This window comes from Bombina bombina, chromosome 3 (genome assembly GCF_027579735.1).
Source record: "Bombina bombina isolate aBomBom1 chromosome 3, aBomBom1.pri, whole genome shotgun sequence".
Classification (NCBI taxonomy): Eukaryota; Metazoa; Chordata; class Amphibia; order Anura; family Bombinatoridae; genus Bombina; species Bombina bombina.
This window is the reverse complement of record NC_069501.1, coordinates 192,372,229-192,660,586: the sequence shown is the minus strand read 5'-3', so window position 1 is coordinate 192,660,586 and position 288,358 is coordinate 192,372,229. Positions and strand designations below refer to the sequence as shown.

Here is a 288,358-nt window from a genome sequence, read left to right as displayed (position 1 = left end):
TTGAAAGGCAGGAATGTAAGCTTAGGAGTCGGCCCATTTTTGGTTCAGAACCTGGGTAGCGCTTGCTGATTGGTGGATAAATGTAGCTTTAAATTGCTTTAAATTGCATGCTGTATATGAATCATGAAAGAAATAAAATGTGTTTTATATCCCTTTAATATACCTGATGGCTAGGGATAATTTGCACACTGGCTGGTTAAGACAACTCCCATAGTCCTTTAAAGTGATGGTAAACTCTCCCCTTTTTAAAATCAGATCTGGAATGTAAGCGCTATTTTAGATGGAGTTTAATTCATTAGCTGTAATGAAGATGCACTATAACTTAGTTATTAATATAGATATGAAATTCAAATACCCCACATTACACCACCCACTTCAAAAGTCAATTTTCCTGTCAGCTAAATTATTGAATTACTCTCCAATCAATGCTCTAGCTACAACAAAAGTGCCATACGGGGAGAGCGCTGATTGGACAACAATTCAATTTGTTAGCTCACAGAAAATTTTACTTTTGAAGTGGGTGGAGGAGCATGCAGTATTTGAATTTCATATCTATAATAAAAAGTAAGTTATAGCGCATCTTCATTACAGCTAATGAATTAAACTCCATCTAAAATAGCGCTTACATTCCAGATCTGATTTTAAAAAGGGGAGAGTTTACCATCACTTTAAGTGATAATCTGTTTATATTACACATGGATCCACACGATCTTACTGCTTTTCTTTAAAAAAAAAAAAAAGTAGGATCTTGCAAGATAAGCATAAGCAATATGCTTATTTAGATTCAAGAAGGAAAAAATGCCCCTTTAAGTTGGCAATATCTATCCTATATTATAATTACATATCTTTTTTTATTAAAACATAACAATATGAACTATGCTAATAAGTCAACTCTGTAATACATTATAATCCTTATTTGCTACTTGGTTAGACAATGGTTTACATGCAGTTTTATTATGCAAGAACAATTTTTTCTTCATTTAGATCACTGGTTTTCCAACCTGTTCTCAGGCCTCCCTAACAGGCCACATTTTGAGGATATCTGAACTAGAGCATAGGTGAATTAATCAGCTGATTAGTAACCATGGTTATTTTATTTGCTCTCTCCCAAGGTAATCCTGAAAACCTGGCCTGTTGGGTAGGCTTGAGGACAGGTTTAAAATCCAGTGATTTAGATTATTAGCCTAGTATAGTGATGGCTAACTTTGGCACATCTGATGTTTAAGAACTGCATTTCCCAAGATGCTCAACTGGACTGCAGGGTGCCTAAGCATCATGGGGAATGTAGTCTCAAAACATCTGGGTGCCAAGGTTAGCCATCACTGGCCTAGTAATAGTAAGGCAATCCTGTGTCAGGTTACTTAGTACACAGAACTGGCTATGCAAATGGTTATTTTAAGAATATTACAAAACAAAGTAGATCAGCATTCCTCTGATCAATCTTAAATTATAACAAGACCAAGATGAGATACTCCTTGCTTAAAGGGACAGTAAAGTAAAAACAAATATTTCATGATTTAAATAGGGCATGTAATTTTAAACAACTTTCCAAATCACTTTTATTACCAATGTTGGTTTGTTCTCTTGGTATTCTTAGTTGAAACTTAAATCTAGGAGGTTCATGTGCTAATTTCTTAGACCTTGAAGACTGCCTCTAATCTGAAAGCATTTTGACAGTTTTTCACCACTACAGGGCGTTAGTTCACGTGTTTCATATAGATAACATTGAGCTCAGGCTAGTGAAGCTCCTAGGAGTCAGCACTGATTGGCTAAAAATGCAAGTCTGTCAAAAGAACTGAAATAAGGGGGCAGTTTGCAGAGGCATAGATACAAGGTTATCACAAAGGTAAAAAGTATATTAATATAACCGTGTTGGTTATGCAAAATTGGGGAATGGGTAATAAAGGGATTATCTACAACAACAACAATTCTGGTGTTTACTGTCCCTTTAAGGACCAAGGTATGTATATATATTTACATGCTGAGCTAAAGCTGTTTCATTCACAGGGAGTTGTATAATGTACTCCGTTTTCTTTGGTGCAGAAATAGTTAATCTTGAGAACTTGTGATGGGTTTCCATGGATGAGCATCGTTAAGAACAGGTGTTTATAGTGCAATTAACAGACAAAGCTAAACTATAAAAGATTAGGTGTTGCTAATAGTAGAACATGCATTTTGGTTTATTTGTGTGCTGCACTGCAAGAGGTTGGTTGATCTATTAGGTGAGTGTCTGTGGTTTTGGTTTTATTATTAGTACATATTGGATAACTGGTCAAAAACCTGAATAGATCCATAAACTGTACCAAAAAGGTAATCAATATTTGTAAGTATATTCTTATATTAAAATAAACTAAATATTCCTCCAAGCTGAAATTGATTAAATCATAATGTAAAACCCATACAAAGGCAGAAACCTATCAACACTAATTTTACACAGTAAATTATTTACATTGGCCTGTTTTTTAGTAGCCTAACACGCAGGCTGAAATATTAACTCCTACACAAACCTAGAAGTATTTGCTTTCAAAAATAAGCTTTTGTTGGATCTTTTCTCAAGAACATATCAATGGCCTTTAATGGATTAAGTTGTACTCCTGACAGTGTTAAATGTCTATTAAACCTAAAATTTTACTAATGTATGCAATGCTTCAATATTGGAAAGAACTATAAAAAAAAAACTGTATTCAAATAACTCTCCTTAAAGTGATGGGTAAACTCTCCCCATTTTAAAATCGGATCCGGAATGTTATTTTAGCTGTAGTTTCATTCATCAGTTGTAATAAAGATGTTTATAACTTTGAGCAAAACAAGTAGTAGTGTGACCAACTACAAAAGGTGTATACTAAATAGCACTCCTTTTGTAGGCACACCACTACTTGTTTTGCTCAACTTTACCAGTATACAGCACCCACTCCCTTAAATTCTATTTGACTAATTGGGGCACTATTTAGTAGTGTCATTCTCTATCTCCCCCCCCCCCCCCATTTCCCAATTCACATGTGCTATAACTTGTTTAATATAGATATAAAATTCAAATGCTCCACCACCCACTTAAAGGGCCACTAAACCCAAAAATTTTCTTTCATGATTCAGATAGAGAATACAATTTTAAACAACATTCCAATTTACTTCTATTATCTAATTTGCTTTAATCTTTAGATATCTTTTTGTTAAAGAAATAGCAATGCACATTGGTGAGCCAATCACATGAGGCATCTATGTGCAGCCACCAATCAGAAGCTACTGAGCCTATCTAGATATGCTTTTCAGGAAAGAATATCAAGAGAATGATGCAAATTAGTATTCTCTATCTGAATCATGAAATAAAAAAATTTTTGGGTTTAATGTCCCTCTAAGTAAATGAGTTGGCTAAAGGATTGAACTATTCTCCAATCAGTGCTATAGCTACAACAAGTGCCATATGGGGAAGTCACTAAACCGTAAGCTCACAGAAAAATTGACTTTTAAAGTGGATGGCGGAGTGTGTGTATATATGAATTTCATATTAAAAAGCAAGTTATAGTGCATCTACATCATAACTCCAAACTTAGATCTGGAATGTTAGTGGTATTTTGAATGGTGTTTGCCTTCAAAAAGGGGAGAGTTTACCATCACTTTTAGGTAGACTATCAGTTTTGCATCAACACTCATGCCAGTACACACTCTGCAATAGGCATACTAGGATGTGTGCACATCATGTGTTAACAATACATGCTCAACTCCTAATATATGTGCATTGGTTAGCAAGGGCCCTTTTTGTTCTAAGGGACAGTAAATTAATGAGAACTGGCAGCATAAAACAACATACTCATTCTCTTCAAAATTCTTCTCAGACATGAAGGTTGGTTATGCATCTTACTGTATAATGCAGGTGCAGAACTAATATTGGTGCAGCAAGTGTGGCGGCACCAGGGCTGGGGGCCAATAGCAACCAGTCTATATGTAGACCTGTACCATTAGGGGGGAGGGGCCAAAAAACGTTTGCACCAGGGCCATCTGTTAACTAGGTCTGTTAACAGTTTAATGTCACAATATAATAATCACTTATATGTAAACAGTATTTGTATTTTTTAGAGCACAAAAGAACGTTACACTAGTTGGCACTTATTATCAACTATCACCACAAAGATAGAAATGCAGTAAAGTAATCGAATGCTCCATACCTGGGGAGAGTGCAGAAAAACCTATTTTAAAACTAATCGAATGGTAATAAAAAGTCTGCTTTATTAAACCAATGGTATCCAAATACTTATGTCCTATAATATATAATATAATTATACGCTATTTCAGGTAGCACTATATCATTTCAGCACTGAGTGTAAATAGGGCAGCCATTTCAGTTAAACGTTCAGCATAGGAAACAGAATACCAGCTTGTATAGACCTTTTTAATACTAAGGAGTAAGAGCTGCTAATATTTCTTAGGAAATAAAGTAAGAATGAATACAGATATTTATTACAATAGCTTTCTGACACAGCTGCTCAAACTGGTTAAAGGGATAGTAAAGTCCAAATTAAACTTTCATGATTCAGAGCATGTAATATTAAACAACTTTCTATTTTATTTTAATTAAACCATCTCAAATGTCAGGGAATAGAGAATCTCTATAGCTATCAGAGAAGGCAATTTGGAATAGGCTCTTTTTAAGAGCAGAACGATCTAACTTCTGGAGTCTGTATATCCTGATGGCCTCAATGAACAAAATAACTCCTTTCCTATAAATCATTGTAGCATAGGATACAAATTAGATCTGAGACTATAGAAGTTTAACATTGATTTTCTACTTTTAGATAGTAGTGGAATTATTTTTTTCTTCACAGTAGCATTATCGGCTAATAATTATCTTACTTTGAAATATATAATTTCTTAGGGTCTGTTCCAGGACCAAATTTGTTTTACTGTCAGAAACCATTCCTAGTATATTTGCTATTAAGCACTCTCTCCCCAGTATGGAGCATTAGATTACTTTACTGCATTCCTATCTTTGTGATGCTAGTTTATAATGAGTGCCAACTAGTGTAACGTTCTTTTGTGCTCTAAAAATACAAATACTGTTTACATATAAGTGATTATTACTTTGTGACATTAAACTGTTAACAGATGGCCCTGGTGCAAACATTTTTTGGCCCCTCCCCCCTAATGGTACAGGTCTACATAGACTGGTTGCTATTGGCCCCCAGCACTTAGGCCCTGGTGCCTCCACACTTGCTGCACAATATTAGTTTTGCACCTGCATTATACAGTAAGATGCATAATATAACCATATTCCTATAGATTTTAGAATTTACATTAAAGGGACAGTCAAGTCCAAAATTTTATTATTCAAATAGGGCATTTAATTTTAAACAACTTTCCAATTTACTTTAATTACCAATCTTGCTTTGTTCTCTAAGCTTTCTTAGTTTGAAAGCTAAACCTAGGAGGTTCATATGCTAATTTCTTAGAACTTGAAGGCTGCCTCTAATCTAAATGCATTTTGATAGTCTTTGACCACTAGAGACGACTCTGATTGGCTAAAATGCAAGTCTGTCAAAAGAACTGAAATGAGGGGGCAGTCTACTGAGGCTTAGATACAAGGTAATTAGAGGCAAAACCTGTATAATTATAACTGTTGGTTATACAAAACTGTGGAATTGATAATTAAGGGATTATCTATCTTTTAAAACAACAAATTCTGATGTTGACTGTCCCTTTTAATCTTCACCACTTTTTAATAGTCTCCTAGGGTATATTCTAATCCACTAATAAAAATATATATATATATATATATATATATATATATATATATATATATATATATATATATATATATATAATTTTTGGAAGCTGCAATAGCAGCGGTCATGTGTTTTTATATTACAGCTACTTTACTGCCGTAACACTTATACATACTATTTTGGCACTTTATTCAGCGCAAATGGTCACTGCTCCAATTGCATATCGGTTTGCTTTTCCATAGCAGAGTGGTTATATGGCGCACAAGCCATGTTTGCTGTTCTAAATGACCTCTTATAAAATTATTTGATACAATGGTATTAATTCTCTTCTCAGAATTGGTCTAGTATATAAAATCATTTGTTTACATGTATCTTTCTTTGTATTTCAGGCAGTTGAATGTTGTCTTGCTTAAGGATACAGCAACTTTCTTTCAGGCATTTTTCCAATGTGACAAGTTGCTGTGTGGTGTGTTTTTTTTTTTTTTTTTTTTTTTTTAATCAGAATTACACTTGCCTTGCCCTTAAAGGGACAGTCTTCTCCAGAATGTTTTTAAAGAGTGTTTGGTTATGAAAAACTGGATGGGTAGTAAAGGGATTATCTGTTATATTACTTTTTACCCCTTGTATCTCAGCCTCTGCAGATTGCCCCCTTATTTTATTTCTTTTGACACTATTTATTTTATTTATAAAATATTTTACCAGGAAGGATACATTGAGATTTCTCTCGGTTTAAAGTATGTCCTTTAGCCAATCAGGGCTGACTCCTAGGTAGCTCCATGTGCTTGAGAACAATCATCTATGGCACACATGAACTAAAATGCCCTCTAGTTGTGGAAAAACGGTCAGTGACGTAAAGATAAAGAATACCAAGAGGGAATTTGATGATTAAAAGTAATTTGGAAAGTTGTTTAAAATTGCATAGTATACAGAGTAGCTTCCCAGCACAAACGGTAACACTGTTGCAAAATAAACTAATATTTTATTGGCAGAATGCAGATCAACTGGAATACAGCAACGTTTTCAAGCTCTCAACCTTTAATCATACTATACATTGTATCCAATCCTAATGCCCTTATATAACATTACCTCTAGTGTGTTCAGAAAACTTATTCTATGAATTACTTGACTGCCTAAGATATTAGCAGCTCTCACCACGTAGAGTTTCCTTGGACTCTGCATTAAAAATCTATAGAAGTGGATATACTCTTTTCTATTCTGAATGTTCAGCTCCATGTTCTACATAGGGCAGGAATTTATTTTTATTGCTCAGTGTTGAAATTATATAGTGCTACCTGATCTTTTAAATGCCCTGAAATATATTTGGATACTTGTGTTTCTGCTTTATTTCACACTATTTTTAATGTGTTTTATTGCACTCACGTTTTGGAGGATTAGATGACTTTACTTTATTGCATCTGTATCTTTGTGGTGATTGAGTGCTAACTAGTATACCCTGTTTTGTGTCTTGTACGCTTTTCCTGTCTAAGTTTGTTGGTAAATGGCAGTCCCCATTTAATTAATGTGTGAATATTGAATCGCACTTTAATAAGTAAAAAGTGACTATCACAAGTAGTACCATTTTCTCCTCTTGTATTAACTCTTTAGTCTGTGCAAATTCACTTATAAACTGTTTTTAATTCAGACTTTTGCCATGTCTGGTCGTGGAAAGAAGGTCACCAAGCCTGCAGCTGGCAAGACATCCAAATCCGCTAAGGCCGGTCTCCAGTTCCCAGTTGGCCGTATCCACAGGTTCCTGAGGAAGGGAAACTATGCAGAGCGGATTGGGTCTGGATCTGCTATCTACATGGCAGCTACTCTGGAATATCTCTGCGCAGAGGTTTTAGAGCTGGCAGGAAATGCTGCCAGAGACAACAAGAAATCCAGGATTTTACCCAGGCACATCCAGCTGGCAGTCAGGAATGATGAGGAACTGGCTAAGCTATTTGATGGCATCACTATTGCTGATGGGGGTGTCTTGCCAAACATCCATGCCCAGCTTCTACCAAAGAAAACCTTTAAAGGATCAACACAAGAACCTAAAGTTGCTGAATCCCAGGACTTTTAACATTAACCCAGATGGTGTATTGTGGGGTTATTTGGGCACTTCATATGATAGTTTACTTAAAGATGTTTATACTGTTTTAACAATAAAAATGTTTTATATTCTACATGTGGTGGCAATGTTCTGTAAACTTATGATCCATAAAGAGAAAAAAATGGCCTATGTCTCAAAGGGACAGTCTACACCAGAAATTTTATTTTTTAAAAATATAGATAATCCCTTTACTACCCATTCCCCAGTTTTGCTTAAAAGTTATAGGTGATTACCTTGTTTCTGAGGCTCTGCAGACTGCCCCCTTATATCAGTGCTTTTGACAGACATGCCGACTCCTAAATAACTCAACAGGAGTGAGCACAATGTTATCTATGACACACATGAACTAGTACTGTCTAACTGTGAAAAAGTTTAAAAATGCTCTGACCTAAGAGGCGGTTTTAAATGGTTTAGAAATCCGTTTAAGCCTACCTAGGTTTAGCTTTTCAAAAATACCACCAAGGGAACAAAGCAAATTTAATGATTAGTCAATTGGAAAGTTGTTTAAAATTGCATGCCCTACCTGAATCATGAGTTTAATTTTGACTAGACCTTCCCTTTAAGACGGCATACAATTTTCTAAATGACTTCTATGTAATTTCTTTGCAATGCTCTATACAAATCATGAAACAAATAGGTTTACCTATAGACATAAAACATTCACCTATAACTACAATATTAAGTTTGAAGTCATAGCCATAGAGCAACTCCTAGATGTTCTATTCATTGGGACAAAGTTCACACATCTCTTAATAAATCTCAGTCTTTATATCTAATAGGCATGTGCATATTTTATTTTTCATATTTGCTGTTTGAGAAACAAATGGCAAAAGAATTTGGTCTTTTGGCACCTGATTTATTTGTGTTAGTCAAACACGTCTCAAATAAATTCAGCACCAAAAAAGCTGAATGCTTCTGCCTGTAGCCATGTTTCTCAAACTAATGCTGGATCTAAAAAAATGCCTAATAGTGCGGTGATTCGCCAGTTCCTTCCTTTAGCAGAGCAATGATTCATCCTGCTTCCTCCAACCGTTGTGTACCCCCTTTGGCGTCCAGTTCATGATGCACATGAACTAGGACTTTCTAGCTGAGATACTGTCTAAATGCACTGAGATAAGAGGTGGCCTTTAAGGGCTTAGAAATGAGTTTAGCATTCAACAAAATACCAAGAGAAAGCAAATTTTATGATAAAAGTAAATTGCTAAGTGGTAAAACTTTCATGATTCAGATAGGGTATGCAATTTCAAATTTGATTACTGTCCTTTTTAAATGTTTGTAGATTTTGGGCACTGTATAATAAATTCTACAGTAGTATTGGAATCATGTGGGTATTTGCTACCAATAAACATACTGCCCAACATTTTCTTTTGAGATTAGTCTCAAATGTTATATTGCAACTTTTTTTTTTTTATGGATGTGGTAGGTACAGTTATGGGGTCATCATAATCCAATCACTGTATTAATAGGGGATAAATCTATTTGATTATTTAAAGAATCATGTGATGGATATCTTTGACATATGCTTGGGTGACATTAGCTTTCTTAGGTCTTTCATGAAACCGCTTAATGCATCAGTGGCAGAACTTGAGTTTGCATTCACATATAATGAAGAGATAATTCTGCTTCTTCATGCTAGGGTAAATAAATAATAGTAAATGAAATCTTTCTATTTTATAGAAATATTTGTCTTGTGATAGCTTTCATCATGCTAGTTTGCGGGATTCAATCTCAGACTAAGGCCTCGCTTCCATTGAGTCGTAATTCGGTTTGCGTGCATTCGCAAACCGATAAATGATATTGCTTCCGACAGCATATTTATCTGTTTCAAATGGCGCATTATACCTCAATATCGGCAGCCAGACAGATCTTCGCGTCCCATAGAAAGTAATAGAAGCCGTTAATCGATAAATTATACCAGGTTTCCAATGAAAGTGCTAACAGTTAATACACTGTCAGAGGCTGTCGATACATTGAGAAATATTACACCCAGCTCAACTAGGTGTAAAAGAGGAAAAAGCTTTTTGAGGCCTGTTTCTCGTTGAAATTGCAAATCACAAAAACATGAGTTTCAATGTACAAATAACATTTATATATGCTATATTTATTGGTCCTATGTATAGGAATATTTGCACCCATGTTTTCATAGAAATATCAATATGTATGTACATATAAAAATATATGCAAGCATATAATCTACCTATTCAAAATGAAACCTTTGCCCAGGGATGCTAGATAAAATTATATTTCTATATGTATTGAGATTATATATAATAATAATCTTCTCCTACGTGTATGTATGTATGTATGTATATATATATATATATATATATATATATATATAGGTAGCCCTCAGTTTACGCCGGGGTTAGGTTCCAGAAGCAATGGTTGTAAATCGAAACCCAGTTTATAATGCAAGTCAATGGGAAGTGAGGGAGATAGGTTCCAGGCCCATCTCCAAATTGTCATAAGTAACACCTAATACATTCATTTTATTGCTTTAAAATGAAGACTTTAAATGCTAAACAACATTATAAACCAAATAAAATAATCACACAACACAGAATATATAATTAAAGTAAGTTAAATGAACAAACATTTGCTAAACAACATTATAAAATAATCACACAACACAGACTTCACTTGCATTTTTCTGCAAACAGTTCTTTCTATGCATTCCAATCTGGACTTATTTATAGACAGGAAGATCTTGTTCCTTTGAAATCTGCTTGATAGCTCAGGTCTGGTTAAACAGATTAATTTCAGCTTGCTTTGCTGCAACACAAGCGGACAGCCCCACCTACTGGCTATTTTAATAAATGCACTGCTTCTCAATGCTTTTCAATAGCAGTCACATGACTGGAAAAAAAAGTTGTTGTTCTGAAACGGTGTAAATTGAACAGTTATAAAACGAGGGCCATCTGTATATATAATATATAAGACCTATATAAATCATATAATTTCAATAATTACTTTTAATTATGATAAAGGCTGATATCTTTAAATAGAAAAATATAATAACATTCAGTGTCTCTGAATTATCGATATGTAACTACACATGTTGAAATTATAGTTTATATCAAAAATAAGTCATAAGTAAGTATATACTTTCAAACTGTTCATTTAAATTAAGTATTAGATGAGATGAAGATAAGTTATTCATTGCAATCACCAGTTTCACGTATGTTAACAAGCCACACACAGCTATAAATAAACACCACACCTAGCCTAACCTCAGAACAGATATTTCAAAATGCAGGGTGAGAGAGAAGCTGAAGTTAGACAGCGTAGGCCTAACATCCCCAGAGTGAGGCTGGATATAGAAACCCTGAATGAGCAGCAGGTGGCTGAAAGTTTCAGGCTCACCATGGAGAAAAATATATCAGTTATATGCCCTGTTGCAAGACAGGCTGGAAAGCCAGGGCTATTCAAGTTGCAAAGATACATTATCAATACATACAATCCCCTGAGATTGCACACTTGAATGGCATGGTTACCTCATAGAAAATAATATAGAAAAATAAGTCAAAGGAAATAAGTTGTTTATCATGAAGATGAGTTTTATTATTACAGATTTACCCTCATTCAAATGTAATGTTCAATGTGAAAATCATTGAAAATATTTATTCAATACAAAACGATGGCACATTAAAGTATGTGTCATAGTACTAATATTTATAAAATATATGTAATATCATGTCTACTAAAGCAGATAATACATTTGCAATATTTAGACTATTAACCAAAATACATAAGTGCTTAATATTACATACTTCAAGAGATAAGTATTGTCTTTAACATGGAGTTATTGAAACAATTTAAAAGTGCATTGTTCACAGGGAGAGTCTGTCTGTTCATATGATGTCAATTTAAATGTATTAATCACCTTTATATCATGGCAATAACATATATGTTGTGTATACATCAGTGTTTAAATATCATAGATACATTTATCTAATTCTAAATATTGAATAATAATCTTGACAAAAAGGAGTGCATTAGTCATGATAGGTATAGATTTCAGATATTACATTCCACATAGGACTATAAGAATGAATGCAAGGTATTTGGCCATATCAACAGGAAGGAGTATTTACTTTTCAACTCTTCTATAACTGGATAACCCTTATTAGCTTCATCTGAAGGAGCAAACAACATATGCTTATGGAATATCAATCATAACATTTACACATGTCACGTTGACTAATGTTAGCATATACTGTATTAATTTAAGACACGTATCCCCAAGTATTCTTAAATGGCATAATATTCTCAATAAAAGGACACATTTATTAACAATGTACACCTGCATATTAATTGACATGTTAAATAAAGATTAATAAAGCTGTTAATTTTTAGCAGACAAACAGCTATTAGAATAATAAGATATATGTTCAAATTTGGATTAGAAAAATGGATGCATATTTATGAGATGAAAATCTCACTTAAAGTGCTTTAGTGCAAAAATTAGATATGATATATCTTGTGTGGAAAAAATTATTAATTAATTCTTGCGGCGGGATTTTGACTTTGGAGGAGAGGTACTTAGGGGGGGAAGTGTGGCGTCTTGTGCGACGCCCACCAGCTGAATGTGAGGCTAATTAACGGGATTCAGGGTCCTGCAGGGAGATGAGAGGATGCAAACGAGGATGGAGTTTGGGGCCTATCCGCGAGCCTCTCCACTGCCTCTGCCAGGCGGACGAGTGAGGCATTATGGATGTCCATTTGGCTCTGTATCCTCCTGAAAGCCTGCTGCTGCTGGAGCCTGGACAGCCTAAGCTCTCTATGAATGAGCCTCAGTAGATCATCCTGCTGGGACTGTGCCGGACCCTGTTGTAGAGTTGGTGTATCAGGAACCAATAATTGACTGGTTCCAGGGGTGTCTCTCCTAATTGGTGACTGGGAGGTTGTCTGTGATGGCACTGTTGGCAATACATTGGTTGTGTGGATTCCTGTTGTGCCATAGGAGTGGGAGGCATATAATACAGATGATGCAGATCTGTATGCTGCTGTGGTGGGTGCATCATCTGCTGCGGAGGATGATGTTGTGGGGAGTGCATCATCTGCTGCGGTGGGTGCAGCTGTGGGGGCTGTGCCATTTGTTGCTGCAAAGTATGCATGAACTGCCAGTGTTGAGGAGGATGAGTCTGCTGGGGTTCAGAACCCAGAACATGAAATGTTGTCTCCGAGGTAGATGGAGAAGGGCCTGATACATCCTCCATCTCATATGCCCTAGGCTGCTGCATATCACCTTCTAAGAGGCTGATACAGGAGGTAGTGTCGCCATAGACATCCTCATCCTCCTCAGTGAATGTAGGAACATCCTGCTGTGGTGTTGGTGCAGCTTCATACTCCTCCTGTTCGGAACCTACAAATAAATATACGGTATGTTTACATTATCTATCTAATAGAATATATTACTTTGTAGCATAACAATACAAACTATTATAGTCCATATTTATGTGTATATATGTATGTACATACACACACACACACATAGCGTGTTTGGGATAAAATCCAAGCATATATGACCATAACTGATGAATCTTTATAGACTGTGTCTTAAAGGAACATTGTTAAGGACAATGACACATGATTTATATGAAATGTTTAATATTCTTGGATATTATCAATATTCTTGCTTGTCGGAGCAGATATACAATACAGAGTGCTTGCTGAACATATTAAATACAACTATGTATATTTAGATTCATAGCTAAACACAGATGGGTATTTATGATCTACAACATATATACATCACATATATGGTTATATTTAATATAGAATATTCACCTTCATACACCTCTTCAGGTGGCACAGAGGTGTCCATTGTCCCCTTACATCCATGAACAGCTTCACCCGAGATGACATTTGACAGCATCTCCTCCCATGACCTTAGGTGAATTCTCTTGCTAGGACCACCACCTGTCCCACGTGCAAATTTGGCCTGCTGTGCCATCTTCTCTTTTGTTTCTCTCCTGCAGTCATGATATTGGTGTTTTATACTAGCAGTAGAACGATTACATCCTAAGCAGCTGACTGCCACTCGAATCTCCTCCCACAGCTTATTTCGGACACACGCCCTCAGGTTAGGGTTCTCCAGCTGAGGTGCCCTATCCAAGTAGGCCTCAACAAGAGCCTCCTTCTCCTCCTCAGAGTACCTCTCCTCTCTTAGACTGCCCTTCACACCTGAAGGGCCAGCAGACACAGACTCTCCCTCCTGTGACTGGGGACCAGCCCTCTCTCCCTGCAGGCTGTGACGGGCTACCACCAGCCCCACTCCCACTTTCCCTTTTCTTTTTGTGCCTAGCTGAGGCTGACTCCTCCTCACTCCTATAATAATAATAATGTGGGGAGTGGTATACACAAATGCACACCACACCCTTTAGGGTGCGCCTCCCAATTGCCAAAAAATCATATAAGGTAAGTAATCTAGAACCTAGACATAAAACAATGCACACAGTGACAAGGATATAACACCAGATCAATGAACTATACAGTAGGTATAAGTATGTTAAAGTCCATTCATCAAACGAGTCCCACTATCCGGCGGCAGCACTCTGTCAAAGGATGGTCGTCCTGATGGTTAGAAACTGCAAATAGAAGAACACAGAGGCGCCACCATGGCCCAGTACCACCAAAACAGAGAGAAAAGTATATAGAAGGCACTATATATACTCACAAACATCAAGCACCCAGATGGTGCTAGTGGAGCAGGCTGAAACTTCACAGTAGTCCAGCTCACTGATATGCCTCCAAACAGATCCAGTCGGTGTTCCTTGAGAGCCTAAGATCCTATGCCTAGAAAAGAGAAAGGCAAACCAACATGGCCTAGTATTGTTTGCGCCCAGGGAGAATATAGCCCTAATGGGTATACTCACAGGAAACAAAGCACCTCCAGGTGCAATATCAGCAAGCTGGAACCACAAGTCGCCCAGTAGACAAACCACAGCAAGTAATCCTCAACTTCCAGTAGTATAACGATTGATAGGGGAGGGGTATAAAAATCCCCACAACAGATTATTGGGTCAAAATACCACACAAGCAAGTGTATATAAAAGTAAAAATCTTTAATAACACAGCGACGCGTTTCTCAGCCGCCTATGGGCTGTTTCATCAGGCTATAATAAAACATTAAAAAATACACTTGCTATATACCAAATTAAAAAACCTAAAAATCATCTGATTGGACAATCAATTAAAAATCTAGCCAATGTGTGATCATTCTCAATCAATTGCTATGACAACGATTTAGTTAGTATTCGGGTGGATAGGTGTAGCCAGGTGTGCACCTAGTTAACAAACTGATACACCACCTAGCTTGCAGCCCCTGTTGCTAATTGTTGCCATAGTGACCACAATACAATACATACACAATATAGGTTTATCTAGTGACAGTACATACACATGAAAAGTTTATCTCATATACATAACACATTTACATTTGATTAGCACAAAGGAAATAATGACAAGTACCCAATAATTCATTTAGTACCCACCTCCAGAGTTATACTTATGAGAGGGCAATGCGCGACCATAAAAGATAGTCCGGAGCTCATATGTGATCTATACGTGTTTACCAGCCTAATATTCGTAGTATCACCAGCCCCATATGAGAACCTTTGTTGGATTCGATATGTGAGAGCGTATTAAATCTATGTAAAGGAATGGTGATCATCGTATAGTGAGCCGTGTGCAAACCTAGAGCTATCATTATGACATTCTACGTGTCTTAACGTTAAAGCCTGCTTAACATGAGTACCTTCTTGTCAATGTAATTCTTTCCATAACGATCTTTTTTGCCACCAGGCATCTGTTTGCCCTATTGCCTGATCATACTCGATGTTTGTGGAAGACCCCAGACGCCTTCAAATGCGTCTCACTCTCTAACTATGTCATGTTCCAATGTTTAAAAATATCGGAGCTATTCTCCAATCGTGCTAGTGGCTCTAAGGGGAGTGTACACCCGCTCCAATGAGAATGCTTGTTGTGGGAGGGATAAGAACCTGATCAAATCCTATTCCTATTCAACTAACATGCGTGTTGGCCCCGGAGATGGGAGCGCGTATGAGAACACTCTTCATCACACTCTTACGGCACACCTCCCATTTACTCGGCTCCTATTGGTCCGAGGGCATGTGAGGCGTGCTTACCAACTCTACATAGCCTTTGCAGTAAGCCAGGACAATATTGGTCCTGACCTCGATAAAGTGCCCATATCATATTAAACGCACAGGGATATGTGTCTTATAACTAAAATACAAAATATATATAGATAATGATAAGTAAAAAATAATACAATTTGGTGCTCATGAAATCCTAACATTTAGGATGATATGTCATTGTGTGTTGTATCGTGCACGCGATCGAAGGGGGGGGGGGGTGGGGGGAAGGGAAAAAGAACATGCAAGGGAACTACTTATTAATAGGCCCAGAGATGTATGATACTATTGTATCTCGTTATAATGTACCATACTGGGCTAGCCCACTGTACTCATATAATAGGGATGGTGATAGTATAAAAGGAAGTGATAATAAGACTTATTGGTTATGTGTACTTCTTGGTGTGAAAAAGTGGTGTGTGGGATGCTAATGTGTCATTAGTATGCTAGTGACCCAGTGGTTTTTAACTAGTGTAAACTATTATTTTTATCTGTATAATGTATATATATATACCTTAACCTAAATAAATTATAATTAGTAGACTGTGATAGTCTAATACTGTAGGTGGTGCAATGCCGGTAAGTCTAATATCATACAGTGAGTGGTGCAGTGCCAGTAAGTGACTTATATGTTAATCTAGATTAGATGATGCCTCCCATGTATCCCATAGATAAATCACTAAACTGTTAATGGAAACATTATTATATAATACTTATCATACGTGAGTGTAAGTGGAGTGTCATTGTAACTAATAATGTGTCTAGAAAATACATGTTGATAATAGTAAATAATAATATTAAATAAAAAATGAAATAAATTAAATGACTGGTAATGAGAACTCATATGGTGCTCATGGTGATCTGACCATATAAATGAATGAAAGATAGAATATATTAATATATAATATAATAAAATATGTTAGGGGTGTGAGAATTAACTGACATCTATGTACAGGGAATTGACACTTTGTGAGTCAATATTTAACTAGCCTTGAGTGATGGCGGTTATTTATTACCGAGCATACAACCTACTGGTAACTAAAGGAACCAATCTCATAATCCATCATTAGGGGAGAACACTTGTGGACAAGAAAGAGGGGGAGAGGGAGAGTGGGGTATGATGTCCCCATCCCCTAGCACCCTAGATTGTTCTGTCTTCAGAATGCCGCCATGTCAAGGTTCTCATTGAGACCATCTGGCTGTAGAGTTTGTAGTTTTTTGATCCAGAAGGTCTCTCTTTTTCTGAGAGTAAGGAAGGAGTTAGGGAATGATCTAGAAATCGACTCAATAGGTATGATACTCATAGGGTTCTTTTGTTTTTTATGGTAAATTAAACAGTGTCTAGAAACACTGTGGGACTTGGAATGCTTTTTGATGTTATAGGCATGTTCCCCCCATCTTTTTTTGATTTTCCGACAGGTACGTCCAACATATTGGACCCCACATTTACAATTCAGGAGGTATATGACGAAAGATGTTTCACATGTCAAAAATCCTTTAATATTGAATGACTCCCCCGTCGTATGTGATGTAAAAGAGGTAGCCTTGTGGGATATGAAGCTGCACATCCCACAGCGTTTCCTACAACATTTGGATATTCTGTTTTTAGGAGTAACAGAACTTCCGGGGATTACTTCCCCCCATGGGTTAGTGAGCCCACCGTTAGTGGAGGTGTGCTTGTCCCTAACAACCTTGCTAGGGGCTAGCACATTTTTTAGAGTAGGTGCTCTCCTGAACACCACTTTTGGCTTGGTTCCTATAATTTCCTTGAGCGTTGGGTCATTTCTTAAAACTGACCAATGTTTGTTCAGAATTTTAGTAATCTGATGATGGTTAGAGTTATATTTAGTGATGAATAAAGGCGGGTTACTTTCTTTAAATGCTTCTTGATGTCTGTAGTTCTTAATGAAATAACCTGACCTGTCCTCGTTCCTGACCCTGAGAGTTTCGCGATTTATCAGGTCCTGTGGATAACCTTTCTCAAGAAACCTTTCGCCAATTATTGTGGCTTGTGAGTCATAATCCTCCAGAGTGGAACAATTTCTTCTAATTCTCCTAAATTGTCCATATGGGACATTGTTCTTCCAGCACTTATAGTGATTGCTCTCATAATGGAGAAAGCTATTGCAATCAACAGTTTTGAAGAAAGTTCTTGAGGAGACCTTACCATCTGGTGTCTTCCCCAGAACAAGATCTAAAAATTCAATTTCCTCTTTTTTTATATTGTGGGTAAAAGAAATCCCAAAAGTGTTGTTGTTCAAGTGGTCTATAAATCCCCTGATGTCTTCTTCTGACCCTTTGAAAATGAATAGCAAATCATCAATATAACGGCCATAGAACACCAGGTTCGCTCCATATTGGGTATCATAAATGTAAGTTTGTTCGAAGCAACCCATAAACAGGTTCGCGAAGCTAGGGGCGAACCTGGTGCCCATGGCCGTCCCCTTGATTTGAAGATAATATCTACTTTGATATAGAAAGTAGTTGTGCTTAAGAATGAAATTAATCAGTTGAATAATGAAGTCTATTTGTTGTACAGGCATGTACATATCTTGTTCCAAAAAGGACCTCACTGCTCTAGTGCCTATTTCATGTTCAATGTTTGAGTAGAGGGCTCCTACATCACAAGTCACCCACCAACAATGTTCATTAAGACTGACTTCTTCTAATTTAATCAATAGATCAGTAGAATCCCTAATATAGGAAGGAAGAGTAATCACGAATTTTTGCAAAAATTGATCTATATAAGCAGATAGTGAGTCGGTGAGGCTCCCTATCCCTGCAATAATAGGCCTGCCTTGAGGTTTTACAGGGTCCTTGTGGACTTTGGGCAGGTGATAGTAAAAAGCAGTGCAGGGATATTTAGGGAGACAATAGTCTCTTTCATTTTTGGACATAATACCCATATTGACACCCTTCTGTAGAATGTTGTTTAATTGTTCAAAGAACATGGGGGTGGGGTCCCCACAGAGGATATTATAATATTCTTTGTTATTTAATATTCGATTCGCCTCCAGTAGGTAGTCCTGCATATCTTGTAAGACTATGCCCCCCCCCCTTGTCCGCCTGTCTGATCACCAAGTCGGATCTGTTCATAAGCCTGGCGAGAGCTTTTCTTTCATTTGGATTAAGGTTGTTTTTGTACCTTAACTTTTTTTGTTTTTTGGCCAATTTGTCTAAGTCTTCCAATACCAGGTTAGCAAATATTTCAATATGATTACCATTATTCCTAGGTGGAATGAAGGTGGATTTGGGCCTAAGGTTAGTATGAATATACTCATCAAATAGATCCTCCATAAGTGTATGGGGTTCATAGGTAATCAAACCTTCATTCAGGTGGGAGTCCATTAGGTCTGTTGTAATGGGTCTGAGATTATCATTCTTGATTTTTTTGTCTGCAAAATATTTCTGCAAAGCTAATTTCCTGATATAACTATTGACATCAACAAAGACTTCATAGACCTTAAATTGATTAGAAGGGCTGAAAGACAGACCTCTGCCTAATACTCTGATTTCGTCTTCTGTGAGGACATGTGATGATAAGTTAAAAATACCTTTATTGAGTCTTTCTAATTTCTCCTTTTTGCGGGCGATGGATTTGCCTCTTGTTCCTCGTTTCCGAATGGTCTTTTTAGCCTTTGTGAAGGGGGTGGTCCCAAAGGCCCTTGCCAAACTGGGGGGTCCCTCAGATAATGATCCACCCCTAAAAAAGAAACTTGTGAATTGGTATTAGTACCATTGGCATTATTAGCATCACCCATATTCTGCAGTGCCTGATATCTGTTAGGATGTTCATAATTGTGTTGTACTCTTTGGTCGGTGTCATGGGGCTCTATATTAGAATTGGGGCCTCTTTTGTCAAAGTGCATAGTGGACATGGAAGTGTTGTAATTGGTAGTGCCATTGTGTGTATTATTAATCCTATTGTGAGGGTGATAAGTAGAGGTATTGGACTCTCTATTTCTGTGATTGAACTGTTCACCAGGCTCACTATTCCTATCCTTATACTGTTCATTGTATGAACTGGTGCGATGGTGTGAGGATGATTGTGGTGTATGAGGCCTACTGGAAAAGTGAGGTTTGGCAGGGATATGTTCCCTATTCCTATAATTAGGTTGGTAATGGGATTGGTTGTTATAACTATGGTTGTTAGTGTGTGGTGAGAAATTAGATGCTGGATTCGTTCTGTAGTCAGTTTGTGGTCCCCCGCCATGTGAATAGTGTGGAGGAGCAGAACGGGTCTTATAAGCTACTGTCTGCCAGCCCCCACTAGAATTGAATCTATTGGAATTTATCGTATTAGTATTGACATTAGATCTGGGCGTTCTATTGTTCCGATTGTAAGTATATACTTCCCCTTTAGAATAATCCTCATTATCCCTCTCCATTTTTTTGTTTTTGTTGGAAATTATTATATGTTGATATTCATCAGCTTTATCGTATGTTTCCTTTCTCAGGTTCTCATATAGGGGAGATGATTTATATATATCAATATCTTTTTGTAGTTGATCAATCTCAGACCCCACTTCATCAACAAGTGTTTGTCTGTGCTTGATCAATATATCAATTAGTGTCATGGAGCAAGTATTAAGAGCATTTTCCCAATCCTTAAGTACCTCTTCATTGTTTTTGAATGAACAGTTTTTGAACATCCTAAGTCCCCTAGGTATTTGATTTTTGTTTTTATATTTCTTAAGGGTATCCAAATCCCACCAATGTCTATGCTCCGTTTTCAATAGGTTTTCAAGTTTGTTAAAAGAGGATTGCAGAGACATTGGAGGGTTGGATGGGTCAGTACCAGTAAGTTCTGAGGTAGCCCTCCTGTTGGCTCGCTCAGATGAGGATAACATATTGGGATATAAAACTCTAATAGTAACCAACTAGGATAAAAAATACAAATAATATAATTGTGAGATGTAAAGGATGCAGCAACCCCTAATGTTGACCTATAACAAATTATAATGTGGGGAGTGGTATACACAAATGCACACCACACCCTTTAGGGTGCGCCTCCCAATTGCCAAAAAATCATATAAGGTAAGTAATCTAGAACCTAGACATAAAACAATGCACACAGTGACAAGGATATAACACCAGATCAATGAACTATACAGTAGGTATAAGTATGTTAAAGTCCATTCATCAAACGAGTCCCACTATCCGGCGGCAGCACTCTGTCAAAGGATGGTCGTCCTGATGGTTAGAAACTGCAAATAGAAGAACACAGAGGCGCCACCATGGCCCAGTACCACCAAAACAGAGAGAAAAGTATATAGAAGGCACTATATATACTCACAAACATCAAGCACCCAGATGGTGCTAGTGGAGCAGGCTGAAACTTCACAGTAGTCCAGCTCACTGATATGCCTCCAAACAGATCCAGTCGGTGTTCCTTGAGAGCCTAAGATCCTATGCCTAGAAAAGAGAAAGGCAAACCAACATGGCCTAGTATTGTTTGCGCCCAGGGAGAATATAGCCCTAATGGGTATACTCACAGGAAACAAAGCACCTCCAGGTGCAATATCAGCAAGCTGGAACCACAAGTCGCCCAGTAGACAAACCACAGCAAGTAATCCTCAACTTCCAGTAGTATAACGATTGATAGGGGAGGGGTATAAAAATCCCCACAACAGATTATTGGGTCAAAATACCACACAAGCAAGTGTATATAAAAGTAAAAATCTTTAATAACACAGCGACGCGTTTCTCAGCCGCCTATGGGCTGTTTCATCAGGCTATAATAAAACATTAAAAAATACACTTGCTATATACCAAATTAAAAAACCTAAAAATCATCTGATTGGACAATCAATTAAAAATCTAGCCAATGTGTGATCATTCTCAATCAATTGCTATGACAACGATTTAGTTAGTATTCGGGTGGATAGGTGTAGCCAGGTGTGCACCTAGTTAACAAACTGATACACCACCTAGCTTGCAGCCCCTGTTGCTAATTGTTGCCATAGTGACCACAATACAATACATACACAATATAGGTTTATCTAGTGACAGTACATACACATGCCATCTTCTCTTTTGTTTCTCTCCTGCAGTCATGATATTGGTGTTTTATACTAGCAGTAGAACGATTACATCCTAAGCAGCTGACTGCCACTCGAATCTCCTCCCACAGCTTATTTCGGACACACGCCCTCAGGTTAGGGTTCTCCAGCTGAGGTGCCCTATCCAAGTAGGCCTCAACAAGAGCCTCCTTCTCCTCCTCAGAGTACCTCTCCTCTCTTAGACTGCCCTTCACACCTGAAGGGCCAGCAGACACAGACTCTCCCTCCTGTGACTGGGGACCAGCCCTCTCTCCCTGCAGGCTGTGACGGGCTACCACCAGCCCCACTCCCACTTTCCCTTTTCTTTTTGTGCCTAGCTGAGGCTGACTCCTCCTCACTCCTCCCACCTCCACTCCTTTTCCACCCTCTCTCCTTCCCTCCTCTGCCAGGGTTTGAGGAAGGACAAATCCTCCACCCAAACCTCGGCCCCTAATCCTGCCCATACTACTCCCTACTTCCCCCTTCCTAACTCCACTAGGCCTATCCATCCCTTTCTCCTTCCTCCCTAACTCTAACCTAACACTAAAGTCCCTAGCTTACCTAACTACACTAATTCACATAACTAAACCCTAAATAAAATATCCCCAAAACTAACTACCTAACCTATGTAGACCCTAACTATCTCTATTCTATATCCCTCCAAATAAATAAAAAAAAATGTGGGGGTGAAAATAAACAAAGGGATGTAAATGAAAAAAGATTAAAAAAAAGAGGATTATAACAAAATTATAGAAAAATAATAAGGGATGCAAATGAAGAAAGGGGTGGGCTATATAGTCAAATGGAAAAAAAAATATGGGATGTAAAAAAAAAGATGGACAAAATGTATAAATAAATAAAAAAAAAAAGTTATATAGTGGGGAAGGGAAGGGTATTTAAAGGGGGGATGGGAAGTGGGATAAGGGGGTTAATGAAAGGAGTAATAAAGGAAGATGGGGATATGGGGGGGTTAATGAAATAAAAAAAAAGATGTGAATGTGTTTGTATCAAATAAAAGTGTGTTTGTGTGTATAAACTGTGTTAATTAACTAATGTATGGATGTGTGTGTGTTCCTAATATTATATGAGCCCTACAATAAGAATATATGAAAATAAAATATCAAACTCTCAAACAACTCTCAAAAACCCAAAACTCCTACCAACGCAACTAGCTCCCGTGTCTTTCTCTCTAGAGGCGATCACAGGTAAAGAGTGCAGGCGCAAACCGTTATTCTTATGGACAGAGGTCGGGTTACCATGGCAATGCACTTGTTATGGCCGCTTTTCGTCGAATCCGACATCGGTTGGCAACGCAAACTTACGTACGGCCGAAAAGAGCGACTGTGCGCAACACGCTAATCTTTTCAATGGAAACCTGGTACTAAAATGGAGCCGTAAATTACTTTTAGCTGTCGTCCACTTCGGTAGCTTACGGCTCCATTTTTAACGACTCAATGGAAGCGAGGCCTAAAACTGTTAGTGGTAAAGAATAGCACCTAGAAGAAATGAGATCACATTTTAGACAGTTTACTTTAGTTATTGAGCAACAAAACTAATAATGTCCAGAAACTGAATATAGATGGCTACAGTAAGGATAAAATTAGAGTAATTGATTGGTATTTGGATCTCCATATAATCAATACAGCCAAGGCATTATGGGTATTAGAAAACGCTTCCATATTTTAAAGCACTGTGAAGCTGATATGGAGTTATTTTAAAATTTTGCTACAGATGAGTTAGCAGTTTAAGAGATGTTGGTACTCTGGATCTGTGTGTGTGTGTGTTTTTAATCTGAATAGGTATATTACTGAAAAGGAATGTGAGATGAGAGCAAGCCTTGTTACTCAAATTGCTGCTTCTTTATTAAAGGGGGTCGAGGCCCCACAACCTAAATGATTAAATAGGGAACTGGATGTGAAAGCATTTGTTGTAAGCATCAATTAAAACATTACTCCTGGGAATAACCCTCCCTACCACTAAGAGGTGATTTCCAAACCCCAAGGTCTCTATATAACCCCTCATACCTCTATGGTATTCAGTCTTACATATAGCTAAGTAAACAAGGTGGGAAAAGAGAGAGCAAAAAATATAGGAGCTCAGAAAAAAAATGTGCCAAAACACAACCAAAAACATAGGGGTTCTTGTCACCATGAATGAAATTAATTTATCAGGTAAGCACAAATAGTTTTTTTTAATAAAGGTGGTCAGAGACCACAATCCCTTACTCTTGGGAACTAATACCAAAGATGTGGAGAGTCCACAAATAATAATAAAATAAACTTTTTTTCCCCCCATAAGGAAACTGAATACACAACCCTTAAAAGAAAATAGATATAACACATTATCTTTTTCTTCCATGCATTTAAAAACAACCCATATGCTAAACAACCCAGAACCAGCAGCCTGAAGGAACTTCCTGCCAAAAGCTGCCTCAGAAGAAGCGAAAACATAAAAACTGTAGAATTTAGGGAAAGTATGCAAAAAAGACCAAGTAGCTGCCTTGCAAATTTGGTAAACGGAAGCTTCATTCTTGAAAGCCCAATAAGTACCTGCCGATATATAATAGAGTGGGCAGTAATCTGATTAGGAGTTGTCTGCCCTACTTTCAAGAAAGCTTCACGAAGCAAAAGCTTTCAACAAACGTCAGAAGTTTTGACTTTTTTTTAAAACAAATGAAGTTTGTCTGAAATGCTTAAGATTGACATAAAACTTCAAGGCTCTAACCACATCCAGATTGTGAAGAAGACACTCTGAAGAATTTTTAGGATTAGAACACAAAGAAGGGACAACAATTTCCCTGCTTAGATTCTTCGAGGACACAATCTTAGGAAGAAAATCAAATGTGGTTCTTAAAACTGCCTTGCCTTGATGAAATTCCAAATGAGAATCCCAAGGAGAAGAAAGTTAATAAATTCTTCTAGCAGAAGAAAAAGGACTTTCCAGGAAAGAATCTTAATGCCCACCTTCTGCATAGGCTCAAATGGAGGCGCCTGCAAAACCTTCAGCACCGGATTATGTTCCAAGGTAGAGAAATCTGTTTAACAACAGGCTTAATGCACATCAAAGCCTGAAAAAAAAACATTAGGAAGATTAGCAATCTTCATGTAAAACAAAACAAGCAGAAATCTGACCCTTCAGAGAACTGGCTGATAAACCTTTATCCAAACCATCTTGCAAAATTCTAAGAATCCTCAAAGAATGCCAGGAAAAACCACGATGAAGACTCATATTTTCCTGGTAACAGGCTTCTGAGCCTTAATCAGGGTGTCATGCCATCAAGTTTAGAGATTTCAGATCCTGGTGGGAAAATAGAACTTGACAAAGAAGGTCTGGCCTTAGAGGAAGAGGCCAAGGAGGGTGACTGGACATCTGAACCAGATCTGCAAACCAAACTGCAGGGCCAAGCTCGAGAAATTAGAATCACTGACTAATTCTCCTGCCTGATCATAGAAACTACTCTGGGAAGAAGCACAAGAGGTAGAAACGCATAGGCCAGCTGTAAGGACCATGGAGCTATCAGAGCATCAACATAATCTGCTCGAGGATCCCTTGTCCTTGCAAAGTTTGTGGGAAGTTTGTTATTCAACAAAGAGGTCATCAGGTCTTCCTCCGGGAGACCATATAGATCTACAATCTGATTGAACACTTCCATATGAAGAGACCATTCTCCTGGATGAAGAAACTGATGACTGAGAAAATCTGCATCCCTATTGAACACCCTTGGGATGTGGACGGCTGAAATTGGATAGCAATTGGCCTCTGCCCAACAGAGAATTGGAAAAACTTCCTTCATGGCTGAGGGACTGCAAGTCCCCCCTTGATGGTTGACATAAACCATGGCTGTGACATATTCTGACTGAAACTGGAGAAAAGAGTCTCATTTCAAAAGGTGCTAAGTCTCAAGAGCTCTGCAAATTGCACAACGTTCTAAGATGTTTATAGGTAACCTTGCCTTCCAAGGGTCCAAAACTCCCTGTGCTGTTAGAGACCCCCAAACAGCTACCCATCCTAAAATACTTGCATCCTAATGGATCACATACTAAAAATGACTAGCAAAAGAAGCACATCGTAAAATAAGCTGGAGATCCAGTAACCAAGACAGACTGTCTTGTCTTGAAATCTAGAAAAATCCTCAGACAACAGAGTATAATCCCTACACCACTGTCAAAGCATACAAAGCTGAAGTGGTCTTATATGAAAACAAGCAAATGAAATAGCATCTGATGCTATAATTATCAGACCTAGAACCTCCATAATAAGAGCAACAATGGGAAACTGTAGAGATCAAAGAGTTTGACAGGCTGAAACCAACTACAGTCTTTTTTGATCTGTTAGAGACAATTTCATGGAGACAATCTATCTGAAAACCCAGAAAAAAAATAATCTTTGCCTGAAGAACTCTTTAGCGAATTGATCCTTCAACCATGTTTGACTAAGAAACCAGTCTGTTGGTGTGAGATTCTGCTAAATGTAAAGATGGAGCTAGTACCAAGATATCGCCCAGGTAAGGAAACACAGCTATTCCCTGACCACTGATGACAGACAAGAGCCCCTAGAACCTTTGTAAAGATTATTGGAGCTGTAGCCAGACCAAAAGGAAGAGCAACAAATTGAAAATGCTTGTCTAGAAAAACTGGAAATGATCTTTGTTAATTGGAATATGGAGGTAAACATCCTTTAAATCTATTGTGGACATAAATTGCCCTTGCTGAATGGACTCAATAGTCTCCATTATGAAGGTTGGAACTCTGAGAAACATGTTCAAAGCCTTTTCGATAAAGCACTAGTCTGTAATTTTCCTTTTTCTTGGGAACAACAAAGATATTTGAATAAAATCATTTTCCCTGCTCCAGCAGAGGAACAGGAACTATCACACCAATGGATTACAGATTAAGAACTGAATGAAGAAAAGCCTGAGCTTTCAATGGATTTTTCAGAACATTTGACAAAAAAACCCTCCTCTGGGAGGTCTGACCCTGAAACCTATCCGATAACCTTCAGAAACTATATTCCAAGAATCTGGCATAGTCTGAAATCCCTGCCCCCTACCAGAGAATCCGGATTAAGGGTCGTATCTTCATGCAGACTTGGAAGCAGGAGTGGACTTCTTGGTCTGCTTAGGCATGTTCCAATTAGAGCATGGTTTCCAACCTGAGGGACCGTGCTTAATTGAGGAGAAATCAAACTTTTGCTGCTCCTCCTAAAAAAAAAGCCTTAATATTACCCTTGGAATCTTTTTTTTCTTTAAATCTTTATTTTGGAACCAACAATGGATCTCATGTACAAAATCAACGCCTTACAAGACAAAATAATAATAAAATCACAAAGAAATAATACAATTAAGTTGTAAATGCCTTCAAATTTACCAATGAAACTAAACAGGTGTATCGTTATACTCTAACATCACATTGCTGGGGTTGGATTTCTTATCTTGGGAAAGAAAAACTCCCTTACCACCAGTAACAGTGGAAATAATAAAATCTAAATCTGCCTTAAAATTTTTTATCAGCAGACCATGATTTTAAACACACACACAAGACATGCTATTAGCATTAATCCTAATGATATCCAAGGTAGCATCTCCAATAAAAGAATAAGCACTTTTAAAGGGACACTGAACCCAATTTTTTTGTTTTGTGATTCAGATAGAGCATGCAATTTTAAGCATTTTCTAATTTACTCCTATTATCAATTTTTCTTCGTTCTCTTGCTATTTTTATTTAAAAAAGAAGCCATCTAAGTTTTTTGGTTCAGTACTCCGGACAGCACTTTGTTATTGGTGGATGAATTTATCCACCAATCGGCAAGGACAACCCAGGTTGTTCACCAAAAATGGGCCAGCATCTAAACTTACATTCTTGCATTTCAAATAAAGATACCAAGAGAATGAAGAAAAATTGATAATAGGAGTAAATTAGAAAGTTGCTTAAAATTTCATGCTCTATCTGAATCACGAAAGAAAAAATTTGGGTTCAGTGTCCCTTTAAGCAAACCCAAAAGGTAAAGAAAATCTTCACAATCAGAATCCTCTGAAATCTGATCAAAAAGACTATACAACAAAATGGAAGCACTAGCAGAAATATCAACAATGGCAGGTCTGAAAAGATAACCTGCCTGCAGAAAAACCCTTCTAAGAAAGGATTCAAGTTTCTTATCCAAGGGTTCTTCAAAAGTGCTATCCTCTAAAGGGATAGTAGTACTTTTAGCCAAAGTAGAAATGTCACCATCCACCTTAGGAACAGTTTCCCAAAGCTCAATATTAGAAGCAGGAAAAGGATATATTCTTTTAAACCTTGTAGAAGGATTAAATGAATTACCAGGTATAGACCATTCTTTAGAAATAATCCCAGCAACAGCATCAGACACTGGAAAAAATCTCAAAAGAACCCTTAGCCGGTTTAAAATAAGAATCTAAATGACTGGTAAACCTCTCTGCAGTAATATAAACCTCCTTTAATTAAGAATGAATGTAATCAATCTTAACCCTTTAACGACGTACCCTGTACGTCGATGCAGTTCTGGGCTTCCCTCTGCCGCAATCTCACTCAAAATAGCGAGATCACGCTATTTCTGCATGCCCCACGAGAGACCTGTTTGAGGGGGGTCAGGAAGGGATCAGGGGGTGGGATACGTCAGGTGGGAGGCTGATCTCTACACTTAAGCTAAAATTAACCCTACAAGCTACCTATTTAACCCCTTCACTGCTGGGCATAATACAAGTGTGGTGCGCAGCAGCATTTAGCGGCCTTCTAATTACCAAAAAGTAATGCCAAAGCCATATATGTCTGCTATTTCTGAACAAAGGGGATCCCAGAGAAGCATTTACAACCATTTTTGCCATAATAGCATAAGCTGTTTGTAAATAGATTCAATATGAAACCTGAAGTTTGTGAAAAAGTTTTTTTTTTTTTATTTGATCGCATTTGGGGGTGAAATGGTGGCATGAAATATACCAAAATCGGCCTAACCCAATACTTTGGGTTGTCCACTAAAATATATATATATATATATATATATATATATATATATATATATATATATATATATGTCAAGGGATATTCAGGGATTCCTGACAGATATCAGTGTTACAATGTAACTATCGCTAATTTTGAAAAAATGGTTTGGAAAAAGCAAGCATTTCTAAACTCAGGACAAAATTTAGAAACTATTTAGCATGGGTGTTTTTGGTGGTTGTAGATGTGTAACAGATTTTGGGGGTTAGAAAAAGCTTTTCCATTTTTTTTATTCATATTTTATAAAAAAAATATATAGTAAATTATAAGATATGATGAAAATAATGGTATGTTTAGAAAGTCCATTTAATGGCGAGAAAAACGGTATATAATATGTGTTGGTACAGTACATGAGTAAGAGGAATATTACAGCTAAACACAAACACAGCAGAAATGTAAACATAGCCCTGGTCCTTAAGGGTAAGAAATTGAAAAATGGTCTGGTCCTTAAGGGGTTAAACAAAAAGGAGGAAGAAGCAGGTTCTGATTTAGAAACATGCCCCTGATCATCAGAAAGAAACCTACCCTCAGAAGCCTCATTAGACACAGGAATATTGCTACTAGTAGAAAGCATAGCTTATACTGACCTTTTACGTTTACTTGAAGGCTGCCATCATTTCAGACACTGTAGCCTTAATAAATTGCTTAATGCCAGGAGCAATTTTTAGCTGGACTTTTCTGTAATGAACAAATAAAAGGAGCAATAATACCTTTTAGAGGCCAGAGCAGTATTAGTTGGTCTGAATGCATTCAAAACTTTAAGGCAGGAGTCACATAAGTATGAAGGAGGGTTACCATCAGCCTGCTTACAATAAACACACTTAATACAGTGGGTAAAGTGTTCAGAAATATCAGATTCCAAAGTAGGATTAGGGAAAGAATCAGAATATTCCATAGTGAACAAACGCACAAATAACCCCCAAAAAACAAAAGAGCGCAAAGGGATTGAGTATACAATACTCTTTACTCGGAAGCGCCCAAACAAATTGCATTTTAAAAAATGTCAACGCATTAAAATGAGCGCACCTGAGTGAGTGTGCACGAACCCGTGCACCCTCACACATGCAACCATGAGCACACACCCACGAGAATGCGACCTGGAAAACAAAAAAGCTAAAAAACTTTCTTGAATTATAAGCCAGGAGGTTTACCCAAAATAAAGCCCCTTATACATTGGCTGCATCTGATCCCAGGCTATATATAAATACTAAGACCATGGTAAAGGTTTTAAAATGAGTTAAAATTAAATAAAAAACTACTAAGAAAAATAGCAGGAAAACAATCCTGTACTAAAAACATATCAGCAAAGGATATACTATAGGAGTTAACTCTGGACCCAATAGGAGGCAAAAGACAAGTCCCTGAGACATCATTGGGAGGATAGTGACAAATTTCAATGGGAAATTTAAAAAAAACACACACCAAACTCCTTAAACTTTCCTCTTGACAAACACTACACTCTGAGGGGAAATGGGCCTCAACATAGTCTAAGAACCCCTCTCAACAAAGAAATCACCAGCACATCACCATTCTTCACCTTCCAGCAGAGGCAAAGATAAGAGTAACTACCATAGAAGTGGGAGGTGTTATTTTTGCCTCCTCCTAGTGGTAGGAAATGTTTCCCCCAGGAGTAATGGATTGTGGACTCTTACCACCTTCATGAAAGAACCAGTAGGTTTTTTGTATTTATAAATATATATATATATATATATATATATATATATATATATATATATATATATATATATATATATATATATATATAGTAGTTACATATAAGTTTTTTAGATAATATTTGATAAGAACAAAAATATGAGTACACCTTGTTTCTGATCTTTGTATATTCTATAATCCCATAATACAGTCTGGTACAAGAGCAGTTTCTAAAATATATATATATATATATATATATATATATATATATATATATATATATATAATAAAATCCCAAAGGTTTTCGGGGTTTAAATTAAGAATTTATTAAGAAATATAATAATGTGTATTGAATATGCATAATAAAGGATGATATGTTTTAATAAGAGATTTTGAAATATATGGTGTTGTGGATACTATGATGGATATCTCTCTACAACAATTTTTTCTAGTTCTTACATAAATGTTTATGCTTTTAAATAATTAATGTAAAGATTACTCTACACAACGTTAGGTATAAAATAATTATAGGAGCAGTCCAAATTGTACTGCAGTAATGATGAAATATAGCCGTGTCATTAACTACATACTATTTCCAAGAGTACCATAAATGATGAGATTATCCATATAGTCCAGAGTTTAGATTTTGTATCATGTAGGGTTACACAATGGATAGCCCATAATAGTATTCAGGCTGCTAGGATTTAAACAATCATTAAAATAATTATTTTGTATCTAACATTCTTGTGTAGAATAATCTTCACATTAATTATTCAAAGGCATAATACTAGGATATATTGTCACAAGAGTTGGACTATCCAATAAACTAGTTTCCTATCCCATTTTTAGTATCTAATAAGTTATATTTTATCACAACATTTTTTCTGCCTGGGCAGAGAGTGCTGTATTGTATTCCTTAGTAGAATTTCTTCTTTCTTTATCCACAACCAAACACATAAGGAGGTGAAATTTGTTTGAGGGATTCTGGGAGAGTGGGAGGGTTCAAAGCTCTTGTATGTAGGGGTGTTTTGCCTCTTCCAAAGGAGTGTAATCCCATATGTGACTATCTTGTGGTCTCATCATCTTGTGAAAGAAATATCACTAGCATTACCCACTACAAATTAAAATTAAGTTTTTAATCTACTAAAATGTGTAATAAGGAGGACTCATTTGCACCAAGAAATATCTTGACCCATCATATAAAAACAAAATGTATGCTTACCTGATAAATTTCTTTCTTTCTAGATAAAGTGAGTCCATGGAGTCCTCAATTACTGATGGGAATATTTCTCCTGGCCAGCAGGAGGAGGCAAAGAGCACCACAGCAAAGCTGATAAGTACCACTCCCCTTCCCACAATCCCCAGTCATTTGACCGAAGGAAAAAGGAGAAAAGGAGTAACACAAGATTTAGAGGTGCCTGAAGTTTAGAAAAAAAAAAAACACTGTCTTAACAATACAGGGTGGGCCATGGACTCACCATATCCAGAAAGAAAGAACTGTATCAGGTAAGCATACATTTTGTTTTCTTTCCTAAGATATGATGAGTCCACGGAGTCCTCAGTTACTGATGGGAACCAATACTCAAGCTAAAGGACATGGACTAGGGAGAGACAAAATGGGTATACCTAAACAGAAGGCCCCACTGCTTGAAAAACCTTTCTCCTAAAAGAAGCATCAATCAAGGCAAAAGTATCAAATTTATAGAATTTGGAAAAAGTATGCAAAGAAGACCAAGTTGCAGCCTTGCAAATCTGCTCAACAGAAGCTTCATTTTTGAAAGCCTAAGAAGAAGAAACAGCCCTGGTGGAATGAGCTGTAATTCTCTCAGGAGAATCTATCTCATAAGCAAAACAAATGATACTTCTCAACCAGAGGGAAAGAAAAGTAGCAGAAGCTTTCTGACCATTACATTTCCCAGAAAAACACATAAACAATGCAGAAGACTGATGAAAATCCTTGGTCGCCTGCAAATAAAATTTAAGAACATGCACAACATCTAGGTTGTGTAACAGCCGTTCCTTATGAGAAGAAGGATTAGGAAACAAAGAAACCACAATCTCCTGATTAATATTTCTATCCGACTCCACCTTCGGAAGAAAACCCAACTTTGTATGAAGAACTGCTTTATCAGCATGAAATATAAGATAAGGCAAATTGCTCTGCAAAGCTGAGAGTTCAGAAACTCTCTGAGCAGAAGAGATGGCTTTAAGAAACAAAACCTTCCAAGATAACAACTTAATATCTATGGAATGCATAGGCTCAAACGGAGTCTGTTGCAAATCTCTAAGAAGATTATGGTTCCAAGGAGGAGCAACTGATATAAACACAGACCTGATCCTGGCACATCTAGCATCCGCTAGACCATTGTGTAGCAAAACAGAGCACAAATCTGACCCTTCAAAGTACTGACAGATAAACCCTTCTCCAGTCCCTCCTGGAGAAAAGCTAAAATTCTCGGAATCCGGACTCTACTCCACGAGTAACCCTTGGATTCACACCAATTAAGATATTTACGCCATGTCTTACGGTAAATCTTCCTAGTAACAGGATTATGAGCCTGAATCATGGTCTCAATGACCGACTCAGAAAATCCACGCTTCGATAAAATTAAGCATTCAATCTCCAGGCAGTCAGCTTCAAAGAAACGAGATTTGGATGGAGGAAGGGACCCTGAAGTATAAGGTCCTTCCTCAAAGGTAGTCTCCACTGTGGTAGAGATGATATTTCCACCAGGTCTGCATACCAGATCTTGCAAGGCCACGCAGGAGCTATTAGAATCCCCAACGCCCTCTCCTGCTTGATACGAGCAATGACTCGTGGAAGGAGAGCAAAAGGAGGAAATAGGAATGCCAACCTGAAGCTCCAAGGAACTACCAGACAACAATTGCGAGCTTCCGCCCATTGAATAATCCGAGCCACTTCCTTCATGGCTAAGGAACTCTGATTCCCCCCCTGATGGTTGATGTAAGCCACTGAGGTTATGTTGTCTGACTGAAATCTGATAAACTAGGCTAAGGTTAGTTGAGACCAAACAATCAGGGCATTGAAAATCGCTCTCAACTACAAAATATTTATGGGGAGAGCAGATTCCTCCTGAGACCAAAGTCCTTGCATTTTTAACGAGTCCCAGACTGCTCCCCAGCCCACTAGGCTGGCATCCATAGTTACAATCACCCATGAGGGTCTCCGGAAACATGTCCCCTGAGACAGATGTTTTTGAGACAGCCACCATGGAAGAGAGTCTCTTGTCTTCTGATCTAGAACTATCTTCTGAGACAAATCTGTATAATCCCCGTTCCATTGACTGAGCATGCATAAATGAAGAGCTCTCAGATGGAATCGAGCAAAAGGAACTATGTCCATAGAAGCCACCATCAGACCAATTACTTTCATGCATTGGGCCACTGATGGCTGTACAGTAGACTGTAGAGATAGGCAAGGGAGAAAGAATCTTCACTCTTCTTACTTCCGTCAGGAATATCTTCATGAACAGGGAATCTATTAATTGTTCCCAGAAAAACCACCCTTGTGGCGGAACAAGGGAACTCTTTCCCAAATTCACTTTCCAACCGTGAACGTGAAGAAAAGACAACAAGATCTCTTAGTGGGATTTTGAAAGTTGAAAAGATGGCGCCTGTACCAGAATGTCATCCAGATAAGGCGCCACAGCAATTCCCAGAGACTGAATAATTGCCAAAAGAGGCCCCCAAGACCTTTGAGAAAATTCTGAAAGCTGTGGCGAGACCAAAAGGAAGAGCCACAAACTGAAAATGACTGTCGAGAAAGGCAAATCTTAGGAATTTGTGATGATCCCTGTGAATGAGAACATGGAGGTACGCGTCCTTTAGGTCTATGGTCGTCATAAACTAACCCTCCTGTACTAAAGGAAGAATAGAAAGGATAGGCTTCATTTTGAAGGAAGGAACTCTGAGAAATCTGTTTAGACACTTCAGATCCAGAATAGGCCTGAAAGTTCCCTCCTTTTTGGGAACCACGAACAGATTGGAATAGAACCCTAGATCCTGTTCTTGTATTGGAACCGGAACAATTACTCCCATAAGGGAAAGGTCCTGTACACAATTCAAGAACGCCTCTCTTTTTATTTGGTCGGCAGATTTTCTTGAGAGGTGAAACTTGCCTCTGGAGGAACTGTCTTGAATACTAATTTATAACCCTGGGATACTACAGGGAGTGCAGAATTATTAGGCAACTTGTATTTTTGAGGATTAATTTTATTATTGAACAACAACCATGTTCTCAATGAACCCAAAAAACTCATTAATATCAAAGCTGAATAGTTTTGGAAGTAGTTTTTAGTTTGTTTTTAGTTATAGCTATTTTAGGGGGATATCTGTGTGTGCAGGTGACTATTACTGTGCATAATTATTAGGCAACTTAACAAAAAACAAATATATACCCATTTCAATTATTTATTTTTACCAGTGAAACCAATATATCATCTCAACATTCACAAATATACATTTCTGACATTCAAAAACAAAACAAAAACAAATCAGTGACAATATAGCCACCTTTCTTTGCAAGGACACTCAAAAGCCTGCCATCCATGGATTCTGTCAGTGTTTTGATCTGTTCACCATCAACATTGCGTGCAGAAGCAACCACAGCCTCCCAGACACTGTTCAGAGAGGTGTACTGTTTTCCCTCCTTGTAAATCTCACATTTGATGATGGACCACAGGTTCTCAATTGGGTTCAGATCAGGTGAACAAGGAGGCCATGTCATTAGATTTTCTTCTTTTATACCCTTTCTTGCCAGCCACGCTGTGGAGTACTTGGACGCGTGTGATGGAGCATTGTCCTGCATGAAAATCATGTTTTTCTTGAAGGATGCAGACTTCTTCCTGTACCACTGCTTGAAGAAGGTGTCTTCCAGAAACTGGCAGTAGGACTGGGAGTTGAGCTCGACTCCATCCTCAACCCGAAAAGGCCCCACAAGCTCATCTTTGATGATACCAGCCCAAACCAGTACTCCATCTCCACCTTGCTGGCGTCTGAGTCGGACTGGAGCTCTCTGCCCTTTACCAATCCAGCCACGGGCCCATCCATCTGGCCCATCAAGACTCACTCTCATTTCATCAGTCCATAAAACCTTAGAAAAATCAGTCTTGAGATATTTCTTGGCCCAGTCTTGACGTTTCAGCTTGTGTGTCTTGTTCAGTGGTGGTCGTCTTTCAGCCTTTCTTACCTTGGCCATGTCTCTGAGTATTGCACACCTTGTGCTTTTGGGCACTCCAGTGATGTTGCAGCTCTGAAATATGGCCAAACTGGTGGCAAGTGGCATCTTGGCAGCTGCACGCTTGACTTTTCTCAGTTCATGGGCAGTTATTTTGCGCCTTGGTTTTTCCACACGCTTCTTGCGACCCTGTTGACTATTTTGAATGAAACGCTTGATTGTTCGATGATCACGCTTCAGAAGCTTTGCAATTTTAAGAGTGCTGCATCCCTCTGCAAGATATCTCACTATTTTTTAATTTTCTGAGCCTGTCAAGTCCTTCTTTTGACCCATTTTGCCAAAGGAAAGGAAGTTGCCTAATAATTATGCACACCTGATATAGGGTGTTGATGTCATTAGACCACACCCCTTCTCATTACAGAGATGCACATCACCTAATATGCTTAATTGGTAGCAGGCTTTCGAGCCTATACAGCTTGGAGTAAGACAACATGCATAAAGAGGATGATGTGGTCAAAATACTCATTTGCCTAATAATTCTGCACACAGTGTATGCCCACGGCCCACGGCCCACGGATCTGGCACATCCCTTATCTAAGCTTGAGTAAACAGAAACAGTCTTCCCACCACTCGATTCATTCCCGTATCAGGGGCGAACCCTTCATGCTGACTTAGAATCAGCTGCAGGCTTTTCGGATTGCTTCACCTTGTTCCAAGACTGACTGGGTTTCCAAGAAGGCTTGGACTGATCCTGCTTAGCAGAGGAGGGGGAAGACTTACCGCTGAATTTACAGATGGAACAAAAATTACTCTGTCCTATCGGCCTATTCGTCTTATCCTGTGGCAAAAAAGAACATTTACCACCAGTGATATCAGAAATAATTTCTGCCAAACAAGGTCTTACCCTTATAAGGAATTGCCAAAAGTTTAGACTTTTAAGAAAGATCAGCTGACCACGACTTTAGCCATAAAGCTCTACGCGCCAAAATTGCAAAAAAAGAAATTTTGTCCCCAACTTGATTACTTGCAAAGAGGCATCAGTAATAAAGGAATTGGCTAACTTAAGAGCCTTAATCATATCTTGTAACTCCTCCAAAGGAGTCTCTGTTTGCAGAGAATCAGACAATGTATCAAACCAATAGGCTGCAACACTTGTCACAGTAGCAATACACACCGCCGGTTGCCATTGAAGACCCTGATGAATATACATATTTTTAAAAAAAGCCTCTAGCTTCTTGTTCATTGGATCCTTGAAAGAGCCACTATCCTCAATGGGAATAGTGGTTCTCTTGGCCAAGGTAGAAATAGCCCCTTCCACCTTGGGTAATGTCTGCCATAATTCCCTTAAGAATGTCAGCCACCGGGAACATTTTTTTAAATACCGGAGACGGGGAAAAAGGAATTCCAGGTCTCTCCCAATCCTTGGCAATGATCTCCGTAGCATGGTCTGGAACAGGAAACACCTCCACAGAGGAGTGAACATCAAAATATCTGTTTAATTTGCTAGATTTTTTAGGATTAATGACAGGAGTATCAGAGTTGTCCAAAGTAGCTAAAACTTCCTTTAACAAAACACATAGTGTTCCAGCTTAAATCTGAAGGAAACAACTTCTGCATCAAATGAAGAATTATGCTATCCGAATCAGACATCTCGCCCTCAGAGGCTACCGAAGTATCTTCCTCTTCAGACTTATGACAAAGAGCAGCTCGGTTAGCCTGGACTGAATCGGAAACCTTACAATCATATTATTTAACATTCCTCTTGCATTTCCCCTGAAGCAAGGCAATTGTAGCTAACGCCTCAGATACCATTGAGGATACCTGGGCCGCAATCTCTGCACGGAAATACACTCCTCCAGGAGATTGCGAGGAACCACAGGGCACTGAATGGTTATGGGCTTGGGACGCTTGAGGAGAAATATGCGGCATAGCCTGAGCAGCATCAACCTGAGAGAATGGTGGCTCAGTAGCAAAAAGTATATTCTTATACATTAAAGTTCTTTCAATACAATCAGAACAAAAAGGCAAAGGGGGTTCAACTTGTTCATCCACACAAAGCTTGCATTGAGCAGGATTCACAGACTCTTGCTCCATCTTGCAAAAAAGAAATAAAAAAACGTTTTTTTTTTCTGCCCCTTTAAGAGCATTCGTTCCCAACATAAAAACGGCAAAGGCAAGGAAACAAAACCCACTAAAGAAGTAATATACTTAGCTCAGGAAATAAAATGCAAGACAATATTAACAGATAATTTTAACAGACACAGGCTCTCTACACCTCAGCGTGTCACTGAGGTGCCTACCTGCCCCCTCCGCACACTGAACACAACCCGCTAATAGCATGAGACTGTAGTGAGTGAAAACAGCTCCGTTGAAGAGCTTGAAGCAGCAGCGCTTACTTTAGTAACAATGCTGCCAAAATGAAAGCACACGAGTAGGGAAAGTTTGCTGCCACAGAAAACAGACCCGCCTCCCAAAGAGTCAGAGACGGTCCCAGCGGCCATTATCAACCTCCCACACAAACGCTCCATGAACACGTCTCAGAATTAGCAATATCTAAACTGAGACATGTCAAAGTTATCCAACACACTAATTACACCGAACCATCTAGTTAAAGCCATACATTTAACCTCTCAAAGCCCCAGTGCCTGCTTCCTGCCAAATGAACCTGTTTAACAACAGGAGCTAAAGTCCCCAATAAAATGCAGCTATATATTTAAGTACCAATTTCTTCACATATAAAATAACAAAATGGCACTTACCTGCACCACAGGCTGTCCGGCAGGAGGACAGCTCACCCGGTATGAGAGGATGCCACTCCTCACAGAGACCTGTGAATACAAAAGAGAACAGAGTAAACTTTTCAATAAAAGTGGGGGCTTTATCAAGACTTACGTGACATCATGACAGCCACGTTTGGTTCAAAGAAGAACGCTGTAAAGAAAAACAAACTACCGGAGAGCTACACAGTAAGCCTGTGCTTGACACATAGCGTGTGTTCATATGACATATAGTCTATTTCTGTTGCAATCTTATTGCTGATATTATCAGCGTAATTACTATCATTGCAAGGGAGACGTTCCAACTTTTCCATTGATACACTGTTAAGATTTTTAACTAAAATAAATATCTATTTTATAATCAGAGTTGAAAAGATTTTTTTGCCCTCCTAGACCCCTGAGCTTGCTAGCGCTCCTTTACTTCTATATATGTAATTTGTTGTAACTTTTTGGCAATCTTAGGGTAGGATTGGCCAGTAAGGGAGCTAGGAGTCACTACTGGGTGCCATACCTAGTCCTTCAAATAGTTTTCAATGAAAGGGCAGCAACCTGTTAGGAAAACAAAGTGAGGCCCACCCCACAAGTTGCTAACTGCTTGAAAGCTACCACAGCCCTACTGAAGTGACTAATGTGGAGTACAGCCATACCCAGATTTGTCAGAAAAGACCAGAACAAGCCTGCTCTGGCTTTAAAACAATAAAATCTTATTGTTTAAAGATTTTTTTTCAGACACCTAACTTCACCTCCTCCTTGCACTGAAGGCAAAGAGAATGACTGGGGATTGTGGGAAGGGGAGTGGTACATGTCAGCTTTGCTGTGGTGCTCTTTGCCTCCTCCTGCTGGCCAGGAGAGATATTCCCATCAGTAATTGAGGACTCCGTGGACTCACCATATCTTAGGAAAGAAAGTAATGTTACGTGATATGTGTGTTATCAGCTTAAAATAAAAATAGTAAGGTTGCAGAGAAGGCATTTTATAGTATCGATTGGGACTTTCTACACAGCATATTATGGAAAGTGGGTACAGAAGGAGCTTTTCACTCAGCAATTTTGGCCTTATACTCTTCACCAACAGCCTATATTCCAATTAACAACTTTTCACATACAAAATGGAACTAGGCAAGGGTGTCTGTTATCCCCTCTTGTTTGCACTTTGTATAGAACCGATAGCAGCAAAAATTAGAGCTTGCCCTGACATATCCGGTATATCTATAAAATATTCGCAGATGATATTATTTTTATCTTAACCAAACCTATGCTTTAACTACCACCACTCTACTCTTTAATACACCAATTTAGTAAAATATCGGGATATAAAATAAACTAAAGCAAATGCGAAGCTCTAAGCATCCACCTACCAAACCACACAAAAAAATTACTGGAGATCAATTTTTCATTTAAATGGGTAAAGAAATCTCTTAAAGGGACAGTCAACACCAGAATTTTTGTTGTTTAAAAAGCTAGATAATCCATTTATTAACTATTCCCTAGTTTTGCATAACCAACACAGTTATAATACACGTTTTACCTCTGTAATTACCTGTGTATCTAAGCCTCTGCAGACTGCCCCCTTATTTCAGTTCATTTGACAGACTTGCACTTTAGCCAATCAGTGCTCACTCCTCTGTAAATTCACGTGCGTGAGCTCAATGTTATCTATGTGAAACACATGAACTAATGCCCTTAGTGGTGAAAACTGTCAAAATGCTTTCAGATTAGAAGCGGCCTTCAAGATCTAAGAAATTAGCATATGAACCTCCTAGGTTTAGCTTTCAACTAAGAATACCAAGAGAACAAAGCAAAATTGGTGATAAAAGTAAAATGGAAAGTTTTTTAAAATTACATGCACTATTTTAATCATAAAAATATTTTTTGGACTTGACTGTCCCTTTAAATACTAAGCAATCAATCTTACCACTAATTATATCAAGCCAATTATATCCCTCTCTACACACATCTCAGGAAATTGATGACAAAATGGACAAAAAATTGACTATACTTCCAAAATTATTGTCCCTGTTTTGCTCTCTACCAATTACAATTTCTGAATCTGACCTACATAAATTACATAGGGATATTTTACACTTTGTATGGAATGGGGAAAAACCTAAGATCAATAAAAAAAAATCATGATGAGACACAAAGAGAGAGGGGGCTTGAGTATCCCTAATCTTATCTCATACTCCTACGCAGCTCAGATGGCCCAAGTGGCACTTTGGTATGATGAGGTAAAATGTGCTTCTTGGATACAATTAGAATCTGATATTGTTGACATATCTATAAGATTCTATGGGAACCAAAATATAACAGACCAAAAATAGGTTACAGTTATATTGCTATATCCCATACTCTCCATATACGGGATAAACTAAGAACTAAATTTTACTTAGTTAATAGATCGGGCATAACGCCCCTTGTTCCCCTTAAAGGGACAGTCTACACCAGAATTCTTTTTGTTTTAAAAGATAGATAATCCCTTTACTACCCATTTCCTAGTTTTGCATAACCAACAGTTATATAAAACATAATTTATGCTTACCTGATAAATTTATTTCTCTTGTAGTGTGTTCAGTCCACGGGTCATCCATTACTTATGGGATATATTCTCCTTCCCAACAGGAAGTTGCAAGAGGATCACCCAAGAAGAGCTGCTATATAGCTCCTCCCCTCACATGTCATATCCAGTCATTCGACCGAAACAAGACGAGAAAGGAGAAACTATAGGGTGCAGTGGTGACTGGAGTTATAATTTAAAATTTAGAACCTGCCTCAAAAAGACAGGGCGGGCCGTGGACTGAACACACTACAAGAGAAATAAATTTATCAGGTAAGCATAAATTATGTTTTCTCTTGTTAAGTGTGTTCAGTCTACGGGTCATCCATTACTTATGGGATACCAATACCAAAGCTAAAGTACACGGATGAAGGGAGGGACAAGGCAGGAACATTAAACAGAAGGAACCACTGTCTGTAGAACCTTTCTCCCAAAAACAGCCTGCGAAGAAGCAAAAGTGTAAAATTTGGAAAAAGTATGAAGTGAAGACCAAGTTGCAGCCTTGCAAATCTGTTCAACAGAGGCCTCATTTTTAATGGCCCAAGTGGAAGCCACAGCTCTAGTGGAATGAGCTGTAATTCTTTCAGGAGGCTGCTGTCCAGCAGTCTCATAGGCTAAACGTATTATGCTACGAAGCCAAAAAGAGAGAGAGGTAGCCGAAGCCTTTTGACCTCTCCTCTGTCCAGAGTAAACGACAAACAGGGAAGAAGTTTGTCGAAAATCTTTAGTTGCCTGTAAGTAGAACTTCAGGGCACGGACCACGTCTAGATTATGCAAAAGATGTTCCTTCTTTGAAGAAGGATTAGGACACAATGATGGAACAACAATCTCTTGATTGATATTCCTGTTAGAAACAACCTTAGGCAAAAACCCAGGTTTAGTACGCAGGACTACCTTGTCTGAATGAAAGATCAGATAAGGGGAATCACAATGTAAGGCAGATAACTCCGAGACTCTTCGAGCAGAGGAAATAGCCATCAAAAACAGAACTTTCCAAGATAAAAGCTTAATATCAATGGAATGAAGGGGTTCAAACGGAACATCCTGAAGAACTTTAAGAACCAAGTTTAAGCTCCACAGAGGAGCAACAGTCTTAAACACAGGCTTAATCCTAGCCAAAGCCTGACAAAAAGCCTGGACGTCTGGATTCCCTGCCAGACGCTTGTGTAAAAGAATCGACAGAGCAGAAATCTGTCCCTTTAGTGAACTAGCGGATAAGCCCTTTTCTAAACCCTCTTGTAGAAAAGACAATATCCTAGGAATCCTAACCTTACTCCATGAGTAACTCTTGGATTCACACCAATATAAATATTTACGCCATATTTTGTGGTAAATTTTTCTGGTAACAGGTTTCCGAGCCTGTATCAATGTATCAATAACCGAACCCGAAAACCCACGCTTTGATAGAATCAAGCGTTCAATCTCCAAGCAGTCAGCCTCAGAGAAATTAGGTTTGGATGGTTGAAAGGACCCTGAATTAGAAGGTCCTGCCTCAGAGGCAGAGACCATGGTGGACAGGACGACATGTCCACTAGGTCTGCATACCAGGTCCTGCGTGGCCACGCAGGCGCTATCAGAATCACTGATGCTCTCTCCTGTTTGATCCTGGCAATCAGTCGAGGTAGCAACGGAAAAGGTGGAAACACATAAGCTATGTTGAAAGCCCAAGGGGCTGCAAGTGCATCTACCAGCACCGCTCCTGGGTCCCTGGACCTGGATCCGTAACGAGGAAGCTTGGCGTTCTGGCGAGATGCCATAAGATCCAGATCCGGTTTGCCCCAACGACGAATCAGTTGAGCAAATACCTCCGGGTGTAGTTCCCACTCCCCCGGATGAAAAGTCTGGCGACTTAGAAAATCCGCTTCCCAGTTCTCCACACCTGGGATGTAGATCGCTGACAGGTGGCAAGAGTGTGACTCTGCCCAGCGAATTATCTTCGAGACTTCCAACATCGCTAGGGAACTCCTGGTTCCCCCTTGATGATTGATGTAAGCCACAGTCGTGATATTGTCCGACTGAAACCTGATGAACCTCAGTGTTGCTAACTGAGGCCAAGCTAGAAGAGCATTGAATATTGCTCAATTCTAGAATGTTGATTGGTAGGAGTTTCTCCTCCTGAGTCCACGATCCCTGAGCCTTCAGGGAGTTCCAGACTGCTCCCCAGCCTAGAAGGCTGGCATCTGTTGTTACAACCGTCCAATCTGGTCTGCGAAAGGTCATTCCTTCGGACAGATGAACCCGTGACAACCACCAGAGAAGAGAATCTCTGGTCTCCTGGTCCAGATTTAGCAAAGGGGACAGATCTGAGTAATCCCCGTTCCACTGACTTAGCATGCATAGTTGCAGCGGTCTGAGATGTAGGCGCGCAAATGGCACTATGTCCATTGCCGCGACCATCAAGCCGATTACTTCCATACACTGAGCTACTGATGGGCTTGGAATGGAGTGAAGGGCACGGCAAGCATTGAGAATCTTTGATAACCTGGACTCCGTCAGGTAAATCTTCATCTTTACAGAATCTATAAGAGTCCCTAGAAAAGGAACCCTTGTGAGCGGTAACAGAGAACTCTTTTCCACGTTCACTTTCCACCCATGCGACCTCAGAAATGCTAGAACTATCTCTGTATGAGACTTTGCATTTTGAAAACTTGACGCTTGAATCAGAATGTCGTCTAGGTACAGAGCCACCGCTATGCCTCGTGGTCTTAGTACCGCCAGAAGTGAGCCCAGAACCTTTGTAAAAATTCTCGGGGCCGTAGCTAACCCGAAGGGAAGAGCTACAAACTGGTAATGCCTGTCTAGAAAGGCAAATCTTAGGTACCGATAGTGATCTTTGTGAATCGGTATGTGAAGGTAGGCATCCTTTAAGTCCACTGTGGTCATATATTGACCCTCTTGGATCATGGGCAGGATGGTCCGAATGGTTTCCATCTTGAACGATGGAACCCTTAGGAATTTGTTTAAGATTTTTAAGTCTAAGATTGGTCTGATGGTTCCCTCTTTTTTGGGAACCACAAATAGATTTGAGTAAAACTCTTGTCCTCGTTCCGTTCGCGGAACTGGGTGGATCACTCCCATCACTAAGAGGTCTTGTACACATTGTAGAAATGCCTCTTTCTTTATTAGGTTTGTTGATAACCTTGACAGATGAAACCTCCCTTGTGGAGGAGAAGTTTTGAAATCCAGAAGGTATCCCTGAGATATAATCTCCAACGTCCAGGGATCCTGTACATCTCTTGCCCAGGCCTGGGCGAAGAGAGAAAGTCTGCCCCCCACTAGATCCGTCTCTGGAGAGGGGGCCCTGTCTTCATGCTGTCTTAGGGGCGGAAGTAGGCTTTCTGGCCTGCTTGCCCTTGTTCCATGACTGGTTGCCTTTCCAACCCTGTCTGTAACGAGCAGTAGTTCCATCCTGTTTTGGAGCGGAGGAAGTTGATGCTGCTCCTGCCTTGAAGTTACGAAAGGCACGAAAATTAGACTGTTTGGCCTTTGATTTGGCCCTGTCCTGAGGAAGGGCGTGGCCCTTACCTCCCGTAATGTCAGCAATAATTTCCTTCAAGCCGGGCCCGAATAAGGTCTGCCCTTTGAAAGGAATGTTAAGTAGTTTAGACTTAGAAGTTACATCTGCTGACCAGGATTTAAGCCATAGCGCCCTGCGCGCCTGTATGGCGAATCCGGAATTTTTAGCCGTAAGTTTGGTTAAATGCACTACGGCATCCGAAACAAACGCATTAGCCAGTTTAAGCGTTCTAACTTTGCTCAAAGTCTCATCCAATGGTGCTGTGCGAATCGCCTCTTCCAGAGACTCAAACCAAAATGCCGCTGCAGCCGTGACAGGCGCAATTCATGCAAGAGGCTGCAATATAAAACCTTGTTGAACAAACATTTTCTTAAGGTAACCCTCTAATTTTTTATCCATTGGATCTGAGAAAGCACAGCTATCCTCCACCGGGATAGTGGTACGCTTGGCTAAAGTAGAAACTGCTCCCTCCACCTTAGGGACTGTCTGCCATAAGTCTCGTGTGGTGGCGTCTATAGGGAACATTTTTCTAAATATCGGAGGAGGGGAAAAGGGCACACCGGGTCTATCCCACTCCTTACTAATAATTTCTGTAAGCCTTTTTGGTATAGGAAAAACGTCAGTACACACCAGTACCGCATAGTATCTATCCAACCTACATAATTTCTCTGGGATTGCCACCGTGTCGCAATCATTCAGAGCCGCTAACACCTCCCCTAGTAACACGCGGAGGTTCTCAAGCTTAAATTTAAAATTTGAAATTTCTGAATCCGGTCTCCCCGGATCAGAACCGTCACCGACAGAATGAAGCTCACCGTCCTCATGTTCCGCAAATTGTGACGCAGTATCAGACATGGCTCTCGTGTCATCAGCGCGCTCTGTCCTTAACCCAGAGCTATCGCGCTTGCCTCTTAATTCGGGCATATTGTATAATACTTCTTTCATAACATTAGCCATATCATGTAAAGTGATTTGTAAGGGCCTTGATGTACTTGGCGCCTCAATCTTACGCACCTCCCGAGCGGGAGACGCAGGTACTGACACGTGAGGAGAGTTAGACGGCATAACTTCCCCCTCGTTGTCTGGTGATAATTTCTTTATCGGTACAGATTGACTTTTATTCAAAGTAATATCAATACAATTGGTACACATATTTCTATTGGGCTCCACATCGGCTTTTGAACATAATGAACAAGCAGATTCCTCTGTATCAGACATGTTTAAACAGACTAGCAATGAAGCTAGCAAGCTTGGAAATCACTTTCAATAAGTTTACAAGTAATATAAAAAACGCTGCAGCGCTTTTAAAAACACAGTTGAATAACAAAGAAAACTAATTCAGTTATAGTCAACAATTCTTAACGAGAAATGTATTAATTAGCAGAGGATTGCACCCATTAGCAAAAGGATGATTAACCCCTCAATACTCAAAAACGGATATCAAATTAAGATTTAACGCTTTTATCACAGTCAAACACACTGTCACAGATCTGCTGTGACTGATTACCTCCCTCAAAAACGAATTTTGAAGACCCCTGAGCTCTCTAGAGACGTCCTGGATCAAAGGAGGAAGAAACAGGAAGACTGTGCTAGAATTTTAACTGCGCAACAAGGCGCTAAAACAAGGTCCCTCCCACTCATATTACAACAGTGGGAGACCTGATATAACTGTTTCTATGCAGAAAATACGTTAGCCATGTGGAAAAAAATCATGCCCAAAAAGATTTATCACCAAAGTACCTCACAAAACGAATAACATGCCAGTAAACGTTTTAAAAAAACCCCAACATTTTGAATGTCATGCAAAGTTATCACTAAGCCTGCTACCAGTCGCTTCCACTGCAGATAAGGCTTAAACATTATTTCAGTATTAACAGTATTTTCTCAGTCAAATTCTAGTCCCTAGAAAATAACTCAACTGCGCATACATTTATCAGCCTGATACCAGTCGCTACTACTGCATTTAAGGCTGTACTTACATCATATGGGTAACAGCAGTATTTTCTTAGTCAATTCCATTCCCAGAAAATAATGTACTGCACATACCTCATTTGCGGGGGACTCCGCATGCTATTCCCCTCTTTCTGAAGTTACCCTACTCCTCAGAATGTCGAGAACAGCCAGCGGATCTGTCATATTCCTGTAGCTTTAAGAACTAAGACCAACCCACTCCTTCACCTCCCTTTAAAGGTGTGTTCAGTACACCTGTGCTTTGCTTGATAATTGAAGTTTGTAGTTCCCACTCTGCTTCAAGCTCTAAAGCTAAAATCTACAGATCCTGCTTTTGTACCTGTTAAAGGAAATCCTTGTTGTCATTTCTCCAGCTTCTAAACCTAAGAAGCATTTCCTGCTGCTTTACACTTCAAGGAACAGTCTTTGGCAGCAACTCTTGCAAGTCTGTGTTAACTCTGCAGTCTGATTTTCCAGCCAGCTCCATTACTGAGTGTTTACCTCTACCAGGAAATAAGAACATCTTCCCTGCTGTGATCCATTTTGACTCAGTGCCAACTTCGCTCTCTGCAGTTCTAAACTCACTCGCAAGTATCATTAATTTTATATACAATTGTCTCTAGCTGTATATATTCTTATCCAAAGTTCTGCTGACATACAAACTGTTAAAGTGCTCACAACTGGTTAAATCTGGCTCTCTCCTTCTCTCTGCATCACACACTCTGCCTGCTGTAACCTGATACCTCTTGATATATGGACATTGCAGACTGCAAATCAGTTTCTCATTTCTAAGCTTAACTATAAAGAGACTTTGCTATAAAATTCTGCTTTTCTCAGACAATACCAATAAGCTGCTTGTTTGCTGCCTTCTATCTTTAAAGAACACAACTCTTTACAACTGTGTAAAATATACAAAGGCTTCATTTCATCTGTTTTATTCACTTTATTTTGATTTTGTAAAGTGTTATAAAAAGAACTTGTACTAAGTAAACCAGCTATCTCCCTTGGTAATAACCTTTTGTATAAGCCTGTTTTACTTAAGGTTCTCTGGGAATAGCCACATTATACAAGCTTATAACAGAATTATCAAGCCATAAAGAAATTTACTAACATATATACATTATAGTTTAAAGCTTGTATAAAAAAAAATCATGGATCCTGCCTCAATGGCAATTGAAATAGCTTCCTTAAACCAGAAAGTTGAAATTTTAGCACAAGGTTTGACTGAAGTTAAAAATGAAAACCACACCCTGAAGAGGTTAATGAATGATTTCTTTTCAAGGACAGAGGCTGATCACCCTGAACCACAGGTTAACCCTCCACGCATTTTTTCTGGTGAAAGAACACGCTTTCGTGAATTCAGAAATGCATGCATGCTGATGTTTTCCATGAAGCCCAGGACATATTATACTGACAAGATCAAGGTTTGTACTACCATCTCTTATCTAACTGGAGATCCCCGTTCGTGGGCTGATAAGTTTTATGAAACTGATGATCCTATTTTGAATTCTATCAGTGAATTTTTTAAGGAGATGGCTGTCTTATATGAGGATTGCAACACCCAGTTAACAGCAGAAACAAATTTGCGCACCCTGAAGCAAGGCAAACGTCCAGTTGAGGACTATGTGGCAGATTTTCAGCTCTGGGCTACAGATTCACAGTGGAATACTGTAAGTCTAAAAAAACAATTTCGTTTAGGTCTCTCTGAACATCTTAAGGATGAGATCTCTCGCATTGAACCTCCAGACACCATGGAATCCCTCATAAAGATATGCATAGCCATGGACAGACGATACAGAGAGAGGAGAGCCGAAAAACAACACCCAGAGACTTACCTCAAAAGGTTTACACCCTCTCATGCTGAAAAAACCGCCACAGCCCCTGTGCCCATGGAAATTGGGGCCATCCGTGGACCATTATCCCAAGAAGAGAAACAGAGAAGGAGGATATCAAACCTCTGTATGTACTGTGGGAATAAAGAACACAGTGTCTCTTCCTGCCCTATTCTGAACCGGCAAAAAAGGGGTAAGATTCTTATAGTTAACCCAAATACTGATAACATTCATGAATCACAATTAACTCTCACATTGTCTTTACAGTGGGACCAACATCTTCTCAAGACTGAGGCGCTGATTGATTCTGGAGCTTATGGAAGCTTCATTGACAAAACCCTTGTATATACTAATAAAATACCTTGTGTGCAAAAAGCAAACCCCTATCTATGTGAAGGTTATTGATGGCTCTACTTATTTAAAAGGCCCAATCACACACCATACTGTTCCTTTACTTGTCTCTTGTAACATGGGTCATACAGAATACATTACGTTTGATATCATTCCTAGCTCACTACACCCCTTAATATTGGGTTATCCTTGGTTAAGAAAACACAACCCTCAAATAGACTGGAGCAGTAACAAAGTAACTTTCTCTTCCCCATACTGTTCTGCTACCTGTTTTCCCTGTGTGGAAATCAAAACTCTGCACCCACATATACCATTGCAGTATTCAGACTTTTCAGATGTATTTGACCTTAAGGAAGCCGAAAATCTACCTCCACACAGACCTTATGATTGCCCCATTGATACTAAACCTGGGTCTATCATACCGTTCGGCCGAATTTTTCCACTCTCTCAAAAAGAATTAAAATTTCTCAGAGAGTACCTAGACGATAATCTAAGGAAAGGTTTTATTTCTACCTCAACCTCACCTGCAGCAGCGGGCATATTCTTTGTCACAAATAAAGATGGGACCTTACGCCCAATCATTGACTACAGAGCATTAAACTCTATTACGATTAAAAATAGGTATCCACTTCCTTTAATACCTGAATTACTTGAACGGTTAACAGATGCAACGATTTTTACCAAACTAGATTTGAAGGGAGCATACAATTTAATCAGGATAAAAAGCGGTGACGAATGGAAAACAGCATTTAGAACCCGTTATGGTCTCTTTCAATATAATGTTATGCCATTCGGCTTAACTAATGCTTCGGCCACATTTCAATTTTTCATAAACGATATTTTCAAAGACTTAATGGATGTGTGTGTTGTAATATATCTAGACGATATTTTGATATACTCCAAAAATCTAACTGATCATGTAAAACATGTAAGATGGGTTTTGTCTAGATTAAGAGAACATCAGCTATACACCAAGGCTGAGAAATGTGTATTCCATGTAAAGACAATAAAATTTTTGGGTTACATAATTTCCCCTAACGGTGTAAACATGGATCCAGAGAAGGTTACATCCATACTCAAATGGCCTGTACCTACCTCTGTGAAATCACTTCAGAGGTTTCTAGGCTTCTCTAATTTTTATAGGAGATTCATCAAAGGATTTTCATCCATTGTCCAACCTCTAACTAAGTTAACCGGTAAGAATCGACTGGTTTGGACTGTAGAAGCCCAACAAGCTTTTGAGCATTTAAAAGAATGTTTTACTTCAGCACCTATCCTACAGCTTCCTAATCCAGAATTCCAATTTGTGTTAGAGGTTGATGCTTATACTGTTGGTATTGGTGCTATTCTCTCCCAACAACAAACCGATACTTCAGTCCTACATCCTGTAGCTTTTTACTCTCGACTCCTGTCTATAGCTGAAAGGAATTACTCCGTGGGGGACCTGGAACTTCTAGCTATCAAATGTGCCCTGGAACACTGGAGACACCTACTGGAAGGGACACTCAAACCTTTTACAGTTCTTACAGATCATAAGAATTTACAATATCTTAGAAAAAACAAGACCTTGTCATCAAGACAAGTCCGATGGTCTTTATTCCTGGACCGATTTAACTTTCAGATCACATATAGACCAGGTTCAAGGAACATCCAAGCTGATGCTCTTTCCCGTTCTTTCATTAAACATAATGAAAAGGAAGAACAACAAACAGTTATACCGTCGACCAAGTTTATAGCTGTAACTTCTAGCCTACAAAAAGACATTTTATTAGCTTTACTAAAGGATTCTACCATTCCATCATGCTGCGTAAAGGACGCCACTTCAGGTTTATACTTCTACAACAAATTGTTATACGTTCCTCCTTCTGTAAGGAAGGAGATCCTACATCTACATCATACGAACCCTATGTCCGGTCATCCTGGAATCACTAAAACCCAGGATTTATTAACAAGGAATTACTGGTGGCCTGGTTTAAGACAAGATGTGGTTACCTTTGTGTCAGATTGTCACGTATGTGCTGCTTGCAAAAAAGAACACCACAGACCTTTTGGTTTACTAAAACCATTACCTATACCTGAAGTCCCTTGGACCATGATTGGAATGGACTTCATAGTCGAATTACCACCATCTAATTCATTCACAACCATATTAGTGGTTATAGATCATCTTACTAAACTCTCTCATTTCATACCTCTTAAGAGAATTCCAAACGCTATCACAACAGCTAAAACATTCTTTGATCACATTGTGAAACTCCATGGTTTACCGACCTCTATAGTCACTGATCGAGGGACTCAATTCACATCCAGGTTTTGGAAGGCACTATGTAAATTGTTAAGAATCTCCTCTAGAATGACAACAGCATTTCATCCCCAATCTAATGGCCTTACTGAAAGACTGAATCAGACTTTGGAGCAATACTTAAGGTGTTATATCTCACAGAACCAGGATGACTGGGTTGAATGGTTACCGCTTGCAGAGTTTGCATACAACAACTCCATCAACTCTTCTACTAAAGTTTCCCCCTTCTTTGCCACTTATGGTTACCATCCAACCACTGTATCCAACTTCATCTCCACCTCAAAATCACCTTATGCTCTGGATTATGTCTCTAATTTGAAACAAACTTTGACTTCCCTAAAGATTCACTTAGAGAAATCTAAATGTACCCAAAAGAGTTATTTTGATAAAAAAACATCTAACTCCACCTCAATACTCAGTTGGCGATAGAGTTTGGCTCTCAACAAAAAACCTCAAATTAAAGGTACCAAGCAAAAAACTGGCTAACCAGTTCATAGGTCCGTTCAAGATAAAAAGAATGATCAACCCTAATGCAGCGATTCTTGATCTACCTGTATCTTACAGGATACACCCATCCTTCCATGTTTCTCTACTTAAACCCTATCAAGGATCTGATGTTTATATTCCTCAAGTCATCGAGGACTCTCCTCAGCTGATAGAAGATCAAACGGAATTCGAAGTGGAATCAATTCTGGATTCGCGCCGCCGAGGTAGAACAATTGAGTATCTAGTACATTGGAAAGGGTATGGTCATGAGGAGGATTCTTGGATACCCCTTAGGGACTTACATGCTCCCCAATTGCTCACATCCTTCCATCGTCTACATCCTGACAAACCAGGTTTGGATCCGGGAAGGGGGCGCCCCTGAAAGGGGGGATCTGTCATATTCCTGTAGCTTTAAGAACTAAGACCAACCCACTCCTTCACCTCCCTTTAAAGGTGTGTTCAGTACACCTGTGCTTTGCTTGATAATTGAAGTTTGTAGTTCCCACTCTGCTTCAAGCTCTAAAGCTAAAATCTACAGATCCTGCTTTTGTACCTGTTAAAGGAAATCCTTGTTGTCATTTCTCCAGCTTCTAAACCTAAGAAGCATTTCCTGCTGCTTTACACTTCAAGGAACAGTCTTTGGCAGCAACTCTTGCAAGTCTGTGTTAACTCTGCAGTCTGATTTTCCAGCCAGCTCCATTACTGAGTGTTTACCTCTACCAGGAAATAAGAACATCTTCCCTGCTGTGATCCATTTTGACTCAGTGCCAACTTCGCTCTCTGCAGTTCTAAACTCACTCGCAAGTATCATTAATTTTATACACAATTGTCTCTAGCTGTATATATTCTTATCCAAAGTTCTGCTGACATACAAACTGTTAAAGTGCTCACAACTGGTTAAATCTGGCTCTCTCCTTCTCTCTGCATCACACACTCTGCCTGCTGTAACCTGATACCTCTTGATATATGGACATTGCAGACTGCAAATCAGTTTCTCATTTCTAAGCTTAACTATAAAGAGACTTTGCTATAAAATTCTGCTTTTCTCAGACAATACCAATAAGCTGCTTGTTTGCTGCCTTCTATCTTTAAAGAACACAACTCTTTACAACTGTGTAAAATATACAAAGGCTTCATTTCATCTGTTTTATTCACTTTATTTTGATTTTGTAAAGTGTTATAAAAAGAACTTGTACTAAGTAAACCAGCTATCTCCCTTGGTAATAACCTTTTGTATAAGCCTGTTTTACTTAAGGTTCTCTGGGAATAGCCACATTATACAAGCTTATAACAGGATCTTAGTTACGTCTGCTAAGATCATAGAAAAACGCAGGCAGATTCTTCTAAATACTGCCTGAGATACAAAAAACGGCACACTCCGGTGTCATTTTAAAATAACAAACTTTTGATTGAAGAATAATTAAGTAAAAACTCCAACTCCTCTCACAACCTCCTTCTTTGTTGAGAGTTGCAAGAGAATGACTGGATATGACATGTGAGGGGAGGAGCTATATAGCAGCTCTGCTTGGGTGATCCTCTTGCAACTTCCTGTTGGGAAGGAGAATATATCCCATAAGTAATGGATGACCCGTGGACTGAACACACTTAACAAGAGAAATACACTTTTTATCTCTGTGATTATCTTGTATCTAAGCCTCTGCAAACTGCCCCCTTATTTCAGTTCTTTTGACATTCATGCATTTTAGCCAATCAGTGCTGGCTCCCTGGAACTTCACGAGCGTGAGCACAGTGTTATCTATATGACACACATGAACTAACACCCTCTAGTGGTGAAAAACTGTCAAAATGCCCTGAGAGAAGAGGCAGCCTTCAAGGGCTTAGAAATTAGCATATGAACCTCCTAGGTTTAGCTTTCAACTAAGACTACCAAGAAAACAAAGCAAAATTGGTGATAAAAGTAAATTGGAAAACTGTTTAAAATGGCATGCCCTATCTGAATCATAAAAGTTTATTTTGGACTAGCCTGCGCCTTTAACTCCCAAATAGATGTCTCAGTTCAATCCAAATGGGCTAATAAAGGTCTCTACTGTATAGCCGACACATTCATATGCTGGAAAAATATCACGATCTCTCAATATTGTGAAATGAATAATGATGATAGTGATAGCTGGTTCCCCTACCTGCAACTCAGATCAAGAGTGACCGAAGTCCTGGGCTCATCCCCTATTCCACTACACACACCCTTTTAATCATTATGTTCCTTTGAAAACAGAATGAAAGGTGCAATAGTGATCCTATACCCATCCTTTAATATGACTGACCGAGAAATTAAAAACACAGACCATGACTCGATGGGAGGACAAACAAGGACGAGATTGGCCAGTTAGGACATGGATAAAAACACTTAGGGAGGGCCTCTCATGTTCTCACAGCGTATCCCTTAAAGAAAATTATCTGAAAGTTGTATTTAGGTGGTAGTTACACCCTACACGTCTCTACAAACCGTTTAGACACCAAATTATGCTTTAGAAGTTGCGGTGAAGATGAAACGTACCATCACTCATGGTGGCACTGCACTAAGATTAAACACATATGGGCATAAACCTCTATACTCTTAAGCACTTTATTTGATAAATAAATTTATATTCTCTCTGAACATACCCTACTTCACTTCCCGTTAAAGGGATTCATACCTAGGCAAAATAAGCTGCTACATATCATCTGTACCGCAGTTAGAATTTATATTGCCAAATACTGGAAAACCGAGGTCCCCCACTATAACATAATTGAACATAAGATTGCTCTCTTTTACCAAATGGAAAGTTTATCTGCTGATTTATTAAACCAAAAAGATTGGGAACCCTGGATCATGTATGCTGAAGATTGGGTCAGGATTGGGGAAGAGGGACATTAGGTTTAGAGCTGTATATCTCAGGATGTAGCATTTATGAATTACCTATATTATTTACAATACATTACTATATATGAGACAAAAAAAACCTATTGCCATCCAGTAGAGATAGTAAAAGACATCAACCATGGTTAAAAATTGAGACTTTTCAAAAAGTGATACAAAGACTGTGGTTACTTTATTGAACTTCTTTATTGATTGTCGAGTTAATATACCTTTGTAACAATTTTATTGTGCAAATTTTCATATTTCTGTAAAACAACTTAAAAAAAGGGGAATATAAAAGGACAGAAAGACGTTGCATATAATTGTATTTAACTTATGGAGTGGCAATGCACTTCCGGTGACTGCCTTACCAGCCCATGTTCAGCTTAAAATCAGCAGGGTAAATAATACTCTATGTTTGAGCTTGAATTTTGTAAAATCTGATTAATTTACTTTTTGTTTACAGACCTTTAAGCATTAGATTTTCCTAAGTATGTAATTGTAACCAACAATAGTTTTTAAAATACTTAATGTGTATTTTTTCTATATTATTAGTTTATTATTACAGGAATTTTTTTTAATATGCAATTATCAATGTATTTATTTTTTCTGGACCAGGAGGAGGATAATCAAATAAAAGGTAGTTTGCTGTATACAGAACTAAGCTTCATTCATCAGCACACACTTTATAAATTCAGTGTATCTTAAAGCTTCTTTTCTTCAACACTGTAAAGGTCAGTGCGACGTTGATTATTAATAGGTATATTTTGACGAATCTCAGCAAGATATTCTAAGTCTGAAATAAAAAACAAACAATTAATTGAATATTATTTACAATAAATAACAGAGGTACAGAGTGACTGTCAGATACATATCTATTTTTGTGTTACTTTTGTTATTGAAAAAATAGATTTAAAAAATAGCAATAAAATAAAAAAAAGACAATTCAACAGCTTTAGTGGTGGAGGATTAAACACACCTTCAGAAGCATGAAACCAACTCCCCCAGTCATTCTGCAGAGGGAACTAGGAAACAGTAGGATAAATATCAGGGTGAAAAAGGTGCCAGAAGAAAACAAAATAAATTTAGGGCCGCCCGTCGGAGAACACAGACGGGAGCTGTGGACTCTCCCTGTATCTAAGGAAAGGAAAGGAAATTATCTGGTAAGTCATAATTTATGTTTTCCTTCTTAATACAGGGAGAGTCCACAGCTGCATTCATTATTTGTGGGAAACAATACCCAAGCTACAGAGGACACTGAATGCTAACGGGAGGGTAAAAAGGAGAGGCGAACCCTAATCTGAGGGCACCACAGCATGCAAAACCTTTCTTCCGAAGGCTGCTTCAGCAGAAGCAAAAACATCGAACTTGTAAAATTTGGAAAAAGTATGTAAGGAGGACCAGGTAGCACGTCTTACAAATCTGATCCATAGAGGCCTCATTTTTGAAGGCCCAAGAGGAAACCACTGCTCTCGTAGAATGAGCAGTAATCCTCTGAGGAGGCTTAAGACCTGCTGACTCATATGCTAAGCGGATGATACTCCTCAACCAAAAAAAGATAAGGAAGTCGAAGAGGCCCTCTGACCCCTACGCTTTCCAGAATAGATAACAAATAGAGAAGTTTATCTAAACTCCTTTGTAGCCTGAAGATAGAACTTCAAGGCACAAACCACATCCAGATTATGCAGTAAACGTTCCTTTCGATGAAGGATTTAGGAAATAAAGAAGGAACCACAATTTCTTAATTGATGTTGCGATTTGACACAACCTTAGGAAGAAATCCTAACAGTTTATAGAACAGCCTTATCAGCATGGAACACCAGATAAGGAGGGTCACATTGCAAGGCAGCAATCTCAGAGACTCAGAGGCATTAGATCTAAACACTGGCCTGATCCTAGTCAGAACCTTAACAAAAGACTGTACATCTGGAAGCTCAGCGAGCCTCTTGTGCAGTAAAACAGATGGGGACGAAATCTGTCCCTTCAAGGAAATAGCTGTGAGGCCCTTTTCCAGTCCAACCTGGAGAAAAGAAGGAAACCTGGCAACCTTTACTTTGTGCCAGGACAAACCACGCTCTTCACACCAGAATAAGTAGGCCCTCCACACCTTATGAAAGATGCGACGAGTAACCGGCTTACGAGCTTGAATGAGAGTATCGATAACACTATTTTAACATATCAACTTACATTTTTTGAACTCCATCGCAATTTTTAAGATAAAATAGTAGGAATATTTTTTTCTATTTTTGTATACTACCCCCTTTTTTCTGAACATTTTATTACCACCGGTGGTCATTTCACATGTTTTTTTCTTTAATTTATGTTTTTAGGTCTATTAAACTGTTATTAATTGAATTTTCCAGTATTTGCATTTGCACTTATTTCATTGCTTTTTAACCTCTTTTAGCTGCTTCTTCTAGCGCACCCTTACCATTGTTATTAATTTAATCAGGTATATTTGTGGGATTATACTTATTTAGGGTTGCAACTGCTAAGGTTCAAACAGGATTGTTTGTGTTTATCATTTTATTTATCCCTCCCCTGTTTTATTGAAGAGGTGTTTTCTTTTTATCGCTTTTTCTATTCCTCTAGTTAATTTAGCATTTATAATATGGATATTTTCACTAATAGAAAAACCATGTTATCCGATATAGAATCTATTGAAAATGTGGAAAGCGCTGTTTCTTCCAACTATCTCGTAATAAGGGATATATGTGAGGATGTTGAAAAAATCATGACAAAAGAATTAAAACAAAAACTTGAAGTAAGTTATTTACAAAGATACTTAAATTTAAATATGGTCCCTAGAGGATTAAGATTAATTAAAGATTGTACTTTTGAATTAGAAGATTCTTTAATCAATTAATGTTATAATACTTTAAGAGATGCTTCCCTCAATTTGATGAAAATTATAATCAAATCAAGAAATAATACACTCAGGGAATTTGAAGAGAAACTAACCTTTTTGAGTAATTATCTCCTTTTAGTGAGGATGATTCTTTTAAAACTTTACAAAATGATATCATCTTACGTTTAAAAACCATAAAAAAGAAACATTAGAAATAAAAAATAAAAAAATGAACAGAGACTCATCTGATTATAAGACCCTGACCCCAAATAGAAAAAGAAACATTAATAAACACTCCAATTGAATTCCCTATGAATACTGAGAAACCTGAAATTAAAGGAACAGTCTAGTATAAATTAAAAACTTTCATTATTCAGATAGGACTTTTAATTTTAATCAACTTTCAAATGTACTTTTATCATCAAATTTGCTTTTTTCTCTTGGTATTCTTAGTTTAAACTAAACATAGGTAGGCTCATATGCTAATTTCTAAGCCTTTGAGGGCTGCCTCTTATCACATGATTTTTAAATCTCTTTTCAACACAAAGAGACAGAAAGTACACGTGGGCCATAGAGATAACACTGTGTTCAGGCACAGGGGCTTATTTAAGATTTAGCACAAAACAATGCTAAATTTAAGACAATGCTAAATTTAAGACAGGAAGAAGGTTCCTAGATACAAGGTAATCACAGAGGTAAAAAGTATATTAATATAACTGTGTTGGTTATGCAAAACTGGGGAATGGGTAATAAAGGGATTATCTATCTTTTAAAACAAAAACTATTCTATGGTAGACTGTCCCTTTAAAGCTGAAAAATGGAAGGTATTCTCTAAAAAAAAAAGATATGATAAACACTCTAACAATAATAACAATCATTCGAGTAACCAAAGATCAAACTCACATAAAAATAACAACACTAATAATAAAAATACGATGAAATCGAACTATAGACCAAGAATTCAGAGTTGGAAACCTGAACAAAATGAGAAAATGAATCACTATAATTGGAGACCACATTATAGAGAAAGACAGACATTTAATAGGGGTAACTATTATAACTCAAACAATGACCAAAAAAATTTGAATCAAAGTGAAGATTCCAATTGGAGAAATAAAAATAAATATATTTCACACAGATATCCATCTAGAGATGAATGGTCAAATTATAATAGTAAACCACCTCAAAAAAACTAAGTTAAACATAGATCAAATTAATCCAATTATTGGAAAATAACCACTCAAAATCAATACACTCCATTAATAGAGAATACAAATTTTGATGAATGTTATGAGACACCACGTCACTCATGGAGAGAAAGGGAAATACTAAATGAACAAGATACCTTAAAGTCTTTTTTAGAGGAGGACTCAAAAAGAATAGAAAGATTGAAAATGAAAAAAAAAATAAGAGAGGATGTAGAGGAGGAAAATCAGGGAGACTACCAAAAAGGAATGAGATAGACAACAAATGCATTTTCAACTTAAGTTCAATAGAATTAAAGGAAGAAGAGTGTACGATATTAAAAAGAGGTTTATCCTTTGCCCCAACAGCCAAATTAGATAAATTCAATACTCTATTAAATGTGAATAGATTTATTAGGAGTGCCACTCAAAAAAGATATATTTTTAAAAATCCCATCACTAGGGAATTAGATAATAAAAGGAAAAATATATTTGAACAAACTAATTTCAAGGCCAAATCAAATTTCTATCCAACTACAGAAAAAGGAAAGAATCTTGAATTATTTGAGAAACTTGTAAAACAGGATATTGAAAGAATAAATATAGATAAAAATAAAAAATGAATTTAACTAAAAAAGAATGGGAAGTGTTTTAAAGGGACAGTCTACACCAGAATTGTTATTGTTTTAAAAGATAGATAATCCCTTTATTACCCATTTCCCAGTTTTGCATAACCAACACTGTCATATTAATACACTTTTAACCTCTGTGATTAACTTGTATCTAAGCCTCTGCAAACTGCCCCTTTTTTCAGTTCTTTTGACAGACTTGCAGTCTTGCCAATCAGAGCCTGCTCCCAGATTACTTCACGTGCACGAGCACAGTGTTATCTATATGAAATATGTGAACTAACACCCTCTAGTGGTGAAAAACTGTTAAAATGCAATCTGAAAGAGGTGGGCTTCAAGGTCTAAGAAATTAGCATATGAACCTCCTAGGTTAAGCTTTCAACTAAGAATACCAAGAGAACAAAGCAAAATTGGTGTAAAAGTAAATTGGAAAATTGTTTAAAATTACATGCTCTATCTGAATCATGAAAGTTTATTTTGGCCTAGACTGTCCCTTTAAACACAGAGGATTACAAAAAGGAAGCCATGAGATTACTAGAAGATACTACAACTTATCATAAAATTTCATATAATCCAATTAATTCCCCAAAAAAAGAATTGGAAAAAATACTAAGAAAAGCATTAAACATAGGTATCATTAATAATAAAGAGTTTTTGATTTCCTTCTAGTAAACCACCCAAGAACAGCAACTTTTTATTACTTACCTAAAATTTATAAAAATGTATCCAATACACCAAGGAGACCCATCATTTCGGGAATTGAATCAATAACATCTAATGTCTCAGAATATATTGACCATTTTTTACAACAGTTTGTAACAAGACTCCCATCTTATTTAAAAGATTCGACAGACTTTCTAAACACTTTACAAACCATTAAATGGAAATAAGGATATACACTTATAACTTGTGAGGTCTGTTCACTTTATACTAGTATACAGCATAAATTTGGTCTTCAAGCTGTAGATTATCACTTAACCAAATAGGGTGAACTACATAGTGAACAAATAGAATTTATTAAAACCTGTATTAAATTAATTTAGGAAAATAATTCCTTTGTTTTTAATGAACAGTTCTTTCTTCAAGTACAAGGCACTGTGATGGGCACCAAGTTCGCCCCAAGCTATGCTAATCTTTTCATGGGATATGTAGAAGATATCGTAGTTTATAGCGGTTCTTGGTTGGCGAACTTGCTCTGTCGCAGATTTATAGATGATATTTTTATTATATGGAAGGGGGATCTGGATTGTTTGACTTGTTCATAGAAGATCTTAGTAGTAGTAAATTTGGTTTGAGTTTTACTTATGAACAAAGTAAACTCACCCTTAGCTATTTGGATATCTAAATTGAAATTATTAATCAAGAAATTCATACTAAAACTCATTTTAAAAAAGTTGAATCAAATAATTACGTACACAGTACAAGTTGCCATTATAAAAAATGGTTAGAAAATATCCCTATTAATCAATTCACTAGAATCAGAATTTTTTTTACAAGGATTGAAGATTTCGATGAACAAGCCATACATTTAGAAAATAAATTTTATCAAAAGAAATAATTTTTTAATAAAGCAAAACAAACAGCTAGAAACAAAAATAGGAAAGATTTACTACAACGGAAAATAAAAACTCCACAAAACACAGAACTACTATGGGTACCCTTCATTACAGATTACAATAATAGTCATAATCAAATTAGGACCACTTTAAAACAAACACTGGTATGTTTTACAACGAGATCCTATTATTGGAGAATTACTCCCCGAAAAACCTAATGTTATTTTCAAAAAAGAAAAAAAACTTAAAAAATATTCTAGCTCCCAGTACATTTAGAAATTCAAATACAAAAAAATCATAGTCAAAGGGATTTATTTCAACAAAAAAAATCACAGGATTCTATCCATGTATTAGTTGTAAAGTCTGCAGTTTTAGCAGTAAGACTAAAATAGTGATGTCTAATATTACAAAAAAGAATATGAAATAAGAGATTGTATTAGATGTTCGGATAGGAATGTAGTCTATTTAATACAATGTCCATGTAAGAAACAATATTTGGGGGAGACTACTCGTCCCCTCAGAGATAGAATTTGTGAACATCTATTGAATATTGAACATGGCTTCATGGGCCATCTTCTGTCAAGATTTTTTAAAGAATATCACGATCAAAACACAACAGGTCTCAAATATTGGGGTATAAGAAAAATCCTGGGAAATTGGAGAGGTGGAGATTTAAATAAAAAAAACTTCTACGTACAGAAGCAGAACTAATCTTCAAATTTAAAACACTAGAACCTTTAGGTTTAAATGCTGAACTCAAACTTAATTCCATTATGGAATAAAATATAAATGAAAAAATTGAAAAATATAAACTAATAATTCTCAGACTTGCCTTGGTTAAACACACTATTTTCACATAAGAATATATCCTTTTCTTGCACCCTTCCTAAATACTTTTTAAGTATTCTTCACATTTTTAGTATCTATACATATATGTATATATATATATACATATATGTATTTATTTCAAAAGAAACTAAGAATTATAACTATTGCACTTATGAACATTAAATTATAAATTAATTAAAAATATCACTTAGCGACACAATGGTTATATTTACACATTTATAAAATAAAGTTATACACTTTCTATCATATAGTATTGTTGCACTCTTAGTTTAATAAACACAATATAACAAGAATGAATCAAGATTTTAAGAATTAAAATTAAAAAAATGTAAACAGCCCATTAACATAGAAATTCACAAAGTCAAACTTAATATATATATATTTTAGGAGAGTCATTCAGATAGATGTGTACAATTATATATCTATTCAATAGTATATAGTGCATTGTATTTTGTATACTTCTCAAACATCCACATTTATTTTTTATTTTTAATGCTCAGTTTTATAACTTTAAAAAATTATAAAATGCTCAGGATCATTATAATTTAGTTATATCGTTTTTTTATATATATTTTTTACATTTTTATTTTTATACTTTATTAGTGCAATCACAAGCGATGAATATACGTTCTTTGTGAGAAACAAATAGAAATATCCTTTTTTCAAAAAATGGGAGGAGAATGCAATTGTTCGAATCACGAATAAAAAGAGGTATGAGGAGGTCTTTTCAACCCATCTTGAGAAAGGCTGTGATCAGCTGAAATGCGTAGATGAATAAGTAAGAATTCCACAAAACAGAGCGCTCTGTATCAGTTATCGGAATTCCTCAAGAGGTTTTTTTTGTTTGCAAGTAAGTGCCAAAGAGTTTGTTACTGTATGTCAACAGGAGCAATTGACATTTATATCCTTGTATCAAAGCAAGTTTTGTTTCAAAAGGATCGAGATTGTTTCCCATAAAGCTGAGGTAAAACCTCTACACTCATCGAAACCCGATAATCCACCTTCTAGATTGGCTGAATAACTTACCACGTGACCCGGAACTAAGTGAGCGGAATACAGGGTACATGCTACAATGCTAAAACCTGCATGAAACAAGGGCTCTACGGAGGGTCGAGACGTGGTGTGTTTTGTTCGCGGATAAAGACTTGGTGAGACCGGATTGAAAACAGCTTCTGCATCCCGGGTGAGTGGTGACTGGCGACTATCAAACAAACATCTATCATTGGCACGTAGACTGCAATACATCTAAATCCCATACCTCTGTCTTCATTAAAAGCATATCAGGACTTTTCAGTCACAACCATTGGTTGTTTAGGACAAATCTATTTTAACATATCAACTTACATTTTTTGAACTCCATCGCAATTTTTAAGATAAAATAGTAGGAATATTTTTTCTATTTTTGTATACTACCCCCTTTTTTCTGAGCATTTTATTACCACCGGTGGTCATTTCACATGTTTTTTTCTTTAATTTTATGTTTTTATGTCTATTAAACTGTTATTAATTACATTTTCCAGTATTTGCACTTATTTCATTGCTTTTTAAACTCTTTTAGCTGCTTCTTCTAGCGCACACCCTTACCATTGTTATTACTTTAATCAGGTATATTTGTGGGATTATACTTATTTAGGGTTGCAACTGCTAAGGTTCAAACAGGATTGTTTGTGTAGTATTGATAACACCCTCAGAAAACCCTCTCGTGGCTAAGACTAAGCATTCAATCTCCACGCTGTCAGCCTCAGAGAATCTAGATTTTGATGAATGAAGGGGCCTTGTTCCAGCAGATCCCTGCGACAAGGTAACCTCCAAGGAGGAGATGATGACATCCCCACTAGATCCGCGAACCATATCCTTCATGGCCACGATGGAGCAATCAGTATCACAGACGCCTGCTCCTGAAAGATTCGAGCCACCACTCAAGGAAGGAGTGGTAATGGCAGGAATAGAGAAATTAGTTGAACCTCCATGGCATCGCTAATACATCTATTAGCTCTGCCTGAGGACCCCTGGACCTCGACCCATATCTGGGTAGCTAGGTATTGAGACGGGACGCCATGAGATCTATCTCCCCACCTGTCAGAATGTGGATCACTGACAACCAACAGTTGTGGGTATCCGCCCACCCCAGAATACGAGATACTTCCCTTTATGCCAGGCACAGCCTTTAAAAGCAAATATCCTCACACGGGCTAGCATTACGTGTTGCAAGTGTAAAATTAGCACCAACCAAGTAGGAATGGTAAAAAGAGAACCCACCCCCATAGAGAGCCCGGAACTGGGATCCTTAAAAGGCAGACGACGGGAAGAGGAATCTAATCCTGTTCCACTCATCCTTAATAATGATTGCCATCAAATGTAGGACCCAGAGTTTCAAATAACAGCCCGGCCTTTGGAACCTCTAAAGTAGTCAAAACTAACTGGATCCTCCACAGGCGGAGGATTATAGGCAGCAGACTGCAACCCTGAAAGTTCATACTCTGAAGTTTAGAGAGAACCTCATCCTCGGATAACTGATCGGATATATCCGACAAATTACATGATGCCACCTGGACAGGAGTGCAAGATTTAACCTTTCGCTTGTGCTTAGCAGTGCGAGGTAAAGCACTAATGGCTGAAGACACCGCCGTATGAAACTGCGTAGTAACAGTCTGGCAGAAAAACTTTCCCTGCATCTCTAGACTCTAACTTTCGTCAATGCTCTCACTGAGAGGCTGACAAGACTACTTAAAACTCCAGTCCCATCTCGAAGGGCAGATACCCTTCCTAAGGAAATATTCCGAAATCTTCTATCACTTCTCTGCCAACCTCCTGTGATGAAAGGCAAAGAATGACTGGGGGATGTATTTAAAGGGACATTATACACTCATTTTTTCTTTCCATAAATGTTTTGTAGATGATCTATTTATATAGCCCATAAAGTTTTTTTGTTTTTTTATTAGTTAAACTTTATTAGTGTATACTGTCCCTTTGGCTGGGGAGTCTTTGCCTCCTCCTGGTGGCCAGGTTCTGTATTTTCCACAAGTAATTAATGCAGCTGTGGACTCACCCTGTATTAAGAAGGAAAATTCGTTTTTGGAAGGCAAGGAACAAGGGACATGAAATAGATACATATCTATTTTTGTGTTACTTTTGTTATTGAAAAAATAGATTTAAAAAATAGCAATAAAATAAAAAAAAGACAATTCAACAGCTTTAGTGGTGGAGGATTAAACACACCTTCAGAAGCATGAAACCAACTCCCCCAGTCATTCTGCAGAGGGAACTAGGAAACAGTAGGATAAATATCAGGGTGAAAAAGGTGCCAGAAGAAAACAAAATAAATTTAGGGCCGCCCGTCTTAGAACACAGACGGGAGCTGTGGACTCTCCCTGTATCTAAGGAAAGGAAATTATCTGGTAAGTCATAATTTATGTTTTCCTTCTTAATACAGGGAGAGTCCACAGCTGCATTCATTATTTGTGGGAAACAATACCCAAGCTACAGAGGACACTGAATGCTAACGGGAGGGTAAAAAGGAGAGGCGGACCCTAATCTGAGGGCACCACAGCATGCAAAACCTTTCTTCCGAAGGCTGCTTCAGCAGAAGCAAAAACATCGAACTTGTAAAATTTGGAAAAAGTATGTAAGGAGGACCAGGTAGCACGTCTTACAAATCTGATCCATAGAGGCCTCATTTTTGAAGGCCCAAGAGGAAACCACTGCTCTCCTAGAATGAGCAGTAATCCTCTGAGGAGGCTTAAGACCTGCTGACTCATATGCTAAGCGGATGATACTCCTCAACCAAAAAAAGATATGGAAGTCGAAGAGGCCCTCTGACCCCTACGCTTTCCAGAATAGATAACAAATAGAGAAGTTTATCTAAACTCCTTTGTAGCCTGAAGATAGAACTTCAAGGCACAAACCACATCCAGATTATGCAGTAAACGTTCCTTTCGATGAAGGATTTAGGAAATAAAGAAGGAACCACAATTTCTTAATTGATGTTGCGATTTGACACAACCTTAGGAAGAAATCCTAACTTAGTTTATAGAACAGCCTTATCAGCATGGAACACCAGATAAGGAGGGTCACATTGCAAGAGACTCAGAGGCATTAGATCTAAACACTGGCCTGATCCTAGTCAGAACCTTAACAAAAGACTGTACATCCGGAAGCTCAGCGAGCCTCTTGTGCAGTAAAACAGATGGGGACGAAATCTGTCCCTTCAAGGAAATAGCTGTGAGGCCCTTTTCCAGTCCAACCTGGAGAAAAGAAGGAAACCTGGCAACCTTTACTTTGTGCCAGGACAAACCACGCTCTTCACACCAGAATAAGTAGGCCCTCCACACCTTATGAAAGATGCGACGAGTAACCGGCTTACGAGCTTGAATGAGAGTATCGATAACACTATTTTAACATATTAACTTACATTTTTTGAACTCCATCGCAATTTTTAAGATAAAATAGTAGGAATATTTTTTCTATTTTTGTATACTACCCCCTTTTTTCTGAACATTTTATTACCACCGGTGGTCATTTCACATGTTTTTTTCTTTAATTTATGTTTTTAGGTCTATTAAACTGTTATTAATTGAATTTTCCAGTATTTGCACTTATTTCATTGCTTTTTAACCTCTTTTAGCTGCTTCTTCTAGCGCACCCTTACCATTGTTATTAATTTAATCAGGTATATTTGTGGGATTATACTTATTTAGGGTTGCAACTGCTAAGGTTCAAACAGGATTGTTTGTGTTTATCATTTTATTTATCCCTCCCCTGTTTTATTGAAGAGGTTTTTTCTTTTTATCGTTTTTTCTATTCCTCTAGTTAATTTAGCATTTATAATATGGATATTTTCACTAATAGAAAAACCATGTTATCCGATATAGAATCTATTGAAAATGTGGAAAGCGCTAATGTTTCTTCCAACTATCTCGTAATAAGGGATATATGTGAGGATGTTGAAAAAATCATGACAAAAGAATTAAAACAAAAACTTGAAGTAAGTAATTTACAAAGATACTTAAATTTAAATATGGTCCCTAGAGGATTAAGATTTATTAAAGATTGTACTTTTGAATTAGAAGATTCTTTAATCAATGAATGGTATAATACTTTAAGAGATGCTTCCCTCAATTTGATGAAAATTATAATCAAATCAAGAAATAATACACTCAGGGAATTTGAAGAGAAACTAACCTTTTTGAGTAATTAATTATCTCCTTTTAGTGAGGATGATTCTTTTAAAACTTTACAAAATGATATCATCTTACGTTTAAAAACCATAAAAAAGAAACATTAGAAATAAAAAATAAAAAAATGAACAGAGACTCATCTGATTATAAGACCCTGACCCCAAATAGAAAAAGAAACATTAATAAACACTCCAATTGAATTCCCTATGAATACTGAGAAACCTGAAATTAAAGGAACAGTCTAGTATAAATTAAACTTTCATTATTCAGATAGGACTTTTAATTTTAATCAACTTTCAAATTTGCTTTTTTCTCTTGGTATTCTTAGTTTAAACTAAACATAGGTAGGCTCATATGCTAATTTCTAAGCCTTTGAGGGCTGCCTCTTATCACATGATTTTTAAATCTCTTTTCAACACAAAGAGACAGAAAGTACACGTGGGCCATAGAGATAACACTGTGTTCAGGCACAGGGGCTTATTTAAGATTTAGCACAAAACAATGCTAAATTTAAGACAATGCTAAATTTAAGACAGGAAGAAGGTTCCTAGATACAAGGTAATCACAGAGGTAAAAAGTATATTAATATAACTGTGTTGGTTATGCAAAACTGGGGAATAGGTAATAAAGGGATTATCTATCTTTTAAAACAAAAACTATTCTATGGTAGACTGTCCCTTTAAAGCTGAAAAATGGAAGGTATTCTCTAAAAAAAAGATATGATAAACACTCTAACAATAATAACAATCATTCGAGTAACCAAAGATCAAACTCACATAAAAATAACAACACTAATAATAAAAATACGATGAAATCGAACTATAGACCAAGAATTCAGAGTTGGAAACCTGAACAAAATGAGAAAATGAATCACTATAATTGGAGACCACATTATAGAGAAAGACAGACATTTAATAGGGGTAACTATTATAACTCAAACAATGACCAAAAAAATTTGAATCAAAGTGAAGATTCCAATTGGAGAAATAAAAATAAATATATTTCACACAGATATCCATCTAGAGATGAATGGTCAAATTATAATAGTAAACCACCTCAAAAAAAACTAAGTTAAACATAGATCAAATTAATCCAATTATTGGAAAATAACCACTCAAAATCAATACACTCCATTAATAGAGAATACAAATTTTGATGAATGTTATGAGACACCACGTCACTCATGGAGAGAAAGGGAAATACTAAATGAACAAGATACCTTAAAGTCTTTTTTAGAGGAGGACTCAAAAAGAATAGAAAGATTGAAAATAAAAAAAAAATAAGAGAGGATGTAGAGGAGGAAAATCAGGGAGACTACCAAAAAGGAATGAGACAACAAATGCATTTTCAACTTAAGTTCAATAGAATTAAAGGAAGAAGATACGATACGATATTAAAAAGAGGTTTATCCTTTGCCCCAACAGCCAAATTAGATAAATTCAATACTCTATTAAATGTGAATAGATTTATTAGGAGTGCCACTCAAAAAAACATAATTTATGTAAGAACTTACCTGATAAATTCATTTCTTTCATATTAGCAAGAGTCCATGAGCTAGTGACGTATGGGATATACATTCCTACCAGGAGGGGCAAAGTTTCCCAAACCTCAAAATGCCTATAAATACACCCCTCACCACACCCACAATTCAGTTTAACGAATAGCCAAGAAGTGGGGTGATAAAAAAGTGTGAAAGCATATAAAATAAGGAATTGGAATAATTGTGCTTTATACAAAAATCATAACCACCACAAAAAAAGGGCGGGCCTCATGGACTCTTGCTAATATGAAAGAAATGAATTTATCAGGTAAGTTCTTACATAAATTATGTTTTCTTTCATGTAATTAGCAAGAGTCCATGAGCTAGTGGCGTATGGGATAATGACTACCCAAGATGTGGATCTTTCCACACAAGAGTCACTAGAGAGGGAGGGATAAAATAAAGACAGCCAATTCCTGCTGAAAATAATCCACACCCAAAAATAAAGTTTAATGAAAAACATAAGCAGAAGATTCAAACTGAAACCGCTGCCTGAAGTACTTTTCTACCAAAAACTGCTTCAGAAGAAGAAAATACATCAAAATGGTAGAATTTAGTAAAAGTATGCAAAGAGGACCAAGTTGCTGCTTTGCAAATCTGGTCAACCGAAGCTTTATTCCTAAACGCCCAGGAAGTAGAAACTGACCTAGTAGAATGAGCTGTAATTCTTTAAGGCGGAGTTTTACCCGACTCAACATAGGCAAGATGAATTAAAGATTTCAACCAAGATGCCAAAGAAATGGCAGAAGCTTTCTGGCCTTTTCTAGAACCGGAAAAGATAACAAATAAACTAGAAGTCTTACGGAAAGATTTCGTAGCTTCAACATAATATTTCAAAGCTCTAACAACATCCAAAGAATGCAACGATTTCTCCTTAGAATTCTTAGGATTAGGACATAATGAAGGAACCACAATTTCTCTACTAATGTTGTTGGAATTCACAACTTTAGGTAAAAATTCAAAAGAAGTTCGCAACACCGCCTTATCCTGATGAAAAATCAGAAAAGGAGACTCACAAGAAAGAGCAGATAATTCAGAAACTCTTCTGGCAGAAGAGATGGCCAAAAGGAACAAAACTTTCCAAGAAAGTAATTTAATGTACAATGAATGCATAGGTTCAAACGGAGGAGCTTGAAGAGCTCCCAGAACCAAATTCAAACTCCAAGGAGGAGAAATTGACTTAACAGGTTTTATACGAACCAAAGCTTGTACAAAACAATGAATATCAGGAAGAATAGCAATCTTTCTGTGAAAAAGAACAGAAAGAGCAGAGATTTGTCCTTTCAAAGAACTTGCGGACAAACCCTTATCTAAACCATCCTGAAGAAACTGTAAAATTCTCGGTATTCTAAAAGAATGCCAAGAAAAATGATGAGAAAGACACCAAGAAATATAAGTCTTCCAGACTCTATAATATATCTCTCGAGATACAGATTTACGAGCCTGTAACATAGTATTAATCACAGAGTCAGAGAAACCTCTTTGACCAAGAATCAAGCGTTCAATCTCCATACCTTTAAATTTAAGGATTTCAGATCCTGATGGAAAAAAGGACCTTGTGACAGAAGGTCTGGTCTTAACGGAAGAGTCCACGGTTGGCAAGAGGCCATCCGGACAAGATCCGCATACCAAAACCTGTGAGGCCATGCCGGAGCTACCAGCAGAACAAACGAGCATTCCTTCAGAATCTTGGAGATTACTCTTGGAAGAAGAACTAGAGGCGGAAAGATATAGGCAGGATGATACTTCCAAGGAAGTGATAATGCATCCACTGCCTCCGCCTGAGGATCCTGGGATCTGGACAGATACCTGGGAAGTTTCTTGTTTAGATGGGACGCCATCAGATCTATTTCTGGAAGTTCCCACATTTGAACAATCTGAAGAAATACCTCTGGGTGAAGAGACCATTCGCCCGGATGCAACGTTTGGCGACTGAGATAATCCGCTTCCCAATTGTCTATACCTGGGATATGAACCGCAGAGATTAGACAGGAGCTGGATTCCGCCCAAACCAAAATTCGAGATACTTCTTTCATAGCCAGAGGACTGTGAGTCCCTCCTTGATGATTGATGTATGCCACAGTTGTGACATTGTCTGTCTGAAAACAAATGAACGATTCTCTCTTCAGAAGAGGCCAAAACTGAAGAGCTCTGAAAATTGCACGGAGTTCCAAAATATTGATCGGTAATCTCACCTCCTGAGATTCCCAAACTCCTTGTGCCGTCAGAGATCCCCACACAGCTCCCCAACCTGTGAGACTTGCATCTGTTGAAATTACAGTCCAGGTCGGAAGCACAAAAGAAGCCCCCTGAATTAAACGATGGTGATCTGTCCACCATGTTAGAGAGTGTCGAACAATCGGTTTTAAAGATATTAATGGAGATATCTTCGTGTAATCCTTGCACCATTGCTTCAGCATACAGAGCTGAAGAGGTCGCATGTGAAAACGAGCAAAGGGGATCGCGTCCGATGCAGCAGTCATAAGACCTAGAATTTCCATGCATAAGGCTACCGAAGGGAATGATTGTGACTGAAGGTTTCGACAAGCTGCAATCAATTTTAGACGTCTCTTGTCTGTTAAAGACAGAGTCATGGACACTGAATCCATCTGGAAACCCAGAAAGGTTACCTTTGTCTGAGGAATCAAAGAACTTTTTGGTAAATTGATCCTCCAACCATGATCTTGAAGAAACAACACAAGTCGATTCGTATGAGATTCTGCTAAATGTAAAGACTGAGCAAGTACCAAGATATCGTCCAAATAAGGAAATACCACAATACCCTGTTCTCTGATTACAGACAGAAGGGCACCGAGAACCTTTGTAAAAATTCTTTGAGCTGTAGCTAGGCCAAACGGCAGAGCCACAAACTGGTAATGCTTGTCCAGAAAAGAGAATCTCAGGAACTGATAATGATCTGGATGAATTGGAATATGCAGATATGCATCCTGTAAATCTATTGTGGACATATAATTCCCTTGCTGAACAAAAGGCAAGATAGTCCTTACAGTTACCATCTTGAACGTTGGTATTCTTACATAACGATTCAATATTTTTAGATCCAGAACTGGTCTGAAGGAATTCTCCTTCTTTGGTACAATGAAGAGATTTGAATAAAACCCCATCCCCTGTTCCAGAACTGGAACTGGCATAATTACTCCAGTCAACTCTAGATCTGAAACACATTTCAGAAATGCTTGAGCTTTTACTGGATTTACTGGGACACGGGAAAGAAAAAATCTCTTTGCAGGAGGTCTCATCTTGAAACCAATTCTGTAACCAATCCAAAGATTGTGAACAGAATTGATCCAAATTTCCTTGAAAAAACGTAACCTGCCCCCTACCAGCTGAGCTGGAATGAGGGCCGCACCTTCATGTGGACTTAGAAGCAGGCTTTGCCTTTCTAGCTGGCTTGGATTTATTCCAGACTGGAGATGGCTTCCAAACTGAAACTGCTCCTGAGGATGAAGGATCAGGCTTTTGTTCTTTGTTGAAACGAAAGGAACGAAAACGATTATTAGCCCTGCTTTTACCTTTAGATTTTTTATCCTGTGGTAAAAAAGTTCCTTTCCCACCAGTAACAGTTGAAATAATGGAATCCAACTGTGAACCAAATAATTTGTTACCCTGGAAAGAAATGGAAAGTAAAGTTGATTTAGAAGCCATATCAGCATTCCAAGTTTTAAGCCATAAAGCTCTTCTAGCTAAAATAGCTAGAGACATAAACCTGACATCAACTCTGATAATATCAAAAATGGCATCACAGATAAAATTATTAGCATGCTGTAGAAGAATAATAATATCATGAAAATCATGATGTGTTACTTGTTGCGCTAAAGTTTCCAACCAGAAAGTTGAAGCTGCAGCAACATCAGCCAAAGATATAGCAGGTCTAAGAAGATTACCTGAACACAGATAAGCTTTTCTTAGAAAGGATTCAATTTTCCTATCTAAAGGATCCTTAAACGAAGTACCATCTGACGTAGGAATAGTAGTACGTTTAGCAAGGGTAGAAATAGCCCCATCAACTTTAGGGATTTTGTCCCAAAATTCTAATCTGTCAGACGGCACAGGATATAATCGCTTAAAACGTTTAGAAGGAGTAAATGAATTACCCAATTTATCCCATTCTTTGGAAATTACTGCAGAAATAGCATTAGGAACAGGAAAAACTTCTGGAATAACCACAGGAGCTTTAAATACCTTATCCAAACGTTTAGAATTAGTATCAAGAGGACCAGAATCCTCTATTTCTAAAGCAATTAGTACTTCTTTAAGTAAAGAACGAATAAATTCCATTTTAAATAAATATGAAGATTTATCAGCATCAACCTCTGAGACAGAATCCTCTGAACCAGAAGAGTCATCAGAATCAGAATGATGATGTTCATTTAAAAATTCATCTGTAGGGAGAGAAGTTTTAAAAGATTTTTTACGTTTACTAGAAGGAGAAATAACAGACATAGCCTTTATGGATTCAGAAACAAAATCTCTTATATTATCAGGAACATTCTGCACCTTAGATGTTGAAGGAACTGCAACAGGCAATGGTACTTTACTAAAGGAAATATTATCTGCTTTAACAAGTTTGTCATGACAATCAATACAAACAACAGCTGGAGGAATAGCTACCAAAAGTTTACAGCAGATACACTTAGCTTTGGTAGATCCAGCATTAGACAGCGATTTTCCTGTAGTATCTTCTGACTCAGATGCAACGTGAGACATCTTGCAATATGTAAGAGAAAAAACAACATATATATAAAGCAAAATTGATCAAATTCCTTAAATGACAGTTTCAGGAATGGGAAAAAATGCCAAAGAACAAGCTTCTAGCAACCAGAAGCAATGAAAAATGAGACTTAAATAATGTGGAGACAAAAGCGACGCCCATATTTTTCGCGCCAATAAGACGCCCACATTATTTGGCGCCTAAATGCTTTTTGGCGCCAAAATGACGCCACATCCGGAACGCCGACATTTTTGGCGCAAAATAACGTCAAAAAATGACGCAACTTCCGGCGACACGTATGACGCCGGAAACGGAAACGAATTTTTTGCGCCAAAAAAGTCCGCGCCAAGAATGACGCAATAAAATGAAGCATTTTCAGCCCCCGCGAGCCTAACAGCCCACAGGGAAGAGTCAAATTTTTGAAGGTAAGAAAAAATTATTAAATCAAATGCATTATCCCAAATATGAAACTGACTGTCTGAAAATAAGGAAAGTTGAACATTCTGAGTCAAGGCAAATAAATGTTTGAATACATATATTTAGAACTTTATAAACAAAGTGCCCAACCATAGCTTAGAGTGTCACAGAAAATAAGATTTACTTACCCCAGGACACTCATCTACATGTTTGTAGAAAGCCAAACCAGTACTGAAACGAGAATCAGCAGAGGTAATGGTATATATAAGAGTATATCGTCGATCTGAAAAGGGAGGTAAGAGATGAATCTCTACGACCGATAACAGAGAACCTATGAAATAGACCCCGTAGAAGGAGATCACTGCATTCAAATAGGCAATACTCTCCTCACATCCCTCTGACATTCACTGCACGCTGAGAGGAAAACCGGGCTCCAACTTGCTGCGGAGCGCATATCAACGTAGAATCTAGCACAAACTTACTTCACCACCTCCATCGGAGGCAAAGTTTGTAAAACTGAATTGTGGGTGTGGTGAGGGGTGTATTTATAGGCATTTTGAGGTTTGGGAAACTTTGCCCCTCCTGGTAGGAATGTATATCCCATACGTCACTAGCTCATGGACTCTTGCTAATTACATGAAAGAAAGATATATTTTTAAAAATCCCATCACTAGGGAATTAGATAATAAAAGGAAAAATATATTTGAACAAACTAATTTCAAGGCCAAATCAAATTTCTATCCAACTACAGAAAAAGGAAAGAATCTTGAATTATTTGAGAAACTTGTAAAACAGGATATTGAAAGAATAAATATAGATAAAAATAAAAAATGAATTTAACTAAAAAAGAAAGGGGAAGTGTTTTAAAGGGACAGTCTACACCAGAATTGTTATTGTTTTAAAAGATAGATAATCCCTTTATTACCCATTTCCCAGTTTTGCATAACCAACACTGTCATATTAATACACTTTTAACCTCTGTGATTAACTTGTATCTAAGCCTCTGCAAACTGCCCCTTTTTTCAGTTCTTTTGACAGACTTGCAGTCTAGCCAATCAGAGCCTGCTCCCAGATTACTTCACGTGCACAAGCACAGTGTTATCTATATGAAATATGTGAACTAACACCCTCTAGTGGTGAAAAACTGTTAAAATGCAATCTGAAAGAGGTGGGCTTCAAGGTCTAAGAAATTAGCATATGAACCTCCTAGGTTAAGCTTTCAACTAAGAATACCAAGAGAACAAAGCAAAATTGGCGTAAAAGTAAATTGGAAAATTGTTTAAAATTACATGCTCTATCTGAATCATGAAAGTTTATTTTGGCCTAGACTGTCCCTTTAAACACAGAGGATTACAAAAAGGAAGCCATGAGATTACTAGAAGATACTACAACTTATCATAAAATTTCATATAATCCAATTAATTCCCCAAAAAAAGAATTGGAAAAAATACTAAGAAAAGCATTAAACATAGGTATCATTAATAATAAAGAGTTTTTGATTTCCTTCTAGTAAACCACCCAAGAACAGCAACTTTTTATTACTTACCTAAAATTTATAAAAATGTATCCAATACACCAGGGAGACCCATCATTTCGGGAATTGAATCAATAACATCTAATGTCTCAGAATATATTGACCATTTTTTACAACAGTTTGTAACAAGACTCCCATCTTATTTAAAAGATTCGACAGACTTTCTAAACACTTTACAAACCATTAAATGGAAATAAGGATATACACTTATAACTTGTGAGGTCAGTTCACTTTATACTAGTATACAGCATAAATTTGGTCTTCAAGCTGTAGATTATCACTTAACCAAATAGGGCGAACTACATAGTGAACAAATAGAATTTATTAAAACCTGTATTAAATTAATTTAGGAAAATAATTCCTTTGTTTTTAATGAACAGTTCTTTCTTCAAGTACAAGGCACTGTGATGGGCACCAAGTTCGCCCCAAGCTATGCTAATCTTTTCATGGGATATGTAGAAGATATCGTAGTTTATAGCGGTTCTTGGTTGGCGAACTTGCTCTGTCGCAGATTTATAGATGATATTTTCATTATATGGAAGGGGGATCTCGAATTGTTTGACTTGTTCATAGAAGATCTTAGTAGTAGTAAATTTGGTTTGAGTTTTACTTATGAACAAAGTAAACTCACCCTTAGCTATTTGGATATCTAAATTGAAATTATTAATCAAGAAATTCATACTAAAACTCATTTTAAAAAAGTTGAATCAAATAATTATGTACACAGTACAAGTTGCCATTATAAAAAATGGTTAGAAAATATCCCTATTAATCAATTCACTAGAATCAGAATTTTTTTTACAAGGATTGAAGATTTCGATGAACAAGCCATACATTTAGAAAATAAATTTTATCAAAAGAAATAATTTTTTAATAAAGCAAAACAAACAGCTAGAAACAAAAATAGGAAAGATTTACTACAACGGAAAATAAAAACTCCACAAAACACAGAACTACTATGGGTACCCTTCATTACAGATTACAATAATAGTCATAATCAAATTAGGACCACTTTAAAACAAACACTGGTATGTTTTACAACGAGATCCTATTATTGGAGAATTACTCCCCGAAAAACCTAATGTTATTTTCAAAAAAGAAAAAAAACTTAAAAAATATTCTAGCTCCCAGTACATTTAGAAATTCAAATACAAAAAAATCATAGTCAAAGGGATTTATTTCAACAACAAAAAAATCACAGGATTCTATCCATGTATTAGTTGTAAAGTCTGCAGTTTTAGCAGTAAGACTAAAATAGTGATGTCTAATATTACAAAAAAGAATATGAAATAAGAGATTGTATTAGATGTTCGGATAGGAATGTAGTCTATTTAATACAATGTCCATGTAAGAAACAATATTTGGGGGAGACTACTCGTCCCCTCAGAGATAGAATTTGTGAACATCTATTGAATATTGAACATGGCTTCATGGGCCATCTTCTGTCAAGATTTTTTAAAGAATATCACGATCAAAACACAACAGGTCTCAAATATTGGGGTATAAGAAAAATCCTGGGAAATTGGAGAGGTGGAGATTTAAATAAAAAAAACTTCTACGTACAGAAGCAGAACTAATCTTCAAATTTAAAACACTAGAACCTTTAGGTTTAAATGCTGAACTCAAACTTAATTCCATTATGGAATAAAATATAAATGAAAAAATTGAAAAATATAAACTAATAATTCTCAGACTTGCCTTGGTGAAACACACTATTTTCACATAAGAATATATCCTTTTCTTGCACCCTTCCTAAATACTTTTTAAGTATTCTTCACATTTCTAGTATCTATACATATATGTATATATATATATATATATATATATATATATATATATATATATATATATATATATATATACATATATGTATTTATTTCAAAAGAAACTAAGAATTATAACTATTGCACTTATGAACATTAAATTATAAATTAATTAAAAATATCACTTAGCGACACAATGGTTATATTTACACATTTATAAAATAAAGTTATACACTTTCTATCATATAGTATTGTTGCACTCTTAGTTTAATAAACACAATATAACAAGAATGAATCAAGATTTTAAGAATTAAAATTAAAAAAATTTAAACAGCCCATTAATATAGAAATTCACAAAGTCAAACTTAATATATATATATTTTAGGAGAGTCATTCAGATAGATGTGTACAATTATATATCTATTCAATAGTATATAGTGCATTGTATTTTGTATACTTCTCAAACATCCACATTTATTTTTTATGCTCAGTTTTATAACTTTAAAAAATTATAAAATGCTCAGGATCATTATAATTTAGTTATATAGTTTTATATATATATTTTTTACATTTTTATTTTTATACTTTATTAGTGCAATCACAATGAATATACGTTCTTTGTGAGAAACAAATAGAAATATCCTTTTTTCAAAAAATGGGAGGAGAATGCAATCGTTCGAATCACGAATAAAAAGAGGTATGAGGAGGTCTTTTCAACCCATCTTGAGAAAGGCTGTGATCAGCTGAAATGCGTAGATGAATAAGTAAGAATTCCACAAAACAGAGCGCTCTGTATCAGTTATCGGAATTCCTCAAGAGGTTTTTTTTTTGTTTGCAAGTAAGTGCCAAAGAGTTTGTTACTGTATGTCAACAGGAGCAATTGACATTTATATCCTTGTATCAAAGCAAGTTTTGTTTCAAAAGGATCGAGATTGTTTCCCATAAAGCTGAGGTAAAACCTCTACACTCATCGAAACCCGATAATCCACCTTCTAGATTGGCTGAATAACTCACCACGTGACCCGGAACTAAGTGAGCGGAATACAGGGTACATGCTACAATGCTAAAACCTGCATGAAACAAGGGCTCTACGGAGGGTCGAGACGTGGTGTGTTTTGTTCGCGGATAAAGACTTGGTGAGACCGGATTGAAAACAGCTTCTGCATCCCGGGTGAGTGGTGACTGGCGACTATCAAACAAACATCTATCATTGGCACGTAGACTGCAATACATCTAAATCCCATACCTCTGTCTTCATTAAAAGCATATCAGGACTTTTCAGTCACAACCATTGGTTGTTTAGGACAAATCTATTTTAACATATCAACTTACATTTTTTGAACTCCATCGCAATTTTTAAGATAAAATAGTAGGAATATTTTTTCTATTTTTGTATACTACCCCCTTTTTTCTGAGCATTTTATTACCACCGGTGGTCATTTCACATGTTTTTTTCTTTAATTTTATGTTTTTATGTCTATTAAACTGTTATTAATTACATTTTCCAGTATTTGCACTTATTTCATTGCTTTTTAAACTCTTTTAGCTGCTTCTTCTAGCGCACACCCTTACCATTGTTATTACTTTAATCAGGTATATTTGTGGGATTATACTTATTTAGGGTTGCAACTGCTAAGGTTCAAACAGGATTGTTTGTGTAGTATTGATAACACTCTCAGAAAACCCTCTCGTGGCTAAGACTAAGCATTCAATCTCCACGCTGTCAGCCTCAGAGAATCTAGATTTTGATGAATGAAGGGGCCTTGTTCCAGCAGATCCCTGCGACAAGGTAACCTCCAAGGAGGAGATGATGACATCCCCACTAGATCCGCGAACCATATCCTTCATGGCCACGATGGAGCAATCAGTATCACAGACGCCTGCTCCTGAAAGATTCGAGCCACCACTCAAGGAAGGAGTGGTAATGGCAGGAATAGAGAAATTAGTTGAACCTCCATGGCACCGCTAATACATCTATTAGCTCTGCCTGAGGACCCCTGGACCTCGACCCATATCTGGGTAGCTAGGTATTGAGACGGGACGCCATGAGATCTATCTCCCCACCTGTCAGAATGTGGATCACTGACAACCAACAGTTGTGGGTATCCGCCCACCCCAGAATACGAGATACTTCCCTTAATGCCAGGAAGCTTCTCGTCCCCCCCTGATGGTTGATGTAAGCCACCGAGGATATAATGTCCGATTGGAATCAGATAAATTGGGACGACCCAGTAGGGGCCAAACCTTCAGAGCATTGAATATTGCCCGAAGGTCTAGAATGTTGAATGGGAGGGAGCTCACCTCCTGCGTCCACAGGCCCTGCGCCTTCTTGGTGCCCCAAACAGCTCCCCATCCTGACAGACTTGTGTCCATATTCACAGTCACCCAGGATGGTCTTAAAAAGGATGTCCCTCGGGACAGGTGATCCGGACAGAGCCACCAAGAGAGCGATTCTCTCGACCAGTTGTCCAGAGAAATCTGTTGAGACAGATCCAAATGATCGCCGTTCCACTGCCTCAGCATGCACAGTCGCAACGGCCTGAGGTGGAACCTGGCAAAGAGAACGATGTCCATGCTGGACACCATGAGACCAATCACCTCCATACACTGAGCCACAGATGGCCTTAAATAGGTCTGGAGGGCAAGACATGTTGAAGCTAGTTTGCAACTTCTCTGGTATGTTAGAAATAGTCTCATGTCTATGTAATCTAATATCGTGCTCAGGAATTCCACCCTGGTGCTTGGAATAAGAGAACTCCTTTCTCTATTTATCTTCAGAGGAGAGATTCCTAATGGTGTTCCGCTAGACGAAACTATGGTGCTTTGTACCAGAATGTCGCCCAAGTAGTGAGCTACTGCTACACCCCGGGTTCTGGCGACTGCTAGAAGAGCCCCTAGAACCTTCGTAAAATTCTTGGAGCAGTAGCTAGACCAAACGGAAGTGCAATGAACTGAAAGTGCTGGTCCAGGAACCTAAGCCTGAGGAACTGGAAGTGTTACCTGTGGATTAGAAAGTGAAGGAATTCCTCCTTCAGATCTATACTGGCTCTATGTTAGACACTGGGACAATGACTCCAAAGGAGGACAGATCCCTTACGCACTCCAGAAAGGCTTCCCTCTTTCCTAGTTTTGAAAACAGGTTGAGAATTAGTAACCCAGAAGGCCATAATGCTTTCCTGAAAAATGTTGAGGAGACCCTCCACCTCGATCATTTTCACGAGGGAGACGCACCAAAAAGGTAGCCGTTCCAGCAACTGCAACAACAAGCACAGCCTTTAAAAGCAAATATCCTCACACGGGCTAGCATTACGTGTTGCAAGTGTAAAATTAGCACCAACCAAGTAGGAATGGTAAAAAGAGAACCCACCCCCATAGAGAGCCCGGAACTGGGATCCTTAAAAGGCAGACGACGGGAAGAGGAATCTAATCCTGTTCCACTCATCCTTAATAATGATTGCCATCAAATGTAGGACCCAGAGTTTCAAATAACAGCCCGGCCTTTGGAACCTCTAAAGTAGTCAAAACTAACTGGATCCTCCACAGGCGGAGGATTATAGGCAGCAGACTGCAACCCTGAAAGTTCATACTCTGAAGTTTAGAGAGAACCTCATCCTCGGATAACTGATCGGATATATCCGACAAATTACATGATGCCACCTGGACAGGAGTGCAAGATTTAACCTTTCGCTTGTGCTTAGCAGTGCGAGGTAAAGCACTAATGGCTGAAGACACCGCCGTATGAAACTGCGTAGTAACAGTCTGGCAGAAAAACTTTCCCTGCATCTCCAGACTCTAACTTTCGTCAATGCTCTCACTGAGAGGCTGACAAGACTACTTAAAACTCCAGTCCCATCTCGAAGGGCAGATTCCCTTCCTAAGGAAATACTCCGAAATCTTCTATCACTTCTCTGCCAACCTCCTGTGATGAAAGGCAAAGAATGACTGGGGGATGTATTTAAAGGGACATTATACACTCATTTTTTCTTTCCATAAATGTTTTGTAGATGATCTATTTATATAGCCCATAAAGTTTTTTTGTTTTTTTATTAGTTAAACTTTATTAGTGTATACTGTCCCTTTGGCTGGGGAGTCTTTGCCTCCTCCTGGTGGCCAGGTTCTGTATTTTCCACAAGTAATTAATGCAGCTGTGGACTCTCCCTGTATTAAGAAGGAAAATTCGTTTTTGGAAGGCAAGGAACAAGGGACATGAAATAGTTCATAATTCAGATAGAGCATACAATTTTCAGCAACTTTCTAATTTACTTCTATTATTACATTTTCTTAATTTTCTTGGTATCTTTTGGTGAAAAGCAGGGACATAAGCTTAGGAGTCCTCACGTATCTGAAGCACTATATGGCAGCAGGTTTGAAATAATGTTTTCAGTTTGCAAGAGCACTTCATGGCAGCACCATTTCCTGCCATGTAGTGCTCCTGTCTCCTAACTAGGTATCTCTTCACCAAAGAATACCATGGGAACAAAGCAAATTGGAAACTTTTTTAAATTATATGTGCTTTCTGAAAAACAAAAATGTATGCTTACCTGATATTTCTTTCATGATGGTGAGAGTCTACAACCCTACCCATTTCTTACTATCTTATGTTTGTTGCAGGTCCTGTTTTGTATTTAATTAACCCTGCTTTGGCCTTTTCCAGTTTTCTAAACTTTCTACTCTGCCTTGCCATATGTATAACTGAGGAATGTTGGGATATGGGGTGGAGTCAAGTTCTGCAATGTAAGAATGTTTTGTCTCCTCCTGATATACAAGAAGTATATCCTTCATGTGATGATTCGTTGACTCTCACCATTATTTAAAATAAACAATTATGTCCCTTTAATTGCAAAATCAAGTAGAATTAAACACCTTTTCTACACATTTAAGGTTAGTAAGTTGCTTAAAATTTCATATGCTTCTCATAGACTATTATTTTATTACCAAGTGGCAAAAAATTCTATAGTTTAACAGCAGAAGATTAAAAAATACAGGAATTTAAGCACATCTATAAAGCTCCCTGGACTGGTGAGATAATTTAAGAATGCTCATCAGTACTTTCCACTATTATTTCCCTGGTAGAAATAGTGAGCCACTTTATACCCTGACAACAAGGTGTTTCGCTAAGGGGCGTATACTACATTTTCTTATCGGAAGGAGATAAATACATTACAAAAGTGCACAATGAAAATTATAATTTAAAAATGATACAAAATAAATAATTGAACCCTTTATGCACACAAAATTACTCTAACAAAATTGTTCACCAAAACATGTAGTTTATAATAAACGTAAAATTTGTATGTAAATTACACAGGAATAAATTATATTAAATATGCACAGCATAAATCTAAGTACACTGATGTGCAAAAAACATATATACATTTGTACTTATAACATACTTATGTTTACCTGATAAATTAATTTATTTCATAGTGGTGAGAGTCCACAATCCATTACTCCTGGGAATAACTCTTCCCTGCGACTAGGAGGAGGCAAAAATTCCCAAACCCTAAGAGCCCTGTAAAACCCCTCCCACCTCACTGGCACCTCAGTCTAATGTATAGATGAGCAAAAGAGGTTTGAAAAAGAAATAAAACAAACAAATAGGAGAAGAGAAAGAACGAACATCAGAAAAAAACAAAAAGGTGGGGTCTTGCAGACTCATTAAAATGAAAGAAATTAATTTATCAGGTAAGCATAAATTATGTTTTCTTTCATACAGGTGGCAGGTGTGCATGATCCATTACTCCTGGGAACAAATACCCAAGCAGCAGAGTCCACTAGTAATGAAACATAAAGGGTGGGATTTAATAAACATATTTTTTCACTGAAAAACTAAATCCACAACCCCAAAAGAACCCAATAAGGGCAAAACATTTTTTTTGTTAATGCAATTAAAAATAACAGAAAAAAATCAATCAAACTGAGATAACTGCCTGAAGGACTTTCCTTCCAAAGGCCACCTCAGAAGAAGCAAAAACATAAAAATTGTAGAATTTAGAAAAAGTATGCAAAGAAGACCAAGTAACTGCCTGCAAATGTTTCTGGGTTTTTTTTAATTGAGGCTTTTAATCCAGGCATGTAAACAATGCAACAAAAAACAGAATTTATGTTTACCTGATAAATTACTTTCTCCAACGGTGTGTCCGGTCCACGGCGTCATCCTTACTTGTGGGATATTCTCTTCCCCAACAGGAAATGGCAAAGAGCCCAGCAAAGCTGGTCACATGATCCCTCCTAGGCTCCGCCTTCCCCAGTCATTCGACCGACGTAAAGGAGGAATATTTGCATAGGAGAAATCATATGATACCGTGGTGACTGTAGTTAAAGAAAATAAATTATCAGACCTGATTAAAAAACCAGGGCGGGCCGTGGACCGGACACACCGTTGGAGAAAGTAATTTATCAGGTAAACATAAATTCTGTTTTCTCCAACATAGGTGTGTCCGGTCCACGGCGTCATCCTTACTTGTGGGAACCAATACCAAAGCTTTAGGACACGGATGAAGGGAGGGAGCAAATCAGGTCACCTAGATGGAAGGCACCACGGCTTGCAAAACCTTTCTCCCAAAAATAGCCTCAGAAGAAGCAAAAGTATCAAATTTGTAAAATTTAGTAAAAGTGTGCAGTGAAGACCAAGTCGCTGCCTTACATATCTGATCAACAGAAGCCTCGTTCTTGAAGGCCCATGTGGAAGCCACAGCCCTAGTGGAATGAGCTGTGATTCTTTCAGGAGGCTGCCGTCCGGCAGTCTCGTAAGCCAATCTGATGATGCTTTTAAGCCAAAAAGAGAGAGAGGTAGAAGTTGCTTTTTGACCTCTCCTTTTACCAGAATAAACAACAAACAAGGAAGATGTTTGTCTAAAATCCTTTGTAGCATCTAAATAGAATTTTAGAGCACGCACTACATCCAAATTGTGCAACAAACGTTCCTTCTTTGAAACTGGATTCGGACACAAAGAAGGCACGACTATCTCCTGGTTAATGTTTTTGTTAGAAACAACTTTCGGAAGAAAACCAGGTTTAGTACGCAAAACCACCTTATCTGCATGGAACACCAGATAAGGAGGAGAACACTGCAGAGCAGATAATTCTGAAACTCTTCTAGCAGAAGAAATTGCAACCAAAAACAAAACTTTCCAAGATAATAACTTAATATCAACGGAATGTAAGGGTTCAAACGGAACCCCCTGAAGAACTGAAAGAACTAAATTGAGACTCCAAGGAGGAGTCAAAGGTTTGTAAACAGGCTTGATTCTAACCAGAGCCTGAACAAAGGCTTGAACATCTGGCACAGCTGCCAGCTTTTTGTGAAGTAACACAGACAAGGCAGAAATCTGTCCCTTCAAAGAACTTGCAGATAATCCTTTCTCCAAACCTTCTTGAAGAAAGGATAGAATCTTAGGAATTTTTATCTTGTCCCAAGGGAATCCTTTAGATTCACACCAACAGATATATTTTTTCCATATTTTGTGGTAGATTTTTCTAGTTACAGGCTTTCTGGCCTGAACAAGAGTATCAATGACAGAATCTGAGAACCCTCGCTTTGATAAGATCAAGCGTTCAATCTCCAAGCAGTCAGTTGGAGTGAGACCAGATTCGGATGTTCGAACGGACCTTGAACAAGAAGGTCTCGTCTCAAAGGTAGCTTCCATGGTGGAGCCGATGACATATTCACCAGGTCTGCATACCAAGTCCTGCGTGGCCACGCAGGAGCTATCAAGATCACCGATGCCCTCTCCTGATTGATCCTGGCTACCAGCCTGGGGATGAGAGGAAACGGCGGGAATACATAAGCTAGTTTGAAGGTCCAAGGTGCTACTAGTGCATCTACTAGAGTCGCCTTGGGATCCCTGGATCTGGACCCGTAGCAAGGAACCTTGAAGTTCTGACGAGAGGCCATCAGATCCATGTCTAGAATGCCCCACAATTGAGTAATTTGGGCAAAGATTTCCGGATGGAGTTCCCACTCCCCCGGATGAAATGTCTGACGACTCAGAAAATCCGCTTCCCAATTTTCCACTCCTGGGATGTGGATTGCAGACAAGTGGCAGGAGTGAGTCTCCGCCCATTGAATGATTTTGGTCACTTCTTCCATCGCCAGGGAACTCCTTGTTCCCCCCTGATGGTTGATGTACGCAACAGTCGTCATGTTGTCTGATTGAAACCGTATGAACTTGGCCTTTGCTAGCTGAGGCCAAGCCTTGAGAGCATTGAATATCGCTCTCAGTTCCAGAATATTTATCGGGAGAAGAGATTCTTCCCGAGACCAAAGACCCTGAGCTTTCAGGGGTCCCCAGACCGCGCCCCAGCCCACCAGACTGGCGTCGGTCGTGACAATGACCCACTCTGGTCTGCGGAAGCTCATCCCCTGTGACAGGTTGTCCAGGGACAGCCACCAACGGAGTGAATCTCTGGTCCTCTGATCTACTTGTATCGTCGGAGACAAGTCTGTATAGTCCCCATTCCACTGACTGAGCATGCACAGTTGTAATGGTCTTAGATGAATTCGCGCAAAAGGAACTATGTCCATTGCCGCTACCATCAAACCTATTACTTCCATGCACTGCGCTATGGAAGGAAGAGGAACAGAATGAAGTATTTGACAAGAGTTTAGAAGTTTTGATTTTCTGGCCTCTGTCAGAAAAATCCTCATTTCTAAGGAGTCTATTATTGTTCCCAAGAAGGGAACCCTTGTTGACGGAGATAGAGAACTTTTTTCTACGTTCACTTTCCACCCGTGAGATCTGAGAAAGGCCAGGACAATGTCCGTGTGAGCCTTTGCTTGTGGAAGGGACGACGCTTGAATCAGTATGTCGTCCAAGTAAGGTACTACTGCAATGCCCCTTGGTCTTAGCACCGCTAGAAGGGACCCTAGTACCTTTGTGAAAATTCTTGGAGCAGTGGCTAATCCGAACGGAAGTGCCACAAACTGGTAATGCTTGTCCAGAAATGCGAACCTTAGGAACCGATGATGTTCCTTGTGGATAGGAATATGTAGATACGCATCCTTTAAATCCACCGTGGTCATGAATTGACCTTCCTGGATGGAAGGAAGAATTGTTCGAATGGTTTCCATTTTGAACGATGGAACCTTGAGAAACTTGTTTAGGATCTTGAGATCTAAGATTGGTCTGAATGTTCCCTCTTTTTTGGGAACTACGAACAGATTGGAGTAGAACCCCATCCCTTGTTCTCCTAATGGAACAGGATGAATCACTCCCATTTTTAACAGGTCTTCTACACAATGTAAGAATGCCTGTTTTTTTATGTGGTCTGAAGACAATTGAGACCTGTGGAACCTCCCCCTTGGGGGAAGCCCCTTGAATTCCAGAAGATAACCTTGGGAGACTATTTCTAGCGCCCAAGGATCCAGAACATCTCTTGCCCAAGCCTGAGCGAAGAGAGAGAGTCTGCCCCCCACCAGATCCGGTCCCGGATCGGGGGCCAACATCTCATGCTGTCTTGGTAGCAGTGGCAGGTTTCTTGGCCTGCTTACCTTTGTTCCAGCCTTGCATTGGCCTCCAGGCTGGCTTGGCTTGAGAAGTATTACCCTCTTGCTTAGAGGACGTAGCACTTGGGGCTGGTCCGTTTCTGCGAAAGGGACGAAAATTAGGTTTATTTTTGGCCTTGAAAGACCTATCCTGAGGAAGGGCGTGGCCCTTGCCCCCAGTGATATCAGAAATAATCTCTTTCAAGTCAGGGCCAAACAGCGTTTTCCCCTTGAAAGGAATGTTAAGCAATTTGTTCTTGGAAGACGCATCCGCTGACCAAGATTTTAGCCAAAGCGCTCTGCGCGCCACAATAGCAAACCCAGAATTTTTCGCCGCTAATCTAGCCAATTGCAAAGTGGCGTCTAGGGTGAAAGAGTTAGCCAATTTGAGAGCATGAATTCTGTCCAAAATCTCCTCATAAGAAGAATCTTTATTGAGCGCCTTTTCTAGTTCATCGAACCAGAAACACGCTGCTGTAGTGACAGGAACAATGCATGAAATTGGTTGTAGAAGGTAAACCTTGCTGAACAAACATCTTTTTAAGCAAACCCTCTAATTTTTTATCCATAGGATCTTTGAAAGCACAACTATCTTCTATGGGTATAGTGGTGCGTTTGTTTACAGTAGAAACCGCCCCCTCGACCTTGGGGACTGTCTGCCATAAGTCCTTTCTGGGGTCGACCATAGGAAACAATTTCTTAAATATAGGGGGAGGGACGAAAGGTATGCCGGGCCTTTCCCATTCTTTATTTACAATGTCCGCCACCCGCTTGGGTATAGGAAAAGCTTCGGGGGGCCCCGGGACCTCTAGGAACTTGTCCATTTTACATAATTTCTCTGGAATGACCAAATTCTCACAATCATCCAGAGTAGATAACACCTCCTTAAGCAGGGCGCAGAGATGTTCCAATTTAAATTTAAATGTAATCACATCAGGTTCAGCTTGTTGAGAAATTTTCCCTGAATCTGAAATTTCTCCCTCAGACAAAACCTCCCTGGCCCCCTCAGACTGGTGTAGGGGCACTTCAGAACCAATATCATCAGCGTCCTCATGCTCTTCAGTATTTTCTAAAACAGAGCAGTCGCGCTTTCGCTGATAAGTGGGCATTTTGGCTAAAATGTTTTTGATAGAATTATCCATTACAGCCGTTAATTGTTGCATAGTAAGGAGTATTGGCGCACTAGATGTACTAGGGGCCTCCTGTGTGGGCAAGACTGGTGTAGACGAAGGAGGGGATGATGCAGTACCATGCTTACTCCCCTCACTTGAGGAATCATCTTGGGCATCATTTTCTCTAAATTTTGTGTCACATAAATCACATCTATTTAAATGAGAAGGAACCTTGGCTTCCCCACATACAGAACACAGTCTATCTGGTAGTTCAGACATGTTAAACAGGCATAAACTTGATAACAAAGTACAAAAAACGTTTTAAAATAAAACCGTTACTGTCACTTTAAATTTTAAACTGAACACACTTTATTACTGCAAATGTGAAAAAGTATGAAGGAATTGTTCAAAATTCACCAAAATTTCACCACAGTGTCTTAAAGCCTTAAAAGTATTGCACACCAAATTTGAAAGCTTTAACCCTTAAAATAACGGAACCGGAGCCGTTTTTATATTTAACCCCTTTACAGTCACTGGTATCTGCTTTGCTGAGACCCAACCAAGCCCAAAGGGGAATACGATACCAAATGACGCCTTCAGAAAGTCTTTTCTATGTATCAGAGCTCCTCACACATGCATCTGCATGTCATGCTTCCCAAAAACAAGTGCGCAATAAAGGCGCGAAAATGAGGCTCTGCCTATGATTAGGGAAAGCCCCTAGAGAATAAGGTGTCCAATACAGTGCCTGCCGGTTATTTTACATAATTCCCAAGAATAAAATAATTCCTCAAAGCTAAGAAGTATAAAATATGCTTATATATCAATCGTTTTAGCCCAGAAAATGTCTACAGTCTTAAAAGCCCTTGTGAAGCCCTTTTTTTCTTTATGTAATAAAAATGGCTTACCGGATCCCATAGGGAAAATGACAGCTTCCAGCATTACATCGTCTTGTTAGAAATGTGTCATACCTCAAGCAGCAAAAGTCTGCTCACTGTTTCCCCCAACTGAAGTTAATTCCTCTCAACAGTCCTGTGTGGAAACAGCCATCGATTTTAGTAACGGTTGCTAAAATCATTTTCCTCTTACAAACAGAAATCTTCATCTCTTTTCTGTTTCAGAGTAAATAGTACATACCAGCACTATTTTAAAATAACAAACTCTTGATTGAATAATAAAAACTACAGTTAAACACCAAAAAACTCTAAGCCATCTCCGTGGAGATGTTGCCTGTACAACGGCAAAGAGAATGACTGGGGAAGGCGGAGCCTAGGAGGGATCATGTGACCAGCTTTGCTGGGCTCTTTGCCATTTCCTGTTGGGGAAGAGAATATCCCACAAGTAAGGATGACGCCGTGGACCGGACACACCTATGTTGGAGAAAAGAAAAATAATTACATTGCAATGCAAAGGCACAATTCATTCCATATTAATCAACAGAACAATAATAAAGGTCTCTAAATTGTTTGTGTCACAAAATTGAAACATAAAAGATGAGTTTGGAAGAAAATTTTAGTATAGAATGCTTGGCCCTTTGTAAACCTTCCAAGAAAAAACATAGGAGGCCACTCTTGGACCTCAAATATATAAAAATAGAAGGCATCTAAATACGAGATCACTTTTGGGTCTCATTTACTCAATCTCAGGTTTTGTACTAATTTAGCAAACTCTTATTAGCAAAGGTAGGTATGATAGCATGTTAAGATAACGTATAGATATGCTTTAGATGTTATCTCAAGGAGTGGCTAGACCAGTGACAGTGAACCTTAGCACTCCAGATGTTTCAGAACTACATTTCCCATGATGCTTGACTAGAATTCAGAGTGCCTTAGCATCATAGGAAATGTAGTTCTGAAGCATCTGGAGTGCTAAGGTTCGCCATTTCTGGGCTAGACTAGCTCTTATTTACAAAGGTAGGTAAAATAACATGAAGAGATAACATCCAGGTATGCTAGATATCTTATCTCAAGAGATGGATCCAAGCTAAGTTATAATTAGCAAAACAATGAAAAACAGAATTTATGCTTACCTGATAAATTACTTTCTCCAACGGTGTGTCCGGTCCACGGCGTCATCCTTACTTGTGGGATATTCTCTTCCCCAACAGGAAATGGCAAAGAGTCCCAGCAAAGCTGGTCACATGATCCCTCCTAGGCTCCGCCCACCCCAGTCATTCGACCGACGGACAGGAGGAAATATATATAGGAGAAACCATATGATACTGTGGTGACTGTAGTTAGAGAAAAAAATTCATCAGACCTGATTAAAAAACCAGGGCGGGCCGTGGACCGGACACACCGTTGGAGAAAGTAATTTATCAGGTAAGCATAAATTCTGTTTTCTCCAACATTGGTGTGTCCGGTCCACGGCGTCATCCTTACTTGTGGGAACCAATACCAAAGCTTTAGGACACGGATGAAGGGAGGGAGCAAATCAGGTCACCTAAACGGAAGGAACCACAGCTTGCAAAACCTTTCTCCCAAAAATAGCCTCCGAAGAAGCAAAAGTATCAAATTTGTAAAATTTGGCAAAAGTGTACAGTGAAGACCAAGTCGCTGCCTTACATATCTGGTCAACAGAAGCCTCGTTCTTGAAGGCCCATGTGGAAGCCACAGCCCTAGTGGAGTGAGCTGTGATTCTTTCAGGAGGCTGCCGTCCGGCAGTCTCGTAAGCCAATCGGATGATGCTTTTAAGCCAAAAGGAAAGAGAGGTAGAAGTCGCTTTTTGACCTCTCCTTTTACCAGAATAAACAACAAACAAGGAAGATGTTTGTCTGAAATCTTTAGTAGCCTCTAAATAGAACTTTAGAGCACGGACAACGTCCAAATTGTGTAACAAACGTTCCTTCTTTGAAACTGGATTTGGACACAAAGAAGGTACAACTATCTCCTGGTTAATATTTTTGTTAGAAACAACTTTAGGAAGAAAACCAGGCTTAGTACGCAAAACCACCTTATCTGCATGGAACACCAGATAAGGAGGAGAACACTGCAGAGCAGATAACTCTGAAACTCTTCTAGCAGAAGAAATTGCAACCAAAAACAAAACTTTCCAAGATAGTAACTTAATATCTATGGAATGTAAGGGTTCAAACGGAACCCCTTGAAGAACTGAAAGAACTAGATTTAGACTCCAGGGAGGAGTCAAAGGTCTGAAAACAGGCTTGATCCTAACCAGAGCCTGAACAAATGCTTGAACATCTGGCACAACTGCCAGTCTTTTGTGTAGTAAGACAGATAAAGCAGAGATCTGTCCCTTTAGGGAACTTGCAGATAATCCTTTCTCCAAACCTTCTTGAAGAAAGGAGAGAATCTTAGGAATTTTTATCTTATTCCATGGGAATCCTTTGGATTCACACCAACAGATATATTTTTTTCCATATTTTATGGTAAATTTTTCTAGTTACAGGTTTTCTGGCCTGAACCAGAGTATCTATCACCGAATCTGAAAACCCACGCTTTGATAGAATCAAGCGTTCAATCTCCAAGCCGTCAGTTGGAGGGAGACCAGATTTGGGTGTTCGAATGGACCTTGAAAAAGAAGGTCCTGTCTCAAAGGTAGCTTCCATGGTGGAGCCAATGACATATTCACCAGGTCTGCATACCAAGTCCTGCGTGGCCACGCAGGAGCTATCAAGATCACCGAGGCCCTCTCCTGATTGATCCTGGCTACCAGCCTGGGAATGAGAGGAAACAGTGGGAATACGTAAGCTAGGTTGAAAGTCCAAGGTGCTACTAGTGCATCTACTAGAGTCGCCTTGGAATCCCTGGATCTGGACCCGTAGCAAGGAACCTTGAAGTTCTGACGAGACGCCATCAGATCCATGTCTGGAATGCTCCATAATTGAGTTATTTGGGCAAAGATTTCCGGATGGAGTTCCCACTCCCCCGGATGAAATGTCTGACGACTCAGAAAATCCGCTTCCCAATTTTCCACTCCTGGGATGTGGATCGCAGACAAGTGGCAGGAGTGATCCTCCGCCCATTGAATTATTTTGGTCACTTCTTTCATCGCCAGGGAACTCTTTGTTCCCCCTTGATGATTGATATAAGCAACAGTCGTCATGTTGTCTGATTGGAACCTTATGAATTTGGCCTTTGCTAGTTGAGGCCAAGCTCTGAGAGCATTGAATATCGCTCTCAGTTCCAGAATGTTTATCGGGAGAAGAGACTCTTCCCGAGACCATAGACCCTGAGCTTTCAGGGATTCCCAGACCGCACCCCAGCCCACTAGACTGGCGTCGGTCGTGACAATGACCCACTCTGGCCTGCGGAAGCTCATTCCCTGGGACAGATGGTCCAGGGTCAGCCACCAACGGAGTGAATCTCTGGTCTTTTGATCTACTTGAATCATTGGAGACAAGTCTGTATAATCCCCATTCCACTGTTTGAGCATGCACAGTTGTAATGGTCTTAGATGAATTCGTGCAAAAGGAACTATGTCCATTGTTGCAACCATCAATCCTATTACTTCCATGCACTGCGCTATGGAAGGACGAGGAACAGAATGAAGCACTTGACAAGAGCTTAGAAGTTTTGATTTTCTGACCTCTGTCAGAAAAATCCTCATTTCTAAGGAATCTATTATTGTTCCCAAGAAGGGAACTCTTGTTGACGGGGACAGAGAACTCTTTTCTTTGTTCACCTTCCATCCGTGAGATGTGAGAAAGGCTAGAACGATGTCCGTATGAGCCTTTGCCTTTGACAGAGACGACGCTTGTATTAGAATGTCGTCCAAGTAAGGTACTACTGCAATGCCCCTTGGTCTTAGAACCGCTAGAAGGGACCCTAGCACCTATGTGAAAATCCTTGGAGCAGTGGCTAATCCGAATGGAAGAGCCAGAAACTGGTAATGTTTGTCCAGAAAAGCGAACCTTAGGAACTGATGATGTTCCTTGTGGATAGGGATATGTAGGTACGCATCCTTTAGATCCACGGTAGTCATAAATTGACTTTCCTGGATGGTGGGTAGAATCGTTCGAATAGTTTCCATTTTGAACGATGGTACCCTGAGAAATTTGTTTAGGATCTTCAAATCCAAAATTGGTCTGAACGTTCCCTCTTTTTTGGGAACTACGAACAGATTGGAATAAAATCCCCTTCCTTGTTCCTTTATTGGAACTGGGTGTATCACTCCCATCTTTAACAGGTCTTCTACACAATGTAAGAATGCCTGTCTCTTTATTTGGTTTGAGGATAAGTGAGACTTGTGGAACCTTCCCCTTGGGGGTAGTTCCTTGAATTCCAGGAGATAACCTTGAGAAACTATTTCTAGCGCCCAAGGATCCTGAACATCTCTTGCCCAAGCCTGAGCAAAGAGAGAGAGTCTGCCCCCCACCAGATCCGGTCCCGGATCGGGGGCTACTCCTTCATGCTGTCTTGTTAGCAGTGGCAGGCTTCTTGGCCTGCTTACCTTTGTTCCAGCCTTGCATTGTTTTCCAGGCTGGTTTGGGTTGTGAGGCATTACCCTCTTGCTTAGAGGATGCAGAATTAGAGGCTGGTCCATTTCTGCGAAAGGGACGAAAATTAGGCTTATTTTTAGCCTTAAAAGACCTATCCTATGGAAGGGCGTGGCCCTTTCCCCCAGTGATGTCTGAAATAATCTCTTTCAAATCAGGTCCAAATAAAGTTTTACCTTTGAAAGGAATGTTAAGTAATTTTGTCTTGGATGACACATCCGCTGACCAAGACTTTAGCCAAAGCGCTCTGCGCGCCACAATAGCAAACCCTGAATTTTTCGCCGCTAATTTTGCTAATTGCAAAGCGGCATCTAAAATAAAAGAGTTAGCCAATTTAAGTGCGTGAACTCTGTCCATAACCTCCTCATATGGAGTTTCTCTACTGAGCGACTTTTCTAGTTCCTCGAACCAGAACCACGCTGCCGTAGTGACAGGAACAATGCATGAAATTGGTTGTAGAAGGTAGCCTTGCTGTACAAAAATCTTTTTAAGCAAACCTTCCAATTTTTTATCCATAGGATCTTTGAAAGCACAACTATCTTCGATAGGAATAGTAGTGCGTTTGTTTAGAGTAGAAACTGCCCCCTCGACCTTGGGGACTGTCTGCCATAAGTCCTTTCTGGGGTCGACCATAGGAAATAATTTCTTAAATATAGGGGGAGGAACAAAAGGTATGCCGGGCTTTTCCCACTCTTTATTTACTATGTCCGCCACCCGCTTGGGTATAGGAAAAGCGTCGGGGGGCACCGGAACCTCTAGGAAACTGTCCATCTTGCATAATTTCTCTGGAATGACCAAATTGTCACAATCATCCAGAGTAGATAACACCTCCTTAAGCAGTGCGCGGAGATGTTCTAATTTAAATTTAAATGTCACAACATCAGGTTCAGCTTGATGAGAAATTTTTCCTGAATCTGAAATTTCTCCATCAGACAAAACCTCCCTCATGGCCCCTTGAGATTGGTGTGAGGGTATGACAGAACAATTATCATCAGCGTCCTCTTGCTCTTCAGTGTTTAAAACAGAGCAATCGCGCTTTCTCTGATAAGTAGGCATTTTGGATAAAAGATTTGCTATGGAGTTATCCATTACAGCCGTTAATTGTTGCATGGTAATAAGTATTGGCGCACTAGATGTACTAGGGGCCTCCTGCATGGGCAAAACTGGTGTAGACACAGTAGGAGATGATGTAGTATCATGTTTACTCCCCTCATTTCAGGAATCATCTTGGGCAATATCATTATTTGTGGCAGTACTGTCCTTACTTTGTTTGGACGCTATGGCACAATTATCACATAAATTTAAATGGGGAGACACATTGGCTTTCATACATATAGAACATAGCTTATCTGAAGGTATAGACATGTTAAACAGGCTTAAACTTGTCAACAATGCACAAAAAACGTTTTAAAATAAAACCATTACTGTCACTTTAAATTTCAAACAGAAAACACTTTATTACTGAATATGTGAAAAAGTATGAAGGAATTGTTCAAAAATTACCAAATTTTCACCACAGTGTCTTAAAGCCTTAAAAGTATTGCACACCAAATTTCAGAGCTTTAACCCTTAAAATAACGGAACCGGAGCCGTTTTTCAATTTAACCCCTATACAGTCCCAGATACAGTCTTTGCTAAGACCCAACCAAGCCCTGAGGGGAATACGATACCAAATGACGCCTTCTAAAAGCTTTTTCAGAGATCCTTAGATCCACACACATGCATCTGCATGCCCTGTTCTCAAAAAACAACTGCGCATTAATGGCGCGAAAATGAGGCTCAGTCTATGACTAGAAAGGCCCCCTGACTGAAAAAGGTGTCCAATACAGTGCCTGCCGTTTTATAAACGTTCCCCAAGATTATAAATGTCAATTGTTAGCCTAAATTTGAATAATATGCACAAATAAAGCAATCGATTTAGCCCATAAAAATGTCTACCAGTTTTTTAGCCCATAATAAGCCCTTTATTCTGTTTTTTTGACTAAGAAAATGGCTTACCGGTCCCCATGAGGGGAAATGACAGCCTTCCAGCATTACACAGTCTTGTTAGAAATATGGCTAGTCATACCTTAAGCAGAAAAGTCTGCTAACTGTTTCCCCCAACTGAAGTTACTTCATCTCAACAGTCCTATGTGGAAACAGCAACCGATTTTAGTTACTGTCTGCTAAAATCATCTTCCTCTTACAAACAGAAATCTTCATCCTTTTCTGTTTCAGAGTAAATAGTACATACCAGCACTATTTTAAAATAACAAACACTTGATAGAAGAATAAAAACTACAATTAAACACCAAAAAACTCTTAACCATCTCCGTGGAGATGTTGCCTGTGCAACGGCAAAGAGAATGACTAGGGTGGGCGGAGCCTAGGAGGGATCATGTGACCAGCTTTGCTGGGACTCTTTGCCATTTCCTGTTGGGGAAGAGAATATCCCACAAGTAAGGATGACGCCGTGGACCGGACACACCAATGTTGGAGAAAGCATACACGCTTTCCTAAGGTACCGATCATACTTTGGAATTACATTGAATTAACAATGGCAATTATGAGTTTAAAAAGAACTACTTCTGTTATACATTGGGGACAGATATGTGACAAAACTAGTGGCGGAGACACAATGTAGCTACATTGTACCTGTGAGATTGTAGACAACAACATGGAATAACTCATAAGTTATTTAAAATACGAGCTACCACAGTGGTCAGTAACTTGTTATGGCAGCTAACGACTGCTAAGTACTTAGTGTAAGGACTAAAACTTTAACAGCAAATCTGACTTCTCAATAGGGACATAAATGCATTGAGTCAGGATGTGCCCCGGCTGCAGCCAGCTGATATAATGTTATTAAGAGACATTCAAATTAAAACAAACATTAAGTGACATCTTTGAGATATGCTTCTAAAAGATGTACTTAAACAGAATAGGAATATATACATATATGACAGGTAATTCAAGGCTTAGCACAACATACAAACAATATAGATAACAATCTTAAGGTAGGTTTTGTTATGATTGTACATTGTAGTAGTTGCCTACTATAGAACAGGCAAGATCATCAAATTATACTGTATATAAAGCAAAACTAGGTATACAGTTGTACTAATCTGCAAAAAAGCTTAGATCCTATGATTATTGAAAAAAACCATGATTATTGAAAATTAACCAGAAAAAAAAAAAAAACTATCTTGCAACTTTAACTATGTCCCATAGTACATGTGAATTATCTCAGGTAGCCATATGGTATTAACTATAGCAATTTAGAGCATCCATTATAGACTTCCAGGGTAATGTCCCACATAGGTACCCATGTTAATTTAAAGGGTTAGAAATAAATACAGAGAGGCTGTCTGCATTTAGTCAAGTTTCTCATAATAGAGGGTACGTTACTTCTAGATTAGTAGGGGAGTAAATAAGGGACTCACATAGCCAAGAAACAAAACCGTTTTTATAAACTTGCCATCATGGGTACCAAAGTCCATAGTATTATTCCTACCAGGGAACCAAAGAGATCCAATAGGAATCACCATGTATATATAAAGCAGCTGGTGCTGTAAACATCAGTGTGAGAGATAGTGCCGGGTCAACAAAGAGATCTAAGGTATGAGGGGCAACTATGCAGCCGGCAAGTGATCCGCAACTTTGGGGTTCAGTAGCAAACATTACACAAAAGGTAGAAGTTCTCTGCAATTCCTTCCAGTACTGTGATCACAGCGGACTCGGTCACAGCAATTTCTCCTTCCCATGAGACTACTTTATGAGCTGTAGGCAGAGGGTACCGAATAGTGGGTTCAGCTAAAACTAGTGACCTCTCAATCATAGGATCAATCCTATTTAGTAAGACCGGCTCCTCAGCAGTGTCTGGGCACTTTTCCAAACATGAGAGCTGTAGCTCCTGTACCAAGGATCCGTGGTGAGCATCCAGGAGTCTATGCATTACAGCAAAAAATGTATTAATGGTTGTTGTGGCAATACATCTTGTTATGAATATTACCTTTATCAGTTGCTCATAAGGATAGGTAACAAGGTATATAGATTTCCTGCAGTGACTTGCAAGATAACACTGCTCTGTAACGACAGAGACAAAGGAGTTCTCTGCCAGGGGGTTAGTTGGTAGGCCGTAGCCTCTTATTGTTTCCGGAAGGCTGAAGCTGGCTCCAAACTCAGGAAGAAAAACATTGTTTGAAAGAGCTTTCTTGTTAAAAAGTACAAATCAACTCCCGATGGAGTGTTAAAGATTGGATTTTGTGCAGATTTGCTCTGGAGTCTGAAGCAGCAGACAATCTTGCAACCTATCATGGCCGCTGCCCGGAAGTTCCCCCACTGCCTTGCAAATTTGGTCAACTGAAGTCTCATTCTTAAAATTCCAAGAAGTGGCAACTTATCTAGTAGAATGAGCATTAAAGTTTCAACCAAGAAGCCAAAGAAACCTGGGAAGTTTGTGATTCAGCCAAGAGGCAATCAGATCTATCTCTGGGAGACCACAAAGATCCACTATCTGATTGAAAACATACAGATGAAGAAACCACTCTCCTGGATGCAAGGACTGACAACTGAGAAAATCAGCTTCCCAGTTGTCCACTAAAGGAATATGAGCAACATAAATTTGACAATTGACTGCCCAGGAAAAAAAATCATGATACTTCCCCAATGGCAAGGGAACTGTGAGTTCCCCATTAATGGTTGACATATGCTACTGCTGTAACATTGTCTGAAATCAGATAATACACCCTTTTCAATAGAGGCCCCCTGTGTAATAAGTTGATTCAGCCACCAAGAGAGAGACTGGCTTGTTCTGAGATCTACATGAAACCTTTGAGATAGCCGAGTATGATCCCTGCAGCATTGCTGAAGCATGCAAAGCTGAAGACGCCTTATGTGGAAATTAGCAAATGGAATAGCATCCAAAGTCGCAATCATGACACATGACACCTCCAAAAGCAACTGAGGGTTTAGACAAGTGAATACCAACTTTATCCTCTTTAGATCTGTCAAGGAAAGTCTCTTTGAAAAACTACCTTTGACTGGGGAACCAGCAAACTCTTTGGAAAATGTATTTTCCAACTGGTGTGAGATTCTTCAAAATGAAAAGATGGAGCTTGAACCATGATATCATCCAGGTAAGGAAACACTGCAATAGCCAAAGTTCTGATCACAGATAAATGGGTACCCAGGACCTTGGAGAATATTCTGGGGGCTGTAGCCAGACCAAACAGAAGAGCAACCAACTGGAAATGCTTGTCTAGAAAGGCAAACTTTAGAAACTGATTATGTTCCTTGTGAATAGGAACATGAAGGTAAGCATCCTTTAAATCTATTGTGGAGAAATACTGATCTTGCTGAATAAAAGGCAGAATAGTCAGAATAAACTTCATTTTGAAAGAAGGAACTCCCCTTTCCAACAAAGGAACAGGAACAATCACTTTCATATATTTTAGATCTGAAACTGAATTAAAAAAAAAGGCCTTAGCCGTCACAGGATTTATCGGAACATTGAACAGAAAAAAACTTCCTGTGGGAGGCCAAATTCTGAAACCTATTCGATAAACCTGGAAGACTATTTTTAAAACCCAGGGATCCTAAATAGACTGAAACCAAGCTTTCTGAAAGAATTTCAACCTCTGTTTCGGTGGTCACACCTTCATGCAGACTTGGATGAGGGAGTGAATTTCTTGGACTGCTTAGACTTGTTCCAGTTAGAATTTGGCTTCCAGACAGAACCAGAGGAACCTTGCTTCTTAGTGGAGGAAGTGGATTTTTGTTCCCTGTTCTGTAGAAAGGGATGGAAATGATTAGGAGCTTTAAAATTTACCCTTGGACTTCTTGTCCTGAGAAAGAAAAGCTCCTTTACCTCCTGTCATAGAAAAGAATCCAAACCATAATCAAATAACACCTTTCCCTGAAAATAGAGAAATAAAAGCCTGGATTTAGAAACAATATCAGCAGTATATTAGCAGACCAATATTTTAACTATAAAGCCCTTTTAGAAAGTGCTCCCAAATAATCTACACAACCTAACTAAATGGGAAATGGGTTTCACAATACCGATTCACAAACTACTCAAAGATGGCAAACTTAAAATGGATACTAAACTCAATTTATTTCTTTCATGATTCAGATAGAGCATGCAATTTTAAGCAACTTTCGAATTGACTCCTATTATCAATTTTTCTTTGTTCTCTTGCTATCTTTACTTGAAAAAGCAAGCTAAGGAGCCAGCCCATTTTCCATGTTCCAGCACCCTGGATAGTACTTGCTGATTGGTGAATACCTTTAGCCGCCAATCATCATGCGCAAGCCGGGTGCTGAACCAAAAATGGGCCGGCTCATAAGGCTTACATTTTTGTTTTTCAAATAAAGATGCCAAAAAACAAAACAAAAATTGATAATATGAGTAAATTAGAAAGTTGCTTTAAATTGCATGCTCTATCTGAATCATGAAAAAAATGGTTTAGTATCCCTTTAAAGACAGACAGGAACTATCAGAAGTGTTAGGGGGAGCATTCACAAAATCGTTGAAATATCACCAATTAAGCCACTTTCTGTCCACATACCAACACAAGGATTCATTGACTAGACCTCTGACTCTGGCTCAAAATCCAAACCCCCCCGAATATATTGACAGATGTCACAGAGACTTAGGTAGATAGTTTAAAGAGTCTGACTAAAACAGCATACTAAACACTAGAAAATCATCACTGTCCACTAGATTTTTTTTAGAGATAAACTACAAAATCTTGACCCAATGGTATCTAACCCCTGCCAGTCTAAGGAGCTTATTCCCCACCTCCTCTGATCTTTGTTAGAGAGGATGTGGTTTGAAAGGAACAATAATGCATATGTGGTGGAGCTGCCCAATATTTAAATCTTTCTGGGCCATGGCTGAAATCTACATTAGACTATTACTGGGCCCAAATACATAGTTCAACTTTGATCCCTCCCTGGATCTCTTAAATCTATTGCCCTCATCCCCCTGTAGACGTAGACTTAAACTCATACAACTTGCACTGAACTCCGTCAGGTCCCTAATAGCCAAACCATGGAAATCACAAATCACTCCTACTTTAGATAGTTGGACGGTACACACAGAAAACACACTAACACTAGAAGAGCTTTCTATTATGATCTAAAATTTACATGGGAGGCTAGCAGAAAGGACTTTTATTCTGCCCTTGCACTGCCTTCAACCGACTAACTCGACCTTCAACATATTCCCAAGGGCAAAGAATAGGGCACGTGAGAGAAACCCAGAGCAAAAAGACTTGACTGTGTCTGCCCCCCTCCCATTCTCATCCACTTCTTTCCCCTCTATACCTACCTTATTCTTAACCCCCCCTTCCTTATGGAACCTCATATTAAGGAGACATTAGAATTGCATCTGTTAAAACGGAAATGTATACTCAACCATTATTACTCTTTGTTTGTTGATTGTTATATATTTCATGACAGAAACCATCACTATATATATATATATATATAAATAAATATATATATTATGTCATATTGTGCTATCTCCTCCCTGTCATGTAACGTTTCAATAATAAAAATAAATATAAATAAAAAAAGAAAGTGCAGCCAAAGACTTTTAGCATTAATCTTAATTATGTTTAAAATTTTATCACAAATAAAAGCATTAACACATTTGAGCAACTCCAAACTGTTTAAAAAATCTTCACTAGCAGAATCGTCAGGCTTGTGACTAAATCCCAATAGTTCAAAAACATGCCCCTACCTATACTACAAATGCATCACTCCAACAATCACTGTACTCTTAAGGGAAATGGGCCTCAACTCGCTCTGAGAACCCCTCTCACTGAAGAATCAAATGCACATCTTCATTATTTCTCCAGCGGAGGCAAAGACAAGACTGGGGTGCCAGTGATAAGAAGTGGTTCTATAGAGCTCTTGGGATGTGAGATACGTTGCCTCCTTCAGAAGTAATGGATCATGGACTCCTATTACCTGTATAAAAGAAATACAAAGCGTATTCCATGAGTGTATATGAAATGTTCTCTCAAATCCCAGTTTAAAATGGGTACCTTGCCTCATCAAGATTGAGGTTTATAATTTGAATACTTGGTCCTACAGCCAACTACAAACATTCACTACCTGGACCCTGAAACTCAATTATCATGGGTGAAGACACCCTACTCTGCCGACTTGATGCACAATACCAGAGGGTAGAGATACTCCTACAATCTCTGTATGACAGAGTACCATCAGCAGAGGCCTTGGAACTATATATAACAAGACACATGGCAGCAGCAGTGAATACCAGACAGTCAGACATACTACCTACCACCAACCTCAGCGAATACCGGGAGGTAGAAACAGATCCTCAAGCATACAAAGACATAGGAGGTCCCCACATGGACAAACCTTCCTACATACAGGCTATATTGGGGACTCTGACACAGCCGGCTGCTCCGATGAGCCCCGGAGCAGTCAACGGAGAAAAAGGAGTCTGCAAGCTTCCTATCTTAACGCCTCTAAAGACACCTGCTCCACAGTTCCCGACTCAGGTATCTCAAGGGAACAGGGTTGAGACGCAGCATCAAGGGACACAATGCAGTGCTCCTTGGAAATATGATAGCATACACGACCCATCATCTAAACAGGCCATAGAGCTTAAGGGACTTTCTTCTAGGGAAAGACTCAAATCTTCATATGCTTGCATAAACAGACGGTGTGGGGTGAAGCAGTGGATCTCTACACATGTGGGCTGTAAAAATGCACAGATAACATTTTGGCCCTATTCCTGTCCTATCATTTTAAGAACTGCAACTAATAATAAATAAGGGGGAATGGTGTAGTTTTCTGGGAATAAGTTAATCAGCCGTTTTATGTATGGGACTATATTATCATTTTCCTAGGTGGAGCTACTCACATATTTTTGTTTTGTTTATAGTGTTTTGTTAAGGGTGTTCACTTTCAACAACCGTTTGATCTCTTATACTCTTACAGCAAATAGGTTCTGTGGTCAACGGCCAGGACCGTGGACTGGAGCTATAAATATCTTAAGATCTGATACATTGCAGTTTTATCAGTTAGCACCTATACATCGAACCACTGGCTCTTTGGTAATATAGATAACTTGGCTCCATCTATGCTAAACTTACTAATGTTATTTTATCACTAACCCCCTTAAAGAATTTTTGTCATGGCCCTAAGGCAGAGATCTAGATATAGGCGACTCAAAATGGTGGCATCCATTTGATCTTGGTTTACACCTCTTTGTTTACACACCCTCCCTAAGCCTCACCACTTTCAGTTACCATGTGTTCCAGTTGGCTTTAATATTGCTATAAACTCTTACTTATCATATAAAGCCTGTTTGCCACCTATCCGAACCCTGTTAGCTTGGTTTATAAATGTCCCTGTAACCTACTCTGTTGCCCAGCACTCACAACACAGCTGCACTATGGTGTGCCTTTATGGCTGTAGGTCTTACCAATATCAATTAACAAACACACTTATCCCTAATAGTTCAGTAGGAACCCAATATTCTTATTAAATCTTTCAGGGGTCCATAAGTGACCCATAATCTTATATTATATTTAAAGGTTAGGAGTCCTTCCTAAGCTTACTAGATAACAATAATAAGGGATCCAAGACTGACGTGCAGTCATAGGAGGCAGGTGTGTATTACACTTTTTTTTATTTTGTTTAATAAAAAAAAAAAAAAAACATTTTTTTAAAGTTTATATATATATATATATATATATATATATATATATTTATTTTTTTAATGTACCCTAAGGTAAGCCCCGCCCCCCCTGCCAACTCTGCCTCCATGATACAAGGCTGCCTGCCTGCAATCCATCCATATCCATGTTGCGCAATGGAGAGGCTGTGAGCCGTTCAGCTGCCCTCCCATTACACAACATGGATATCTTGCTAATTTAATTGTATGAGCCGAGAGCTAGCCCCACCCAGTGGTGCTGTTGCTTAAGCTCCTCGCGGCCCATACGCTCCTAATAGAGGCTGCTGTCCAATGCAGCCTCTAGCCAATCAGGTCTCAGTCAGTGACATCACTCTTCTTGTGAAGCCTGTCAGCTTGGAGGAGGCGTGTATTATTCTGGCGCGGGAAGAGTGAAGTCTGATGACTACAGCACTGAGCACATGGGTAACGTAATGCAGCAGAAGAAGGTGGTTATGGCTGTACTGAGGCTCTCTGTTTCACATCCTGAGGTATGTGACCGTGTTGCAATATTACTGAGCTTGGTGTGTGTCTGCAGACTGCTGCTGCCTGCCGCTTCTCACTCCCTGCCTGCATTATTATTCCTATTTGGAAGGATCACTATTGGAATGCAGCTGCCAGCTTGTCATTAATGTGGTTGTGGTGTGAGTCAGGGAGTCAGTGAGAAACGACAGGCAGCAGAACTCTGCAGAGCCCCTGCACTAATGACTTCCTTCCTACTTGGTGTGTGTGTGTTTGCAAACTGCTGCTGCCTGCCGTTTCTCACTCACTTCCTGACAGAGCTACTGGTTTGTTAGTCCCTCCTTGAAACTATCCCCACTGGAATGCTGCTGAGATTTCTCAGGAGCCTCAGCATGTGTCACTGCAGAGTAGGAGATTTTACTGAAGGGTCCCTGTCATTTTTAACAAATGGATTTTTAAATGTATAAGATGTGAGTATTGTTTTTTCCACATATGCATGTTTAATAAATTCTTCTTTTAAAAAAATTGTGCATCCTTGGACATATGTATGGGCAGCTCCATTTTGTGTATCATAAGTTGCATATAAACTCATCCCTGCCATCTACCTCACATCCACAAACAAATACTGTATATATAGCATACAAGAGGTTCTATGCAGCTTCTGCAGGCAGGATTGCTGGACTTTTGTACACATTAAACTTTTTTTTTTTACTGGCTTAGTTTAGTATGTGTGTGACCTCAGTCCTAGAGGTGTCAGTGTATGTGTGTGTGACCTCAGTCCTAGAGGTGTCAGTGTATGTGTGTGTGACCTCAGTCCTAGAGGTGTCAGTGTATGTGTGTGTGACCTCAGTCCTAGAGGTGTCAGTGTATGTGTGTGTGACCTCAGTCCTAGAGGTGTCAGTGTATGTGTGTGTGACCTCAGTCCTAGAGGTGTCAGTGTATGTGTGTGTGACCTCAGTCCTAGAGGTGTCAGTGTATGTGTGTGTGACCTCAGTCCTAGAGGTGTCAGTGTATGTGTGTGTGACCTCAGTCCTAGAGGTGTCAGTGTATGTGTGTGTGACCTCAGTCCTAGAGGTGTCAGTGTATGTGTGTGTGACCTCAGTCCAAGAGGTGTCAGTGTATGTGTGTGTGACCTCAGTCCAAGAGGTGTCAGTGTATGTGTGTGTGACCTCAGTCCTAGAGGTGTCAGTGTATGTGTGTGTGACCTCAGTCCTAGAGGTGTCAGTGTATGTGTGTGTGACCTCAGTCCTAGAGGTGTCAGTGTATGTGTGTGTGACCTCAGTCCTAGAGGTGTCAGTGTATGTGTGTGTGACCTCAGTCCTAGAGGTGTCAGTGTATGTGTGTGTGACCTCAGTCCTAGAGGTGTCAGTGTATGTGTGTGTGACCTCAGTCCTAGAGGTGTCAGTGTATGTGTGTGTGACCTCAGTCCTAGAGGTGTCAGTGTATGTGTGTGTGACCTCAGTCCTAGAGGTGTCAGTGTATGTGTGTGTGACCTCAGTCCTAGAGGTGTCAGTGTATGTGTGTGTGACCTCAGTCCTAGAGGTGTCAGTGTATGTGTGTGTGACCTCAGTCCTAGAGGTGTCAGTGTATGTGTGTGTGACCTCAGTCCAAGAGGTGTCAGTGTATGTGTGTGTGACCTCAGTCCAAGAGGTGTCAGTGTATGTGTGTGTGACCTCAGTCCTAGAGGTGTCAGTGTATGTGTGTGTGACCTCAGTCCTAGAGGTGTCAGTGTATGTGTGTGTGACCTCAGTCCTAGAGGTGTCAGTGTATGTGTGTGTGACCTCAGTCCTAGAGGTGTCAGTGTATGTGTGTGTGACCTCAGTCCTAGAGGTATGTGTGTGTGACCTCAGTCCTAGAGGTATGTGTGTGTGACCTCAGTCCTAGAGGTATGTGTGTGTGACCTCAGTCCTAGAGGTGTCAGTGTATGTGTGTGACCTCAGTCCTAGAGGTGTCAGTGTATGTGTGTGACCTCAGTCCTAGAGGTGTCAGTGTATGTGTGTGACCTCAGTCCTAGAGGTGTCAGTGTATGTGTGTGACCTCAGTCCTAGAGGTGTCAGTGTATGTGTGTGACCTCAGTCCTAGAGGTGTCAGTGTATGTGTGTATCCTCAGTCCTAGAGGTGTCAGTGTATGTGTGTATCCTCAGTCCTAGAGGGGTCAGTGTATGTGTGTATCCTCAGCCCTAGAGGTGTCAGTGTATGACCTCAGTCCTAGAGGTGTCAGTGTATGACCTCAGTCCTAGAGGTGTCAGTGTATGTGTGTATCCTCAGTCCTAGAGGTGTCAGTGTATGTGTGTGACCTCAGTCCTAGAGGTGTCAGTGTATGTGTGTATCCTCAGTCCTAGAAGTGTCAGTGTATGTGTGTGTGACCTCAGTCCTAGAGGTGTCAGTGTATGTGTGTGTGACCTCAGTCCTAGAGGTGTCAGTGTATGTGTGTGTGACCTCAGTCCTAGAGGTGTCAGTGTATGACCTCAGTCCTAGAGGTGTCAGTGTATGTGTGTATCCTCAGTCCTAGAGGTGTCAGTATATGTGTATATCCTCAGTCCTAGAGGGGTCAGTGTATGTGTGTATCCTCAGTCCTAGAGGTGTCAGTGTATGTGTGTATCCTCAGTCCTAGAGGTGTCAGTGTATGTGTGTATCCTCAGTCCTAGAGGTGTCAGTGTATGTGTGTAGTATCCTCAGTCCTAGAGGTGTCAGTGTATGTGTGTATCCTCAGTCCTAGGGGTGTCAGTTTATGTGTATCCTTAGTCCTAGAGGCGTTAGTGTATGTGTGTAGTATCCTCAGTCCTAGAGGCGTCAGTGTATGTGTGTATCCTCAGTCCTAGAGGCGTCAGTGTATGTGTGTATCCTCAGTCCTAGAGGCGTCAGTGTATGTGTGTATCCTCAGTCCTAGAGGCGTCAGTGTATGTGTGTATCCTCAGTCCTAGGGGTGTCAGTTAATGTGTATCCTTAGTCCTAGAGGCGTTAGTGTATGTGTGTATCCTCAGTCTTAGAGGTGTCAGTGTATGTGTGCATCCTCAGTCCTAGAGGTGTCAGTGTATGTGTGTATCCTCAGTACTAGAGGCGTTAGTGTATGTGTATCCTCAGTCCTAGAGGTGTCAGTGTATGTGTGTATCCTCAGTACTAGAGGCGTCAGTGTATGTGTGTATCCTCAGTCCTAGAGGTGTCAGTGTATGTGTGTATCCTCAGTCCTAGAGGTGTCAGTGTATGTGTGTATCCTCAGTCCTAGAGGTGTCAGTGTATGTGTGTAGTATCCTCAGTCCTAGAGGTGTCAGTGTATGTGTGTAGTATCCTCAGTACTAGAGGTGTCAGTGTATGTGTGTAGTATCCTCAGTCCTAGAGGCGTCTGTGTATGTGTGTATCCTCAGTCCTAGAGGTGTCAGTGTATGTGTGTATCCTCAGTCCTAGAAGTGTCAGTGTATGTGTGTATCCTCAGTCCTAGAGGTGTCAGTGTATGTGTGTATTTTTCTTTCAGGATTCAGATCAGGTATACAATTAATTAGAAAATTTACTATTTACTTCTATTATTTAATTTGCTTCCTGCTCTTGTTATCCTTTGCTAAAATGTTTATCTAGGAAAGCTCAGGATCAGCAAAGAACTTAGGTTCTAGCTTCTGATTGGTGGCTGCATATATATACCGATTCTCATTAGCTGACCCATGTGTTCAATTAGAAACCTGTAGTGCATTGCTACTCCTTCAACAAATGATACAAAGAGAATGAAGGCGATTAGATAAATGAAGTAAACTGGAAAGTAGTTTCAAACAATTGTATATTCTACCTAAATCATGAAAGAAAAATGTATGGTTTCATGTCCATTTAAGAAATACAATTGCAGTTGCTTTGTAAGGAAGGATAAAAACTAATAGAGAATAACGTGTTACTTAAAGTGATAGGAAAGTAAAAAAAACAAAAAATGAATGTTTGAGATAGAGCATATAATTTTAAGACACTTTTAAATTCACTTCTATTATAAAATGTGCTCTGTTCTCTTAGTATTCCTTATGGAAAACTAATACACACATATCCTACACTAGTTGCTAGCTGCTGATTGGTGCCTGCACACATTTGTGTCTTGTGGTTGGCTAACTAGATGTGATCAGCAAAAAATGTGGGGTTTCCTATCCCTTTAAAGGGACAGTCTACACTAGAAATGTTATTGTTTTAACAGATAATCCCTTTATTACCCATTCCCCAGTTTTGCATAACCAACACAGTTATATTAATATACTTTTAACCTCTGTGATTATCTTGTATCTAAGCCTCTGCAAACTGCCCCTTTTTTCAGTTCTTTTGACAGACTTGCAGTCTAGCCAATCAGTGCCTGCTCCCAGATTACTTCACGTGCACGAGAACAGTGTTATCTATATGAAATATGTGAACTAACACCCTCTAGTAGTGAAAAACTGTTAAAATGCAATCTGAAAGAGGTGGGCTTCAAGGTCTAAGAAATTAGCATATGAACCTCCTAGGTTAAGCTTTCAACTAAGAATACCAAGAGAACAAAGCAAAATTGGTGATAAAAGTAAATTGGAAAATTGTTTAATATTACATGCTCTATCTGAATCATGAAAGTTTATTTTGGCCTAGACTGTCCCTTTAATTTGTATTTTAGTAGATGAATGTGAATTCATTTTACAACGTTAAAGGAGCATTAAACAATTTTTTCTTTCATGTTTCAGATAAAAACATAATTTATGTAAGAACTTACCTGATAAATTCATTTCTTTCATATTAGCAAGAGTCCATGAGCTAGTGACGTATGGGATATACATTCCTACCAGGAGGGGCAAAGTTTCCCAAACCTTAAAATGCCTATAAATACACCCCTCACCACACCCACAATTCAGTTTAACGAATAGCCAAGAAGTGGGGTGATAAGAAAGTGCGAAAGCATAAAAAAATAAGGAATTGGAATAATTGTGCTTTATACAAAAATCATAACCACCACAAAAAAAAGGGCGGGCCTCATGGACTCTTGCTAATATGAAAGAAATGAATTTATCAGGTAAGTTCTTACATAAATTATGTTTTCTTTCATGTAATTAGCAAGAGTCCATGAGCTAGTGACGTATGGGATAATGATTACCCAAGATGTGGATCTTTCCACACAAGAGTCACTAGAGAGGGAGGGATAAAATAAAGACAGCCAATTCCTGCTGAAAATAATCCACACCCAAAATAAAGTTTAATGAAAAACATAAGCAGAAGATTCAAACTGAAACCGCTGCCTGAAGTACTTTTCTACCAAAAACTGCTTCAGAAGAAGAAAATACATCAAAATGGTAGAATTTAGTAAAAGTATGCAAAGAGGACCAAGTTGCTGCTTTGCAAATCTGATCAATCGAAGCTTCATTCCTAAACGCCCAGGAAGTAGAAACTGACCTAGTAGAATGAGCTGTAATCCTCTGAGGCGGAGTTTTACCCGACTCAACATAGGCAAGATGAATTAAAGATTTCAACCAAGATGCCAAAGAAATGGCAGAAGCTTTCTGGCCTTTTCTAGAACCGGAAAAGATAACAAATAGACTAGAAGTCTTTCGGAAAGACTTAGTAGCTTCAACATAATATTTCAAAGCTCTAACAACATCCAAAGAATGCAACGATTTCTCCTTAGAATTCTTAGGATTAGGACATAATGAAGGAACCACAATTTCTCTACTAATGTTGTTGGAATTCACAACTTTAGGTAAAAATTCAAAAAGAAGTTCGCAACACCGCCTTATCCTGATGAAAAATCAGAAAAGGAGACTCACAAGAAAGAGCAGATAATTCAGAAACTCTTCTGGCAGAAGAGATGGCCAAAAGGAACAAAACTTTCCAAGAAAGTAATTTAATGTCCAATGAATGCATAGGTTCAAACGGAGGAGCTTGAAGAGCTCCCAGAACCAAATTCAAACTCCAAGGAGGAGAAATTGACTTAATGACAGGTTTTATACGAACCAAAGCTTGTACAAAACAATGAATATCAGGAAGAATAGCAATCTTTCTGTGAAAAAGAACAGAAAGAGCAGAGATTTGTCCTTTCAAGGAACTTGCGGACAAACCCTTATCTAAACCATCCTGAAGAAACTGTAAAATTCTCGGTATTCTAAAAGAATGCCAAGAAAAAAGATGAGAAAGACACCAAGAAATATAAGTCTTCCAGACTCTATAATATATCTCTCTAGATACAGATTTACGAGCCTGTAACATAGTATTAATCACAGAGTCAGAGAAACCTCTTTGACCAAGAATCAAGCGTTCAATCTCCATACCTTTAAATTTAAGGATTTGAGATCCTGATGGAAAAAAGGACCTTGTGACAGAAGGTCTGGTCTTAACGGAAGAGTCCACGGTTGGCAAGAGGCCATCCGGACAAGATCCGCATACCAAAACCTGTGAGGCCATGCCGGAGCTACCAGCAGAACAAACGAGCATTCCTTCAGAATCTTGGAGATTACTCTTGGAAGAAGAACTAGAGGCGGAAAGATATAGGCAGGATGATACTTCCAAGGAAGTGATAATGCATCCACTGCCTCCGCCTGAGGATCCCGGGATCTGGACAGATACCTGGGAAGTTTCTTGTTTAGATGAGACGCCATCAGATCTATTTCTGGAAGTTCCCACATTTGAACAATCTGAAGAAATACCTCTGGGTGAAGAGACCATTCGCCCGGATGCAACGTTTGGCGACTGAGATAATCCGCTTCCCAATTGTCTATACCTGGGATATGAACCGCAGAGATTAGACAGGAGCTGGATTCCGCCCAAACCAAAATTTGAGATACTTCTTTCATAGCCAGAGGACTGTGAGTCCCTCCTTGATGATTGATGTATGCCACAGTTGTGACATTGTCTGTCTGAAAACAAATGAACGATTCTCTCTTCAGAAGAGGCCAAAACTGAAGAGCTCTGAAAATTGCACAGAGTTCCAAAATATTGATCGGTAATCTCACCTCCTGAGATTCCCAAACTCCTTGTGCCGTCAGAGATCCCCACACAGCTCCCCAACCTGTGAGACTTGCATCTGTTGAAATTACAGTCCAGGTCGGAAGCACAAAAGAAGCCCCCTGAATTAAACGATGGTGATCTGTCCACCACGTTAGAGAGTGTCGAACAATCGGTTTTAAAGATATTAATTGAGATATCTTTGTGTAATCCTTGCACCATTGATTCAGCATACAGAGCTGAAGAGGTCGCATGTGAAAACGAGCAAAGGGGATCGCGTCCGATGCAGCAGTCATAAGACCTAGAATTTCCATGCATAAGGCTACCGAAGGGAATGATTGTGACTGAAGGTTTCGACAAGCTGAAATCAATTTTAGACGTCTCTTGTCTGTTAAAGACAGAGTCATGGACACTGAATCTATCTGGAAACCCAGAAAGGTTACCCTTGTCTGAGGAATCAATGAACTTTTTGGTAAATTGATCCTCCAACCATGATCTTGAAGAAACAACACAAGTCGATTCGTATGAGATTCTGCTAAATGTAAAGACTGAGCAAGTACCAAGATATCGTCCAAATAAGGAAATACCACAATACCCTGTTCTCTGATTACAGACAGAAGGGCACCGAGAACCTTTGTAAAAATTCTTGGAGCTGTAGCTAGGCCAAACGGCAGAGCCACAAACTGGTAATGCTTGTCCAGAAAAGAGAATCTCAGGAACTGATAATGATCTGGATGAATCGGAATATGCAGATATGCATCCTGTAAATCTATTGTGGACATATAATACCCTTGCTGAACAAAAGGCAAGATAGTCCTTACAGTTACCATCTTGAACGTTGGTATCCTTACATAACGATTCAATATTTTTAGATCCAGAACTGGTCTGAAGGAATTCTCCTTCTTTGGTACAATGAAGAGATTTGAATAAAACCCCATCCCCTGTTCCGGAACTGGAACTGGCATAATTACTCCAGCCAACTCTAGATCTGAAACACAATTCAGAAATGCTTGAGCTTTCACTGGATTTACTGGGACACGGGAAAGAAAAAATCTCTTTGCAGGAGGTCTCATCTTGAAACCAATTCTGTACCCTTCTGAAACAATGTTCTGAATCCAAAGATTGTGAACAGAATTGATCCAAATTTCTTTGAAAAAACGTAACCTGCCCCCTACCAGCTGAGCTGGAATGAGGGCCGCACCTTCATGTGGACTTAAAAGCAGGCTTTGCCTTTCTAGCAGGCTTGGATTTATTCCAGACTGGAGATGGTTTCCAAACTGAAACTGCTCCTGAGGATGAAGGATTAGGCTTTTGTTCTTTGTTGAAACGAAAGGAACGAAAACGATTATTAGCCCTGTTTTTACCCTTAGATTTTTTATCCTGTGGTAAAAAAAGTTCCTTTCCCACCAGTAACAGTTGAGATAATAGAATCCAACTGAGAACCAAATAATTTGTTACCCTGGAAAGAAATGGAAAGTAGAGTTGATTTAGAAGCCATATCAGCATTCCAAGTTTTAAGCCATAAAGCTCTTCTGGCTAAAATAGCTAGAGACATAAACCTGACATCAACTCTGATAATATCAAAAATGGCATCACAGATAAAATTATTAGCATGCTGAAGAAGAATAATAATATCATGAGAATCATGATCTGTTACTTGTTGCGCTAAAGTTTCCAACCAAAAAGTTGAAGCTGCAGCAACATCAGCCAATGATATAGCAGGTCTAAGAAGATTACCTGAACACAGATAAGCTTTTCTTAGAAAGGATTCAATTTTCCTATCTAAAGGATCCTTAAACGAAGTACCATCTGACGTAGGAATAGTAGTACGTTTAGCAAGGGTAGAAATAGCCCCATCAACTTTAGGGATTTTATCCCAAAATTCTAATCTGTCAGACGGCACAGGATATAATTGCTTAAAACGTTTAGAAGGAGTAAATGAATTACCCAATTTATCCCATTCTTTGGAAATTACTGCAGAAATAGCATTAGGAACAGGAAAAACTTCTGGAATAACCACAGGAGATTTAAATACCTTATCTAAACGTTTAGAATTAGTATCAAGAGGACCAGAATCCTCTATTTCTAAAGCAATTAGTACTTCTTTAAGTAAAGAACGAATAAATTCCATTTTAAATAAATATGAAGATTTATCAGCATCAATCTCTGAGACAGAATCCTCTGAACCAGAAGAGTCACCAGAATCAGAATGATGATGTTCATTTAAAAATTCATCTGTAGGGAGAGAAGTTTTAAAAGATTTTTTACGTTTACTAGAAGGAGAAATAACAGACATAGCCTTCTTGATGGATTCAGAAACAAAATCTCTTATGTTATCAGGAACATTCTGCACCTTAGATGTTGAAGGAACAGCAACAGGCAATGGTACTTTACTAAAGGAAATATTATCTGCATTAACAAGTTTGTCATGACAATTAATACAAACAACAGCCGGAGGAATAGCTACCAAAAGTTTACAGCAGATACACTTAGCTTTGGTAGATCCAGCACTAGATAGCGATTTTCCTGTAGTATCTTCTGACTCAGATGCAACGTGAGACATCTTGCAATATGTAAGAGAAAAAACAACATATAAAGCAAAATTGATCAAATTCCTTAAATGACAGTTTCAGGAATGGGAAAAAATGCTAAAGAACAAGCTTCTAGCAACCAGAAGCAATGAAAAATGAGACTAAAATAATGTGGAGACAAAAGCGACGCCCATATTTTTTAGCGTCAAATAAGACGCCCACATTATTTGGCGCCTAAATGCTTTTGGCGCCAAAAATGATGCCACATCCGGAACGCCGACATTTTTGGCGCAAAATAACGTCAAAAAATGACGCAACTTCCGGCGACACGTATGACGCCGGAAACGGAAAAGATTTTGTGCGCCAAAAAAGTCCGCGCCAAGAATGACGCAATAAAATGAAGCATTTTCAGCCCCCGCGAGCCTAACAGCCCACAGGGAAAAAAGAGTCAAATTTTTGAAGGTAAGAAAAAATGATTAATTCAAATGCATTATCCCAAATATGAAACTGACTGTCTGAAAAATAAGGAATGTTGAACATTCTGAGTCAAGGCAAATAAATGTTTGAATACATATATTTAGAACTTTATAAACAAAGTGCCCAACCATAGCTTAGAGTGTCACAGAAAATAAGATTTACTTACCTCAGGACACTCATCTACATGTTTGTAGAAAGCCAAACCAGTACTGAAACGAGAATCAGCAGAGGTAATGGTATATAAATAAGAGTATATCGTCGATCTGAAAAGGGAGGTAAGAGATGAATCTCTACGACCGATAACAGAGAACCTATGAAATAGACCCCGTAGAAGGAGATCACTGCATTCAAATAGGCAATACTCTCCTCACATCCCTCTGACATTCACTGCACGCTGAGAGGAAAACCGGGCTCCAACTTGCTGCGGAGCGCATATCAACGTAGAATCTAGCACAAACTTACTTCACCACCTCCATAGGAGGCAAAGTTTGTAAAACTGAATTGTGGGTGTGGTGAGGGGTGTATTTATAGGCATTTTAAGGTTTGGGAAACTTTGCCCCTCCTGGTAGGAATGTATATCCCATACGTCACTAGCTCATGGACTCTTGCTAATTACATGAAAGAAAAATAAATAAAAATTGAACAACTTTACATTTTACTTATGTTATCTATTCTGCTTTCTTTTTTTGGTATCATTTTGAAAAACATACCTAGGCAGGCTAAGGAGCAGCAATGCACTACTGGTAGCATCTGGTGATTGGTGGCTGCACATACATGCCTTTTGTCATTGGCTCATTTAATGTGTTCAGTTAGCACCCAGTAGTGCATTCCTGCATATCCTTCTACAAAGGATACCAAGAGAATGAATCAAATTTAATAATAGCAGTAAATTAGACCTTCAACCTGCCTATTTAATCATACATTTAAGCTGCCTTTGTCGGGTTCATATATGTGTTTCTCTGGCATATCACAGCCAGTGCCTCACCAGCCTCTGACCTCACCGCACGTCACTGGTACAAAAGTGATCCTGTTATAACTGTTGAAGGCTAAAATGTTAACTCTAATGCTAAAACCATGAGGTTCCGTCACAGAATAAAGAGGTTATGTAGAAATATAGCACAGATTACTACTTTCAGATGTTCATTTTACTATGAATATGCTATATAATATTAACAATTTTTTTTTGTTTTTTATTTACTTAAAAAGCCTTTGCCAAGAGATTTTCTTTTTGAATTTAACCTCTATAACTTTATATTACTAAATGTAACTGAAACAAAAACATGTGCATACCTGACTTATGTACTGTAATATTTTGACACCATGTATATTGTATGTTCTTTTACTGAACCTCAATAAAATAATAAAATATATATATAAAAAAAAACTTCATAAAGACCCCATCCCAAAATTTAAGAAACAACTTGGTGATCGACTGGGAGTAGCAAAATTGAAGGGAATCTTAGATTTAGATTAATTCAACGTTTTTGCATAAAATAAATCCAAAAAGGTACCTGGTCTTTTACTGTTTACCCAAGATGCATAAGGATCCAATTTGCCCACCAGGAAAACCTACTGTTTTGGTAATTGGTTCCTTATGCAATAATTTACCCAAACACTGTACATTGCTTACTACTTACAAGCCCATTGTATATAATATTCAATCTTATTTAAAGGATTCTGTGAACATTGTGAATAAGTTAGAGGGCACATTATAGGAGAAATAATTCTTGGAAATAACATGATGTGGAAGCTGTCTATAACAACATGCCACATTCTAAGGGAATCAAAACTTTAGCAGTTGAAAAGGCTTATTGACATTTGCTATATGCTCATAAAAATTCACATTGGATACAGTGGAGTTCATACGGGAACATAATTATTTTTGGTTTGAGGAAATCTTATCAGCAAGTTTGAGGTACTTTGGCTATGATACAATATTTGCCCCTACTAATGCTAATATTTATACGAGTAATTCTGAAAATGTAACAATTTGTAATAACAATCCCCACCTATGTATTATTGTGAAATACTATTGTTATATTTGCAATAGTATTGTTACCTGGAAGGTCTCAGATATTATAGCAAAGATGTTTATTGCATCTGTTAATAGCAATTACTTTATCATTTTTGGCTAATATCACTGACCAAAGTATACAATTTTAGACTTATTTGTATTTGTTGATGAAGACAAAAATATGATGTGTAATTATAGGAACAAAAGAGACTGTAATAGGCTGCTCCATGTTTAGAATGGTCATTTGAAAAAATGGAAAAGCAACCTCCCCAAGGGTCAGTTTCAGTGGATTCACCATAATTGCAATAGGGATGAAAATTTAAGATATGAATCAGAAATCATAAAATATCCTTTTCCAAATAAAGGATATTAAGAGGATTACTTAAATAACTCAATGGCAGAAGTGGAAAGTGTGGATAAGAAATATTTTTTTGAGGATCAGGTCTGAACAATTATGTCCCAATGATAAGGTTAACTCGCTATAATGAAGGGTCGATGCCTTTTAAGAAAGTTTTAGGGAGACATTGGTCCATTTTAAGAAATTACCTGCAGTTCAATAATATATTAGAGATTATACATGTGTTACTTTCAAGTAAAATCACAATTTAAATCTGTTGCCAACTACTAAACTCAAAAAAGACTAAAGAGCCATTAAAAAGGGTATCTCAGATTGGTTAGGAACCTATGTGGGTACATGGAAATACACGACTTACAACTGTAGTACGTGTGCCCATATTCCAAGGGAGAGAAGAAACTTCTTTTTTTAAATTAACAGAATAAAAATGTTCAGAATAAAAGAAAGATTTGGTTGCAACAGGTCATATGTTGTATTTCAGCTAGAGTGATCTTTATAGGTGGAACCAAATGTTAGATCTGGAGGTGGTTCAATGAACATTTTTGCTAGCATTAGAAACAATTTTTTTTAAAAATATAGCGTAGAGGAATTTTTTAGAATAAATTATGGCAGCAATACAAGCAGTTTAAGGGTTAAAGCAATTTAGTCTTGTAAAATGTGATCTGTTAGGAGGGAGAAACATTGAGGAGATGTTTTAGACAATATAAATTAGACTGCCTGACACCAAAACATTAAAATATAGATATAGATTTAAAGGGATAGTCTAGTCAAAATTAAACTTTCATGATTCAGGTGGGGAATACAATTTTAAACAACTTTCCAATTTTTCTTTTATCATCAAATTAGCTTTGTTCTCTTGGTATTCTTTGTGGAAAGTTAAACCTAGGTAAGCTCAAACTTATATTTAAACTGTTAAGAACCGCCTTTTATCCCAGTGCACTTTGACAGTTTTTCACAGTTAGACACTGTTAGTTCATGTGTGTCACATAGATAACATTGTGCTCACTCCCATGTAGTTATTTAAGAGTCAGCCCTGAGTGGCTAAAATACATGACTGTCATAAGCACTGAAATAAGGGGGTAGTCTGCAGAGGCTTAGAAACAAGATAATTACAGAGGTAAAAAGTGTATAAATATAACAGTGTTGGTTATGCAAAACTGGGGAATCGGTAATAAAGGGATTATCTATCTTTTTGAACAATAACAACAATTCTGGAGTAGACTGTCCCTTTAAAAGCTCTCTTCTAATGTGTTTGTCCGAGGGTCTTTGAGTATATTCACGGTTTTTAGACTTCTATTTGAATTTATATTTTTGTCAGTACAGTACATATTTTATGAATCTATAAGTTGGTTTATAAATGTGAATGTATTAAGTGTACATGTACAAATCCATTAGTTTTACATTTGTAATATGCATATAAAGCTTTGCCACCTCTAATGCTATTAGGATACCACCTTTAATAGGAAAGAATCCTGAAGACTAACCTTTTTAATGAAGTTTAAATATGTTGTAAATACAGCTAATTATACACTCTGGAGAACATGTAGAATATGCATTTTGTGTCATAAGTTGGTTTACTAATGTACACTCACCTTCAACTTTATTAGGTACACCTTTTCAATTGCTTGGTAACACAAATTGCTAATCAGTCCATCACATGGCAGCAACTCAATGCATTTAGGCATCTAGACGTGGTGAAGATGACTTGCTGAAGGTCAAACCGAGCATTAGAATGGGAAAGAAAGGGGATTTAAGTGACTTTGAACGTGGCATGGTTGCTGGTGCCAGACAGGCTGGTCTGAATATTTTAAAAACTGTTGATCTACTGGGATTTTCACGCACAACCATCTTTAGGGTTTACAGAGAATGGTCAGAAAAAGAGAAAATATCCAGTGAGCGGCAGTTGTGTGGCCGAAAATGCCTTGTTGATGTTAGAGGAGAATGGGCAGACTGGTTCTAGATGATAGAAAGGCAACAGTAACTCAAATAACCATAGATGATGAGACAACCAAGATATGCAGAATACCATCTCTGAATGCACAACACCTCAAACCTTCATGGAGATGGGCTACAGCAGCAGAAGACCACACCGGGTGCCACTCCTGTCATCTAAGAACAAGAAACTGAGGCTACAATTCACACAGGCTCACCAAAATTGGACAATAGAAGATTGGAAAAACGTTGCCTGGTCTAATGAGTCTCGATATCAGCTGCGACATACAGACAGTAGGATCAGAATTTTGCGTAAACAACATGAAAGCATGGATCCATCCTGCCTTGTATCAATGGTTAAGGCTGGTGGTGGTGGTGTAATTGTGTGGGGGATATTTTCTTGGCACACTTTGGGTCCCTTAGTACCAATTGAGCATTGTTTAAATGCCACAGCCTACCTGAGTATTGTTGCTGACCATGTTCATCCCTTTATGACTTCAGTGCATCCATCTTCTGATGGCTACTTCCAGCAGGATAATGCACCATGTCACAAAGCTCAAATCATCTCAAACTGGTTTCTTCAAAATGAAAATGAGTTCACTGTACTCCAATAGCATCCACTGTCACCAGATCTCAATCCAATAGAGCATCTTTGGGATGTGGTGCAACGGGAGATTCGCATCATGGATGTGCAGCCGACAAATCTGCAGCACCTGCATGATGCTATCATGTCAATATGGACCAAAATCTCTGAAGAATGTTTCCAACACCTTGTTGAATCTATTCTGTGAAGAATTAAGGCAGTTCTGAAGGCAAAAGGGGGTCCAACCCAGTTCTAGCAAGGTGTACCTAATAAAGTGGCCGGTGAGTATATATTTACTTATAAAAGTTTGACTGTATAAAAGTAGTAATATTAGATAGAAAGGTCAAAATTGAAATGTACATGGGTGCATTTCAATATGAAATGTAATTGTTTTTAAATTATACTTCCTTTAGCAAAAATGCTTCTAGTAAAAGTTATTACTGCTTTTCTGCAGTATATGCACATATCCTATGAAGGCCCGTGCACCAGTATTCAAATACTCCCCCCATCTCAGAGAGCTGGTGGTGGTGTGTATTGCTCCAGAATACAAAATTTGTGTCAAACAGCCACTGCTGACTATCTGAGAAAGTGTCATGTTTAAAGGGCCATGATACCCAAATGTTGAAACACTTGAAAGTGATGCAGCATAGCTGTAAAAAACGGACTAGAAAATATCACCTGAACATCTCTATGTAAAAAAGAAAGATATTTTACCTAAAAAGTTCCTCAGTAGCCACATCCCATTGTAAAGGACTTCTAAGCAGCAAATCAGTATGTCTGTCCCAGGACAGCGAAGGGAGTGAGCTTCGTGAACACTCATCTTATTTCCCTATTCAGTTTAAGGAAGTTTACCATGAAATCGAGAGTTAAGTGAAATCTCACGAGATCACAGTAAAAGAGTTCATGACCTCAGCACTGTTGATGCTGATTGGCTGCTGTTCATTTCTTCATTTTTTTTTTTACCTGCAGCTGGGCAGCAGCTGAATTATAACTTTTTACACATTACAGATTGTGAGGTAAAATATCTTCCTTTTTTACACAGAGATGCTCAGGTGATATTTCCTGTCAGAAGATATGTGCGTATGCCGCTTAAAAATAATAACTACTAGAAGTATTTTTTTGCTAATGGAAGCATATTGAAAAAATGTTTATATTTCAAATTGAAATGTACCTGTGCACATTTAATTTTTGACCTGTCTATGCCTTTAATTAAACAAATAGGACAGTGGATACTGCCTCAGTACCAAGGTGTTGCAAATCCAAGAAGTCTCTTCAGAAGTAGGTTTCTTACCAATGTCAGCAGAGATGATTTTTTCTTCTGCACCAGCTTTAGCTATGACCTCACCCCTGTAACACAATAGCAGACTGTTAGATGTATTATGTCTGTTAGAGCTACATACCAAATAATACAAATAATTATGTATGTATAACTGCACTTGCAAACTGACATTATTTGAAGGTAAAAGAAAGTTAGACATAGTTTAATAAATGCTTAAAAAATGTATTTTATTTTAAAGGAACATACAATTAATATGATGTTACATTATTCAGTAGCCCTTTCCACTGCTTATTAGTGAGCAACACTGAAAGTAGCTATGTCACTTACTAGATAATAAGGTATAAGTTTAAGTGTGGTGTTTAGTGAAAAGCACTATAGGCATCAGTGATTTAGATACTTTTAAATGGAAGTGGAGGAACTTTACAGCAGGTAACTACATTTGAGAGTCACACTCTACTGTTTATTAGATTTTTGTTCATTAAGTGTACTATTAAATGCTTTAACTTCATTATATACACCTCTGTGTTCCTGAGACACATACAAACATATCATACATTATCAATATCAAAATAGAGACAATGAATCATATTTTGGTTAAATATATCTGGAGCAGTCATTAAAATTCAAGCTGTAGCACTCTGCAGTATGCATGGCAACAAGAAGAGTGTATGCATGGCAACAAGAAGAGTGTAAAAAGAAAAAAATAATACTGCCTCACAATATATACCTAATATTGCTAGGACTCCCAAAAAAACTAATTTCCCTAAGGGTTAATGGAGAAACAAAGCAAAGAAGGGGAGCAGTGCTAAGATAAGCAATAGGGTACCTATTATGATATATAAATTAATAGATGGGTGATACCTAATAGCTAGTGAGTGTGGACTTCAAATGCGGGTATAATGTTATATCAAATAGTGATTACAATAAATTAAACAATTATAGTATGCAAAGAAATATAAATGATATATAAAACAAAGTATGGGTAAGAGAATGAGTTTATGGTACCCTGATTGGCTCACACTTTTTTGAATCTCTGACTGACTGAAAAGACACCTGTAATGGCTACATCTCAAGGAACCAAGTAAAGAAGAAGAAATATTCAGCAATACTCTGGAAACAGGATTCCAACAAAGCCACTGAGTGACTGCACTCTCTTATTTACAGTGGCGTCACTAGGGGGTGCGGGCCGCACCTGGGTGACACCCTCCAGGGGGTGACACCACCAACAAAAAAATTTTTTTATTGAAATTCAAAGAAATACAATGTAGAGATGCATGTAATTTTTTTATTAGAGGGGCCAGCATTTGTGAACATTAGTGGGACTAGGGAAGTTGTAGACACATATTTTTGAGCCAGCGCTGCAATTTCCACAAATAGTTTTCCTGGCTGCTTTTCTTGTTTGTACTTTGCACCTCCACTGCCCAATTTCACTATGAATGTTGTGGGCATGCCGTGGGGCTTGCAAAGTTGTGCTGCTAGCCTAAACCTGCCTGCCTATCTGTGCTGACTGCTCAGTGGCATGTGGAGCAGTGGAGTCACTCACTGCTGTGCCGTCTCTCTAATCGGGAACTGGGAAATCATGAGGGGGATGACTGTCTGACTCTGTCTCTAAAGTTACGGTACACTAAGTTCAGACTGAAGAGGTAGGAGGGCAGGTGGGGGTATGGGGGTGAGCAGAGAGCAGAGGTGCTTGGCCATAAGAAGCGGTAGACACGCAGCCCGGGGCTGTGCACTGACAGACTTGGAACAGAGTCAGAGAGCAGAATTTTCATAGTTTGCGCCTAAACCTTTTCTTTAGTGATTTATTTTTAGAGTGCTCTGTTTATCTTTCATTTGATGCTCTGCTGAGCCAGGGAGCATCTCTAGGCATGAGCTTTATAATTAATGCAGTGCAGTTTACATATTTTGTATGTGCGTGTGCCTGAGTGTTTCTGTGCGTGTGCCTGAGTGTTTCTGTGCGTGTGCCTGAGTGTTTCTGTGCGTGTGCCTGAGTGTTTCTGTGCGTGTGCCTGAGTGTTTCTGTGCGTGTGCCTGAGTGTTTTTGTGCGTGTGTCCGAGTGTTTTTGTGCGTGTGTCCGAGTGTTTTTGTGCGTGTGTCCGAGTGTTTTTGTGCGTGTGTCCGAGTGTTTTTGTGCGTGTGTCTGAGTGTTTTTGTGCATGTCTGAGTGTTTTTGTGCATGTGTCTGAGTGTGTTTCCGAGTGTTTGTGTGTGCATCCGAGTGTTTGTGTGTGCATCCGAGTGTGTTTTTAAGTGTGTCTGAGTGTTTGTATGTGTGTGTGCTTTCTGGGGGGAGGGGGGGTGACACCATAACGTACCGCACCGGGTGACACCAACCCTAGTGACGCCACTGTTTAGAGACTCATCACAAGATTCAGGAACGGATGCCTGTGTGATCACGCAGCTATATTGGCTGACAGGCGTGTAACACACAGGATACTTCAGCACTATTCACCCAGCGGTGTTACGGTACTTTCTATCACCATTTGATCACATTTGGAATAACACTCCCATCACAAAGGACACCCTTCTATGTATGTGCACAACCATTGGAAAATCAATTTATTTTTATCACTGACCCTCTTCCTTATATTTTTGAAAACTAACATGGACAAATAGCAATTGGATACTGTTTTTACCTATTTTTTACATTCCATCTCTCCTTCGTTTTTATATATTTTTTACTATTCTATTTTTAGATATTTTATACCACTTGGTCCATCATAGACTATTGCAATAGTTTCATATTTTATGTTTAGAGGATCCAGATCCTTGTCATTGTTTTATTGTAATATTTTATTGTGATACAGTATTGTTAAGAATAAACTCATTCTCACACCCATACTTTATTGTTTTATATATCATTTATATTTCTTTGCATACTATAATTGTTTAATTCATTGTAATCACTATTTGATATAACATTATACCTGCATTTGAAGTCCACACTCGCTAGCTATTAGGTATCACCCATCTATTCATTTATATATCATAGTAGGTACCTTATTGCTTCTCTTAGCGCTGCTCCCCTTCTTTGCTTTATGTAACAAGAGTGAATGCAACGTAAACTGCATGTGACAGGACAATCATTGAGATTTTCTTGATTGCACAAAATAAAAGCATGGCATTGCCTCAGGAAGGCCGAACGGGGGAAGAAGCAGCAAGGTTAGGGGGGTCCTTACATGTGAAGCAACATAGCTGCTTGTTCAATGCAGTATACACAAAACTTGCATTAGGTGCCTGGAGGGAGGGATTAGTATCATCCTCTTATAGCAAGAGAGGAAAGAAATTACACTGCAGTAAATAATTATGTGAACACTAAAAGTCTGCACAGGAAAGTTTTTTAAATGTTGTGAAAGAAGTGGCTGGGTGACCAGGAAGCAGGCAGCTCTTGCTATATCCTACTTAAAGTGAAGGTAAAGTTCGCAGTATTAGAATCTAATACTATACTTTGCAGCACAAATGAGTGGCACTTTCATTCATGAAAAATTCTAATTTTACTTTTCTACCGTGTTTTCGCCGTTTTAATTTGACATTTTGCTATATCCAAATTCAACCCGTTATTTATTTATTTTTTTAACATGCTGGTCACGTTTTTACTCCAGCCAATTGATTTTCTGGCCGTTAGGCGGCCGCCATTTGACGTCATCCCTCTCTTGGATGCTATGCGCATGCGTTACCTTTGTTTGCTGTCACTGGGAAGCCAAGCGCGGCCCCATTTCGTGCATGCTTAATGTTCATGGCTATGAGCAGTTCTGTCAGGGCAAAACTGTATTTGTTTATTTCTCTGGGACCAAGAATGCTGATGGGGTGAGCTGGTGCCCTGATTGTGTGATCGTTGTTTTTTTAAGTGGATTACGTAGCATTCTTATTTATAGAAACTTCAGGCTGGGATTACCGCATTCGCAGCGACGAGTTTATGCGCATGCGCAGTTCATTTAGTTGCCGTGCACGAGCCTTGAGACCGCTCTATACGTCATAAAATGAAAAATCAGGAAATGGCTCATGGGAGGAGTTTGAAATAGAACGGTAGGGAAAAATAAAATATCAATATTATAGAAATAAGTAATGTTTCAGAGAAAATAACTTTGTATGTTATAAGCAGCATTATTGAATAGTGCTTACAGAACAATCTAACTTTACCTTCATTTTAAGCCACTTCAGTATCAGACAGAGTAGCCTGGACACTGGCTGTGGTACTGCTAACAGATTCTGGAGTTGTAAAGCAGTATAGTGCTGACAAATAGCTATAATGATGTGTCAGGATGCATAACAAAAAAAAAACTTGTGACTAATAAAAAACAGGCAAACTAAAGCAAACTTGCAGTGCCCTCTAGTGGTTAGTATAAAAACAGTGCATAGTGTTTAAAAACAAGAGATGCATTATTGGACTCTTAGAAGTTAAACTGTAATTTTTCAATACAGTAACATTTAATAATATTGTGCCACTTGAGGTGCCAATTCTACTTCGATGTTGAAACACACCTAGATGTCCGGTAAACCCAGTGGCGTATTTAGTAGAGCTGTACATTATTTTTTATACAAATGCACATTTGTGACAAAAATCAGATATTCATTTTAACAAAACAAATATCCGAATGAATGCACCGAAGAAAACTAAAAAAAATACTGATGAAAATAGTCAGTATTTATTTGTTTCCTTTCATGTTTTTAAGGGGTTAATACCTACCTTACCTTAACTTTTTACATGTAGCTTTGAACATTTACATTCGTTTTAAACAATACGAATACCGAATAGTGCAGTCAACGAATATTTGGGGAAAACTATTTCCCTGAATATTCGGTAAGAAAATTTCAGATGAACCAAAAATTTCTTGGCTGCACAAGTCTAGTATTTAGTTTTTTTGGTGCTGCCCTAGGCACTCAATCTCCTTCCACCTCCAACTCCCAGGTTTTATGACTTTTTTTAGCCATAAACATTTTTTGTTCAGGGACCCTACACAAGTAGTTATTTTGTGATGGATTTGGAATATTAAAGTCATTTAAACTGAGCCAATCAGTGAGCTAGATGTGCACAGTCAACAAGTATATATATATATATATATACATACATATACACACACGCATATACAGGTGACCGTCTGTTTACGCAAGTTCAATTTGCGCCGTTTCAGAATAACAACCTTTTTTTTTTTCAGTCATATGACTGCTATTGAAAAGCTTTTAGAAAGCAATGCACTAATCAAAAAAGCCAGTATGTGGAGCTGTCCGCTTGTTTTGCAGCAAAGTTATGCAACTTAACTGCCTTAAAATTGATCTGTATACACAGATCAGACCAGATCTATTGAGCAAAATTTAGCAGGCACTTCCCTATTATCTTCCTGTCCAGCAGCTTCAGGTGAGGGTGCCTAACTGCCTATTAATCACTGCAGATTGAAATGCATACAATAGGTGCAGACCCAATATTATCTAACATGCTAACAATGCAGAGAACTGATTGCAGAAAAATGCAAATAAAAAACGTTTTTGTTCATTAAACTTAGTTTGATGATACAATCTATATTTTTAGGTTTATAATGCTGCTTAGCATTTAAAGTCTTCATTTCAAAGCTTTAAAAATAATGTATCAGGTGTTACTTATGACAATTTTGAGAGGGGCCTGGAACCTAACTCTCTCACTTCCCATTGACTTACATTATAAACTGGGTTTCAATTTACAACGGTTTCGATTTACAACCATTCCTCCTGGAACCTAACCCCGGCGTAAACTGAGGGCTACATATATATATATATATATATATATATATATATATATATATATATATATATATATATATATATATATATATATATATATATATATATATATATATACACATACACACACACACACACACACACATATACATACATACATATACACAAACGCACATATAAATAATTTGTCCATTAAAAAAATAATCTCTGGCTGTTCTATCCAGAAATATACAGATTTTCCACTAACTCTGATGCTGTACCATACCTGTTATATGTGCACAAGGCAGAAAGAATGCTGTAGTACTAACACTAACTGTAGAAGTTAAAGCTTAAACAGTGCCACCAACACCCATCCTCGATATTACCTGACAAGCTACCTCATGGTCCGTTGCAATCCGCAACTCCCTGGTATCCAGTTCAGCCTGCTGGGATTCTCCCTGCCTGTCAGATCCTGGGGCTAATGCATCCTACTCACTCACACCATCCACCTGCAGTCTTCCAGCCATCGCTTGTAAGCATAAGTAAAGTAAGTGAGCGGGAAGGCCTGGGTGTGTAAATAAACCCACTAGAGCACAGACTTAGGACAAGCCGGGGATAGCGGGCCCATATACAACGTAGGATAGAGAATGTGAGGGACCTCAAAATCTTGGCGTCAGGTTCAATTTTTGTGTCACTCAGGCACCTGGGAAAACTGAGTGCTGAATCACACAATGGTCTGCAATGCATCACTGAGCTTTCTTAGGCAGCCATGTTTGATATTAGAATTAGTGCCCTTCCCTGTAACATTCTATATCTATACTGGCTTTTGATGATATACACCTAGATGCCTGTGATGCTTATCCTTTTACTTTACTTACACACTCTACTCTTTATAATTTTTATTGATTTTAATGAACAAAAATCAATAAACACACAAAACAAGAGTGGCAACTTGCTGTAAATCGTCTCTTGCTGCATCATCAAATGTGAGGGAAAGTCTCTGAAACAAAGATTTCAAAGTATGATTTTTTGGTATCCTGACTCAATGCAAGCCACCCAATGTGCATAATTTGGGGGGGGGGGGCGACATAATCTATGCTTACAGGTACCTGATAAATTCATTTCTTTCATGGTGGTAGAGTCCACAATCCATTACTCCTGGGAATTACTCTTCTCTACCTCTAGGAAGAGGTGAATACAACCAAACCCCAAGAGCCCTATAAAACCCCTTCCAACTCACACATACCTCAGTCTAATGTATAGCCAAACAAACTGAGGTAAGAAAATGAATAAGAGCCATAAAAGGAGCAGGTAAAAAGATATGCGCTAAAGAAACAATTTACTCTAAAAATAAAAAAAAATAAAAAAACAAACACTCACCACCATGAAAAAAATGAATCAGGTAAGCATAAATTATGTTTTCTTTCATACAAGTGGTCCACAATCCATTACTCCTGGGAACTAATACCCAAGCTGTGGAATCCACGAGTAATAACATAAAGGGAGGGATATAAAAACATATTTTCATTAATTAAAATAAATTAAATCCAAAACCCCATTATTTTTTTCAATGCACTAAAAATAAAGCAAATAGGCAAAAAATAAATAAAATCAAACTCAGAAAGCTGCATGAACAACTTTCTTACCAAAGGCTGATTCAGAAGAAGCAAAAACATCAAAATGGTAGGATTTTGTAAAAGCATGCAAAGGAGACCAAGTAGCTGCCTTGCAAATCCGGTCAACTGAAAAAAGGCAGCTGACCTAGTAGAATAAGTACAGTCCTGGCCAAAAGTTTTGAGAATGACACAAATATTAATTTTCACAAAATCTGCTACCTCCGTTTTTATGATGGCAATTTGCATATACTCCAGAATGTTATGAAGGGTGATCAGATCAATTGCAATTAATTGCAAAGTCCTTCTTTGCCATGAAAATAAACTTAATCCCCAAAAAAACATTTCCACTGCATTTCAGCCCTGCCACTAAAGGACCAGCTGACATAATTTCAGTGATTCTCTCATTAACAAAGGTGTCAATATTGATGAGGACAAGGCTGAAGACCACTCTGTCATGCTGATTGAGTTAGTATAACAGACTGGAAGCTTTAAAAGGAGGGTGTGGTGCTTGAAATCATTGTTCTTCCTCTGTTAACCATGGTTACCTGCAAGAAAACACGTGCAGTTCTCATTGCTTTGCACAAAAAAGGATTCACAGGCAAGGATATTGCTGCTACTAAGATTGTACCCAAATCAACCATTTATTGGAACATCAAGAACTTCAAGGAGAAAGATTCGATTGTTGTGAAGAAGGCTTTAGGGCGCCCAAGAAAGTCCTGCAAGCGCTAGGACCGTCTCCTAAACTTGATTCAGCTGCGGGATCGGGGCACCACCAGTGCAGAGCTTGCTCAGGAATGGCAGCAAGCAGGTGTGAGTGCATCTGCATGCACAGTGAGGCCAAGACTTTTGGAGGATGGCCTGGTGTCAAGAATGGCAGCAAAGAAGCCACTTCTCTCCAGGAAAAACATCAGGGACAGACTGATATTCTGCAAAAGATACAGGGATTGGACTGCTGAGGACTGGGGTGAAGTAATTTTCTCTGATGAATCCCCATTCCGATTGTTTGGAGCATCCGGAAAAAAACCTTGCCTGGAGAAGAAAAGGTGAGCGCTAATATTAGTCCTGTGTCACTCCAACAGTAAAGAATCCTGAGACCATTCACGTGTGGGGTTGCTTCACAGCCAAGGGAGTGGGCTCACTCACAATTTTGCCTAAGATCACAGGAACAAACCCCCCCCACAAATTCTGGCAAACTCCAAGCATTGATTATCCAAGAATGGGCTGCCATCAGTCAGGATGTGGCCCAGAAGTCGACTGACAGCATGCCAGGACGAAATGCAGAGGTCTTGAAAAAGAAGGGTCAACCCTGCAAATATTGACTCTTTGCATAAACTTAATGCAATTTCTCAATAAAAGCCTTTGACACTTATGAAATGCTTGTAATTAAACTTCAGTATAGTAACATCTGACAAAAAGATCCAAAAACACTGAAGCAGCAGACTTTATGTCATGATTCCGGTCTCTTTATCAGGGTGGAGCCCTATGGCAGGGTTAGCAGGGAACTGGGTAGTTTGCATAGCAATAGACTGGAGACTCAGATATATACAACAGTCCTGTTTATTAGGAGTAGGTTATACAGGCGAATAGCAGGGTAAAGTCCAGAAATAGTTTATACTGGGAAACAGGTACAAGCAAGGGTTAACTGATGCAAACTGTACAAACCAGTATAAAAGATGAAGATGTGCAAATTCAAGGTAAGTATGCTTGGTCTCAGGAGCAAGGTAAGCATACACAGGTATCACAGTAGAGAGATGATTGGTTTCAGGAACAGGGTAGCATACACAGGTATCACAGTAGAGATGCTTGGTTTCCATAACAAAGTACTGGAATGCCCACTTCAGGGCTAAGGGCAGTAGTACACAGTTCTGGGCTAAACAAAGAATATGCCACTCCTGGGCAAAGCAAAAGTAATGCCAGCTTCTGTGCTAAGAAAATGCCACTCCTTGGTAAAGTAAAGGAAATGCCCACTTCTTGGCCGATCAAAGAAATACAATGTGCAGAATACAAGCTGCAAGCAGCAGCAAAGTCAGTGCTGGAGTCAGGTTAGACACATAGGCACAGCAGGCAATAAAGGTACAGGACCTGGAAAACTGCAAAGGGGAAAGTCAAACGAGTAATACTAACTGTGCCAAATGTAGTAACAAGGCCTGGACAGTCCAAGGTTCCAAGGCAGGCACTAAACTCAGGAAATGTCACCAGCAGGAAGTCCAGCAGCAAACAGAAAGCAGGTACAGGATGAACTTCAATGCAAAAGCAAAGGGTGAAGGGATAGGTTGCTCAATATATAGTCAAAGAGCACTTTCCTGATTGGTTAGCATCCAGAGAGGGTGGAGCTGAGAAACACACTGCTGATAATATTCCTGCATACACCACTGCAATCAGCCAATAGGATTGAGCTTGCATTCTATTGGCTGATTGGAACAGCCAATAGAATGCGAGCTCAATCCTATTAGTGTTAGGTGTAAACATAAATTTTGTTTCCCCATAGGAGTCAATGGGGCTGCGTTACTGAGCGCTGGTATTGGAGTGCGGTATGGAGCTCCATGCTCACTTCTTGACTAATAGCGCTGGGTTTGGGAAAACCTGTAATACCAGCGCTGTAGGTAAGTGAGCAGTGAGAATAAAGTGCAAGTTAGAAACGCACCCCTCTTACCGCAAAACTCGTAATCTGGTCGATAGTGAGTACTATAGCTTAATCAACTAAATACTAAACTAGAGGGCTTACATTTTTACTTTATAGACCCCCAATAGATTGTTCATTATCTTAATTATTGGTAAGATATCGGCCTTGCAATCTACTATAATTAAGTCATATTTGTCTTATGCTGTAAATTATATATCCTTATTTCAGCCCTGTACAGATTGTATACACTTCTACAACATAACCTATCTGGCTGCCCGGCTGCTTCCCCCAAAATAATTGTATTCTGTATTCCTTTTGATCTTACCCGGAGACATGTAGAGTGGTTTATCTTGCAATTACCGCATTTAATATAACCATCTATCTATTTCACCTTCCACTCACTGGTTTCCTTTGTTAATAATTCCATAGGTCTAATGGACATTGATAACTGGAAGGGTACCAATGAAGCTGCAAGAACAACAGAAGAGGCCAAGTTTGACAGCTGGACATTTGAACCAGATCTGCATACCAACTCCTGCAAGGCAAAACTAGGGCAATCAGGATTACTGAAAATTTCTCTAGGTTTATCTTGAAAATCACTCTGGGTAGAAGTACCAGAGGAGGAAACAGATAAGCAAGCTGAAATACTTAGCGTCCACTAACTGTGCTTGAGGAACCTGGACCTCACAAAGTACCTGGGAAGTTTGTTGTTCAAACAAGAGGCAACCAGCTAAATCTCTGGGAGATCCCAGAGATCCACGATCTGATTGAACACATCCTAGTGAAGAGACCACTCCTCTGGATGTAGAGAGTGATGACTTAGAAAGTCTGCTTCCCAGCTCACCCCTGGAATATGAATTGCAGAAATTAGACCAGAATTAATTTCTGCCGATGAGAGAATTCAAGACACCTCCCTGATGTCTGTGGAACAGCGCGTTATCCCCTGATGGTTGACATAAGCCATTGCTGTGATATTAAAAGCAGAAAAAAAGACAGCACTACATGAATCCGGATAAAAAAAATCAGTCTTTTAATGAAGCAGGTTAAAACCAACACTCATGACACAAACATGGATGGAGGGAGAGGAGTCATTACGGGTTTCGTGATGTGCGGCACTTAGTCATAGGGTCCTATGACTAAGTGCTGCACGACACGAAATGCATAAGGACTCCTCCCCCTTCATCCATGTTTGTGTCATGAGTGTTGGTTTTAACCTGCTTCATTAAATCCAGATTCATGGAGTGATGCCTTTTTCTTCTTTTAATTCCTGTTTTGGCTGGCTCGGCCTGTATCCCCTGATTGGCGGGCACCACACCTCAGTGTCACAGCACACGTTTGCGCCATCCTGCCTGAGTGAGAATCCTTGCTTTGATTGGACCACGTTTGCCGTCATTCATCTATGGACCTTTTCAACTGCTGTGATATTGTCTGTCTGTAAAACTAGTTGAGATTCAACAGAGGCAAAGTTTGAAGAGCCTTGAAAATTGCACGGAAAATTGTTCTAGAACTACCCAACCTGAGAGACTTGCATTTGTAGTGATAACAGTCCATGTAGGATGAGCAAAAGAAAAACCTGAATAATAAACTGATGATCCAGCCAATAAGTCAGAGACTGACTAGTATTGGGATACAAAAATATGAGACAGCTGATTATAGTTTTTGCACCATTAACGAGACATTCAGAGCTGAAGACGTCTCGTGAAAACAAGCAAATGGAATTGCATCTGAAGCTGCAATCATAAGACCTAGAACTTCCATACAAAGAGCAACCAAGGGAAAAAGAGACTGAAGGTTCAGACAAGCAGACACCAATTTAACCTTCTCTGCTCTGATAGAGAAAGACTCATGGAGACAGAATTTATTTGAAATCCCATAAAAGTTACTTTTTTTTTTTTTTTTTTTTTTTTTTTAAATTATTTTTATTGAGGCAATAAAACATCCAAGTACAAACATTGTTGATAGGGCAATATCTCAAACAAAAGTACATGACAGTAGTCCTTCGATCAAACAGTAATACAGTGACATTAGGAGGAGCACGGTATTGACCCTAATAAAGCCCCATTTTACAGTTAAGTAACAGGGAAAGCATGTGTCAACAAAATGAAATAGATCCACTTGTGGGATCTGAAAGTCAGTACCTGTCTGGAGACATAACATACAGGAAGAAAGATTCTCAGCATATAACAAACAAAATGAAAATCAGGTGTTATATGATGACTATTATAGTAATATGGGGTGTGTAGATTACCATACTTTAGGTACATAAGTGAGAAAACTCTTATACTAAGACGAAAATAAAAAAGTATTTAGATGTAATGAACACATAATAGTAAACATAGGAAATTCCCGAGGAGCCATTTTTATAAGCTAACCGGGACACTCTCAAACAAGGCTCCACGAGCAGGGCAGAGACAATACCACTCTGCCAAATATGGACGTGGAGGATAAGATGATTATCCCTTACCACATACTTGGAGAAGGGGAGAGTAAGGGGAAAAAGGTGGGGGGTAGGGTAGGCGGGGAGGGGGAGAGAAGGAGGGGGAGGGAAGAGAGAGGGGTAAGGGAAGGAGGTGGGGGGAAGGAGATGAGGGGAAGAAGAAGGGAAGAAGAGAGGGGGAAGGAGAGGAGGGGAAAGGAGAGGGGAAGGAGGGGAAGGGGAGGGGAGGGAGGGGGGGGAAAAGAAAGAGGTTGGAAAGGAGAGGGGAGGAAAAGGAGAGGGGGGGGAGAGGGGAAGAGGAGAGGGGAAGAGGAAAGGGGAAGGGGGAAGAGGGAAGGGGAAGGGGGAAGAGGGAATAGGAAAAGGGGGGGGGAAGGGAAGAGGAGAAGAGGGACCAAGGGGAGCGGAATTAAATCAGATAATTAACAAGTGATCCCTAACATAAGCCCCAGGGGCACCAAGGACAATAGGTATCTATTCGGATATCAAGAGCGGCTATTGTGTTTCTGTAATCATGTGCCTAGTTATAGTCCCAAACAACAATTCTAAAACTTGTACACACATTTTTGTATCAGTTTAGCTGGATAGCCACTCCTTAATAGCACAGGCATAGAGCAACCCCTTAAGAGCTATAAAGGTCAAGGTTCAGTATATAGTGATATTGTAAGGGATCTGCATACCAGGATATATACACTCAAGTTTTTGGAGGAATAGGTAACTAGTTTAGGTAAAGTATTCAAATATGCTCAATAATTAATTAGTAGTGAACTGTCTTAAACACACGAAGCACACACACGTCGGCTTTTACAATCCTCATATAGTCTAAAACTGCACAGAAGGATACTAGTTAGATTAGACTTTTAGCTACGCACAGCGGGGCCTGTCTTAAGACAGAGCTGTAAGATAATAAACATCACCCTCTGTCATACATTTATATTTTGTCTGGGCCCAACAGAAAACATATATGTAATGTACTTCAATATGCAGAGGATTACATTTGTAGATGTACTCTAGGATCCAACTTATTAATGAGGCTCAGTATACACATCAGTATTAGTCAGAAAGGACCCTGGTGAGCCTATGAGAAACCCACCAGGATTGTTAGGCACAGTTGCAATGTTATTAGGACTTGCCTCAATTAGAGGGCAGCAGCCACCTGTCTAATCAGGAGTATTTAGAATAGGTAAGGGGTACCTATAGAGGGTAATAGCTAGGGGGCCCCAGGGCACCGAACATATCGGTGGAGTGTTATACATTGTTCCAGTTCTAGTGACAGAATATAGTGTAGTAATGCAGTAAATGTCTGCCTAAATAACTAACACTGCCCAATGGGGAGCTCTAATCCCACACCCTTAAATAGAGTAATGTAGTATCACAGTATATAGGGGGTAAAAGCTAGAGGGACCCCTTAGTACCCAACTTATCAGAGGAGTGCTATATACTTTTCCAATTGCAGTGGCAGAGTATATTGTAGCGATACAGTAAATTATTGTATAATAAATAACACTGCCAGATGGGCAGCTCCAATCGCACCCCCTGAGAATGGGTTATTTAGCGTCCCACTAAGAAACCCTGAGATACTCCAAACTGCTCACAAGTGGCCAAGTCTGCCTTTATATACAGACAAATAAATATGCGTAGCTGAACAAGCCGTTAGGCAGTTACTAGATACCTAGAAAAAAAAAAAAAAAAAACAGAGCATTGCTAACAAATTGTCTAAACTTAGACTGGGTTGAATTGAGTGTCAAACATTCTGATAACAGCAGCACACCCAGCAGACCAGGCACAAAGCACCCGAATGTCCTGAGCGTAAGCCAAAATTGCATCAGTGCTATAAAGAGTACCGGAGCCATGATACCCATTGTTCAGATAGGGCAGGTTCATTCCCGCACACACATACAGTCCAGCGTTGGGGGAGCTGGTGGGAACAAACACAACAAACCCCAACGGAGTGATCCTGAGCAGGTGTAGTGTTCGGGGTCAAAATCTCACACACCCCGCAAGTCCACTCATGTCCCTTACCCTATGCCGGTCCGGGAGGCATTATTCACATAGGTATATGGGGTCTGTATGTTTCGCCAGGAGGCGGCTTCAGATGTCAATGGGACAGCGGGCAAAAGCCCCAAAATCCTGCAGACCTCGTCTTGTAGCAGTAGAAGTCCTGTACTAGGCAGATAGAAGAGTCCCGATCTAAGTAGCTGGGGTTTAGCGCATAGAAGTTCTCTAGCCATCCGTCCAGCTTGTACCCCACTTCGGTCCCACCCGAGAGAGCCGGCCGCATCTCCCCAGTTAGGAACCAAGGCGGGCGGGAGGATCTCACAAGCTCCCAGGTGTGCCGGTTCCTCACATCTGTTCCTCTGCGGGTATACAGGTTCACGCTGCATGTTCATTTGTCCTCCTTTACTCTGCCCGCTAGTCCCCGTGTAAGCCAAGGAGTCAAACATGGCCGACCCCGCACGCATGTCGCGTAGCTTCACCTCGAGGCTGTCAAATCTCTCAAGTATTTTTTGCTCAAAGTCTGACAGCAGTCTGTAAATAGCAGCACTAGCCATCTCCATACTCTAAACTGTCTGTACCCTGGCACTCTAAATAGGCAAATTATTTGAAGTTGGCAGTTCTCCTGCCGTTAGCTGGAAAATGGCCGCGGCTCTAAAGTCCCAGTAGGAACCGTCACAGAATCTGCTTAAATTTTGGACTCGCTGAAGATTATAAGTCCCTGGGCTTCTTGATTCTGTTCCACAGGCCTGCAGACACCTTATTGTTGCATAATAAGCTGGGCTGAGCAGGTAGGTATATAGTTATTAATAATATATAGCCGGAGCTATGCTGATAGACAACCGCTCAGTTCCCAGGCTTGCTCCGCCCCCCCATAAAAGTTACTTTTGTCTGAGGAATCAAATAACTTTTTGGAACATTGATACTCCAACCATGTTGTTGAAGAAACAACAAGAGACAGTTGGTGTTAGATTTTGCTAAAGGAAAAGACGGAGCTTGAACCAAGTTGCCGTCCAGGTATGAAAACACTGCAATAACCTGATCACAGAGAAAAGGGCACCCAGAACCTTTGTGAAGATTCTTAGAGCTTTAGCCAGACCAAATGATAGAACAACGAACTGAAAATGCTTGTCCAGAAAGGCAAAGCTCAGAAACTGGAAAAGTTCTCTATGAATTGGAACATAAAAGGTAAGCATACTTTAAATCTATTGTGGGCATAAACTGACCTTGCTGAACAAAAGGCATAATAGTCTGAATAGTTTCCATTTTGAAAGATGGAAACCTTACAAACTTGTTCAGAGCTTTCAGATCCAGATATGGCCTGTAAGTACCTTCCTTCTTAGGAATAATGAAAAAATTTGAATAACTGCAAAGGAACTGGAACAATTACTTCCATATATGGAAAAAAGCTTGAGCGTTTACAGGATTCCTTAGAACATAGGACAGAAAAAAGTAAATTTATGCTTACCTGATAAATTGATTTCTTCTATGATACGACGAGTCCACGGATTCATCCTTTACTTGTGGGATATTATCCTCCTGCTAACAGGAAGTGGTAAAAGTAAAACTTCAAAGCACGAACCACGTCCAAGTTGTGTAACAGACGCTCCTTCTTAGAAGAAGGATTAGGACACAGAGAAGGAACCACAATTCCTGATCAATATTCTTATTAGTAACAACCTTAGGAAGGAATCCAGGTTTGGTACGCAAAACCACCTTATCAGCATGGAAAACAAGATAAAGCGAGTCGCATTGCAATGCAGATAGTTCAGAAACTCTTCGAGCCGAAGAGATAGCAACTAAAAAACAGAACTTTCCAAGATAGAAGCTTAATATCTATGGAATGCATAGGTTCAAACGGAACCCCTTGAAGAACTTTAAGAACTAAATTCAAACTCCATGGTGGAGCAACAGGTTTAAACACAGGCTTAATTCTAACCAAAGCCTGACAAAACGACTGAACGTCTGGAACATCTGCCAGACGCTTGTGCAGTAAAATTGACAAAGCAGATATCTGTCCCTTTAGGGAACTAGCCGATAACTCCTTCTCCAATCCTTCTTGGAGAAAGGACAAAATCCTAGGAATCCTGATATTACTCCATGAGTAGCTTTGGATTCGCACCAATAAAGATATTTATGCCATATCTTATGGCACATTTTCCTAGTGACAGGCTCTCGAGCCTGAATCAAGGTATCTATGACTGACTCAGAGAATCCCCGCTTAGATAAAATCTAGCGTTCAATCTCCAGGCAGTCAGCCGCAGAGAAACTAGATTTGGAGGAGATAAATTTGCATAGTCCCCATTCCACTGTCTGAGCATGCATAGCTGCAGTGGTCTGAGATGCAAGTGAGCAAACGGAACTATGTCCATTGCCGCTACCATCAGTCCAATTACCTCCATACACTGAGCCACTGACGGCCGAGGAATGGAATGAAGTGCTCGGCAGGTGGTTAAGATCTTTGATTTTCTGACCTCCGTTAGAAAAATTTTCATGTCTACCGAGTCTATCAGAGTTCCCAGGAACGGAACTCTTGTGAGAGGGATAAGTGAACTCTTCTTTATGTTCACCTTCCAACCGTGAGATTTTAGAAAAGCCAACACAATGTCCGTGTGAGATTTGGCTAGTTGGTAAGTTGACGCCTGAATTAAGATATCGTCCAGATAAGGCGCCACTGCTATGCCCCGCGGCCTTAAAACCACCAAAAGGGACCCTAGCACCTTTGTGAAAATTCTGGGAGCTGTGGCCAACCCGAAAGGAAGAGCCACAAACTGGTAATGCTTGTCCAGGAAGGCGAACCTGAGGAACTGGTGATGATCTTTGTGGATAGGAATGTGAAGACACGCATCCTTCAAATCCACGGTGGTCATATATTGACCCTCCTGGATCATTGGTAAAATAGTCCGAATGGTCTCCATCTTGAAGGATGGGACTCTGAGAAATTTGTTTAGGATCTTGAGATCTAAAATCGGTTCCCTCTTTTTTGGGAACCACGAACAGATTGGAGTAAAACCCCTGCCCCTGTTCTGCTTTTGGAACAGGGCAGGTGACACCCATAGTATAAAGGTCTTCTACACAGCGTAAGAACGCCTCTCTTTTTGTCTGGTTGACAGACAACCGTGAAAGATGAAATCTCCCTGTCACGATTTCCGTTCATCGCCGCCTCGCCGCGGCTCCCGGAGCTCTTCTGTTGTGATTAAGCCTAGCAACGTGACGTATTTTCTGACACTCCCTCTGATGTCACGGACCTCTCTCTCTGCCTTTAAATCACGGCGGTAGATCTTGCTTGGGGCCCGTTTGTAAATCCTGTCTTCGGATCTGTGAGTACTCTGTTATTTTCAAATTCCTCTTCCTTCTGGAGATTTTCCTGTGCCTGAATTCCTTACTAATTCTAAGAACCTCAATCTCTGGATTTAATCTGCCTTGTTTATCTGACCTTGTTTGCCTCAAATCTTTGATAACCTGCAAAGAAGGAGCATTAATCATTTGTTTGCTAATAACCTGCTTAAAGGGACATTATCTTTATTTGTTGCAAACCTGCAAAGAAGGAGCATTTATCGTTTGTTTGCTAATAACCTGTTTAAAGGGACATTATCTTTATTTGTTGCAAACCTGCAAAGAAGGAGCATTAATCATTTGTTTGCTAATAACCTGCTTAAAGGGACATTATTTTATTTTGTTGCAAACCTGCAAAGAAGAAACATTTATCATCTGTTTGCTGATAACCTGTTTAAAGGGACATTATTTCCAATTATCATTTGTTTGCCGATAACCTGATTAAAGGGACATTATTTTAGTATTTCCTGTAATCAAGAAGATATACAGAGTTACTATTTCTTTTGGGAGAACCTTGTATCCTGCTTATTTTGTTTCCTGAGTGGGTCACGTCCTGGATATTCCTCAGTGTGCTAGCGTGTGTTCTACTTTTCACGCTAGCAGTTGGGTTAGATCCTGGGCTGACTATATACGGCGGACACTCCCCCTTGGAGGAGAATCTTTGAAGTCTAGAAGATACCCCTGGGTCACGATTTCTAAAGCCCAGGAATCCTGAACGTCTCTTGCCCAAGCCTGAGCAAAGAGAGAAAGTCTGCCCCCTACCAGATCCGGTCCCGGGTCGGGGGCTGCCCCTTCATGCTGTTTTGGTAGCAGCAGCGGGCTTCTTGGCCTGTTTACCTTTATTCCAGGTCTGGTTAGGTCTCCAGACTGACTTGGATTGAGCAAAATTCCCCTCCTGCTTTGTGGCAGGGGAGGAGGCAGAGGGACCACCTTTGAAGTTTCGAAAGGAACGAAAATTATTTTGTTTGGTCCTCATCTTATTTGTCTTATCCTGAGGAAGAGCATGGCCTTTTCCTCCAGTGATGTCGGAAATGATCTCCTTTAGTTCAGGCCTGAATAGGTTCTTACCCTTGAAAGGAATAGCTAAAAGTTTAGATTTTGATGACACATCAGCAGACCAGGACTTAAGCCATAACACTCTACACGCCAGAATGGCAAAACCTGAATTCTTTGCCGCTAATTTAGCCAGTTGAAAAGCGGCATCTGTAATAAAAGAATTAGCTAGCTTGAGAGCCCTAATTCTATCCAGAATATCATCTAATGGGGTCTCAACCTTAAGAGCCTCCTCTAGAGCCTCGAACCAAAAAGCAGCTGCAGTAGTTACAGGAACAATGCACGCTATAGGTTGCAGAAGAAAACCCTGATGAAGAAATATTTTCTTTAGGAGACCCTCTAATTTTTTATCCATAGGATCTTCGAAAGCACAACTGTCCTCAATAGGTATAGTTGTACGCTTAGCCAGAGTAGAAATAGCTCCCTCCACCTTAGGGACCGTCTGCCATGAATCCCGAATGGTGTCATATATGGGAAACATTTTCTTAAAAGTAGGAGGGGGAGAGAACGGAATGCCTGGTCTATCCCACTCCTTAGTAACAATGTCCGAAATCCTCTTAGGGACCGGAAAAACATTAGTGTAAGCAGGAACCTCTAGATATTTATCCATTTTACACAATTTCTCTGGTAGAATTACAATAGGGTCACAATCATCCAGAGTCGCTAAACCCTTCCTTAGCAACAAGCGGAGGTGTTCTAGCTTAAACTTAAAAGCCGTCATATCTGAGTCTGTTTGAGGGAACATCTTTCCTGAATCAGAAATCTCTCCCTCAGAAAAAAATTCCCTCACCCCCAACTCAGAACATTGTGAGGGTACATCGGAGATGGCTAATAAAGCGTCAGAGGGCTCAGCATTTACTCTCATACCGGACCTACTGTGCTTCCCCTGCAACCCAGGCAGTTTAGATAATACCTCTGTGAGCGTAGTAAACATAACTGCGGCCATATCTAGCAGGGTGAAAGAATTAGACGCACTAGAAGTACTTGGCGTCGCTTGTGCGGGCGTTAAAGGTTGTGACACTTGGGGAAAATTAGATGGTATAACCTGATTCTTTTCTGACTGAAAATCATCCTGCAACATACTTTTATCAGCTAAAATATGTTCTTTGCAATTTAAGGCCCTTTCAGTGCATGAGGGACACATTTTAAGTGGGGGTTCCACAATGGCTTCTAAACACATGGAACATTGGCTTTCCTCAATGTCAGACATGTTAAACAGGCTTGAAAACACTTTATTTAGTGAAAAAATAACAATCTGAAAAAAACAGTACTGCGCCTTTAAGAGAAAAAAAAAGCATACAATTTTTTCCAAAACTGCTTTAAAACAATAAAATTATTCCAATTTTATGATAAAAGCATCCTAACTTTGCAGCTAAGTTTGCCCCACAAGGAATGGAACACTTAACCCTTACCAGAAAAAAACAGAAAATTATAAAATGTTTATTTCCATAAAAAGCACCCCCTGCACCTCGCCACAGCCCTGCTGTGGCGCCTACCTGCCTTCAGGGGTCTGTAAAACCGGGCTAAACCTTCGATTTGGCCCAATACAGCTCACAAAGGCCCACCGGAGTTGGAGCTTGCTGCTTGCCTGAGGAAAAACAACTGCGCAACTGAGGCGTGAAAATAGGCCCCGCCCATCTCACTCGATGTCTACAGCCCAAATGAACCGCACCAGAACGGTCTAAAAACTAGCCATGTGGGTTCATATACCCCAAAAATGAAGCCATGTGCACCCTCTCAATCATGTAAAACGTCTCTCATAAAAAACGTTATTTGCACTCCCAATCATGTAAACGTTTACCCACAAACATTCAAACCTCAGTGTCAACCATTTTTTGTATAGTCCATATATGCAAGCTCAGTAATACCCCTCTTATATACTTTAGGATTACTGCTTACCCTCTCCCTCCTGGGTATACTGTCAGCCAATTCTGAAATAACACAGTCTCTCCAGAAAAAAAAATGACTGAACATACCTCACTGCTTATAGCATGAAAAACGTTCCTCACACTGAAGTTTCTTAAGTACTCCTCAGCCATTCTGTGGGAACTGCTCTGGATCTTAGTAACAGGCAGAAGTCTTCATCCATCTGCTGCCTGAGTGAAAATAGTACACACCGGTACCATTTAAAATAAAAAAAACTCTTGCTTGAAGAAAATAAAAACTAACATTTTATCACCTCTTTCACTTTACCCTTCCTATTACTTAGAGTAGGCAAAGAGAATGACTGGGGGGTGGAGTCAAGGGAGGAGCTATATAGACAGCTCTGCACTGGTGCTATTTGCCACTTGCTGTTAGCAGGAGAATAATATCCCACAAGTAAAGGATGAATCCGTGGACTCGTCGTATCTTATAGAAGAAAAACCTTCCTCTGTGAGGCCTTGTTCTGAATCCTATTTGATATCTCTGAGAAACTTTATTCAGAACACAGGGATCTGGAGCAAACAAACCAAGCTTCATGAAAAAGGATTAACCTGCTCCCTACCAGAACTTCTGGATCAGGGGCCATACCTTCATGCAGATTTGGTAGTAGGGATAGATTTCTTACCCTGCTTTGACTAGTTCCAGTTAGCACAAGGTCTCCAGAGCCAGAGGTGCCTTGCTTCTGTGCAGAGGAGTCAACCGTTTGTTCCTTATTCTGATGAAAGGAATAAAAATGATGAGAAGCTTTAGATATCCCTCTATATTTTTGTCCTGAGAAAGAAAATAGCCTCCAGTGGCAGTAGATATTAGCACCACAAATAAAAGAATTCGCAATTTTGAGTAAACCCAAATGATTTGCACTAGCAGAGTCATCAGATTACTGTTCTGAAAAACTAGACAACCAACAAATTGAAGCAGCAGCCATATCAACAATAGAAATAGCTGGCCTGAGCAAACACCCTGCTTATAAAAATGCCCTTCTAAGAAAATACTCTAATTTTCTATATAAAGGTTATTTAAAAAAGGTAATGTCTTCCAAAGGAATAGTAGTACATTTAGCCAGAGTGGAAATGGTCCCATCCACCTTGGGATCTGTCTCCCACAAATCAAAAATTAGCAGCAGGTAAAGGATATAACTTTTTAAATTTTGCAGAAGGATTAAAGTTACCTGGCTTAGACCATTCCCTAGAAATCATGTCAGAGACAGCATCAGGGATAAAGAAAACCTCAGGGAGATTAACACAGTCTTAAAAACTGAATTTTTTTTTTTTTTTAATTATTTTTTATTGAGGTTTAGGCTTGAAGATAACAACATACAATAATAAGTTTGCGATAGTAAGTGTGTTTACATCATTTGTCAATAAACAAATCTGAACATAGCAAGGCAATAAAAATCAAATACAACAGAAAGAATAACAATGCCTTAAAATAGACAAGCATCTCAAACCTCAGATTTTATGTATATAATGGCGTAGCTGGCTGACTAGTTAACAGGTCTCTAATAAGTCCATTAGTTTCATGGAAATGGGATAGCACGTGGTAGTCAGTTCCGTGGCCTCTACTGGGCCAAAGAGTAGCATAGAATGAAAATATGATAAAGGGGGGGGGGGGGGAGATTCAGCGGGTAAGCACCGCTTATGAAATAGGGGGGATGTGGGGGGGCGGAGCCATAGGGAAGAACTTCCTGTGAGGTTTAGTCGTGTTTAAAATCTATTTTCATAGGGACAGTTATAAGATGACATGGCCAAATGCCCAGTGTCATTCTGCCAGCAAGGGAGTTAAGATAGACAGGTTTGCGGGGGCAGAATATCTATGAGTCAAATAATCCTATCTGGATCAAGCATCTGCTATGTTTAACAATTTCTGCATAGGTATTATGTACATATAGCCTCAGGACCAGCTATCAGAACCAGAACGGCTGAAGTAAAATGTGAAAAACATAATTTATGTAAGAACTTACCTGATAAATTCATTTCTTTCATATTAACAAGAGTCCATGAGCTAGTGACGTATGGGATATACATTCCTACCAGGAGGGGCAAAGTTTCCCAAACCTTAAAATGCCTATAAATACACCCCTCACCACACCCACAAATCAGTTTAACGAATAGCCAAGAAGTGGGGTGATAAGAAAAAAAGTGCGAAGCATATAAAATAAGGAATTGGAATAATTGTGCTTTATACAAAAAAATCATAACCACCACAAAAAAGGGTGGGCCTCATGGACTCTTGTTAATATGAAAGAAATGAATTTATCAGGTAAGTTCTTACATAAATTATGTTTTCTTTCATGTAATTAACAAGAGTCCATGAGCTAGTGACGTATGGGATAATGACTACCCAAGATGTGGATCTTTCCACACAAGAGTCACTAGAGAGGGAGGGATAAAATAAAGACAGCCAATTCCTGCTGAAAATAATCCACACCCAAAATAAAGTTTAACAAAAAACATAAGCAGAAGATTCAAACTGAAACCGCTGCCTGAAGAACTATTCTACAAAAACTGCTTCAGAAGAAGAAAATACATCAAAATGGTAGAATTTAGTAAAAGTATGCAAAGAGGACCAAGTTGCTGCTTTGCAGATCTGGTCAACCGAAGCTTCATTCCTAAACGCCCAGGAAGTAGATACTGACCTAGTAGAATGAGCTGTAATTCTCTGAGGCGGAATTTTACCCGACTCAACATAGGCAAGATGAATTAAAGATTTCAACCAAGATGCCAAAGAAATGGCAGAAGCTTTCTGGCCTTTCCTAGAACCGGAAAAGATAACAAATAGACTAGAAGTCTTACGGAAAGATTTCGTAGCTTCAACATAATATTTCAAAGCTCTAACAACATCCAAAGAATGCAACGATTTCTCCTTAGAATTCTTAGGATTAGGACATAATGAAGGAACCACAATTTCTCTACTAATGTTGTTGGAATTCACAACTTTAGGTAAAAATTCAAAAGAAGTTCGCAACACCGCCTTATCCTGATGAAAAATCAGAAAAGGAGACTCACAAGAAAGAGCAGATAATTCAGAAACTCTTCTAGCAGAAGAGATGGCCAAAAGGAACAAAACTTTCCAAGAAAGTAATTTAATGTCCAATGAATGCATAGGTTCAAACGGAGGAGCTTGAAGAGCTCCCAGAACCAAATTCAAACTCCAAGGAGGAGAAATTGACTGAATGACAGGTTTTATACGAACCAAAGCTTGTACAAAACAGTGAATATCAGGAAGAATAGCAATCTTTCTGTGAAAAAGAACAGAAAGAGCGGAGATTTGTCCTTTCAAAGAACTTGCGGACAAACCCTTATCTAAACCATCCTGAAGAAACTGTAAAATTCTCGGTATTCTAAAAGAATGCCAAGAAAAATGATGAGAAAGACACCAAGAAATATAAGTCTTCCAGACTCTATAATATATCTCTCGAGATACAGATTTACGAGCCTGTAACATAGTATTAATCACGGAGTCAGAGAAACCTCTTTGACCAAGAATCAAGCGTTCAATCTCCATACCTTTAAATTTAAGGATTTCAGATCCGGATGGAAAAAAGGACCTTGTGACAGAAGGTCTGGTCTTAACGGAAGAGTCCATGGTTGGCAAGATGCCATCCGGACAAGATCCGCATACCAAAACCTGTGAGGCCATGCCGGAGCTATTAGCAGAACAAACGAGCATTCCCTCAGAATCTTGGAGATTACTCTTGGAAGAAGAACTAGAGGCGGAAAGATATAGGCAGGATGATACTTCCAAGGAAGTGATAATGCATCCACTGCCTCCGCCTGAGGATCCCGGGATCTGGACAGATACCTGGGAAGTTTCTTGTTTAGATGAGAGGCCATCAGATCTATCTCTGGGAGCCCCCACATTTGAACAATCTGAAGAAATACCTCTGGGTGAAGAGACCATTCGCCCGGATGCAACGTTTGGCGACTGAGATAATCCGCTTCCCAATTGTCTACACCTGGGATATGAACCGCAGAGATTAGACAGGAGCTGGATTCCGCCCAAACCAAAATTCGAGATACTTCTTTCATAGCCAGAGGACTGTGAGTCCCTCCTTGATGATTGATGTATGCCACAGTTGTGACATTGTCTGTCTGAAAACAAATGAACGATTCTCTCTTCAGAAGAGGCCAAAACTGAAGAGCTCTGAAAACTGCACGGAGTTCCAAGATATTGATCGGTAATCTCACCTCCTGAGATTCCCAAACTCCTTGTGCCGTCAGAGATCCCCACACAGCTCCCCAACCTGTGAGACTTGCATCTGTTGAAATTACAGTCCAGGTCGGAAGAACAAAAGAAGCCCCCTGAATTAAACGAAGGTGATCTGTCCACCACGTTAGAGTGTGTCGAACAATCGGTTTTAAAGATATTAATTGATATATCTTCGTGTAATCCCTGCACCATTGGTTCAGCATACAGAGCTGAAGAGGTCGCATGTGAAAACGAGCAAAGGGGATCGCGTCCGATGCAGCAGTCATAAGACCTAGAATTTCCATGCATAAGGCTACCGAAGGGAATGATTGAGACTGAAGGTTTCGACAAGCTGTAATCAATTTTAGACGTCTCTTGTCTGTTAAAGACAGAGTCATGGACACTGAATCTATCTGAAAACCCAGAAAGGTTACCCTTGTTTGAGGAATCAAAGAACTTTTTGGTAAATTGATCCTCCAACCATGATCTTGAAGAAACAACACAAGTCGATTCGTATGAGACTCTGCTAAATGTAAAGACTGAGCAAGTACCAAGATATCGTCCAAATAAGGAAATACCACAATACCCTGTTCTCTGATTACAGACAGAAGGGCACCGAGAATCTTTGTGAAAATTCTTGGAGCTGTAGCAAGGCCAAACGGTAGAGCCACAAATTGGTAATGCTTGTCTAGAAAAGAGAATCTCAGGAACTGATAATGATCTGGATGAATCGGAATATGCAGATATGCATCCTGTAAATCTATTGTGGACATATAATTCCCTTGCTGAACAAAAGGCAATATAGTCCTTACAGTTACCATCTTGAACGTTGGTATCCTTACATAACGATTCAATAATTTTAGATCCAGAACTGGTCTGAAGGAATTCTCCTTCTTTGGTACAATGAAGAGATTTGAATAAAACCCCATCCCCTGTTCCGGAACTGGAACTGGCATAATTACTCCAGCCAACTCTAGATCTGAAACACAATTCAGAAATGCTTGAGCTTTCACTGGATTTACTGGGACATGGGAAAGAAAAAATCTCTTTGCAGGAGGTCTCATCTTGAAACCAATTCTGTACCCTTCTGAAACAATGTTCTGAATCCAAAGATTGTGAACAGAATTGATCCAAATTTCTTTGAAAAAACGTAACCTGCCCCCTACCAGCTGAACTGGAATGAGGGCCGTACCTTCATGTGAACTTAGAAGCAGGCTTTGCCTTTCTAGCAGGCTTGGATTTATTCCAGACTGGAGATGGTTTCCAAACTGAAACTGCTCCTGAGGACGAAGGATCAGGCTTTTGTTCTTTGTTGAAACGAAAGGAACGAAAACGATTGTTAGCCCTGTTTTTACCTTTAGACTTTTTATCCTGTGGTAAAAAAGTTCCTTTCCCACCAGTAACAGTTGAAATAATAGAATCCAACTGAGAACCAAATAATTTGTTTCCCTGGAAAGAAATGGAAAGTAGAGTTGATTTAGAAGCCATATCAGCATTCCAGGTCTTAAGCCATAAAGCTCTTCTGGCTAAGATAGCCAGAGACATAAACCTAACATCAACTCTAATAATATCAAAAATGGCATCACAGATGAAATTATTAGCATGCTGGAGAAGAATAATAATATCATGAGAATCACGATTTGTTACTTGTTGCGCTAGAGTTTCCAACCAAAAAGTTGAAGCTGCAGCAACATCAGCCAATGATATAGCAGGTCTAAGAAGATTACCTGAACATAGATAAGCTTTTCTTAGAAAAGATTCAATTTTTCTATCTAAAGGATCCTTAAACGAGGTACCATCTGACGTAGGAATGGTAGAACGTTTAGCAAGGGTAGAAATAGCCCCATCAACTTTAGGGATTTTGTCCCAAAATTCTAACCTGTCAGGCGGAACAGGATATAATTGCTTAAAACGTTTAGAAGGAGTAAATGAATTACCCAATTTATCCCATTCCTTGGAAATTACAGCAGAAATAGCATTAGGAACAGGAAAGACTTCTGGAATAACCGCAGGAGCTTTAAAAACCTTATCCAAACGTATAGAATTAGTATCAAGAGGACTAGAATCCTCTATTTCTAAAGCAATTAGTACTTCTTTAAGTAAAGAGCGAATAAATTCCATCTTAAATAAATATGAAGATTTATCAGCATCAATCTCTGAGATAGAATCCTCTGAACCAGAAGAGTCCAAAGAATCAGAATGATGGTGTTCATTTAAAAATTCATCTGTAGAGAGAGAAGATTTAAAAGACTTTTTACGTTTACTAGAAGGAGAAATAACAGACAAAGCCTTCTTTATGGATTCAGAAACAAAATCTCTTATGTTATCAGGAACATTCTGCACCTTAGATGTTGAGGGAACTGCAACAGGCAATGGTACATCACTAAAGGAAATATTATCTGCTTTAACAAGTTTGTCATGACAATTATTACAAACAACAGCTGGAGGAATAGCTACCAAAAGTTTACAGCAGATACACTTAGCTTTGGTAGATCCAGCAGGCAGTGGTTTTCCTGTAGTATCTTCTGGCTCAGATGCAACGTGAGACATCTTGCAATATGTAAGAGAAAAAACAACATATAAAGCAAAATAGATCAAATTCCTTATAAGACAGTTTCAGGAATGGGAAAAAATGCCAAACATCAAGCTTCTAGCAACCAGAAGCAAATGAAAAATGAGACTGAAATAATGTGGAGACAAAAGCGACGCCCATATTTTTTAGCGCCAAATAAGACGCCCACATTATTTGGCGCCTAAATGCTTTTGGCGCCAAAAATGACGCCACATCCGGAACGCCGACATTTTTGGCGCAAAATAACGTAAAAAAATGACGCAACTTCCGGCGACACGTATGACGCCGGAAACGGAAAAGAATTTTTGCGCCAAAAAAGTCCGCGCCAAGAATGACGCAATAAAATGAAGCATTTTCAGCCCCCGCGAGCCTAACAGCCCACAGGGAAAAAAGTCAAATTTTTGAGGTAAGAAAAAATATGATAATTCAATGCATAATCCCAAATATGAAACTGACTGTCTGAAAATAAGGAAAGTTGAACATTCTGAGACAAGGCAAATAAATGTTTGAATACATATATTTAGAACTTTATAAATAAAGTGCCCAACCATAGCTTAGAGTGTCACAGAAAATAAGACTTACTTACCCCAGGACACTCATCTACATGTTTGTAGAAAGCCAAACCAGTACTGAAACGAGAATCAGTAGAGGAAATGGTAAATATAAGAGTATATCGTCGATCTGAAAAGGGAGGTAAGAGATGAATCTCTACGACCGATAACAGAGAACCTTATGAAATAGACCCCGTAGAAGGAGATCACTGCATTCAATAGGCAATACTCTCTTCACATCCCTCTGACATTCACTGCACGCTGAGAGGAAAACCGGGCTCCAACTTGCTGCGGAGCGCATATCAACGTAGAATCTAGCACAAACTTACTTCACCACCTCCCTTGGAGGCAAAGTTTGTAAAACTGATTTGTGGGTGTGGTGAGGGGTGTATTTATAGGCATTTTAAGGTTTGGGAAACTTTGCCCCTCCTGGTAGGAATGTATATCCCATACGTCACTAGCTCATGGACTCTTGTTAATTACATGAAAGAAATGTAAATGATATACATTAACTGCTACCAATATTCATATGGGCTAGGCTATACACGGCAAATATGATATTCAAACTGACATGACCATATAGACTTGGACCTTAGCAGGAGGGTATGTCATTTAAAGACTAAGCAAAGAGAACACACTGTGTGATACACAAACAATACTAAGCATATAAATGTAAAACTAGGAGTTAAATAGCTAAGCTAGCTTCTAATATTAGATAAACTGAATATACTGTACATATCCTATAATGGTAATACATATATATAAGCCTTACGTAATATCACAAGCGTGTAATATAGTAGGTTAGATTGCTAATATAGTCATCAAATTTTAGCATGAAATTGCTATCTATATATACATATGTAAGTATACAGACCCTTGCACAACAGGTAATAAGAAAAAATAGGTGTGTGTAACCGTACCTCAGTTGAAAACTAATAGCAAACTGGAATATGATACAGAGGCATACAGAACAAAAAAAAGATAACAGAGGGGCATAAACTTAACAGCAACAAGAGATTACACTATGCTTGAGGTTTTTAGGGCTAATCACGTCAGGCTTAGCTTAAAAACTGAATTTAAATGATTACAAGGTTTATCATCTGAAACTTTATGATCTTTAACCCCTAAAGCAATTAAGGCTTCATTTAAAAAAAAGAACGAATATGTTTAACAAAAAAGAGTAAATATCAGGTTTAACATCAGTTGAAGATTACTCATCACCAGAGGCGACTTCATCATCTGAAGACAAATTATCCCTGGTTTCAGGGCACAATGAACTTGTAGAAGGTAAAATCTGAACTGACTTTTTACTCTTGTTTGAAGGCAGGAGAGCAAACAGCGTCCCAAAAACTGCAGCTTTCATAACATTTTCACAGTAGGTGAAACATTATTATTATTATCTTGTAATGAACAAACAAAAGGTGCATTATTACCCAAAGAAGCTGCCTTAGGAGGTTAGTCTGATTGCATTTTTAATTCTTAACATGAGTCACAAAAATGAGCTGGAGAAGGTACCTCAGCTTTTATACAATAAGCACAACTAATAATGGTAAAATGGTGTTAAGGCGACTCAGATTCTCAAGTAGATTTAGGGACAGAATCAAACTGCTCCATTATAGCATATGACAAAGCAATGCAATAAACACTATAACCCCCTTAAAAAGCTCTTCAGGAATGAAAATCACTTACCCTCTCCAAAGAAGCTTTTTAAATAAACTGACAGGTACAGAATGCTCTAAGCCAAACAGCGAAACAAAGCAGGAGACATTAACATTCTCTCATAATGAAATAACGTGTGCAAAAAAAACACCAACAGCTATAAGCAATTTAGCCCGCCAAAAACCCGTCCTGTGCATAGCCAAGGAGGAACGTACACTAACCCAGCCCACGCAAACCAGTCGAAGCGTGAAAAAACGAAAGACTAAATAGGATATATGCTAACCCAACAAGCATTAACCAACGTGCAAAATTCAAACTAAGCTCTCCAAAAAAGCTGACATGTGCAATACAACAAGGGGTGTAATGTAAAGGATTCTGTCTCAGGGCCATATATATTAGCAAATATATTCACAAACTAAAAAGTGCACATAACATAGCTATAGAGTGTCTAAATGTTAATAAATGATAGTTACCAATAGACACTCATCCATCAGCAAATACGCAGCAGACAGCCAAATCAGTACTGAAACATATCAGCAGAGGTTAAGGAATGGGAGTATATTGTAGATACATAAAGGGAGGCTAAAGAGAAGTCCCTGCGACCAATAATAGAAGAAGGTTTAGGAAAAATGTTCCTATGAGGTGAAAAAGAATTACAAATCATACCCAATATACATCCCTCTGACAAGCACTGTACTGCGCGAAACCGGTCCTCAAAGACTGAAGACCTTTCTCTGAAGAATTAAATGCACATCTTCATTCTTCAACCATCTCCAGTAGAGGCGAAGTATGTGTGAAGTGGTGGGGGTTTAAAAGAGCTTTTGGGGTTTGGGAATCTTTGCTTCCTCCCAGTGGTAGAGAAGAGTAATTCCCAGGAGTAATGGATTGTGGACTCTCACCACCTGTATGGACGAAACTTAAATAAATATGTGTGTGTGTATGTGTGAATATATATTTAAATAAAATGTTTCTTACCATGGACTAACAACAGTGCTGTGGCCCCACGCCACATAGGATGCACTTTCATCTCTAGCAGGAGACACACCTGCCACATAGACTTGATTGTCTAGAGCGCTGGAAGAAGAACATAGACATAAATTAGTTTATAAAGAAGTGTTCTGCAAATCTTGTGTTTTCCTTCATGCTTACCGTGCTCTCTGCAGAAGTTCCCAATGAGCTGGGCCAGTTGTCATGTTAAATGCTCCTGGGTAAACCAACAACTGGCAACCTGATAATAACAAATATTAAATTTAATAAGTGAAATACAAATAAATGTAAAAATGTATTGGTTTTATATTGGTAAATTGCATGATTAGCGTTGCTACTATTAATGCTATTAGTGTAATACAACTTTACTAGGAAAGATGGTGGAGACTAACCACTTTGATGAAGTTTAAATTGCCCCTCACCCCAGTAACAGTGCATAAGATAGAATCCAGGCCAAGTCCACAAAGGATTTACTGTTAAAGGGCAAAGATTGGAATCAGCTGTAGAGACAATATCCACAAATCAAGACGTAGCCATCTAGGTAAACCAGCCTTAGCAGCACTTTTCACGCTAATGAGCACCATGACTAATGCGTCACAGAAAAAGCTGTTACCAACCTAAATCTCTAGAGGGCACTGCAAGTTTGCTTTACTTTTGCCTATACTTTATCCTGGAGCTCTTTCAAGGATCTCCTGATGTAACCTTAGAAATGTTATCAAATAAAAATAACTGAATTTAATAAGTGAAATACAAATGTAAATACCATACTGACATGAATGTTCCTCTTTCTAAATTCAAAGTATTCATGTTTATTTAATGTTTTTTTTTTTAATCTTATAAACGTAGGACATTGTAGTCTAAAAAAATGGCATAATTTAAACATGTTGAAAAGCCGTTTTAAGTCAAATTAAAAACTAATATAGAAGTATTAGTTTTTCACTTCCTACTGACATGCATGAGCCCTACAGATCCGTTGGTGAGGAGGGACATATTTCTTCAAGCGAAAAGCCATCTCGGCTAGAAATTTTTTATTTTTTTTCAAAATACAAAAACCTGTAAAACATCTTGAAATAGGAAAAAGAATACACCTTCCCCTAAAAAAAAATAAAAAAAAAAAAAATCGAACTGCCCGTGACTTTGCTGGTATTACTCAAACTACTAAACTAATGTCAATGCATCAAACAACATATTCCGTTAGACCTGTTCAGCTAGCAAATAGCTCCAATTTCACACAAAAAGGCATCAAATTAAGGTAATGAGTAAATCACAGAATTTTTTTTTGAAAATAATTATTTTTTTTGTGTGATTTAGACAGCGCATACATCCCTAAACTACAGCAAATATTATCCTTAAAGAGACATAAAACACAAAGGACCAGATAGAGTGGAGCGCTATATAGCTCTTTCACTAGAAAACAGAATTTATGTTTACCTGATAAATTACTTTCTCCAACGGTGTGTCCGGTCCACGGCGTCATCCTTACTTGTGGGATATTCTCTTCCCCAACAGGAAATGGCAAAGAGCCCAGCAAAGCTGGTCACATGATCCCTCCTAGGCTCCGCCTACCCCAGTCATTCGACCGACGTTAAGGAGGAATATTTGCATAGGAGAAACCATATGGTACCGTGGTGACTGTAGTTAAAGAAAATAAATTATCAGACCTGATTAAAAAAACCAGGGCGGGCCGTGGACCGGACACACCGTTGGAGAAAGTAATTTATCAGGTAAACATAAATTCTGTTTTCTCCAACATAGGTGTGTCCGGTCCACGGCGTCATCCTTACTTGTGGGAACCAATACCAAAGCTTTAGGACACGGATGAAGGGAGGGAGCAAATCAGGTCACCTAAATGGAAGGCACCACGGCTTGCAAAACCTTTCTCCCAAAAATAGCCTCAGAAGAAGCAAAAGTATCAAACTTGTAAAATTTGGTAAAAGTGTGCAGTGAAGACCAAGTCGCTGCCCTACATATCTGATCAACAGAAGCCTCGTTCTTGAAGGCCCATGTGGAAGCCACAGCCCTAGTGGAATGAGCTGTGATTCTTTCGGGAGGCTGCCGTCCGGCAGTCTCGTAAGCCAATCTGATGATGCTTTTAATCCAAAAAGAGAGAGAGGTAGAAGTTGCTTTTTGACCTCTCCTTTTACCGGAATAAACAACAAACAAGGAAGATGTTTGTCTAAAATCCTTTGTAGCATCTAAATAGAATTTTAGAGCGCGAACAACATCCAAATTGTGTAACAAACGTTCCTTCTTTGAAACTGGTTTCGGACACAGAGAAGGTACGATAATCTCCTGGTTAATGTTTTTGTTAGAAACAACTTTTGGAAGAAAACCAGGTTTAGTACGTAAAACCACCTTATCTGCATGGAACACCAGATAAGGAGGAGAACACTGCAGAGCAGATAATTCTGAAACTCTTCTGGCAGAAGAAATTGCAACTAAAAACAAAACTGTCCAAGATAATAACTTAATATCAATGGAATGCAAGGGTTCAAACGGAACCCCCTGAAGAACTGAAAGAACTAAATTGAGACTCCAAGGAGGAGTCAAAGGTTTGTAAACAGGCTTAATTCTAACCAGAGCCTGAACAAAGGCTTGAACATCTGGCACAGCGGCCAGCCTTTTGTGAAGTAACACAGACAAGGCAGAAATCTGTCCCTTCAGGGAACTTGCAGATAATCCTTTTTCCAATCCTTCTTGAAGGAAGGATAGAATCCTAGGAATCTTAACCTTGTCCCAAGGGAATCCTTTAGATTCACACCAACAGATATATTTTTTCCAAATTTTGTGGTAAATCTTTCTAGTTACAGGCTTTCTGGCCTGAACAAGAGTATTGATAACAGAATCTGAGAATCCTCGCTTCGATAAGATCAAGCGTTCAATCTCCAAGCAGTCAGCTGGAGTGAAACCAGATTCGGATGTTCGAACGGACCCTGAACAAGAAGGTCTCGTCTCAAAGGTAGCTTCCAAGGAGGAGCCGATGACATATTCACCAGATCTGCGTACCAAGTCCTGCGTGGCCACGCAGGAGCTATCAAGATCACCGACGCCCTCTCCTGATTGATCCTGGCTACCAGCCTGGGGATGAGAGGAAACGGCGGGAACACATAAGCTAGTTTGAAGGTCCAAGGTGCTACTAATGCATCCACTAGAGCCGCCTTGGGATCCCTGGATCTGGACCCGTAGCAAGGAACTTTGAAGTTCTGACGAGAGGCCATCAGATCCATGTCTGGAATGCCCCACAGCTGAGTGACTTGGGCAAAGATTTCCGGATGGAGTTCCCACTCCCCCGGATGCAATGTCTGACGACTCAGAAAATCCGCTTCCCAATTTTCCACTCCTGGGATGTGGATAGCAGACAGGTGGCAGGAGTGAGACTCCGCCCATAGAATGATTTTGGCCACTTCTTCCATCGCCAGGGAACTCCTTGTTCCCCCCTGATGGTTGATGTACGCAACAGTTGTCATGTTGTCTGATTGAAACCGTATGAACTTGGCCCTCGCTAGCTGAGGTCAAGCCTTGAGAGCATTGAATATCGCTCTCAGTTCCAGAATATTTATCGGTAGAAGAGATTCTTCCCGAGACCAAAGACCCTGAGCTTTCAGGGATCCCCAGACCGCGCCCCAGCCCATCAGACTGGCGTCGGTCGTGACAATGACCCACTCTGGTCTGCGGAATGTCATCCCTCGTGACAGGTTGTCCAGGGACAGCCACCAACGGAGTGAGTCTCTGGTCCTCTGATTTACTTGTATCTTCGGAGACAAGTCTGTATAGTCCCCATTCCACTGACTGAGCATGCACAGTTGTAATGGTCTTAGATGAATGCGTGCAAAAGGAACTATGTCCATTGCCGCTACCATCAACCCGATCACTTCCATGCACTGAGCTATGGAAGGAAGAGGAACGGAATGAAGTATCCGACAAGAGTCTAGAAGTTTTGTTTTTCTGGCCTCTGTCAGAAAAATCCTCATTTCTAAGGAGTCTATTATTGTTCCCAAGAAGGGAACCCTTGTTGACGGAGATAGAGAACTCTTTTCCACGTTCACTTTCCATCCGTGAGATCTGAGAAAGGCCAGGACAATGTCCGTGTGAGCCTTTGCTTGAGGAAGGGACGACGCTTGAATCAGAATGTCGTCCAAGTAAGGTACTACAGCAATGCCCCTTGGCCTTAGCACAGCTAGAAGGGACCCTAGTACCTTTGTGAAAATCCTTGGAGCAGTGGCTAATCCGAAAGGAAGCGCCACGAACTGGTAATGTTTGTCCAGGAATGCGAACCTCAGGAACCGATGATGTTCCTTGTGGATAGGAATATGTAGATACGCATCCTTTAAATCCACCGTGGTCATGAATAGACCTTCCTGGATGGAAGGAAGAATAGTTCGAATGGTTTCCATCTTGAACGATGGAACCTTGAGAAACTTGTTTAAGATCTTGAGATCTAAGATTGGTCTGAACGTTCCCTCTTTTTTGGGAACTATAAACAGATTGGAGTAGAACCCCATCCCTTGTTCTCTTAATGGAACGGGATGAATCACTCCCATTTTTAACAGGTCTTCTACACAATGTAAGAATGCCTGTCTTTTTATGTGGTCTGAGGACAACTGAGACCTGTGGAACCTCCCCCTTGGGGGAAGTCCCTTGAATTCCAGAAGATAACCTTGGGAGACTATTTCTAGCGCCCAAGGATCCAGAACATCTCTTGCCCAAGCCTGAGCGAAGAGAGAGAGTCTGCCCCCCACCAGATCCGGTCCCGGATCGGGGGCCAACATTTCATGCTGTCTTGGTAGCAGTGGCAGGTTTCTTGGCCTGCTTTCCCTTGTTCCAGCCTTGCATTGGTCTCCAAGCTGGCTTGGCTTGAGAAGTATTACCCTCTTGCTTAGAGGACGTAGCACTTTGGGCTGGTCCGTTTCTGCGAAAGGGACGAAAATTAGGTTTATTTTTTGCCTTGAAAGGCCGATCCTGAGGAAGGGCGTGGCCCTTACCCCCAGTGATATCCGAGATAATCTCTTTCAAGTCAGGGCCAAACAGCGTTTTCCCCTTGAAAGGAATGTTAAGTAGCTTGTTCTTGGAAGACGCATCAGCCGACCAAGATTTCAACCAAAGCGCTCTGCGCGCCACAATAGCAAACCCAGAATTCTTAGCCGCTAACCTAGCCAATTGCAAAGTGGCGTCTAGGGTGAAAGAATTAGCCAATTTGAGAGCATTGATTCTGTCCATAATCTCCTCATAAGGAGGAGAATCACTGTCGACCGCCTTTATCAGCTCATCGAACCAGAAACATGCGGCTGTAGCGACAGGGACAATGCATGAAATTGGTTGTAGAAGGTAACCCTGCTGAACAAACATCTTTTTAAGCAAACCTTCTAATTTTTTATCCATAGGATCTTTGAAAGCACAACTATCCTCTATGGGTATAGTGGTGCGTTTGTTTAAAGTGGAAACCGCTCCCTCGACCTTGGGGACTGTCTGCCATAAGTCCTTTCTGGGGTCGACCATAGGAAACAATTTTTTAAATATGGGGGGAGGGACGAAAGGAATACCGGGCCTTTCCCATTCTTTATTAACAATGTCCGCCACCCGCTTGGGTATAGGAAAAGCTTCTGGGAGCCCCGGCACCTCTAGGAACTTGTCCATTTTACATAGTTTCTCTGGGATGACCAACTTGTCACAATCATCCAGAGTGGATAATACCTCCTTAAGCAGAATGCGGAGATGTTCCAACTTAAATTTAAATGCAATCACATCAGGTTCAGCTTGTTGAGAAATGTTCCCTGAATCAGTAATTTCTCCCTCAGACAAAACCTCCCTGGCCCCATCAGACTGAGTTAGGGGCCCTTCAGAAATATTAATATCAGCGTCGTCATGCTCTTCAGTATCTAAAACAGAGCAGTCGCGCTTACGCTGATAAGTGTTCATTTTGGCTAAAATGTTTTTGACAGAATTATCCATTACAGCCGTTAATTGTTGCATAGTAAGGAGTATTGGCGCGCTAGATGTACTAGGGGCCTCCTGAGTGGGCAAGACTCGTGTAGACGAAGGAGGGAATGATGCAGTACCATGCTTACTCCCCTCACTTGAGGAATCATCTTGGGCATCATTGACATTGTCACATAAATCACATTTATTTAAATGAATAGGAATTCTGGCTTCCCCACATTCAGAACACAGTCTATCTGGTAGTTCAGACATGTTAAACAGGCATAAACTTGATAACAAGTACAAAAAACGTTTTAAAATAAAACCGTTACTGTCACTTTAAATTTTAAACTGAACACACTTTATTACTGCAAATGCGAAAAAACATGAAGGAATTGTTCAAAATTCACCAAATTTTCACCACAGTGTCTTAAAGCCTTAAAAGTATTGCACATCAAATTTGGAAGCTTTAACCCTTAAAATAACGGAACCGGAGCCGTTTTGAACTTTAACCCCTTTACAGTCCCTGGTATCTGCTTTGCTGAGACCCAACCAAGCCCCAAGGGGAATACGATACCAAATGACGCCTTCAGAAAGTCTTTTCTAAGTATCAGAGCTCCTCTCACATGCGACTGCATGCCATGCCTCTCAAAAACAAGTGCGCAACACCGGCGCGAAAATGAGGCTCTGCCTATGCTTTGGGAAAGCCCCTAAAGAATAAGGAGTCTAAAACAGTGCCTGCCGATATTATTATATCAAAATACCCAGATAAAATGATTCCTCAAGGCTAAATATGTGTTAATAATCAATCGATTTAGCCCAAAAAAAGTCTACAGTCTTAATAAGCCCTTTTTGAAGCCCTTATTTACAATCGTAATAAACATGGCTTACCGGATCCCAGAGGGAAAATGACAGCTTCCAGCATTACATCGTCTTGTTAGAATGTGTCATACCTCAAGCAGCAAGAGACTGCTCACTGTTCCCCCAACTGAAGTTAATTGCTCTCAACAGTCCTGTGTGGAACAGCCATGGATTTTAGTGACGGTTGCTAAAATCATTTTCCTCATACAAACAGAAATCTTCATCTCTTTTCTGTTTCTGAGTAAATAGTACATACCAGCACTATTTCAAAATAACAAACTCTTGATTGAATAATAAAAACTACAGTTAAACACTAAAAAACTCTAAGCCATCTCCGTGGAGATGTTGCCTGTACAACGGCAAAGAGAATGACTGGGGTAGGCGGAGCCTAGGAGGGATCATGTGACCAGCTTTGCTGGGCTCTTTGCCATTTCCTGTTGGGGAAGAGAATATCCCACAAGTAAGGATGACGCCGTGGACCGGACACACCTATGTTGGAGAAATAAACGTTTTGTACTCAGGTTGCGCTGGTATTACCAGATTAAAATAAAATGCGCAAAAACTGAACCTATTCACCCATAGAAGTCAATGAAGAAAAAAACCTAACACCCCAAGAGCATGCAAACCCGATCACATATTCTCAAGTGCGCTAACCCGACATGAAAATATGATTATTTCAAATTTCAATGTTCTGCACATAGCAGAATAAATTTTATTTATTTATAAATACATATTTCTACATGTATCTGATGGTATTTTGGTACAATATATATCTATACCAATATATTATAATTATATATATATATATAGATATATATATATATATATATATATATATATATATACATACACACACACGATTATATATGGCTATAGAGATTATATATATATATATATATATATATATATATATATATATATATATATATATATATATATATATATATATGTATGAATATCTAGTTATAAATACTTAGAACATATTCTGCTATGTGCAGAACATTGGAATGTAAAACATTTACACTAAATACAGAGTATAACACTTTATTATATATATGTATATATGTCTGTAAATACATATATACACTTATATAGACATATATACATACATATCCATCTTTAGACATGTATATGTATGTATCTTTATGTTAAAGCCCTTTGCCTGCCTTTTTTTCTAACACCTGAGACCTCATATCTTTGAGCCCATATAATTTTTGTGTGCAATATTTTTTTATAAATAATTTTTATTAGATGGTGACATGAAATATACCAAAATGGGCCTAGAGCAATACCATTGGTTGTCAACTTTAGAAATATATATAGTTTTGGGGGACAATTTTAAGAATTTGGGCAGTACTGCTATGCCAAATCAGAGTTAGAACATGATATACATAGCTGCAGATAAAGACCTTTAAATTACCACAAAAAAAATAATTAAATAATAATAATAATAATAATAATAATAATAATAATAATAATAATAATAATAATAATAATAATAATAAATATATATATATATATATATATATATATATATATATATACATACACACACACACACACACGTCTTCTAATTAGAAAGCTACAAGTTTTTGTGGAATGTGATAGTCCAAAGACACCCCAGCCAAAAGCTATAGCCAATAGAAACAAAACCTTCCAAAGATAACAGTTTAATGTCAACATTATGCATGGGCTCAAACGGAGCCTGCTGCAACACACGAATAACAAAATTGAGACTCCATAGCGGAGCCATCTTTCTAAACTAAAATAGGAGAACTGTGTTTAACTTTTATCTTACGTTTCCCCGAGATAGGTAGGGCACTCAGGGCCGTGGACACCGCCGATTGTAACTGCACGGTAAAGCCTGCAGGAAAAAGGCCCCCTCCAGACGGAGAAATAGCTGTGCCACAGGGAACTGCATGTGAAGCGGTTACGGTAGAAAGGGTAGTAATCGCTTGGTTCACAGAATCCTGAGAGGTTGATGACTCAGAGGGACTAACAGCGTTAGGGTTAATAGCAGATGTAGCTCCCTTCTTAGACTTTAAAACAGTACCCAGGCAATTGGAACAAAACAGAGCAGGCGGGCAAACCACGGCCTCCTCACAATATAAGCAGGTATTATTAAGTACTACAGAAGGAGTGGAACCTTCTAACATATTATCAGAGTCCTCCATAGTAGGTATGTAATCCCACAGTAAAAAGAGAAAAAAAGATACAAAAATAAACGTTTTAAATATAGAAAGGCACCTTTACAAAACCAATGGCTGGGGCACTCACCACCCCCTAGACCCAGACAAGTTATCAAGAAACGCTCCTCAGGAGTGCTGTCTGCAGCAGGATCGTAAGGAAGTGAATGAAGCCGCACCCGGTCACATGGTGTGCAAGGCAGGACCTCCCCTGATATGAAAAATGTGCGCAAAGCTATTAAGAGCTGCGCAACTGACAAAAGTGAAAGTACACAGTCTAAATGAGCCCTTAAAACGTTTTTCACAAATATTAAAGCAGAATATAAACTCCCTAAACTGTTCCCAATAAACTCCCACTGAGGAGATACTAACCCTCGATCCTACTGAGGTATAGAGGAGTCACACTTTGACCCTATATAAGGCGTCCCTGCTATATGAAAATAACACAGACTTACCCTCCAGGATCCGTTCTGTGGAACAGATACAGCCTCTCAAGTGTGACAGCCTTGTAGCAATGCTCTGACAGGTACCCGAGTGTGGAAAAGCAAGCAGTGTAACTTGTTAACACTGATTTCTCAGGAGTTGTTAGATAGACAGTCTGGATGGCTTTGCAGAAAAACTTTCCCTGCATCTCCAGACTCGAACGTTCATCAATACTCTCACTAAGAGGTTTATATGATTACTTAAAACTCCAGTCCTCTCTTGAAGGGAACATACCCGTTTAAGGACTATCCAAATCTTCTGACACTTCTCTGCCATTCTCTAGTGACGAAAGGCAAAGAATAACTGGGGGGATAGGGGAAGTGGGAGGGATATTTTAGCCTTTGGCTGGGGTGTGTCTGCATCCTCCTGGTGGCCAGGTGTTGTATCTCTCAACAGTAAGGAATTAAGTTGTGGCCTCTCCCTGCCTCATGGAAATAAATATAGTTTTCATAGATAAAAAAAAAAAAAAAAAAAAAAAAAAGGACGTCCACACCTGGAGTCATGTCTAATCAGAGAGCCAGCAGTAACTTATTTATTGACGGTGCAATTTGAGTAATCGCTGACAGAATATATGATATTGCATAATGTTTGAATGCAGGTGAGCGATATATATGTATATGATATGCCCCGTGCACAGTAAAAATTAGCACTGAAATAGTGAGAACTTTACTAGAAAGTTTTTTGCTTACACACGTGCATTTCAGTTATGACTTATTTTGTTTCTACCGTATTTTAAGAAATGTTACATTAAACTGTGAAGTGTCTGTAGATTCACTAAAAATTAATTAAACTCTAAATTTTTCTTACAATATTCAGTTAGAGAGGACAATTTTAAACAATTTTCCAAATTACTTCTATTATCGAATTTGCTTTATTCGCTTAGGATCCTTTGTAGAAGGAGAAGCAATGCACTACTGGGAGCTAGCTGAACACAACATGTGAGCCAATTACATGAGGCAAATATGAGTGTGAGCGCACCAATTTTTTTTCACAAAGGATACCAAGAGAATGAAGCCAATTTTAATAATAGAATTAAATTGGAAAGTTGTTGAAAATTGAATGCTCTGTTTGAATCATGAAAAAAAAAATGGATTACATGTCTCATTAAAGGGACACAGAACCCAATTTTTTTCTTTTGTGATTTAGATAGAGCATGCAATTTTAAGCAACTTTCTAATTTACTCCTATTATCAAATGTTCTTCATTGTCTTTATCTTGATTTGAAAAACAAGAATGTAAGTTTAGATGCCGGCCCATTTTTGGTGAACAACCTGGGTTGTTCTTGCTGATTGGTGGATTAATTTAACCGACCAATAAACAAGTGCTGTCCAGGCTACTGAACCAAAAATAGCTTAGATGCCTTCTTTTTCAAATAAAGATAGCAAGAGAACAAAGAAAATTGATAATAGGAGTAAATTAGAAAGTTGCATGCTCTATCTGAATCACAAAATAAAAAATTTGGGCTCAGTGTCCCTTTAAGGTTTTTAGTAAACAGGTGGTCGTAACTGACAACATTTATACCTAGAGTGCATGATTTAGTTACCCTGTCATTTTCATTGGTGTTAAGTTTGCATGTTGTTAACTATAAACTATAGAGTTACATTTCTATCTGCATTTGTGCACATGAGAAATTAAATTACAAACTCACCTTTCTTGGCATATATTTGGGCAAGTTCTGCAAACCTGATGTCATAGCAGATAGCTACACCAACTTTGCAGTAAGCTGTTTAAACAGATGAAAAAAAGAGTTATATCATTATGAAATCTTATGACATCATGCAAAAATACCAGCATATTTAATCCTGAAATGCACTGTATTTGTTTCAATAACACTGTTACACAGGCTTCAACATTGATTAATTCACTTCTCTGATGGAAACAAATTCATATTAAAGTCCAAAAAAAAATGCAAACATTTCAATCAAATGTGTGAAAAAGCAGGGAAATACTTGATGAAAATTCAAAACAAAAAATACTATATGTGTAGTTAACGGGCACTCCATGGTCACTTCAATGCCGCACAGACAGTACACAGAGCTGTCACAGCTATGCAAATTACATGTGTGACCCATTAGATATCTGCCTTATAGTATATAGCAAAGCTGCGGAAGCGAGCTCTGTGTACTACCTATAGGGCCGGTGTGCTGCAGTATATAACTTTTCAGGTTTTTTTTGTTTCATCTTAAAAAGGCATTTTAAACATTGAAAAAAGCAGCAGAGAGACATAGGAGGCACTAAAGGGTATTTAAACATGCCCTGCAATGGCCTAATGTATAGTTTGTACTATGGGTTTTCAAGTGTCCTTGGCAACAACTATATCTCGGTAGCACAACTGCTAACATACGGCTAGATTACGAGTTTTGCGGTATGAGTGAAAAAGCAGCGTTAAGGCTCTTTTTCACTACCGCTGGTATTACGAGTTTTGCAGGTATAGCTGTACCGCACACTTTTTTGGCCGTAATGCAACTTAACTACCGCAGCTTTCCAAAAGTCCTTTTTCAATGGGACTTCCATAGCGCCGGTATTACGAGTTTGCCTGGGAGGCCAAAAAGTGAGCGGTACAGCCAATACAGTCAAGATTCATACCCTAAACTGAAAGTCCGTAGTTATGAGTTTTGCGCTACAAAGCTGTAACATAAAACTCATAACTAAAGTGTCACAAAGTACACCAACACCCATAAATTACCTATTAACCCCTAAACCGAGGCCCTCCTGCATCGCAAATAATAAAGTAAAATTATTAACCCCTAATCTGCTGTACCCAACATCGCCGCAACCTACATTACTGTTATTAACCCCTAATCTGCTGCCCCCAAAATTGCTGCCACTATACTAAAGTTATTAACCCCTAAACCTAACCCTAACCCCCACTAACTTTAATGTAATTAAAATAAATCTAAATAAAACCTACTATTAATAACTAAATAATTCCTATTTAAAACTAAATACCTGTAAAATAAACCCTAAGCTAGCTACAATATAACTAATTGTTACATTGTATCTATCTTAGGGTTTATTTTTATTTTACAGGCAAGTTTGTATTTATTTTAACTAGGTAGAATAGTTACTAAATAGCTATTAACTATTTACTAACTACCTAGTTAAAATAAATCCTAACCTGTCTTACACTAACAAACTCTGAGTTTATGTAGAGTTGCTATGCCATTCATTTCCATATCTCTACTTTTTTAAAGGCAAATGGTAAATAATTAATGTTCTCAACTCACAGCTAAAGTTACTTAAATTATATATATATATATATATATATATATATATATATATATATATATATATATATATATATATATATTTTTATGATTCAGATAGAGCAACTTTCTAATTTACCCCTACTATCATTTTTTCTTTTCTTGCTATCTTTATTTAAAAAGCAGGAATTTAAAGGTTAGAAGCCTGCCTACTTTAGGTACTGTTCAGCTTATTGGAGCTACATTTAGCAAACCAATAAGCAAGCATAAACCAGGTTCTCAACCAAAAATGGGACAGTTCTTACGCTTTACATTCCTACTTTTTAAATAAAGATAGCAAGAGAATGAGCTCTAATATATTAAAAATGATTTAGACAATTATCTTCATTCTTGAAAATCTTTTAGCAGTATTTAATTCCATAAAATAAGGGAACTAACGTCCCAATAGGAGGCGCTACAGCTGGTAATATGTGACTATGTAGGTGAATAAATACACTTCCGTACTGATAATAACTAGGAGCTCCTGGTGAGCCAATAAACAAACTCTTACTGATAATAACCCAACAAAGGCTAGGAACTCCTAGTGAGCAATAAGACACATGATGATATGCATAGCGTGTAAATCCAAATAAGACTGATGGTGGTGGAATAAGTAACAAATGTAAAAAAGGTTAATGTAACTGCAGACACCTCAATTACATGAAAACTAAATATTCATCATACAAAAGCAGTCCACTGCATTCAGTCAGTCCCAAGGACAGTCCTTATAGGATGGAAAAAAATCTTTAGTGATGATGAGACTTTTGTGATGTCCATTCAGAGCAGACAGCACTCTAATGAGGCAATTCTATATAAAACATAGGAACGGAAAGAGGCGCCGTATGTGTGAATCAGTATGGCCAACTGGAAAATAACGTACAGGTGACACAGGGTACTCACATTGTATAAAGGCACTCTCTTGTGCCAATAGGAGAAAGCTGTTTTTTACAGCAGACCAGCCAGCTGGACAAAGGCAATGTGCTGGATACACCGGTGTGATTATCGCTAGAAGGAAAATCGGGCTCAGGTGATCTTCCACTCTCAAGGATAGAGAGATTGCAGCAAAGGATGTACAGGGGAGGCTATACCAAAACCTCCCAGGGTAGCGTAGTCAATAATGCACCCAGCAATGAGAGTTTAAACACATATTTAATAAAACAGAATTAAAAACTCATGCTTCGGTTGTGCATAAGTACAATAATGCAACGCGTTTCACGGAACAAACCGTTTCATCAGGCATAAAAACATGGTATAAAATTGACCCTTATATAGGGCTACACTACCTAGACTTCCTATGTAACAACCCTCCCCCTTCAATTAGCACACAGGCCAATCAGATTACCCTTTGTCTCCTTGGTAAAAAAAATTGTCACACCTGTTTCCTAAATACAAATAGATAGTGTCATGCTTATGTAAGCATTTTATTAGTATATCCCCAAATTTAAATAATAACATATAATCACAGTCATGACCTTAAAATGTAGCTAACAGGTAATGACATACGGTAAAAAATAAATAATAAATAAAGAGCCTTTGATAATATACAAAATACAGGTATACCCCACTCATACAGCGGGTTAGGGACCGGAGCCCCGCTGTAAAGTGAAAACCGCCTTAAAGGCAGTTTTAGCTTTCTTTTCAGTGTTTAAAATCTTGAAAACATGTTTGAACTAATATATAATAGGGGTGCAATAGTGCTACATTTAGTTTAACACTAGCACAGCACAGCATTCAATTAGTATTTAATAAATACTGTACCTGTAAAATAGTGACAATTATTGTAGTAAAATTTGCCAGACTATAGCACTGAGACACAGATTGCACTGTAATGCTGTAAACAAAGTGATCTAAGCATAACAAAATGGTGCCAGTCACTTTTCTAGCAATCTCATGATGATTACAGCACTGTTTCAAAATCGTTGGAGGTTGAACTTCAGCTCCACAAAGCGCTGTATTAGCGAATCGCTGTAAAGTGAAGCGCTGTAAAGTGAGGTATACCTGTATAGACGCTAAACCATAATAGCGATCACATGTTTATGAAGATTTGCCTTTGTCCAGCTGGCTGGTCTGCTGTAAAAAAACAGCTTGCTCCTATTGGCACAAGAGAGTGCCTTTATACAATGTGAGTACCCTGTGTCTCCTGTACGTTATTTTCCAGTTGGCCATACTGATTCACACATACGGCGCCTCTTTCCCTTCCTATGTTTTAATTCCATAATATGACATAAAAATAATTAGACAATTCATTTAAAACAGACAATGGTGAAATGTGTTTATGAGACATCAAAGAAAAAAAAAATCCCTACTCTTGAGATCTCTACACAAATTATCTCGCCAGTCATTCTACCTGGTTAGGCCAGCTTTATTCATTAAACTCTGAAACTATACAGAAGCCATATTTCTATTCTAAATCAAAAACATTATCTCAGATCACTCTGTCTTTAAAAATCACTGAATTACTGAAATTGAATTTGCTGTCATAAGCTGTAAAATGATCTGGGGTAAAAACAAAACAAATAAAAATTCCATATGATGTTATTTTGCATATTTACTGTTTTCATTATATAGTAATATAACCACCATCTAACATCTATTTTCTGTGCTAAAATCCATGTGTAATACAAGAAAAAAAGAAGTGCACCTACGACTCATTAAAAGCATAAAATGCATTTATTTTGAGTTAACCTAATAAAAGACAGACACTCACCAGATTTAAAACAATTTGTGCATAAAGTAAGTGTTCCTAAACAAAGTTTCCTTTTACCATCTCAGCACAAACCTCCCGGGAATGGAAATGTGTAATTCGATCCTCTGCCAGTGCTCACTATCTGGGAACATCTTTGCCAATTTTACATTCCAGACCCTGGGTCTGAGAAATTTCCAAACTTTAGAAAACGTCTTACGTGCAAATTAAAACTCCATAGAACATTTCACAGTATTGAAAACAAGTGGGCTTTTGTGACACGCTTCTACGGAAGCCGGATTAAGACACTCTTCTACGCTTTTATCTGTGTCACAGCAGAGCTTTCTCAAGAGGAAGAAATCTATGTGTATGTAAGTTTTTCTTTTTATCCAAGAATATAGAAGCTAAGGTCAGATGTTCATTTTTAAAGGGACAATCTAGTTAAAATAACTTCCATGATTCAGATAGGGCATGCAATTTTAAACATCCTTCCAATTTACTTCTATCATCAAATTTGCTTTGTTCACTTGGTATTCTTTGTTGACAGCTAAACCTAGGTCGGCTCATATGCTAATTTCTAAGCCCTTGAAGGCCACCTCTCATCTCAGTGCATTGTGACTGTTTTTCATAGCAAGACAGCACTATTTTCATGTGCGCCATATAGATAACATTGTGCTCATTCCCGTGGAGTTATTTATGAGTCATCATTGATTGGCTGAAAGGATTATCTAGGAAAGCTCAGGAGCAGCAAAGAACCTAGGTTCTAGCTGCTGATTGGTGGCTGCATATATATATACCAATTGTCATTGACTCACCTATGTGTTAAGTCAGCAACAAAGTAGTGCATTGTAGCTCATTCAACAAAGCATACCAAGAGAACAAAGAAAAATTGATAATAGGAGTAAATTAGAATGTGGTTTAAAATTAAATGCTCTATCTGAATCATGAAATAAAAATGTGAGTTTCATATTACTTTGTTTGTTTTCCAATGATTTATCAATACTGTTGTTATATTATTGCTGACTGTATATTTTCTAAATTGTTTACTACTGTTTAAAAAAAAAATCACTTTTACCTGTAATTAATGATTGGAAGTATCTTATCCTAATTATTTTCAACCAGAAGACTTTACCTAGAGCGCAGAGATGTTTTTATTTTACATTGTTTAGTGTATAAATGCTAGTACACATTATTATTATTTAGAGGTTTACTACCAAAAATACATAAACAAAATCTTTAAATCAATCTAACCCCAGAAAACTGAATTGTCTTCTTATGAATTTTTACTAAAAAAAAAAAGAAATCCATGTGTGTATGTGTCCATAAAGGAACGTTATGGTTCTGTTTTCAAAAGTTTAAACACAATATCATTGTAGCAGAGGTTTGAGGTTTTATATCTTGGACTCTAAATTAGAGGCATTTTATCAGATATGGTTAAAAAAAAAAATCCATCTCCCTTATTATAATGGGTGTCTATGTTTTAGTAGAAACTTTTTCTAAAAATGCTCCCGTCTTTCTAAAAGTTAATTTGTCATATGTTAATAACGCGCATGACATTTCTAGGAACCCAAAAAATAAAAAAAACACACAAATTTTCAATCAAATTTGTTCATATGAAACCCAAACACAGAATGCTCAGGATCAATAATACTTGGACCTAGAAGTATGAAATAATCTCATATCAAAGACTCCATTCCATAGCAAGCTGTATTAGACAAAATATTTGCTCTTTAGTATTTAAAGGGACAGTCTACACCAGAATTTTTATTGTTTAAAAAGATAGATAATCCCTTTATTACCCATTCCCCAGTTTTGCATAACCAACACAGTTATACTAATACACTTTTTACCTTTGTGATTACCTTGTAGTTAAGCCTCTGCAGGCTAACCCCTTATATCAGTTCTTTTGACAGACTTAGCCAATTCAGTGCTGACTCTGTATGGCACACATGAACTAATGCTCCTCTAGTTGTGAAAAACTGTCAAAATGCATTCAGATAAGAGGTGGCCTTCTCGGGCTAAGAAATTAGCATATGACCTACCTAGGTTTAGCTTTCAACTAAGAATACCAAGAGAACAAAGCAAAATTGATGATAAAAGTAAATTGGAAAGTTGTTTAAAATTACATGCCCTATCTGAATCATGAAAGTTTATTTATGACTAGACTGTCCCTTCAAGTAATTGAAAATACTCTTATGATTCCTTTGTTTCATACACTATGAAATTTATGTTTATCGTTAGACAGCAAATGAAAGTTAACATACGGGTATCAAACAATGTGAAGTTGTCTCCAGGGCTAAGAGTTTCTGACTCTTGGAAGCGAATTTTCCCAGGAACATCAATATTAAACAGATGGATCTGTAAACAGAAAGTGCACAGAGGTTTGCTCATGCTTACACATGGTTTAATAAATATAAAACATATTATAAAAACTATAACTAAATTTTTTAAACCAGACCTGATCATCTGTTATATGCATGCACCAAGCAAGCTGAGCATTTTAGGGACTAGATCTGGGGTTATTATAGACAAAGGGAGAGGGGAATACATGGTAAATGGTATAATTACCTTCCTGTGCTTAACTAACAGTGTTCCATCAGGACCAAACACAGTGCATGTGTTATATAATTTGCCAGCATCCTCTTCTGGAATTGAACCTTCAAAAGAGATGTTAAACTTCCATTATTAAACTTTGTGGAGCTAAGCCATTAATGCAGTGCAAATATTCACAAAAATGTAAACTCCATGTGGCGTGATAAACCTACAAATATATGGATGAAAGTTATGTCATTTATGTAAGTATGTTATATGTTTTGGACTTTTTTTCCCCCTACATTTTAATAAATATATTATTCACTTATTTATTTCTGGCCCCCAGATATTTGGTTAGCCTTTTTTATATATGCACATATATTCTTATTTTATGACTTTTTCTTATGTATGTGAAGGTAGCCTCCATTAAATAATGGTTTATTTTTACTATATGAATTACCAGTATTTGCATTGTATATACTATAAGCATATTTAAAATCACACTCAAGTCTTATCCGGCGTTCTTATGTTCATGCCATCACCTTTTTATCTGAGCTTTAATTAGGTGATCTGAGAGCTTGTGTGCATAATTTGGGGCCGTATTACAATTATCTGTATCTGATCTTTCATATAAATGACAGATTTTTTTAAAGCTACTTTCTGTTTAAGATATTTACTTGAAGAGTTGTCACAAAACAAACTGTTTTAAATAAACTGACAGATTACAGAAAATAAAGCCGAGAACTTTTGTAATGTTTATTGTGTCTTATATAAATATGTACAAAGTACGAGTTTTGTAATGCACTGGCTATGTCCTGGGTCTACCAGTTCTCTGCTTCAATGTTTTTCCTGAGGTTTGTGCAACCAAAGATAAACATGAATACAAATTAGGCTACTATAGGTGCAGTGAATGCAGAAAGGTATTCTCTCTAGTATTGCCCCCAGTGTGCCTGGTTGGTTATGTGTAGAAAGTTCAGTAACAACAACAACTTATTTCTGCTACCGGACTCACCCGCTCCTCAGTGTGGGTCTCCACTAAGTGGAGTATGCTGTCTCCCCTCACTCACTGCCGTAATCGTCCGGTCCTGGGGTGTATGAGCTGAAAGCCTGCCCTCTTGTTCTCCGGGTAGATGCAAGGTTCAAGCCCAGAAATCTGCTACTCCGGTCCTGGCAAAGGGCTACAGTGCCCAAACAAACCCTCCTCAGACGTACTCGGGAGTGAGGGGGGTGCGGTCCTTGTACACGCCCTCTCTGGACAGGAAGTAGTGAAAACTTGATTGTAGCTGCGGGTGAATGCCGGTGCAGCAGTTAAACAGGGAAAATGAGGATAATTATCCTCTGGAAGTGCTACCACGCTGGAGGGTCAAATAGAACACAAGTAGCAAAAAAGAGTAGCGGAGCACCAATCCAATGTAGTGAAATAAAAATAGTCTTTATTGAAAATCAAATTAAAACAGAAAAATGACAGGGTGCCATTATCCAAAAGGAGTCAGCTCCTACAGCTGCTGACATGTTTCGGCTGTTGCCGTTATCAAAGCTGCTTGTCTGTGCAGGTGTAATCCTGCCCTTTAAAAGAAATGAACAACGACTCCTATTGGATACTGGTTAATTGCACAATTAAACTTTAACCATTTCCTTACTTCAGGATATACTGACAATAATAATGCCCTGTGACTAAATAAGGTTTAAACAAAGTATATAAATACTACCTATAAGTACCTCAGTCTCTAAGTAAGCATAATAGAAAGAGAACATAAGATGTTGAATTGCAAAAATATATATAAATGTACAATGTGCTCTACAAGAATATTTATTTTTAACTCTTGCTGGTATTACAGATATTGCAGAGCAGTGAGGAACTGATGTATCAGACAACTGAATGATACTTCAAGGTAAACAGCAATTTCAAATAGAAAAAGTATCCAATGCATTAATATCAAAAATATTTACAAACAGAGAAAAATTTTTTATTATTTATTATATATATGATATATGAAAGAATACTTTAGGAATTTTTTTACTAATTTTAAATGGAAAATTAATGTTGGAGAGGAAGTACTAAGATACAGAATCTCTCTATGATGAGCACAAATAGAGTGCTAGGTGTATATATATTATTATAATTGTAAGAGAAGAATGTATAAACGGGAGGATGGGAGAGGGTGGTTTTCAGGTCCAGTTTACTCCCAATGGTTAATTAAATCATACATGGAGTTAAGACCTGAGGGGTATCTCGTGCGCAATTTGAATATCCAAAAGATCTCACGTTTGGACAAGATTGTATCCCGGTCCACCCCTCTAGGTGGTTTGGTAATTTGTTCAATACAGGTCCAACGAAAAGTATCAGAACTTTTACCATGTAAATTGGTAAAATGTTGGATCAAGGGGGTAGTAGCTGTACCTGTCCTGATGTTAGAGAGATGTTCCCTAATTCTTGACCTGACCTCTCTGGTCGTGAGGCCTACATATTGTTTTGCACATAAAGTGCAAGTGGCAAGGTAGATGGTGTAGGTGGACCTACAGTTAAGGCACATGTTTTTCGTGAAAATCTGTCCTGTTACCGTGGAGCAAAAAGTGTTCCCCAGCTCCACCTTTTCACAGGCCACACAGTCTCTAAAATGACACTTGAACATGCCTTTCTGGGTTAGCCAGGAAGACATCTCTGAAACCCTGCTAGTGGAAATTCTGGTAGGAGCTACCATATTCCCTATGGTTTTACTACGCCGGTATGTGAAATGGCATGATTTCACTGATAGATTAGCTAAATCCTCATCCGCTCTCAGCATTTCAAAATGTTTTTTGATAATTTCACACACCTGTGGGTATTGTTCCGAATGATCAGTAACAAAAAAAAGATCATCTTTTGTTGCTTCCTTGTTGTTACATTTATTTTTATCTTTTGGTTTCAAAAGATTTTTTCTATCGATGGTTTTTACTTCTTCGAATGCTGAGGCTATCAGATCTTTCTTATACCCCCTGCACAGGAGTCTTTGAGAGAGTTGAGCAGCTTCCTTCTCAAAGAGTGCCGGCTCTGAACAGTTTCGTTTTAGACGAATGAACTGGCCCTTGATGATGCCTCTAAACACGGCTTTGGGGTGGCAACTGTTGGCATGTAACAGGGTGTTGCCTGAAATTGGCTTTCTGTATACCGTGGTACACACTTTCTCCCCCGCAACACCTGAAAGAGTAACATCCAGATAGTTAATGGTTGTCCGATTGGATTCTGAAGTAAAACTCAGTCCCAAATCATTGGTGTTCAGGAGCTCCACAAAGGCCAACAGTTCACTGTCAGTGCCCCTCCAAATGAACAGGAGGTCATCAATGAACCTCCTGTAAAAAACTATATTCGAGCAGAGGGGGCTTCCACCTCCAAATATGTGGTCCTGCTCCCACCAACCCATGAAAAGGTTGGCGTAAGAGGGGGCAAACTTGGCCCCCATTGCAGTCCCACAAATCTGGAGGTAGAACACCCCCTCAAACTCGAAATAGTTATGTGAAAGCAAGAACTCGGTCACTTGTGTCACATACTCGCAGTAATCTGGATCTTCACCAAAGTATTTATTCAAATAGTACCTTACTGCTTGTAACCCTTTGTTATGGGGTATAGATGAGTATAATGATTTCACGTCTACCGTGAGCCAAGTGTATTCCTCCTTCCACTTTAAGTTTTCCAGCAATTTTAGGACATGCATCGTGTCCCTTATGTAGCTCCAAAGTTCTAGTACCATCGGGTGTAGAATTTTATCTAACCACTCTGAGGTATGTTCAAGGAGCGAACCTATGCCGCTGACAATTGGTCGGCCAGTTACATTGTCCAAGGACTTGTGAACCTTGGGCAAAAGATTGAAAACTGGAATGGTGGGGTTAGTTACTAGGAGATAATCAGCAGTATCCTCATCTATGAAACCTCCCTCAACACCATCATCCACAAGGCTCCTGAGCTTTTTTTTAAAAAGCACAGTCGGGTCTGAGTTTAAAACCCTATAATCGCTAGGATTGTGGAGTTGTCTGTGGGCTTCACTAATGAAGTCCTCCTTGTTCATCAGTACCACAGACCCTCCTTTGTCCGCGGCCCTGATCACCAAGGTTGAATTGTTGCTCAATGAAGCTAATGCTTCTCTTTCCCCCACAGAGAGATTCTGTTTCCTCTTAGTATTATCATTCACATAATACAAGTTGTTTAAATCAGCCTCAATTCTGCTCTGAAATCTTTCAATGATGGTGCCCCTACTTTGTATCGGATAAAATTTAGAGGGGCCCTTAAACTTAGGAAATTTGTGTTGTGTAGAGGTAATTGTGTCTGGAGTAGTATTATCCAATGCCTGTAAAGTTGAGAGACCACAGAGATCCTGGAATTCCAGGTCATCGGTCTCAATTTGATTTCTGTGAATTTCATACTCGCATTGGACATTACCCTCAGTACTAGGAATATTTTGAGTCTTGGAAAAATGTTTTTTAAGGGTAATTTTTCGTACCAATTTATTGACATCAATCAAGGTATTAAAAAGATTGAAATTGTTTGTTGGCACAAAATTTAAGCCCAAACTCAAAACCCTTTGTTCAATGGGATTTAAATTATATGAGGAGAGATTAATTACCGATACCTCGTCTGCCTTTGGGTTTTCCTCAATGTGTAGCCCCCTTTGTTTGTTCCTCTGGCTCCTTTTCCCCCCCCCGGCGCCTTGCGGGGGGGGAAGGGAAAAAACCTGGCGTAATTCAACACTTTCAGCCCCATTAGGGGTATCATGAGTTTGTGGAATATCAGCGGGTAGAGGAATATATCTAGAGGGAGTTTTAGGATTTTTCAATATGGGGGGAGGTAATGTGTTAGGTTTATCCCTTGGTCCCACAGTCTGATGTGGCTGTGTCCCAGGGATGGGTTGATTTATTGTTTGGCTAGCTGAGTGTGCAGGTCCTGGGTGTGGAGTAATAGGATAAAAAGATGTGTCCTCTTCTCCTGATGTAGAGCTCTCTCCCCCTGAGTCTGCCTCACTATCTGAGAAACGAATTCTCTGCTGCCTACCTCTTCCCCTCCCTCTGCGTCTACCTCTATAACCCCTCCCTCTATTGGCAAAACCTCGATTTTGGTTATACTCTCTATATATTTGTGTCCTCTCCCTCTTATTCCAAATATATACAGTATTATTATTAAAATCAGTTTGATCCCTGACATACTTAGAATGTTTAATTTCTAGTAAAAGGGCCTTAGCTTCAGCAACTGCCTCTTGAAGCAAATTATCAAATCTAGCAAAGTCCGTGTTGTCACAGCGCTTATTCAGTTCATCTTGCACCTGACTGATCTTAATAGTAATGTCCTGGACTTGCTTGTTCTTATAAATGATCAAAAGGCGCATTAGATTCCAGGAGCATTCAGAAAGAGTCTCATTCCATTCAATAATGAATGCCCTGTCCTCAGTGAAAAAAGTAGGGTATTTATTAATGCGTAGGCCCCTGGGTATAAGTTTGAGCTTTAAGTAGTTTTCCAAAGTCCAAATATCCCATTTATATTTATTTTCTTTGTTCATTAGAAATTCCATCTCATCAAATAGAGTAGGTAAATTTTGTTGTGTCCTATCAAGTGTATTGAACATATTACCAAACCACCTAGAGGGGTGGACCGGGATACAATCTTGTCCAAACGTGAGATCTTTTGGATATTCAAATTGCGCACGAGATACCCCTCAGGTCTTAACTCCATGTATGATTTAATTAACCATTGGGAGTAAACTGGACCTGAAAACCACCCTCTCCCATCCTCCCGTTTATACATTCTTCTCTTACAATTATAATAATATATATACACCTAGCACTCTATTTGTGCTCATCATAGAGAGATTCTGTATCTTAGTACTTCCTCTCCAACATTAATTTTCCATTTAAAATTAGTAAAAAAATTCCTAAAGTATTCTTTCATATATCATATATATAATAAATAATAAAAAAAATTTCTCTGTTTGTAAATATTTTTGATATTAATGCATTGGATACTTTTTCTATTTGAAATTGCTGTTTACCTTGAAGTATCATTCAGTTGTCTGATACATCAGTTCCTCACTGCTCTGCAATATCTGTAATACCAGCAAGAGTTAAAAATAAATATTCTTGTAGAGCACATTGTACATTTATATATATTTTTGCAATTCAACATCTTATGTTCTCTTTCTATTATGCTTACTTAGAGACTGAGGTACTTATAGGTAGTATTTATATACTTTGTTTAAACCTTATTTAGTCACAGGGCATTATTATTGTCAGTATATCCTGAAGTAAGGAAATGGTTAAAGTTTAATTGTGCAATTAACCAGTATCCAATAGGAGTCGTTGTTCATTTCTTTTAAAGGGCAGGATTACACCTGCACAGACAAGCAGCTTTGATAACGGCAACAGCCGAAACATGTCAGCAGCTGTAGGAGCTGACTCCTTTTGGATAATGGCACCCTGTCATTTTTCTGTTTTAATTTGATTTTCAATAAAGACTATTTTTATTTCACTACATTGGATTGGTGCTCCGCTACTCTTTTTTGCTACTTGTGTACTATAGGTGCAGACAGACTGGGGCTATAGAGGCTGTACATACATTTCAGTAGAAAGTGTCTCTAAAGGGACAATAGAGTCATAATTAAACTTTCATGATTCAAATAAAACATGCAATTTTAACAGCTTTCCAACAGACTTCGTTAGGATCCAAATGTGGAAACGCTATTCGGCTCTTTTTGGATTTGCACAGATCTTAATATGGTGATCTTGCACCAGAATCAATCCGGCTCCAAAAAGAACCAAATAACTCTTACTTCCGCATTTGGATCCTAACAAAGGATCCGAATGTACAAGTCTACTTTCCAAATGACTTCTATTATCATATTTGCTTCATTCTCTTGGTATCCTATGTTGAAGGAGTAGCAATGCACTACTGGGAGCTGGACAAACACCTCTGGTGAGCCAATGATAAAAGGCATATTTGTGCAGCCACCAATCACCAGCTCCCAATAATACACTGCTGCTTCTGAGCTTACCTAGGTATGCTATTTAACAGAGGATACCAAGAGAACAAAGCAAAATTTATAATAGAAGTAAATTGTTTAAAATGCAATGCTCTATCTGAATAATGAAATGTTAATTTTGAATTAACTATCACTTTAGATAATCATTTAAAAATGTGTCTGACTTCTATTTACATTAATGGGACAATGGTACTCAAGCAAACAACTTATATTAGTTAATTACAGGAACACCTTTTCAAATAGCCTGGTCTCTCTTTGTCCCATCCCCTTCCACTAAGAGGTTGATTTGTACTGCCTTGTTTACATAACCTTTCAGACTGCTATTTCAAATGACAAAATAAAAGTAAAGAATAATTCTGTAAACAATTTAATACACTTAGCAGATAACATGGATCATTGGAAACACAATAAATGGAAGAACATTTTATAATACACTGTCTATTTAAGTGTAGTGAATTCATTGAGCTGCTTCCTCTAGGCCAGGCATGTTCAAAGTCCGGCCAGCGGGCCAATTGCGGCACGAGTTCCGGACTGATATGGCCCCACAGACAATTTGTACAAATATAGATGATACGGCCCCCCAGTGAGTCCCCGAACGCCGCTCAGGACTCCTGGGATCTCTGGTTTGACGTCATCAGCCGGCACAGGAAGAAGGGGAAAGCCCAAATCTCACAAGATCTCGGATGCATATAGGAATCTGGCCAATTTTTATAATGGCAACTATAAATAAGAAAAGAAAAGTTGACAGTGAGGGACGCTGCTTCCAGGACAGGTGGAAAGTGGAATATTTTTTCACTGAAATACAGAATCACTGTGTTTGTCTGATATGCCAAGAGACTGTGGCTGTTTATAAGGTATTCAATGTTAAGAGACACTACAGTCGAGACATAGCACATATTATGACAAGCTAACAGGGCGTGACCGCAGTGAAAAGTTGAAGCAACTTGAAGCTGTTTTAATGTCACAACAGCGATTTTTTACAAAAGTCTGTGACTGTGAGTCAAATGAAAATGCCACAAGGGCTAGCTATGAGGTGGCAACGTTAATTGCTAAAAATTGCAAATCTTTTGCTGAGGGTGACTTTATCAAAGAATGCGCTATGAAAATGGTGCAGAATATCTGTCCCGAGAAGAAGCAAGAGTTTTCCAAAATTTGTACAGAGAATTGAAGAAATTTAATCAGATATTAAGAGACAGTTAACGTCAAAAGGAGTTGAGTTTGACTTCTTTTCAATAGCCTGTGATGAAAGCACGGACCTCTCTGACACAGCTCAGTTGCTGATTTTTCTGAGAGGGGTGGACGATGAAATGAATGTGACTGAAGAGCTACTTGACCTCCAGAGCCTTAAGGACCAAACAAGAGGAAATTATTTATTAGTTCTGCCATAGATGACATGAAAATGCCTTGGAACAAAGTTACTGGGATTATTACTGATGGGGCACCTGCCATGGCTGGTGAACGAAGTGGATTATCAACCCTAATCTGTAACAAGGTGATCGAAGAAGGAGGCAAAGCTATTAAACTTCATTGTATCCTTCATCAACAAGTTCTCTGTGCTAAACATCTCAAATATGATCATGTTATGAAACCGGTGCAAAAGACCATTAATTTTATTCGCTCTAAAGCCCTGTGCCACCGCCAGTTTAAACAGTTTCTAATGGATATTCAGGCTGAATACGAAGATGTTTTATATCATAATGATGTAAGATGGCTCAGTCGGGGGTCTGCACTGCAGCGTTTCTACTCTCTCAGAAAGGAAATTGGAGAATTCTTGGAAACAAAGGGACAACCGATGCGAGAACTATCTGATCCTATTTGGCTGGCTGATTTGGGGTTTCTAGTCGACAAAACAAAGCATCTGAATGTACTGAACACGAGTCTTCAGGGCAAAGATGCAGCGGTGAACCAGCTTTATTCACACCTCAAAGCCTTTGGAACAAAGCTGCAACTTTTCCTAAGGCATTTGTCACAAACAGAGCCAAATACCATTCATTTTTCAGCGTTGCAGGAAATAATGAACAGTTTTCCACATGATGATATCAGTGCGCAAACGAGCAGGTATGCAGCAGACATCACATCTCTGGCTGGGGAGTTTAAATGGCGCTTTCAAGATTTTGCAGCTATTGAAAAGGAGATCAGCCTTTTCTCCTCTCCATTCTCTGTTGACCCCAACGATGCTCTAGATCAGCTGCAGCTCGAGCTCATTGAGCTGCATTGTGACAGCGAGTTACGCAGTCGTCACCAACAGCTCTCTCTTGTGAACTTTTACCGCCAACTGGATAAGAGCCGGTTTCAAGAGATTCGATCATTGGCTAAGAAAATGCTGAGCTTGTTTGGCTCAACATATTTGTGTGAGAAGACATTCTCTGTTATGAACTTTAACAAGAACCGCGTGAGGACAAGACTAAGTGACTCTCACCTGCGTGACATTTTGCGCATCAAAACCACGGCCTTTGAACCAGACCTGCAGTCTATGCGCTGCAGTCCAGATCTCAGTTTCACCCTTCACATTAGTGCAGGCAAGTTTTTTTTTTCAATTGAGATGAATACATTGTAAAATCTCAGTTAATGTCAGTTTAAATCAGTTATAAATATATTTGAACACATGTATACTTGGTGTTATGTTCCTGTTCACATTTTCTGAACTTAAAAGTTGACAGACAACCTTTATTACTTTGTGTAATGTACCTTACAATGTTCCTGACATATTTCAGCTTCCTGTTTTTTTATATTAAAGGCAGAGTGATTTAATATCTGTTTAGATTTTGCATCCAAGTCACAAAATGTAAAAGTATGCCGTTTTCAATAAACTTTGCATAAAATAGTTAATTTGCATTTATTTTAAAATGGTTCAAAGAATGTCAGGCAAAATGGTCGGCCCTCGCACATGTTCACTTAATCAAATCTGGCACTCTTCCAAAAAAGTTTGGACACCCCTGCTCTAGGCAAATGAAAAGCTATACCACAATCTATTTGTGAACTTAACTGGTAATTCAGCAAAACATCAGCATTAAACTTCATAACATTCTTTATAAATAGTGTCAATAACTTTGCAATAAGTACATACATACATACAGTATCTCACAAAAGTGAGTACACCTCTCACATATTTGTAAATATTTTATTATATCTTTTCATGTGACAACACTGAAGAAATTACACTTTGCTACAATGTAAAGTAGTGAGTGTACAGCCTGTATAAAAGTGTAAATTAATGTCTAAACCATTGGCAACAAAGTGAGTACACCCCTAAGTGGAAATGTCCAAATTGGGCCCAAAATATCAATATTTTGTGTAACCACCATTATTTTCCAGCACTGCCTTAACCCTCTTGGGAATGGAGTTCACCAGAGCTTCACAGGTTGCCACTGGAGTCCTCTTTTACTCCTCCATAACAACATCACAGAGCTGGTGGATGTTAGAGACCTTGCGCTCCCCTACCTTCTGTTAAAGGATACCCCACAAATGCTCAATAGGATTTAGGTCTGGAGACATGCTTGACCAGTCCATCACCTTTACCCTCAGCTTCTTTAGCAAGGCAGTGGTCGTCTTGGAGGTGTGTTTAGGGTCGTTATCATGTTGGAATACTCTGAAGGGAGGGGATCATGCTCTGCTTCAGTATGTCACAGTACGTGTTGGCATTCATGGTTCCCTCAATGAACTGTAGCTCCCTAGTACCGGAAGAACTCATGCAGGCCCAGACCATGACACTCCCACCACCATGCTTGACTGTAGGCAAGACACACTTGTCTTTGTACTCCTCACCTGGTTGCCACCACACACGCTTGGTCTCATCGGACCACAGGACATGGTTGCAGTAATACATGTCCTTAGTCTGCTTGTCTTCAGCAAACTGTTTGCAGGTTTTCTTGTGCATCATCTTTAGAAGAGACTTCCTTCTGGGACAACAGCCATGCAGACCAATTTGATGCAGTGTGCGGCGTATGGTCTGGGCTGAACCCCCGCCCCTTCAACCTATGCAGCAATGCTGGCAGCACTCATACGTCTATTTCCCAAAGACAACCTCTGGATATGATGCTGAGCATGTGCACTCAACTTCTTTGGTCGACCATGGCGAGGCCTGTTCTGAGTGGAACCTGTCCTGTGAAACCACTATATGGTCTTGCCCACTGTACTTCAGCTCAGTTTCAGGGTCTTGGCAATCTTCTTATAGCCTAGGCCATCTTTATGTAGAGCAACTATTATTTTTTTCAGATCCTCAGAGAGTTCTTTGCCATGAGGTGCCATGTTGAACTTCCAGTGACCAGTATGAGAGAGTGTGAGGGCGATAACACCAAATTTAACACACCTGCTCCATATTCACACCTGAGACCTTATAACACTAACAAGTCACATGACACCGGGGAGGGAAAAATCGCTAATTGGGCCAATTTAGCCATTTCCACTTAGGGGTGTACTCACTTTTGTTGCCAACGATTTAGACATTAATGGCTGTGTGTTGAGTTATTTTGAGGGGACAGCAAATTTTACACTGTTATACAGGCTGTACACTCACTATTTTACATTGTAGCAAAGTGTCATTTCTTCAGTGTTGTCAAATGAAAAGATATAATAAAATATTTTCAAAAATGTGAGGGGTGTACTCACTTTTGTGAGATACTGTGTGTGTATATATATCTCCCCCCCTTTATCATATTTTCATTCTATGCTACTCTTTGGCCCAGTAGAGGCCACGGAACTGACTACCACGTGCTATCCCATTTCCATGAAACTAATGGACTTAATAGAGACCTGTTAACTAGTCAGCCAGCTACGCCATTATATACATAAAATCTGAGGTTTGAGATGCTTGTCTATTTTAAGGCATTGTTATTCTTTCTGTTGTATTTGATTTTTATTGCCTTGCTATGTTCAGATTTGTTTATTGACAAATGATGTAAACACACTTACTATCGCAAACTTATTATTGTATGTTATCTTCAAGCCTAAACCTCAATAAAAAATAAAAAAAAAATTCAGTTTTTAAGACTGTGTTAATCTCCCTGAGGTTTTCTTTATCCCTGATGCTGTCTCTGACATGATTTCTAGGGAATGGTCTAAGCCAGGTAACTTTAATCCTTCTGCAAAATTTAAAAAGTTATATCCTTTACCTGCTGCTAATTTTTGATTTGTGGGAGACAGATCCAAAGGTGGATGGGACCATTTCCACTCTGGCTAAATGTACTACTATTCCTTTGGAAGACATTACCTTTTTTAAATAACCTTTATATAGAAAATTAGAGTATTTTCTTAGAAGGGCATTTTTATAAGCAGGGTGTTTGCTCAGGCCAGCTATTTCTATTGTTGATATGGCTGCTGCTTCAATTTATTGGTTGTCTAGTTTTTCAGAACAGTAATCTGATGACTCTGCTAGTGCAAATCATTTGGGTTTACTCAAAATTGCGAATTCTTTTATTTGTGGTGCCATATTTGATATTGTGTGTGTGTATATATGTATATGTGTGTGTGTGTATATGTGTGTGTCATATATATATATATATATATATACACATACATACATATACACACACATATACATATACATACATACATACAATTAAATGTTGTTTAAATATGATGTTTACCTCCAATAAGATATATACCACATTCCTTGGCTATTTCTGAAAGTCTTTGAGTGGATTCTCCTGGAATTTTCTCTGCATATTCAGGGAAAAAATTGTTTCCATAGGGAGAATTAAAGCATTCCTAGAAGAAAAAAAAAGAAATATTACTAAAAAACAAATGTATATTTCTAGGCAAAATAGAATGACAGTGTGATACATATATCTCAACAAAGATAACCCACATTTTACAACATTGAGAGCATATGCCAAAAAGAAGAACATAAAAAATATATATTGTACTTTATGTGATTTATGTGATACATTTATAATTTTCTTTAACTGTGTAAAACACTATTGGATTTTTTTTTCCAAAAAGGAACTGAAAATACTTTGCACTTACAGGGACATCATTTTAACATTTAATGTTCTGGGAGACGTTAGATTTTAAGTTTATTTACACTGTGCACAGTTATATAGCTAATTGTTTTAGATTTTATAACAGTTTTTACAACGATAGTGAGCTTTAAATATAATACATTAACCATTTCAAATTGATACACATAAATTACTTTTTACTATAAAGAAAAATATTTAAATAAGTTCAGACATAAATGAAGATATAATGTGTATATAACGTGATTGTATACATCATTTAATAAAGAAGAGATTCCAATCATAAAAAAATACACTGGAGACTATATCATTGAGGTGTTGAAATGAAGTTGTGCAGGTAAGTGTATTATATATTCTGTATTACAGTTATCTGCTGTGTAAAAATAGTTATTTTATAAACCAGTGCTGTCAAAAATGTACCCTCTGAAACTGCAGACAGGACATTTTCTAGGATATCAATGTCTTACAAAATCAAGCGTGTGAGCTACTATTTTGCTTAAAATGTGGTCTGTCTCAAGCCCAGGGGATAAATGTTGAACAACCCTGTTCTACACCAGAAGTTAAAAGGCACTTTGAGAAACACTTGCTCTGCAGTTTAAATATGGAGCAACCCTTGACATTAGAAGACTGGTAGGAAACTTCCAAGACGTTTGAGTGCATACTGCAGGGGCAACTATCCTGCAGCATGTTGCACTATGGCTGCATGATCAGTGCAGGAGCTGATTTATATCTGTCCCTATTCGGCTACTGAAATTGATATATAAAAAGTCTATATGAAAATATATGCAAAATGTTTATCTTGCGTCTTTCATAGGACTGAAATGTTTGACATTTTTAAATGTTGTCACAGAGTTGTTGTGAGTCTGCGGTTTTTGCTCAGATAGCTGTGTATATATATATATATATATATATATATATATATATATATATACACATACATACACACACACACACTACATGGCGGACAACCTACTAATTATGAAGTTCAGATTTCAGCCCCACCCACTTCTAGCAAGTGCATAAAATCCAGCACAAAGCCATGAAATCTCCATAGACAAACATTGGCAGTAAAATGGGTCAATGGAAGATGCCACCTTTCCCACAAGTCAGTTCATGAAATTTTTGTAGATATGACCCGGTCAACTGTAAATGCTACTATTGTGAAATGAAATGAGCAGCAACAGCCCAGCCACAAAGTAGTAGACAATGCAAACTCACAGAGCAGGGCTGCTGAGTGCTGAAGCTTTTAGCCCTTAAAAATTGTCTATTATCTGTTGCATCATTCACTACAGAGTTCCAAACTGTTTCTGGAAGCAACATCAGCACAAGAACTGTGCGTTTGGAGCTTTATGAAATGGGTTTCCATGGTCGAGCAGCTGTATACAAACCTCACATTAACATGCGTAATTCTAAGTGTCAGTTGGAGACTTCTATAACAAGCTGCCACTGGACTATGGAGCAGTTGAAACTTGTTCTCATGAGTGATGAATAATGCTTCCCCATCTGGCAGTCTGATGGAAGAGTCTGGGTGTGGCTATGCACCTTAGTTCTAATAAAGGGTAATTTTAATGCTACAGGATACAAAGACATTTTAGACAATTGGGTGATTCCAGCTTTGTGGCAACAGTATTTGGGAAGACCCTTTCCTGTTCCAGCATGACGGTGCCCTTGTGCAGAAAATGCGGTCCATGAAGAGATGGTTTAATGAGTTTTGTGCAGAGGAACACGAGTGGCCTGCACAAAGCCCTGACATCAACCCCATGGAACACCTATGGGATGAATTGGAATGCTGATTGCAAGCCCAACCTTCTCATCCAACAACCTTGCCTGACCTCATAAATGCTCTTTTGGCTGAATGGTCATTAAAACTCATAGCCGAAACACAGCATTGGGAGGAAATTCCAATCTGCAAAATGAGCGATTTCCAAATAAACCCAAGCACAGGCGGGGAGCTGAGGTTCATTACAGAATGTGAGATTTTAGCACTGTTCACATTAAAGGAATACTGAACCCAAATTTTCATGATTCAGACAGAGCATGCAATTTTAAGCAACTGTAAACTTCTTCTGCAAATACATCACAAAACACAGGCGCCTCCTAGTGTGATATAGTAGGTACAAGGTGGTAAAATTAAATAAATGATGGATACTCACAAATGGAGCAGCACACAATTGTGCTAAGTCAGGCAGACTGGGAACTTGCAGTGTCCCAGCTCACTGGCCCAGCATGAGTACCGGTATCCCAGGTGTCCTCAGTGGAAAATAAGCTCAGACTCTCATATAAAATTGCAATTGTCACAATTTAATATAAAACATAAAAACAGATGTCAAATTAAATGACTGATATTAAAAACACAGAAAGCAACGCGTTTCTCAGATCTCTGTTTCATCAGGTTCTGCTAACTAAATGAGAGTTCTGACTTAAATACAACAAACAACCAATCCTAATTCTCTTAATAGTGACACACCTCCTCAGGTGTGTATATGCATATTTAGTCTAATTAGTGCGGACATCACTAAAGCATGCAAACCTGCAGGTGTCATCTCATTAATAGTGATATGGTAAACACTCATTATTATAAGTGTCCCCTAGATGTATAAGCTTTAAAATATATAACCAGTTCTCTCTTAAAAGGTATTTTGATTTCTCCTTTTGGTTGCAGGATATAGATGCGTGGAGGTGGGGGGGTTGTCTTAATCTTATTTATATTGACACCCACCAGTACAACCATCCATATTAAAAATACAAATATTAACAATATCTGACATACAGTATCAGAACGGACCGTGTCAGAACCATACTCCCAGCAATAAAATACCAATATAACTCCCATAAGAGATTAAGAGAATATAATTTGTTATGTAAGAGGCTGTGTAAAATTAGTGCTTTGCTACCTTAATAAATCTGGCCCAAATTGTGTATTACCTTATAATAGGGAGATCCAAATGGTAGTATTCTAGAATGCTTTATTAGCTAGATCGATGTGAGCCGCATTGTGTGATCGTAATCGTAATTATGTGCTCAGACATTCAAGCCTAATGTGGACACGGAACTTACTTCTGTGTACGTCATATTATTCATCATTTGACTCATGGCCATCCTATTCTATTGCGGTCATCGATGTCCGATTGCTTCACTCCTGACATCTGGGAACAGCTAAGATACATTAGGACTTTGGTCCAGTGTTTCTTCTTGTCACTAGACAAGATTAAGTGTTTGTTTATCTATATATCATTAGTATATTGTGCTTATTGCCTATATTGTGGTTAGTGTTTCTGTGGATAGTACCATATCAAATTTTCCTTTACTTGCTGTTGCGCCCTCTATGGTTGATACACAATTGGTGTATCAATAGAATAGGAATTTTAAGCAACTTTCTAGTTTACTCCTGTTATAAATTTTTCTTCATTCTCTTGGTATCTTTATTTGAAAAAGCAGGAATGTAAGCTTACAAGCTGGCCCATCTTTGGTTCAGAACCTGGATAGCACTTGCTGACAAGCGTTATCCATGGTGCTGAACCAAAAATGGGATGGCTCCTATGCCTACATTCCTGCTTTTTCAAATAAAGATAACAAGAGAACAAATAAAAATTGATAATAGGAGTAAATTAGAAAGTTGTTTAAACTTGCATGCTCTGTCTGAATCATGAAAGAAAAATTTGGGTTCAGTATCCCTTTAAATATTATATAATAAAAATGATTATTAATAAAAATCAAGTTGAACTTGACAGCAGGATTCCACTCCTCACTAAAATGTGTCCTAAAATATTGAAGCCTTTGTTGTATAATGTAGTAGTAACTCTTAACACTACTCCAGGTCACATGCTAAACAATGGAACATTTTACATGAGTCAGTTAGATATAGAAAGTTACTAGAAATGGTGCATGTTTCAAGAGGTAGGAATAACTATTAGCAGTGGAGCTTGTTACAAGTGGTAGGAACAACTATTCACAGTGGTGCATGTTACAAGAGGTAGCTACAGCTACTAGCAGTGGTGCATGTTCCAAGAGGCAGGAACAGCTACTAGCAGTGGTGCATGTTCCAAGAGGTAGGAGCAGCTACTAGCAGTGGTGCATGCTCCAAGAGGTAGGAGCAGCTACTAGCAGTGGTGCATGTTCCAAAAGGTAGGAGCAGCTACTAGCAGTGGTGCATGTTCCAAAAGGTAGGAGCAGCTACTAGCAGTGGTGCATGTTACAAGAGGTAGGAGCAGCTACTAGCAGTGGCGCATGTTACAAGAGGTAGGAACAGCTACTAGCAGTGGCGCATGTTACAAGAGGTAGGAACAGCTACTAGCAGTGGCGCATGTTACAAGAGGTAGGAACAGCTACTAGCAGTGGCGCATGTAACGAGAGGTAGGAACAGCTACTAGCAGTGGCGCATGTAACGAGAGGTAGGAACAGCTACTAGCAGTGGCGCATGTTACAAGAGGTAGGAATAGCTACTAGCAGTGGTGCATGTTACATGAGGTAGGAACAGCTCCTAGCAGTGAAACAACTAAAGACAGTATAATGTGGGGCTGTATATACTACTAATAGTAAACATGTTACATGAAAAAGTAATTCCCAGTTACAGTGAAACATGATATATGAATTGACAACTCCCAGCTATGGAACATGTTACATAAAGTGGCACTAAAGTATACTATATGATCTATTTCACATCCAGAGTATATCATTATGATTTATATTCCTTGTTATATACATTGATTAATGCATAGGTGTCTTATACTCACTGGCAGCGCTACAATTTGTGCTCCTTGTTGTACGGCTTCTTTTATTAGCTTATGCGCCCTTTTTAGGTTATCAGATTTTACAGGAGATACCGAAAGTTGTACCAAGGCAAGTCGAAATTCTAAAGAAATGGAAGACATTACTTCAAAGTTTAAAATTAAAACAGAGCTTATGTAGAAATGAAAATAATTATGTTTCCTTAGAGTTAAAATATTTTGAGACATGAAAATGCAGACATGGATATATATATCTCTAACATGTAATAAATATATATATATATATATATATATATATATAAAAATAAATATATATATATATATATATATATAGTAAAGATTGGATTAGCTGTGTTAGTCCAGTAGATAAGATGCTCAAATAACGAAGTATTGCAGTATGCAGAGATACCTTTTTTATTGGACTAACATAATATGTCAGACAAGCTTTCAAGAGTTTTCCTCCCTTTCTCAGGTCTGAAGCAATACTGATCAATCTGATATAGATGCACATCACATACAACAAATGGAAGGGAGAGAATATATTGACATTACAACTCCCAGCTATGGAACAGGTTACATAAAGTGGCACTAAAGTATACTATATGATCTATTTCACATCCAGTGTATATCATTATGATTTATACTCCTTGTTATAAACATTGATTAATATGCATACAATTCCCTCCCTTCCATTTGTTGTATGTGATGTGTATCTATATCAGATTGATCAGTATTGCTTCAGACCTGAGGAAGGGAGGAAAACTCTCGAAAGCTTGTCTTTGACATATTATGTTAGTCCAATAAAAAAGGTATCACTGCATACTGCAATACTTTGTTATTTGAGCATCACATCAAACTAATTTTTGTAAGGCTGCACATGCGGCCTAATAATAAGTTAAAAAAAGTAAACCACCCTTACAAAAATGTATACTGTATTTATATGTGACTAAATTTTCAAGAATTCAATCCAGGTAATATAGGCACTTAAAGTGAAAGTAAATGTTTCTCTTCATTATTAATGAAATTCACTAATCATACCTAGATTAATAGAGTTGCTAACTTTTTTTTTTTTTTTTAAATATTTGTCTTTTGAAGATGTTTAGATTGTAAATCTCGTACTGTTTTCTCTTCTTCCTCCGCCCAGCCGCTCATTTCCAGCTTTTTTCTCATTTACATGTAAGAGCGGTCCCACCCACTCTTACGTGTACCTCCGTGCGCATTCTTGCGAGTCGTCCTTCTATTGCGCATGCCTAAACTTTGCCGCAGTGATAGATATTGAGTCAATGGGGGGTAGTTATCAAGCCGTCTACTTTTCTGACTTCGCCGGCCCAATACGCCCACCTAAGCTCGCCTACCTTCGCCGCCGCGGACCTGAAAAAATATGCCTAAGTTATCAAATAAAGCTGTCAAAAAGCCGCGGGGCGATGAGCAGCGGACTGTGACAGTTATCACTCATCCGATCTCGCTGCCCTTCGGCTTTTTCCCAGCTTTATTGCTAGCCTGTCACTAAGCACTCACACTAAACTACACTGTTCTATCCCTATACCGGCGCCCCCGGAGCCTCCCGCAACTCAATAAAGTTACTAACCCCTAAACCGCCGCTCCTAGACCCCGCCGCAAGTCTTATAAATGTATTAACCCCTAAACCGCCGCTCCTAGACCCTGCCGCAACTCTTATAAATGTATTAACCCCTAAACCGCCGCTCCCGGACACCGCTGCCACCTACAGTATACCTAGTAACCCCTATCCTGCCCCCCCTATACCGTCGCCCTCTATAATAAAATTATTAACCCCTATCCTGCTGATCCCGCACCTCGCCGCAACTAAATAAATAGTTTAACCCCTAAACCGCCGCTCCATGAACCCGCCGCAACCTATATTAAACCTATTAACCCCTATCCTGCCCCCCCTACACCGTCGCCACCTATAATAAATTTATTAACCCCTATCCTGCCCCCCACTCCGCCGCCGCCACTGTCATAAAATTATTAATCCCTAAACCTAAGTCTAACCCTAACGCCCCCCTAACTTAAATATTAATTAAATAAATCTAAATAAATTAACTCTTATTAAGTAAATGAATCCTATTTAAAACTAAATACTTACCTTTAAAATAAACCCTAATATAGCTACAATATAAATAATAATTATATTCTAGCTATCTTAGGATTTATTTTTATTTTACAGGTACCTTTCAATTTATTTTAACCATGTACAATAGCTATTAAATAGTTAACTATTTAATAGCTTACCTAGCTAAAATAAAGAGAAATGTACCTTTGAAATAAATCCTAACCTAAGTTACAATTACACCTAACACTACACTATACTTTAATAAATTATTCCTATTTAAAACTAAATACTTACCTGTAAAATAAACCCTAATATAGCTACAATATAATTATTAATTACATTGTAGCTATCTTAGGATTTATATTTATTTTACAGGTAACTTTGTATTTCTTTTAGCTAGTTAGAATAGTTATTAAATAGTTATTAACTATTTAATAACTACCTAGCTAAAAGAAATACAAAATTACCTGTAAAATAAATCCTAACTTAAGTTACAATTAAACCTAATACTACACTATCATTAAATTAATTAAATAAATTAACTACAAATAACTACAATTAAATACAATTACATAAACTAACTAAAGTACAAAAAATAAAAAAAGCTAAGTTACAAAAAATAAAAAAATAAGTTACAAACATGTTACAAATATTACAACAATTTTAAGCTACTTACACCTAATCTAAGCCCCCTAATAAAATAACAACCCCCCCAAAATAAAAAAATGCCCTACCCTATTCTAAATTAAATAAATTTCAAAGCTCTTTTACCTTACCAGCCCTTAAAAGGGCCATTTGTGGAGGCATGCCCCAAAGAAAACAGCTCTTTTGCCTGTAAAAGAAAAATACAACCCCCCCCCAACATTAAAACCCACCACCCACATACCCCTAATCTAACCCAAACCCCCCTTACAAAAACCTAACACTAATCCCCTGAAGATCATCCTACCTTGAGTCGTCTTCACTCAGCCAAGCCACCGATGGAACTGAAGAGGACATCCGGAGCGGAAGAAGTTAATCCTCCAAGCGGCGCTGAAGAAATCTTCCATCCGATGAAGTCATCATCCAGGCGGCGCTGAAGAAAAGTCTTCGATCCGGCCAATGTCATCTTCAAAGAGGCGCTGAAGAGGTCTTCTATCCGGGCGAAGTCATCTTCCAAGCGGGTCTTCAATCTTCCTTCCGCCGACGCGGAACCACCTTCTTCACCGACGGACTACGACGAATGACGGCTCCTTTAAGGGACGTCATCCAAGATGGCGTCCCCTCAATTCCGATTGGCTGATAGGATTCTATCAGCCAATCGGAATTAAGGTAGGAAAATCTGATTGGCTGATGGAATCAGCCAATCAGATTCAAGTTCAATCCGATTGGCTGATCCAATCAGCCAATCAGATTGAGCTCGCATTCTATTGGCTGATCGGAACAGCCAATAGAATGCGAGCTCAATCTGATTGGCTGATTCCATCAGCCAATCAGATTTTTCCTACCTTAATTCCGATTGGCTGATAGAATCCTATCAGCCAATCGGAATTGAGGGGACGCCATCTTGGATGACGTCCCTTAAAGGAGCCGTCATTCGTCGTAGTCCGTCGGTGAAGAAGGTGGTTCCGCGTTGGTGGAAGGAAGATTCAAGACCCGGCTTGGAAGATGACTTCATCGGATGGAAGATTTCTTCAGCGCCGCTTGGAGGATTAACTTCTTCCGCTCAGGATGTCCTCTTCAGTTCCATCGGTGGCTCGGCTGAGTGAAGACGACTCAAGGTAGGATGATCTTCAGGGGATTAGTGTTAGGTTTTTGTAAGGGGGGTTTGGGTTAGATTAGGGGTATGTGGGTGGTGGGTTTTAATGTTGGGGGGGGGTGTATTTTTCTTTTACAGGCAAAAGAGCTGTTTTCTTTGGGGCATGCCCCCACAAATGGCCCTTTTAAGGGCTGTTAAGGTAAAAGAGCTTTGAAATTTATTTAATTTAGAATAGGGTAGGGCATTTTTTTATTTTGGGGGGGTTTGTTATTTTATTAGGGGGCTTAGATTAGGTGTAAGTAGCTTAAAATTGTTGTAATATTTGTAACATGTTTGTAACTTATTTTTTTATTTTTTGTAACTTAGCTTTTTTTATTTTTTGTACTTTAGTTAGTTTATGTAATTGTATTTAATTGTAGTTATTTGTAGTTAATTTATTTAATTAATTTAATGATAGTGTAGTATTAGGTTTAATTGTAACTTAAGTTAGGATTTATTTTACAGGTAATTTTGTAATTATTTTAGCTATGTAGTTATTAAATAGTTAATAACTATTTAATAACTATTCTAACTAGCTAAAATAAATACAAAGTTACCTGTAAAATAAATATAAATCCTAAGATAGCTATAATATAATTATTAATTATATTGTAGCTATCTTAGGGTTTATTTTACAGGTAAGTATTTATTTTTAAATAGGAATAATTTATTAAAGTATAGTGTAGTGTTAGGTGTAATTGTAACTTAGGTTAGGATTTATTTCACAGGTACATTTCTCTTTATTTTAGCTAGGTAAGCTATTAAATAGTTAATAACTATTTAATAGTTATTGTACATGGTTAAAATAAATTGAAAGGTACCTGTAAAATAAAAATAAATCCTAACATAGCTAGAATATAATTATTATTTATATTGTAGCTATATTAGGGTTTATTTTAAAGGTAAGTATTTAGTTTTAAATAGGATTTATTTACTTAATAAGAGTTAATTTATTTAGATTTATTTAATTAATATTTAAGTTAGGGGGGCGTTAGGGTTAGACTTAGGTTTAGGGGTTAATAATTTTATGGCGGCGGCGGCATAGTGGGGGGCAGGATAGGGGTTAATACATTTATTATAGGTGGCAACGGTGTAGGGGGGGCAGATTAGGGGTTAATAAATATATTATAGGTGGCGACGGTGTAGGGGGGGCAGGATAGGGGTTAATACATTTAATATAGGTTGCGGCGGGTTCAGGGAGCGGCGGTTTAGGGGTTAATACATTTATTATAGTTGCGGTGGGCTCCGGGAGCGGCGGTTTAGGGGTTAATATGTATAGAGTAGCTTGCGGTGGGCTCCGGGAGCGGCGGTTTAGGGGTTAATATGTATAGAGTAGCTTGCGGTGGGCTCCGGGAGCGGCGGTTTAGGGGTTAATATGTATAGAGTAGCTTGCGGTGGGCTCCGGGAGCGGCGGTTTAGGGGGTAATAACTTTATTTAGTTGCGGCGGGGTAGGGGGGGTCAGATTAGCGGTGTTTAGACTCGGGGTACATGTTAGGGTGTTAGGTGTAGACAGCTCCCATAGGAATCAATGGGATGTCTGTCAGCAGCGAACTTGTACTTTCGCTATGGTCAGACTCCCATTGATTCCTATGGGATCCGCCGCCTCCAGGGGTGGCGGATTGAAAACCAGGTACGCTGGGCCGTAAAAGTGCCGAGCGTACCTGCTAGTTTTTTGATAGCTAGCAAAAGTAGTGAGAATGTGCCGCACTTGTGTGCGGAACATCTGGAGTGACGTAAGAATCGATCTGTGTCGGACTGAGTCCGGCGGATCGATGCTTACGTCACAAAATTCTACTTTTGCCGGTCTCGAGCCTTTGATAACTAAGGCGAATCAGCCTCGCCACAAATACGCTGCGGAATTCCAGCGTATTTGAGGTTGACGGCTTGATAACTAGGCCCCAATGAATCAAGATCACGAAGAGAATGCGCATGCGTGTCTCATGAGCGTGCATCTATAGAGCCCGATAATTCTGTGAGACACGCATGTGTATTTGCAAATTGTGGGCGTAGCGTGAGTCAGTAGGGGCGCCAGTGGGGGACCAATCAAAACGTTCATCAAGATATTCGTCATTTTTAAACAATATTTTTATTACCGGTCTGCGTTACGGCTTGAACAGATATCAGTATAAAAGGTAGATTTCTGCATTTAATAGTAATGAAGTAAATAAATGATGAATGAAACTCTAACTTAATTTCGATATTTATTAAGATGCTGCATAGTGGTGCGTTATCGTTAACTTTTCCTTTAAAGAGTGAGAGACCCATGTAGTTTGTATCTTTATTGCAGTTAGTGTTTTCTCCAGGACCTATTTAACGGGCACACCACCGGTTTATTTTAATTAACACCTTAGTGGTCAAAATAAGCTCATCTTTTTTTCAATGATTATTACACAAAAATATTTTTTCCCATTTAAACAACATTTATAAATAACAGTAAATTATATATTATTCAAAAGAGGAATATCAAAGATCCCTATAGGAGGCGCTCAAGTGGTAAGATAGATAAATGAATTCCCATAAAACATCAAATTATAATACTCATCAAGTATATATATAGTGAAGATAATAATAATAAAATCAATCGGACTGGAATATTTACATATACATAATATGTCTTTCTAACCAAACCATACAGCTGGTATATGTGTTATGAATTAATAGGAGAGATGGAACTCAACTACAGAAATTCAGTAAATTAGGTTTTGTTAGCCAGTAGTAGCACTGAGAAGCTAAGAGACTGAACTCAGAGCAACTGATACTTAGGCTATAATATTATATATACAAAGATCACCTTAACAAGAATGTAAAGGTTATAAAGTCAATAGAACTTGCAATTCTGATTTAGGTATATTAGGCTTTGCCCAGCTAGCTCCCAGTGACACAGAAATAACACAAATCTTGGGTGTAGGCAATATTGTGGTAAGAATTCCCAAAGTTAGTTAATGTCCATGCTTCATAACTTGCGATTCTGATTTAGGTAAATTAGGCTTAGCCCAGCTATCTCCCAGTGACACAGAAATAACTCAAATCTTGGGTGTAGGCAATATTCTGTTAAGCATTCCCAAAGTTAGTTAATGTCCATGCTTCATATAGGAAATAACATAAGGGAATGTTAGAATGTCTTTTTAAGAAAAAATGTGTTGCGCTTTGTTTAGATAACAACTGGTATTCAGTGCAGTAATATATACAGTGAGAGGTTTCCTTAACAAGACTTAGACCTAGATTTGGAGTTTGGCGTTAGCCGTGAAAACCAGCGTTAGAGGCTCCTAACGCTGGTTTTAGGCTACCGCCGGTATTTGGAGTCACTCAAAATAGGGTCTAACGCTCACTTTTCATCCGCGACTTTTCCATACCGCAGATCCCCTTACGTCAATTGCGTATCCTATCTTTTCAATGGGATCTTTCTAACTCCGGTATTTAGAGTCGTTTCTGAAGTGAGCGTTAGACATCTAACGACAAAACTCCAGCCGCAGGAAAAAAGTCAGTAGTTAAGAGCTTTCTGGGCTAACGCCGGTTCATAAAGCTCTTAACTACTGTGCTCTAAAGTACACTAACACCCATAAACTACCTATGTACCCCTAAACCGAGGTCCCCCCACATCGCCGACACTCGAATAATTTTTTTTAACCCCTAATCTGCCGACCGCCACCTACGTTATACTTATGTACCCCTAATCTGCTGCCCCAAACACCGCCGACCCCTGTATTATATTTATTAACCCCTAATCTGCCCCCCACAACGTCGCCGCCAGCTACCTACAATAATTAACCCCTAATCTGCCGACCGCAAAGCGACGCCACCTACATTATAGCTATGTACCCCTAATCTGCTGCCCCTAACACCGCCGACCCCTATATTATATTTATTAACCCCTAATCTGCCCCCCTCAACGTCGCCTCCACCTGCCTACACTTATTAACCCCTAATCTGCCGAGCGGACCGCACCGCTACTATAATAAAGTTATTAACCCCTAATCCGCCTCACTAACCCTATAATAAATAGTATTAACCCCTAATCTGCCCTTCCTAACATCGCCGACACCTAACTTCAATTATTAACCCCTAATCTGCCGACCGGAGCTCACCGCTATTCTAATAAATGTATTAAACCCTAAAGCTAAGTCTAACCCTAACACTAACACCCCCCTAAGTTAAATATAATTTAAATCTAACGAAATTTATTAACTCTTATTAAATAAATTATTCCTATTTAAAGCTAAATACTTACCTGTAAAATAAACCCTAATATAGCTACAATATACATTATAATTATATTGTAGCTATTTTAGGATTAATATTTATTTTACAGGCAACTTTGTAATTATTTTAACCAGGTACAATAGCTATTAAATAGTTAAGAACTATTTAATAGTTACCTAGTTAAAATAATAACAAAATTACCTGTAAAATAAATCCTAACCTAAGTTGCAATTAAACCTAACACTACACTATCAATAAATAAATTAAATTAAATATAAAATATATAGTCAAGATAGAAAAAATACCAGGGTATATGAGATTACCCTAGAACAGCAAGGGAATAAAAGGCACACATAAAAGACTTTCAAAAATTTATTAATAATGATTATAAAAATGGATGATTATAAAAATGGTAGGGTTTACACATATAAATCTCAGAAAGGGACTTATGACTCCGGGACTGATATATCAGACTCAGAATCAGGACCCTCAAAAAACTCCCCAGTAAATACACAAACAGAAGGAGGAGGAAAAACAGAAGGGGAAAAAGGAAGAGACCCTTATGGGGGGCAAGGGAAGGAGAAGAGATATCCTACCAGAGAAAAGAGAGGGAGAGGGGATCAGGCTCCACAGAGCAGGGGGAGGTACAGAGGGAGGGGATTACGCAGGGGCTTTTAAGAACCCCAATGGATGAGGAATTACAGATAGTAAACCTTTCCTCTTTTCCTCTAAACCTAGCTCATATCGAACTCCTTAAAAAAGGTATGTCCTTTTGCCCCAATACACCAATTGACAAATTTGAGGTCATAAAAGACCTACATCTTTTTGCAAGAAAGATTGTCCTGTCTGTCATTATGAAATCTAAATCAGATAACAACTACATGTTAGATGCAACTGATCAAGTGGCCCTTAATGATTTAGAGTTACTTCTTGCTGAAAACCAAGCTGTTTTTGATGATGACACACAGAGAGAATCTTTGGTGGATAGAAAGTATGCCTTTAAACCTAAATCAACATATATGCCTTCACTTTCCCTGGTTCCAGCGGTTAATCTATTTGTAAAACAAATGGAGAGAGATATAGAAGATATATCGAGCCAACAAACTTTTGACAACCTAAAACCAAGGGAAAGAATAGCACTAAAAGAATTAAGTATGGCCAAAGGTTTGGTGATGAAGCCTGCCGATAAGGGCGGCAATTTGGTTTTACTTGATGAGCATTTATATGTGAATGAAGTTAAACGGCAGCTGAATAACAAAAAGCAATATGAGAAAATTGGTGGCAACCCTTTGGTCCATATCCAAAATTCCCTTTTTAAACTTTTGAACGATGCAAGAAGCAAAGGGGTAATTACCCAAAATGAGTTCAAATTCCTATATCCTGAGCACCCAGTTATGCCTGTTTTTTATGTATTGCCAAAGCTACATAAAAATATGCAGTGCCCCCCGGGAAGGCCTATAGTCTCGGGAATAGGGAGTGCCACGGAAAAAATTGGGGAGTATGTTGATAAATATCTACGACCCTTTTTGCTAACCTTAACATCATATGTTAAAGATACAGCCGACCTTTTGAGAAAGTTGGATGGAGTAGTAGTAAATGAAAAGACCATTCTGGCATCTCTTGATGTAGAGGGTCTTTACTCCTCCATACCACATAAAATAGGCTTAGCCGCAATAAGGAGGTTCTTAGAAACTAGAGGACCTACATATGCTGAACACACTGAATTTGTCTATTCCCTGTTAGAGTTTGTCTTGAAAAACAATATTTTTTCATTTGACGGACAGATCTTTCGCCAACTGTGCGGGACAGCGATGGGGGCAGTGTGTGCCCCCACATATGCATGTTTACATCTGGGCCTTTGGGAATCAGAGATCTTTGAGTACTATTCAAGGATCTTTGAGGACAAAGTGCTACTATGGATTAGATATGTGGATGATGTTCTTGTCTTGTGGGATGGGACGGCAGAAGAATTCAATGAATTCGTTGCTGCCCTTAACCACAACGACAAGAACATCACCCTGACGTCAGAAACCAATACAGTAGAACTCAACTTTCTAGATGTGACTTTGAAAAAAGAGGGAGTAAGAATAGTGACGGAAAACTACAGGAAAAAGAACGCAACTAACAATATATTACATGCAGGTAGTAGCCATCCGAACCACCTTAAAAAAGGGATTCCGTATGGCCAATTCCTCCGTCTGAGGAGAAACTGCTCCTCTCTTTCCAAGTTTGACATTCATGCAGCCTTAATGAAAGAGAGATTCCTAAAAAGAGGTTATTCCAATAAGTGCCTCAAGAAATCTCTCTGGAAAGCCAGAAATATGTCTAGGGATGACTTACTGTATCGTAATAATTCTAAAAATGAAAATAGCAAAATTAGATTTATCTCTAATTTTAATAATCAATGGGAAAGTCTAAGGTCAGTTTTCAAGAAAAATTGGCACATCTTATCCCTTGATGAAAAAGTGAACAGTGTGATGGGGGATACCCCATTGCTGACAGCTAGAAAAGCACAGAGTTTAAAGGACAAATTGGTGAAGAGCCAATTTTCAAGGGGCCCCTCGGCCTCTGATTGGCTGAGAAAGGACAGAGGTATTAAGGGTAGCTTTCCATGTGGGCACTGTGTATACTGTGCCCACATGGATAGCACTAAACAATTCTCTGTCCAGGATGGAAAGATTTTTGACATAAGATTCTTTTTTAACTGCAAATCGGAAGGGGTGATATATCTTCTGCGGTGCTCCTGTCCGGTGTTTTACGTTGGAAAAACGAAAAGATTGGTAAAGGACCGAGTACAGGAGCACAGGGACGATATTCTTCACTCCAGAGAAACTAATGTTGCCAGGCATTTTTGTAATGTACATAATAAAAATGTAGATTCATTGAAGTTTATCATAATAGATAAAGGCATCACAAATGGACGTGGTGGCAATAATGATAGGGTCCTCCTGCAAAAAGAGGCCAAATGGATCTACAGACTGGGAACTAGATTCCCAAAAGGTTTAAACGATAAGCTTGAATTTGTCCACTTTTTGTAAATTTTCATTTTTTAATATAATAAACATCTGTTTGAAGTGTGCGCCAGGATAGAGGGTAATTTCTATCTCTCTTCTATTGTGTATTTGAAAGTATTGGGGGTAACCAGGAATTAGGTTGAAACAAAATTTATTTAGTTATTTCTTTCTAACACAATTTTGAGTTTTGAGAGGCTTTTTTGTATACAGGGTTAAAAGTGATACAGCTTTAAGGTGTTGCAAGGATACTTGGGAAAAAACACCTGTAAGCAATTAGGTATCTGCATAAAAGAAGATGTCCACTGAGGACTCCACATGCCCTGATGATCCCCTGTAACACATACTGGAGGTGGGGGAGAAACGTGCGTTGGCACTATGTGTTTATGAGAACCCAGGTACCTGCTGAATGTACCGTGGGCCAGGATTTCTAGTGCACCTGTCTAGACCTTTTCCCTGAATCTCATGTTTCTTCAGAGACATTTTGGCTCTATACATGCAGCTGTACATTTCAAGTGAGCTACGAATTCTTCTGGTGTGACTCCGACAGTGGAGTAAGTGGTTTGAGGAGTGTGCTATTGGAGTGCAATGGAAGTTGTGCCTATACGATAGGTGAATATACGATGCAAATTCGATTCAACTGGATCCTCCTGTCTACAGCCACTCACAGTCCCTGGTGACGCTATACCACTCCCACTATTGCTGACGTCACACGCCAAGTAATCATCACAGGTGCTTGCAAGCTGAAGACAAGTGGAAACAACAAAAACCGGAGGACTTAAGCTAAGTATATGCCGTATATGCTGTGTTTTTCAACTGAATTGCTACACTTGCTAGAGACTCTTTATCCAGCAATACTAATTGCGGCACATTTATTTGCCTTAAGAGGAGATTCCCTGGTACATACAAAGAGTAAAAAAAGCGCTTTTTGATACAAAATATAGTTCACCTCTGTTTGGATTGCAGCCATATGTATCACATGTATTTTGCCTACTTATCATAAATGTCCTATAAACATTAGATTTTTGTACAATTCGCTATAAACATAAGTTTCTTGGTTAACCCCTTACTGTTTATGATGTCTTTTTGTGATCTATAGTATAGGGAAAGAATTAGGTCTCAGTGCACTTTAAATGTTTTAGATTTTGCTGTCTGTAGTGGTGACTGAAATTGACAGATAAGATATCGCTATATACTTAAATGTGTTTTTGGGAACTTATTATTAATAAATTTTTGAAAGTCTTTTATGTGTGCCTTTTATTCCCTTGCTGTTCTAGGGTAATCTCATATACCCTGGTATTTTTTCTATCTTGACTATATATTTTATATTTACTATAAGGGTGGCACCATTCAAAGCAAATTAGCAATATTACCTACTCTCTCACGCCCCCTAAATTTAGAAATTAAATTAAATACCTACAATTAAACCTAACACTACACTATCATTAAATTAATTAAATAAAATACCTACAATTACCTACAATTAACCTAACACTACACTATCAATAAATTAATTAAATACAATTCCTACAAATAAATACAATTAAATAAACTAGCTAAAGTACAAAAAATAAAAAAGAACTAAGTTACAAAAAATAAAAAAATATTTACAAACATAAGAAAAATATTACAACAATTTTAAACTAATTACACCTACTCTAAGCCCCCTAATAAAATAACAAAGACCCCCAAAATAACAAAATGCCCTACCCTATTCTAAATTACTACATTTCAAAGCTCTTTTACCTTACCAGCCCTGAACAGGGCCCTTTGCGGGGCATGCCCCAAGAAATTCAGCTCTTTTGCCTGTAAAAAAAAAACATACAATACCCCCCCAACATTACAACCCACCACCCACATACCCCTAATCTAACCCAAACCCCCCTTAAATAAACCTAACACTAAGCCCCTGAAGATCTTCCTACCTTGTCTTCACCCTACCAGGTTCACTGATCCGTCCTGAAGAGCTCCTCCGATGTCCTAATCCAAGCCCAAGTGGGGGGCTGAAGAGGTCCATGATCCGGCTGAAGTCTTCATCCAAGCGGGAGCTGAAGAGGTCCATGATCCGGCTGAAGTCTTCATCCAAGCGGGAGCTGAAGAGGTCCATGATCTTCTTTCTTCCTGATCCATCTTGCAGACCTCTGACGCGGAACATCCTCTTCTCCCGACGCCTACTAGCCGAATGACGGTTCCTTTAAGGGACGTCATCCAAGATGGCGTCCCTCGAATTCCGATTGGCTGATAGGATTCTATCAGCCAATCGGAATTAAGGTAGGAATATTCTGATTGGCTGATGGAATCAGCCAATCAGAATCAAGTTCAATCCGATTGGCTGATTCGATCAGCCAATCAGATTGAGCTTGCATTCTATTGGCTGTCCCGATAGAATGCAAGCTCAATCACTGTGAGTCAGGCAGTTACACACTGACCGGAGCTTCGCAGCACAGCTGAATCCTCACAATGAAATGTTTGTGGAAAGATATGATACACTTCAATAAAGGTTCTTCAGGGTTAAAGCTGAAATGAAATACTGTAGTAACAATTCCAGAGTTGGAAGAGACTGCAGATAAATGGCTTTAATTCAATCAGGACAAATCCAGGAGATGCAACTTCTAGGATTACCAAATACAAAATACTAAAGCAGGGAAAAGTGGGCGTGTCAGGTTTAAATAACCTTGCTCACAAGGTGAAGTTGAATTAAAGGTACAGTAGCTGAAACATGAGTTCTGAAAAGAAAGACATCCATTACAATAGGTGTATACAGGGAAACCAATCCCAAAAGCAGTCCTTTTGTTATGGTGTAGTTATTAGATGGTAGCAGGCAGCTGTGGGATAACATCCATTCAGGAAAGGCAGCACTCTAACTTCACCAAAGTAGGCAGTTCTAAATGTAATAAAAACAAGGAAAGAGGCGCCATATGTGTGAATCAGTATCTCACTAGTTGATAAGATGTGACAAACACAGGGTACTCACAAGGTGTAAAGGCACCCACTTGTGCCAGTGGAGACATGCTGGTTTTCAACATCAGACCAGCTAGCTGGGAACAGGCAGGATGCTGGAATCACAGGCTTGGATGATCCCTGATAGCTGACTGGGTAAAGGTACAGCTTGGATCCCAGAATGAGGGTCAAAGAGGTGAAGGAGAGGCTATATCAAACCTCCCAAGATAGTGTAGATGGAAGTATGTACAAAGCACAAAGAGCTATTGATAAAACTTTAAAAATGTAATAAAATAAAAGCAAGTTAAAAGCAGCTCATGCTCAATGTGTACATACAGTAGGTCTGCAACGCGTTTCATGGATATCTCAGTTTCATCAGGCATAAGTACATGATATGTGTTTGACCCTTATATAGGGCTATGCTATCTAAGGCAGAAGGGACTCTCCCCTCCCCCTACAATTAGTGTGAACACCAATCAGAAAACCCTTTGTCTCATTAGTAGTTAGCTGTCACACCTGTGTATAGAAGGTTGTACTTAATCAAAATAAAAACATCATTGTGTCAAAAATTAGAACCAGTGAGGCCATAGGCATAATACACACTCACCGTTTATTCTGTATTGACTTATACACAATCATAAACACGCCAACCCAATATTAGAATGACTGGTATTATTATTGTTTAAAATATATAAGTATTACTGGTTACACCTTAGTTCTTACCTCCATTTTGCTTGTAAAGCATTTTCCAGTGTGATACGAGACCTTAAAACTAAGCATAATACGTATGCATAAACTGTTTGATAAAGACGCAAATCCACAGACCTGATTGGGGCATTGGTGTAATGACTACTACCAATCCCCTTACGAGTTGAAGACACTCCCCTACTACGTCACCCATGTGATTGCGGAGATATACGTAGATAAACTATGCTACTAGATGTGTGAGCCTCTGACGTGTAGGTGCATGGGCCAATCAGGATCCTGATTTTATGTCGAGCCTATTATGGCGGAAGTATACAAAACACGGTAACCAAGGTGATCGCCCAGCTGAAATAGGCTAAGACTGTTATATCATGTTCATAATAAATGGATATATGATGGCTCTGTGTATCATTATTCTAAAATTGATATTTGTCAAAATCTAAATATAGAATTAACGAAGTGAAGGGAGCCAAATAAAATAGTGAATAAGGAATCTGGGGCCAATAACAATGTGTGGTAGTGAAAATGAAATTATAATGTAAATACATATATCATAAAGTCTAAAAGTGAATGTGAGTAAATGGTGAATCCTAAGTGCGAACCGGCAAGTAATAAAAAGGGGGTGGGAATCAATAATAATATTATAAAAAATAAAAAGTAAATGTGAATAACCAGGTGATGAGATACATCTAGTTGGATAACATTATAAAGATAATAGTGGCTCTGAACTATAAAAGAGCAATATAGGAATGTATGTAAAACATAGGGACACATGCATACATATGTGTATACATATAGATAAACGTGTACACACATGCATACACATATAGAGACACACTCCACATAAATACACACAGACACATGTACGTGTATGTGGGTAAATTACATTGATGTCAATAAACCACCCTAAATATAGTGTTAAAATAATTAATATTAGATAAGGGGTGACCATTGTCTACAACTATAATAATTATTGCAAATATATGATGCTAAATAGAGTAAGTACAAATAAATGTTGTGCTAAACATTATAATAAGTGATTCTCATAAAAGGACATAACTACTAGTGTTTACAGAAAAGTCTATAATGAAAATATTAATGTGAACAAATGAGCAACACACCAAAAATTATATAAAATTATATAATAAGTGGTGCCTCAGGGAATAGCAATTCCACTAGGTCCATAGTGGGTCAAGTGTTTATTAATACCAAAAATCTAGAACCAGTACTACCTAGTCAATGGTAACATGGGCTGGTGTGAAGATCTACAGTCAAAATATGGCCAATTCAACCAATTACAACCGGGTGACAACCTAACCATAAGACTCTGGTTTACAAAGATTCTCTAACACAATAATACCAGGAAATACCCCCCCCCCCCCAAAAAAAAAACACAACATGATCCAAAGTGAACCGGGACAATAACCTAGGGAACCCCTAGTTTAAGTAAATCCTGCTGAATTTATAACCTTGTTGAGACCAACCGGTAACAGTGTATTAAATTTATAAATCCAGAAGGTTTCTCTCTGTCTAAGTCTGGTAAATCTATTAAAAAGACGACTGGGAGGGATACTTTCAAGTAAGGTAATCGTTATGTTAAAAGTTCCTGGTGTGTGTTCTTGACAAATGTGTCTAGGTACACTATGTTTTAGAGATTTAGCCTTAAAAGGACATTAAACCCAAAACATTTATTTCAAGATTCAGAAAGAGAATACAATTTTAAACAACTTTCTAGTTTACTTCTATTATCTAATTTGCTTAATTCTCTTGATATTCTTTCATGAAAAGCATATCTAGATAGGCTCAGTAGCTGCTGATTGGTGTCTGCACATAGATGCCTCGTGTGATTGGCTTACCAATATGCATTGCTATTTCTTCAACAAAGGATATCTAAAGAAAGAAGCAAATTAGATAATAGAACTAAATTAGAATGTTGTTTAAAATGGTATTTTCTATCTTAATCATAAAAGAAAATGTTTGGGTTTAATGTTCCTTTAATGTTTCTAAGGCGCTCACTCCATCGTACCCTAGCCTTCCTACAGGTTCTTCCAATATATTGGAGGCCACATTCACACGTTAGAATGTAGACTACATATGGAGTTTCACAGAATAATCTGTTCATAATGGGATACTGTAATACAGTGGTGTTCGATGTAATATTGGTTTTACCATGTGTGATATACTGTATCTATACATGTAGCAGCATTTTTTACCACATCTAAAGTTCCCTTTCCTTAAAGAACCAGCTTGGTTGTGTTCAACATGTCTCCTGTTTATATTTCCAACTTTATTTTTTTTCCTACTTGACATCACCACTTTGCTGGGTGCTAATCTCTGTTTGAGGGTAGGTGCTCGCCTATAGACTAATTTTGGTTCTACCAGTAGTATCTTTCTTTAATATAGACCATTTTTTTTTTAAGGACTTTATAGTTAGAATTAAATTGTGTTATAATGGTTGCCCATTCTGTATACTCTCACTATTGTTGTTATTTTTATTTTGAGAGTCACTCAAAAGTAGAGTTCTTAATTAGGTCTGAAGGGTAACCTTTTTCTAAAAATCGAGATGTAAGGGTAATCGACTGTTTTTCAACGGTGGTACAGTTACGTCTTATCCTACAGAATTGGCTGAAAGGAATGTTAACTTTCCAATTCATAAGGTGGTTACTACTAAAATGTAGGAAATTGTTGTAATCCACTTTTTTTAAAAATGCTGAAGTGCATATGTTCCCCTCTGGATCCCAGGTCAGGACAACGTCTAAAAACTCAATAGCTATTTCTTTTATATTAGAGGTGAAGCTTATACCCATATTGTTGGCATTTAGAGATGATGCAAAACCAGTGGCCTCCATAATAGTCCCCTCAAAAATGAAGTCATATATGTAACGGCCATAGAACACCAGATTGCCCCTCCATTCCGAATTGTAAATATACAATTCTTCAAATTGTCCCATAAAAAGATTTGCAAATCTGGTGCCCATGGCCGTTCCTTTCATTTGTAAATAATAATCGTCAAGAAATTGGAAATAATTATGCTTTAAAATATAGTCAATTAGAGTGATCAAATATTCTTTTTGTACATTGGGCATATAGATATCTTCATTCAAATAAGCTCTAGTTGTATGTATACCGATGTCATGTGCTATATTTCAATACAAGGCTCCCATATCACAAGACAACCACAAAACCTTGTTGTTGCGCTTGAAATGTGAGAGTTTGTGTAACAGATCTTTCGTATCTTTTATGTAAGATGGTAAATTACATACATATTTCTGAAGAAATATGTCGACATCTTCAGATAATTTGTCAGTTAGACTATTTATTCCTGCAATGATAGGTCTCCCTGGGGGTACCTTATCATCCTTATGTAATTTGGGCATGTGATAATAGTACAGTGTACTCGGATGATTGGGGGTGAGGTATCTTTTCTTTTTTAGTTAAAATACCCTCAGAAAATCCATAGTCCAGAATCTTACCCAAAGTTTTCAAAAAATCAGGGGTGGGGTCGTGCCTCAGTTTTCTATAATATTCGGTGTCCCAAAATATATGTTGGGCTTCTTTAATGTATTCCGAATAGTCCTGAAGAACAATCCCACCACCCTTATCAGCCTGACGAATAACCAAATTATGGTCATCCATCAGACTTCGCAAAGCTTTCGCCTCATTAGGCCAGATTCTCTTTTTTTCTGGAATATGGTTGGGGATTAATTCCCAATCTTCCAAGACAAGTTGTGACAAGATATGGGGACCAGGGAAGTGTGTATATAGTTATCAAATAGGTCATCCGCCAATTGGGTTGGTTCACAGTACATGACATTCTGAGATTCTCTCTTTGTGTATCTAATAATATAGGTGAGCCTTCAATGTTCCTATTTCTAAGGGTTTTTATTGCAAAATATCTTTGCAGTGATAGTTTGCATGTATATCTGTTAAGGTCTACAAATAGGTCAAACATATTGTGCGTGTTGGGTGGACAGTAAGAGAGACCCCAGCCTAGAATCCTTATTTCATCATTTGAAAGGGTATGTGAGGATAGATTGAAAATACCACTTTTTAGTTTTTGTAATTTCTTTTTTGTGGGTTTTCCCTCTACCTCACTTTCCCCGTTTGGGAAGGGTCTCTTTTTTTTATTGGATGTTTTTATTATTAAATTATATATTATTGCAAAGTATTACACCTCACCCACCTGGCTACTTCATAATGCCACTTGGGTCAGCTGGCAACATTCTCTGTTAAGATTATGGAGTGTGCATATATATGAGCCTACCTAGCTTTACTCTTCAACTTAAAAGTGAATAAAGCCAATTTCATAAGAATAAACAGGAAATTGTTCAAAATTCCATGTTCTTTCTGCATCATAAAAGTTAATATTTTAACTTTACTGGCGCTTTAAATTACAATTTGACATAAAAGAAAATCAGAAGTGCATAGCCCATGTAAAGTGTGCAAGGAAACGTCACTAGGTAATAAGCAACTGCACATTGCTGCTGGTCAGTCTATAATAAGCAACTTTGTGAAAACTTTAAAGAATTTCAGAAAACAAAGTGCAAACAATGGTTAATGTTTACCTAATGTACAGTCAGAAACAGCAGTTCTAAAAATGCTAAATCGTATTTATTTTTTAATCCTGGAATAAATCATTATCGACTAAAACATTAAAATGGGGTTCTTACGACATGAAATCAGATTCAACATTCAATATACTTAATTTTGTTAAAAATTTCACAAGCTTTCATTACATCCATTTATATAGGAATTTGACAATACATGCCGATTATAAATAACAATTTGTTTTCTAATCCTTTAAAATCCTTGTTTTCTAATCCTTTAAAAAACATTGTACGATTATATATATATATATATATATATATATATATATATATATATATATATATATATATATATATATATATATATATATATATATATATATATATATATACACACACACATACATACATACACACACACACACAGGGCTGCCATCAGGGGGTGAATAGAATGACTCTTGTCAGGGGCCCAGTGGGGGCCCAATGAGGCAAGCACAACTATTATTTAAAAAAAATATATATTTTTTTTTTTTACATTTTGGCAGCCACTAGAGGGCGCTGCAGCAGAGTGCTATTGAGCATGGGAAAATGTCATTACAAGGAGTAAAGAATTAGCATTTGAGAGGATTTCTGAGTGTGCCCTAAACCACTATGTGTACAGTGTGTGCCTGAGTCAGATGGCAGATCACTTAGTAAATATTTATTTGTGCAATTTTGGATTGTAACTTCAGTGTGGTAGTTGTATGGTGGGGTCAGGGGTCCATAAAAACAGTTTTTTTTTAGCAATATGCAGCAGTGTATTTTATGATTATTTGATAATGCTGTATAAATTCTATATTTAAAACTATGCAGAAATGTTTCCTCCTCGATACAAAAATGGTAGGTGCCCTTTTGGCAGATATGATTTTTTTTTAATTTATAAATATATTTTAAATTACATTCCAGTTTACTGCCCCTTTATGCAAGGACTTTCCAGATGCCAAGAGGCATTTTATCTAAGATTTTTACATTTGCATTAAATGTTATACTCTCAGGCTAAGATTGCTCAGTGTTTGAAATGAGACAGGTTAACTTACAACTGTTCAGTTTACACTGCAGCTGATTTAGTTTTTAAATACATACAAACAAGCCTAAATCCTGCATTTAACCAGATATAATGGTATGAGACTGAGTACCACAGCGTATGGTTCCACCAAGACCATATAAATTACAGCATTTTCAAAATCCATAAGTACAGATGACAGATTTAAAGTGGTGCTCTTGGTTGGCGAAAATGGGGAGGGGAAACCCCATACATATGTCAACCTTTGAAAAGTACTTTTCTGAATTCACAGAAGTATGTTTGTTTGCTCATTTACAAATATGATTCTTTAAAAAGTGATCTATTTTTTTTTAATCATGCATGTCACATGATAGGGGGTGGCAAGGTGCAGAGATTTTACCTTCTGTGGGTGTCTGTGTTTATGTCTTTGTTGGTGTCTCTATGAGTGTGTATGTATTTCTTTTCTGTGGGTCTCTCTGTGACGGTTTATGTGTCTGTCTTTGTGCATTTTCTGTGGATGTCTCTGTGAGGGTGAGGGTGTGTGTGTGTGTCTTTGTGTGTTTTCTGTGGGTGTCTGTGAATGTCTGTGGGTTTTCTGAGGGTGTATGTGCAAGTGTGTGTGTGTGTGTGTGTCCATTGTCTGTTCCTTTTTAGGACATATTGACCTTACTACCAAGTTCTGTGTTTGTGTGCTACTACCTTTACAACATTTCCAAGTTTGACTACACTTAAGAATAAAGTGCATATAAGTTTTAGTCACTTGGTCGAAAATTGGACATATCAAAGGGGGGGCTGATCATTGGTTAAATAAGGAGCCACAAAATTTCTAGTGGCGGACATTATATATATATATATACACATATACACACACACAGGGAAAGCAGAATTATTAGGCAAGTTGTATTTTTGAGGATTAATTTTATTATTGAACAACCATGTTCTCAATGAAGCCTAAAAACTCATTAATATCAAAGCTGAATAGTTTTGGAAGTAGTTTTTAGTTTGTTTTTAGTTATAGCTATTTTAGGGGGATATCTGTGTGTGCAGGTGACTATTACTGTGCATAATTATTAGGCAACTTAACAAAAAACAAATATATACCCATTTCAATTATTTATTTTTACCAGTGAAACCAATATAACATCTAAACATTCACAAATATACATTTCTGACATTCAAAAACAAAACAAAAACAAATCAGTGACCAATATAGCCACCTTTCTTTGCAAGGACACTCAAAAGCCTGCCATTCATGGATTCTGTCAGTGTTTTGATCTGTTCACCATCAACATTGCGTGCAGCAGCAACCACAGCCTCCCAGACACTTTTCAGAGAGGTGTACTGTTTTCCCTCCTTGTAAATCTCACATTTGATGATGGACCACAGGTTCTCAATGGGGTTCAGATCAGTTGAACAAGGAGACCATGTCATTAGATTTTCTTCTTTTATACCCTTTCTTGCCAGCCACGCTGTGGAGTACTTGGACACGTGTGATGGAGCATTGTCCTGCATGAAAATCATGTTTTTCTTGAAGGATGCAGACTTCTTCCTGTACCACTGCTTGAAGAAGGTGTCTTCCAGAAACTGGCAGTAGGACTGGGAGTTGAGCTTGACTCCATCCTCAACCCGAAAAGGCCCCACAAGCTCATCTTTGATGATACCAGCCCAAACCAGTGCTCCACCTCCACCTTGCTGGCATCTGAGTCGGACTGGAGCTCTCTGCCCTTTACCAATGCAGCCACGGGCCCATCCATCTGGCCCATCAAGACTCACTCTCATTTCATCAGTCCATAAAACCTTAGAAAAATCAGTCTTGAGATATTTCTTGGCCTAGTCTTGACGTTTCAGCTTGTGTGTCTTGTTCAGTGGTGGTCGTCTTTCAGCCTTTCTTACCTTGGCCATGTCTCTGAGTATTGCACACCTTGTGCTTTTGGGCACTCCAGTGATGTTGCAGCTCTGAAATATGGCCAAACTGGTGGCAAGTGGCATCTTGGCAGCTGCACGCTTGACTTTTCTCAGTTCATGGGCAGTTATTTTGCACCTTGGTTTTTCCACACGCTTCTTGCGACCCTGTTGACTATTTTGAATGAAACGCTTGATTGTTCGATGATCACGCTTCAGAAGCTTTGCAATTTTAAGAGTGCTGCATCCCTCTGCAAGATATCTCACTATTTTTGACTTTTCTGAGCCTGTCAAGTCCTTCTTTTGACCCATTTTGCCAAAGGAAAGGAAGTTGCCTAATAATTATGCACACCTGATATAGGGTGTTGATGTTATTAGACCACACCCCTTCTCATTACAGAGATGCACATCCCCTAATATGCTTAATTGGTAGTAGGCTTTCGAGCCTATACAGCTTGGAGTAAGACAACATGCATAAAGAGGATGATGTGGTCAAAATACTCATTTGCCTAATAATTCTGCACTCCCTGTATATCTCAGTCTTTTTGGGTATGAGTTTTTCAGCATGGCACATCTTGACTTGGCAAGATTTGCCCACTCTTCTTTGCAAAAACATTCCAAATCTGTCAGATTGTGAGGGCATCTCTTGTGCACAGCCCACTTAAGATCAACACACAGATTTTCAATTGGATTCAGGTCTGGGCTCTGACTGGGCCATTCCAAAACTTTAATCTTCTTCTGGTGAAGCCATTCCTTTGTTGATTTAGATGTATGCTTTGGGGTGTTGTCATGCTGAAAGATGAAGTTCCTCTTCGTGTTCAGCTTTCTAGCAGAAGCCTGAAGGTTTTGTGCCAATATTTTCTGGTATTTGGAACTGTTCATAATTCCCTCTACCTTGACTAAGACCGCAGTTCCCGCTGAAGAAAAACAGACCCAAAGCATGATGCTGCCACCAAAATGCTTCACTGTGGGTATGGTGTTCTTTTGGTTATATGCAGTGTTGTTTTTGCGCTGAACATATCTTTCAAAATGATGGCAAAAAAGTTTAATCTTAGTTTCATCAAACCAGAACACCTTTTGCGACATGTTTTTGGGAGACTTCAATTGTGTTTTGGTTATTTTCGTAAGCAAAGGCTTCCGTCTTGCCACTCTACCCCATATCCCAGACATATGAAGAATACGGGCGATTGCTGTCAAATGCGCCACACAGCCAGTACTTGCCAGATATTCTTGCAGCTCCTTTAATGGTGCTGTAGGCCTCTTGGCAGCCTCCAAGACCAGTTTTCTTCTGGTCTTTTCATCAATTTTGGAGGGACGTCCAGTTCTTGGTAATGTCACTGTGGCGGCATATTTTATCCACTTGATGATGACTGTCTTCACTGTGTTCCATGGTATATCTAATGCCTTAAATTCTTTTGTACCATTCTCCTGACTGATACCTTTTAACAATGAGATCCCTCTGATGCTTTGGAAGCTCTCTGCGAACCATGGCTTTTGCTGTAGGTTGCATCTAAGAAAATGTCAGGAAAGACCTACTAGAACAGCTGAACTTTATTTGGGGTTAATCAGAGGCATTTTACATGATGGCAGGTCATTTAACATGATTTTGAATGTGATTGCTCAATTCTAAACACAGCTACATCCCCAGTTATAAGAGGATGTGCACACTTATGAAACCATATTATTTTAGTTTTTTTATTTTTACTTCCCACCACCTAGAAGTTTCAGTATGTTTTTCAATCAAGTTGTACAGTTTATAGGTCACATTAAAGGTGTAAAAAGTTCTGAAATGATTTATCTTTGTCTCATTTTTTTTACATCACAGAAACCTGACATTTTAACAGGGGTCTGCAGACTTTTTATATCCACTCTAGGGCCGTCTTTAATATTGACTGAACCCTGGGCAAACATTTTCTTCCCCCCCCCCCCCCCATGCAATTTTGCTCTCCACCCCAACATCCCAAAAAACAACTAAATCAATTTATTTTATTTTTTATTTTTTAATTATTAGCCCAGCAGTGGATCATCCACTGCTGGGCTAATCATTAAAAAAAAATTGCAATATGGGAAACTGGACCTAAGCAGTACTAATAAGTAAATAAATATATAAATTCCTCCACTCTGGATTAATTAAATATGCTTTTGAATGTGATTCTGGTGTGAGGTTAGCTGGTTAAAGAGATTTAGGGCAGCCAACAGGAGCAAAGCAAGGTAAAGACTGAGGCGGAAGCATGGAGGTGCAGACAGATATAAGTTTACTGACTGGAACAGTAGAACTACTATGGGAAGCTGTAAAATCTGAAACAGAGAGAAATAAAAACAAACCTTACCTTAATGTGTGAAGTATCAGCATGACACTATACATCAGCCACAGCAGCACATGTCACTACTTTGCTAGGAACAAGTTCCCTCTCATCCTGCACTAGACAATGCTGCATGGGGGAGGGGCATGTGTACACTCACTTATTCTTCCCACTGACACCTTTCTACAAAGCACTGTTTTCCTAACACACTTCAGTTAGTTGATCTTAGAGCCACAACAGAAAGAGCAGGGCTAAGGGGACCAGCAGACTGGATGCTGTCTGCCCAAGGCTGCATGGATACAGACGAGTCACACAGCCTCAAGACTGAAGAGAGCAGTGTGTGCAGCTGCTCAGAACCTCACATGCCTGCCACTCCAGCTTTCTGCTGCATGCACCTATAGTGAGCCCTACCCAGAAGCAATCCCCACCACCAGAGCAGTTACCTGGTAACAGTAGTAACCCCAGCAGGACCTTTTCTGATTCAGTGGGATTGACTGCATGCCTAGTTAGGGCTTAGCATCCAGTGCTGCACAGTGCACATCTAAAACAGCACATGGCACTAGCTTGGAATGTCACATGACATCGGCACGGTTTCTCACAAATAAATATAAGCAGAGAACTTTTGACTGTGACAATATTAGGACTGACTGTGTGTGTGTCCCATGTCACATGACATCAGCATTCTGGCATTAACTAAAAAAAAAAAAAATGTTGCTGCCCCTTTTGCCCTGTGTTAAAGACGGCCCTGATCCAATATATATATATATATAGTGTACTATCAGCATTAGGAAACCTGTCACAATACTGTTTCACAATAGCATGACATGGAACTATAGTGACACCCTTAAATGGACGTAGAATCAATATATTTCTAATATGCCCATGTTTAAAAACATTTTTTCCTGAAAAAAAAAAAAAAAAAAAAAAAATGTATTCAGTGTTATAAAGATACCATTAATAAATAAAAGTTTAGTATTTAGGATTGTTTTTTTTACAAAATACAGTTATGGTAGGTTTGTTTCCCTGTAAGCCATGGAAAACTGGGCTTTTTTTTTTACATTTCAGTTAGAGGGAGGGGGCAGGTTAAGATTAGGACTTTGGGTAAGCAATGGGTACCAAGGTTAAAAAGGATTATTCTGCTCTTTCTTACTGATAACCGTATCATTCTTCCAGGACAAGACCATCCATATGTAAAATAAAAATATCACTATAGTTTACTAGTCAGGGGTTAAAACCTACTAGCCCAGAGGCAAAAAGTTAGTAGTGCACTCAAGGTTAAAGATGGGGGGGGGGAATTATATATATATATATATATATATATATATATATATATATATATATATATATATATAGTGTTATGGTAGAGAATACACACTCACTGGAATTTCAAATGAAACAGCAATTTATTGAAAAACTTTAACATTCCAGGACATATGTCCATTCCTCAGACAAAAAAAAATGTGAGTTTAGACACCCCCTACCATTTGATCATATATATATATATATATATATATATATATATATATATATATATATATACACACACACACACACGTATTCTTTTATGCGTTTGCATCCTTTTAAAAAAAACACCACAAAGAAAATCTCAAAGTAACAAACAATAAAAAATTCTGGATCTTTTCCAGATAAGCCCCGCCACTAATGCAAACAGTGCACGCGCCAAAAGTTAAGCCCCGCCACTTTTGTCAGCTGACGTATTACATTTTGCAATAAAAACTATGAAAATGAGTGAAACTATGAACTTTCTTACGCTTTCGACTGTCGTTCATGACAAGGAGACGGCAATACTTTTTTTGCAAACACACGGAGTGATCCATCAGCAACGTTTATGCAACAATGGGCACCAAATGACACTTTCCACTGTTTCCAATTTCACCCTCTTAAATAAAAAATAAAGACCTGTCCCAATTTCACCCTCTTAAATAAAAAACAAGTTTCAATGCAAAATAAAAGTACAAAGTTTCAATGCACCGATAAAAAAAAAAAGTACAAAGTTTCAATGCAGCGTCTTCAATAAAAAAATTAAACTACAATACAAAATAACAATATAAGTTACAGTTTAGTACAAGTTTAATTTAATTTCACAAGTACAAGTTTCAAGTACAAGTTTCATTTCACACTGTTCCTGTTCAATAAACAATAAATGTACAAGTTTAATATCTTTTTTTTTTTTTTTCATATTTGTTGCGGCGGGGCTTAACTTTTTGGCGGGGCTTATCTGGAAAAGATCCAAAATTCTTAAATATAATTTAAATATAATTTAATATTGTAAATATATTTGCCCTTCTTTATATCATTTAAAAAAAAGATAACATTTATATGTCTGATGCAGAGAAAAACACTTATAAATGCTTCTTGACAAAGCTCTGGGTGCAGCAGAAATATGTCACAGTATTTTGTTTAACCCAATAGACCTTATGCCACTGAAGTCTTAATTTGTATTTACAGAAGCATTAGGCAATTATTGCTGCTACTGTGATATCACTGATAGCTTTGCCATTTGCAGGTGATTTCTGCTAATTAGCACTTCCCTATCCTATTCCTAGTTACAGTGCATTGCATTTACAGTATTTCTCTGTGTTTCTTTTTTATTTCCGTTATCCATACATAGTTATAATAACATGCTGCATATTCACAACATGCACACTGCAGTTACTTTAGTAATTCATTTGGGAGGAAATGTAAGTGCAGGTGCATAGCAAACTCTATCATAGCAAGACATTCCTGGTAACTTACTTGCCATGGCTCTAGCTCCTTGCATTCTGAAACTACTTGGCAAAGCTTGGCAGACACTGCACTTACACACAGGAAGGAAGTCTTGAATTGCTCCACCCTGCCAACAAGGGATGATGGGAAATGTAGTTTTCATTATACATTTCTGTATTTATACTGTTTTCTCCCCCCCCCCCCCCCCCAGTTGTCCAGTTACACTATTTGAGGTTTGTTCATTAGATCACACTAAAGATTAGTAAACTCACATTATTAAATGAAAATAAAATCTCTTCCTCTGTATTCACACATAATGTTTACAATAGTTGCCAACATTTGGAAAAAAAATTCCAGGGACACTTTGTAGCTATCAATTACCTGCATGAAAATTTTTACCACATCCCCCTGCCCTAAAGTTCCGCCCACTTTTCCAAACCCACATAATTAGCATAATTTAGCTCTGCCTATTTATTATGGTGAAAAAAAGCTTAAAGGGACACAACCCAAATTTTTTCTTTTGTGATTCAGATAGAGCATGACATTTTAAGCAACTTTCTAATTTACTCCTATTATCAAATTGTTTTTATTCTCTTGGTATCTTTATTTGAAATGCAAGAATGTAAGTTTTTGGTGAACGACCTGGATTGTCCTTGCTGATTGGTGGATAAATTCATCCACCAATAAAAAAGTGCTGTCCAGAGTACTGAACCAAAAAAAAAAAAAAAAAAAAAAAAAAAGCTTAGATGCCTTCTTTTTCAAATAAAGATAGCAAGAGAACAAAGAAAAAATGATAATAGGAGTAAATTAGAAAGTTGCTTAAAATTACATGCTCTATCTGAATCACATAAGAAGAAAAAATTGGGTTCAGTGTCCCTTCAAAGAACCAATTTAAAGGGTTGCATGCCCTTATGCCTCACTCCTGTGCGGATTACGCAGACTCAAAATGGATAATTCAAACAAAAGTCACATTCTGTGGTTTTGCATTAATAAAGAAATTAGCAGTCTGACTTTAATATATATATACAATATTATATATATATATATATATATATATATATATATATATATATATATATATATATAATATTCCAAATGGATCCCACACTCACTATTGCCACACAACCTCCGGGGTGCACTTTAAATAAATAATATAGAAATGAAGCAAGAAAGGCACTCTCCGTGTTAATCACCAAACTTTACTTTAGGTGAACGTTTTCGGTGTTGCCACCGTCCTCAGACCTTGAGGTCTGAGGACGGTGGCAACACCGAAAACGTTCACCTAAAGTAAAGTTTGGTGATTAACACGGAGAGTGCCTTTCTTGCTTCATTTCTATATGTATATACAGGGAGTGCAGAATTATTAGGCAAGTTGTATTTTTGAGGATTAATTTTATTATTGAACAACAATTATGTTCTCAATGAACCCAAAAAACTCATTAATATCAAAGCTGAATAGTTTTGGAAGTAGTTTTTAGTTTGTTTTTAGTTATAGCTATTTTAGGGGGATATCTGTGTGTGCAGGTGACTATTACTGTGCATAATTATTAGGCAACTTAACAAAAAACAAATATATACCCATTTCAATTATTTATTTTTACCAGTGAAACCAATATAATATCTCAACATTCACAAATATACATTTCTGACATTCAAAAACAAAACAAAAACAAATCAGTGACCAATATAGCCACCTTTCTTTGCAAGGACACTCAAAAGCCTGCCATTCATGGATTCTGTCAGTGTTTTGATCTGTTCACCATCAACATTGCGTGCAGCAGCAACCACAGCCTCCCAGACACTGTTTAGAGAGGTGTACTGTTTTCCCTCCTTGTAAATCTCACATTTGATGATGGACCACAGGTTCTCAATGGGGTTCAGATCAGGTGAACAAGGAGGCCATGTCATTAGATTTTCTTCTTTTATACCCCTTCTTGCCAGCCACGCTGTGGAGTACTTGGATGCGTGTGATGGAGCATTGTCCTGCATGAAAATCATGTTTTTCTTGAAGGATGCAGACTTCTTCCTGTACCACTGCTTGAAGAAGGTGTCTTCCAGAAACTGGCAGTAGGACTGGGAGTTGAGCTTGACCCGAAAAGGCCCCACAAGATCATCTTTGATGATACCAGCCCAAACCAGTACTCCACCTCCACCTTGCTGGCGTCTGAGTCGGACTCGAGCTCTCTGCCCTTTACCAATCCAGCCACGGGCCCATACATCTGGCCCATCAAGACTCACTCTCATTTCATCAGTCCATAAAACCTTAGAAAAATCAGTCTTGAGATATTTCTTGGCCCAGTCTTGACGTTTCAGCTTGTGTGTCTTGTTCAGTGGTGGTCGTCTTTCAGCCTTTCTTACCTTGGCCATGTCTCTGAGTATTGCACACCTTGTGCTTTTGGGCACACCAGTGATGTTGAGCTCTGAAATATGGCCAAACTGGTGGCAAGTGGCATCTTGGCAGCTGCACGCTTGACTTTTCTCAGTTCATGGGCAGTTATTTTGCGCCTTGGTTTTTCCACACACTTCTTGCGACCCTGTTGACTATTTTGAATGAAATGCTTGATTGTTTGATGATCACGCTTCAGAAGCTTTGCAATTTTAAGAGTGCTGCATCCCTCTGCAAGATATCTCACTATTTTTGACTTTTCTGAGCCTGTCAAGTCCTTCTTTTGACCCATTTTGCCAAAGGAAAGGAAGTTGCCTAATAATTATGCACACCTGATATAGGGTGTTGATGTCATTAGACCACACCCCTTCTCATTACAGAGATGCACATCACCTAATATGCTTAATTGGTAGTAGGCTTTCGAGCCTATACAGCTTGGAGTAAGACAACATGCATAAAGAGGATGATGTGGTCAAAATACTAATTTGCCTAATAATTCTGCACTCCCTGTATATATATATATATATGTATATATATATATATATATATATGTATGTATATATATATATATATATATATATATATATATATATATCATGTTCATGTCCAAAACAGGTTGTGTAATAAAATTGTATATTTCAAAATATCAATTTTCTTACAATTGTCATGATTTGTGCGACAAATTAAAATTCCTAACCACTAAATGTGTATAGTGATTAAAAACAGGGAAATAAATGCAAAAATCATATATCCCAGGTCTCTGAATCAGAAGGAAATAGGAGTTTCCTACCTTGTTATTTATTTTGTCCACTCTTCCTGTAGTTTAACTTTTGTATTTATCTTCAGTCCCCAAAGAGAAACTGAAGTGCATGCCATATGCAGACTTAGAGGCACAACTGTAGTCTTATACTAAATCCCAGTTCCTTTAATACAGGTTAATTTAGTGTATGTAAAAGGCTTCCATAAGGCAACAGAATTAATTGTAATTAAAAACCAGCTTTCCACCACACTCCCCAGGATCCCAGTGCTTTATTATTATTTTATCCAAAAAAATAGGACATGATCGGCCTTCACTCACCCCTGTAAAGCTGAGACAGGCTCTGAGTGGAGGCAGGTATCTTCTGCTTTCTATTGTAAAGCACTGGGGAGTGGAATAGATGTGCTGCATTGCTTATATACAAGGTTTATTATTTAAAGGGACACTGAACCCAAATGGTTTCTTTCGTGATTCAGATAGAGCATGCAATTTTAAGCAACTTTCTAATTTACTTCTATTATCGAATTTTCTTCATTCTCTTGGTATCTTTATTTGAAAAGCAAGAATGTAAGTTCAGATGCCGACCCATTTTTGGTGAACAACCTGGGTTGTTATTGCTGATTGGTGGATAAATTCACCCACCAATAAACAAGTGCTGTCCATGCTTGGAAGGGAACGGGAAAAGAGATATGGAGAGGTGAATGCACTACATTGAGATGTCCCAATATAAGTTTCACTACAATGTTGTGCGTGTGAACAAGATGGGATCAGGTGCTGTACACCTAGAAATTCTAAATCAATTGTAGGTGTGACCCCACACCAAAAGTGTGTAACTATAAGCACTCAACATCTCTGGAATTGCCTTGAATTGGAGATGGTAGTATTAAGTAATTATTGAATACTTAGGCTGTGAAGATTCTCCTAACAGGGGAGACTGCAGTTAAAACTCAAAAGTTTATTGATATAATTTAAAATGGGACATATACATATATAAAAAGTGCTGTCTATGGCTGAACCAAAAATTGGCTGACTCCTTAGCTTAGATGCCTTCATTTTCAAATAAAGAGCAAGAGAACGAAGAAAAATTGATAATAGAAGTAAATTAGAAAGTTGCTAAAAATTGCATGCTCTATCTGAATCATGAAAGAAAAAATTGGGGTTCAGTGTCCCTTTAACTAAAATTAATTGCATTACTTTGTGGTGGGCCCTTATCTACACTAAACTAATCTTTATTATACAAGCAGGAACTTAAGGGACCTTATCTCTTTTTCTTTCAAAATATTTTTATTATCAATAGGCAAACAAATATAATTACAAATATAATTACCAACATATCAGTTCACGACAGTCCACTTACGTGGTCATGTAATTAAAATACAAAGGAAAACACTAATCATAGTCAATAGTTGGTTAAACGTCCGGAAGATTTCACCCCTCACTCGGGGTAAACACAAGTCACATTGCCTATTGAACAGTTTGTATATTTTTTTCAATTTACATAACAATTTTTAAACAGTTAAAAACTAAAGCACCCTATGGCTACTTGTGGGCCCTAGGGTGGGGCTTTAAAAATAAGAAAAGAATCAAAAACTTTAAACAACTCTTGCTATATATTGCTGTAAGTTACACTTTCAACTATAAGGATAATTAGTGAATTAGATAAAAGACATCATTAAACTTATGATAGGTGGTTCACACATCTCCCACTTCCTTTCAATGTTCCAAGACACTCTACCAGATGTTCCAGTCACCCCGTAGGTTCGCTTCCAACATATAAATGGTATTTTTAAAGGGGTAAAGATTTTTTTTAAAAGTCTCCATTTCACACTAAAACGGGTTACTCGTACATTAACGTCAAATAGAGTATCACATTGTTCTCGCAACAAGGATATCAACATAATTTGCTTAAGAAGCAAAATGGAGGGTGCCTCCCTATGAAGCCATTTGTGAAAGATGCATTTCCTGGCTAAGAGTATAGCGTTAACGAGAAGCTTTCTATCCTGTCTTGGAGTTGGCAACTGATCTAGGAATAATACCTGTATAGGCGTAAATGTAATGGAGGTGGTTGTGATTTTGGTGAGCCAGAAGGAGACCTGGTTCCAGTATCTACGAATCTTAGGGCAGTACCAGATGTAGTGCAAAAAATCGGGGTCTGGGTAGGAGCATTTTCCACTTACTCAGTCTACTGGGGGTAAGATAATCTTGATAAATAACCCGTGTCTGTGACTCCCTAAGGTCAGCCGCTAGAGTCGCAGACCAAGTGAGGGTGAGGCTATCTAGTATAGTTTTAGCAGAGGATATAGCGGACAGTCTCTTATTCCAGATGTTAAAGAGGTGTGATAGTATAGTAGGGGCTTTAACTTGTATCAGCTTGCTATAGATTGAGGATATGGCAAAATTATGTGTTTGAAATTGTGCGATAGTGCGAGCCAAAGGCAAGGTAACCTAGAACGTCCCACAATTCTGTAGAATGTGATTTATATAGTGTCGGACTTGAAAATAAGCAAATCTATTAGTGTATGGGGTCAGAAATTTCCTACACATGGCGTCGAAAGGTAGGATGGATTTGGTGGTATGATCTAAAAGTTTGTCTATATTGTCTATGCCCAGAGTTTTCCATGCCTGAAAAACAGGGTACATTACACCGGGTTGGAATCTAGGGTTCACTGTGATGGGCAAATACTTCATATGACTAGGGTCCCATGCCAGAGCTTTGGTCATGGCTTTCCAGCCTAGAAGCACATCTCGGAACATAGGGTGGTATTGTATGGTTGTTGGTAATTCAGATAAAGCGGCATGTGGCAGGAAAGCGGGAGACACCTGAGGTAGTGAGGCTTCCTCCAAGTGGGCACTGGAGAAGTGCTGTGTATTTAGTTTCCAATCTAATACAAGCTTCTCTAGAGAGGCCCAGTTATAATAGAGAAGGTTCGGTAAGCCTAGTCCCCCTTTCGAGTAGGGGAGATACAGCTTATGCATGCCTATGCGAGGTTTACCGCCCTTCCAAAGGAAGGTTTGGATTATGGTGTTTAAAAAAGCTATGTCTTTCAGTCAGTGCAGGAGGGGGAGCATTTGTAAAGGGTATAAAAGCTTGGGTAGGATCATCATTTTAATACTGTGAACTCTACCTATTAGAGAAAGCGGCAGATTTTGCCAAGTATTTAGATCTGCTTTGATTTGTTGTATCAGGGGAGACAGGTTTTGGGGATACCAGTGCTGTGGATTAGCTGAGATATGAATGCCTAGGTAGGTTAAGTAAGAGTTTAACAGGGCATATAGGGTATAGCCCTTTGGTGTTATCAGTTTTACAGTGTATCCACAAAATTTCAGATTTTGAGATATTGATTTTGTAACCCGAGAATTGTCCAAACGATCTGATTGTATCTAAAATAGTTGGGACATATATATGAGGGTCTGATAAGAAAAGCAGCATATTGTCCGCGTAAAGGGATATTTGGAGTTTATGGGAATTTAGCTGAATGCCAGGAAAAATGCTTCTTAGGTGGGTCGCTAGTGGTTCCAGTGCCAGGTTGAAGAGGAGTGGGGAGAAGGGGCAGCATGTTCCTCTGTGGAGGGGGACCGGGGGGAATAAAGGTTGTTAATCAGTAGGTACGCCACGGGGTTAGAGTAGACATTTTTAAGGAAAGGGGTAAAGCGGCCCGATATACCAAAATTTTCCATAGAGTGAAAAAGCTGGGTCCACTCCACTCTATCGAAGGCCTTCTCTGCATCCAAGGACAGCAGGAAGGCCTCCAGGAGAGCCTGAAGCGTTCCATCTTGCCTAGCCAACCAGGGGTGTGAGACCGCATGAAGAATTTTCCGGATGTTTGTTACCGAAGATCGGTTAGCAAAAAAGCCCATCTGATCTGGGTGTAAGATATGTGGGAGTAAAAGTTTAAATTGGCTAGCCAGAAGTTTGGTCAGTAACTTATAAAAAACATTTAATTATCCATTTTAAATGTTGGGTCTATACAATTCTAGGAGAGCGGGGTCCTTACCTACTTTGTGTATTACCGTAATGTTTGCTGCAGAAAAATTGGTGGAGGGGGTACTTTGATCCGTGAAGTAATGATCAAATAGAGTAGTCAGTACTGGGGAAATTTGATCTGACAAAAGCCTATAAAATTCAGTTGGTAGCCCATCAGGGCCAGGTGTTTTCCCGAGAGCAAGGGATTTAATTGTTTGGGTAACTTCTTCCTGGGATATCGGGGGGCGTTTAGATTGTCAATTTGGTCAGCTGTCAGTTTAGGGAGGGTAAGTTTATCCCAAAACATCTTTTGTGCATTTTCATGGGGTGGTTGTGACTGGACTGGTATAATTTGGTATAATAATCTGCAAATTCTGACACAATAGCAGACTTATTTGTTAGGCGACCTTGACTCATAATAACCGGGACCCCTCTATTTGCCTGCTTGATCTTGACCAGTGTGGCCAAATATCTTCCAGATCTATTACCATGTCTCAGGAAATATCCCTGATTTCTATTGTCTCTCCGTATTGTGTTCTGTAGTAAAAAGGTGTCTCTCTCTTTCCTCGCGGCAAAGTAGGAAGCTCTGTTATGAGAGTTAGGGCATTGACAATAGCGAGCCTGTTAGTCAGCTGTATATTATAGTGTTCCTCCCTACCATTGTGAAGACGTTTTTGTTTAGTCAGATATGCAATTATATCACCTCTAACGACTGCTTTGGTCACTTCTCAGAAAACAGTCGGGGTGGATAAATGTGTTCTATTATTGGCTACAAAGTCGTCCCATTGTCTCATTAAATACATGGTAAAATCAGAGGATTTTATAAGGTGATTTGGGAATCGGAACACTCGTTTGTTAGTGGACTGGGAGGATTGGAAAAGGGTCAAGGAAATATGGGCATGGTCCAAAATGGTGATGTTAGCAATTTTAGTGTTGATAACCAGTAGCTTCAGGGAGCCGGAGGTGAGAAAGAGATCAATTCAGGAAAATTAGTTATGTGTTTGAGAGGAACAAGTATAATCTCTGCCTGTGGGGTCACGTCTCCTCCATATATCCTGTACTCCTAATGAGCTATAAAGGGCATTAAACACTTTGACAGGAAATATCGTCATGTCTCTTTTGGTGTTAGCAGAAGAAGGGGCAGCTGGGTCTTGGAATCTATCTAAGGCCGGGTTTGGTGTTAAATTGAAATCTCCCGCAATAATAAGTTTAGTGTCCAAAAACTGAGCCAAAGAGACAGTCAGGGATCGCCAAAATGTGGGCGCTCTTTCATTGGGCCCAACGATATTACAAAGAGTGTACCAGTCATCTTGCCACTTCAACTTGACAATAAGGAACATTCTCTCGGGATCTATTATGTTGTCTCCTAACTGGTAGTCTAGGTCTTTACGTATGAGGATAGATAACCCTCCACTGGGACTGTTGTAGGGAGCACTAAGGACCTCTGAGATCCATTTGGCCTTTAGTTTGTCATGTTCTGGGGCATTCATGTGGGTTTTCTGTAGGAGCATAGGTGGTCTTGTGAGCCACTACTGTCTGATCTATAGCTAAGGGGGGAGGAGAGGAGTTTTAGAATAAAGTATAGTGCTCCATAGCCTGATAAGGTAGGAGCAGTATGTTACCCAGTACATAACTATAGAGGGAAACGGGGGGAGATGTGTACAGCGATGTCTTTCACTAGTGTTAGAGTCATAGCATAAAACAAATAACATCAATAAATACTTTAACCAAAGCAAAAAATATTCAAAAACATTGAACAGTGCAAAGTCATTTGTAAACAATACAATACAATACCAGGCCATTATGGAACCCTCCTGGAACTGCATAAAAAGTTCTCTAGCTGGGAATTAACAACCGGCCAAAAAAGTGATAGAAAAAGTCACTTGGCCAGTTCAGCTAGGGGAGCCCTTTCGGTTCGGAGAGGGATGGGCAGATGGATCATTTTCCTGGTCTAAGAAATCTTGGGCATCTGTAGGTGAGTAAAAAAATTTGAAACCTTGTGAGGTGCGGATTTTCAAACGGGCTGAAAACAGTAGAATAGCTTGGCACTTCTCTTTGTGAAGGGAGCTACACAGCGGAGCAAAATCTTTCTGTTTTTTCGCAACCTCTGAGGAGTAATCTTGGAAGATGTAAAGTCTCTTTTCATCATAGAGCAGCATTTCAGTTTTCCTATAGGCCTTAAGAAGTTGAATTTTGGATTGGAAATTCAGATATTTTATGATCACCCCACGAGGGGGGTTTCTTTTCCTGTCGTCGTTGATCTATCCTCTCCAATTCGTTGTGCTCTCTCCACCTTCAGCGGCACATATTCAGCAGGGATACCAAACAAATTGGGGAGGGAATGTTCAGCAAAATAGTGTAGCTCTGACAGGCGGACTGACTCAGGCAGTCCTACCCACCGGATATTGTTCCTGCGGGAGTGGTTTTCCAAGTCGTCAACTTTTTGGTGTAGATATTTGTTTTGTTGGATTCGTCTTCCAGGGTAGATATTCGCTGCTCTGCACCCGCTAGTCTGGAGTTAAACTGCTTGACCTCAGTCGTTTAAGTATCCATTCCTTTTTGAAGATTATCAAGTTTGGATAATAGTAGGGAATTAAGTTGTTGTTCCCCTGTGTGGGGTCCACTGTCTTCGTGGGCGGATGCAGATTTTGTGGGAGAGGCATATTGGGATGGGTCTGGGGGTTGTTTTGTTTTTTTCCTGCTGGGATTTGTTTCTGCTCAACATTTTTAGAGTGGCCAAAAATCTGTCCATATAGTCCAGTGCAGTAACAACAGTAAAGCCAATTTGTCTGCATTGGTCATGCAGGGATTCCCAGAGACCCTTACATAGTAATATGCAGGTAGTGCACTCAGTATGTTTGTGGTATAGAACCGCTCTGTGTGTGTTCAGAAAAAGTCTCTTAAAGTTTTGTTTTTAGATTCTGTTTGTGTTTTATTAAGATTCCCCTCTCTGTGTTTTGTTCTCTTAGTTACTCCTGTTGGCTTCGTAATCCCTTTTTATTAGGTTTCATTCCAGTCCCCAAGCTATGCTTATGAGTCACTGATCTTCCACTGTGGTGCTGTACTTGATACTTAACCCTTTCCAGGGATCAGCAAAAAGCCTGCTGCAGGTTAGTCCTTTACTGACGAATATATAGATGCCTTGGGAGCAAGAAGTGATACAGTGTGTGCCCATTCACAACAAGCAGCAGCCTAAGGAGTTTGGGCCGTTTCAGGAGAATATTGTTGCGTCACACAGGGGTTTTGGGTGTCGCAGCTCTAATTGAAAATGCTTGCCTAGAGCAGGCACGGGTGGAGCACTTACCCCACAGAGAAATCTCCTTGTGTCCGGTGGAGGCAGAAATGGTCAAGAAGGGCCCTGTCGGAGGCTGCAGGTGCCACGAGGGTAGGCAAGATGGCGACCGGCACTTTCGCTGCTGTCGTTCTGGTGGTGAGGTTAGAGTTGGTGGGCCTCACAAACTGCGGTATCTACACTGCTCGATACCTCCAGGCCACTAAAGAGAGCCAAGGAAGGGTTTGGGAGCTAGTGTGGCACGTAAAGTTAGTTTTAGTATAGAATTGTATACGGAGCTCTGCTAGAACACCGCTGCACTGTAGCTCCGCCCACCGGAAGTCCCTCTTGATTTATTTTAATGTTACCTTAAATTAGACTGTAGTTGTTCACACCTGTGGCATTTAGTGGAGTGTGTTGGAAGGGAATATGAATTACACCTACTCACCAGCACTATGCAGATGGATTATATCTGCAGCTATTTGCATACACATTTATACTTTTATTCAGCTAAGAGCTTGGATGAGTCTTTGCCTGAATCACACAGCATGGCATAACAATGCACAGCTCTGCTGTTTCTAGACAGTGAAGACAATTTTAAATAAAGTCATGTGTACAGGGAGTGCAGAATTATTAGGCAAATGAGTATTTTGACCACATCATCCTCTTTATGCATGTTGTCTTACTCCAAGCTGTATAGGCTCGAAAGCCTACTACCAATTAAGCATATTAGGTGATGTGCATCTCTGTAATGAGAAGGGGTGTGGTCTAATGACATCAACACCCTATATCAGGTGTGCATAATTATTAGGCAACTTCCTTTCCTTTGGCAAAATGGGTCAAAAGAAGGACTTGACAGGCTCAGAAAAGTCAAAAATAGTGAGATATCTTGCAGAGGGATGCAGCACTCTTAAAATTGGAAAAGCTTCTGAAGCGTGATCATCGAACAATCAAGCGTTTCATTCAAAATAGTCAACAGGGTCGCAAGAAGCGTGTGGAAAAACCAAGGCGCAAAATAACTGCCCATGAACTGAGAAAAGTCAAGCGTGCAGCTGCCAAGATGCCACTTGCCACCAGTTTGGCCATATTTCAGAGCTGCAACATCACTGGAGTGCCCAAAAGCACAAGGTGTGCAATACTCAGAGACATGGCCAAGGTAAGAAAGGCTGAAAGATGACCACCACTGAACAAGACACACAAGCTGAAACGTCAAGACTGGGCCAAGAAATATCTCAAGACTGATTTTTCTAAGGTTTTATGGACTGATGAAATGAGATTGAGTCTTGATGGGCCAGATGGATGGGCCCGTGGCTGGATTGGTAAAGGGCAGAGAGCTCGAGTCCGACTCAGACGCCAGCAAGGTGGAGGTGGAGTACTGGTTTGGGCTGGTATCATCAAAGATGAGCTTGTGGGGCCTTTTCGGGTTGAGGATGGAGTCAAGCTCAACTCCCAGTCCTACTGCCAGTTTCTGGAAGACACCTTCTTCAAGCAGTGGTACAGGAAGAAGTCTGCATCCTTCAAGAAAAACATGATTTTCATGCAGGACAATGCTCCATCACACGCATCCAAGTACTCCACAGCGTGGCTGGCAAGAAAGGGTATAAAAGAAGAAAATCTAATGACATAGCCTCCTTGTTCACCTGATCTGAACCCCATTGAGAACCTGTGGTCCATCATCAAATGTGAGATTTACAAGGAGGGAAAACAGTACACCTCTCTGAACAGTGTCTGGGAGGCTGTGGTTGCTGCTGCACGCAATGTTGATGGTGAACAGATCAAAACACTGACAGAATCCATGGATGGCAGGCTTTTGAGTGTCCTTGCAAAGAAAGGTGGCTATATTGGTCACTGATTTGTTTTTGTTTTGTTTTTGAATATCAGAAATGTATATTTGTGAATGTTGAGATGTTATATTGGTTTCACTGGTAAAACAAATAATTTTGGGATCATTGAGAACATGGTTGTTGTTCAATAATAAAATTAATCCTCAAAAATACAAATTGCCTAATAATTCTGCACTCCCTGTATTGTTATTTCTTTCCTAAGATATGGCGAGTCCACGGCTTGAGTAATTACTGTTGGGAATATTACTCCTGGCCAACAGGAGGAGGCAAAGAGGACCACAATCAAACTGCCAAGTATTACTCCCTTACCCACAACTCCCAGTCATTCTCTTTGCCTTCGGTGCATGGAGGAGGTGAAGTTTAGGTGTCTGAAGAAAAATTTAGATTTTATCTACAAGCAAGTTTTGGGTATAGCCGTATTCCACGTCATTCTTTGCAGTTGGATAGTGGTGGCTTTAAAGCAGTTAGGAACTTGTAAAGAGGTACTTGCTGCATTTTTCTAACAATTGCTGCCCTAGTTTAGAAAGCCAGAGTTGTCTACTCTGTTCTTTCTTTTTCAAAGGTCTCTGTGAAGAACTGTGTCTTCTAATACCTTGTAACTGTCTACATGCCGGACAGGGGAGCAGGTAAGTGCTTTTTCTTCCAGTTGGGGAGACCATGCACTTAACAAATTAAAACACTGCTTTTTTATTGGGACATAGATAATCCTGCTGTATGGATTACACTGGGGCATAAGGCAGGCACTGTAGCATTTGTGAGACTAACATTTAAACTCTTTTAAAAAGAAAGGGTAAAATGTTTTTATTAGGCTTTATTTTTTGACACATATTTACTTGATAAAACAATACAAGTTTAAACTAAAAATAAGGCTGAATTTTCTATTTCAGTAGCTTATTCATTTCCCCTTTGCTTTAAAATAACACAATGCAACATTTTAAACTGTCAGGTTTAAAAAAAAACTTATATTTCTGGTACTCAGTGCACCAGGAAGCTATTTTTAGTGCCTCTCTGTATAGCAGCAATAATTTGAGCTTGGCAGTTGCGGTCACATGACCGGCTTTACTTCATAATGTTTTTGAGGAAAGAGTTGTTTTTCTCCATTTCTGGGTGATCCGGTCTTAATTGGTAGCGGTAAGGCACCTCAGTAATTGAGGTATGGGGTTGCCTGCGGGGTATTTTAGAAGTTTATTTGATGTTTATTAAAAAAAAAAATCTTAACTTTTCTCACATAATTTTAGCTGTGGATCGATCCTAATTTGGAATAAAATTTACAGTGTATTTTTTCCTTGGCTTATTTTAATTGAATATTAAAATCTTTGAAACTTATCTGTACAAGTTTATTTACTGCTTCACAACATATCTGATATGGAGCAAGAACCGGCTATCATAAATTCATGCTTATTATGTTTAGATGCTCAATTTGCAACTCCTATGCAATTTTGTTCTTCATGTGTCCAGAAAACCTTGCAAAATAAAGGTAACATTTTTGAGCCTAATGTCTATCAGGATGATGCTGTTCAAATAATACCTGGGCTTTCTCCTGCTACGTCCCAAGCCTTAATGGTGTCACATGCTGTGCCCTGTGGTTCCTAGACTATAACTCCTAGTGGAGTTTATTTAAAAGCAGAAATTGCTGCCCATGTATCTTCAGCGGTATCTGCGGCATTAGCTGCCATTCCCAGATTACAGGGAAAACGCAAGAGGAAATCTAGAAATTCAGAAAGTAAGGTGCCTGTCCTCAGTTCTACTTCCCAAGTTGCCCTTTCTCATAAGTCTGATGAGGAAGATACAGCAGGACTTTCTGAGGGTGAAATCTCAGATTTGGACAATATAATGCCTTCTTCTGAGACTGAGGTGGTATCCTTCAGATTTAAGCTTGAACACCTTTGTGTATTGTAAGGAGGTTTTAGCTACTTTAGATGACTCTGATACCCCTGTCGTTGTCACTCCTAAGAAATCTAGTACATTTAATAATTTCTTTGATGAACCTTCCACTTCAGAGGTTTTTCCTGTGCCGGACCATGCTAGGGAGATTATCTCACAGGAATGGGAGAAACCAGGGGTGTCTTTTTCCCCGTCTCCCATTTTTAAGAAAATGTTTCCTGCCAAGGACTCCATTAAAGACCCTTAGTATACTGTACCCAAAGTTGAAGGGGCCATTTCCACTCTGGCTAAAATAACCACTATTCCTACTGAGGATAGCTGCTCTTTTAGGGATCTGATGGACAAGAAGCTAGAGGTTTATTTGAAAAAGATTTATGTTCATCAAGGTCTCCAATGGCAACCTGCGGTGTGTATTGCCACCGTGACTAGTGCAGCATATTATTGGTTCAACGCCTTGTCTGATTCTCTTCAAGTAAAGCTCTTAAGTTGGCCAATTACTTTATTGCAGATGCCATTTTACAGGTTGTTAGACAAGGAGCTAAAACTTCTAGTTTTGCTGTCCTAGCCTGCAGGGCGTTATGGTTGAAATCCTGGTCTGTGGACGTTTCCTCTAAAGTCAAGCTTCTGGCAATTCCTTACAAGGGCAAAACCTTGTTTGGACCCTATTTGGCAGAAATTATCTCTCATATTACGGGTGGAAAAGGGTCTTTTCTACCTCAAGATAAGAAGAATAGGCCTAAAGGATGTCAGAGTAATTTTCGTTCCTTTCGTAACTTCAGAGGAAAGCCTTCCCCTTCTTTTTCCAAGCAGGAACAATCCAAGTCTTCTTGGAAACCCAATCAATCTTAGAACAAGGGGAAACAATCAAAGAAACCCACAGCTGATTCCAAATCAGCATGAAGGGTTTGCCGCCGATCTGGGATCGGATCAGGTGGAGGGCAGACTTTCTCAGTTCCCTCAAGCCTGGATATGAGAAATCCAAGATCCCTGGACTGTGGACATAGTATCCCAGGGTTACAAATTGGAATACAAGACTTTTCCTCCCAGAGGCAGATTCCTTCTCTCAAGATTATCTGCAGACCAGATAAAGAGAGAGGCGTTCTTGAAATGTATACAACATCTTTCCTTCCTGGGAGTGATACTTCCAGTTCAGGAACAGGGTCTTGGGTTCTACTCCAATCTATTTGTGGTTCCCAAAAAAGAGGGAACTTTCCATCCCATTCTAGACTTGAAGTGTCTAAACAAGTTTCTCAAAGTTCCATCCTTCAAGATGGAGACTATACGCTCCATTCTTCCTTTAGTACAAGATGGTCAGTTCATGACAACCATAGACCTAAAGGATGCGTATCTTCATGTTCCTCTTTACAGGGACCATCACAGATTCCTGAGATTTGCCTTTCTGGACAAATATTTCCAGTTTGTGGCCCTTTCATTTGGTCTAGCCACGGCTCTTTTGGCAGTGATCCGTTCTCGTGGAATTGCTGTGACACCCTACCTGGACGACATTTTGGTTCAGGTGCCATCTTTTCAACAAGCAAAATCTCACATAGAGATAGTGTTGTCTTTTCTTCGTTCCCACGGATGGAATGTGAATCTGGAAAAAAGCTCACTTTCCCCTGCTACAAGAGTAGTGTTCTTAGGGACCATAATAGATTCTCTATTGATGAAGATTATTCTGACAGAGGTCAGGAAAAACAAAATCATTTTCTCTTGCCTCTCTCTTCAGGCTACTACTCATCCTTCAGTGGCTCAATGTATGGAGGTAATCGGTCTGATGGAGGCTTCCAAGGACATAGTTCCTTTTGCTCGATTCCATTTGAGAGCTCTCCAGTTGTGCATGCTCAGATAATGGAATGGCGACCATGTGGATCTATCTCAGAGAATAGAGTTAGATCAGTCATCAAGGGATTCACTCCCATGGTGGATTTCTCAGGAACATCTGTCTCAGGGCACATGCTTTCAGAGACCTTCCTGGGTGATCATGACCACAGACGCCAGCCTGCTGGACTGGGGAGCAGTCTGGAACTTGTTAAAAGCTCAGGGCCTTTGGACTCTGGAGGAGTCTGCTCTTCCCATCAACATCTTGGAGTTGAGGGCGATTTACAATGCTCTATTGGCTTGGTCTCAGTTGTCCTCAGCCCAGTTTATCAGGTTCCAGTCAGACAACATAACCTCTGTGGCTTACATCAATCATCAGGGAGGAACTTGGAGTTCCTTAGCCATGAAGGAGGTTACTCGGATTCTTTAGTGGGCAGAGACCCACAATTGCTGTCTATCTGCCATCCATATTCCAGGAGTAGACAACTGGGAAGCGGATTTTCTAAACAGACAGACTTTTCATTCTGGGGAGTGAGAACTCCAACCTGAGGTGTTTTCCCGCTTATTCCTCAAATAGGGGGTGCCGGAGTTAGATCTGATGAAGTCCCGTAAGAACTCCAAGCTTCCAAGTTATGGTTCAAGAGATCCGAAGGCTGTTCTGATAGATGCTCTGGCGGTTCCTTAGGTTTTCAGGTTGGCATACCCGTTTCCTGCCTTTGCTCTCCTTCCATGAGTCATTGCTCGTATCAAACAGGAGAGGGCGTCGGTGATTCTAATAGCCCCTGCGTGGCCTCGCAGGATCTGGTTTGCAGACCTAGTGGAGATGTCATCTCTCCCACCTTGGAGACTACCTCTGAGGAAGGACACCCTGATTCAGGGCCCCTTCCTTCATCTAAATCTAATTTATCTGAGGCTGACTGCTTGGAGATTGAACGCTTAATTCTGTCTAAGCGTGTTTTTTCTGAGCCGGTCATTGAGACCATGATTCAGGCTTGCAAGCCTGTTACTAGAAAGATTTGCCATAAGATATGGCGTAAATATCTTTATTGGTGTGAATCCAAGGGCTAATCTTGGAGTAGAATTATAATTCCTAGAATTTTATCTTTTCTTCAGGAAAGCCTGGAGAATGGATTGTCAGTCAGTACCCTGAAGGGTCAGATCTCTGCTTAAGGATTGTCACCAGTCCTCTTTGTCTGTTTCTCTAGGAAACGTAAAGGTCAGAAAGCTACTGCTACTATTCTTTCTTTTTGGTTAAGAAGTATAATTTGTTTGGCTTATGAGACTGCTGGACAGCAGCCTCCTGAGAGAATTACGACTCCTTCCACAAGAGCTGTTTTCTCTTCTTGGGCTTTCAAAAATGAAGCTTCTGTGGAACAAATTTGCAAGGCTGCAACTTGGTTTTCTCTACATACTTTGCCTCGGCTGAGGCTTCTTTTGAGAGAAAGGTTCTTCAAGCAGTGGTACCTTCTGTTTAGGACTGCCTGTCTTGTCCCTCCCTATTAATCCGTGTCCTCTAGGTTGGGTATTGGTTCCCAATAGTAATTACTCAAGCCGTGGACTCACCATGTCTTAGAAAAGAAAAACAAAATTTCTTTCTTTCCGGATATGGTGAGTCCATGGCCCCACCCTTTATTTTAAGACAGTTGTTCTTTTGACTATAACCTCAGGCACCTCTACACCATGTGTTACTCCTTTTTCTCCATTTCCCTTTGGTCAAATGACTGGGGGTTGTGGGTAAGGGAGTGATACTTAGCAGTTTGACTGTGGTGCTCTTTGCCTCCTCCTGCTGGCCAGGAGTGATATACCCAACAGTAATTACTCAAGCCGTGGAAATAAATACATTTATCAGGTAAGCATACATTTTGTTTTTTTAACCTTTTTTTAATGTTAAATGGATATCTTTTTTTAAATACATTTCAGTCACACACAGCACACAGTTTATACTAATCATGAGCTTAATCTGTGCTGTGTGTGACTCAGTAAAAGCTTGTGCTTTTACCTTGGACTGGAAGAGCTGCCTGTAACTCATCTTGGGAATCAGTGATTCAGTGACTCATTAGGACAGGAGGGAATCAGACTAAGTGGAGGGAACTTTAAGTGCTGGCAAAAGAGTGAGGCAGGGAATGAAAAAGCTCATTTGTCTATGATTGTGTATTGTGCAATCTAATACATTCACACAGTTTAAATATCAAACATTTCATGTTAGATATACAGGGAATGCAGAATTATTAGGCAAGTTGTATTTTTGAGGATTAATTTTATTATTGAACAACAACCATGTTCTCAATGAACCCAAAAAACTCATTAATATCAAAGCTGAATAGTTTTGGAAGTAGTTTTTAGTTTGTTTTTAGTTATAGCTATTTTAGGGGGATATCTGTGTGTGCAGGTGACTATTACTGTGCATAAATATTAGGCAACTTAAAAAAAACAAATATATACCCATTTCAATTATTTATTTTTACCAGTGAAACCAATATAACATCTCAACATTCACAAATATACATTTCTGACATTCAAAAACAAAACAAAAACAAATCAGTGACCAATATAGCCACCTTTCTTTGCAAGGACACTCAAACGCCTGCCATCCATGGATTCTGTCAGTGTTTTGATCTGTTCACCATCAACATTGCGTGCAGCAGCAACCACAGCCTCCCAGACACTGTTCAGAGAGGTGTACTGTTTTCCCTCCTTGTAAATCTCACATTTGATGATGGACCACAGGTTCTCAATGGGGTTCAGATCAGGTGAACAAGGAGGCCATGTCATTAGATTTTCTTCTTTTATACCCTTTCTTGCCAGCCACGCTGTGGAGTACTTGGACGCGTGTGATGGAGCATTGTCCTGCATGAAAATCATGTTTTTCTTGAAGGATGCAGACTTCTTCCTGTACCACTGCTTGAAGAAGTTGTCTTCCAGAAACTGGCAGTAGGACTGGGAGTTGAGCTTGACTCCATCCTCAACCCAAAAAGGCCCCACAAGCTCATCTTTGATGATACCAGCCCAAACCAGTACTCCACCTCCACCTTGCTGGCGTCTGAGTCGGACTGGAGCTCTCTGCCCTTTACCAATCCAGCCACGGGCCCATCCATCTGGCCCATCAAGACTCACTCTCATTTCATCAGTCCATAAAACCTTAGAAAAATCAGTCTTGAGATATTTCTTGGCCCAGTCTTGACGTTTCAGCTTGTGTGTCTTGTTCAGTGGTGGTCGTCTTTCAGCCTTTCTTACCTTGGCCATGTCTCTGAGTATTGCACACCTTGTGCTTTTGGGCACTCAAGTGATGTTGCAGCTCTGAAATATGGCCAAACTGGTGGCAAGTGGCATCTTGGCAGCTGCACGCTTGACTTTTCTCAGTTCATGGGCAGTTATTTTGCGCCTTGGTTTTTCCACACGCTTCTTGCGACCCTGTTGACTATTTTGAATGAAACGCTTGATTGTTCGATGATCACGCTTCAGAAGCTTTGCAATTTTAAGAGTGCTGCATCCCTCTGCAAGATATCTCACTATTTTTGACTTTTCTGAGCCTGTCAAGTCCTTCTTTTGACCCATTTTGCCAAAGGAAAGGAAGTTGCCTAATAATTATGCACACCTGATATAGGGTGTTGATGTCATTAGACCACACCCCTTCTCATTACAGAGATGCACATCACCTAATATGCTTAATTGGTAGTAGGCTTTCGAGCCTATACAGCTTGGAGTAAGACAACATGCATAAAGAGGATGATGTGGTCAAAATATTAATTTGCCTAATAATTCTGCACTCCCTGTATTTTAAAAAGTTTTAAACAGATTAATGCATTTATCTGAACTGTATATAATAATCACATGGTTTAATAGGGAAACAGTTGTGACTGAAAAAGAAAAAAAAACAGCATAATTTATTGTGTGTTTGTTCCTCTTCACAACACTGATTCCCTATTAAAGTGTGTGATACAAAGATCTGTTGCTGCATGCAACTTCTCTCTGAACCTAAAAAGCTGCTGACACATTCAGTACTAAGTGTGTCACTTACTACGCCTGGCTTGCAGAAGATGAACCATGATTCAATTCAGTGATTCAAATCATTTGACTGATCTGATCCAAATGATTTGAATCACTAAAAAGAATCACTTTGCCCAAGTCTACTTCTAAACCAATGTGCCAACAAACTTGTATACAAATACAATACAGCCCCGACAAGCTTTCTGTAACGCCTCAACCAATAGGATGAGAGTAGATTCATGGACCCTTCATGTGTTAGAGCTTAGCACAAAGCCAGCAACTGCCATTGCACAAAGCAGTCTGAATACCATGGGAGAGGGGAGGAGTAAGGTGACGCTGCATCTCTAACAGTGTATAAGGCTCAACATAACCAACTAATCAATAATGAAAATCGTTTCATTATCGATTTTTATTGATTAGTTGTTTCAGCCCTAGATAGAGGACAGAATGAGAGGGAGGTGGCTCTGTGGGCCATTATAGGAGGAGGATGGAGGAAGCTACTCATTTTGCCGGGACAGTCCGGGACATATAAATGGCCAGGACTGGGTCCCAAATTCCGGGACTGTCGTGGTAAAAACGGGACAGTTGGCAACTACATGTCATATTTATTACATGCTGTGGCTCTGTCACATTAAAAGCGCTAAAATAGTATTGAAATAAACTGTATCCAGTTTCTATACTGAGAATTACTATATTTCGAAAGTCAGATAAATTGAGTATTACTAAAGACAGATACATTGAAAATGCAAATGGATATTTATGAAAAGTAAAATAAATCTGTTATTGTCTAGACACTTCACTATATTTCCATTTTTCAAAATGAAACTTTGCAACTTGTGTTTTCTTTATTAAGAGTGAGAATTAAATATAGTTTTAAAACAAAAATATAGTTAAGTCAAAAATATATTTACTAAAAAAATATTAAATATTCCAGGATCATCGCATTTTCAAATTTGAAGCTATGTAGGTTAGAAAAACATATAAAATAAAAATAATATTCCACAAACCCTCAAACATAAGGGGTGTGTAGGGTAGCAAAGTCTCCTGTAACTGAGTTTAGGGCCTGTGCATTGCAAGGTAGTGAAAATCCATGGTTCAGTGTGTTAGCAACAATGTTGCAAAGTAAGGGGAGGTCTTAGACTTACCAGTTATAAGGGTAGTTCTAGAAGAATCCTGCCTCTTCTTCCTGGGATTTTCAACGAAGAAAGTTTCCCTCCCTCCCAACCCCCTTTGCTCATTGGCTGTAGAGCTAACAGTTCAATGGCGTCATTCAGGCAAATGGCTTCCTAGTGGTTGCTGGTTTAGTAGGCTAAAGGCGGGGATAGGGTTAGTTGGCCTAATCGATGTAAGCAGGGTCGGCTCCAGAACGAATGAAATGGGGGGGCATTTTTTTCTGACGAGGGGGCACGCATTTACAAAGCATATATGAAAGTCAAAATAAGAGCAGACCTACATATTCTGCAGGAAAGTGTAGCTTCTAGCTGGCTTATCCCCCACTAATAACATTTGGAGAATATGTGCTAAATCACTAGGTAAAAGAATGAAGTCTAAATCTTATGCAGTGCACTAAAACAGAGCCATTAAACTTGAGACCCCCAGTGCAATAGCTCCTTAAAAACAATTCACCTCTTAATCACCATGATCCAAATCCCCTAAACTCAGATGTACTGTAGGACACACTATATGTCATATAGTGTGTCCTACAGTACATCTGATTATATAATCTGACCTGCACATATTTACACATTTTATGCACATATCGTAGTAATAATAAATGGTTAGGATTTGGCAAACAACTTGTTTATTGCCACTTAATAAATTAATTAAATCTTTTTGTAGGGAGAAGTTCTTTTTATTTCCAGGCACAGACACAAATAAGTTAGTAAAATGCCTGAATGGGTAAATGGATGAATGTGTGAATGAATGTGTGAATGAATGTTATTGATGAATGGATTGCTGAAGGAGTTTAGCAAGCTTTATCTGCTGTTGCCAAGATTATTTTAAACTTTGCTGCCTGGCCCTTTAGCACAATAGTATAGTTTAGTATAAACATAATAAATGTTAAATAAAGCATAATATAAAAAAAAGTATTAAATACAAATGTGTCAAAATAGTGTGCTGCTCTTTTTTTATATTAATGTTCTTCCAGAAATGTATAAATACAATATATATTATGGATATATGGTATATATATATATATATATATATATATATATATATATATATAATAAAGAGGTTCCCTCTGTCTCCCACACACACAGCCCCCTCCCCAGTACCTTAAATAAATATAAATATCATCCCTTATATACAAATATATAATATTATAAAGAGGTTCCCTCTGTCTCCCACACACACAGCCCCCTCCCCAGTACCTTAAATAAATATAAATATCATCCCTTATATACATAATATTATAAAGAGGTTCCCTCTGTCTCCCACACACACAGACCCCTCCCCAGTACCTTAAATAAATATAAATATCACTCCTTATATACATAATATTATAAAGAGGTTCCCTCTGTCTCCCACACACACAGACCCCTCCCCAGTACCTTAAATAAATATAAATATCATCCCTTATATACATAATATTATAAAGAGGTTCCCTCTGTCTCCCACACAAAGACCCCTCCCCAGTACCTTAAATAAATATAAATATCACTCCTTATATACATAATATTATAAAGAGGTTCCCTCTGTCTCCCACACACACAGACCCCTCCCCAGTACCTTAAATAAATATAAATATCATCCCTTATATACATAATATTATAAAGAGGTTCCCTCTGTCTCCCACACAAAGACCCCTCCCCAGTACCTTAAATAAATATAAATATCACTCCTTATATACATAATATTATAAAGAGGTTCCCTCTGTCTCCCACACACACAGACCCCTCCCCAGTACCTTAAATAAATATAAATATCATCCCTTATATACATAATATTATAAAGAGGTTCCCTCTGTCTCCCACACACACAGACCCCTCCCCAGTACCTTAAATAAATATAAATATCACTCCTTATATACATAATATTATAAAGAGGTTCCCTCTGTCTCCCACACACACAGACCCCTCCCCAGTACCTTAAATAAATATAAATATCATCCCTTATATACATAATATTATAAAGAGGTTCCCTCTGTCTCCCACACACACAGACCCCTCCCCAGTACCTTAAATAAATATAAATATCATCCCTTATATACATAATATTATAAAGAGGTTCCCTCTGTCTCCCACACACACAGACCCCTCCCCAGTACCTTAAATAAATATAAATATCATCCCTTATATACATAATATTATAAAGAGGTTCCCTCTGTCTCCCACACACACAGACCCCTCCCCAGTACCTTAAATAAATATAAATATCATCCCTTATATACAAATATATAATATTATAAAGAGGTTCCCTCTGTCTCCCACACACACAGACCCCTCCCCAGTACCTTAAATAAATATAAATATCATCCCTTATATACATAATATTATAAAGAGGTTCCCTCTGTCTCCCACACACACAGACCCCTCCCCAGTACCTTAAATAAATATAAATATCACTCCTTATATACAAATATATAATATTATAAAGAGGTTCCCTCTGTCTCCCACACACACAGACCCCTCCCCAGTACCTTAAATAAATATAAATATCATCCCTTATATACATAATATTATAAAGAGGTTCCCTCTGTCTCCCACACACACAGACCCCTCCCCAGTACCTTAAATAAATATAAATATCACTCCTTATATACATAATATTATAAAGAGGTTCCCTCTGTCTCCCACACACACAGACCCCTCCCCAGTACCTTAAATAAATATAAATATCACTCCTTATATACATAATATTATAAAGAGGTTCCCTCTGTCTCCCACACACACAGACCCCTCCCCAGTACCTTAAATAAATATAAATATCACTCCTTATATACATAATATTATAAAGAGGTTCCCTCTGTCTCCCACACACACAGACCCCTCCCCAGTACCTTAAATAAATATAAATATCATCCCTTATATACATAATATTATAAAGAGGTTCCCTCTGTCTCCCACACACACAGACCCCTCCCCAGTACCTTAAATAAATATAAATATCACTCCTTATATACATAATATTATAAAGAGGTTCCCTCTGTCTCCCACACACACAGACCCCTCCCCAGTACCTTAAATAAATATAAATATCACTCCTTATATACATAATATTATAAAGAGGTTCCCCCTGTCTCCCACACACACAGCCCCTCCCCAGTACCTTAAATAAATATAAATATCATCCCTTATATACATAATATTATAAAGAGGTTCCCTCTGTCTCCCACACACACAGACCCCTCCCCAGTACCTTAAATAAATATAAATATCACTCCTTATATACATAATATTATAAAGAGGTTCCCCCTGTCTCCCACACACACAGCCCCTCCCCAGTACCTTAAATAAATATAAATATCACTCCTTATATACATAATATTATAAAGAGGTTCCCTCTGTCTCCCACACACACAGCCCCTCCCCAGTACCTTAAATAAATATAAATATCACTCCTTATATACATAATATTATAAAGAGGTTCCCCCTGTCTCCCACACACACAGCCCCTCCCCAGTACCTTAAATAAATATAAATATCACTCCTTATATACATAATATTATAAAGAGGTTCCCTCTGTCTCACACACACACAGCCCCTCCCCAGTACCTTAAATAAATATAAATATCATCCCTTATATACATAATATTATAAAGAGGTTCCCTCTGTCTCCCACACACACAGACCCCTCCCCAGTACCTTAAATAAATATAAATATCATCCCTTATATACATAATATTATAAAGAGGTTCCCCCTGTCTCCCACACACACAGCCCCTCCCCAGTACCTTAAATAAATATAAATATCACTCCTTATATACATAATATTATAAAGAGGTTCCCTCTGTCTCCCACACACACAGACCCCTCCCCAGTACCTTAAATAAATATAAATATCACTCCTTATATACATAATATTATAAAGAGGTTCCCTCTGTCTCCCACACACACAGACCCCTCCCCAGTACCTTAAATAAATATAAATATCATCCCTTATATACAAATATATAATATTATAAAGAGGTTCCCTCTGTCTCCCACACACACAGACCCCTCCCCAGTACCTTAAATAAATATAAATATCATCCCTTATATACATAATATTATAAAGAGGTTCCCTCTGTCTCCCACACACACAGACCCCTCCCCAGTACCTTAAATAAATATAAATATCATCCCTTATATACATAATATTATAAAGAGGTTCCCTCTGTCTCCCACACACACAGCCCCCTCCCCAGTACCTTAAATAAATATAAATATCATCCCTTATATACATAATATTATAAAGAGGTTCCCTCTGTCTCCCACACACACAGCCCCTCCCCAGTACCTTAAATAAATATAAATATCACTCCTTATATAAATATAAATAATATTATAGAGAGGTTCTCTTTGACAGACACACTCAGTCACACACCTTATACACAATTTTATAACATTATAGAGAGGTTCCCTCTGCTCTGCCACACACATACACACAGCCTCCCTATTACCTTATATAATATAGGATACACAACCCCCTCCTCAGTACCTTACTATATTGCAAGAAGGTTCCCTCTGTCTCCCACACACACAACCCCCTCCTCAGTACCTTACTATATTGCAAGAAGGTTCCCTCTGTCTCCCACACACACAACCCCCTCCTCAGTACCTTACTATATTGCAAGAAGGTTCCCTCAGTCTCACACTTACAGATACGTTTGCAGCTAGATCCCATACGGCTGAAGGACCTGTGATGTGAGGGCTGTGACTTTATTGGTACTTTAGCTGGAAGGGACCAAGCCAGATAATACATTTTGCTGTATACATTATTTGTTACCTGAGCTTGCTGCTTTGTAAAATACATGGGAGGCAGCATGACAGCTAGGTCTGATGTGTGCACTGAGAGGTGAGGATGGGGGAAATGACCCATAAAAAGTACCTGCCGGCACTACAGCTGCCTTAGAGCAATGCTTCAGCTGCTGCCCTAAGTAAATGCCTTGTGAATGTGTGCCTAGTGCAGAATACACCTTACACTTAGACTGACTGAGCAAAACAAATGTAAATAACATCACTGCTGAATGTGATGTTTTTTCTCACCGTGACCAGCCTAGTCTTGCTGCTTCTTTCCTCCTTGCATCACCTCACGCTGATTCCCTCTCACGAGTCAGCTCTCACTCTTCCCGCGCTGGGACTCTGGGTGGGAGGAAGTGATGAGTGTCAGGGAGAATGCAGCGTCATCATGTGAGGCCAGCTGGATCAGTCAGTCATCTTCAGCAGTGCCAGCCACCTATTGTGAAAAAGGTATAGCTAAGTCATACCCCAGCCTTCCACTGCACTGACTGACTGAGTGCACAAGCCCCGCCCCCAGAAAAGGTGCGGGGCAAAAAAATAAAACATTTTAAGTTAAAAAAAAAATAAAAAAATAATTTACAAAAATCCTGTGTTTTGAGGGGGCACAGCATTCCATTTGGGTGGGCATTGCCCCCCAAAGCCCCCCCTTGGAGCCGACCCTGGATGTAAGACCTTGGCGGTAGTTTTTGCGCTTCCTGGGGGTAATTGCTGCAAGGCTTTTTCCTCTCAGTGCCTTATAGGTAGAAGCAAGAGCCAATTTTTATCTCCTAGCGGTGGGAGGTCGTGGCCATAAACACCTGAGGGCAGAGTGACCGTGAGGGGTGACAGTCGGGCTAATGGGCGGGGAGATGTCTTCAGGTCGTGACCTGGGGGGCCCCCGCCCCGCGGGTCTGCTGGCTGAAGATCCTTTAGGATGTTTGCGCCTCCTAAACGGAATGGGGTGGAGCCTCGTTTTGCGGCCCCCCTTTGCAGTTTGCAATTCCATAACATCTGGCTGCGACCTGTAGTCATATGGAGATATTATTACTAATTTACTAGGCCTCGAATGCCACCACAAGTTAAGTGTTTTAGTTATGACTTCAGTTGAAGTCAGGTTTATTTAAATGTTAAATAAACATGACCATGGTATGGTCTTATACCCAGCTCTCTGTGTCCGTGTGTTTATTGTTATTAGAGTGTAAGTTAAATAAGTTATGGTTTAAAGGGTTGTAGCTACCAGATAGAGCATCAGCCCTTAAGAATGTGAAAATAATTAAGATATGGAAATGAAAGCACACTATGAAATTGTTTTCAAAGCTGTCAGGTTATATTTTTTATTTTCTCACACAAACTTTGTTAATGTTGTAAATTTAGGCCTCCATTACATATAGAGCGTCGTCTCATTCCAGTCAACAGAGGGGCTTGTTTCTGGCCTAGCGCAGTCCACCTTCTCCAGGCTCCTAGGGGAGGTTTTGACTGCTCTAGATAACCAGACACAGCGATACATTCATTTCCGTCCTACCCCCCAGGAATGGAACAGTCTTAAACAAGGCTTCTATCAACTGGGGGGTATTCCCAATGTCATGGGGGCAATTGATTGCACACATGTGCGTATCGTGGCCCCACATGAGGAGCCATTCCTCTGTATTAACAGGAAAGGATTTTACTCCTTGAATTGCCAGATGGTCTGTGATACCACTATGAAATTCACACATGTGTATGCAGACTTTCCAGGGAGTGCCCATGATTCCTACATCCTGTGCCAGACCTCCTTATTCCAGCTTTTTGATTCTGGAACACACTCGGGAGGATGGCTGCTTGGTGAGTATGCACTACCTTCATTCTGTCTGTATATTTCTACTAAAGGGACACTAAACCCAAAATAATTACGTCATGTTTCAGATAGAGAATACAATGTTAAATAACATTACAATTTACTTCTGTTATCTCATTTGATTCATTCTTTAGATATCCTTTGTTTAAGAAATAGCAATGCACATAGATGAGCCAATCACATGAGGCATCAATGTGCAGCCACCAATCAGCAGCTAATGAACATATCTAATATGCTTGTCAGCAAATTATATCAATAGAATGGAGCAAAATACATAATAGAAGTAAATTATAAAGTTGAATAAAATTGCAGGTTCTTATTAACTCATTAAATAAGAAATGTGTGTTTCATGTCCCTTAAAAGGACATTTTCTTAAAATGGCATGTTCTATCTGAATCATGAAAATAGAATTTTGTCTAGACTAATCCTGGCATAAAAGTAAATTGCTTACAATGCACCAATTTAATGTTTCTCCTACATTGGTGTGTCCGGTCCACGTCTTCATCCTTACTTGTGGGATATTCTCATTCCCTACAGGAAATGGCAAAGAGAGCACACAGCAAAAGCTGTCCATATAGCCCCCCTCTGGCTCCGCCCCCAGTTATTCTCTTTGCCGCTCTGAACAAGTAGCATCTCCACGGGGATGGTAAAGAGTATGTGGTGTTAGTTGTAGTTTTATTTCTTCTATCAAGAGTTTGTTATTTTAAAATAGTGCCGGTTTGTACTATTTACTCTACAACAGAAAGTGATGAAGATTTCTGTTAAAAGAGGAGTATGATTTTAGCACCAGTAACTAAAATCCATTGCTGTTCCCACGCAGGACTGTTGAAACTAGAGAACTTCAGTTGGGGGGAACAGTTTGCAGGCTTATCTGCTTCAGGTATGATCAGTCACTTTCTAACAAGACCTAGTAATGCTAGAAGACTGTCAGTTTTCCCTTATGGGATAGGTAAGCCATTTTCTTAGACTCAGTAACAGAATTAAGGCTTATAAATTGGGCTCTATGTCTATGCTGGTTGACACTATTGTGGGCTAAATCGATTAATTTTTGTCATATTTATATGACATTTGGAGTGTTTTGCAAACTTTGAAACACTTTTGGGAACGTTTATTTGCGCCTGGCAGTTGTTTAGATGCCTAATCTTGTCAGAAAGGCCCCTTCACTCTGATATGCAGAGAGAGGAGGCCTCATTTTCGCGCCTCAGTTACGCAGTTACTTTCTCTAGACAGTGCATGCAGCTTCACGTGAGAGGGTCCAGTGGCTTAGAAAAGGACAGAAAGGCTTATTACTGTGGTGAATAACCCCTAAGGAAGGTAAAAGCCGCAGCAAAGTCTGTGGCAGGGACTGTAGTGTGTTTAAACCGGTAAATTGAGATTATTGCTCAATTAAGGGTTAAGATTTTGGTGTGCAATACTTTCAAAGCATTAAGACACTGGGGTATAAATTTCATAAAGATCGGATATTTCTTTGATAGTTTTTCGATCATTCAGAAATAAAGTATGCTCTTTTTATTATTTAAAGAGACAGTAACGGTTTTGTTTAAAATTGTTTTTATTGCATTAAAAACCTGCCTAAGTCTGTCTAACATGTCTGTACCTTCAGATAGCATATGTTCTGTGTGTATGGAGGCCAAGGTGGTTCCCCCATTAAATGTATGTGCAAATTGTGCCATGGCGTCCAAACAAAGTAAGGACAGTACTGTCACATTTAATAAGGTTGCCCAAGATGATTCTTTAAATGAAGGTAGTGGGGATAGTTCATCATCCTCTCCTTCTGTGTCAACACCAGCTTTGCCCGGGCAGGCGATACCTAGTACATCTAGCGCGCCAATGCTTGTTACTTTGCAGCAATTAACAGCAGTAATGGATAATTCTATAGCAGCACTTATATCCAAACTGCCAGTATTTCCTAGAAAGCGTGATTGCTCAGTTTTAAATACAGAGGATGAGCAAGTTGGCGCTGACGATAATTTATCTGTTATACCCTCACATCAGTCTGAGTTGGCAGTGAGGGAGGGTCTGTCTGAGGGAGAAATTTCTGATTCAGGAAAAATTTCTCAACATGCAGAACCTGATATTGTGGCATTTAAATTTAAGCTAGAACATCTCCTGCCCTGCTAAAGGAGGTGCTAGCTACCCTTGATGATTGTGATTCTTTGGTGATTCCAGAGAAATTGTGCAAAATGGACAAATTCTTAGAGGTCCCAGTGCACGCTGATGCTTTTCCGATACCCAAGAGGGTGGCGGACATAGTGACTAAGGAGTGGGAGAAGCCAGGTATACCTTTTGTTCCCCCTCCTATATTTAAGAAAATGTTCCCCATTGTCGACCCCAGAAGGGACACATGGCAAACGGTCCCTAAGGTAGAGGGGGCAGTTTCAACGTTAGCTAAGCGCACAACTATTCCTATAGAGTAACGCTTCCTAGCCTAAACCAGCATGGAAACCATTACAAGGCTGGAACAAGGGAAAACAGCCCAAGAAGCCTGCTGCTGCTACCAAGACAGCATGAAGAGGTAGCCCCCGATCCGGGACCGGATCTAGTAGGGGGCAGACTTTCTCTCTTTGCTCAGGCTTGGGCAAGAGATGTTCTGGACCCCTGGGCACTAGAAATTGTCTCTCAGGGGTATCTTCTGGAGTTCAAGGAACTTCCTCCAAGGGGAAGGTTCCACATGTCTCGCTTATCTTTAGACCAGATAAAGAGACAGGCATTCTTACGTTGTGTAGGAGACCTATTAAAGATGGGAGTGATACACCCAGTTCCAACAGCGGAACAAGGTCTGGGGTTTTACTCAAACCTGTTGTAGTTCCCAAAAAAGAAGGAACTTTCAGGCCAATTCTGGATTTAAAAATTCTAAACAAATTCCTCAGAGTTCCATCATTCAAAATGGAAACCATTCGGACGATTTTACCAACGATCCAGGAGGGTCAATATATGACTACCGTGGACCTAAAGGATGCATACCTGCATATTCCTATCCACAAAGATCATCATCAGTTTCTGAGGTTCGCCTTTCTGGACAAACATTACCAGTTCGTGGCTCTTACGTTCGGTTTAGCCACTGCTCCCAGAATTTTCATAAAACTGCTAGGGTCCCTTCTAGCGGTCCTAAGGCCGAGGGGCATTCTAATTCAAGCGTCGTCCCTTTCCAAAGCAAGGGCTCATACAGACATTGTTTTAGCCTTTCTCAGGTCTCACGGGTGGAAGGTGAACATAGAAAAGAGTTCCCTGTCCCCGTCCACAAGGGTTCCCTTTCTGGGAACAATAATAGACTCTGTGGAAATGAAGATTTTTCTGACAGAGGTCAGAAGGTTAAAGCTTCTAAATGCTTGTCGAGCTCTTCAATCTATTCTTCAGCCTTCCATAGCTCAGTGCATGGAGGTAATAGGACTAATGGTTGCGGCAATGGACGTGGTTCCTTTTGCTCGAATTCATTTAAGACCATTGCAACTGTGCATGCTCAAACAGTGGAATGGGGATTATGCAGACTTGTCTCCCCAGATTCAAGTAGACCAGGTAACCAGAGACTCACTCCTCTGGTGGTTGACTCAGGATCACCTGTCTCAGGGAATGAGTTTCCGCAGACCAGAGTGGATCATTGTCACGACCGACGCCAGTCTCTTAGGCTGGGGCGCGGTCTGGGACTCCCTGAAGGCTCAGGTCTATGGTCTCGGGAAGAGTCTCTTCTCCTGATAAACATTTTGGAACTGAGAGCGATATTCAATGCGCTCCTGGCTTGGCCTCAACTAGTGAATTCCAGGTTCATAAGATTTCAGTCGGACAACATGACGACTGTAGCGTACATCAATCATCAGGGGGGAACAAAGAGTTCCTTGGCGATGAGAGGTATCCAAGATCATCAAATGGGTGGAGGATCACTCCTGCCATCTATCTGCAATTCACATCCCAGGAGTAGACAACTGGGAGGCGGATTATTTGAGTCGTCAGACTTTCCATCCGGGGGAGTGGGAACTTCACCCGGAGGTCTTTGCCCAGTTAACTCAACTATGGGGCATTTCAGATATGGATCTGATGGCGTCTCGTCAGAACTCTAAGGTTCCTCGCTACGGGTCCAGATCCAGGGATCCCAAGGTGACACTAGTAGATGCATTGGTGGCGCCTTGGTCGTTCAATCTAGCTTATGTGTTTCCACCGTTCCCTCTCCTTCCCAGGCTTGTAGCCAGGATCAAACAGGAGAAGGCCTCGGTGATTCTAATAGCTCCTGCATGGCCACGCAGGACTTGGTATGCAGACCTGGTGAATATGTCATCGGCTCCACCATGGAAGCTACCTTTGAGGCAGGATCTTCTAGTACAGGGTCCATTCGAACATCCAAATCCAGTCTCTCTGCAACTGACTGCTTGGAAATTGAACGCTTGATTCTATCTAAGCGTGGGTTTTCAGATTCGGTTATAGATACTCTGGTTCAGGCCAGAAAACCTGTGACTAGGAAAATTTACCATAAGATATGGCAAACATATATCTGTTGGTGCGAATACAAGGGATACTCTTGGAGTAAAATTAGAATTCCTAGGATACTTTCCTTTCTCCAAGAGGGTTTGGATAAAGGTTTGTCAGCTAGTTCTCTAAAAGGACAGATATCTACTCTGCCGCCGTGCCAGATGTACAGGCGTTTGTACAGGCATTAGTTAGAATTAAGCCTGTTTACAGACCTATGACTCCTCCATGGAGTCTAAATTTAGTTATTTCAGTTCTTCAAGGGGTTCCGTTTGAACCTTTGCATTCCATAGATATTAAGTTACTATCTTGGAAAGTTCTGTTTTTGGTTGCTATTTCTTCTGCTAGAAGAGTTTCCGAATTGTCTGCTTTGCAGTGTACTTCACCCTATCTGGTATTTCATACATATAAGGTAGTTTTACGTACTAAGCCTGGTTTTCTTCCGAAGGTGGTTTCCAATAGGAATATTAACCAGGAAATAGCTGTTCCTTCTCTGTGTCCGAATCCAATTTCGAAGAAGGAACGTTTGTTGCATAACTTAGATGTAGTTCGTGCTTTAAAATTCTATTTAGAAGCAACAAAGGATTTCAGACAGACATCTTCTTTGTTTGTCGTCTATTCTGGTAAGAGGAGAGGTCAGAAAGCTACTGCTACCTCTCTTTCCTTTTGGCTAAAAAGCATCATCCGTTTGGCCTATGAGACTGCCGGCCGGCAGCCTCCTGAACGAATTACAGCTCACTCTACTAGAGCTGTGGCTTCCACATGGGCCTTCAAGAATGAGGCTTCTGTTGAACAGATCTGTAAGGCAGCGACTTGGTCTTCTCTGCATACTTTTGCCAAATTTTACAAATTTGATACTTATGCTTCTTCGGAGGCTGTTTTTGGGAGAAAGGTTTTGCAAGCTGTTGGTGCCTTCCATTTAGGTTACCTGACTTGTTCCCTCCCTTCATCCGTGTCCTAAAGCTTTGGTATTGGTTCCCACAAGTAAGGATGAAGCCGTGGACCGGACACACCAATATAGGAGAAAACAGAATTTATGTTTACCTGATAAATTTCTTTCTCCTACGGTGTGTCCGGTCCATGGCCCGCCCTGGCTTTTAGTCAGGTTTAAAATTTTTATTTTTCCAGTACACTATAGTCACCACGGCACCTTATGGTTTCTCCTTTTTCTCCTAACCGTCGGTCGAATGACTGGGGGACGGAGCCAGAGGGGGGGCTATATGGACAGCTTTTGCTGTGTGCTCTCTTTGCCATTTCCTGTAGGGAATGAGAATATCCCACAAGTAAGGATGAAGTCGTGGACCGGACACACCATAGGAGAAAGAAATTTATCAGGTAAACATAAATTCTGTTTTTTGTAAAATATATATTTTAAATGAAATCCATGTTATGTCCCTTTAAGCACATGATGAACCTGTAGTAATCATAATACATATGTTACATGACAGGTGACACAGGGTACGGCTGCAGACCATGGCTTTTAACCCCCTTGGCACACCCCCTTACAGAGCCACAACTCAGGTACCAGGAGGCCCACAAACAGACCAGAAATGTATTAGAAAGGAGCTTTGGCCTACTCAAAACCAGATTCAGGTGTCTGGATTTGAAAGGTGGAGCTTTACAGTATAACCCCAACAAAGTGTGTTCCATTTTCAATGCATGTTGTATTCTACATAACATTGCTGTGGACACTCGTATATTGGGGGACATAGAACCAGAAAAAGATCAGCAGCTGGTTCCTGTACCTGAGGATGTGGACAGGGGGACACTGAGGGGAATGAAGTGAGGGACTTTGTCATCCGTGAATTCTTCACCTCACCTGTAAGTTACTTGTTCATAAGTACAGTAAACCGTAACATTCACATGTATTATGATGTTTGACTGTACCTCACCAACCATTGCATGTGTATATATCATGTCTTGCAGAATTACATACTGCGGATTTCCACTGCATGTAAGTGAAACTACTATATCCCACCCCCTTTCCCTTAACCACCCTAATTACTGAAAATGTCTCATTTGTTTAATTCATGTTTAGGTCACTATGATTTATTGACTATCATTAATAAGAATGAAAATGGATGTTTATACCTTATGTTCACACCTTATGTTCACACCTTATGTAAATACATTATTATTTATATATATATATATATATATATATATATATATATATATATATATATATCCATGTGTCAATTTATATTGGATGTGAGAAACCTTGATTTACATCTTTTAAGTGAATATTACTATATGTACCCTTCATACACAACTATGTGATGTGGTTTATAGAACATGAATATGTCATAAACATGATAATATTACCTTTGTTTGCCATTTCCACACAGGTCATTGTCATGTTCTGTCTCAGGATATCATGTGAGAGCCTCATTGTCTGGAACAGTTGCTTTAAAGGAAGGTTAGTAGAAGCCATACTGATTGAAAATGAAAACAAATTTATTTAAATAACAAAATACTTTGTTTAAGCAAATACTTGCAGAATATTTAAATATGCTACTCAGGTATGTTAAGACCACATACAGCAGGAGTGAAAATAAAGAAAACTAGTAAGCAGAGATGCAGATTCAAAAAGGAAAGTCTTTCTCTTGGTAATAACAGAAATGTAAGATTTGCACAAGGCAGAAAACAACTTGTAAACAGGTAGCAGGTTTAAAGGTAAAGTCTTTCTCCTTGTAATTGCTGAGTCCAGGAATTGCACAAGGCAGGAAACAACTTGCAAACTGGTAACAGGTTTAAAGGTAAAGTCTCTCTCCTTGTAATTGCTGAGTGCAGGAATTGCACAATGCAGGAAACAACTTGCAAACTGGTAACAGGTTTAAAGGTAAAGTGTCTCTCCTTGTAATTGCTGAGTGCAGGAATTGCACAATGCAGGAAACAACTTGCAAACTGGTAACAGGTTTAAAGGTAAAGTGTCTCTCCTTGTAATTGCTGAGTGCAGGAATTGCACAATGCAGGAAACAACTTGCAAACTGGTAACAGGTTTAAAGGTAAAGTCTCTCTCCTTGTAATTGCTGAGTGCAGGAAATGCACAAGGCAGGAAACAAACTTGAAGATTGGTAACAGGTTTAAAGGTAAAGGTTTTCTCCTGGTAATACCTTATAAACAGGTGCAAAGGAAATCCTTCTCCTGGCAATGGCCAAGTGCAGGAATTGCATAAAGCAGGAAACAAACTTGTAGATTGGTAACAGGTTTAAAGGTAAAGGCTTTCTCCTGGTAATACCTTGTAAACAGGTGCAAAGGAAATCTTTTCTCCAAAGAAATACAGGAAACAGGTTCTGACTTGACAAAACAGATCCAATGTGAAGACACTAATGCAGACTAAAAGCCATCCTTAAATAGGGAGGTTTTGCACAGGTTGGTTCTGATTAATTCCAGAATTGAGAACACCTGTGTGTTGCACAGGTGTAATAACAAGTAAGGCAAATAGTTATTTATCAGATCTCATGCTATTGTTGGAACTGGCTGTGGCTCAACATGTAAGCAAACAGAAATAGCAACCACAGAGCCACAGGTTCAAATCCCTATACAGCCCTTCTTAGCAGAATGCCTCCCAGACCTTTTCTTTTTCTTTTTAGTCTGGAGGCTTGGTTCATGACAGTCATATTATATGTTTCAACAATATTAGTGTACTAAAACACACCTCACATGGATGTGGATGACAATTATATGGTAAATAACAGAGGACAAGATTTATGGTGAACTATAAGAATATTTATTTATTTTTTGGCTTCTTGGATGAGGGAGCTGAGGTGGCTGTAGTGGATTTCCTTGTTCTCCTGGTTTGAGAAGATTCTGCTGTTTCTGCTGGTGTGCTGGCCACAGATGATAGGCTGGAGGCAGTGTCCTGCTGGTGTGTAAAGTGCTCAACCAACACACCCAAGAGTTGATTTTGTTCTCTCCATCTATTGTACATTTGCATCTGCATATCAGACAGAATTCGCATCATCTGTGATTGGTTATGAACACTTGCACTTAACGATGCTGCCATGTCCCTCTGCAGCTCTATGCTATGTTGTTGTCTCCTCTCTTGGTTCCTGAAGAACCTCTCTTGGCCTCTTTGTATGTTCTCCGTGCTTGTTATGAGCCTCCTCTGGAGTGCAATGTATTCCTTACCCAGGGGTGAATACAATGCATCCACAGGCTCTTAAGCAGCAGGGCTTCTATGTGCTTGTGAGGCAGGGTCACCTGCATCTGCTGTTGCCTGAGGTGCAGGTTCAGCTGCATCTGCTGGTTCTGTTGGGACAGGTTCAGCTGCATCTGCTGGTTCTGTTGGGACAGGTTCATCTGCATCTGCTGGTTCTGTTGGGACAGGTTCAGCTGCATCTGCTGGTTCTGTTGGGACAGGTTCAGCTGCATCTGCTGGTGCTTGAGTACTTTCAGCTATATTTTCATCTGCAGATGGTGGAGCTCTCCCAAGTGATGAGGATGGTGGAGCTCTCCCAAGTGATGATGATGGTGGAGCTCTCCCAAGTGATGAGGATGGTGGAGCTCTCAGGGTGGATTGATAGTCCCACTGATGACCAGTGTGTGACCACTCAGCCTGTCCAGTTGGCACTTCTTGTGACATAGTCTGTGTGTAAAAGCCATGACTCCCCTGAGATTGTGTATTGTGTTGGGGGGGTAAATACATGGACCCTTTGTGGCTGTCTTGGCTCCCCCTCAAATCCAAAAGAAGAATATTCCTCTGGCCAGGAATCTTGCCAGGGGTCATATGGCAATGGTGGTGGCATCACTCCCGGGTCCTCAACTGAAGCCATCCAACCATGCTCATGCCTGGGAGCATACTGTTCATGTGTTTGCCTGAAGACTGGTGGTGGTGGCTGCATGCCTGTGACTGGTGGTGGTAGCTGCATGCCTGTGACTGGTGGTGGTGGCTGCATGCCTGTGACTGGTGGTGGATGCTGCATGCCTGTTACTGGTGGTGGTGGCATGCCTGTTTGTATCCTCGTGACAGGAGGTTCTGTGGAGGAGTCAAATGATGAGAGGGATTAGTACAGTCATATATATGTCCATGTGGGCATACAATGTACATTGATACATGCTAGGGCCTGTACTGATTCTCATGTCAAACTCTATAACATGCATGTGCACATTGTGATTTGTGATATGAGGGATTTTAATATGCGCAGTATACAGGTATGTGTTTCATACAATAGTTATGTGTACATGTCAATGATGGAGAAAATCTGTTCTTTAAGTGACACTATGGTCACACAATTTACTTTAGCCTGATGTAGGCACTGAACCTGCTTTCTTGAGCTAAAAGTATTGTGATGGCTACAGCGTCCATTTACTGAAAACTCATGTGGCTTGTGGCCTGTGTTACTCTGAGACATGTTAGTATTGCATTATTTCACCTCATATCATGAATTGCATTGTGTTAAGTAGCATTAATGTCAAATCTAATTGTAGATGTTTTTGTTAGTAGGCCAAATACCATGCTCCTCATTGTGTACATGAATGTGTGATATTAAAGGATGTTATATCTCAAATACATATAATACTGGTGTGTGGGATGTGACTCACCAGCATGATGTGCATAAAACTACTCTTTATTGAGACTTTACCAGTGACGTGCATTCATAAGAGGCAGGTGAGGCAGTGCCTCCCCTGGCCAATGTTGGAATTACAGCCTTTTTTCTAACTAAAAAAAAAAAAATGCTTTTTTTTTTTCATTTTTTTTTTCATATTAAAAGGTGACCCCCCCTACCCCCCACCCCTGCACCAAATTCAGTATTTATTGCAATTTTATTGTTTTAAAAAAATAACATAATATTAAGTTACTACATTCATATTGCGCAAGAAGGTAGAGGCCAGCTATCCTTCCATTGCGCAATATGAATGTAATTCTCTGTTATGTTATGGGCTGCTTTAGAGACTGCCACCCAGTGGGGAATAATAGCTAATGCAGCAGTCTCTATTGCAGCCCATAACTGCTCCCACCGGAGGCTAGCCTCGGGAGCCCTGCCTGCCTGCCCCTCAGCCAATCAGACATCAGTATGTCTGAGTCTCTAGGCTGAGTTGCCAGGCGGGAAATAGATGCGCAGCCGCATGTGAGTGCTCTGCTCTCAGAGTGAGTCAACTGTCAGCCCAGGAGTAGAAGTGGACATGGAGTCAGTCAGTGGACAGGACGTCAGGACTCAGGAGAGGAGTAGGAGCTGAACAGAGGAGCGTGCACTAGCCACTGAGGTAAGTGACAGATGGTCATGGTGGGTCCGGTCAGCTCAGCAGTCAGATTCAGCACGGCCACACACCTGCTCCTGCTGCAATACACTTTTTTTATTAGGATCATCATGATCTCTCCTCTGGTCTGGGGCACTCCGTGATTGTTAAGCAAGATGTGTTTACAATTTCATTCACTTCAGTAAATTATGTGATGATCGTGATTTTTTCCTGATCTAAGGGACTTAGGGTAAAGATGCATGCCATTTCCAATAGAGTAAATAGTTTTAAAGTTTAACACTACTTTCTCTATGGAAACGCTAATGATTCTTCACCTTCAGTCCCTTTGATCAGGAAAAAATCACGATCATCACATAATTTACTGAAGTGAATGAAATTGTAAACACATCTTGCTTAACAATCACGGAGTGCCCCAGACCAGAGGAGAGATCATGATGATCCTAATAAAAAGTGTATTGCAGCAGGAGCAGGTGTGTGGCCGTGCTGAATCTGACTGCTGAGCTGAGGGTGTGTAATTGTGTAGCTGCTGCAATAGGCACAAAATACACTACAGTATCTCCCTTCAGCCTTCTCCTGTAACTTGAAAGTATAGAGAATCCTGCAACAATTTTTGCATTGTATGCAGGTTGCAGGGCTAGCTCAGCTCTGTGTGTTATGCTGCCAGCATTCTCCTCTAAACAGTGTAGCACACAGAGACGATCAGCTTCTATGATCTGTCTGTCTTAGTGCTATCTTTTCTCATAGCAATAACGTTATGCTGCCTGCTTTCCACAAATAACTTATAGCAGTGCAGGTTAAAGGTTAGTTCCTCCCTCATTCTCCCAGGGCTCCTCCATAACAGACTTGAGAAGTGAGCTAACTTACAAGGTTAGTAAATGTAAGGCTTTTAGAACTTAAAGACTGTGTGAGTTTCTTAGTTTAGAATAACTAATTTTAGTCAGAGCTAGAAATAACTGTTGTGAGCACCCAGTACAATAAGCTTAATTACAGTTGGTCTCATACCCCATCAGGAAATAGTTTGCCTTACTGTTTAGTATTAGCATGAGTAGTATTAGTGTTTCTAAAGTTTGTATTTTAATGAATTATTTTAAATTTATCCTGATAAGTGGAAGGGAGGGGGGGGGGGCAGAATATCCTATTTTTCCATAACAGAAAACACATCTGGTATACACTGTTTTTCTTCATCATTAACACTTTATTTTTTTGTTTTTACCAATCAAATTGAGTCCCTTTTTTAGACTAATGTGGTAGTAACTGGTTCTGTTTTCATTTTTCCAGTAATAAAGTTAATGTTTACTGGCTAATCACTAAGTCATTGTCATTTAATTAATTTATATGAGATAACTATCCCATTAGTATTTGCAGATTTGTTTCTTCTTAAAAAGTCCCAAATATAATGTCAGTGGCATCATTTGTATGTTGTACACAAATGGTGTCTCACTGGCATAAACAAAATGTATATAAATATATATAATATATAATGTATATAAATAGGAGAATGATGGGGACTGTTTAATATACATTGTTATATGTGCTTAGTTTGCTCATGAGGGAGTTTTCCAACTATTAAATAAACTCCATATAATAAATGGCATGGGAATTATTTCTAACTGGAAAGCTCTTTATTATTAGTGAAACAAGGCGAGTATTTTTGATTTAGTAAAAATGAATACATACTATGTGAAAGAAATCTGTCTGTGTATGAAGCTCAACAGTTTCTTTTTTATACAGCAATTGTATTATAATAATTCTATATTATATAATGTGTGTGTGAGACTTTGTGTGAGAGAGACAGCATGTCAGTCTGTGTCAGTGTGAGTGTGTAAGAAAAGAGAATGTGAGAGACTGCATGAGAGAGTGTGTGAGAGACTGTGTGATAGAGGCAGCATGTGAGTCTGTGTCAGTGTGAGTGTGTAAGAAAAGAGAATGTGAGAGACTGCATGAGAGAGAGTGTGTGAGAGACTGTGTGATAGAGGCAGCATGTGAGTCTGTGTCAGTGTGAGTGTGTGAGAAAAGAGAATGTGAGAGACTGCATGAGAGAGAGTGTGTGAGAGACTGTGTGATAGAGGCAGCATGTGAGTCTGTGTCAGTGTGAGTGTGTGAGAAAAGAGAATGTGAGAGACTGCATGAGAGAGAGTGTGTGAGAGACTGTGTGATAGAGGCAGCATGTGAGTCTGTGTCAGTGTGAGTGTGTGAGAAATGAGAATGTGAGAGACTGCATGAGAGTGAGTGTGTGAGAGACTGTGTGATAGAGGCAGCATGTGAGTCTGTGTCAGTGTGAGTGTGTGAGAAAAGAGAATGTGAGAGACTGCATGAGAGAGAGTGTGTGAGAGACTGTGTGATAGAGGCAGCATGTGAGTCTGTGTCAGTGCGAGTGTGTGAGAAATGAGAATGTGAGAGACTGCATGAGAGTGAGTGTGTGAGAGACTGTGTGATAGAGGCAGCATGTGAGTCTGTGACAGTGTGAGTGTGTGAGAAAAGAGAATGTGAGAGACTGCATGAGAGAGAGTGTGTGTGAGACTTTGTGTGAGAGAGGCAGCATGTGAGTCTGTGTCAGTGTGAGTGTGTGAGAAAAGAGAATGTGAGAGAATGCACGAGAGAGAGTGTGTGAGAGACTGTGTGATAGAGGCAGCATGTGAGTCTGTGTCAGTGTGAGTGTGTGAGAAAAGAGAATGTGAGAGACTGCATGAGAGAGAGTGTGTGTGAGACTTTGTGTGAGAGAGGCAGCATGTGAGTCTGTGTCAGTGTGAGTGTGTGAGAAAAGAGAATGTGAGAGACTGCATGAGAGAGAGTGTGTGAGACTGTGTGATAGAGGCAGCATGTGAGTCTGTGTCAGTGTGAGTGTGTAAGAAAACATAATTTATGCTTACCTGATAAATTCCTTTCTCCTGTAGTGTGATCAGTCCACGGGTCATCATTACTTCTGGGATATTAACTCCTCCCCAACAGGAAGTGCAAGAGGATCACCCAGCAGAGCTGCTATATAGCTCCTCCCCTCTACGTCACACCCAGTCATTCGACCAAGAACCAACGAGAAAGGAGAAGCTAAAGGGTGCAGTGGTGACTGGAGTATAATTTAAAAATTTAGACCTGCCATAAAAAACAGGGCGGGCCGTGGACTGATCACACTACAGGAGAAAGGAATTTATCAGGTAAGCATAAATTATGTTTTCTCCTGTTAAGTGTGATCAGTCCACGGGTCATCATTACTTCTGGGATACCAATGCCAAAGCAAAAGTACACGGATGACGGGAGGGATAGGCAGGATCTTTATACAGAAGGAACCACTGCCTGAAGAACCTTTCTCCCAAAAATAGCCTCCGAAGAAGCAAAAGTGTCAAATTTGTAAAATTTGGGAAAAAGTATGAAGCGAAGACCAAGTTGCAGCCTTGCAAATCTGTTCAACAGAGGCCTCGTTCTTAAAGGCCCAAGTGGAAGCCACAGCTCTAGTGGAATGAGCTGTAATTCTTTCAGGAGGCTGCTGTCCAGCAGTCTCATAGGCTAAACGTATTATGCTACGAAGCCAAAAAGAGAGAGAGGTAGCCGAAGCTTTTTGACCTCTCCTCTGACCAGAGTAAACGACAAACAGGGAAGATGTTTGTCGAAAATCTTTAGTTGCCTGTAAATAAAATTTTAGGGCACAAACTACATCTAGATTGTGCAGAAGTCGTTCCTTCTTTGAGGAAGGATTAGGACACAAAGATGGAACAACAATCTCCTGATTGATATTCCTGTTAGTGACTACCTTAGGTAAGAACCCAGGTTTAGTACGCAGAACTACCTTATCCGAGTGAAAAATCAGATAAGGAGAATCACAATGTAAGGCTGATAACTCAGAGACTCTTCGAGCCGAGGAAATAGCCATTAAAAATAGAACTTTCCAAGATAACAATTTTATATCAACGGAATGAAGGGGTTCAAACGGAACGCCCTGTAAAACGTTAAGAACAAGGTTTAAACTCCATGGCGGAGCAACAGTTTTAAACACAGGCTTGATCCTGGCCAAAGCCTGACAAAAAGCCTGAACGTCTGGAACTTCTGACAGACGTTTGTGTAACAAAATGGACAGAGCTGAGATCTGTCCCTTTAAAGAACTAGCGGATAAACCCTTTTCTAAACCCTCTTGTAGAAAAGACAATATCCTAGGAATCCTAACCTTACTCCAAGAGTAACCTTTGGATTCGCACCAATATAGGTATTTACGCCATATTTTATGATAAATCTTTCTGGTAACAGGCTTCCTAGCCTGTATCAGGGTATCAATTACTGACTCAGAGAATCCACGTTTTGATAAAATCAAGCGTTCAATCTCCAGGCAGTCAGCTTCAGAGAAATTAGATTTTGATGTTTGAAAGGACCCTGAATCAGAAGGTCCTGTCTCAGAGGCAGAGACCAAGGTGGACAGGATGACATGTCCACTAGATCTGCATACCAGGTCCTGCGAGGCCACGCAGGCGCTATTAGAATTACTGATGCTCTCTCCTGTTTGATTCTGGCGATCAATCGAGGAAGCATCGGAAAGGGTGGAAACACATAAGCTCTCCCGAAGGTCCAAGGTGCTGTCAAAGCATCTACTAGGGCCGCTCCCGGATCCCTGGATCTGGACCCGTAACGAGGAAGCTTGGCGTTCTGTCGAGACGCCATGAGATCTATCTCTGGTTTGCCCCAACGTCGAAGTATTTGGGCAAAGACCTCCGGATGAAGTTCCCACTCCCCCGGATGAAAAGTCTGACGACTTAGGAAATCCGCCTCCCAGTTCTCCACTCCCGGAATGTGGATTGCTGAGAGATGGCAAGAGTGAGACTCTGCCCAACGAATTATCTTTGATACTTCCATCATCGCTAGGGAGCTTCTTGTTCCTCCTTGATGGTTGATGTAAGCTACAGTCGTGATGTTGTCCGACTGAAATCTGATGAACCCCCGAGTTGTTAACTGGGGCCAAGCCAGAAGGGCATTGAGAACTGCTCTCAATTCCAGAATGTTTATTGGCAGGAGACTCTCCTCCTGAGTCCATGATCCCTGAGCCTTCAGGGAATTCCAGACAGCGCCCCAACCTAACAGGCTGGCGTCTGTTGTAACAATTGTCCAATTTGGCCTGCTGAATGGCATCCCCTTGGACAGATGTGGCCGAGAAAGCCACCACAGAAGAGAATTTCTGGTCTCTTGATCCAGATTCAGAGTGGGGGACAAGTCTGAGTAATCCCCATTCCACTGACTTAGCATGCACAATTGTAGCGGTCTGAGGTGTAGGCGTGCAAAGGGGACTATGTCCATTGCCGCTACCATTAAGCCGATCACCTCCATACATTGAGCCACTGACGGGTGTTGAATGGAATGAAGGACACGGCAGGCGTTTTGAAGTTTTGTTAACCTGTCTTCTGTCAGGTAAATCTTCATTTCTACAGAATCTATAAGAGTCCCCAAGAAGGGAACTGTTGTGAGTGGAACGAGAGAACTCTTCTTTTCGTTTACCTTCCACCCATGCGATCTTAGAAATGCCAGTACAAACTCTGTATGAGACTTGGCAGTTTGAAAGCTTGAAGCTTGAATCAGAATGTCGTCTAGGTATGGAGCTACCGAGATTCCTTGCGGTCTTAGTACCGCCAGAAGAGCCCCCAGAACCTTTGTGAAGATTCTTGGAGCCGTAGCCAACCCGAATGGAAGAGCTACAAACTGGTAATGCCTGTCTAGGAAGGCAAACCTTAGATACCGGAAATGATCTCTGTGAATCGGTATGTGAAGGTAAGCATCCTTTAAATCCACTGTGGTCATGTACTGACCCTTTTGGATCATGGGTAGGATTGTCCGAATAGTTTCCATTTTGAACGATGGAACTCTTAGGAATTTGTTTAGGATCTTTAAATCCAAGATTGGTCTGAAGGTTCCTTCTTTCTTGGGAACCACAAACAGATTTGAGTAAAACCCCTGTCCGTGTTCCGACCGCGGAACCGGATGGATCACTCCCATTAGTAAAAGATCTTGTACACAGCGTAGAAACGCCTCTTTCTTTATTTGGTTTGTTGACAACCTTGACAGATGGAATCTCCCTTTTGGGGGAGAGGATTTGAAGTCCAGAAGATATCCCTGAGATATGATCTCTAACGCCCAGGGATCCTGGACATCTCTTGCCCAAGCCTGGGCGAAGAGAGAAAGTCTGCCCCCCACTAGATCCGGTCCCGGATCGGGGGCCCTCAATTCATGCTGTCTTAGGGGCAGCAGCAGGTTTTCTGGCCTGCTTACCCTTGTTCCAGGACTGGTTAGGTCTCCAGCCTTGTCTGTAGCGAGCAACAGCTCCTTCCTGTTTTGGTGCAGAGGAAGTTGATGCTGCTCCTGTCTTGAAATTACGAAAGGAACGAAAATTAGACTGTCTAGCCTTCGGCTTGGCTCTGTCTTGAGGCAGGGCGTGGCCTTTACCTCCTGTAATGTCAGCGATAATTTCCTTCAAACCGGGCCCGAATAAGGTCTGTCCTTTGAAAGGTATGTTGAGTAACTTAGATTTAGAAGTAACATCAGCTGACCAGGATTTTAGCCACAGTGCTCTGCGTGCCTGAATGGCGAATCCGGAATTCTTAGCCGTAAGTTTAGTTAAATGTACAACGGCATCTGAAACAAATGAATTAGCTAGCTTAAGTGTTTTAAGCTTGTTTGAAATTTCCTCTATAGTTATTGAGTCAAGAGTCTCTTCCAGGGACTCGGACCAAAAGGCTGATGCGGCCGTGACAGACGCAATACATGCAAGGGGTTGTAATATAAAACCTTGTTGAACAAACATTTTCTTAAGGTAACCTTCTAATTTTTTATCCATTGGATCAGAAAAAGCACAGCTATCCTCCACCGGGATAGTGGTACGCTTAGCCAGAGTCGAAACCGCTCCCTCCACCTTAGGGATCGTCTGCCATAAGTCCCGTGTGGTGGCGTCTATTGGAAACATTTTTCTAAATACAGGAGGGGGGGGAAAGGGCACACCGGGCCTATCCCACTCCTTAGTAATTATCTCTGTAAGCCTCTTAGGTATAGGAAATACGTCAGTACTCGCCGGTACCGCATAGTATCTATCCAGCCTACATAATTTCTCTGGAATTGCAACGGTGTTACAATCATTCAGAGCCGCTAATACCTCCCCTAACAGTACGCGGAGGTTTTCAAGCTTAAACTTAAAATTGGAAATGTCTGAATCCACTCTAATGGGATCAGAACCGTCACCTGCAGATTGAAGCTCTCCATCCTCATGTTCCGCATACTGTGACCCAGTATCTGACATGGCCCTAGTATTATCAGCGCACTCTGTTCTCACCCCAGAGTGGTCCCGCTTCCCTCTAAGTTCTGGCAATTTTGACAAAACCTCAGTCATAACATTAGCCATGTCCTGCAATGTGAAGTACCCGGCGTTACAATATCACGCACCCCCCGAGCGGGAGATGCAGGTACTGACACGTGAGGGGAGTTAGTCGGCATAACTTTCCTCTCGTTGTCTGGTGAAAGCTGTTCAATTTGTACAGATTGACTTTTATTTAAAGTAGCATCAATACAATTAGTACATAAATTTCTATTGGGCTCCACTTTGGCTTTAGCACATATAGCACAGAGATATTCCTCTGAGTCAGACATGTTTAACACACTAGCAAATAACCAGCAAACTTGGAAATACTTTTCAATTCACTTTTATAAATATTATGCAAAAACGCACTGTGCCTTTAAGAAGCACAGAAGGATATGACAGTTGGGTACAATAAAACAGATAATTTTATGAAAAACAAACTTTTTTCTCAGTAAAAATACAATTTTAGCAAAGGATTGCTCCCATTAGTAATGGATAACTAGCCCTTTAATAGCAGAAAAAAAGTACAGAATGTAACGTTTTTTATCACAGTCAAGCACAATCTCACAGGTCTGCTGTGAGTGATTACCTCCCTCAAAATAACTTTTGAAGACCCCTGAGCTCTGTAGAGACGAACCGGATCATGCAGGGAAGAAGAACAGACTTGTGACTGAATTTCTGATGCGTAGTAAAAGCGCCAAATTCAGCCCCTCCCCCTCACACACAACAGTGAGGGAGATCAGTAAACTGTCATAAATCAAACAAAATGCCCGCCAAGTGGATAAAACTAATGCCCAAATAAGTTTTCACCCAGTACCTCAGAAATATAAACGATTTCACATGCCAGCAAAAACGTTTAACATCAATAAATGTATTTGTCATAAAAAGCCTGCTGCAAGCCGTTTTAACTGCAAAATAGACTAAAGTTTTATGTAAACAGTATTATTTCAGTGAAATGCCATTCCCCAGAATACTGAAGTGAAAATATACATACATGACAGCCTGATACCAGTTGCTACTACTGCATTTAAGGCTGAACTTACTTTATATAGGTATTTGCAGTATTTTCTAGTCAATTCCATTCTCAGAAAATAATATGCTGCTACATACCTCTTTGCAGGTGAACCTGCCCGCTGTCCCCTGATCTGAAGTTTACCTCACTCCTCAGATGGCCGAGAACAGCAACATGATCTTAACTACTCCGGTTAAAATCATACAGAAAAAACTCAGGTAGATTCTTCTTCAAATTCTCCCTGAGAAGGAACAACACACTCCGGTGCTGTTTTAAAATAACAAACTTTTGATTGAAGTTATAAAAACTAAGTAAAATCACCACAGTCCTCTCACACATCCTATCTATTAGTTGGGTGCAAGAGAATGACTGGGTGTGACGTAGAGGGGAGGAGCTATATAGCAGCTCTGCTGGGTGATCCTCTTGCACTTCCTGTTGGGGAGGAGTTAATATCCCAGAAGTAATGATGACCCGTGGACTGATCACACTTAACAGGAGAAAAGAGAATGTGAGAGACTGCATGAGAGAGTGTGTGAGAGACTGTGTGATAGAGGCAGCATGTGAGTCTGTGTCAGTGTGAGTGTGTGAGAAAAGAGAATGTGAGAGACTGCATGAGAGAGAGTGTGTGAGAGACTGTGTGATAGAGGCAGCATGTGAGTCTGTGTCAGTGTGAGTGTGTGAGAAAAGAGAATGTGAGAGACTGCATGAGAGAGAGTGTGTGAGAGACTGTGTGAGAGAGGCAGCATGTGAGTCTGTGTCAGTGTGAGTGTGTGAGAAAAGAGAATGTGAGAGACTGCATGAGAGAGAGTGTGTGAGACTGTGTGATAGAGGCAGCATGTGAGTCTGTGTCAGTGTGAGTGTGTAAGAAAAGAGAATGTGAGAGACTGCATGAGAGAGTGTGTCAGAGACTGTGTGATAGAGGCAGCATGTGAGTCTGTGTCAGTGTGAGTGTGTAAGAAAAGAGAATGTGAGAGACTGCATGAGAGAGAGTGTGTGAGAGACTGTGTGATAGAGGCAGCATGTGAGTCTGTGTCAGTGTGAGTGTGTGAGAAAAGAGAATGTGAGAGACTACATGAGAGAGAGTGTGTGAGAGACTGTGTGATAGAGGCAGCATGTGAGTCTGTGTCAGTGTGAGTGTGTGAGAAAAGAGAATGTGAGAGACTGCATGAGAGAGAGTGTGTGAGAGACTGTGTGATAGAGGCAGCATGGGAGTCTGTGTCAGTGTGAGTGTGTGAGAAAAGAGAATGTGAGAGACTGCATGAGAGAGAGTGTGTGAGAGACTGTGTGATAGAGGCAGCATGTGAGTCTGTGTCAGTGTGAGTGTGTGAGAAATGAGAATGTGAGAGACTGCATGAGAGTGAGTGTGTGAGAGACTGTGTGATAGAGGCAGCATGTGAGTCTGTGTCAGTGTGAGTGTGTGAGAAAAGAGAATGTGAGAGACTGCATGAGAGAGAGTGTGTGAGAGACTGTGTGATAGAGGCAGCATGTGAGTCTGTGTCAGTGTGAGTGTGTGAGAAATGAGAATGTGAGAGACTGCATGAGAGTGAGTGTGTGAGAGACTGTGTGATAGAGGCAGCATGTGAGTCTGTGTCAGTGTGAGTGTGTGAGAAAAGAGAATGTGAGAGACTACATGAGAGAGAGTGTGTGAGAGACTGTGTGATAGAGGCAGCATGTGAGTCTGTGTCAGTGTGAGTGTGTGAGAAAAGAGAATGTGAGAGACTGCATGAGAGAGAGTGTGTGAGAGACTGTGTGATAGAGGCAGCATGTGAGTCTGTGTCAGTGTGAGTGTGTGAGAAAAGAGAATGCGAGGGACTGCATGAGAGAGAGTGTGTGAGAGACTGTGTGATAGAGGCAGCATGTGAGTCTGTGTCAGTGTGAGTGTGTGAGAAAAGAGAATGTGAGAGAATGCACGAGAGAGAGTGTGTGAGAGACTGTGTGATAGAGGCAGCATGTGAGTCTGTGTCAGTGTGAGTGTGTGAGAAAAGAGAATGTGAGAGACTGCATAAGGGAGAGTGTGTGAGAGACTTTGTATGAAAGAGAGGGAAAAGGAATACCTGAGAGAGAGGGAGAGTGTTAGAAAGTTGAGGAAAGGGGGAGAGAAACAGTGTGAGAGAGTGTAGGAGAATCTAAGAGAGAGGAGGAGAGAGACAGGTGGAGGGTTTGAGAGTTCTTCCTTTTCATGTAATTAAGATCTTTAAATTCAGTAATTTCTATCTCTCTGACCTTGAAATTCAACCTGCTGGCTTTTTGAGGCTAACCCAGCTATATAGCTGTCTTTGATTTGCTATAATTGACAGAAACTACAATTAAAGACATATATGTAGCATGGTTATCCCTGAAAAAGCCACTGGGGTGCATTGCAATTTCTGAGAGTAGGAAATTACATAATTTCTGGGCTAAATTACATGCATAGGGAGCAAAATAAAAAAATGAAAATATCTTTGCATGTAATTTAGCTCTGCAAATTCAGTAATTTCTAACTATTAGACCTTAAAATGCACACTGCAGCTTTTTCAAGGCTAACCCTGATACATAACTAACTTTAAATTGTTTTAATTAGCACAAACTATAATTAAAAACATGTATGTATTAGTATTAGCCTTGAAGAATCCAGCACAGTGTATTTTAAGGTCTTACAGTAATACATTTATTTAGCTCCCTTGATGTGTAATTTAGCTCTGCCTCTGCACATTTAGTAAATTCTAAATCAGAATTCCACTCTACTGGCTTTTTTTAAGAATAACTCTGCTACATAGATGTCTTTAATGTGCTTGAATTTACAGAAACTACAATTAAAGACAGTCATGTAGCATGGTTAGCCTTGAAAAGCCAGCAGGTTGGATTTTAAGGTATTAGAGTTAGAAATCACCACATTTGCAGAGCTAAATCCTGCCATCATGAGGCAAATCAATTATAACGGCTCACTGTGTGCACTGTCACCCTTTCTAAATCTACTCTGTATATAATAATTTAATAAACAGTTTAATAAATGAATATGTACAGGCTAAGAGTTAGTCTAGTGACAGTGAAAGTTGAAAGTAACAAGGCTGTTATAAGACTACTTAATGACAGTGGAAGGTTTAAGGAAACAAAAACACAAAAATATTTATAATAATAATAATAAACACATTTCCTTAAGTAAGCGCTAAAATGCCCAAACAGCAGTATTTTAATTGGGAAAATTCAGGTGTACTTATATTAATGCCAACTACAGACTTTGCTGCTGCCCAGCATATATAGTAGTGTGTTTTATAATGTGAGAGGCTCAGCTGTTCCGAGGTGCATAAATATTAGTGCCAATTACAGTCCTTGCTGCTCAGTATAAGGCTTTATCGGGTTCATATATATGTTTCTCGGGTGTATCGTAGCGACTGCCTCACCAGTCTCTGAACTCACTGCACGTCACTGGACTTTACGTGGACAAAATACTGGCGTAAGTTTCTTGCGACGACTAAAATGTGTATTTGCGCACATTTCGGAAGATCACCAGTTTGTCCTACTTACGCCAGTTGAGCATCTAACGGCGCAGTATATGTAATACTCCGATGTGCGAGGTGAAATTAAGGGTGGCACGGGTTCCCACGCTTGCGCCGAAACCTACGCCGTACATTTGATCGTGCCCTTAGAATATTGGTTTTCTAAGAGATTTTGAAGATATAACTTTATTAAAAGAAAAGTCAAAATTATTTTAGTGCAACAATTTTAAATAATTTTTCCACACAATATTATTTTAGCATAAACAGAAGGTATAATACTTATAGCAATATTGAGAATAATATTTTAACATTTGTATTGTTAAGGAGAGGAATTTATGAATAAGGTTGCTGAGTTCTCGGATTTCCCTCATTATGTAGGATGGTCTCAGTTTGGAGGTCTGCCCTGCTGTCCCCTTTCCTCTATATATGTTCTTCCAACATGAAACCAGGAACTGCTTAAAAGGATATGAAACTGACATTTTTTCTTTCATGATTCAGATAGAGCATGCAATTTTAGGCAACTTTCTAATTTACTCCTATTATCATTTTTTTCTTCATTCTCTTGGTATCTTTATTTGAAAAAGCAAGAATGTAAGCTTAGGTGACAGACAATTTTTGGTCCAGCACCTGGGTAGAACTTTCCGATTGGTGTCTAAATGTAACCACCAATTAGCAAGTGCTACCCAGGTTCTGAACTAAAAATGGGCCGACTCCTAAGCTTACATTCAAATAAAGATACGAAGAGAATGAAGAGAAGGAGGAAAAATTGATAATAGGAGTAAATTAGAAAGTTGCTTTAAAGGGACAGTAAAGGCAGAAAAAAAACTCTTCTTCAATCGATATATTCATATGTAACAATTATATATGTAAAGCGCTTACTGTGTCATATTTTTACCGTTATCGAGATATGCTTCTGTAAAATTGTATTGTTTTCCAAACCCACCGCTCGCAGTTTCTTTAGCATCCACAAATCAGCTACGATAACCTGAGTTATCAAAATGTCGGTATTTGTCCGTAATGCGCTTGCGCGATCTTATGAAATCGTCATATGATTTGTCACTCTCCATCTATACATCAAGTGCGGTCTCAAACGTACATTCTGCGCATGCACAAGTTACCGAAACGCAGTGCGCATGCACACAGTGACGAAATGGTCTTATAATGTTATGCGTGAAAATATATCGTGATTGGACATAGTTACCACAATGCAGTGCGCATGCGCACAGTGATGAAATGGGCTCATAATGATATGCGTAAAAATATATTGTGATTGGACATTCAGTTGGGTAGTGAAATGCCCATAATAGGGGGTTTGGCTTCAGTGACGTCAGAATCGCAATATAAAATATAATTTTTTTTTATTTTTTTTTTATAATTTTTATTGAGGTCATAAAATGTTAGACAGGCAAATAATGTCACATTTACAAGGTTAAAATAAGTCACAACAAAATATACATAGTAACAATATAAATCACCCATTTGTACACATGAAGATAAACCTCAGTTTTTCAGTTTAAAGTCTCTAGAGGGAAACTACTAGCTCATAACCTGTGTGTATTTAACTTGTCCTTTAAAGTTGAGGATGCTGAGACATATAAAAAGTAAAACCCATCATTCAAAGTGACTTACGAGAGACATCTCTAAGTGGGTGAAAACTATGCTAAGGAAAGGCATATGGTGGGAACAATGAGTGTAACTATAACATAAACTCAACCATATTTCGGAACATATGAACTCCATCTAGGATGTCCCATTCAGCAAGCTCCTTAACAGTTATTTGTGCATGTCTAAGCGACAAAGCACTGAACAACTGGATATTAATATATTCACATTCAGGAGTATAATGGCAAATAGCAGATCTGAAGCTACAGGCTGCATAATATTTACTATAAGAAGCTACATGATGGGGGCCTTCGGAGTTGAGGGTGAATGGCACTGTGAAGGGGACTGATGATATTCCATAAAAGTGGTCAGATGTAGCGAAGATACCTTTATCCCATAGATGGCAGACCAGTTATATATCCCCTGCATAGATGATGTTTAACTGCAACTAGGATTGTGGTATTCAAGAGGGCATCTCCACTAAATAAAGTAAATCAACCAATAGTAATGAATATTCAGTAGTGGTGTTAACACATGGGCCCCATATTTACATACTAAATCATAACTTATCTAAAAAACATCTATTTGGTGTAGGTAGAATAGGTACATAGAAAGGTGGCAAAAATAGTAAGTTACAGCAGTTGTGGGAAATATTCTGCATAACATCCTGCATGAATCATTGCCCCATAAACAAAGTGATAAGATAATTATGAAATTATAGAGATAGTGACAGGTAGCGACCTATATTTTGTAAACTTCTCCAAACACCAATCGGCAGAGACATCAACAGTGTGTGTATGGTATTAAGTGCACAGTGTTAGTCCCTTCAACCAATCTATGGACGTCCTGTGCCTCAAACAAATAAAAAGTTAATGAGTTAAGTCACTTATGGGACTGTGGCTCCAGCTGATAATCTACTAACTATAGGGCAGCTTGTCAGGATGAGGGAGCAGGAATAGCGCAAGCCAGCAACTATGGTCAGGGGACTAGAATATCTTGTTGGTCAACATATGTTAAGTATCTTAAGGTAAGTCCTTGCCAGTTCACATCCTGCTTGCCAGAGTAAAAAGTATACATAGGGGTCAAATAGGTATGTCTGCCGATGCGTGTAATACCCGGTGCATTGGCGGCATGTAACTTAGTTCACACCAGTTTTAGTTTACCCCACTACGTTCCGCACAGATACAAGGGTACTGTCCTCCGAATCAGAGTTGCCAGGGTAAGAAAAATGTACCTCTGTTCTGTCCCAGCTAGTTCCTTGTCTATCAACCTTAGTAAGATGCGAGTAAGAGGCTGTTCTTGATTCCCAGACAAACAGTGAGGATTTCTGAGCTTCGGCAAAAGACCACACTAGGCACTGTAGGTTGAAGTAGAGCGCTGGCCTTGCAGTGATTTCCAATGCGTGTCAGGTTTACGTGATGGCGGATCTCTGTAGGGATGCTGGTTGCAGCGAAACATTTCTGTCACCTTTAACAGTCACCCCAGCTGAGGTCTCCGCAGGTCTGACATTCATGGCCATTTGCGCCATCATATATACTGAACTGCTGACAGTAGGGGTATCAACTAGTTCCGATGAGGGGGTAGAGGTGCCAGTGACTAACTCCAATCTCACTGTTTCAGCTCTCTCACTCCCCGTAGCAGGGAGTACTAGGCCAGATTCTGGGCCGGTGGCGCTTCCGATGTGGGTAAATGTCAAGCACCAGGGTTCCAAAGCGTCACCTCCCCCCTGCTGGTTTGAACTAGGTTCGGGTGAATCTGTATTTTTTTAATTACCTCCACTTCCATGAGTGCAATGCTTGCACAATATCTCCTCGACAGTCTTAAGATGCCCATCTAGCAAATAACATATCTCTTCTAATATGTATGAAGCACACATGCTAAAGCTCCTGTCGGAGTTACTAAGTGGGTAAAAGATGTTTCCAGTTGTGGCCAGAGTAAATCTCTCTGGTTTGTTAACCCAGTGGCCTGGGGGGGGGGGTATAAGCGCGGTAGCTTTTACCACACAAACTGCCTGACTTGTAGGTGAGGCCTCTCGACCTCATGTCTAGACACTGTGTGGTTAGCTGAGGAACATAGGTAGGGCCGTTGTAAGTAAGATAATCCTGGAGTCCCATCAAGTTGTATAAAGTATATATGCTTAGACCAGCCAAATTGTGGGTCAAATGTGAATAAGAAATCCTTGAAATGTTAATATAATCCAGGAGCTCGCTCCAAACACGTCCTGCCGAACAGCTGTAGGCTCCGCCTCCCCATAAAATATAATTTTATTAGTTTTAGAGACTTTGTTTTCGTGTATAAGTAGGTAAGTGCTGAAATAGTAACTTTGGTGCTACGAATGTGATTATCTAATACCGCTTAAAAAAGTAAACTTTTGGAATCCTTTAAATTGCATGTTCTATCTGAATCATGAAAGTTTAATTTTGACTAGACTATTCCTTTAAGAGGGCCTGCACTGTTGCATGGAAGTCTTCCCTGTTATGCTGTCACTGTAAGTGACAATGAATTAACCTTCTGCTGAAAAAGTTAAATCCTTTCTCTCTATGGAAAGCACAAAAGAGAACGAAGCACCAGCCAGGAATATACAGGTATAAAAATAACAAATGTATTATTGAAGCTTGTCAAAAGCCAGGTTACCCAGGCAAGATAAATTGAAAGGAGGTCAGCAGTCAAACAGCTATTATCTTGCCTGGATAACCAACCTGTCTTAATGAGATTTTTGAAATTTTCTTTTTATCGAAGAAATATAACACAGTAATACATGTATGGCAAGTGAAGATACAGATAGTATTCCAGGAACAAGCATCACAGTAATACAGTAAAGAATAATCTGAACAGCCAGACTTTTCTGTTCTTCTTTTTAAATTTTTACAAGATTGTTGTGTCATCAAAGACATCTAGGTACCCTGGTGGGACATCATACTCAAAAGTACATGGATGACACCAAGCACATATTTAAATAGCGTCAGTAATCATTGTGTAAGGTAAACTGAATAAAGGGCTACGTCCTCACAAAGTTTAGTTATCACATTAAATACAGTAGGATAATATCAATAAGCTTTCTGCAATGGAATTTACTCTGAAAGAACTATCAATCATAGGCATACGCCCATAGTCAAGTGACGCTTAACAGAATAGGATAGACATCCTAAATGTATAAATAGTAAGGAACATAAATGTAGACACTATAACCTTTCTTGATATTAAGGGCCTGAAGAGCTTATCAATGTATATACGGGAGAAAGCTTTAGTAGGGCTCTACAGACTGGGCAAAGACTACAAAACTCTGCCAATAAAGTAATGCGGAGCGGAGGATAGGTTGTCTCCATCCCTTACCGCATAGAGGGGGGGCGGGGAAGTGTAGGGGATACTAGTATTATATTTCCTCTCATCAGCCAGCCTTTGTAATAGATAGATAAACAGTCTAATGAAGTCAAACTTTAAACATATAAATATAGATAGACTAAACACAGCGAAGTCCATGTAAATATCAGTATCCACAGCAGTGGGTATTTCAGAGATGTTTGAAAGTTATGTTGTAACTGATATAATCTGACTTCACTAAAAAAAATAGGATAACAGTGTAGTAGATAAACATAATCTAAAGCTAGATATAGAGATACAAGCTAAGTTAGATTCACAGTTATGTATAATGAGAGTTGATTCAAATTAATAATGCACCATCAAAGGCATCATCCCCTGCTGAACATGTGTATATAATGCCAGGATCTAACTTAAAAACACAAGAAACACTTAAAATATTTCTTCACAACATAGATTCACACATTAGTCAATAAGAATGGATGCAGTCTGCAGCCAGAATATGAGAGAAGCAGTCCATACATGAAGAGTAAATAACTCACTGTAGTAAATACACAATAAAGGACAGAAACAATTATTAGTGTAGCACATAATATCGTAGGGCATATTAAAGGTAATAAAAAATTCTAGGCAAGTATGTAATTACAACTATTATCATTAAATCTCTATTAGTTCTACACAGAATATTAACAGCAGGAGGAGTCAGTTACACAATCTGCACATTTTCCGATATTATTCTTCATGAGTGCAGATTCATTATTCTCAACTGTATTATAGGTAATTAATGAGTCCAAGCACTGAACTTAATTAAGAGTATATAAGATATGAAAGATGGAACTGCAATCCAAATCATTTGGCATCAACTGCCTCTATAAGATTTTTCACCCAACTCCGACTTTTATGTTGGCACAGCCATACTCTCTGGGACCTTGAGAAGGAAGCACAAACATATATATAGCAGCACGACTGTATTGCGAGTCCAGACAGTGGAAAGAAAGAGCCCACTCGGCAGGACAGTCTACTTCCAGAGTTGTAATCTCCTGATCGGGCATAACCACCAACCCTTCTCTAGTTATCTCAATGAACCCGTCTTTAGTGCTCCCCACAGCTGTTCCCTCCTGCAGGTGCATACACACTTTATGTGAGTCGCGAGCACCAACCGCACCACCCAGGATAGAGGAATACGGTGAGCGATCTCTGCTCTCACGGGCTGGAGCGGTCTTTAGAGAGTAGACTATCTCCGGTAGCGGATGTCGGGTAGAAGTCCCCTGGGAAACAATCATGGGTGAGCCCGGAGCCACAGATATTCCTTCACAAAATTCAGAGCCACCTTCTTTCTCATCTCAGTGTGCAGCGGCCGAGATACGCCGGTCCAGTCTGTTCTTGAGGTTACGGTCAAATTCTTTAAAAAGGGCTAGGAGAGCCATGCTGGAAACCTTCATGTCTGTACCTCTTCGTAGCTAGGCCGCAATGAGACTCTCCGGCAGTGGGCTATGGAAAATCTCCCGGATCTTATCCAAATCTTTATATCAGTCTCTTAGGCAGGGGTTCAAAGTACGTCCATTATTTGTTATGGGCTGTCAGATCAAAAAGAACCCCCTAATTCTCTATTGAAGCCGGGAGCTACTGGAGTGTGCATCTAGTTACTTTGTCGGCTATCTCCGCCCCCCCTCTTAATGAGATTTAATAATACATTTGTTATTTTTATATATTCCTGGCAGGTGCTCTGTTCTCTTTTGTGCTTTCCACTTTCAGCTTTCTGACCTACTACAGTGTAGCACAGCCAGTGAGTGTTTGTACCCGATATTTGCTCCATGCATTGGATGATAGGAGCCGACCCATTACTGGACCAATCACAGAGGAGCTGGGCCCTCACACCCCCGATCACATCAGTATAGGAGCCAGCACATATGCTCTATACAGCCTGAGGGGAGGAACCGCTCCAATGTCTGGCCAATCACAAAGGAACTATTCGGACGTGCCCCCAGTGACGTTACAAGGTGTTTGCGGTAGGGACGCAACGGAGAGAGATTCTCACAGAGTTCCTGAAGGGCACTCGGTGCTGGGAGAAAAAACGCTGAAGCTGAGTGAACCCTTGATATTCCGCACCCGGGTTTATACGTCCATTTATATGAGAGGAATAAGCCGCTTTCATCTGATTAGAACTTTTGTTTATGATACGGAATTGCTTGACTGTTTGGCCAACCTGTGAACAGTATTTCTTGTCAGTATATTGACAGTTCCGTACCTGACATCAGCATTTATATAAGGAGAGACTTTGTGTTGTGCTGTTTTTCCTTTCTCTCTATACCGGTTTCCTGAGGGGAGGTGCTGTGGCCTTTCTTCAGTAGAGCTGCCAAAGACCTCAGCGGTCCAGTCTGGATAAATCCTCAGAAGAGTATGTAGAATAGAAATAACTCCCTTTTCAGGAAATTGTCCTCTTCTAAATATATAAAAAATATGGGCTGGATGATATAATAAAAGCAAGATTACACAATGGAATGCAATTGCTTGAGCAGAGCCTCCAGTTTTGCGACCATATTCGGCCAAGGGTAGCACTTGCTGATTGGTGGCACCCTGCCCTTTAAAAAAAAAAAAAGGGGGCGTGTAGGTGGCTGCCATGATAGGTGGCATATCTAGAGGTTGCTTATGGTCTTATGGTCTTAATCTGCCAATTATCTCTAGAATGCAATACAATCTACAAAAGTCAGCAACATGTACACAATAGCCTACTAAACTGATTACTATCTTTTGTGTTGTGTTTTGGATATTGCCACTCTGGACTAGACTGACAAGGCCTTACAGTGGGACCTCAGCTAATCTTATACAGAGTTAGCCCTTCTCACCTGGATGTTAACGCTTATCACAGCTACCCTTATGACCTGAGGGCTGGTGTGGGCTAGAGTCTGTGACTTTTCCCTTTACCTGTCTGAGGACTCCCTTCTACTTCTGGTGGTCTGAATTGTGCATCTTAAATATGTCTTGAGAATCCTGTCAATAGTAGTCAATAACCTTATCAGAAAAATCACTCTTAGATAACACTAAACGCTCAATCGCCAGGCTGTCAATTCAGGGTCTTGAGGTCCTGATAAAAGAAAGGAACTTAAGAAAGTAGATCCCTTCATAGAGGAAGCATCCAAGGCAGGCACAAGGATATTCAAACTAGATCCACAAACCAAATCCTGCAAAGCCACACCAGAGCAATCAGAATTGTTAAAGGCTTGTTCCAAACAGCAATACAAATGGAATTAAAGGGATACTAACCCCAAATTTGTTCTTTCAATATTCAGAGAGAGCATGCAATTTTAAGCAACTTTCTAATTTACTTCTATTATCAATTTTTCTTCGCTCTCTTGCTATCTTAAATTAAAAAGCAGGAATGTAAAGCTTACCAGCCGTACCATTTTAAGTTCGGCACCCTGGATAGCGCCTGCTTATTGGTGGCTACATTTAAGCCACCAATAAGCAAGCATAACCCAAGTTCTCAACCACAAATGGGGCAGTTCTAAGCTTAAAGGGACACTAAACCCAAAATTTGTCTTTCATAATTCAGATAGACAATCTAATTTTAAACAACATTCCAATTTACTTCTATTATCTAATTTGCTTCATTCGTTAGATATCCTTTGTTGAAGAAATAGCAATGCACATGGGTGAGCCAATCAGATAAGGCAACTATGTGCAGCCACCAATCAGCAGCTACTGCGCCTATCTAGATATGCTTTTCAGCAAAGGATATCAAGATAATGAAGCAAATTAGATAATAGAAGTAAATTAGAAACTTGTTTAAAATTGCATGCTCTTTCTAAATCATGAAAGAAAGAAAAATGGGTTTCATGTCCCTTTAACATTCCTGCTTTTAAATAAAGATCGTTAGAGAACCAAGAAAAATTAAAAAAATTGCTTGAGGGTCCCAAGACCTGGCACAATAATAGGGCAGTTTTTTATTTAAGCAAGAGGTCATGCGATCTATATCCGGCAGACCTCAATGTCTTACATTCCTGATTCAGAAACCAGAGAATTTAGAAAGTCTGCCTCCCAAGTGGTCTCACCCATAATCTGGCTGTCAGAAGTCCTGCAATGATAATATTCTGTCTAACTGATGATGCGGGACACTTCCTCCCTGATGATTGATGTAAGCCACTGCTGTAACATTGTCTGAAATCTAAGATTCATGCTTGAGAGGCCAACTCTGGAGAGCCCCGAAGATTGCCCAGAGTACCATAATGTTTATGGGTAAACTTGCTTCCTGAGGAGATGACACTCCCTGCTCTCATGCTGGACACTTCCTTCCTGATGATTGATGTAAGGCACTGCTGTAACATTGTCTGTCTGGAATCTAAGATTCATGCTTGAGAGGACAACTCTGGAGAGCCCTGAAGATTGCCCAGAGTACCATAATGTTTATGGGTAAACTTGCCTCCTGAGATCACACTTCCTGCTCTCTCCGAGATCCTCAGACTGTACTCTAAATTTTGAAAAGGTATGCAACGAGGACCAAGTGGCCACCTTGCAAATATGCTCCACGGAAGCCTTGTTTTAAAAGGCCCAAGAAGAAGAAACAGCCCGAGTTGAATGAGCCGTAATCCTGTCAGGAGGCTGTCATCCAGCTGTCTCATAAGCTAGTCAAATAACACTCCTCAACCAAAAAGAAAGAGTAGTTGACGTGGCCTTTTGGGCCTAACGTTTACCAGCAAACACCACAAATAAGATTGAGGAAAATCCTTAGTAGTCTGGAAATAAAATTTTAGACCAAGAACCACATCCAGGTTATGTAACAGACCCTCCTTCTGAGAAGAAGGATTAGGACACAACGAAGGAACAACAATTTCCTGATTAATATTGCAATCCGAAACCACCTTAGGAAGAAATCCCAACCACCTTATCGGCATGAAAAACATAATTTATGTAAGAACTTACCTGATAAATTAATTTATTTCATATTGGTGAGAGTCCATGAGCTAGTGAGGTATGGGATATATAATCCTACCAGGAGGGGCAAAGTTTCCCAAACCTCAAAATGCCTATAAATACACCCCTCACCACACCCACAATTCAGTTTAACGAATAGCCAAGTAGTGGGGTGATAGGAAGAGGAGTAAAAGCATCAAAAAAGGAACTAAAAATATAATTGTGCTTTATACAAAAAAACATAACCACCATAAAAAGGGTGGGTCACATGGACTCTTGCCAATATGAAAGAAATGAATTTATTAGGTAAGTTCTTACATAAAATATGTTTTCTTTCATGTAATTGGGAAGAGTCCATGAGCTAGTGACGTATGGGATAGTAATACCCAAGATGTGGTAACTCCACAGAAGAGTCACTAGAGAGGAAGGGATAAAAATAAAAACAGCCATTTTCCACTGAAAAAATTAAATCCACATCCAAAAAATAAATAAATAAGTTTTTCTCATAATTGAAAAGAAAAAACTTAAAGGGACACTGAACCCAATTTTTTTCTTTTGTGATAGAAAGATAGAGCATGGCATTTTAAGCAACTCCTATTATCAAATGTTCTTCATTCTCTTGGTATCTTTATTTGAAATGCAAGAATGTAAGTTTAGATGCTGGCCCATTTTTGGTTAACAACCTGGATTGTTCTTGCTGATTGATAGATAAATTCATCCACAAATAAAAAAGTTCTGTCCAGAGTTCTAAACCAAAAAAAAAATCATAGATGCATTCCTTTTCAAATAAAGATAGCAGGAGAACGAAGAAAAATTGATAATAGGAGTAAATTATAAAGTTGTTTAAATTGCATCTGAATCACAAAAGAAAAAAATTGGGTGCAGTGTCCCTTTAAAACATAAGCAGAGGAATCAAACTGAAACAGCTGCCTGAAGAACTTTTCTACCAAAAACTGCTTCCGAAGAGGCAAATACATAAAAACGGTAGAATTTAATAAAAATATGCAAAGAAGACCAAGTTGCTGCTTTGCAAATCTGATCAACTGAAGCTTCATTCTTAAAAGCCCACAAAGTGGAAACTGATCTAGTAGAATGAGCTTCTCTGAGGTGGGGCCTGACCCGACTCCAAATAAGCCTGATGAATCAAAAATTTAAACCAGGATGCCAAGGAAATGGAAGAAGCTTTCTGACCTTTCCTATGACCAGAAAAAACAACAAATAGACTAGAAGTAGTTTGATATCCAAATAATGCATAGGCTCAAAAGGAGGAGACTGTAAAGCCTTCAAAACCAAATTAAGACTCCAAGGAGGAGAGATTGATTTAATGACAGGCTTGATATGGACCAAAGCCTGCACAAAACAGTGAATATCAGGAAGCTTAGCAATCTTTCTGTGAAATAAAACAGAAAGAGCAGAGATTTGTCCCTTCAAGGAACTTGCAGACAAACCTTTATTCCAACTATCCTGAAGAAACTGTACAAATCTAGGAATTCTAAAAGAATGCTAGGATAATTTATGAGAAGAACACCATGAAATATAAGTCTTCCAAACTCAATAATAAATCTTCCTAGAAACAGATTTACGAGCCTGTAACATAGTATCAATCACTAAGTCAGAGAAACCTCTATGAGTAAGCACTAAGCGTTCAATTTCCATACCTTCAAATTTAACGATTTGAGATCCTGATGGAAAAACGGTCCTTGAGACAGAAGGTCTGGTCTTAATGGAAGTGGCCAAGGTTGGCAACTGGACATCCAGACAATATCCACATACCAAAACCTGTGAGGCCATGCTGGTGCTACCAGAAACACAAACGATTGTTCCATGATGATCTTGGAGATCACTCTTGGAAGAAGAACTAGAGGCGGAAAGATATAAGCAGGTTGGTAAAACCAAGGAGCTGCTAACGCATCCACTAACTCCCCCTGAGGATCCCTGGACCTGGACAAGTACCTTGGAAGTTTCTTGTTTAGATGGGAAGCCATCAGATCTATTTCTGGAAGACCCCACATCTGAACAATCTGAAAAAAACACATCTGGATGGAGAGACCACTCCCCCGGATGTAAAGTCTGACGGCTGAGATAATCCGCTTCCCAATTGTCTACACCTGGGATATGTACCGCATAAATTAGACAAGAGCTGGATTTCACCCAAGAAAGTATCCGAGATACTTCTTTCATAGCTAGACTGTGAGTCCCACCCTGATGATTCACATATGCCACAGTTGTGATATTGTCTGTCTGAAAACAAATGAATGGTTCTCTCTTCAACAGAGGCCAAACCTGAAGAGCCCTGAAAATAGCACGGAGTTCCAAAATATTGATTGGTAACCTCACCTCTTGAGATTTCCAAACCCCATGTGCTGTCAGAGATCTCCAGACAGCTCCCCAACCTGAAGGACTTGCATCTTTTGTGACAAAATAGACCCCTTGAGCTATACGATGGTGATCTAACCACCAAGTTAGAAAGAGTCGAACATTGGGATTTAAGGATATTAATTGTGATATCCTTGTATAATCCCTGCACCATTGAATCAGCATACAAAGCTGAAGAGGTCTCATATGAAAATGAGCAAAGGGGATCGCGTCCGATGCTGCAGTCATGAGATCTAAAACTTCCATGCACATAACCACTGAAGGGAATGATTGAGACGGAAGGTTTCGACAAGCTGAAACCAATTTTACTCGTATCTTGTCTGTCAGAGACAGAGTCATGGACACTGAATATATCTGGAAACCACCTAAAAAGGTGACCCTTGCCTGAGGAATCAAGGAACTTTTTGGTAAATTGATCCTCTAACCATGTCTTTGAAGAAACAACACTAGTTGATTCGTGTGAGATTCGGCAGAATGTGAAGACTGAGCTAGTACCAAGATATCGTCCAAATAAGGAAACACTGCAATACCCTGTTCTCTGATTACAGAGAGTATTGCACCGAGAACCTTCAAAAACATTCTTGGAGCTGTTGCTAGGCCAAATGGAAGAGCGACAAATTGGTAATGCTTGTCTAGAAAAGAGAATCTCAGAAATCGATAGTGGTCTGGATGAATCGGAATATGAAGATATGCATTCTGTAAGTCTATCGTGGACATATAATGACCTTGCTGAACAAAAGGCAGAATAGTCCTTATAGTCACCATTTTGAAAGTTGCAACTCTTACAAAATGATTCAAAATTTTCAGATCCAGAACTGGACTGAATGAATTTTCTTTCTTTGGGACAATGAATAGATTTGAATAAAACCCCAGACCCTGTTCCTGAAACGGAACTGGTATGATTACCCCTGAAAGCTCCAGATCTGAAACACACTTCAGAAAAGCCTGAGCCTTCACTGGATTTGCTGGAATGTGTGAGAGAAAAAATCTTCTCACAGGAGGTCTTACTCTGAATCCTATTTGATACCCTTGAGAGAGAGTACTCTGAATCCACTGATTTTGGACAGAATCTGCCCAAATGTCTTGGAAAAATTTTAATCTGCCCCCCACCAGCTGAACTGGAATGAGGGCCGCACCTTCATGCAGACTTGGGGGCTGGCTTTGGTTTCTTAAAAGGCTTTGATTTATTCCAGCTTGAAGAAGGTTTCCAATTGGAACCAGATTCTTTGGGGGAAGGATTGGCTTTCTGTTCCTTATTCTGTCGAAAAGAACGAAAACGATTAGAAGCTTTAGATTTACCCTTAGATCTTTTATCCTGTGGCAAAAAACTCCCTTCCCCCCAGTGACAATTGAAATAATAGAATCCAACTGAGAACCAAATAAATTGTTACCTTGGAAAGAAAGAGATAGTAATCTAGACTTAGATACCATGTCAGCATTCCAATATTTGAGCCACAAAGCTCTTCTAGCTAAAATAGCTAAAGACATAGATTTAACATCAATTTTGATTATATCAAAAATTTCATCACAGATAAAATGATTAGCATGTTGAAGTAAGTGAACAATGCTAGACAAATCGGAATCTGTTTCCTGTTGCGCTAAGCTTTCCAACCAAAAAGTTGATGCAGCTGCAACATCAGCCATAGATATAGCAGGCCTAAGAATATAGTCAGGAAATAAATAAGTTTTCCTTAGATAATATTCAAGTTTCCTATCTAAAGAATCCTTAAAAGAAGTGTACTATCTTCCATAAGAATAGTAGTACGTTTGGCAAGACTAGCGATAGCCTTATCAACTTTGGGGATTTTTTCCCAAAACTCCAATCTAGCTGCTGGCAAAGGATACAACTTTTTAAACCTAGAAGAAGGAATGAAAGAAGTACCAGGCCTATCCCATTCCTTTGAAATCATATCAGAAATAGCATCAGGAACTGGAAAAACCTCTGGAGTAACCACAGGTGGTTTATAAACAGAATTTAAAAGTTTATTAGTTTTAGTATCAAGAGGACTAGATTCCTCAATATCCAAAGTAATCAACACCTATTTTAACAAGGAATGTATATACTCTATCTTAAAGAGATAAGTAGATTTGTCAGTGTCAATATCTGAGGTAGGATTTTCTGAATCAGATCCTCATCAGAGGAGGATCATTCAGTATGTTGTCGGTCATTTGAAATTTCATCAACTTTATAAGATGTTTTAAAATACCTTTTACGTTTATTAGAAGGCAGAATAGCAGACAAAGCCATCTGAATTGCATCAGCAATAAAGTCTTTTATATTCACAGGGATATCATGTACATTAGATGATGAAGGAACAACAGGCATTGTACTAGTACTGATGGATACATTCTCTGCATGTAAAAGTTTATCATGACAACTGTTACATACTACAGCTGGAGATATAATCTCCGCTAACTTACAACAGATACACTTAGCTTTGGTAGAACTGTTATCAGGCAGCAGGGTTCCAACAGTTGTTTCTGAGACAGGATCTGTGGTACTCTGAGTTTACCTTGCAATATAGGCTACCTAGAAAGGTAGTGTATCTCTTAATTAGTACCCACCAAGTAACAATGACTATATTACCTGGGCAGTATACAGTGAGAATGATTGCTTACAGAAGATTTCACTTGAATGAGGATTAAATTATAAAGTTAACCTCATTAAGATTGTAATAATTTTATATCCACAATAAGTATATGTTGGTAATAGATTATTCAGCATGAGAGGAGTTACTATTGATGTTAAAGTAACAGTCCAGGAGTTTAGTGAGTAATAAACTACTGAGTCCTATTTGATAGAACTAATGAGTTCAAGTTCAGTATGTTGATACTTAGAGGATTTCCAAATGAGAGTTCAACGTTATATCTTCACACACTCACACAACGTTCACACTAAAATATGTACAGGTCGCAGTCACTCCTTCATACATATATACTTGACAAGTGTGATAGACATATACTAGTTAATATCATTCCTAGAGATAGCTATAATATCAGATGATAAAGACACAGTTTTAGGCAAAGTAAGTTGTTAGCAAGATTAAAGCAGAAGATTGCTATGTAATATAGCGTTAGTTGTAACTTGCGGTATGCGATTCAATTATGTGACCACAGAGCAACTGGCGGTATGCTATACTCATATGACAGGATAAATCCAGATAGAGAATGAATTGAAACGATACCTTTACCAACAGTTCTCCTTACAGACCTGCAGCTCCGTGTGCGTGGAAGTCCGGTGTGAGTGTGACTGACATCCGGAACGCTGCGGTATGTAGATCCGTCCTAGGAAGGTGTAGTGATCCAAGAAGTAACCGGCAACTTGTTAGAGGGACTTTTGACATAAACTGACTCAGAATAAAAGAGTAGTTTTGCAGATGTTATAGTGTTAGCAAAAAGTAAACTATAATAATAGTTACAAACGGAATTAAGGCTTAGTTTTGACCTGAAGCAAAAAATAGCTCATACAAAGAAAATACTTGGCAGTATCAGAATAAAGCTTCAATTTTCAGGCAAGGCTTAGATCTTAATGAGATCCTTATATAGGGTGGTATAAGGAATGGGAGGGGAGATACCTTAAAGGTACACCACAGGATCAGATTGAAACATCTTACAAATGTAAGAGAAAAAAACAACATATAAAGCAAAATGATCAATTTCCTTATATGGCAGTTTCAGGAATGGGAACAAAATGCAAACAGCATAGCCCACTGAGCATAAAAAAGACAAGAGGCGTATAGGAAGTGGGGTTTAAATAATTAAATAATTTGGCGGCAAGTATGACGCACAACAAAATTTTTTGGTGCTAACAACATCCAGAAATGACGCAACTTGTGTCATAGCAGACGCAACCTTGTGCAAGGAAACCTGGCGTCAACTAAGATGCCGGAAATGAAGAATTTGCATCACCGAACGTACCTTCGCGCCAAAAAAATGATCACGCCAAGAATGACGCAATAAATATCAGCATTTTGCAAACTAATTTTGCCCACAAAATTTAATGAAAAAGCAGTCAATTTGAAGAAAAGACTATACCCCAGGTAAGAAAAAATAACTTCCTAAATATGTTTTCACAATTTTGAAACTGATAGTCTGCAAAAAGAAATATACATAAACCTGACTCATGGCAAATATAAGTACAATACATATATTCAAAACTTTATATTAATACATAAAGTGCCAAACCATAGCTGAGAGTGTCTTAAGTAATGAAAACATACTAACCATCCACATATAACAGATAGCCAAACCAGTACTGAAACAGTATCAGTAGAGGTAATGGAATATGAGAGTATATTGTCGATCTGAAAAGGGAGGTAGGAGATTAATCTCTACGACCAATAACAGAGAAACTATGAAAAGATTTCCCGTGAGAAAAACCATTGAATCAATAGGTGATACTCCCTCCACATCCCTCTGACAAACACTGTACTCTGAGAGGAATCGGGCTTCAAAATGCTGAGGAGCGCATATCACAGAAGAAAATCAAGCACAAACTTACTTCACCACCTCCATAGGGAGGCAAAGTTTGTAAAACTGAATTGTGGGTGTAGTGAGGGGTGTATTTATAGGCATTTTGAGGTTTGGGAAACTTTGCCCCTCTTGGTAGGATTGTATATCCCATACGTAACTAGCTCATGGACTCTTGCCAATTACATGAAAGAAAATAAGATAAGGATGATCACACTGCAGAGCCTAAAGTTCTGAAACTCTACAAGCAGAAGAAATAGCTAGCAAGAACAAAACTTTCCAAGACAATAGTTTAATATCAACAAAATGCATAGGCTCAAACAGAACCTAATGCAAAACCTGAAGAACAAGATTAAGACTCCGAGGAGGAGTAACAGGTTTAAACACATGCCTGATTCTGACCAGAGCCTGAAAAAAAGACTGAACTTCCGTTAAGTCTGCCAAACGTTTATGCAATAGAACCGAAAGGGCAGAGATCTGACCCTTCAGAGAACTGACTGACAAACTCTTCTCCAGACCCTCCTGGAGAAAAAAGACAAAATACAGGGAACTCTCACCTTACGCCAAGGAATACCCAGAGATTCGCACCAGTATAAATATGTGTGCCAAACCCTATGATATATTTTGCGAGTTACCGGTTTACGAACCTGGATCAAGGTGTCAATAACCTTTTCAGAAAAACCTTGTCTAGACAAGACTAGGCGTTCAATCTCCATACAGTCAGCTTCAGAGAATCTAGATTTGGATGAAGAAAAGGACCCTGAAGTAGAAGGTCCTTCCTCAGCGGCAATCTCCATGGAGGAGAGGACGACATCTTCACCAGGTTCGCAGACACCAGCTCCTGTTTGATTCGGGCTATTACCCGAGGAAGAAGGGCAAACGGAGGAAACAGGTATATGAGACCGAAATCCCATGGAACCGCAAGAGCGTCCACCAGAGCTGCTTGCGGGTCCCTTGATCTGGACCCATATCTTGGAAGCTTGGAGTTTAGATGAGACAACATCAGGTCCAACTCCGGAAACCTGAGGGTTATCATAAAGAATACTGAATGAAATATCTGCCTGCTCAGGTAATCTGCTTCCCAGTTATCCACACCTGGGATGTACATCACTGAAATGTGGCAGTTGTGAGACTCCACCCTCAGAAGGATGCGAGAAACTTCCTTCATCGCTAAGGAACTCCTTGTTCCTCTCTGATGGTTGATATAAGCCACTGATGTGATGTTGCCCGATTGGAATCTGATAAACCGGACCAAAGCAAGATGAGGCCATGCTATGAAAGCATTGTATATTGCTCTCAGTTCCAAAATATCCCCTGAGCTCTTAAGGGACCCCAAACTGCTCCCCAGCCCAAAAGGCTGGCATCTGTAGTCACAATCTCCCAAGATGGTCTCAAGAAGCACATGCCTTGATACAGATGATCCTGATAGAGCCACCAGGAGAATCTCTCGCCAGGTTGTCTAGAACTATCCTTTGAGAGAGGTCCGAGTGGTCTCTGTTCCATTGTCTGAGCATACATAACTGTAGAGGTTTTAGATGGAAGCGAACAAAAGGAATAATGTCCATGGAGTCCACCATGAGACCAATTACTTCCATACACTGAGCCACTGAGGGTCAAAAAGAGGACAGAAAAGGCAGGAGGAAAAAAGTTTGGATTTTATTGCTTCTGTTAAGAAAATCTACATCAAGATCAAATCTATGATTGTCCCCAAAAAACAGACCCTGGTACTTGGAATCAGGATTCACTATCCACCCATGAGAAAGAAGGGTAAACAGGGAATCCTTATGGGATTTTGCTAAATGAAAAGACGGCGCCTGAACCAAGATATCGCTCAGGTATGCAGCTGCCGCAATTCCCTGAGACCTGGCCACTGCCAAAAGAGCCCCCAGAAGCTTCGTAAAAATTCTGGGAACTTTGGCCAGACCGAAAGAAAGAGCTACAAACTGATAATTTTTGTCCAGAAAAGCAAACCGAAGGAATTGAAAATGATCCTTGTGCATAGGTACCTGAAGGTAAGGGTCCTTTAGGTTGATGGTAGTCATGAATTGACCTTCCTTAATCGACGGGAGAATGGAACAAATGGTCTCCATTTTGAAGGATGGAACCTGAGGCATTTCAGGTCCAAAATGGGTTGAAAAGTTCCCTCTTTCTTGGGAACCACAAACAGATTGGAAAAAAATCCTCGGCCTTGATCTGCCAGAGGAACAATGACGATCACTCCTACGGAAGATAAATCCCTGACACAATTTAGGAATGCTTTTCTTTTTTCCTGGTTTACGGATAACCTTGACAGGAGAAATCTGCCTCTCGGAGGACAAGATTTGAAACCTATCTTGTATCCATGAGAGATCACCTCCAATGCCCAAGGATCTGGAACATCTTGAATTCAAGTCTCTTGAAAAAGAGAAAGTCTGCCCCCTACTTGATCCAATATCGGACTGGGGGCGAATCCTTCATGCTGATTTGTTCTCAGAAGGACTGCTTGCCCTTATTCCAAGGTTGGTTAGGTCTTGGTCCTCATGGAGAAGAAATTGCGGAAGGAACGAAAATTAGAAGCTTGACGACCCTTAGGTCTAATCTTATCTTGGGGAAGAATAGCCCATTTTCCACCCGTGACAGTGGAAATGATGGTATCCAAACCAGGACAAATCAAGGTCTTCCCCTTAAAAGGGAGAGAAGTCTAGACTTGTAAACTATGTCTGCCGACCAAGATTTTAGCCACAAGGCTCTGCGAGATAGAATGGCAAGACTGGAAGTCTTTGCACTCAGACGTACAACCTGCATACTGGCATCACAAATAAAGGTATTTACAAATTTTAATGCATTGATCCTGTCTTGAATCTCCTCCACAGTAGTCTCCTCCAAAATTAGTTCAGATAAGGAGTCACACCAATATGAGGCCGCATCAGCAACTAGCCACCGGTTGCCATAGCAGATCTTCGTGAAGAAAAATCTTCCTTAAGTACCTCTCCAATTTCCTATCCATGGGGTCCTTAAAAGATGTACTATCCTCTAGAGGAATCGTAGTCCTCATAGCCAATGTGGATATAGCTCCATCCACCTCAGGAATAGTACGCCAAAGGTCCGGCACAGAGTGTGCTACAGAAAAACATTTTCTTAAAAATAGGAGATGGGGTAAAAGGAACACCCGGTTTCTCCCATTCCTGAGAAATAATCTCCGACATGTGATCTGGAACAGGAAACACTTCTGCAGATCTAGGCTTAACATCAAAAACCCTGTTCAGCATATTAATCTTAGGAGTCTCAGTAACTGTAGGTTCTGAATCCTCCAGAGTAGCCAAAACCTCCTTAAAGGACATTTTAAGCAACTTTTTACTCCTATTATCAAATTTTCTTTATTCTCTTGGTATCTTTATTTGAAATGCAAGAATGTAAAGTTTAGATGCCGGCCCATTTTTTTTTTTTTTTTTATTAAATATTTTTTTATTGATGGTAAACATTTACAAGACACAAATTTGCTCATTTATCATACAAAACAAAAATATCAGAAAGCTGAATAACATTTGTTGCCAAACATATTAATCTAATAATTGGGCAAAAAGAGGCAAGCAAGCAATACTTGAGGAGCAAATCTCTAAACTACCCATTTTTTCCCCCCAGAAGCAGCAGAGGCCACTCTTGGACCTCACTTGTCACACTCATAAGCCGGGTTTTTTTGAGTGAAGCAGGCCACTTATGGACCTGTTTCTCTCAGTCGCACCTCCTATAGTTGCTCGTACCTCAAATGGGTCCAGAAAACTAAAGTTGCGAAGGAGGGCAATAAACTAGTAAAACAAAAATAATGATAGGGTCACTCTTGAACCCTTGATATTACATAAACAGAGGAGAAACATTGTGATAGAAAGAAATAAGGTCCCTCTTAGGCTCAGTAGACACTCAAGGGTTTAATAAACTCTATAAGAATAGGTCTGAGTTAGGTTTATAAAAAAAATAATCTAATTAGGAATAGAGAACTACTGCAATGCTTTGCTTAATTATCTCAGGTCAGCATGAATACCGGCACATAGGTAAAATAAAAGAAAAGAAATGTACTAACACTATGGTAGCAGAGCTAGTACCTGCACCCATGCCGACCATATATTGTTTCACCAAATTGCTTATGCTAACATAGTATTGAAACTCTAACTAAAGCATAATAAACAAGCATACAGAGCATATACGGCACAATAAAAGTTCTCAAAAGACTGTATTATGTAACAGCTGCATAGCGGTTATTTCTGCATATTAGTGGATTAAATGGTAGGGCCTCTGTATGTATATAATCAAACTTAAAAGAGAGAATTGCTACCTATTACAAAGTAACATGTGAACCACCTAAGTGGGATTTCCCATATTCTGGTACGGACTGCAAATATGTGCATCAGACTGTAGGACCTTCATAACATATCTCACCATATAAGACAGAGGATATTATTGTAGTACTGACAGGAGAACACACGCACGAGGAGATACTGAGTGCAACTAAGCGTTCCCCGCACATGAATAGTGTTAAGACCATAAAAGACATATTACCATATGTGAAGTAGCAGTCCCTCTTGGGGTGTGTAGTGCTAGAGAAATGAAATCATGGGGTGGGAATATATTTAAGGTCATATTAGAATGTTGATATTATGGTATGCCCATGGGAACATCCACACTATGACTATTAAAATAAGATGTTATCTTGTCCCCCAAAAAACTCTAAGAGAGGTCAGTACCGAACAAAGGATCATAGTGGTGTGGGACCTAAGACAGCTATACAATCATCTAAGCATTATATAGGATAGGGAACTAGCCCGACATAAATACCCCACCAAGTAGGTCTCAAACATTCACATTATGCTGAGTAGTAGAGTGCTTGAACTGTTAGGCTAAAAAAACAAACAAACAAACATATAATACATTATATACTGGTGGAGCAGAGTTAATAAGACAGAGAAGTTCCATGAAACCCCACACTTCTGGTCAACTAAACGACCATCATTCAGGGTGTAGGAGGCCATGTCGTGTCAAGGCAGTCCCCCATGCATATGACTATGCACAGCCGTTCAAGCGAGGAGAAAGTTAGCCCACACCTGCCCTGCTATAACTCTCAAGATCTTGATCTTCTGCAAAGGTGCTGGTGTCTGGGCAGTATCTGGAGACCTCAAGCAGATCCGGCCAACTGACCTGTGCGTCGAGTCCCCAAAGTTCCACACTCAGCAGGACCTGCATGGTGAGCCGCATACACTGTTCATCGCAGCACAAGCTGTCATAGGTAGGGAGCAAACAGTCCAAACTTGAGGTGTATGTATATGGAAAGGGGAATAACTGTCTCCCAGAACAATCACCAGTTACTCCGTCGCACTCGAAAACAGCAGCAATCTGCAGAGGCTCAGCGCAGTTAGCTTGCTTGTGATCCTCTCTGCCTCCGCATCCGCCATGAGATTTCCAATCGCAGCCTGGCCCCAGCAAGGTAAGCCGCTCTCTTTGTGAATGGTTCCCTAGAGCAGCCATGTCCGCCCTCTCTCCTTGAGGATTTCCGATTAGTATAGGGTCTCCCTTGGGCAACACAGTGGACAGGGAAACCGTCACCTCACGTTGTAGGTCCGATCCCAGAGACACTTGATCATTCTTGGTTCTACCCTGGGGGGTTGCGGTAAGCACAGGCAGAGGAGCCCCACACAGAGCCAAATCCCGGTCGGTCAGGTTAGAGCAGCTGTCATCCACCATGAGGGACCCAGGCGTGTCAGGACAATACTGCGGTCGATATAGGATAGTACTAGTAAGGTCAACCGCAACATCAATAGATCGATTGTGCAGCAGGATGTCATCTATTCTGCTGCAGATTTTATGCTCAAATTCTGCAAAGAGGGCTTTAATCTCTATATATGAAATCCCCATTCTCCGGTTCCGACATAGGCCGCAGCCGCGGTCTTTCCCAAAGAGGCTCTGGAACTGCTTGCACCCGAAGTCTTCGGTTCGGCTCTGAAGCATAGGACAAGTCAAATATCGATTGAGCCTGTGTCCTGCTGTGGTCTGCTGATAAATATTGTTGCTTGCTGGCAGTAATATTAGGAGTAAAAGGGTTCTATTAGTTTTTTATGCAGGAGCTCTGACTAAACACAACTTCTCTCTATGACGGCTAGCTCCGCCCCGACCACCTGCCCATTTTTGGTGAACAACCTGGGTTGTCCTTGCTGATTGGTGGATAAATTCATCCACCAATAAAAAAAAGTGCTGTCCAGAGGTCTGAAGCAAGAAAAAAGCTTAGATGCCTTCTTTTTCAAATAAAGATAGCAAGAGAATGAATAAAATGTGATAATTGGAGTAAATTAGAAAGTTACTTAAAATTGCATGCTGTATCTGAATCATGAAAGAAAAAAATTTGGGTTCAGTGTCCCTTTAAGAAGAAATGAAGGTGCTTAAGCTTAAATCTAAAACTAACCTCTGAGTCTACAGTATTATTAACAGTAGAATCTGATTCAGAGATTTTGCCCTCAGAGGCTGCTGAAGAATGGTCACCTTTAGATAATTGGGATAAACTGACCAAGGCAGCTTTGGCATTTAAGACATCCCTGTTTTAGAGGAAATATTCGTAGATTTTCTTTTTCTCTTACCTGAGATAGGTAAGGCACTCAGGGCTGCAGACAATGCTGAGGTAAGCTGCGCTGTAAAATCACCTGGTAAAAGTACTCCCCCAGGTGCAATATAGGCAAAAAGTTAAAAATTCCAAAGTGCAGCAAGTGTATCATAAAAAACATAATTTATGTAAGAACTTACATGATAAATTAATTTCTTTCATATTAGCAAGAGTCCATGAGCTAGCGACGTATGGGATATACATTCCTACCAGGAGGGGCAAAGTTTCCCAAACCTCAAAATGCCTATAAATACACCCCTCACCACACCCACAAATCAGTTTAACGCATAGCCAAGAAGTGGGGTGATAAGGCAAAAGTGCGAAAGCATAAAAAATAAGGAATTGGAATATTGTGCTTTATACAAAAAAATCATAACCACCACAAAAAGGGTGGGCCTCATGGACTCTTGCTAATATGAAAGAAATGAATTTATCAGGTAAGTTCTTACATAAATTATGTTTTCTTTCATGTAATTAGCAAGAGTCCATGAGCTAGTGACGTATGGGATAATGAATACCCAAGATGTGGATCTTCCACGCAAGAGTCACTAGAGAGGGAGGGATAAAATAAAGACAGGCAATTCCGCTGAAAATAATCCACACCCAAAATAAAGTTTAAATCTTATAATGAAAAAAACTGAAATTATAAGCAGAAGAATCAAACTGAAACATCTGCCTGAAGAACTTTTCTACCAAAAACTGCTTCAGAAGAAGAAAACACATAAAAATTGTAGAATTTAGTAAAAGTATGCAAAGAAGACCAAGTTGCTGCTTTGCAAATCTGATCAACCGAAGCTTCATTCCTAAACGCCCAGGAAGTAGAAACTGACCTAGTAGAATGAGCTGTAATCCTTTGAGGCGGAGTTTTACCCGAATCGACATAAGCATGATGAATTAAAGATTTCAACCAAGATGCCAGAGAAATGTCAGAGGCCTTCTGACCTTTCCTAGAACCGGAAAAGATAACAAATAGACTAGAAGTCTTTCGAAAATTCTTAGTAGCTTCAACATAATATTTCAAAGCTCTAACTACATCCAACGAATGCAATGATCTCTCCTTAGAATTCTTAGGATTAGGACACAATGAAGGAACCACAATTTCTCTACTAATGTTGTTAGAATTCACAACCTTAGGTAAAAATTTAAAAGAAGTTCGCAACACCGCCTTATCCTGATGAAAAATCAGAAAAGGAGACTCACAAGAAAGAGCAGATAATTCAGAAACTCTTCTAGCAGAAGAGATTGCCAAAAGAAACAAAACTTTCCAAGAAAGTAATTTAATGTCCAGTGAATGCATAGGTTCAAACGGAGGAGTTTGAAGAGCCCCCAGAACCAAATTCAAACTCTAAGGAGGAGAAATTGACTTAATAACAGGTTTTATACGAACCAAAGCTTGTACAAAACAATGAATATCAGGAAGATTAGCAATCTTTCTGTGAAAAAGAACAGAAAGAGCAGAGATTTGTCCTTTCAAGGAACTTGCAGACAAACCTTTATCCAAACCATCCTGAAGAAACTGTAAAATTCTCGGAATTCTAAAAGAATGCCAGGAAAAATTATGAGAAAGACACCAAGAAATGTAAATCTTCCAGACTCGATAATATATCTTCCTAGATACAGATTTACGAGCCTGTAACATAGTATTAATCACAGAGTCAGAGAAACCTCTTTGACTGAGAATTAAGCGTTCAATCTCCATACCTTCAAATTTAAGGATTTGAGATCCTGATGGAAAAAAGGACCTTGCGACAGAAGGTCTGGTCTTAACGGAAGAGTCCACGGTTGGCAAGAGGCCATCCGGACAAGATCCGCATACCAAAACCTGTGAGGCCATGCTGGAGCCACCAGCAGAACAAACGAGCATTCCTTCAGAATTTTGGAAATTACTCTTGGAAGAAGAACTAGAGGCGGAAAAATATAGGCAGGATGATACTTCCAAGGAAGTGACAAAGCATCCACTGCTTCCGCCTGAGGATCCCTGGATCTGGACAGATACCTGGGAAGCTTCTTGTTTAGATGAGAAGCCATCAGATCTATTTCTGGAAGTCCCCACATATGAACAATCTGAAGAAAAACCTCTGGGTGAAGAGACCATTCGCCCGGATGTAACGTTTGGCGACTGAGATAATCAGCTTCCCAATTGTCTATACCTGGTATATGAACCACAGATATTAGACAGGAGCTGGATTCCGCCCATACCAGTATTCGAGATACTTCTTTCATAGCCAGAGGATTGTGAGTCCCTCTTTGATGATTGATATATGCCACAATGTGACATTGTCCGTCTGAAAACAAATGAACGACTCTCTCTTTAGAAGAGGCCATGACTGAAGAGCTCTGAAAATTGCACGGAGTTCCAAAATATTGATTGGTAATCTCACCTCCTGAGATTCCCAAACCCCTTGTGCTGTCAGAGACCCCCAAACAGCT

The 288,358-nt window shown here is 39.2% G+C and overlaps 2 protein-coding genes across 4 annotated transcripts; one reads left to right on the top strand and one right to left on the bottom strand.

Moving 5' to 3' along the window:
- The first annotated feature begins 7,368 nt into the window (after positions 1-7,368).
- Positions 7,369-7,782, top strand: LOC128651549 (histone H2A, sperm-like). The gene has a single exon (XM_053704570.1). It carries the CDS (start codon positions 7,369-7,371, stop codon positions 7,780-7,782), a length of 414 nt encoding a protein of 137 aa, XP_053560545.1.
- A 46,906-nt stretch (positions 7,783-54,688) lies between these two features.
- NIT2 (nitrilase family member 2) lies at positions 54,689-238,613 on the bottom strand. 3 transcript variants are annotated; one of them, XM_053706061.1, is made up of 11 exons: positions 238,595-238,613; positions 212,526-212,622; positions 185,273-185,391; positions 180,168-180,288; positions 167,618-167,706; positions 167,314-167,407; positions 160,770-160,844; positions 149,838-149,916; positions 149,664-149,762; positions 119,053-119,108; positions 54,689-55,296 (listed from the first exon to the last, which is right to left on the bottom strand). In XM_053706061.1, exons 2-11 carry the CDS (start codon positions 212,548-212,550, stop codon positions 55,205-55,207), a joined length of 849 nt encoding a protein of 282 aa, XP_053562036.1. In that variant the 5' UTR covers positions 212,551-212,622; positions 238,595-238,613; the 3' UTR covers positions 54,689-55,204. The 3 variants fall into 3 exon arrangements, with proteins under 3 accessions (XP_053562036.1, XP_053562035.1, XP_053562034.1); XM_053706060.1 differs by lacking the exon at positions 238,595-238,613 and adding an exon at positions 238,208-238,222; XM_053706059.1 differs by lacking the exon at positions 238,595-238,613 and having other exon boundaries at positions 185,273-185,412; positions 212,526-212,601.
- Positions 238,614-288,358: the final 49,745 nt, after the last annotated feature.

Bases quoted from the DNA above. Each gene is read 5' to 3' on its own strand.
- LOC128651549 (XM_053704570.1), top strand. From the start codon at position 7,369: ATGTCTGGTCGTGGAAAGAAGGTCACCAAGCCTGCAGCTGGCAAGACA.
- NIT2 (XM_053706059.1), bottom strand. From the start codon at position 212,550: ATGCAAGGAGCTAGAGCCATGGCAA. The intron at 180,289-185,272 runs GTGAGTATAAGA...TTTTTCTTCTAG, and splicing joins CACAAATTGTAGCGCTGCCA to GAATGCTTTAATTCTCCCTA. The intron at 119,109-149,663 runs GTAAGAAACATT...ATTGTGTTACAG, and splicing joins AGCACTGTTGTTAGTCCATG to GGGTGAGGTCATAGCTAAAG.